Raw genomic sequence first — 268,729 nt, 5'->3', positions numbered from 1 at the left:
CAAGCAGAACTGTCAGAGTTGCACATGGCCTGTTAGGCTGATACATAGCATTTTTATTAGTCTGTTGCATACAATGAGGTGATATTTTTCAACCTTTTGAGATGAGCTGGCACTATTTAAAAATAGGAGGGAGTCCTACATCTTATACCCATAATTATGGAACTATAAGAACTGTGAAGATTGATCACCCCATGAGCGAGAAGGGGATCAGAGGACATGGGTGCTGGTGGGACCCCTCTTGTTTAAACACATGAGGCTCCCATTCAGATGGGAGTTTCTCCTGGAAAAAATGTCTGACTAATAAGGTGGAACTTGAGTGTGCAACAGAGGAATGGCTAAGGACATGGGAAGTGTGCTGTAACTTCACTCGTTTCAGCAAAAGCAGAGATGAGCAGAACCAATGTGCTGTCTTCTTAATAAAGGAGAAGCTTTGGTCTTTGTATTTTAGCACTTTGCTTAAAGCTAAAGTAACTTGCATATTTTAAAATGTTTTACATATGGGAATAACATGAAATAACATCCAGCTGGAACTTGTCTCCTGCAGGGGAATTCTCTAAAAAAGCCTTTGCAGTGTAAGCAGGTTGAAGGCCATTTCTTGGCAGCTGCTCTCCATAAGGCCAGGAAAGGATGTTGGCTAGCCAGTGGTTAACATAACAGAAAACAGACTTCAATAGGAAGTAAAATGTATTTTTTTGTTTTGTTTTGGGTTTCTTCTTTTGATTTTTTTTTTTCCTGGGCTTGAGAAGGTAGAGTCTTGGAGGAAGCAGTAGTATAAGACAGAAGTGTTACTATTATTCAGAGAGGTTCTTAATGTATCAGCACATTGTTTGGTGGGTAGTGGATGGAAGTACCTGAGGTGGAGCTGGAGCCTATGGAAGGCAAGTCCCAAACCTTGTGCTTGGCCAGGGGGCTGGTTTCAGTTAGCATTCTTGTGGGTTTTTAAAGATGGGATGCTGCAGTATAATGAGGGATTTATGTTGCATTGGACTTTAAAGTGTGGGACCTGAAATGCCCAGAATGCTAAATTGAGTTTTACTGTTGGGGTAGACAGCTATGAAGAATATGCCAGGCAAGTCCAGTCATTGACAATAAATTGATTTATTGATTGATTATGTAAGAGCGATAAGGCAGGTTCAAATCCTTTAATTATTCTTAAAAAGTTCCTGTACCCCTGTAATTGCAAAACAATTCAGAGTGTAAGACTAGTGATTATGTGCAATGCAAATAAACTTTTAATAATGATCTTGTGAAGTAAGTCACTTAACTTTCATCGACTTAGGGACTGAAATCTTTGCAGTTGTATTGGAGGGGTGGGTTGGTGCCAGTTTGAGATAAAATGCTAAACAACTTAAAAGATGAAAAGGTGAATATTTCATTTAGTATTAAATCTAGGTGAAATATTGTGCATGCATTCTCAGTGATGGAACTGTGGAAGCAGAATCACTGTGGCTTTTGAAGGGCTGGCAGCTGCTCTGAGGCCAAAAGGTATCCATCTGTGTAAACTCTGGCTGTTCTCACTTCCAGCTACAGCAGATATGTGGATGGGTGGTGAGTTTGAAAGCTGCTATTTGAATCCTAAAAGAAGCAGTCAGGACAAATCTGAGCTGACAGGCTCTGTCATGGGTCCCCTTGGGTTGGGATTATGATGAGGCCTTTTTAAAATGGAATAATGCTTTCCTACATGAGCAAAAAAAATCTTGTCATACAATAAACATCCCTTCTTCCATATTCTCCCTAACATGTTAATTTTTCTTAGAGGTACTATCTAGAGCTAGAACTCAGTACACCCCCATGAGATTTAAAAAAAAAAAGGCAAAACAACAAAACCACAACTTATAATTTAAGCCTTTAAACATCTGCCTTAACTGCAGCTATTATTAAGTGAATTAAACTAAGAGTTTGATTCATAATTGGTATTTCTGTTACTACAAAGTACAGCCATTCTCATTTCAAATACACTAAACCATAAGAAACTGCTTTATACCAGCTAAAGCTCCATAATACATTTGTGTTATTGGAAGCATAATTCACAAACAGAGTGTTATTAAAACCTTACCAGCTTCCAGTTCAAGTCTTTGTATGGTGATTTAACACCCTTCCTATTCTTTGTGACATTTTCATTATAATTAAACAAATATGTGTCCTCACAGCCTGTGCCCACAAGTCCTGTGAGCACAGGAAAGGCAGCAATAGTCCTGTTGATCTTGGATGCTGTAATAAGATTGTGTCCAGGAATTAGACCTTCATATTCAGAATTGCTCTGAATAGATAAAAAAATGCTGCTCTTAAGTGATGGAAATACAGTACATTATTGGTTGTGCTATGAATGCTAATAATGTAATTTTTCTTGTAGATATTACAAGTTTCTCATTTTATATTAGGCCACTCCGTGACATGTAATTGTCTTCTGCTGTTAAATCTAAGCAGTTCTATTATTAGCATGAGAAAAGACCTGAATTGCTAGAGATTGCATTTAGATGTGTAAAATTTCTATTTTGCTGTTTCCTATATAACTATTTTATGCTTGTTACTATTAAAAATCATAAGATGTATGGAATATTTTAGCTGAGCTACTGACTAGTATATAATTTATGAAATCTTGTTATAGAGGCAAAATAAGTTGATAGGAAGTCTAAGAGTAGTTTTTCACTTATAGTTCTTAAATACTGCACTATTTGATCTTTTTTCTTTTAAATTTGTTATCGTGTTTGTACAGGGGGCAGTCAGATGTGACAAAGAATGTATGAGAGCCCTCCTGGGGTGGCAGCTCTTTAGGCACCAACAGCTTCCTACCTGGTACCACACGTGGGCAACTGGGTTCCAAGGTAACACACGTTCTTTCTAAATTGCTTATTACAATATTTCTGCAATGACAACTATGATAAAGATGTCTCTGTCAGAAATTTAAGGTTTTTAATGAAGGTTTTAAAAAAATATTTTATGGACTTCGTTGGGTTTTTTCCCCTCTTATTTCTCAAAATATGTGGTTTTTGTCAACAGACAGGTGAATGTGTACAGGAACCACACCTTCCATCTACTGCTTCTTAAGCCACTGGGCTGTATCTGTATATCAGTTTTCTGTAGGACACTTAATTTTTGTTTTTTGAATTACTATAAACACCCTGAGAATTATAGGGGGACTTGTACAGACTTCCAGTTGGAAGTTAGGAGTTGGTCCAGGTCTTCAGATTTTGGATTCTGGATTGTTTACTGAAAGATCTGTGATTCTCTTTAATTAAATGTCAGGTTAGAAAGGGTACAACTTACTTGAAGACAATGCTAGACATTAAATTAAAAACATAAGTAAAACTTCTTAAGATTATTCCAGTAGATAATAATTCACAAAAACAAGGCATCACAAATCTTTTTGTATTTCCAAGTAAAGGCTGGACAAGCTTATGAATGTAACAAATCAAATATGAAAAATATTGATGTGAATTAATGAGAATAACTTGGATTAAAAAACAACTTCTAAAGGTTGTGATTTATCTGGGAAGAGAGTATGTAGTGACCAGCCAGTTTTTAGGTTGTTCCATAGAAAATTCCAGGTAAGTTACCTTTGTGTTTGTGTTGGATTAATAGGACACCTTGTAATAAAATATTTGACCCTAATAACACCAGGTCCTTTCAACTGACACTTAGAAATACAAAGTACATTTTAAAAACAGATCTTGAATCTTGAGCAATGAGCTAGTAATTCATTGCCAGAATGTCAATGCATAAGGCAGGGGGATGTTACCAGATCTGATTTAGTAATAAAGAAGGAAGCTTTAATAATAAAGGAGGAAGCTCTGAAATTGTTTGGGTTTTACCCAAACAATTTCCTCTCCAGATGAGAGAGACCTTGCAATAACCTTAACCCTTTTACATGTGATGGTAGCAAGCTATGGCTATTTTAACATAAAATCCCCACTGAAAATAGAACATATCAGATGATTCAGTCAGGTTAAAATGACAAACTTTCATAAAATCTTGTCCTTTTGTCTTCATTAGCCATAACTATTGCTGTCAGTTTTAAACTTTGGGAAAAATACAACATGTCTTCATTTTGCTTTAAAAATAAAAGATAAAAATGGCTCTGTAGAAACAATTTTAAGTTAATGTTCAAGATACAGTAATATTTTTGACAGATTGCTGTGAAGTTCTGTGCACTCTTGGATCTCAAAAAAAGTACAAGGTCAAAAGTATTGTTTGTAATGCCCTATATATTTTAACAGAAATATTGTCGAAACAAATTATAATCAGGTTTTGACACTTGTCCTGAAAGTGTCAAGGCCTCCATAAAATATAATACCTCAGAAGCTTCAGGCAAAAACTCCTAAGTGTGATATTCATTCAATAACTCTGTAAAGTGTAGATCATCTTGCAGTGTTCGGTTTTGGGGTCAGGACACTAATATGAGAAAGAGGTGCCAGCCCCTTAACAACTTCTGCTATAGATTTCATGAGATGTTCTTGAGTAAAAAAAAAAAAAAAGGGAAAACTCCCAACTAAACAGAAAAAGCCCAACCCCTGCAAAAAACCAGATTCAGCACTGTACCAACTCTAACAGCTGCAAGCAGGGTGCTGGGAGTGGGATATCAAGCTGAGGTGAAAGCTATGTAAAAACTGAAGATGAAGAGGGCACCATAGCCTCTGAAGAACTCTGTTTCGAGCCAGAGCAATGGAATCATTAGGAGTATGTCCAGATCAAGGAGTGCAGGGGAGGTAAATTTAGAATAGTTACCAAGTATTTTTCCAGATTCAATAATGCCTGTGGGTCTTTTGGGATAGTTAAGAGATCCAATATGGTCCATAAGTGTCTGAAAGAGCAGGGGGAGGCACGAGACTATCCTTTAGCATCTTTGGTGTCACTGTGGAATGGCCAGAAGTATAAAAATGGAGGTGATGATGTGAGGAAGGAGAGACAGGAGCAGCACCCCGGGCAAGGGCCATTCAGCAGCATTTGCAATGCTGTGCACAGAAAGGACATCAGCTCCAATTCCAAAGGAGCTGCTGGCTGTTCTCTGCTGCAGAAGAGTTTGTCAGCTCACCTTGGGGCAGCAGATGGACAGCCTGTCCAGAAGCCATTAGGAAGCATTATGGTGAAGTTGGTGCTGGGGGCAGACAAATGACTCCAACCCTTGTCAGAATCATCCCAGTCCAATGAGGAGATGGTGAGGTGCTCTGAAAAGAAGTTGTGGCTAGGGGCACATACACTGCACGTGTAGACAAGTGTTTGGAACAGTAGAAAACCTGCAACATGCTTCAGTAAATCCTTTTTGACTCGCATGAATTATGTTTTGCTATGATGGACTCCTTGAAGAGCAGGAGGTGGGTGGAGAAGGCATTTCTAGGACATTTTAGAGATGACAAAAAAGATTTGCTATGTGTAAGTACATAAAATACATAGGATGATGATATGTCCACAGGCTGGTTATATACAAATATATTTCATCCCAAACAAGTGGAAAAAGACACAAAACCCCCTGTAAATCTTACTAAAAGGGAAGGTATTTTATTTCCAGAGCTCAGTGAAGCATATTTTGTCTTTACCTCTCAGTTCATAAGGACCTCATCTTGCTCTCACTGAAAATATTTGCTAGAAGTCACAGGTGAATTCTCTGCTTAGCATGCTGGCAGGGGAGAAAACTGCTTTATATCTCCATTTTTTCCCCTTTATCTAGACTTTGGCTGCGGGTTCCTTATTTCAAAGGGAATTTACCTGTGCTAAACCCCTAAATGTGTATGCTTTCTATGGTGAAATGAAAACTACATTTTTTTCTAGGATTTGTTTTGCATACTTTCCGATAACTGAGGGGGAAAATGCTACCTAACACATATTTGAATGGAAATGCTGCCCAGGAAATAGACTACAAGCCAGCTCTTTGTTTGAAGGGAAGTTGGTCTGATGTTACTAAACAGTTTAAAGTAAACAGCTCCTGTTCAGTTCACTTTTTAGAAGTGTGGGATTGTTTTCTGCCTCTATAAATATGCAGTTTCATTAAAGAGAAGATAATTGACAATAAAAGCGGGGGAAGAGTGTGCATTCTGATCTTAAATGCTACGTAAGTGATATAACATCAGAAGAAAATTGCATTGCCTACTTAGCAGGCTGGAAGCTGCTCTTATTTTCTATCAAACAAGATTTTCAAAAATCACTTTACAGCTTTTAAGTGGTATGCAGGCTTAATTGTTTCCTTATGCTCCATTCTGCAAATATACTAAATGATAACAACCAATTAGCTATTGGTGTGCCAGACGGTTTCTTTATGTGGAATGCCTGCTGTGTCTTAATTTTTGCCTTGAATAGGTATTTTCACAGGGCTGATTCATAATATTTTACAGTCTCAGTATAATCCCAACGAAACATTTTGATACTTAGTCCCATGACTGCCTCTTGTAGCTCTTGTGCCAAGGGGTTCCTCCATAACCTGTCAGGGAATGTGACAGGCACCTGGGCAAGTGCAGATGCCAGTGTGAGACAAGTCCTGTGGAACGCCCTGAAGGATGCCATAAATATTGCATGCAATGCAAATTCTGTTGACAGAGATATCCATGGGAGGGTGAAATTCTTATCTGGCTGTCTGGAAGACTTTGTATGGAAATGAACCACTGGTAGTGCTCTAGGAATTGCCATATTCCATCAGAACATCAAGTTTGATTTCCTGCCCTCAGCAATGCCTACTGTTTTATAATCTGGTTATTCAGAGAATGAAGGACCACCCTTCTACAAATATGCCAATCTACATCACTCAGAAAGCAGCTATACTTGTTCAGGGATGAGGGATAGACTTCTTGTTGATTTTTTTCTTTTGCATGCCCTGAGCTTCTTCCCTGAAAGGTGAGAGTACAGTATTCTCAAAACATGTACACATTGACATGGCTACAACAGGTCTAATTACTACACTTTAAAACAAACAAACAAATTCTGCAAATATTTTGTGTCCAGTTTTTCTTAACTGCAATTGGTAGAACGTTTTACCTCATCCATTTTATCTGGTATTTTCCCTGTACACCAGCTGAGGAAAAGCATAAATATATGCTCATATTTCTTTTTCAAGTGCATCAGTTAAAACCCTCCCCTTAAGTTGCTTAAGGAAACTGGTGTTTAGAAAGACATACATTTTCTTGAGTTTGGCTGGTCTTCAGTTTCAGCTGCAGTCCAAGCTCCTGGGCAAGGTGGATCAGGCTTGTTGGGACTGCAGCTGGGAGCCTGGATGCACGGAGTAAACGGTGTTAGCTTCATTCTGGTCAGACATAGCCACTATTTAGACATTTACTTTGGATATTTCAAGCTAAACAAGTGTAGTCTCAGTGTATTTCATCAATTTGCTGATTAGGTTTTATGCAAAGTGTGACTGTTATGGGTAAATGACATCAAACATCCCCTGTGGGCCCCAGTGGGACACAAGGGTTTGCACCCAGCTTTATGATCCACCATAAACATGAACGACATGCAAACTTTAATGGCACTATTATGTTCTTTATCCTAGAGAAACCTGTTAATTCCAAGTATCTTCACTGCTGTTTATTTTCTAATTATTCCTCTTCCTTCAGTTTCTTACAAGGAACATTGAGGACATGTAGGACCTATAGTCCATTTTATCCAAATTTGTGTCAAAGCATATGAGAAGCTGTATACAGATTTGTGGGTATATATTTAAGAGGCTATCAGAATATAGTTTTTTTTCTTGGAGTTTTCACTAACAGCTGTTGGAAAACAGTTATAGCCAGAGAAAATATGGAAGATGTGAAACTTAGGGCACACTAAATGCAACGCTGATTAAATTCATAGCAAGATCATTTCCTGTTCAGCAAAGCTTGCTCAGCCAGCCAAGAAAAAACAAGAAGACAGATACCCAACCTGCCTTTATTTTCAGTGCTCAAATCTTGTGCATTTCATCCTCAAGGTTCAACAGTGTGTTTACACTAAAGCTTACTTGGATTTGTATTATTGAAAGCCTGTCCTGGAGAGAAGCTCACAACACATTACCACAGAAATCACCCCTGGCAGTGGAAACCTAAATGCTGCTTAATTGCATAAATATAGGCAAAACTCAAGGCATCTACAGGCTGCAGCAGGGGTGGCTTAAAATAACATATTCACAAATTGCTCAGCTCTGGTAACAGCTGATAGTAAGCATTAATGCATAACACAGCAAAGAAATTATAGACATTTATATCCATCTCCTCTCCACAAAGAGCCATAAATGTTGTTCTTTCAAAATGTGTTACTGCAATGTGTGAGACTTGACTTGACATTGGTGTGACGAGATAAACTGTTTAATTGGGGTTTTAGCATACAAGCAATGTACTTATCACAGTATCTGGCATTCAGTGACTAGGGAGCCATGACAGATTATCTTTCCTGAAGAACTAGAAAACAGCACCTCCTTTCCACATGCTGTCTTCCAAGCCTCTTCTGAATATCCTATTTACCTTTTGGAATCACCTTGTTTTTCTCTGTGTCCAGTTTCCAAGGGGAAGCTTATCTTGGAGTTGTTCTCCCAGGTTAAATGCATTGCCTCCATCTATTTCTCTAGACAGATGAAAGCCTCTATTATCTAAAGGTGTTTGAGGCTGTATTAACTTGTGCTTTTTCTCCCTCTGCAGTACATTGCAGTTGCCTTCTGAATGCAGGCAATCAGGGTGGCTTTGGGAGTTTATTGTTTGGAAGATTTATAGTGTGGATCACACTGAAAGAAAAGAAAAAGAAGAAAACAGAATAGAAAAGCTTCATGTGGATGTCCAGTGATTCTCACAGGTTCTGGGAGTATCCTAGCTTCCAGATGTGTATATTTCAACTTTTGTTATTAAGTCATAGGACAGGTGGAGACATCTTAGTCTTAAAAATATTGGATGAGCTACAAAGTAGTTCTCTCACAGTTTTATGTTTTACATCCAACAGAATGAGGCTTTTTTTACAGCTACATACTGCTGTGCTCCAGTTTACTCAGGCTCTCTCTGCATTTCCAGAGGCAGAAAAAATTGATCACACTTGAGAAACTGCAGCAGGGCACAGGTGAAGGCATTATCTGCTGTTACATGGTCTTGAGGATGAGGAAGGGCAAAGTTAAAAAGAAGGCCAGCATTGAATCTTTCCAGCTTGACAAAACAGTCTGAAATACTTTGCTTCATTTTCACATTTGTGGATGTCATTGATCCAATCCAGAGCCTGCAGTTTGACACAAGGGGGAATGGACTAATTTACAAACTCAAAGCACTTGTAACACATTTCTGGTGTACTCAATTCCTCCTCTGTCATTACCAAACCCACAAAGCTTTAGTCACGTTTCCTTTTTGGTTGGAAAGGGGAAAGAGTAGTGTGACGTAATTTTAATATTTAACTATATAATGAATATCACTAGGATAATCTTGATAGAGCTGTAGCTGTCAGTGGGTGAGGCAATTACTAAATGAGGGCATAGAAATACCCTTGAATCAAGATTCTGCAATAAACTGCCATATTTATGGGTACTGGAGAGAATATATTTTGTAGTAAAATATGATTTATTATACTTGTGCAGATTTGGAAACCACTGAACAGCTGGGTAGACAAGTCACAGGGCTGTGTATGTGGCTATCTGCTTGTGCTTTATCTTCTGCAGGAATACAAGAATTCCTACACCAACCATCTGCAGAGATGGGTTCTACCAGCTGGAGGACATAATAGCCTTCCTTTAGGTACACCCATCAAGCATCTGTCCAGCAGTCACCTTAAAAACTCAGCTACTGCAGCACCACTTTTTTCCTCTCCACAGATGTTTCTTATCCCCAGATTATTAGAGTGCTGAGTTTTATGCCTTTCTGAGGAGTGGGACACAGATCAGATTATTTTGTTGGCTTCAACTTGTTTTTCCAAAATGCTTGACTCTTACTGACAGTCACTGTCATCCATACTTTCATCCCACAGGTAGCCTTTCTGTGGCTCTTTAAATCAAGGAGCCTGGTCTTCTGATGTGCTGATCTCCTTCCATTCCACTTGGCTGCAGCTGGCACTGTGAGCACTCAGCACTACTGTAAATTAGTCTCCAAGTGTGTAACTGGTAGCACGTGTTCTTCCTAAGCACTGCCTCACTTCAGCTGAGCTGCTGCTTTAGTAGCTTTGGACTTAATCTTAAGTCACTGAAGAATAATTCATTTCCTTTTGGAGTTAATGATTGGGAAAATCTTTGTCTTCTGAGAGACAAAGGGAAGGATGTGCTGGGCTTGTGTTTTAAACTCTGTTTGCATGATGTCATGCACTGCTCACTAGTATCTGTTCAGGTGTATTGAATTTTAATTCACAGGATTAGCTGTAATTGTAATTTTCTTCATCCCATGTTTTCCTAACATAATTTTCCTAACACATCCTGTTAGGCCACCTCATATGACCTGCAACCTAAGGCTGACAAAGACAATTTCTACATCATATTGGCTTAATTGCATAACTGCTTATGTGAAAAAAAATCAATGACTTTCTGCAGTGCACAGACCTAACACATCAAGACTGCTTCTGCAGTTCTGTGGTCACACAGTTTTCAACCTATTTAACCTCACCATCTCTAGAGCTGAGCTTCCTGAGCCAGATATGCAAGATTCCCCAGAAAGTTCCCATCTTGCTTTGAGAAATCTCCTCTTTGCTATTTAAGACACTGAACCTTTGCCTCTGCTCAGGCTGGTAACTGGTGGCAGTCAGGAGTGCTGGCTGCAGGTATTTGTGCTTGTTCCCAGAACACAGCACTGTGTTATCAGCCTGCCTAGTTCTCATCAGCAAAGGCTGCTCAGAGCTATGCCAGCTGAGCCTGTTTGTCTCACCTCCATTCCACTGTACTCCAGCTCCTTTGTTTCTGCAGAGTCACTTGTTTTGGCATGCTACACGACTGCAGTATTTCAATCCCACGGCACAGAGGATGGTAACTAATGGGATTTCACATTCTTTCACTAAGGTGCTGCTGAAACTGGATGGCCACAGCAAAATGACTGTTTGTAGCTATATAAAAGAGATGCAGGGATGCACAATAGCTGCAATGATTGCCTGCTTAGCATACACCAACATAATTCATCCTGACAGCAACTCTGTCCCATGGCCGAGGCAGGTTAAATGATGTTGCAAACACTGCTCAGAGAGAGAGATGGCACTGTAGTCCTCCAGCTGGGACTGCCAGCAAGGACAAACCCTCTGTAGAAGCTGGAGGAAGAAAACAATGTTTAATTGTAAACTCATCCTTTGTATTTATCTATTTCACCTGGGAGCAATCTTTGTGCCTTCTAATGGAACAAAGATATTTTCAGAACAGAATAAAACCAGCATGGACATGAATAGCTAAAAGGTGGGTTGAGGTTCCAATACCATAGAAACATATTAGAGGGGGCAGAAATTGAGCTTTTTGTTTTTTTTAGTCCCCCCACACATCCTTTATTAGCACTAGAAGAGATTTCCACTATTGTATTATGTGGTCTTTGATTATCTGTTGAAAGAAAAAGCTACAGAACACTTAAGTCCCAACCTAAAATCACCACCAAGTACAGTGGTCATGCTATTTCTTGTTCTCCATGACTGTTTGTGGTAGTAAATAAGAAGACTTGGCACTTCCAAAGAATTTTAACATCATTTATATGTTATAAACACAATTAATTAAGCTTCCTTGGGAAAAACATCTGTGCCTTTTGCCTCCCACATCTTTCCCTTTTGCAGTCAAGTTTCCAGCTCTGCAGATCTGGGAAACAGTTTGTATGAAAGAATTTGGGAGAGATTCTCTGACATAGCAGATACAACTGGCAAGAAGGTCAAGAAAAGAGATTGTTGATTTTTCCATTTACATTTTGGCTATTCAGTTGATCAAGATAAGGGAAGGTAGGGACTACTTGGTTGTATAAGTGGCTCTACAGTGATTTACTCTGGGTGGCTTTGTGGTTAAGAGCAGCGTTCATCACTGCAAATGCAGCTCCAGACCCTTTCTGTCTGCAGAAGGAACTGAGGAGCTTTGCTTTATCAGTCCTAAACAAGTTCATAGAGCACATTTTCCTCCTGTGTGGTTGAAGTATTTTTCCTGAGAGACATGTGAGGGAGGGAAGTGGTGGCCTTGCCAGGTGCAACAAAATTGTTTTTAATAAACTTGGACAGTTTATGAACTGGAAGAGTTTCTCGTGGTCTCTGTAAGTGGTCAGCTGATGGCAGTATCAGCACAGTTTGATTAACTAAATTAGATCCCAATTGTCCACATTGGTTTTATAGCATCTACTTTAAAAAGAAATTAAATGTGAAATGAGATACCAAGTGGAGTCCCAGCAGCAAGCTATAAGTGGGGATCAATTTGAGCTATGTAATCTAACATGATGGAAAGAAGAAGCCAACACATACCAAGAGAGCCAGGGAAAGGAAGCAAAAAGAACCTGACTGGAGAAAGTGACACAAATGAGTTGTTTGTGCCAAATAATCAGATTAAGTCTAACTAAAGCTGGGAGACAATAGTTTGCACAGAATTAAGGCCTACAGCTGTAGAGAGTTAGGTGTCTGGTTTTGGTTGTAGCAAATGAGTTAAATACCTAAATACCTTTGAAAACCCGGTCTTCAAATGCTTAAATGCATACAGCTGTTACAGAATTTGTAAACCTAGCACAGTTACTAAAGAAGTCAGCAGGTAGGACAAGATTACACTGGCTTTGCCAAGCAGCTGCAGAGCAGAAGCTCTGATTGTGACAGTCCCAGCTGCCCAGGATTCCCAGGAAAGGGTGGGCTGGGGTTATTTGGGTTATTTGCTGCCCGAGCAGGTTGAGCTCCATGGCTGATGTGGCTGTGATCCAGGGGAGGGAGCTGCTTCCTACTCCAACAGCTTTGCACTCAGGAGACCAAGCTGGGCATTGTGCTGGGTAAGTGTGGAAGGAGTGGGATGTGTTGATAAAAGTTGGTTTGCAAATGAAGCTGGGTTGGTGAGGTGTTCTTAGGAGTGCTTTTTCCTTGAGACATTATGTGTGCAGTGCTGGCTTTCTACTACTAACACATTTCAGAACATCTTCACTTGTGTGGGCTATGCTGTCTCTCATGCAAGCCTGGAGTTTCAGATGCATATTCAGGATAATGAATGTATGTTGTATTTATTTCCCCTTTTTGGAATTATTTTTTCTTTGTATTAGAAATCTTTCACTTTATTTTAAATTATTTAACAAATGTAGATCTTGAAGTGTTGTGGGGGTTAGCTTAAATATTTTCACTGTGCTTGCTTTGAAGATGTAGAATATTGTTCAACTGCTAAGATTAAATATGGGCTGTGAAGAAAGTGCTGCTGATTGACTTTTTAGAGGCACTGTGTTAGATAATGCTAAGTTTGTTATTTCAAGATAAAATGAAAGCCATGGAGAACTGCAAAGTATGACTAGTAGAGAAAACTTCTTAATGACTTTGTAGAAAACAATATGTCTCTCTTTTCTGGTTGCTTAAAAACCTTTAGGGTTTGATGTGGATTAGAATGCCTAAGGGATGGTGATGGGAATGGCAGTCAAAGCCCATCTTTTGGCCTGAGACTCTCTTATGTCCTTATATGGATGACAGATATAATTTATGCTTTATAGTTTTTTGTTGTTTTAAAGTTTGATCTATATATGCAAAACCAGTAAAGACACCAGAGCTTTACTATGTGCACTACACCCCCAGAGGACAGGGAAATACAGCTGAACAGGCCTTAGATGGAAGGGTTATGATTCTTCCTCTAAGTTAAATACCATTCTGCAGAACAATATGGCACAGATATTAATGGGTTAAAGTATTCTGCTAAATATGCTGTTAAGGCTCTAGGAGAAAAAAAAAATCACAGTTTAATTTCAGTTTTCTTCAGGGGATACAAGTGTATGGATTGTGGTGTTGTATTCTATGCAGCAGATATAAAACCCATGTGGCAAATCTTCTTTTATTAATAAAAAGTTTAAATGGAAACTTAATAATAGCTGTGCATGTGGATTGATGTGTTTTTAGTTTTTCTCTTTAAACAGAACATCTCTCTAAAAAACAGTATTAATTACTCTTGTGCAGAATATGCAATAAACGTTTAAAGTGTTTCCTCTGTCAGTGTCTTCTGCAGCCGCATTTCAGAAGGTTAAAACCTTTAGGTATGAAATGCTGCCTTCTGTTTTGAGCAGGGTTTTTTTTTTTTTTTTTGTTTTCTCCCCCAAGAACTGAGAATACTTTTGACTAATCAGAAATGAGTTTTTGTGCTCCCCAAGCAACCTGCAATATCAGTTATTTGTATAGCCTTAGTCTTACTGTGTGTTGCCTGCTGCTGTGTGTTCTCAGGAAGACAGCACTTCTTGGATGTGCTGGAACATTTCCAAGGAGCCTAAGTGGTAGCTTGTATCAGTTTGATTCTGTGATTTAAAAAAATCAGCATAAAGATGGAAGCAAATCTGTTTTCTATTTGTTTAACATAACAGTGTTTTACCATGCTTCATCTGACATAGAATAATCCTTGTAACACATTCTGAGTAGGATAGTGGAAGGATGTTCTAAAAGAAAGGGCAAAATATGTTCTTAAAGGGGCAAGCAGATCTGAAGAGACTGAAAGGCCAATGAATAGTTGAAGCCTTTTACTTCACCTTTCTCCACAGATTTTGCAAATATATTTTGACAGAAAAAAGTTGTCAACACTATAAAACATAGAATGCTTGTACCATGCAAAAAATGTGATGTCATGTGCAGAAACTATCAATACAAAGATGTATTTTTTATTTTAGAGGGCTCCCTGAATCATGAAGTGGACTGAAAAATCTAAATTCTTGATTGCCTGCAGGCTTAGGCAGAATTTAAGCACTATTTTTGCTGATTAGTTAAAGAAACTGGTGCATTATGTGAGAGTGTGCTGGATTTGGAGGACTTGTAACTGAGGGCTGCAGCATGAAAAGATCCAGGGATGGCAGCAGTGGGTAGGGAGCCTTGTATTGGCCAGGAAAGCCAGGTACCAGAATCAGAACTTTATAGAGCATGTATTTACTGTGTACTGGGGAGCTAGCCTTGGATCTTTATGCTGTGTTGGGTATTTTTCCTACAGACAGGCAGCTCAGTTCCCCTTTGGTTCACTGCAAGGTTTCAGTTTGAAGTTGAGTCAATATTGATGTTCTGACTTGCTGTGCTTGGCATCTGGTGGGTAGGTGCACCCTTTATGAGACTTTGGCAAAGACAAGCTTTAGGAAGAGGTGGTCAGTGCTGGAAGTCCCTTTTATGGGCTGCCAAAAAGCTTTTTCAGGTGCTGCAGCAGTGACAAGAGGGTCATGGCAGATGGGCAGCACTGAAACTCTGCTGAGGTTTTTTTCCCAGGGTCTTGCCTGTCATTTATGACCTCAGTCAGTATTTGGGTGCTTCCCAGGCATTTAGTGACTTGTATGCAACATCCAGTGCTTTGCCAACAGCAGCCAACAATTAAAGCTCCTGGAGGAGGAGGTGGACACTGCTCAAGCTTCACTGGTGCAACTTCTACACCCATCCTAGTTCAGCTTTCCAGGGTAAAGCAGGAAAGCTTGAAACCTGCTCGATGATTCAAAAACCCTCACCTGGAGGTGGATCCCTTCCCTGGTGTCCCCTGGTAACCCTGCCATGGCCAAGCTGAGCGTGTGACATGGAGATGCCCCCATGGAAGAGCACCCTAGGGTTGTTGTTATGCTCTCTTTGAAGGTTGGTTTGCAGAGGTCTCTTTTTCCCTGGCAGATGTTCTGCAGCTGGCTATTACACAGGAAGGAGGCAGCAATAACTCTTTCCCTGTTTTTAATGAAACAGTTTTTTACCAAAAGAGTAATGAATATCTACCCTTGGCAGTGTGAGACCACAGAAAGTGCTTGTGTGAGATCTTCAAAGACATGGCTTATGGAGTTTTGTGAAAAGCTCAAGGCATCATTTTAGCTAAGGGTGGGGAATCATTGAGTTAGTACAGTGGAAGTGTGTTAATTTGTGCAATAATCACTGTCCTCATCCACCTTCGCTCTGGAGACTAGTATCAGTCAATTCAAGGCTACTTAACCCCCCTAAATAACAGGAAAACAAGTAATTGATATAAAATATGATCGTGAAGTTCAGCAGTAGGAGTGTTAGGGTTGTGTCTGAGGCTTTGTATTCAGGTAACAGTCACTTGATTACTGAGAAGAGTAAGAGCCATAATAGGTGAAGGCTGTAATCTTACTAAAGAAATAAATCTGTCAAAAGCTTCCCTATGAGGTTCCGAGTGTTAATCTTGGGGAAAGAAAATCTGGAATTAACTCAATTAGTTATATAAGCATATGTGATTATTCTTTTCCTACAGGGAGTATGCTATAAATTGAGTCAATCCAGAATGGCTCAAGGGCTTTTTGGTTTATTTTGCTTTAACAGCTTTTAAGGGTCACTTGTGAACTCACAGCTTCAGAGAACAACCACATGGAGGGTCTCTGGCAAATATTGGGAAGATACAAATCACAAATCTGAAAATGATCATCAATGACAGTCCATTTCTCATCCGTTCCTTAGAAGGACAGGAATTTTCAACTGATTTGAAATGTCACTCCATCAGGGTGTGTGAGGATCAGCTGGGGGCAAACAAAGAGACAGGATTTTTCTCAAAAAACCTTCCAGGGAGGATCACAAAAAGATAATTAATTCCAAAGGACAGCAATTCCAGTGAGATAATTCACTTTTCTCATAAGTATGTTATGAACTGCTGCCACAGCAGGACTGAGTGATATAAAGTCCAAATGACACAATAGATTAATGTAGGGGAATTTTGAAAAATGAAATGGAAAACATATGGAGGCAATATGAATGTCTTCTTAGTGTGAGGATCCAGACTAGATCATTACAAAGGGGTGGTACCTCCTTCCTGTGATCTTGCATCATGTTTGGCTGGTCACAGACAAGAGTATTGCCATGATTTGTATCCCCCAGCTCTGCAGAAAAGGCAGTAATTCCTCAGAAACTGAAGGATCCAATTTGAATCATGACTCTGACTATTGAAAGCTTATTTATTTTATTTGCATGCATTTTTCTGTGGTTTAGCTCCTAATAACTGTGAATACTTTAGTGGAAAACATCAGTTGTTTCCAACAGTTAATTGAAGGGAGAAATTCAGGTAAACAAGTCCATTCTATTATTTAAGTCAAGAAGAAATGGTAGATTGGCTCTTGGTCCATATTCAACATGCTACTGGTATTTGCCCTAGGATGCCCAATGTCGATTACTCCTTTATTTCTCTTGAGACTGATTTCAAAGTAAGACAACGCAGGCCCAGGTGATCCTGGTCACCTCAGTGTGTCCCTGACAGTTTTTGCTTTATAATCTAACTGATGATGTGGTCCATACCACTGAATGCCAATATTTAAAAAAAAAATAATTTCATGTTTGGGCTTTTTTTTTTTTAAATAAAAATAATCTGGTTGGGCCACAAGTAACGTAGGAATATGAATGCAATATTTTATTCTGATTTGTTATCTAGACTGATGGAGCTATTTGAAAATGTAAAAATACATAATATCTGGCTAAATCAGGCTGGGTTCAGATATTTTGTGCCATCAGAATGCTGCACTTGAGACTACTGGAAAGGAGAGGAGAGCAGCGAGGTTAGAGAGGGCAAGTTAGAAAACTCTGACTTGGAAAAGTAATTCAATCTTCTCACCTGGAGAGTCACTGTTGAGTACAAGCCATGAATTGCACTGTTGTAGTTGTGAATGGCATTAAGAACTGCAGTGAGCTGTTGTACCCAACCAAACACCATGAAGGGGAATGGAGGTCAGTGTATGTGCTTGGGTGCCTTTTGAATTTGTCACTTTAAAGGGTGCATTCTCTGAATGCTGCTGCATTTGTGCTCCCAAGCAAAACCATTCAGTGAGAATTGGAGAGCTCAATGCTAACATGTTTGTTCTCCTATGTTATTTTATGTTTCATTGCCCTCTGCTGAAATCTTGACCAAAATGTACTTACTTTTCTCCCATGGCAGTGGTTTGCCTTTGAACCCCCAGGAGGAAGGACACGGCTGTAGAAATTTGAGCACTCTAATAGCACAACAGAACCCCATCACAAATAATCTGTCTTGGAGGTTGCCAGTGCCTGCCTCTACCATTGCTCTTGTGTTCTGTTATTGCTAGAGTGCTGTTTGACTAAAAATTCTGTTTATTATCTTTCTGGGAAGGTTTCTTCTCCCTTACTTTCCAGAACAAATCTAAGTGTTCACAATTTAAATTCTTACTTCGTTAGGTAACTAAGCCATTAAAGGCTGTGAGACAAATACCCTGAAACAATTTTGAGGGCTAGTGTGAGGAAACTGAAGTGTGTTCACAGCCACAGAAAAGAAGCTAATTATATGAGGACTTCATATACATACACCCACAGACATACATGTGTAAAATCAGACGTATATATGTACCCACACTGTGGCTAATTATGTTGTAGATCATTTAATAAACTCACACTCTTTTGGATCCTTCTCTTCTTCTGGGTTGCAGTGTCCTCATAGGAATATCTGATGTGACATTGGGTAATCCAGGGTGAAGGGAGAAACCCTTCTAGTCTGTCATGACATGCATCTAGAAATATTTCTGTTATATGATTTTTATCAGTATTTCAAATACCAAGATATTTTAATTAAAAAGAAAAAAGGGTTTACAGCATCTTGTCTCCCATAGTTCTCTTACTGGTTGCAGTGGAAAATACCCTTGTTTTTCTTTAAAATTAACAGTTCTATTGATAACTGCTTATTGGTAGTACTGTGTGCAAGAAAAAGGAAGCAAGGATCCTGTTATCTGTGGGTATCATGGCTGATCCCAAAGAATAATACTGCATGAGAACTAGAGTATACTTGAGGCTAAAGAAAAATAATCTCCTAATGGGCTACTTGCTGCTCAAGACAAGTGGCTCTCCTGATGATAGTATAATTAAGAGCTTTTTTAATAACCAGCCCTGCCAGCTATACACTTAGTGAAGCTCCTGGCCCTTACACAGAAGGAATTTTGTCTGTTTAAGTGGTTGCCACCATTCCTGGAGCTGCTGTATGGTGCTGTGCAGGTATCCAGGCTGCAGCTCAGTCAGTGCTGCTTTGCAGCCATGCCTTGAGCTCTCAGGCACAAATAACAGCCAACAGCACAGATTTGGCATAGAAGATGTTGAAATAACTTCTTAGGAAAGAATTCTGTTCCAGCAGAGCAAGCTGTTAGATTTATTTGCATTTACCTCACTAAAAATGCATGTACTTACTGTGGAAGGGGTGGGTGACATGACCACCTAGTGGGGCTTGTTTTTCCAATGTGTAAATAATTTGCTTTTGGAATAAGATGTTCCAGTACTGACATTGTGGCCTGAAGTGAGAACTGAAAGAGCCAATATAAATCTGGGCTCAAAGAGATGTGGGTTCTTTTTTGTGATTTCATCCCATGCAGTATAATCAGCAACCATAATTAGTGTCTTAAGTTCCTAAACTGTTGAAGAGCAGATCCTGACTTCTGTGAATTACTTTCTAGCACATTTAGGAACTTCCTGAGCAGTTCTTGGAGTTTTCTTTCTCAGTGGGCTAAATCATAGTACTGTTTATTTGCATTTCAGCCACAATAAGGAAATTTTCTGACTAATCTTTGAATAGGTGAATTTTGACTTCCTGTAAATAGGTTCATGTTTTGTTAGAGAATATTCCCCAGTGATTTTCACACATCATTGAAAATTCTTTTATAGTTTTAGAAAGGAACTGCAAATGTGTGCTAAACGCTTGAGCAAATGCCTCCTTGAAATAGTAATTAAATTAACATAGAAAGTAAATTAAAATATTTAAAACTTTAAATTTCCATCTGTGTCATGGTGAAATCTGTGTGTTACCAGCCTTGTCTCGTGGTCTTCTCTCTCAGGTTCTTCCATGCAGACTTGCAGAGTCCTGGTCCAGTTTCATTTTGCCTCATGAAAGTTTAGTCGTTATTTTTGTCAACTGCAGCAAGCAAACAGTTAAACAGAAATGCTTGCTTTTTGTAGCTTGTTGCTTGCTCTCCAGCTGATATTATTTCCTCTAACAACCCATCTGCCCTTGCTGTATCAAATTATTTTTTTCCCAGCATTTACCTGGGTATATAAATATGCTGCCGTGTGGGTGATCTCTAATACTTTTCTAGTTTGGCTGTGGTCAGCATCCCTGTTTGGGGACAGGGAAGGAAGGATGGAGAGCAGGTGGAAGGTTGGAGAGAACCCCACATATTTCTGCAGCTATTCTCAAGGAGAGACAGGATACCATGATAAAACCTCAAAAGCTTTGTTCAAAGTACAGCAGAGCTCCTGTTTGAAATGTATTTGAAGCTGAATTCTCCTGCCCCTCCAGTGAACTCACTTTGTGTAGCAGTGTGTGTTTTGACTGTGCAAAAGAAAAGCTTCAAGCGATGCAAATAATGGCTTCTGAATTCTGGGTGGAAATAAACTGGGCACGCTCTAGAAATGTAAATGTCAGTAAAATCTCAAGTGGGTTTAAGGAACTGCTTTGAAAATTCACAGATTTGCTCTCACTTAGCCAGGCCTTCTGTTGGGGAAGCTATGTTAAAGGAAGAGATTTTCACTTTAGCAAAACAGTCTCCATTTCTGTTTGTGAAAACAGAATTAAGCACCAATCTGTCAGCTCTTTACCAAGCCCTGATGCTGCTCTGTTGAACTATGCCAGTCGGTGGCCTGGTGCCTTTACCCTTCTAGCACAGAGCTGCTGTCACCTTGGAGGAATTCCTGATGCTTGACTTAGTGGGATTTAAAAATAGTAACCAGGGGAAGGAAGGAAATGCTCTTGAAATTGCAACATGGTAATTTCTGATTGTCATTTTTATCACTCCACCATCTATTAATGATTCCAAGACCTTTAGTCCCAGCTGAAACCTTATTAATGTTACAGGCTTGGCACAGTGCAGCAAAACAGCAGCAAACTGCAGGGTTCACAGAAGGAGAGTGTGATGGCCTTGCTGTTTCCAAAAGGGGAGCTCTCTACTGGTTGCTATTATATTAAACCAAGATTTTTACCACAGCAATGTGCAGTTTTCTTTATTCTTATCAGGAAAAGATACAGAAATGTTAAATTGCAAAGCAAATTGTCCAAGAATTCAAAGGCTGTGTCTGAGCTATGAGCACTGTCCCTCCTTCTTCCCACTCAATTTCTGACTCCAGTTGGTCATGACTTCACCTAACAGTCAGGTTTATTTCTTCCTTCTCATGAAAACTCTCAAAAGACTTTGATTTATACGAGGAAGGATGTAAATATCATCCTGGACAAAGTTCAGTGGATCTGGCCATTTCTCCCATGGCATCTGCTTCTGCAATGATAGTTCATTAAGAGAATTAAAGGAGTGGATTAGTCCAATATAATAAAATCTCCCTCTATCCCAGCTCCAAAGATATGCAAATCCACTTCAGGAACCTTTAACTGCAAAAGATAACTTAATTTCAGATTAATAAAATGGAGGAACTCTGTGTTTGTAGGTAGGTGTTGCATTCAGGTTCACGCAAAAAATAAATCTAGGCAACCCATATGCTCTGACACTTTCCCGTGCTAGCAGCCATCCCATTTGCATCTGAACCCCTGCATTTCAATTAAACCAGTCCTAAAATCCTTCATGGACCTTATCCTGATAGCTTGCTTCCATGACTGTTATACAAAATGCCAAAACAGGTGTAAAGTAAATCTTAGCTACCAATGTGTGGTTTTTTTCAGTCGGTGAAATCGGGTACTGCAGTTTTTCCAAATGCTGTCATAAATTTTATTAAAATGGAAAGCCAGACACAGTAAGTTTATCTCCAGCTATAAAGTATTTTCTTTATCATGTGCTGCAGCATTATAAAGAGACAACTAAGCTATGCGAAGAATTATGTCACGTTTTGATAAGGAAAATCCTATAAGGTCTCAAAAACAATAAATATGTTATAAAACTGTACTATGCTGTGCATAATAAATTACAAGCTATTTTAAAATTTGATGCTGTCTGGTGGATTAACAGAAATACTGTAGTTTTATTGAGATTAATACTAATTCTAGTAATATTTATCTGGGGGAAAATGAAATGAGGAGACTTACCCACCTGAGAATGATTAAAATGATTTTATTTCCAAAGAGTATGTCTCTCTAGGCTTATTTTTTCCTGTCCTGGATGTTGACATGCAACATTACTTCCACTTTTGGTGAAAAATAAATAGGTTGTTATGTGACCTGCTAACACTTGTGGTATGCTCTCAATAATAAGAACAGACATAGAAAAATGAGATGCTGGTAATCATCTTGAAAATATAGGGGCAGGAAAGGTCTTACCTTGTATTGCACATTAATTTAAAAAATCTGCATTATGAGCACATTTTATTAAGATGTTCTCAAACTGGTTGAATCCAAATTCTGATTCCTTTGCTCCTGAGATGTAGGCTGTAATTACAGAGCAATATTAATCAACTTCTTCTGGAGATATGGAACTTGCTTCCAGTGAAAACTTTGCAAAACCTGGTCTTTAACATCAAAGGCCACTGTGTCCATAAAGTCTCTTACTTGGCTTAGAGTGATCTATGGCAGGATTGCATTGCTCATAAAAAGGGTTTTTAAAAACAGTCAGACTGCCAAATCTTAGTGTTTTGTTCACTTTAGTGGATGTGTGGATCTTCAACTTTCATTTTGGGGAAGCTGTTAACAGAGACTTTAATGACTTTTCAAAAATTCAGAAACAACTTTGAGCAAAATATCAGGGTCACCAGAAGTCATAAAATATCAAAATTACCAAACATCACTTTTGTAATTTTCTAAGGGCCACTGTATGTACTTTATTTGGACTGTTAAATGGATTTACTCAGAGTCTTTCTGTTTCTTGCATTATTGGGACTCTTAAAATAATGTGGAAGTTGTTGGGGTTTTTCCCTTCTCAAAGTTAGCATAGCAGTGGCAGGCTTTCTTTCTAGAGTTTCTAACTGAGAAAGAACAGTCCCAAGGGACAGGAACAGCTTAGGCTGTGTCCTGTTCAGTGCCTGAGCTGGTGGATTCAGCACTCAATATTAACAAGACTGGAGTGTGCCACAGGACAGGATCTTCCTTTCTCCTGTCAGGGGAAAGATGTGCCTTGTATATATATAGAAGTGGCTGCTTTTGTGTGACTTGGTTTCTCAGGAGGGGGAGTCCTGGGTGGTTCTGGAAGTTAGAAACTTTGCAGGGGTGTATCACAGGGTTGCCAGTAATGGTAGGAGATGGAATTTGTGCTTCTGACTTTTGGGATACAAAAATAGTAAGAAACCTAAGCATTCAAAATTTAAAATGCCAGTGGGATTACCTCTGCAGCCCTAATTATTTGAAATTATTTATTATTTAATATCTTAATTATTAGTCTAATTATCTTCTAAACATAGTTTTAAGTTATATTATAAATAACATGTTTTTGTTCTAGTGGTTCTGGCTTATTTATGTTCATGGGCTGGCCAGATGCAGGTGGAGAGCAGCTATTTAATATTCTGTTTGCTCCACCATGCCCCAGTGTGGCTCTGTGCCACGTGGTGCTTCATGACAGTGAAAGCACTTCCTGAAGGCAGGTTGCCTAATTTCCTAATGGACACTCTTATGCCATTCACTGTAATATGACACCTTGACATTAAAAATTATTACTGTTTTATAGGAAAGAAAGTGAGTCACAGGGAGAAGAATTAATGTGTCCTTTTATGCTGATGTCCAATATCGGGTGCCTGAGATTCGTTTTTCTCTTCAGAGCACTCAGCATTATGTATCAATTAATATGATCAGACTGTAACTCCTATTACCTTCAAGTGCAGCTGCAAGTACCCAGTGCACTGGTAAATAAGCCCTTGTGGTTTCAAATTCCAAGTCCAGAAAATGAGGAAAAAATAATATCAGTGCCTAGCTATTAAATCAGAGACCATTGCAGTGGATTTCTGTTAGAGACAGGTTCAAAATCCACCTCATCACAGCTGCTTTCAATTATTTAAATCATCAGACTTCTGCAGCTTTCTTTAAAACCATTTCTCATGCACTGTGTCATTTTTTCTAGTAAATGAAGCAGTGATCCTGTAGGAAACAGCCTATTCATGTAATGCTGATTCAAACTCATCTTTTGCAAGTTTCATCTTTTGAACTAGAAAAGGGTGGACAAATGGAAAAAAACCTCAAACCCCCAAATCTCACTCCTTACCCCAACCAAAAATACCCCAAACAAACCTAAAACCAAACAACAAGCCACAACCCCAAAACTTCCTTTGGGGAAAGAATGGTGTGATCATGTCTTTAAACAATTCTGAGATCTGTACACTCAGGCTGAATTCCTGTATTTCTTTAGTCTTGTGTTCATTGCTGCAACTTGGATTGCAAATTTTATTGCTGTTTTGTCCAACAAGGCAATATTCACAAATTCTTTAATTTATTAAACACCTTAAGATTCCCTTATAAATGCATCTTTTTATCTTCCTGTTCACTATTACACAGCAGTGTAGACAACTGTCAAAGGCAAGACTGTTGTCAGCTGTAAACTGGCAAAATTGTTAATTAAACAATTGCATGGGATAGATTTTGTTAAAAATTTGCATGAGACTTTTCAGATGTTTGAAAAGATGTAAAGGTGTTTTCCTTGAGTATATATATTAATAATTTGAGGTGGACTATTCAAAGTATGGCAGTGCTTTGCTACTGGCAACTTTTATAGGTGAAAATAACTTCAATAACAATCTATTTTCTCACTTTATATCCAGTGGAGCAAAGTCTGCTGGCACTAGGGCAGAGCATGGTGGCTGCTTAGAGCCTCTGAAGGCTGCAAGGAGAGTGTGGATTGAGCAGAGCAGTAGGATAGCATTTATTTGGATTCAGAGGAGTAAGCTCATGATTAAAGATCTAAAAGCAGCTTTTGCTGTTGCTCGTGCTGTGGCTAGGTAAGACATTAAATTTGCAAGAACAGAATTTCACTGAGAGAATCTTAATGGAAGGAGTAGAGTTGGATTTCAGTATAATCAATTGGTTTCATAACTCAGGAATCAAGTACAGAATGAGGTTTAAGAACAGGAATAGGTGGTTTTTGTGACTTTCTGACCATCTTCTGTAAAACTCCCCATATGACACCTCTGCTACTGAGAAAATATTGCTGACTTTTGTGGTTGCACAAATCCAATTCTCTCTGCATGTCTAAACATTGTGGCCATAACTGAACAAAATATATCCATGACAGGAAAAAAAAATCGGTGAAAACCTTTTTTATTCCTAAAATTATGGTAATCAAGTTCAAGATTGATTTATAGCATGCTAAAATAATGCTAATTTATATAATTTCCTGAAACAAGACCACCATTTGCACTTGGGGCTAGTTTACATCCTGTTTTGTGATGGTGTGAGTAGGATGTTGCTGAACCAGGTGACTCAGTTCTGACACTGCTGGGGGCGAGACCCTCTCCATGTTACTTCAGAGTGGTGTAAAATGCCACCCTTCCCTGCACCAAAATTAATTCACTCCTGAATTAAATATATTTGTCTGTTTCTGCTGCACTTTGAAGCTTTTCCTTTCAAGTACAATGAAACATTAGATAAAGCCTTGGGAAGGGAGGAGAGGTTTGGTGTTTTTATTTCTTTTTTTTTTTAAAGACAAACTGTTTGGATAAGGACAGGGCTTAGCCCACAAAAACAGGCTGGATCTTTGGAGGAAGGAGGCAGGATGTGTCTCTGCTTCCTTAGTTCAGGGGGAGGCATTCTCCTAAACTGAAATGCTGCTTTTACATTTTGTTCTAATTTAAGGCCTTCCATGGCACGATTGGAGTTTGGCTGGTTCCTTTTCCTAAGCTCCTTTTATGTGTCCAGCTGTATTCTCCAGATAAAATCTCATTAGAGGATAAAGTGACATAGCCATATCTCAGTGTGAAACAGTATCAGTACTTTTGTGATGTTAGTTATAGCTCATAAAAATAGTGGGAGTGTAAAGCATTGATAACAGAGCAAAGAATGTAAAAACTTGATAGTGAAAAACCAAATCCATCTTTTACTGAAGAACGTACAAGAAATACCTATTGACCAACCATATTCTCTATTCAGCAGTTACCTGCAAATTACAGAGATTTTCAAACACATCATTTAGCTTTTGAGCACCCTTCAGAATATTTACTGGTGGATTTTCCTCTCTGGAGGCTGCAGCAATTCATAGATTTGATTACTGTACTATTTTTAGACAGACAAAACATCTAGTGGCATAAGCAGACACAGCACTCTTTAGAGTTGCTTGGACTGTTTTAATTAGAGGAAAGCTGTCTGGGAGTGACACTGTTCTTTTCTAAGCATATGGGGTTTTTGTTTTGTTTTGGTTTTTTTTTTCCCCCCTGCATTAAAAAAACCCAACATTGTTTCTGTTAAAACACATTTAATTAAAAAATAAGTTACAAATAACAGATAATATACACTTTTTCATTTAGATAAAAAATCCCAATAATCTGTGGTTCGATGTAAAATCATCACTGGTTAATAACCATGTTTGAAAACAGAAACCTGAAGCTCTCAGATGAGCATGCATTGAAAATAAAATGTCAACAGTCTGAAAAGATTACTGATTTGTAGGGTTTGCTTTTTTCTACTTCCAAGAACTTCTACAGACCTTAGTGTTTTAATCTCTGAATATTCACATGTTGCTAGGTGTGGCCAATGCTTGGTTTTTGTTTTTTTTTTTTTTCTTTTTTTTTTCTTTTCTTTTTAAAGAATGTTTAGTTGAAATAAAGTTGGGAAGCCTTGATTTGAGAGTTTGTGTGTGTGCATTACAATGGGGCTGGGGGAACACCAGGACATGCAAGGTCTCCAAGTGCTGTGTGGCTGTGCTGAATTGTTGCCATGACACTGAATAACAGCGAGGTGAGGAGCTGAATTTCCAATGGCAGGAATGGTGCCAGGCACTCCTTGTCTCCTGCCACTGACACATGCAGAAGTATTCTCTGACTAAAACTTTTTTTTTTATGGCTGTGGGTTGTCCTGTAGCTCAGTAAGGATCAGATGAATTGTGCTGGGAAGGAAGCTGGGCAGGGCAATATACACTGGTTGTTTCAGTAAGGTGCACATGGCAAGCTTGCTTTAAGCTGTAAGGATGCTCTGAAAAGTAACAGTAGAATTTAGGCTGTAACAAGCCCCACCTGCTCTCCTCAGCTTCTGCACTCCAGAATGTAGCAGAGACTCACCTCTGAAATTAATTAGTCAAGCTTCATTAAGCCTTTTTCTTACCTGGAAAATTAACATCATTATGACTTTTAAATTAAAATTTCATGTAGCATTTGGATAACCTGATAAGATTTCCTGTTCAAATCTTAATCTGTTGGGTTTTTAATCATTTCATCCTCTCCCTCTGCCATGGCATTGGGCTGCTGGGTACCTTAAATTTCTTACTTATAGTGGTGTGTTACATGAGGTAAGGAGAAGGTTGGCACAGAAGGTTGGGAAGATGAGATCTCTGGATAACAGCAGAGTGGATCTGTTACTCTGCCACTGACTCAGGTTGCACCTGAAAGGTGAAAAATGCCACCTTGTGTCATCACTGTCTGATAAAACTTTGCAGTGGCAGCAAGTGTAAGAACAGGTTCTTCCTTTTTGGCACATTTTTACTACATGAACCAGAGTCTGACTTTAATGATCAGTGAGGTGACAGCTTTCAGACTTTTCTAAGCCTGCACTTTTAAAATACAGACGTGGGGCTAAAAAGTTACCTTACTGCTTAAATCTGAGGTTTTGGCTTTGAAGTTCTTACCATAGGTGAAAGTGCAGCTTCATCAGTGCCATGGTGTCCAGGCACCAAACAACCCCAACTGTTCCTGGCACAGCCTGCCCAGCAGAACTGCCCACACTGGCACCACAAACCCCTGCTTGGGTGCTGGGATTGTGCAGCTGTATTAACCTCTGCAAATTAAGGTTTAATTTTAAGGTTAAAAAATTAAGGTTAATTTTAAGCCTTCTCCATGAAGGATTGATTTCTTATGACAGAATTAGTTTTTAAGAGTTAGAATTGCAAAGGGCTGCTGCCCACACAACCATATTTTCCCCAAGGTTGTGTCACCACACGAATGTATCAGAAGGGTTTGGACTAGATGGAAAACATGCAGGGTCTTTGTCCCCAGAACTAAAGGTCTTTGTCCTCAGAACTAGAAGTAGTGACTTTGTGTGGCCTGTTGCAATGACTCAGACTCCAAAGGCAGATTCACACTGCCTTTGACAGGCAACAACAGCCGTGTTAATTTTGGATGGAAAGCTGCAAGCATGACTAAATTTATGTGAGCTATGTTTGGCCTAAAGCTGATTTCAAGAGTATCATAAGTTCAGGTAAAGCACTTCATGAGACTCATGGAATGATGTGCTTACAGTGGCTGTTTGCTTTTATCATTTGCTGGATGCCTTTCCTCGTGTAGTTTCCCTGAGGTGAAATTAGCTCAGCCCAAGACTGGACTTTCTGTTGCTCTTTGTGGTGATCTCAGCTCAAGTCACACCTTCAGTTTTGTCCCAAGGAGAAAATAAAATGAAATCTCATATCTCTCCTGAAAGAAAGAGAGAAGGGTGGCTGTTGCTGCTCATACTAATGATGAAGTATTTTAAACATAAATAGCTATTTACCAAAAGTCTAAAAGTGAAAGTTCACCACATTTTGTCTGATGTGATGTTTAGAATCAAAGCATGTCAGAGATGCTTAAACAAGACAACTACCCATGCCTCTGCCTTTCCCTGAGGAATATAACTCACTGGAAACCCCTCAATGCTTTGGACGTGTTGAAATGGTTGACCTTTTCAGGATGGTTTTTCTCCAGCCTCATTCCTTTTATTCTTTACAGAGCTGGTACTGGAGGGTGGTGGGAAGGGGGTGGAATATTTTTCATTTGCCTCAGATGAAAACTTCTTTCATGCAATCACACAGGTGAAAGGAATAGTTTCACTCTGAGGAAAAAAAGATTCTTGACTGCTGGAGAGAAAAATAGGCAGTTATTTTTTATTCAGGAAAGAATTAATTATTTGTTTATCTTATTCAGTAAGAAACAGAGCTTTGTTAAGAACTCCTTATGAATAACTAGTACTTAAAGACACATAAACTGCTATCCAGAATGATCTAACACTGGTTGGTGGTAGTCTCTAATAGAAAATGTTGTAAATCCCTCTTTTACCACCTTCTTCCACTGACTTGTCATTGAGATATTTCCTTATGTTAGTCAATACAGATAGAAACTTCATCAAGTTATTTTTCATCAGTCTTCCTAGCAATACTACGGTTTTCAGCTCTGGAGCTTCAGCCTGTGGCTGTAATTGAGAAGGAAGTGGATTTCTAGAGGTGAGAGGTGTTGAGGAGTCTGCAGGGCCCGTGTAAGAGTACAGCACTTTGCAAAGGCCAAACCCACGTTGGCATCTTCTCTGGAAATGCACAGCAAGGCAGCTAAGGAGTGTGAGCAGGAGAACTCCCCCAGGCCCTTTCTGCTCTGCTCTTGGGGAGGATTTCCCCCTGCATACAAATGAGGACATCTAGATCCTTTAGTTTCAACCTACTTACTGTCTGGAGGGATTGCACCTGGACAGGGGAGGCTTCCAGGCTGGGAACAGTATTGGTGTTAAATGTGCAGCCCATTTAACCCTTCTGGCTCCCACCCATTGAGGGACTCTGTGGTAAATGATTCTTTAACATGAACTGCATGTAAACACGAGCTGCTGCAGAGAGGATAAAGACACCCACTACAAGGAATTTATTAAGGGAGCCAGAGAGCTTTTGGTACCAAAGCAGCAGGAGAGGAGCACTGTGGCACAAAAGGAATACAGGGAAGGTGCCAAGTACAGAAAATGTAAAGGGCTCCAAGATGAAGTAATGAGAAGTACTGAGAAGGTGTAAAAAGGGAAGAAAGAGACTGCAGGAGAAGTGACAAATATGAAGTAAAACCTTTATGATATACAGAGTATGTTATGTAAGAGAATTTGAATTTGATGAGATTATGTAAAGTGAAAGATTTCTTCAACAGCTGAACTTATTCGTCTGCACTTTACCCCACTTTCTTATCTTAAGCAAGTCCAAAGAAAGTTGCACAAGCAAAAAACCTCACAAATGAGGTTCCCTGTGAGGGATGCCAGCACATCATTCAAAAAGCCGTGCCCAACACAATGCAAACACGTCTGCTGGGACATTTGGGCTGCTTGCTGATAATGATTATTTCTCATAGGGCAGCAATTTAGACAAAGGGAAGCCTGCTGTACAGTGAAAAGGGCTGCACGTAAAACAACACTGCACTCTAACAAGCAGTGTAAGGATTTTTACAGCCCCAGTAACTGGGAGAGTTTGGACCTTTGTGCCCGCCTGTCAGCAGCCATTCCCTGAGCGCGGCCCGGGATCAGTGATAAACACCCAGCCTGACTGGCAGGCATTGCAGAGCCCTGCAAGGTACGGATTGCTGCTCGTAGCGAGTCCCAGAGCTCAGGAAAACACTCCGGAGCCATGAATCAAACTCGGTCATGTGACGGAGGGGAGGTGCTGGGCTGGCTCGCAGCCAGTGGCAGGAGCTGATGGGTGGAACGAACGGGGCATAAAAAGACTAATATGACTAACGGAGCCTGCATGCGTGCTACCTTCTTTTGGATCTACGGGAATGTGGGCTCCAGCAGTTCTGCAGCTCCACCAGCCTCTTGCCTGACACTGCAACTGCTGCTCACAAAGTAGAACCCTGCTGCTCTTTGGTAGGAAGGATAGAGAAAGAACATGGCCTGCATTTTGAAGGTAAATCTCTATCTGTTGCTTGAATGCATTGTTAGAGAGCCCCTCGCCGCTCAGAGGCGTGGATTTGGTGTAGTCCTAATGCATCTTCGTTGTCCTTTTGAGTCCTGGCTTTGTTTGGCAAATGAATATGGAGAGATTCTGCAACGCACAGCTGTGCTCTGCTTCCCTCTGCCATTCTTTCTCTTTTCCCCTGCATTGTCAGAACTGTGAGCTAGCGGGAAGAGAAGTGCGTACCGAATCATGGGAGGGGGGAGAGGGGCTCTGGCTTGTCTCAGCTTTGTCTACGCTGGATTCCTTCAGGAGCAATAGCATTTGGGCAGCAGACTTCCAGCACAAAGGACAAAACGGGCAACTTATTTTCCTCTTCTAACCATGCAGCATTTACTTACTGCTCTTAAAGCAACGGCTGCAGATGTCCACAGCTGTCCCAGCTGCCCCTTAAGCCCACACTCCCCTGCTGAATCTGCTCCAGACCCACATGCTCCGCACAATTACACTTACTATTTAACCGGGTTTTCTAATTAAGCAGCCTATTTGATAGCGGGTTGTCCCCCTTCATGCCAGCAAATACAAGCATAAACTTACCGTGTGATCACATGCTTTCTCCAGCCTGCTTCCCTCACTGAGGTAAAACTATTTGGAGCCCGCATGGCATGGAGATGATGGAGGGAGCATCCCAGCGCTGGGATTGAATGGGAGGGGAGGAGGCGGAAGTGCCCTCAGCCGGGAGCAGGCAGCGTTTGTGCCCCGGGCGCTGTCACTGGCAGCGAGTCCCTGTCCTGTGCCTGCCTTCCGAGGGCTCGCATCCAGGTCCGTTTGTTAACCTGGTCTGTTTCCCATCCATTTGTTACTTCCTTGCTGCTTTCTGTGCGTACTTTGTGTGTGTTTACGCTCTGTTTCTTTCAGCAAGTAAAACTGATCTGTGAGTTCTTTGTTATTTGCAATCTGATCTTCTAGCGTGGAGCTGATTATCTCAAACTTTGGGATGGCCTGTCGTAGCAGTTGCTTTCAGCGTATCAGCAAAGTGGATAAATTGCAAAACTTTAAAACAGCTTCGGGATAATGAACATTTAGGTGTCTCCATGAATCTGATCCTTAGCACTACTTTTGGGCGTTCGACTTTGAAAAAAACTTGTTATTTTGCTGCACTCTTTTCCCCATTCATTCTCAACTAGTGGGTTTGTGGTACATGGATGTTTTTTGAGTTGTCTGTCTTGTAGGTTGTGGTAGCTTATGTTAATAAATCTGGCTAAGGCTGCTGCAAGTGCAGAAACGTCCCTGTACTAGCAGGTTCTGCTTGGAGCTAGATGGTAACAAACTCCTTTAGTCAGCAGTAATGCAGCTCAGAGTTGTGATTTGAGATGAGAAGATGTGAGCTCTGTGAATGGAGGCTGGTTTCACAAAGATAAGCATGTGCACTCCTGTTTAAACACTCCCTAAATGACTTTGGTTGGATCTGCCAGTGATCAGGAAAACAGAATTTCTTATTTTTTAAAAATTCTGTGGCAAGATCACATGCAAAATCTTCCTTTTGGCCATAAGAGTTAAGTAAGAAGCCTTTTACAAGAAAACTCTAGCATCTCTTTTGCCCTCCTAATTGTTTCTTCTGCAGTCTGGTGACATAGTCTGCCTCAAGCATGACTTGGAGTTTGAATTATAATGCAATAAAAACCTTCTATTTGCCTGGGCCAGGAACTCCATTTGGTTGTTATTCTGATGGTTAAATCAATAGATTAATTGGTATTCCTTGACTGACAGCACTCTTCCAGTTTAATTCTTAATCTTGTTAAAACAGGCAGGTGCAAGGATAAAAAGTGAAACAGATATGAGAAGATTAGCATTGCCATAAGGCAAGCTGGATTTTCTCTGACAAACATCCCACAGGAGTAATTTAAATGTCTAGCTCAAGATACTTACTTGTATATTACAAGTTTTTAATGTAATATCTAAAGCTTTTTCCCTAACAAGGAAATTCAAAATATTATACATATTTTGACATGACACTAGCTCATTCCTTCCTGAAAATATAAACCTGTTAGCTACACCCTTCCCTTTCCCTGGGGTTTGCCCTGAGCTTGTGTGGAAACAGGAAAAAAACCTCCAGAAATCTGTAGGTATGGATTTGAAATAAGTGGTTGCACAGTGGGTGGGAAGCCAGAACAGCTGTGTGTCCTTTCCACTGCAGCCCTGAGTGTCTCTCTGACTCTGCCTTGTGGCTTGCCCTCCTCTCTTCCTAGGTTTTTAACCCCCTGACAAAGATGTTGAGACTTGCTGAATGTTGAAGTTCCGTGTGAGTGACAGTTTAATATAAATGAGATTGGATAGAGGTGTCTGTAAAGTGCAAAGATCGGGGTGGTGGTAAATAATTAACTGTAGTTACTTGGAATGGGTATGAGTCTGTTAGGAGAGGTGTGTCACCTTTAAATGTGAGCATCTCCTGTACTCTGACTACTGCATGAAATAATCTCTGTGTGCAGCCTATGCAAACATGATTCTCCCTGAGGGTACCTGCTGTCTCTCTGGTGTTTGTTGTGCACTCTTCCTAGGTAAGAATGATGGGGATGTTACTGATGTTATGTGGCTCCAGAAACTTTACCTTCTAGTCAGTAGTGGGGCGTTCTCAGTAAAACCAGTGAAATTATTATTTTGAGGCATTCTCTCCTCTGTTAAAGAAAAGCAGGGAAAGATGCAAGTTCTGAAGTGCATGATGTGTTTTTATTTTCTCTGTCATGACTTTAAAAACATGCCAAGTAGCTGAGTGAAGTGTAGGCACCTTTTGGAAGCAAACAGTTGATCTTATGCGGGTTACTATGGTAGCTGCATGTCACCTTGCCAGCTACTAGATTAGCAGTGATTACTAGTTATGTAGTCACTCCTGTCCCTAATGATGTTCAGGTCCCTAAGTTCCACTGTATCTGCCAGTGACTCTTGAAGAGGACAGATTTCACACAATAAATTACTTCCTACTCCACTTCCTGCAAAAATGAAAAATAATGCTTCAAAGTATGTGTCATTTTATGATAAGCACAGCATGAATGATAGTACTCTCTGTGAAACCATGATATCCCCCCTTACATTTTAAAGCAAATAGGCCAGGTATCTTAGTTTGCACATGCTGCACTTTGCAAGAGATCCTGTCTGCGTGTGATGGGCCTGTACAGTGAGGACTGAGCATGAAATCTGGGAAGACACTTCCTTCTGGTTTGTGTGCTGTGGATTTGCTGTGCAGTGAATGACAGAGGTTTCATGTGCCTGGGGGCTGGATGTGACCTTCCATCAGCAGGGATCACAAGCCTTCAGCAGAACTCTGTGGTCTAAATATTGTTTGCATAATGTGAGGTGATGTTCTTATTACCACAGCTGATTGAGGGTCCTCTCAAAGTAAGCAGGTGGCCAACTGAAATTTATAGACTCTGATATTTTAAAAATCTCATTGAAAATTGAAAGAACTATTTTGCAAAGCATAACTTAGAGGTTTCAAACAAGCAAAACCCTTCAGCATAGGCTTGTGGCTCTTCTGCAGGATGTTGCCAAAGTTGACAGTAGCTGTGTGTTCATCTACAATTCTTTTACGTGCTTCCTCTCCATGGTTATCTCCACTGGTTTAATTAAATTTGCAGGTTGCATTTTTCCCTTAGTGCACATAGTGAACTGCTTTTGGCAGGAATTTTCTTTCAGAGTTTTTTCTGAGTGTTCAATGGCCTATGTCTGATTGGGGTCTTCAGACACTGCAGTAATACAGATAATATTACTATTATCTACAGGCATATGCTCCATCTGCACTTTTGAGACTAAAATAGCAAAGCTGATCTCATTACACTGAATTTTTCACCCTGGCAAATAGCTATTCAGAGGGGAGAGATAGAAGGTCTGAAAGAATCTGATCCCAGTGTTTGGATGCTTGTAATCTTGGATATTTAGTTATTAATTAGATTTTTTTTAACCTCTGTGTACATGACAATGAGTGTTGATATTTCCTCCCAAGTTTCTACATCATCAAAAGCATGTTCTCTGTTTCAGTCTGCTCTGTGGTGCAGAGTGGGCTGTGAGTCTCACCATAACTCCATTCTCTACTAGAGATTTGCAGGATGCAAATATTTCCATGGACTTGACCTCTATATCCTGCTTGAATCAGGTCCAAGATAATTCACATTCTGCCTTGACTGTTAAATTGACTGCAGCAATGTTTAGGCATGGTATCCATCCAGTCTCCTGTGCTGAGAGTTGTACTTGGGTCCTCTTTGATTCTCATGCTGTGCTCTTCCTCCTGACCCGACAAGAGACGGAGAGATCCCTGGAAAAGGAGCAAGGGTGACCTCCCCTGCACATGGGAGGATGCTGCACTGATGGGCCAATTCCCAGCATTTGCTGCAGGTTTGCTGCACTGTGAGCTCCTCCTTAGCCTGTCCTAGCCTGATCAACAGCTCTGTGGGCTGCAGCACTGCTCTTGGAACTGGAATAGTTCCTAGGATAATATGGTTGTATCTCTAAGGGAGGGAACTGTAAATATGCAAAGGTGGACCTAATGAGATGTGCATAAATGAGCTGGAGAGTAGTAGGTGGATGCAACCAAGAGTTACAGAGAAGAATCAGGATTTCTGAGGCAGTAACCAGTTTTCTTGTGGATCACTCCATCCTTATTTGTTATGGGTTAATTTTCCCATCCTTTTTCACCCCATCCAACAAAACTGACAAAACTTCATTTTTAATTCTTTCTAACTCCTTCTTCATTGGATATATCTATTTTAAATAAATTTCTTACAATTACTCTGTTTCTAAACAAAATACTTCTTTTTTAGTGGTTCTACATTGTTTACCTCTAAATTGCTCCAAAGTAAATGAAGCTGTATTAATGAATGCCAATGTGCAGGGCTAGGATTTGCTCTATCATGGTCCAGTGGTGCTTAATTACCATGTGAGATTTTATGGAGTGCAGTATATGGAATTTTGTATGTGCTTTTTGTTATGTTCACTTCTTGAAAATTTAAGGAAAATTAAATTCTCAGAAGTATAGAACCACTTTTTACTCTCACTTGCAATGACCTTAAACTAATCATACTTTAAGGACTAATATATTAGCTCCCTCCCAGAAAGGGACAGCATCTAGTCAGTCTAGTCATCCAGGGGGACTTGCTTTGATTGAGTGAATTTGCTTTTGATGCCCATGTAGCTGAACCAAGAAAACCTCCAGTTTTCAGCACACTTCAGTTGGTTTAAAACTGGAGATTTGTGTCTGACTTGGAGGTATGAAAACTAAAACCACAAAACCAGCATGAAGTTATGATGTGTCTTATACATTCAAGTAGTTATTTGATAAAGCAATAATGGAGAAAGGTTTTTGTCTTGCATTTCATCTTCAAACAATGAAACCTGTGTCACCCAGATGTTTTGTTTCCCCCCAACCAGGGGCACACTGTCTTTGTGCTGTTTGAGCAGCCTGGTTTAAGGAGAGGTGTCCCTGCCCAAATTGATTTGGCCAAATAGCCCAGTTAATTCTGTGATTATCAGGGGTATGGAATCACATATTAAAGGGAATTGTCTCAAAATTCAGCCATTTGTAAACTTGTGTGTGAGCTTTGGTGGTTTATATCTTGTTAATTTTTTTCAATTTCCATTTTGAAGTCCTGAATGCCAGATAACTTGGCAAGCCAGAGTATGACATAAACCATCATAGAAAGTAGACAAATTGCTATACTTTGACATAACATATTGAAATTCCTTGACATACAGGACAGATGTGCTATTGCCGATTTCTAGTGACACAGCACCCAAAAGAAAAGCGTGTCTTGTTTTCTTGCCAAGCATTCATGATTAATTTAAGGGAGTGTGAAATGCAGCTAAAAGACCCCATATTTTAGGTTTTAATCACAACTATCACAACATCTGTGTGGTTAATTAAAAAAGGCAGAGCTTTTAGCATTTTGTCTGTTCCTTTGCCATGTTTCATTCCAGCAGTATCTTATGTGCCTTCCAGAAGTCTAATACTGGACATGGTGATCTTTCCAGGATTTGTTTTCTCATCTTTTCCCAGGAATGCAGTATCTATGCAGCAGATTGACTTTTTTTTAAGAGGATTTTTTTCTGTGTCTGTGGCTTAAAGAGGAAAAAAGTTTTCTGTGTGTTTTCTAGGAAAACACATTACACATTACTATTTCATTACACATTAAATGGAAAGCGAATTTCTCTATCTTCCTGGTGGCTAATGGATAAATATAATTTTTGGGCCAATATGCTCCCCAAAGCAGCCTTTACCATAATATGAAGAGCTATTTTGTGCAAGAAAAATTAGTGATTCTAAATTTATTTTGAATTTTAAATTTTACTTTCAGATATTAAACAGATAAATTATTTTGTGGTTGTTATCCATGACAATTTCCCAATACTTTCTTCTGCCTATCAGCTGCTCTCCATCGATATTTGGATTCATAGCACAGAGAGTTGGAAGTGTGCACATGCATAACAGTGAGAGGTGGAGGTGTGTTTTATCTTGCCTAGTGATGGAGACTTCTCTGAGACCTCTGACCAGGAGCTAGGAGAAATTGATCTTTTGTGGAGATCTGTAAACAAAGTGGGGAAAGGCAGCTCCATTTATTGGATATATTCTCAATAAATAAGGCAAAACTCTGCCGTGGGCCTGTCATCTAAAAGCTGAGGGAGCAGTTGCTTTGCTGTTGTCAGCATCAAATATTCAGATGGAATGAATTTGCTGTTGCTTTGGAGGAAAAGCTGGATCTGCTGCATTTTTTTTGTGGTGGTTCTTGTAAATAACCTGTGGACTGCTGAGAAAGAATGGCCACTGCTTTTCCAGTAACTGCACTGGTTTCTGTGAATGAGACGTATGAAAGGACAACGTGTGACTGTAATGTGTGTTGTGTTCCTCAATCTGTGGACAGAATAAATTATGGCTGGATGAGGTGAGAATTGCTTTGAGTGATCTCAAGTAATGTTAAATATTGAGCTGACTGTTCTCTGTACCCCCCCTGCCCCTTCAAGAAGATCCTGTGTTTATGCAAATATTGCCTTTACATGGTTACCTACCTGCTTTTGATAGCAGTGTCCCAGGTTACACTGAGTAAAATATCCTTGTGCTGGTGCAATTATAAGCTTTCTGGGAGCTGTACAGGCGTATTCATTTTTGTTTAAGTCAGTCAACTCGCTAAAATTATGAGTACAAAATTTGTATAAATGGGATTTGTGTTTAAAATAATGACAGTTATTTTGGTTCTGCTTATTTTAGAAGAAGCACGTGAAGAACATGACAATTTTTTATTTATATATTTGAAAGTGGGTGAAATACCCTGCTGGATATTCTTTTTAATATTTACTAATGAGAAGAACAAAGGTGAGGCAGGAACTGAACTGGAATGGTTTAGGAGATGAGCTCTTGTAAGTGATGCTGTTCAGGAGCAATGGTTCATGTGATGTAAAGGCAGTCCTGTTAAGCAGTTCTTGTTTACCTGCATAGCATGTGTGACATTTAAAATTAACATGGGAGCACTACACTTGCTAACAATTAAATGAAGCTTCTTACCTGAAAAAAGATATGTTTTCAGCAATTTGCATTAACAACAGGCAGAGGAATGCTGGCCTAGGCAGGTAGGATGGCAGGAGTGGAGTGGTTGGAAGTAATCAGAAAAAACATGTTTATTTCATGGGAACAGCAATTTGGACAGAAGATATGTGAATGAATTATTTATAGTTCCTGTCTCTTCTAACGTTGTGTTCCTTGCAGTGTTTGTCTGGTGTAGGATTGGGTAGCTTATGTCTCTTTCTTAAATTCTTGTCCTTAAAATTGTATATAATCTCAATACTAGAAGAAGTTTGCCAAGGCTTTGGCAAAGAGAATGTCCCCCTGAGCCTGTAACAACATGAGACTTTGTTCCATGAGGTTTGGTGATTTAATTCTAAATAGGAAAACCCAGAAGCCAAATACCAATTAATTTTTTTCTTTTAAGTTTCGCAACCTTTTGTTAGCCATCAACTTTTCGTTTCCTCCAAATCTATTGTTCAGCCAGATTTGAACATAATTATTTTCTTGGAATGATGGGCTGCCATTACATTGAAGAAATAACAATGTGTATCTATTATTAACCCTTTAATATACACAGTGGTATTATTGCTAAGCTGTTGAGGCCCTTAGAGTGCTTCTCGGTGTACTTTCAATAATTATCAGTACATTATTTTACATTGGAGTTTAAAATTATGTGCTTGAGATTTTTGTATGTACTCAAAGTTACTGTGATCTGGCCCTTCTCCATTAGTGGAAATCACTTTATCTTGATTCTTGGTTATATGGCCCTTCTTGATCTTTAATTAATTAGATTAATTCAAAGAGAATTGAAGGCTTTTGTGTTTTGATATGTTGTGTTCTGCTGTGGGGTGCAATCACACCAGAATAAAGTTCCTATAAAATTCTGTTTGGTTTGATTTGTCAGAGGACTAAATATTTTAATTTCAGGTTATGTGTGTCTGCAATGGGACTTATGTGAATATTTAAATTCCTTATTGTTTTACTAAACTTTTCTACCTCGGTCCTTTGAGCCGTGTGGATAAGTTATTTACAAGTTACTTCATGTCAGCTGATCTGTTCTAGTTTTCCTGTGTTTATATTCAAGTCTGACAAGCTAGTCAGGTTAAAATCAGCTATTAACAGAAGAGAGCTTTCTGTTACTGCTTCTTATGTGGAAACAAAAAAACCCAACATTTAAAAAATGGAATGAGAATGAGACTGACTCATTCTGTGGGATCCTTGGGAGCTGTGGAATGTGTAATGTGGGGAAAAAACTAGTGGAAGACACATCTTTAGTAACTGGGAAATGCAAGTTTTGCCAAAAGAAAAGCTTTTGTAACTTTTTTCCATATGATTACAGAGACAATTTCAGACAGCTGTCTCTGTGTGTGTCTCTTTTCCTTTTCTGTCTTTTTTTCCATTTTCTTCCATGTGGTATAAAAATATTTTTACAGAAAAATTAGTTTTACCCGACTGAATGTTTTTGTTGAGGGCAGTGGTTGGAAGAGAAAAGAATACCCAAACCAGAGAGAAGAAATGGCACCTTTTGGGGACACCCCTTGAACAACATCCTCGCTTTATTGTGCACATTCTCTCAGCCAGGTTTAAATTTTCTGTACCTGTTACAGGACCTGGAAGTCTGTCTCTGCAGTTCCCAACTCTTGTTATGAAATGGAGTTTATACTGTGTTTTTACTTTGTGTTTGCTGCCACTTGCCCACTCATATTTCATTAAACCAATTAAAAGTATCTTAGTGGTTTTACCAGGTCACTTAAGGTGAAAACAGAGAACTGAGGACCTGGAAATGCCATTGAAGCTTTCCCCACTCTAACCATGCTGCTTCCTCTTGGGAATCCTAAATATGAGTGTTATTTTTAAGATGAATTAGTTTCCTGATTATTGCATTTGGCCCGGCTGAGAAGGTGGTGCAAGTATGAGAGTGTAGCCTAGAAGGGATCAGGAAATCTTTGAGGTTCCTACTACCAAAATACTCCTGCAAGAGTAGGAGCTCATACTGTTGGTAGAAACTGCTTGCCAGTGTGTAGTAAATAAGCCCAGACTGGATCTAGCAGCTGTTTAAATGGGAAATTCTGTAGCAGAAATTCAGCTTTATTTTGTGGAGACCCTGCTGCCCTGAGCTACACAGGAGGCAAGGTACAGTTTGATAAATTGGTAGCTGCTGAGTGCTGGAATATGGTTTTAGTGTGTCTAGAATGGAAAAAAGGGAGTGTTTCCTATTTCGTGTGATCCTGATGGAGATCATTGTTTGTCCTGGGCTTGTAGCACCTGTATAACCTTTCCCAGGTGAGCTGGTTCCATGCTGTCCAGCTTTGCTATCTTTGGACAATGCCCCTGGACCATCTCCCATGTCTGTAGGTGCCACCACCTCCTCACCTTCAGCCCTGCACAAACTGCAGGTGCCACAAAGTATTTCCATTCTTAACTTTCACACTTGACTGAATGTAAGCCTAATTTATTTAGGAAGCAGTAATGTGTTCCAATAGCACTAATGCTGCAGTTTTAGACAGTAATTGTACTCAAGCAGCTTTATAGACAGTGACTGTGTCTGTTGAATCTGTGCTTTTAGGCCCTTTATTTCTTCAGATATGGTCTCTTACTCAGCAAATGAGTGTGTATATATGTATATGTTCTTAAAAATGTTTGGTGTTCTTTTATGCTTCCTGTTTCTGCAGATCATAGATTTTATTTCCATCACGGTGTCTCCCAGCCAAATTTTTTAATGAAGAGAATGATTACCCATTATTGTGTCAGTCAGAGAGCTTGGAGGAGCTATTCAAAGTCCACTCTACTTCAGTATGTTTCGTACTGTGGCCAAACAAGACTAGACAAAATTTTCCCTTGTTGGATCTTACAAGAGCAAGAGACAACAGTGACTGCACTGTATGTGGTCTTTATTGACAGAGTGATGCTTGTCTGACAAAAAATACCAGAGTTGCTGGTGATCTCATGTTGTGCTGGATTCTGAAGACACTTTGTTTCCCTTGTTGTTTTACCAAATGCCATCGATACTCCAAGTTTGGCCACTTGCTGGAAAGGCCTTACGTTAGTTTCTTTGCTATCTCACAGGGTGCTTGTGCTTTTGAGACGCATGAGATGAAACTCAGCTGGCATTTTGTTAAAGCTTTACTTGCATAGCATTCTTTGCCTCTTGGTGAGGCTTGTAAAATGAGTGTTTCTGAAAATTCAGCTTTTGGTATTAGCTATAACTGATGTTCCACTTGGTGGCACTTACGAATTAACAAGAAGATTGACTGTGCTTTTTTCCCCACTGAAATCGTGCATGAGACCTTATTACCACTCCCCATTCATTGATTCCAGGGGGAGAAGCTGACTTTGGTGCACTTGTTCTGAATGCAAACTGTGAGAGATGTTACAACTCCTCTATTTTGCCTTTTACTTCAGAGCCTCAGTTTCAAATCTGCCTGAGGCCATTGCAGTGAGGAATTGTACAGCGAAAAGCACATCCCCCAATGGGCAGATATCATGCAGGTCACAGATACTGTGGAAATGGATGATAACTTGTTTTTACCTTTAAAATCTGCAGGAAAACATTATCAGTGACAGTGAAAAGAAAATAGGATTTGACAGGTTGCTCCTTTTTAGTTTTTTTTCTTTCTGCCCCATCTTTCTCACAACGAAGAGTCCCAAGCCCCTCATGAATGAGGCCAGAGAGCTGAATTTCCTTCTGGGCCTCAAGGCAAGGTACCATGGCTTGTCAGGATTTTGCTAATGGCGCCATTAAGCATCCCTTATGTTTGCAAAGTGTCTTGTGAAGCATTGCATGAAAGCGCTCTAAAACGAGCTAGGGAAAAATGTCATCCATTTATGGAAATAAACATTCTTGAAAGGAAAATGGAAAACTCATCAGTATGTTAGATAAAACTGTGGGAAGTCTACTTGAGGGTGTTATGAATAAGAAGCTTGACTAGGCCAATATTCAAGCAGCAATCAATTTATTATTTAATATGGTAAAGTATGAGCAATACAGCGCTGGGTACAGAGGGGGAAGTTTTCCCTCCAACTACACACTGATAATTGAGGGTTACAGGTATTTATAGGGGTACTCATCAGCTTTTTCAGCAGTTTCTATTTCTAATTTTTACTCATCAGCAATTTTTATTCTAAATTATTACATCACAATTCTATAGACTATTGTGATTTTAGTTTTTTTCTCAAGATGTTTCTCAAAAGGAGCATCTCAGATGGTGGCAGTCCAGATTCCGAAAGAAGAAAGACGAATCCCATCTGGTGGAGTCCAGCTCCCCAGATGTGGGTCCACCTTTTAATTGCAGAGACTATAAATATAATAACAGTGATGTCCAGCTTCCCTTTGGTCGAAACTATAAGTCTTTGAGGTGATGTTTATCTTCCTTTCTCAAGTGCTTTTTCTCTGCTTCAATGAGGCGTGAGATAAGCATATTTCCTTTATATATATTCTAAAGCTATAGTTTCAAGGATATAAGTAATATTCTAAAATTATACTTCAAAAGGTTATTATTGCAGAGCTCTTTATGGATTAACTGCAAGCAAAAAGCAACATCTTTAACGCTTTAATTCTAATGCTCTTAAATCAACCAGGGTTAATTGCAAACAAAAGATAGGTTCAAAGGCCTTTTTCCGTGCTTTATTTTCCTCAGTTATATTAGAATTCACAGCTCTCCCATTGTTGGTGTCCGCATATTTCACACTCACAGATACACACGCTGCCTGTTTGTACCTGACACGAAACACAGCTTTGTATTTCGCAAGGGTAGTCTGTGTGGAACTAAAATAAAACAAAACCCTGAACGTTCAATTGATTTTAAAAATATTTACTGGGAGGAAACATACATTTTCTTGTGCTAGATGAAATTGAGTTTTGAAATTTTTCACTCTCCAAGGTCTATGACTCTAGCAGCCTGAAATGTGTGATTACTAGTCATATGTTTCTTCAATCAGTAAAGTGTTCTGTAAAGAGCTGTGCAGTTTATGAATTGTTAGTTTTATTGTTTATCAGTATTTTATTACTAATTTGCTGTTTTCATAGGATCATAGAACAGTTTGGGTTGGAAGGTGCCTTTAAAGGTTATCTCACTGCTTGGACCAGATATGTTATGGTAACATTGATCTAATGTTTCCCTTTAGTTGACATAGGATTGTTTTGGTTCAAAATAGTGATTATTTATTTTATGTAAAGGAGTTATGCTTTGCTTTTCAAATCAACACTTGTGACCTTTCATCCAGACAAAATGGGGAACAAAGCTTTACTTACATAGCACTAGCATTGCTTTACTTCATCTTCCCTACCATCTGTAGTTGGGAAAAAAGTGAGATTATGGGATCTGTGTTGAATCATGGGTATGGTATTCCAGGCAACTGGAAAGACTGAAGCTGTTTTGCATACTTCTGTAACTACTAGACAGGCAGAGTACAGAGGAATGCCATTGGTAACCAACTCACTGTCTAGATAATATTCTTTAATATGCCCTGGAGTAAAAAGCATAAATTATTTTTAATTTATGTGCTTTAATAGGCATGTTTCCTTTCAGGAATTTAAAAGTACTTATAAATTCAGTAAGAAAGGTGTTAAAACTTCAGAGAATGAATCAGGTTTTGCTGATCTTCTGTGAAAAGTTCCTTCCTAATATTCCATTTATATGATTGCAGACTATGATAATAACTTGATTAGTGTGATATATGTACAGTATTGTTATGTATATGTAATATACTTGCTTAATAAATTTGTTGGTTTTGTACTTCTATTCGGCATCTATTTTCCATGCAGTCTATGAGGAAAGGTAATGAAATATAATAAGGGCTGTATCCAAAGCAGTGGAAGGAAGTAATTAAACCTAATTGAAGAAATTTCTTTGAACTATAATAGCAGATGCAAAGGATTAAATCAAAGCAGATTAAGGCCAATGCATGCTTTGAATTGCCAGCCTGCAAATAGATAAGTATTACTGTTATTTAAATGAAGTTATATCAAAGTATCTTCTGAAAACTGAGTCTGGGAATCGGGTCTAAAAATAGTTGGGTTAGGTTTTGATAAGAAATGTCACTACTTTTTTCTTAATTTATTACACTCTGCCAGTCAGAAAAGAAATATTGGAAATGCTGTGTGCATCTTATCAAACAACTGCAATAGGACTGGGAATTAGCCTGGGCTATCCCTGAAGGTATTCTCTGAATGGCAACTTAATCATCAGCTGTGACAAGCCCTTGCTTGGAAATTACAGGAAAAACTAATGATTTGGAAGTAAAATTACATGGTATTTACAAATGTTACCTGAGAAGTTATAAATTTTCTTCTATCTTTGTACTGTAATTTTCTAATGGATTTCACAGTTGGTTGTACATTAGAAGCTTAAATTGTGCTTATTTGTACAATACACAGGAAAACATATGGGCTAATAGTGCACAGGAGACTGAATATGAAAATTTATATGAAAAAGAGGTAAAATAAAGTTAGTTTTTACAGCATATTTTATTTCTTTGCAGAACTGATGCAAACAAGAGAACCTTAAAGATAAATCTGAAAGTTTGCTTTCTTACGCTTTGAAGCTTTAGAATTGGTAATTTCTTTCCCACCTGCACGATGATTCTAAATAAAATAGGATGTCAGATATCTCAACTGACTAACTGATCTGTTAAATTCTTAAGTAGTTAGGAGTGAGTAGATCCTTTTCTCCCCAGACCCACAATGTGTGAAAAATAGAGGAGTGAGAGCTGTGAAAGACAATCATCCTTAAATCCTTGAATTTGGCTGATGGGCTGAGTGTGGTGGTTGGAACTGAGGCAAAAGCAGCGGCTGCATATGGATGGGAAGATAGGGTTTTCCAGCATTGAAGTGGGAAAATGAGATAAGCCATAGACAGACTGGAAGATGTTAGCCATTAGGAAGAAATAACAGAATTGTAGTCTGGGCATATTTTTTTTCCTGTTTCAATGTTATTGTTGCTATTGAAGCACTAAACAAGTGTAGGCAACTGCAGTAATATTTACTGCAGAGCTGTGAGAGGGACTGCACTTTGAATGTTTTCTTGGTGTTGATTTGTAGTGTAGACTGTTGGTAATTCATGGCACAGGTGGGATTGCATGACACTGTACGCATAGTGCCAAAGACAGCATCACCAGGGTTCCAGAACTGTTTTTGTCGTGAGAGGAAAGAAAAGTTGGCTTCTCCTTTGTGTTACAGCACTGTTTGTTTTATGTGTGTGAGTTAACAAAATACAGATCGAAATGTTTTGTTTTGCCTCTTGCTCTGCGGAGCCAAGCCGTGTTCCATGAGCCAGGCAGTGGGTGAGCGCCCCGGGCTGTGCCCGTGCCAGCCTGGTGGGGCTGTGCAGGGCTCGCTGCCTCTCCGAAGGCCAGCAGTGGGTGCCACCTGGGAAGGCTCAATAAATGAGGCTGCCCGAAGGCATTTCTTGTAATGACAGCCTGTCTTCTGGCTTAATTAAGGCCTCTCTTCAAAAGAGAGGCTTTTAACTATGGATCTTTAGAGCTTGCTTCTTCCCTGGTAAATGCAGGCAGCCAGTGGGGATCAGGGCTTGCCCCTGTTGTTTTCCTGCCACAGGCCAAGAGTAATTCTGGAGTGTGGCAAAATAAATGGAGCACACTTGTTGGATCCAGTTTGGGTCCAGTTCTGGGCCCCTCAGTTTAGGAAGGATGTTGAGACGACGCATCCAGAGCAGGGCAACACAGCTGGTGAGGGGCTTGGAGCACAAACGCTGTGAGGAATGGCTGAGGGAGCTGGGGGCGTTCAGCCTGAAGAAAAGAAGGCTCAGGGGTGACCTTGTCACTCTCTACAAGTACCTGAAAGGTGGCTGTAATCAGGTGGGGGTCAGTCTCTTCTTCCAGGCAACAATTGACAGAACAAGAGGACACAGTCTTAAATTGTGCCAGGGGAAGTTTAGGTCAGATGTCAGGAAAAAATTCTTCACTGCAAGAGTGATTGGGCACTGGAATTATCTGCCCAGGGAGATGGTGGGGTCACTGGTCCCTGGATGTGGTTATAAAAAGACAGTATGTGGCACTCAGGGCCGTGGTTTAGTTGATGAGCAGCTGTTAGGTCATAGGTTGGACTTGATGATCTCAAAGGTCTTTTCCAGCCTGATTCATTCTGTGATTCTGTGATCAGCTGCTAGGGAAGTCTGTCTGCTGCCCTCATTCCCTAGAACAAATAGCAGGCATGTTTGTGTGTATGGGAAGTTGGGATGTGTGTGCCTTCTTTTAATAGGAACTAAAATTAAAAGTGAAAAATCCCCGAAGTCTGAGGTTTGTGCTTTGCAAAGGATGGTGGGAGGCAGATAGCCCCCCACTAATGTCCTAGTTGTTAGAAAAGAAAAATCTTGTGAGTCTGAGGCAACTGGGTTTGCCTAGCCTGGAAAAGCAAAGACCTGGGGAGTAGCTTTTGGCAGAGTGCTACCTCCAGAAGGGTTAGAAGAGATAAATCAGGTTTTTCTCATAGGAGCATAGTGGGAAGCGTCATGAGCTGCAACAAGGAAAGGTCCAACTGAATATAAGGAGAGAAATACACAGCAAGACTGGAATGTTACTGACGCAGGGGCCTGGCAAAAACAGCCTTAGAAATACTCTAAACTCAACATGACAAGGCCCTGAGCAATCTGATGTGACTTTGAAATTAGGTCTGCTTCAGGCAGGTTTGGCAAGATGATCTCCAGAGGTCTCCCAATCTTAATTATTCCTCAATTTTATGATTTCTTCAATGCTGCTGCTGCCATTCATAACGTTAATTGTAGTGTACCATATGTAGTGGGTTTACTGAAGCATATCTAATAACTGTGTTAACAGAATCACCCTCACCTGTGGGCAGGCCAAGACTTTTTGGTTCTTTCATTAATATTGCTGAGGATCCAGAAGGTAAAAACACTGGAAGTTTAATTTACACATAGAGGGGCAGATAAAGAAATGGAAGCAGTGGGCCCTCAGTTATTAGTAGAGAAAGCTTTTACCAGTTGGCTTAGGACATGAATAAATTGCTGTCTGGCTATCATGAGTGTGGCATCCTTGATCCTTTTTCAAGGTCTCCACAATTAAGTGCAAGCTTCTCCTGAAAGGAATTACAATTTGCATTACTCTTGAGAATGCTTGAAGGGTTGTATTTGGCAGAAAATTTTAATGTGACAGGGTTTTTTGTCCTAGAGCCTAAATTTAATTTGTTCATGCATAATGCACTCAGTTGAGAATTTTCTGAAGTGGTGGAGTGTAACTCTTCTTTTTCTGCCTATGTTCAACGAGACAGGAAAATCTAACTAAACTGATGAGTCTCTAGTAATTTGATGGTTTGTGGAGGAGTGAGTGCAAACTCAGTCCTTTTCAGCTTTTCTTTCTGCAATTCACTCTCTCATCCTGCCCCATTTTTCTAAAGGACCCTATTTAAAACCTATATTCAGGGTTATTAACTTTTTCACCAAGAAGGTTAAGCTTGATGTAGTAAAAGAGAAACTACCTGCAGTGAGGTTTATAGCTTTTTACTGGTATGAAAATTCTGTAGAGGTTTTTTTTAGTATTAGGGATAAGTGAGGGAATCCTTGATACATATGCCTTTCATAGATGTGAGTATGATAAAGAGGAGTGATTTATTCCAGCTGTCTGTTTCTGCTGAAATCCACACCTTTCCTTGTTTCTCAAGGGTTCTAGTGCAGGCACAGGAAACTTTGAGTTCTGCTTAAGCCAAACTGTATATGACAAAACTGTTATTTGAATTTCACAACATTATATTTCCTGGAATGGTAGAATGTACAATATTGTTCATGGATTATGACTGCTAGATGTGCCCAAACAAAGCCTTGAAGGTTTCAGAGAAGTTAGAGAAATGCTTTACTTTGTTCTCATCTTAAGTTTTTCTTGAGGATTATGATGCAAATATATTGTTAACTTTTTTTTCTTTTTTCTTCTCTTTTTTAATTTGCTATTTGTTCACCACAGTTTAAAATCAACTGTCTGTTAAAGTGCTTACTGGTAAAGTTGTAGAATGTTTGTTGGAATGAAAGGTCAGTTACCTGGTGTCTGAAAAATTAATTCATTCTAACATGATGGTCACAATTCTTTGTGCAAGTCTAACTTAACTGTCAAGGACAGTATCTCAAAAAGGTGTTCTGAATAATCTGCTCTTTTCTGAGCCTTCTACTTAAATTTAGAATCTAGGAAAATAGGAGACTGCAGATAATTTATTTACGTTTTTATTTTCTAATGGTACAAGGTATTTTTTCACTGCAAATGATTTAACAACAGAAATTTCTGATCAGCTACAAGAATTTGAAGTTTTAGTCTCTTAGTTTGAATTCTTCTTGTCTAGGCTTTTGCATATTTCTAGGAAACTTGTGCAAGGTTAGCTCTGACTGTACTCAGATGGGATTAATTAGCTTGCTTTCCGTGAGGCTTGACCTATACTGCCCACTTCTTTCTGCTCACTTCTTTCTTAAGCTCTGTTTTTTAAATGAGTATCATAACAGAACAGTATAGTAAGTTTAAAAAAAAAAGATTAAAAATTTGTGCTCTGATTTGTTCCCAATTCTTGCTTCATCAGGATTGTCTTTTCTAGTGCAGATACATGCAGAATTCTTCAGTTTCAGTAATGAGACTGCTGGTTGCCCTCACATAGGGAATTGGGTCTGCCTTAAGTGTTTTAAGCATTTTTTTTAGCCATTCAGGAATTTGAAGGCATTTAATGTTATTTTGTTGCTTTTGAAGCCAACTGTGTGCTCCAAAGGACAGGTTGGAAAAAAAAATTGAAATGGGAAAAGAATAGGGAGGGAATAGTGTTGGGACAGAAATAAATACAGCAAGTATTTTGAGCAGTACTGAGTCACCCCACAGAGGTGTTGACAACAGGCTTGCATGCTTCTCTAAGTCAGAACTCATTTCTGTGGTATAAAAGATGCAGCATGGAGCTCTTTAAAAATTAATATTATTGTTTTGCATGTTTTATTTGCTACCAATAACTGGATTTCTGGGTAAATAGACACAACTTCATTAGCAACAGGAAGGGTTCACTGGAGTAAGAATGAACAGAATTGAATTCTGCAGAGCTTCTGCTTTTATTGAAGCTTCAAGGTAACAGCTAATGCTCTGCACAGCATTTCCAAGAAAAAAAACCCACAGCTTAATTGAAATCAGGTGCAATGACAAAGCTGTGTCACAAGGTCAAGGTGGATAGTGGTCATTTGCCAGGAATTGTAGCAGTGATTGCACCTGCATCTTTTATTTGGAGGATGACTGATGTTTGAATAACGAAGAATCAAATTATTACATGTAAATCACCATTCAACAACAACAAAAAGAAAAGGTGTTTAATACCACCTGACTTGATGGAGATTTTTTTTTCTAGTTAACTTTTTAAGCTGCTTGAAAGTGCTGGGGTCTTGACCCTTTAACTGTGTCATACCATAGGTAATACACCAGCTTGCTTTCTCAAACTGAGTCGAAAGCACTGCCCACTTCTGAGGCATAAATACACTGAAGAAACAGAAGGTAAACTTTGAAAATCTGGCAAGTGAAACTAGCAAGTCTTGAGGTAGTTGCAGGAGTTCAAAGACAAAAAGAAACAGCCCCCTGTTTCAAAGGATCCTTCCAGGACCAGAGAAAGCATGGATTTCACTCTGGAAGTCTCCCAGGGCATGGTGTTCATGTGGTGTTTCTCTACCCTGCTGTTCAGTTATGTTGGGTACCCAAAGGAATGTCTTCTCTGCTGTCTTCTGTCTGAAGTCAGGATAACCTATAAATTGTTAATACATTCATCATGAGCTATGAAGTAGTTACTGCAGAGAAGATTGGTGCTATTTCAACTGCTGTGAAAATGTGTTTGTTTTGAGGGCTGCATAACTTGGAATAAATGTTTCATTAAATATGTTATGAATGATGTGTTTAACAACTCGAGCAGGTCAATAATATTCAGAATTAAATTTAGTGAGTTTTTATTAAAGGTTGCCTGTTTCAGTGGTGAATAGTTTAGTAAGCATATGATGCTATAAACAAATGCTTCATATGCTCTGAGTGCTTTATTAAGTACTTAGCCAATAGCTGCATTTACCAAATGAACCTAATTTATTGTATTTATTTTTTTCCCAAGGGTTTCGCACTTCATTATAAATGATTTATTGAACATACGTAAAGCAGTTTAGTAAGCTATGTTCTGCCTCTTAAAATGAATGCATTGCTGGTAGGGCTTGGTGTTGCTAACACTTTGTAATTGTTTGAAGAGTGTTTGTAAGATACTCAGACCATCAAAAAAAAAAAGTTGTTTTTTTCTCTTTTTTTTCCTCTCCAGTTCCTTAGAAGTCATTGAAGATGTAGTGTGGTGCTTTCTGTAGTTCACACTTACTGGTAAAAGCAGTTGTGGGGACTCACCTGTATGCATTAGTACTGTTTTCTCAGGCAGCAGCAATGAATTGTACACTGCATGTGGAAAAGATGACACTAAAACCTACTTGATAGGAACCATAGTCTAGGAAAACAATGCATGTGGCACTCTGACATTTTGTGCTAAAGCAAAATGTCCAGCCTGACAGAGAGTTTGCTACTGGGTCTGGTTGTACATGTGCAAGTCTGGCTTGTTCTGTCCTGACTCCCTTCCCCTCCTGTTGGAATGTAAAGGCTGTTCAGGTGATGTCGGTGAATTTGGTCTTTAGGACTCCTTATTATATTTTAGTGTGTCAATTACTGGCTGAATAGCTCAGTAATTTGGCTTTTTAAGGTCCAGAATTAATTTTGTCTTCTCTCCTCCCAGCTATTTTCTACTGCTGTTAGCAAAATTGCTTTCTTTCTGATTCAGCAAATGGATATCCAAAGCCTGAAATAATTTTCGCTTTGGATGGTGACAAAACAAATGCTGCACATGTGTTGGCCATGACACATAAGCCCAGAGCTCATAAAAGTCAATGGGAAGAAGCTCATTGACTAGATTGGACCTTAATCCTCTTGCTAGCAGAAAAGGAAGCTCAGTGGGATAAGAAGTCTTGCATGTCTGATTGCATGAGAAAATATTTGTGCCTGATACGTTAGGAGATTTGTCATCTTCTCCGCAGTGTCAACACAACTGTGTGCAGTTCTTCTCAAGCCATTGACATTATTTGGGTTAGATTTCACCTTGTGCCTTTTATTCATTTTTTCTATGAATATTCTATTAACCCATCTGAGAAGCCTCAAATCCTTGTTTTATGCTCCTGCCTTGCTTGCTCCCCTTTTTAAGATGGTGTGGTGTTGACAGATGCTGCAATGAGAAGAAGACTCTTATTTGATACAGATTTATCTGTCTGGCAGCTGTTCTCACTCTATTTGACTTTTCAGCCACCCTGCTCTTTTCCTTGCATCTGGCTACTTTATTGCTCTCCATGTTTCTACCACAAACAGAATCCTGCTTTTATGAAATATGGGAATTAAGATGATAAACTGGAGAAAAGGCTCTTGGGTTCCTGATGGCAGAGAGCACACAGAATGTGTGAAAGGTGCACACAGCACAGTGGTAAAATCTGTGTTGTCCCAGTCTTTCCAGTCTCTGGTGGATGTGTGCCTGTGCAACAGGAGCTTCCCATCTGCCACAGAATGTCCCAGAAGATGGCTGGGAGAGGTGTCAATAATTTTGTATTATGTAGGACATATTTCATAGCAACTGCAGTCTCTGGGTTTTCTTGTTTGGCTTTTTTTTCCTCTCCAGCTAATCTGTAGGGTGTTTTTACAGTCTTGTTACCAGAGTGTGGATGGGAGGAGTTGTGGGGAGGGCAGGGGGAACAGGTTTGGGTTTTTTCCCTTCTTTGTGAACCTACTGCTGCCAGTCATACATCTACTGCTGTTAGAAGAACTGAAATCCAGGCCCTGAATCTTAGAAAGTAGGAATATTAACTGAAAATACCAATCAGTTGCAGAGACTACTGTATGAATTTGAGGTTTTTTTTTTGTGGTTTGTTACTGTCCTTCCCCAGGGAGCCTGGTGAGAGGCATGAGGAGGTGTCAGAGATAGTGGGTATCCAAGTCCAGTGTGCACCATTCATCAGGCAGCTGAAGAGGAGCCACATTCAGATTGCTGCCAGATGTTTTTCTCTGCACAGATTTTCAAGCTGTGAGGCCAGGGCCCTGCCAGGACTGATAAGGCTGGGCATAAAGTAAGGAAGATGGCATCATGTTGGTCCAAAGGGTAACAATACAAAAGCCTGTCATGCTTGGGGTTTAAAAAAAAATTGCAGGATTGCTGAGGCTCAGTTTCATTTTTAAAAAGCAGTTTAGGCATTTAGGCAGACAATAAGAAATATCCTTGGTGCCTGATTGCTATTTCTCTGCTATCAGTGAGAATTTAGATCATAGGAGCCTGTGTGTTATTTGTAAGGCTCCCAAGGCCTCTGAGTTGCTTTTCAAGTATCTTACCTGAAGTGGTGTTTATTTTTGAAGGAGATAGTTTAAACAGGTACTAGTAGATATGACTGAGCTTTTTAGAGCTGTTGTGGGGGGTGCTCTGAGCAGTGAGATGTGGAGATCTGAGCCCTCCTGTTTCCATTTCTGTGCAGGGGCTTTAGGGCTACCAGCAAGGCATCGATGCCTTTCATGTCAGAAGCAGCTCTAGTCCTGTGCTTATGGAGTTTGATGCTCCAATCATCCTGAGGACTTTAGAATATCATTGTAATAATGATGAGGGAGATTATGCTAATGCACATATAAGCCTGGCTGTGAAAGGTGAGACCAAAGGCCTAATTGGCAGAAATAAAAGACCAAAGCAAGCATCAGACAGTTTTCCCCCTGCTCTCTTCCAGCTCTCAGCAATCCTGGAGGGCAGACCTCCTGAGTCTACAGTGGTTTCTGTTTATTCCATAACCCTTAATGAGCTTTGTGAACTTGCACAATCTGCTCATGAGCCCATGGAGTTTTATTGTGTCCTGTGCCAAGGACTGCCACATGCACAGCAAACACCTCTCAATTCACTTGGTGCATCCTATTTCTGTTCTTGAGATGGACACTGAAAAACTATCCCTCCTTAGCCTCTTCATACCACTGCAATTACTTTTTCCCCAGCTACTTGGGGAGGGAAGATACTCGGCATAGTTTCTCTGTGCAGTCCAGGGAAGTCTACCATTACCTGAAGAGAAGTTTCTCTTTCAGTAAAAGACAATTGTTTGCAAACTTAGAATGTGGAAAACAGTACTGTAGCATTCCATGTGATTAAATCTGACAGTCACCTGGATAACATTTCTAGATATTCTCTAGCTCCTGTTGTATTTAAAGAGGTTGATGTGCAATAAAGCCCCAAATGTGGCCCTTGGAGGCAGGAACTTTGTTGCCACGTAAGTAACCCATGTTACCATTACCTGACCATTAGGCTGGGATGTGGGAAGTCCTGCATTTTAATCTTATTCAGGTTGTTTTTGTAAATGTGGCATGATCTGCTTGCATTCATTTTTCTCAATGAACCCCCCCAGTACCAAATTGTTTAGAGAATAGTATGTTATTTTATCATGAGAATCAGCCAGCCAGCATTTTGTAAACAAAGAAGGGCATTCTTTAAGTAACTTTGATATTGCTGATTCTTAGGTTTTTTTAAAATGTTAATATTTTTGATAATACTGATGTTAAACTGTCTGTCTTCATTAAGAAGATCTTTCAGTAAATAGTGGAGCACTGCAAAGGCCATATATTACACTTAAGTATTAGAAATTTTTTTAAAGTTATTATTCTGTTGAAAACTTGCAACATGTATCTGTAACCTTCAAGCTGTTTTTTCAAGTCACATTTTAGTTAGGAGGATGAAATTGTGGCATCTAATGGATATAAATGCTTCAATGCTGGGCATATTAAATAAAGAGATAAACGTCAATATCTGTTGCTTGTGAGCAGTGGTTTATAGCCTCCCACTGTCTAGAAAATATATTAAGCCTTAAAATTGGACTTTCTGATCTTTTTCTAGATATTCCAAAAGCTTAGGCTTTCCAGACAGCAACTTAGACATTATTGGGCATATAAGGAAAACTAAAATTTGCTGTGAAGCCATTTTTTATTACTATACCCACTGGTACTAGATCACATCTCTGGTAGAAGAGTTTTGTTCATGAAAAATAGAGTTCAGAAACAAGAATGATAGGAGTGTCTTTGAAATAATGAAGAAGGGTTGTAGTTAACAGAGCCATCTATATGTATTTTGAAGCTACCTTGTCCACAAAAAGTATTCTCTGTTCCAGTTCAGTAACACTGTATAGTTGTGCATTTATTTTAATGCCATGGCAAGTCTACATTTATAAAAATGAAACTCTGGACCAAGGAGAGGCATCCTCTGTTCCACTCTCTGTGGATGGGTCAAGTGGCTTGACCTTTCTTGTTCTTAAAATTTTATCTTCTGTCCTTATTTGAGGACAATGCTGAGCTGAAAAAAGCCCCACACAAAACCCAAGAAAAACTCTCCCAAAACACTACCATGAATATAACCCCCCCAATCCCCAGACAAGAGTCCAAGAAGTTTTGAGAGAATAGTGGAAGATCAATATAAAGTAATTGCTTTTTTAAATCCTGCTTGTGAGCAAGTTGAGAATCTTTTTCACAGGAGTCCAGACAGAATGGCATGGTTTAAAATAGTATGGAACACATCAAAACCTTTCTATCTCTTAAATGTCTACGTTTTTCATTGCAAGGTGTGACCTAGATTCCTCACTTCTTGCCTACAGCAAAGCTTTTCTCTGTGCCACATAAAATGAGGGTTTAAGAAAAGCTGCCCTGTAACCTGTCCTTGCAATGCAGATCCCTATTGGAGGAATTCTGGAAGTGTCACAGGCTTTCTCACGAGGAATGGCCAGGAGGATTCTGTTTTGTACTGTAAAGAAACACAAGGAGCACAACAGGCTCTATTGTTTTGCTTTCACGTGGTAAGCAGAAAAACTCCATGCTGCTGAGAGGAAAGCTGATGTCTTTACAAACCATTGGATGGGTGAAGGTGTGGGTGTTTAGGTCTTTGGAATGGGTCTGAATATCTCTGCTGACTTTGGGCAGCAGGTGTGCTGCAGAGCCCAGGCAGGTTGGCTCCTGAAAAGAGTCTGCACAAGCCTGAACCTCTGAACTTTGGGATAAAAGGACAGGTTCAATAGGGAATATGGGGTAGGTGATTTGGGAAGGCTGTACCTTCCCAGCACCTCAGCAGTGGGGAAAGGAAGAGGGCACCATGGGCCAGGAGTTCAGGACAAGAACTCCCTCTGAAACCTCCAGAGAGGAACCCTGCGGGTGTGCCCCGGTGGGCTCTCCCTTATTCAAATAGAGGGGCAGGACTCCTGTGTCTCCTTTTTGGACATGAACCTCTGGCATTTGTGGATTTTCCTAATGCTGACAACTCAGGAGCCTTTGTACATGTTATTCTTGGAGCTCTGAGCTTTTCTTTGTTCCTTTTGCAGGGAGTGGGTTTCCAGGTAATGTTTTTCCAGCAGAAAAACTCAAATAGCTGTAGGTTCCTTGCACCCCCAGGCACACGTAAGCAATTAACTGTAACCTGTAGGTATAACTGGGGCTTGAGGAAATAGTGGGCATGGTAATTTTTCCATATTGTACTTAAGAATTGTTAAAGGGCTGTAGGGACCAGTTAGGACACTTCTCAATAATTGGGATTTTCAATTACCTCACCTGTCCCATTCACCTTCCAGGATAGGTGCTCAGAGCACTAACAAAATTCTAGTAGCTGGTGTTCTGTCAACAGTCCCACACAGCAACTCTGATTTCTGAAGGTGGGACATGTAAATCCATATGGATTTCTAGGTCAGCTGGAGCTCTATGTTCAGAGAAATTGAGCAGAGCCTGCTTGGGGCACTTTCACAGAGTAGTCTTGATGTGGAACAGGCTTGAGGCTTAGAAGGTTTTACATTCCTGCTGCAGCAGGAAGGAAAATGAAATAATGCATATTACCTTAATTTACTGTATTGTGTCTTGTAAGTCTCACATTGCTTTCAGCTATTTTTAAGGCCAAGGGAGACTTGTCTGTAACAGCAGACAGGTCTCCCTGTATATTCTGTCCTAGTAGAAAGTTCCTAACTAAGTAAAATACTACATCTAATTCTGTTAATCTTGAAATAAGATCATTTTTGTGAAGCCTGTGATCACTGCAATAAATACTTACTTACAGCTCCAAGATGGCAATGCATATTTATTTATTTACCCTGAAAAGTCTCCTTTTTGTTGTTTCTTGAGAAATTCTCAAAGGCATTTGTTGCATGTAGGATTTGGAAGGAGGTTATTTTCCAGATAACTCTTGTATTTCCACTTGGCAGCTTTAATATGACCTTTGTCCTAACCAGGACTTAAGCTTTTTCCATAATTCTTAACAAATGAATGTTTCATTCTTTGAAGCTCTCTGACTTCCATTCCATTTCTCTGACCTAGATTTTGGTGGTTGGGATTGATTGCTGGGATGATCTAAGCTGCTGTCTACTAAAGCCTTAAATACTCTCCTTTGTATAATGAGAAAATTATTCCTTAGCTTCTTGTTTAGATTGTAGTCAGGAGAAACAAATTCAGATGCTTTTTTAACTCTAATTTTCATTCCTGGGTAAGTGACCCAGCTTGGATTTTGCTTAGAAAAGAAACAAAAGTGTAAACTGGATTTGCTGAGGCAGCAGACCTAGGAGAGACAAGGCACCTCTGTGCCTTGTGCTGTGGGATCCCCAAGGCCAGGGGAATTGTTCTTCAGGCAGCTGGTGACAGTGACACTGCTGGGCTGTAAAAATCTTTGAGTGGTGGGTGCTGCTCATAAGGTGCTGTCTGTCAGTCTCTGAAGTCCTGGAGGAATGTTACTGTGGCTTTGGAGGCAGTCCAGGAGTGCTGTGTGTTGAGATTTGTTTTGCCTTTTTCATTTACTTTACCTTTTTTTTTATCTCACCTTATTTTTTTTTTTTGTGCTTCTTGGTGTGTTTTTTTTTTCTTTTCATAGTTCTTTTTATTTCCTTATCTTTTGTCCCAAGCTGTAAGCAAAACCAGGAAGGCATTATAGAGGTATGTTAAAATATAACTCTCAGGTGCTCTCAGGTGGCTAAATACTTCGGCAAATAAAATCTGAAAGTTTGGAGGACCTAATTTACAGTTTGGTAAATGGATTGGAAAAAAGCAATATGATAAATTTGCTAATAAAAAATGAAACTTCACTGTTTTTGACAGAAATAATTTACATATGCAATTATCTGCCTCTCAGTGTTCACACAGGGAACACTAAATGTAAATATTACCGAGGTCTGGAAGAGAACATGTAATAATAAAGGATGGATGTGTGTATGAGAGAAAGGGAGATAAATATTTGGGCTGATCCCAGCCCACTTGTGGCTTTCTTACAACACTGAAGATAGGGGCAGAGAGGAAAGACTGTTGATGGGTTAACAACTGTACACATGTTCCATTAGGATTCAATCCTTTGTGGGATGAGAGGAACATCTTAGTGTCTTGGCTTATGGCCAGCAGTTATCTGAAGATTGAATGAAATTCCATGTTATTAAAGTAGGAATCTGGAAAGGCAGTGAGTGGGTCTGGTGTACGGAGGCACTTGTAAACAAATAACACCTTTGGTTATAAATAACTCCTAGCACACCTTGGTGTTCATGTGTAGTATTTTCTCTCTGGGAATCCCTCTGGTGGCAGACACACCCATATCACACCATACTGTGGGGAAGTTGTGCATTATGATTCATTAGATCTAGCCTGTGTGCACTGGTGGCTGTAGCTGATCATTATTCCACATATTCATTCTGCTGCAGAAGAGCCCATATTGAGTTGCAGTTGTCTTTCTTCTGATTTTCATGGTTAGGCTCCTGCATGAAAGGGTGTCTGCAGTAATTTTATTTTGAGGTCTGGTTTCATTGCCTTTTTACAAAAGTGAATGTCGAGGAACATTGACAGAACTTTTATTTTCTGTTAGCCTTTGTTAACCCTTTGCCAGTGCTCTGCAACATGCCATCCCCTTTAATTCTGTTGAATATAATTAATGCAGAGTTAGAAATAATGATGCTTCATATTTGTTTTTATGAACAGCTTTGTCTTTTAAAAAGCTTTATCCTGTAGAAGCCCCTTGAAGTATAAAGCAGAAACAAATGTGGTTGTCATGCAGTAGGACAATGCAGCATCCTAGCTTGTGTCTTAAGACTTTTCTTTAAGATATGAGAAATGATTGTTTGTCACGTCTCTTTCACTTGTAATGGATGGTAACATTTCTAATAACTAGATTCTCAGTCACATCAAGGGTTTTTTTAGTAGTTTTTTCAGCATAAATGCAGGTCTAATTACATGAAGATTCACTTCTTGATACTTGTGAAGAGACAAACATGAAACAAAAAGCATTTATTTTTAGGGATAATAATTTAATAAGGGTGCTGGAAGCATACTAACCCGACTTCAGGTTCCCTTATTAAGTGTCTGCAAAGGAAAAGAGGTTGCCAACACTGTGAAGTCTCTTCAATTAAACCTGAAGTCTTGTGGTGCAATTTAGAGCCTGCTGTTAATGTTATTTAATGTAATGGTGTGGCTGGTTGTAAGTATACTTTTGAATGACATCTGTTGCTAAAGATTCTGTAATTTTAGACTTAAATGTTTGCTGGGTCCTAATTCAGCTGCATTTTCAATTGTTTCTCTATTCATATGGTAATCAGGCTGCTCAAGAGTTGCTAATTATTACCACTGTTGTTTAAAGAATGCAGTGAGCAAAAGCATGTCTGTGACCAGATGCTTTTAGAGATGCAAGCATTAAGATGATAAAGCTCACATAATTCACAGCCCATCACGTGCAGGGAGATGATTAGAAAGCAGCTAAGCCTGTCTTGTCAACCTTCTAGCTAAAAGGAGAAAAAAAGTCTGTATTTGTAAGCAACATGATAACATTTTAACCGTGAGATGAATGTCAGCATTTCCATAAATCTCCAATTTAGAAAATTAAAATACTTTGGGGGACCATAAAGGGCTGAAGCTGACGTCTAGTTTCAGTTCTGTGCTGCTACAGAAGACAGGCTGTCAAGGACGTTCAGTTTAATTGCTGAGAGGAGTCAAGCACAGAATTAAAAGAATGAGTAACTCTAGTGTGAGGATTTCATGTTCTATGTGGATTCAGCTTGTAAACTTTCCTCTCCCTGTCTTCTTTTATCTTTCTACCTTCACTTCAGGTCCTTCCATCTGCCTCCTTCCCAATTTGTTTTCACCACTGTTCCTCAGTAGCTCTGGGTCTGCTCTACTTTTGGTGCTGATAGCAGCTCTAACAGGCAATATGTGCATTTCCCTGCAAAATCTGGCTGGGCTCTGGCTGCTGCATTTGGGGCTTGTCATGAGCACCTGCCAGTTTGCAATCTGTGCCATTAGTCAGTATGTTACCTTCGGGCAAGTGTCTGAGGTGCCTTTCAGTCTTCATCTTCCTCTGTGACAAAAGATGCTTTGCTACCCACATTCCAGTGTAAATAGACCATTATTTTCTGGAAATTTCCAATTACTGACTGATTTGAAGATGGACAGTGAAAAGCAAGCTGAGTCCCCTGCTCACTCACCTCTCAATTCGAATTTCATTTTTTCAGTTTTCTCCTATTAGCTTCAAAGTGTCAGCTGATATTTTCTTATTATTTTTCTTAGAGTCTGGTATGTGCCAGTGCTGCAGCCTGGAGGAAGTATCACTCCTGCAGAGCTGAGTAGGGAAACACTGGAGGAAGCTATTTAGGAGACAAGATAAGGAATAGATTATTTTGCACTGATTTGGCTTTGACTTTGCCTGCTCATGTGTCCGTGAGAATAGAAATCCAGTGAAACAGGTTGGAAAAAAAAATTGCCTGTCAGAAACAGGCAAAGTTACTGGGTGATAAGAGGGAATGTAATTACGTTGTTGCACTTTTGGAACTCCACTGTCTGACAGTTCTCACACAAGAGGGCGCTCCGGGAATTTTAAAAGAAATATTGGGATCTGTTAGGACTCTTTTTACATGCAAGTGTATTTTAATGTGCGGTTTTCAAAGCTCTGGTGCTTTAACTAGGGTTCAGTCTCCGGGCCTTGGAAAGCAGTGTCTGCCTTCTATATTTACCCGCACAGTAATTAATAGAAATAACTGTTCTTATTATGACTTCTAACCACTAAATGCACTTGGTGAGAAGGAATGATTGGCAATGAATCTGAACAGCATAACCATGCAGATTTTCTTAAAGCTATATAAATAGTGGGTATTTACTCCCGTGTAAGAGGTAGTGCTTGAATAATGTCAGTCAGAAACATGACCTAGTTTTCATTTTCTGACAAAGCCAATCCTTGTATTGGGAAAGCACTGTTATATTTCTAGTACCTGGAAAAAAAACCCTAACAGAAAAAAACCCACAACATTGAGAAACCAGAATCTCCACAGAAAATCACAGTGGGAAGGTTGTGCTGTAAAAATTTTTGTTTGTTATTGTGGGGTGTGCGTTTGTTGAGTTTTTTGGTTTTATTGTTTGGTTTGCACATTAAAGAAGTATGTTCAGCCAATAGCACTGCCTTGGGTACAGTCAGAACACAGGATAGGACATCTGGTCTGTAGCTGAATTTGGAAGGCAGTGAAAAAGTGTGGTGATACAATTGTGAAAGGTGGAAATTCAATTTCTTACTGAGCTTGTCTCATCTGTTGTCGCTTAGGTCTGATGGCATTTGAATGCTCGCTATCCTGGTCAGAACTTGGACTGGATGATGTGAAGCTGAAAGACCGTGTAGGCCAATTAGCATCACCCATTTCTTGCCAGTTTCCATGCTAAGAAATGTTAAGTGTTAGTGAGAGAACACTGACTTTCTGGGAAGACAAATGTGTTAAATCTGGTTCTGATTTTCTTGAGGCTCACGGGAGCAGACTCTTCCACTTCTCCAGAAATGCTCACCCTTTCCCATGAATTTCCTACCTCCTACCTACGCTGTTTTTGAAGGGAGAACACGTGCTTAGCAGAGCACAAGCCATAGCTAAGCACAGGTGTTAATGCATTAGTTTTGCAATGCAGTGTTCTTTTAGGTCTTTTGTGAGTATTGAGACAGGCGATATTTTTCTCCTGACGTCTGGGCATGCAGATGAGTGCTCTGTCTTTCAGGACAGGGAACTGGAGGGAATCAGTCTTACCCTCACTTACCTTCCCAGTGAACTATCCTTTGTTTTGCAAAATTAAGAGGTAAACAACGATAAATAATCCCATTACTGGTGTTATAGCTGTACAGCTATATAGTTATTTTTTATATGTATATATAGCTATATAAATAGTTTTTATATAGCTTTATATATATATATATAAACAACTATATAGCTGTACAGCTGTATAGCTGCTAAGTTTGAGGATATTTTTCAGGTCTCTAAATGTGGGTGATTGCTTTTAGGAAGGTATTTAACATTCAACCTCTATTTTTCCCTGGTAATGAGTTCTGTGGCCTAGTAAGCTAATGTGTTAAAGAGAATTTGCTGTTAATTCACTTGTTTGCTTCTTATCTTCTGTCTTTCAGATTCAGTGACTGGCCTTGTTCTTCACCTGTTGATAGGCTTACAGTCCTGGACAGGACCTCTGTCATCACCCCTGTGATCTTGCCTGAAGGCAGGATCAGCTGTGTTTGCTCCTTTGGGCTGGTGATTGTCTAACTAGTTCCTAACACCTTCAATAAGCCAGACCTTGCAGGCTAAACTGTTACATTTCATTACAGTCTGAAAATGTTGTCCTTATCGGTCTTGCTGAAACTTAATCCCTTTACTGCTTGTATTTTTATGTGTTTGAAGCGTATCGCGTTGTCATCTCTCCTTCGAATTAATGGAAGCCTTTACCCTAGCCTTTCCCAATTTTTTTTTTAGAATCTCTGGTCTGATCTTCCTCATTTCTTATCATTCTCTGGATTTCCCATTTCATTTCCATTTTTTTCATGTGTGATGCTCAGAAGTGAGAATGATATTTTAACTGATATTTTACAGTCTTGCATTAGAACAAAAGTATTTTCAGATGCTTCTGTGTAGAGATCCTATGTGACACTTACTCAGTTTTGTTTTCAAGGCAGACAGAGGCATTTTAAGTTGCAAATTGCTCATTGGGTCTTTAAAGGAAGTGTATTTCAGTTTTGCTATTTTCATGCTTTTAATCAAACTTCCAGTGTGATGATTCCAGTCTTATGTTGCCTTTATAAGCAGGCTCACTCCAGATTTTTCAATTGGTTACATGTGCTGCTGCTGTAGAAATCCAATTCTTCTCTTTCTTCTAAAATGAGGGTATCAGAAATGACTTTGTATCATTTGCTGTCAATATAATAATATCTTAATACTTTCAGTAGTTGCCACTCCTTCACAATGTTAATCAATCGCTTTATTTATCTTCAGTCTTTAATCCGCCACGAAGAGAAACTGTAAAATCCAGGGTTTTGTTTGTTTTTTCTTGCAGTGCTTGTATTTAGCCTGGAAACTAGCAATAATAGTTTGAATTACTGCCTTCTACATATATTACATTTCTCAAAGTTTCCCTTTTATCTTGATGGGGAAGAATTGAGTTCATGATTGAAATTTCTCTAGTACCTACCATCATCTTCCCTTTACCTAAGTAATTAGATGTTATATTCACATGTTGCTGTTCTACTCCTAGACTAGTGTTTTTCCCATTTCAAAGGAGTTTTGAACATAATAGTAAGCACAAAACATAGATTTTTTTTTTGAGGAGGAATAGATTGAAGGTTTTCCTGCTTCTTGATCTGTCAGATTGAAGTGAGTCTGGTTAAAAAGCAGCTTGCCTTTTCCTATTTGTTTTACATTATGTGCTTTTCACCATGAATTGCAGCAGTTCTTTTTTGATTCACGTTTCCTAAATCTGTGTTTTATATTTTCTGATCTGAGGCCCAGGCAAGCACAAAACATGGGAAACAATCAAAATGTTAATGTAATTTTCAATTACTTTAAGCCCAGCCCTAGTGCACTCTTCCTAGAGAATGACCTTCATTTTTGTCCCTGCAGGGAAGAAATCTTCCTTAGGCAACTATAGGGCATAATATGCTACTGTTTTTTAAGCAAAATTCCCCATTGATTTCTTCAGGGAGTTCCACTTAAAATGCGACATCACGGCAGAGCTCAGTCTAGTTACATATATCAAATGGAAGGATGCAGTTCACATACATTTTTGAATCTTGTGTCTAAGCTGCAGTGGCCACTAGAGGGAATGAGAGATCTCAGACGTTTACATTTCAAAAGAAATTTTTTTTTCTGGTTGTTTTTAGATTAATCTCTAAGAAATAACTGCTAATCTATATTAGCTAATTTTTTTTAATTATAAGGAAATAAATCATATGCATAAATGTTAGTGATTCTTATCTCCACTGTGTGTTTTCTGGCTCTTCAACAAAAATCAGGTTGGTCCCAGAAAAGGATTTGCAAATCATCAGTACAAAAATTAAAAATAACAGGGATTGTGTTTAAAGAGATGTGTTTTTTCTGGCCCTCTGAGAGCTCTAGAGCTACTGGCAAAAATACTCAATTAGTGTTGCAAACTGTTGGGGCCTTCACTGTCAGACTGTTTACGCCAGCTACTAATGACTGTAGAAGAGTAGGCATTTTATGTTACTGAAGAATCTAAATTGTGTTCCAGACAGGTTGACACTGATGCTTCAAATTGTGGGTTTGCAAGATAATTCCTAATCTCAATAGAAAAGAGATGTCAGATTCAGTTTTACTAAGGGACTGATTGTACTTTGCCTTTTAACTCTAGAATGCTACAGAAACAATCCACTCTTTTTGGCTTTAAATGTATTTTCAATTAACTTTTTTCTGTCTGTAAGTAAACATAGTGTACAGAGCAACTGTGTTCTTTTAAATTTCTAATTACCCATTCTCTGCAAGCATGACTTAATCTTACACACCCTCAATATTTTCTCTGTTTTAGTTGTCATTTATCCTGAATATGCATCAGGAATTGAGCATGAGGATGTTTGAAAGAGATTGGTGCTCCAAGAAATGGGGACTTCCTTTTGGGCAGCATAAAAAAAGGCATTTTCTGGATTACCAAAGATTTACTCAAGTCTCTGTGGTTCTTTGTTTGAAGAAACTGGGGGAAAAACTAGGAATGTTAGGGTAATTTAGTGTTTTCCATGTATTTCCACATAAGCACATGTGTGAGTAGAAATGGCAAGATAGTGTGAACTTTGCCCTTCACGTATTCAGAGTGCTATTAGGCTAAGTGGTTCAGGATCCTAAAAATAAATAAATTTTAAAAATCTGATGTAATGTTCTACTACATTTGTTGAGGTTCCTATGAATTCTAGTCCCACGTGCTCCAAAGGATAGCCATCCTAAGTGTGTATTGCAGCAAACACAAATTGTTTAAATATCCCTTTTGAAGGGGGAGGAGGAGTGATATTGGCGAGAAAATCCTAATAATGAGAGCTTTTGGGGTGTTTTGATAGCAGCTACTGTAATCATGAAAAGTGGTGAGCATGCTGTTATAGCCTTTTCAAGATGAATAATGTTACACTTAAAAAGAGGCTTAGGATGAATTTACTGATAAAGCAAGCTTTTATAAGGTCTTCTGTATGTACAATGCTTACTGGCACTAAACCAAATAATCTAAAAGAAATATGTGCATGCCCTATAAGAAATAACTCTAGGCTGTCTTATGGCTTTCAAAATACATACTAATTTAAGAAGAATAGATTTTGGTATCTTTTGTCCTGAGATAACTGGCCTAACCTCAGTATTTGTACAGTGCATATTTGGATGGCTTGCGAATATTAACATGATCCAAACTGTTACCCTGTACAAACATTTACTAAGGCAATGTGAGGTAGAGTCTGTAGTTTGATGGAACTTAAAATGCCAATTAAAAATGATGACTTATTTAATGCCAACAGGCCATACCCTGCAGTGCTTACTCAAGCAAAATTCTAATTGACTCCAGTGGGAGGTTTGCTGAAGTGAGAACAGTGGATGGAGGAAGAGGCGTAAGCAAAGGCACAACCCCAAATATTACTCCAGGCATCATAAGGGGCAGCATCTTGTATTCCCTGGCACCAGCAAGGAGCCTGTCTTGCTTACAGAGAAAGATTGAAGGAACAGGGATTTCCCTGCCTATCTGGAGCTTCCTGCAATTGTAGCTCACTCAAGGGAATATTTTTGGTGAAAGCTGGCTGTTCATTGAAAATTGGAGGTTTAAAGTCAAAGAAATAACTCATGAGCTTCTATGTGTTTTCACAAATGGACGTGGGATGATGAAATGGAGAGTAAAAGGGGAGATGGCATTAAAAAGTACCTGCAAAAGTAAAACTTTACAAGAATCTGCTTGTTTTTTTGTTTGTTTGGGTTTTTTTATGATCCAGAAACAAGATACCTCAAGAAAACAAAGTTGCAAACAAACAAAAAATGTGATTTCCATTTCTCTTAGGCTTTATTTATGCTCTTCTGGTTCTCCATGTCCTGCTTCCAGAAGCCAAAACAGCCCCTGCATTTCATTGTGAGTTAGTAAGGTATAAGGAACGTCATCCTAGTGATGTTCTGTTGGCTGTCCTCTGTCCATTGTTTGACAAGTACTTTGATGGGCTTTTTGAACTGCAAATAAACTATCTGTTGAAGATTTTGGTTGCTACTACTTGATATGTGTTCACTAGACAGACAAGTTAGAACGTTTTTCTCTGGCTTTGTCACTGGAGTTATTCCTAAATGCTTTTGACAGTACCAAAAACCCTAGGGAGCAGACCTGATTGATTACTATTGACTGACAGATTAGTTGGTTTGTTTGGGTTTTTGCAGGTAGTAAGTTACTCTCCGTTCAGTGTGCACCTATAAATGACAATGGTTTAGTTACCTTTATTTTTAATAATGTTTTAATTTAGTATGCTTCTTGCACGACTTTACTACTGCTGCATTTAAGTCAGCAGAACAACTTTATTGCAGACCAGTACGCATTAAGAGGTGAGTGGTAAGATGTTAAAAATAGTAAGACATGCTTCTAGAAGTTCTGAAACCTAAGACAGGACAATTTAATAGACTTGAATTTTTTATATCTACATATTTTTAAATTCTAAAAGCTTAAATGTGGACATTTGTAATGGATTATATAGCTCTCTAGCAGTCTTTGTTTTTCCTTCTCCACTTTGTTCTCAGAAATGGCTTAAGTATAAGGGAGAAGTGAAAGTTGAGTTTATATGGTCCTCTCGAAGATCTTTGCCATTTATTGTCAGAAATACTGGGTTTTTCTACTAATTTACTGTATCATTGTGAGCAAATTACATCTTGCTCAGATTTACCATCTTTGTGACTTTAATTTTTTAAAATTCTTGAATTTTGCTAATTATCCTGTGAGATAAGCAGATGATCTATTTAGGGAATAAAAACCTGTTTTTTATGTGCAGCTGCTGTTCCTGCAGTGGAGATGTCAGCTGTTGCCTTGGTGGTAGAGGATTTAACCAGGGGACATGGGCATGTCAAAGGGACAGGAAAGGCCCATGTTCAATGCAGTTCATTTTTTTATCCTTTTCTGATCTCCATACAAGAGGAAAATTGGCAACTCTGCGTTGGAATGCTGAGCATTAAGTTTAGAGAAGGAGCAAATATAAATAACATCTCTGTTTTTAGAGATGACATCTCCACCTCTGTGGTATCTTTCTAGCACAGAGTGTTGAAGCTATCTGAAACTCATTTCCCTTTGATGAATGTTGGGGGTTTTCCTCCTCTTTGTGATCTTGTTTCTTAAATGACAGATATTTAAGAGGAGTGCTCAGTTGATTTAGAGCTCTTTACTCAATGCCATCTAAAACTATGCTTAAATCACTGGAAATTTTTGGAATAGGTTTTGACATCAGCAATACTGTATTTTGCAAGAATTGTACTTAAGTAAGACTTTGTGCTAGATCACTGCTAAAAACGAGAAATGTGCAGTTACCATAAATTATTTTTTTTGGTAGTGGTGTGACACTCCATTGTCATACTCCATTGTGACTGTGACAGTTGTCACACTGCCATAGATCATGGTAACAGCAGTAAATAAACTGGGCAATAACCCTGTATAGATGGTGCTTAAAATACAGCTTTCATACTGCTGTACCCCTGCTCCCAGACAGCAGCTTTAAATGGTGCCATGTGTTATGCAAGTCTGTAGCATTTACCTGGCTACATTTAGATTTTAGTATTTAATATGCTTAAAAGCTAATAATTTTTAAAAGTATGTCTAATTCTGTGATTAGAGTTAGCTAATCGTTAATTAGTAATTTATTATTCTGTCAAGAGGCTTTTAAATAAAGGTTGTAATTTGGTCTTGTTTTTCTTTTTTATTGTGATAGGAAATTTCCATGGACTATTGAGAATATTCTCCAAGTCATGAAAGACCCTGCTTATGTTCTTTCATAGAATTTCTTTCATAAGAAGAGGTTGGTTTTGAATTTCACAGTGTAATGAAATTCAGCACCATCAATATACTGCACAAAATACAGTGCCTTGCTGGTCACTGAAAACAAAAATCCCCCCCCATGTGGAAATTCAAGTTCCCTTCAGCATGTGAACAGACTCTCACCAACAGTTAGTAGTACTTATTCAGTGTTTCCTTATCAGATGCCTTCTACTAAATAACTGCATGTCTTCTAAAAAAAAGGAAATGCCAAGGCAGTAATTGCATATAGGCCTTGGATTTAATGTGATGGTGGGTGTTTGTGTTCTGTTGCTTTAACGTGAAGTTGTTAGGAGAGCTGACAGCTATTTAGGTGGCTCATAATAAGAGAATGTTTCATGTAACAGCTCTGGTTTTGAAGATCAATTTTTCTATTGAATTTTTGCATTCTGTATCTGAAAATTTAATTTATTGTATCAAAAACTGATTTAAATAGACTTGCAATTCAGGGCTGACTTTGATCTGTGACTAAAACACTGAACAGCTTTATCTTTCTATCATTTTATTTTGCAGTAGTGCAATAGCTTCAAGTGCTTAAAAACCACAGTTATTTAAATATTCTCTTTCTCCTTATCTTTTTTGTAGGTTTCTTTAATTTAACAGTTCAGGTGAAATGATGAAAACTGTGCAGACTTAAAAAAAATTTTAATGGTTGATTGTAAACTTGAGTGAAGTTTAAAAAACAGTGTGAGATTTTCTAGCCTTTGGCTGTAGCCTTTAGTTTAATTTGATTTCACTCGTGTTTTTTTTGTGGAGGTTGTGTTTTGAATGCATATTTAAATACTTAACCATGTGCATGGGTGTCTGCAAGGCAGGTGACTGCTGCATTCCTGCTGACATTAGAGGCCTCTAGTGATCCTAAAATCAAGGCCATTTAGAACTGGATTCAAGGGCAGCAGTAGATGGTTCTGGGGGCTAAACTGTACCCACTTGAAGTGTGATGATTGGCCAATATTTTATAAGCATTTTTTTTTATCCTTAACGTTTGCTTCTTGGTAAATATCTTATGTGTGGCCCTTAAAAAAGACATGCTTGTTAACAAAAATGGGTTTAAATGAGTTTGTTCTCCTGAAAGGCTGCCTGTTTCCAAGACCTAAGCCAACTGAAACATGTCCTACTAATTATGACTGTAGGGAGACCAAGCAAATAAAAGACTTAACTGTGCTTGTGGCAGTCATTCATTGCACAAGAGGACACACATGGAATTTATTCTCATTATTACTTTCACAGCTTGGACACTGGTGCCTTTTCTCTTTTGCTCTGGTTGTGCACTCTTGCTGTTTGAGCTGTCCTCTTGAGCATCCTTTTATGTTTCTTAGAGATTGTAAATGTTTGTTTTCTAGATTTGTTCTGTTTAAAGAATAATAATTATATTTGCTTTGTAGTAACTGTGCCATCTAATCCATATTAAACAGTGCAACTGTACATGTAGAGTAGTTTCCAAGGAAACCTCACCCCCTCTCCTGCCCCTGAACCCCTCCTGGAACTTTAGAAAGTGAAGTGTCTTAGTTTAATCACACCCTATTTTTGCCGTCCTAATCCTGAACTCGTATTTCCCACAAAATTGCAGTTTTTAAATGTTTTCAGTGCTGTTGTGAAGTTTATCATGCACCAAATGATTTAAGATACGTAAATGGTCTTGGAACAAATTACTGCCTTCATTATGACAGACAGCAGATGAGTACATTACACTACTGAGTCGCAGACTCTTTAACTAAAATACTGTGATTGTTTTCCATCTAGTAGTTCTGTAATTACTCTTTCTTTATGTTCACTGTAAGAAGTAAGACAGCATTTTTTAAGTCTCTTTAAATGGCACAATCAATATAAATCTTGTGCATTCTTGGGAAGATGATCAATTATTTCATTTATGTACTCATGTGAGTAGAATGGTGGTTTAGTTGGGTAAAATTTGGCGAAGATACTTTCTTATTGTTTTGATTCTATTGAGGTAAATTTCAAGAAGTTGAGCATATTTACTGGAGTGCTGATAGGATCTAAACTTGTAACTCGAGGAGTGTCAAATTACACCCATACTTGGATCACTAGGTACCTGCTTTGGCTTGCAGGTTAAGGAAGAGAACAACTAATGACTCAGTTAAAGATAGGATTGACCAAGGTTTGGATTTGTGTGTGTGGAATTCTCCCTCCATGGTTTACAAAGACCAGAACGTGCTGCTGCAGTTTCACACCTTCCAGAAGGGTGTCTGTCCATTATTGTTCAACTTGCTTCCTGTTTCCAGGCTTTCCAGCTGTGTTGTTTTGCTGCATGTGCTGGGTGGATTTTCTGGTGATCAGATGAAGTGAGGGAGGTGGTCTGCTCTGTGTTCATTGCTATGTGGAACCAAATTCAGATTCATTTCATATCAACTGCAAATCAGAAAGTTTTGTCTACTGTGCTGCCATCTAAGAGAACCAATAAAGACATGGTATCTAGGCAACTTCTATATTTCATTGGTTTAAAAAAGGCATAAGGTTAGTGCACTGATAAAAGATAATGCTTAAGAGAACTGTGTTCTGAATTGGGAACTGTGAAATAAAGAATTAGGAAAAGAAGTTTTATCAGATATTTTCATATTTCTAACAAGGTGTTTGGACTTACCAGCATGTGCTGTGGCAAAATGTCAGAATTTTATAAGTGAGGGCTCAGACACTTTGTGCAGACAATTATTTAATGACATAATTGCTGGTATTTTTTATTTTTTCCGTGCTTTGGTTTGGAAGGAGCTCTCAGTGAAGTTACACATCCACACACAGATGCAGGCACAGAGGCTGCCTGGAGCAGTTGAATCTGTGTCTGCTTGTGCCCTTTGGTGCATGGGCTGTGCTGGGCTGTGCTCCTGCTGGAGCCAGCTGCTGGGGATGGAAGTGTGGGAGGATCTGGGGAAGAAGGGGATGCTGCTCTCCTGGGATGCTGAAATAATCCAACGCCATCAAAAGAAAAGTGTTTTCATAGAGGTATTGTTGAGGAGAAACTGGTGCAGACCAGAGAGTGTATCTGAGAAATGCCACGTCTTTGCTCACAGAAGTTTTCAGAAGTCTGGTAAAGTCGAAACACACTTCTCCAAGGACTCTTTGCCATTGCTTTGAATTACTCCTAAGGAAATCACTAGAAGGGCTTGGAGAACTGAGATGGTAAGGAATGTAGTGCAGAAATAATTGATCCTTTTGGTTTATTAGGTTGTGTCCCTGCTGTGGAAGTTTTGTCAATAACAATAACACTGTAGAGATGTCTGTCTGCAGTTAGTCTGTAGCTAGATCAAACGCTTCATGGGGTTCTAGCTACGTGATTTCTCCCTGAAGAAGGTGATGTATTATTTAATTTGTAACTAAGTCCTGGGACATCTTGAAGAACAGTGTTATTTATCTTTGCTACAGCAGGCAAAAGTTCACTGGTTCTGTTCAGCACTAGCTTGAATTTGTGAAAATCGGGCTTGCATACAGTTGATAATGATTTTGGAATATTTTCAGAGCAGAATTAAACAATTAACTTTTAAATTTGATTTGAAAGCATAGTGTGTTTGAAGGAAACCTTTGAGTGTGGTGTTTACTTGAGTTTGTGCTTGTAGTTCTTACAGAGTGATTTGATTTGTATTTCATAATATTTTAAAAATGTACTTGCTTTTAGATACCAGCCTAACACAAGAAAAATATTTCCTTAGTCGGTACCAACATTCCCACTTTTTTCTCCAGGGGTAATAAAGATCAGTTTGCCTGCAGCCAATGCTGAGGTGTGTTTCCTCACAATTAGCACACAAACTTACTCAGGGTTGCTCTTTACAAATGTTTGGATGCTGGAGAATTAAACTGATTCTATGTTGACATTTAAAATGCTTCAGCACCCCGTACAAAGATCTGTTGCTGCAATTGGTATGCTGGCTTTTCTGCATTAGTCACATTGTGCAAAGTAGTTTCTGATGCTTTTCTTCAGTAACCTTCATATGGTAAATTAAACCCTGAGTTCTAAGTATCTGATTGTACTGACCTTCACTTCAAGGAGGTTTTTTATTTAAGCTTCCAGCCTTCCATCAGACAGAAACACGATCGCCAATAAAAATAAAATAAACACCTAGTCCTGCACCCTCTGCTTACTTGAACAGAAGTGTTCATGAATGTATAGCTCTTAGTTGGGCAAATACAGGCAGCCTGCTGACTACATTTACATTTTAAAATTTACTGCAGTGAGGGTCATTCCAATTCCAAAGAGAGTATTTGGTAAATGAGTTGGCAAGCAGAATGACTGTACGTGTTTAAAGGAGCTCTGCCAAGAATTGGCTGAAAAACGTTTGTTGTCTGGTTGCACCTATTGAAATGAGAGGGAGAGAAGACATTTGGATTTATTAGAATAAAAAATATAAGACTCCCTTAGTCAGTGAAGAAACAGCCATATTCTAGCATGTTCCTTGTGATCTCTGCATTGAAAATATTAATGAAATGAGAAGAAATTTGATGACCAATAGCGATCAAGGAGAAAGTGTCTAATGAGTGATGTAGCCATAAATGACAGTTACTTTGATAACTATTCTAGAGAAGTTCCAAAACCCTTGTCCTGAAATGCCAATTTAGTGTAGGCTGTATAGCACATTCAAAATATGTTGTGAATAGGTCAGAGCAATATGAAGGAAAATCACCCTGGAAGTTGGGAGATCCACATCTAGTGAGAGAGCTGGGAGTTTATTTCTCTCACTGTTAATCATGCAGTCATGGAATGCCACTATTTGTACCAAAGTGTTTGTCTCTTCATCTTCTGGCAAGTGGGCTCAGTTGGGCAACAGAGTCTCAGGATCTCTGCTTCTTCATCAGAGCAGTTGAGGAATGGAGCCTCTGCCCAATATTTGTATGACACTTGTAACAGGAACACAAAGAAACCCTTTGAACTGTGTGCAGTTCAGATTTACTTGTAGGAAGTAGAGACTGGAGGTAATTATTTACATTTGTTTCAGATCAGCTGTTTCCTGACCTTCCTAAAAGAGATAATCTTTCCCTGTTTGTTCTTTTGTACAACCATCTATTTTATTTATTCTTCCACTTTCTAAATGGAAAAGAACAGTAGGTAGGAAAGGAAAAGCTTTGCTTTTTGAATGGAAACCTGCATAACATGGCTAAGGAGTTTACTCTCTTCTTAGAACTCATGGTCTATATCCAGATTAATCAAAGGGACCCTGGGACTAAAATTCAAGGCCCTTCCAGACTACAGAAGATGGTGTGGTCCAGAGGTGAAAACCTCCCCAGAAATTTCCCTGCCACAGTCCTCTGCCACTTACAGTAAAGGAGATTTAGTTCTAATCTGGCACTGTGTGATTTGTTTTGTACTTAATGAGAATTTGCCCTCACATTTTGCTCTGGTTCAGGGATATTTCTATAGTCATACTAGCAAAACATGAAGCATAGAATTAAATTTTTAGTCAGGAGGATTGTTTTTTATTTATTAAAACAAGGTAGGGCATCTTTGTGAAAAGAGTAGATAAAACCATATTTTCTTAGCTGTATTGTCCAATCCTCAGGATTTTTATGCTTGAAACAGTTGCAAGTTAATACCTGGCAGTAAATACTAAATCCATGTGTGGTGACTGGCAGATTAAGCACTAGGGATTCCAGTGGAGATTAGACCACACGTTTTGAAAGTGCAGATGTCAGTACTGTTTTACATCACAGTGCTGAGTTTAGCTGCCTAATGTTTTGCATATAAACGGGGGCTATTATATCATCCTTTTCTTGTTTATTTTTCTTTTTTTCCTTTTTTTTTTGGTGTCCCATTTTCTCATTTTAGTTGCTTCACAGTGGTGCTTTTGGCACTGTTGATCCTCACAGAGATCAAGTGATAACTGTGCAGCACAAACATGAAAGGCAGTATAAGGCTGTGAGCCTACTACATGAGTTAGGCAGGTGGTCTTCTGGTTGAATCTGAAAGAGGAGGAGAAGGAGCTGCAGGATTTGAGAGGGAGTTGAAATCAGGTAATTTAGTGGCAGAATAAAAGTAGGGAAACAGAGATGGAAAGACTAAATGAGACATGGCTTTGGGAAGGTTGTGTCATACTGATGTGATACTTTTCAGAGCTCCCACCTTTCACCTGAGTTGCTCCCAGTTTTCTAGATAATGTGTTTATGTGCTAATATCAGATGCACTTTATGAGTATGCTTATGAATCCATGTAAAGTAAAAGTCATAAAAGAAGTACTTCTGGCCTTGAAGCCTTAAAATCAATGTGGGGAGAAGGGAGTTGTGTGCATAAACCCAGCAAAGTGAGAGAATGGATTCACTTTCAGCAACCAAGAGTGCAGCCAGTTGTAAACAGAACTATCCACATGTAACAGATCACAACCACTCACTGGTGTTTCAGGATCTGCTGAACAGGAACAAATGGTGCTAAAAAGTCCAGTAATGTTACCAACAGACCTATTGTGTCACACACATGCCATTAGTGGCTCTTGTTCGTTTTCACTGCACTCCAGGGATAGAACAGTGCTTCAGGGGGACAGTGGCCTTGCATCACTGTGTTTAAGGAGAAATTGTCTCCTTTCAAAATAACTGTTTTGCTCTGTTTTTGTCAGATGTTCTTTAATCCATACCTACTGGAGGTGTGCAATTAAAGGCTCCTTGGCCTGTTTCTTTCCTCCAGTGAACCCTGAAAGAAACTAGCTTTTATTATGTAGAACTCTGCATTAATGTGATGATTATATTCTATTTCATACGTCACGGTTTCTGATAATTGCCTGCCAGGAACGAATTCCTGTTCCGCACTCTGCCTGTACTTCTTATGTATTTTGACTTTGGTGAAATCAGAGTTCCTTGGGAGCATCAAAACCAAGTCGTAGCTGACATCTGGATATGAAATAGGTCAGGTCAGTGTAATCTCCAGGAAGCTGATGCAGAGAATTCCCTTGCCTCTCTCAGCAGTGATTTGCTTTCAGACCTGTGATCATTCAGGTTTTTCCTCTGGCTTAGCCTGGCTGGAGCTCTGGGAGTGTTTTATCTTTGTGTTGCAGAGGTGTGGTTTGGCTTTTGGAACTGTCTGGCCTTCCTTTTGCTCATTAGCTCCTGGCCATTGCAAAGGCTTTGTGTAACACTGGTGCTTTGGCTTCTTCTGTCCTGTAGTTACAGTAGGCTAAGTATTTCACTCCTGAATTGAAGTACATAACTTTCAGCTTTATGGAAGTTATTTGGTTGAGACAAAGTTGTATATGATACAGAGGTCAGAAAGGATGTGTGCCTTACTATGCAGGAGGAATTATCATTTTACAAGTCTCACTGTCAGCCTTCAGGTAGCTGAAATTAGGATTAGTCTCCCTCAAGTGGTCCCTTGTGCTCAATCCTTACCATGAGTTCAAGGACAAAGTTAATGTTTTGCCTGTGCTTTCTCCAGATGGAGATGTCTTCAAAGAATTATTCTTTTCTTCCTAACTGCAAAGGAGAAGAACTCTTCCAGCAACTTAACCAAAAATATCTGCCAGCCAAGGAAGTAATTAGCAACCAAAGAGTTTGAAAAAGCTATTTAACCTTTACAAATAGAAGACCATGTCTTACTTATTCCACATTGCTTCTGGAGTTGGACTTTTTTTTCTTCTAGTGCTGCAGAAACAATTTTCATTGGTTAAGAACCAAATTGCTTCAAAGGGAGGTGGATCCTCTTACACTGCAATAATGTTGAAGGGATAGGAAACACAATAATTGCAAGTCCTGTAATGTTAAAGCTTTCAGACCTAGTCATCTCTTGCAGTTGTGCTGCTTGCAGGAGCTGGAGGACTTACTGGAATTTACTCTGCTTAAGCTCATGCTTCTGCCTAAACTAGTTTGTTTGGGAAGTGTGGCAAAGGGATTCCCAGACTCAAGGTTTCTTGCATTGAAAATGATATTTTAATATTATAAAAGGGCTTTGAAAAAAGACTCTAAATTTCTCCACTTGTGGGATGCAGTATTTATTTAATATACGACTTAAAAAGTGATATTTTACACTAGATAGCTCTAGTGCTATGAGCACATTCTTGGGACGCAGCCAGATGTCCTGGTTTCCCTACAACATTTACAAATGCACAGAGGAGATCTCTGCATGATTAATTCTGATTTTATCCAAGGCAGTGAAGTCCATTTTCATGTAAATCTTCTGTATTAGTATTCTTTAATAATTAGTCAGAGATGTGAACATAACTGAGCTGACTGATGAGTAATAAACTGTAGCTGCTTAAGGAAAAGACACGTGAGTCGGCAGGGGCTGAAATGGGACCTCAGGCATGTAAAGCATCCTCTGTGCAGCTCAAGGGAGAGGGGGGGTAGCAGCAGTGAGCTGTGACCACCAGCTCCTGCCAGCAGCAGAGGATGGAACTGTGCCTGGGGCCCTGCTGCAGAGCCAGGTGTGGTGGCACAGCCGCAGTGGTGACACACTGGTTGACGAGGCCCTTCCTGCTGGATCCTGGCTGCAGATGGAGCCTGGCTGGAGCGTTCCATGAATGCAGCCGTACTTTCCTGCTGGGACACCCTCTCTTGGGAACCTGTCCTACCCTTCTGATTCATCTGAAGAGGCAAAGCTGAAAAAATGTGCCATTCATTTTGCCTTAATTACACTTTAAAAATTTGCCTGTATGTTTATATAATAAATGCAAGTCAAGGAAAGGTGAAAGAAATGGTGCTTTAATGGCAGAAAGCCTATCTGATTTTGAAGCTCTTAATCTTTACAGTTTAATTTGTGTTGGGGACTAGTAGTGACCTCAATTTTTTTTTTCTTGAGCAAGTCTGAATCTTTCTTAGAGTAAAAAAAAAATTCTTAATAGAATAGTATTTTAGAAAAATTTACCATTTTCTGTTGTGGTCATCTGAGCACGTCTCAAGAGCATATTACGTCCTCTTCAGCATTCTCAGTTATGACTAGATTTGTTATGAATAAATTTACATGGCTCTTTTGGTGAAATACATCACAACCCTCTTCAATTTGTTTATGAATAAGTTAGCATCTGCTAAACAGATTTGCTCTGCAATTTGCCTTGAATGGCTGACTGTCTTCAAATGTGGCTGAAGTTAGGCCTAATAATCAGCTGAAACTATGGCTGATGTTCAACATAACCCTGGATTCATAGAATCATTAAGGCTGGAAAAGACTTCCAAGGTCATTGAGTCCAGCCTTTAGCTGATCCCCACTGTGGCATTGGGATCATGGCACTCAGTGTCACATCCAGTTGTTTCTTGAACACCTCCATGCCCTTAAACAAAGGAATGTAATAAATATATATATATGTATTTTTCTCCTAATTTTTGACTTCTGGTTTTGCTCCTTGTCAGTGTTGGGGTAATTTTACAATGTCTGACCGTTTAGCCAGCAATCTGGAAAGCTTTTTCTACATTGTGTTAATGTCTTTCCTTGTGCTTAGACTGGACACCATTGTGTGAGTTACATTTGTTCACTGGGCTCAGGTATCTTTTGTTGACTGAGGTCTGTGAGGCATCCATTACTTGTATTACAAAAGACGTGTGAATTAATATTTAGAGAATTTCTTGTCTCAGTGATAATTTCTCATTGAGATTCAGCTACCACCATATCTAATTGTGCCTTGTGCCACTACCTCATAGCTCAGGTATGCAGGGAGGAGGGAAGGTCTTGGTGTTCTTGGGAACTTGTATTATTGGGAAAGAGCCTCATCCTGGGAAGGTGCTGGATGTAAGCCTGAGTAAACTCAGTTGTACTGGATGGCAAGTCAGTTACATATCCCTCAGTCTTTTTTTCTTGACTTTTTTTTTTTTTTTTAGCAGCTCTCTGGTGATTTATGGTCTTTTCACTAGAGTGGTTTCCTGTCCTTGAACCAAACTTTTCACATGCAAATACTACTACAAGACATTTCTTTTCAATCAGGTGTGTATTTTTCCTCTGGTGATAGTGACCTTCACACACAAGGTACTGACTGTCCCTTTTATAGGAATGATCTTTCAAGCACCATCTCACTGGCCTTATGTTATGTGATTTTATTTTCATTCATGTACTGCTTCAAGGTGGGATGATTGGTAATAAGCTTCATGCTACTTCTGATGGCTGCATCAAGTTAAAAGAGACATATTCAGGCTGCATCTTTATTTTGTATCAGCCTCATCTCTTATAAGAACACTTTGCTCACTTTAGCATTGCCAGGAGCAGCCATCCACTTGTTTAAACTGAAGGCACTGATTGTGTTGTCTCTACTTTCTGAAACTTCACTCTTCAAACCTCACACAAAGAGTTTATTCTTTGCTGCTTTTGTATATAACTATAATCTTGTACTTCCTTCAGTTTTGTAGCTATTTAATTCAGTTTGTCTCACAGTAGCTTTACATTATTTTCCTGTGTAATTCTGAGGAAATTTACATGATGTCATACATTTAATTGTGTGAACTTTGTGCACATGTGTCTCTTGCTCTATACCTAGTGTTGTCTTTGCTCTGCAAACAGGCCTTTGCATTAACGTTACTCATGCAAAATGCTGTCTCCCAAGCCACTGATCCCTGTTCCTGCCTGCCTCAATATGTTATTTGCTTGTCTGGAAGCTGAGATACAATTATTCTCTGTACCACAGTTAGTGCAAATGACCCCTTATGCTAACTACTGCATTACTGTCTTGGGTATTGCTCTTTCTGATTTCCACACATCTTTGTATTGTTTGTCTATGTTTTATACTTCAGCATTTGCTTTTTCCTTGTTTTCTTACCTTCTGAGTGGCCTCCAAGCCTGCACCACATGTTGTCTCTGGATGTGGTATTGCTCACTAGTTTTGCATGTATCTATACATCTTTATAATAGAGTTCCTGAGTAGTCTTGTTTCTTATATTTGTATTTCCCCTTATAATTCTATTGCATGTTAGTTTATAAGATTTCATAATAGCATGACTTGGCCACTTCACACAGCTTGGCAACTGACCCATCTGCTTTTTGTCTAAATGCATTATTATGCTTTCTTGGTATATGACAGAAATTGTGGATTGAAAATGCTTCTAGAATTTGATATAAGTGTTCCTGGTTTGTGCTGAAAAATCCAAATGCTGTTTGTTGCCTGTGGCAGCCATTGCCCATTACAGATGATAATTGTGACTGCTTTTATTCAAATTCTCTCTGTCAAACTTCACTGCAATTTTTCATTGTGATCAGAAGAGTTTCCAGTTTCTAACTAAATTCCTTTCATGTCAGTATGCTCAGGGACAGGTCTCTGGTCCATTGTCGTGATTACTGTTGGTTGTTTGTGTGTGTGCAGGAAGGAGACTCAGTATTTTTAGCTTCTGATATCAGGTATCTGAAGAAGCTAATTCCTTTCTGTCACCAAGTTCACTGCAGGAGAATAAATGGGAGTGGAACCAAGGAGTCTTGCATGAACTTTTTGCCTGTTTCTGTATTTCCCCATCTCTTCAAGCACTTTTAAAATGGAGAGGTGTCTAGCTGTTGCCTCATATATGAATACACCAAAAAATCATAGCAGTATACTCATAAAATAACAAGCTTGAGAAACTATTATTTTTCCTCTTGGGTTTGGCTTTTTTTTTTCTTTGTAGTTAATTCTCCTGAAAATGAATTGGACAGAGACTGGTTACCTCATTAATGAGTACTCGTATAATCCTTGGCAACTTCAGCACTTTCTTCTTTGCACATAACAGTCTCACCAACTTGGATTTTAAAAAAGAATATGAATACTTTGTTTGGTTAGACCAATCCTCCATGGAGCCCATAGCTCTGTTCTAATAGCAGCAGCATTCCCCAGCATCCACCTGACTCTGGGATCTTGGAGATACATTCCCTCCCCTTTATCATGTGTTAATGGACGGACTCTGCAAGATTTTATTTTTCTTTGCTTTACAATATAGTGGCTGAAGCTTATCACTATTGAACTGCTGTTAGCCTGGGCCCTTCTCTTACATGATCTGCTTTCTTTTGCATTTGATAAAATTTGCAGTGCTCTCATATTTATGACCACTGAGTATTTTAAAAGTCAAATCTTCTGCTCTTGCTGGTTATTTATAATGCTGATATCCCACTCAAAAATATTGATTCTAATTCAACAGAAGTGCTGGAACATGGTGTGTATGTGCTGGTCTCCAGAAAGGTCCAAGGTTTCCCAAGGAATTCACCTGAGTGCAAAGCTGTCTGGGTGTCTCCTTACTGTCAGCCTTACTTGCCTTACTCCATCGTGCCCCACTGGGAGGGCTGAGTCTGCATAGATCCTGCTTTGCTTGTGGCCATGGGCAAAAATGGGAACAAAAGAGATGTTGTTTTTACTAAAAGTTTACTTTGTAACCTTTGGCTTGTTTTGAAATTGAAAAGTTAATTCAAAAATAATTTCCTGTCTTAATTAATTGCTCACCTTAGAACTCACCTCAGATTCTTCTTCTTTCTGTTAAAAAAGAATTGGTTGAATTATGCTGTGATTTTCATCTTGGCAGTATCCTCAAAAAATCTTAATTGATCAGAGATGAGCTTTTTTCCCTCTTCTGGAAATGGATCAAATTTGTTTTAATCAAGTAAATTCAATTTTGTTGTTTCTCTTTTTGATCTTAAGAGAGCAGTCTCCATTAACTCAAGTTTGTGTAGACTCTCTGGTACACTAGGGCACATACATGACCTTCTGTATTAGAATTACACTTGTGACTAACCCTAGGAGTCTGCCTTGGCCTGAACCTGTTTGTGAAAAAGTCTCTTCTGAATTCTGTGAGTGATCTGGGTATCATGATTTTCTGCCCTTCTAGATACATATACCTCTCATTTTAAATAATATCTTCAATAGTGGGTTGGATATACACTGAAATTGTTTTCTCTCTCACTAAAAATTTTCTTTAACCTCAGCTTTTAAAGTAAATATCTGTGTTTTGTAAAGATGTCTTAGTTAAAAGCCTTATTGATGTAGCTGCAAAATTTGCATATAGGTAGAAGTGTGTAAATATAATTCATAATTCTGTATTTGTCCTGCTATACATGTACATGAAGAACTATATTTTAAATATATTACTATAATGCTCTAGATTTTAAAGTAGAGCTTTCTAGTAATCTCATTATGCTAAGGCTTTATCCATCTAAGCTGAGGTGGTGCTAAAAACCTTACAACCTTAAGAAGCTAATTAAGGACAAGTACCTCTTGGTCTTGAAATAAAGATCAAGAAGCACAGTGCTTGTTCCAGGGAGTTTAGCAGCAAACTTTATATACATAATTCCAATAAAAAATGGAAGTACACTGTAAAGTTGCAATATGAATTTCCTGGAAAAACTCTCTTCAGAGGTATACAAATATTTCAAAGAGGAGAAACTCTAATATATTTACTCTGGGGTTTTTTTGGTTAGTTTTTGGGGGTTTGTTTAGTGTTGTTTTGCTTGATAGAGAAAAAAGTATTTTATGTCTACTAAAGAATATTCATTGGACTTAGTCCTGTGCAAGCATTTAATATTGAAGACATTATTTTCAGGTTTGGTCTGTAGTCAGATGAGTTACACATTCTCACATCCCAAAGGATGCTGGCATAGGCAGGCTTTGGCTTGTACAAATGCCATTGTGTGCAACCTTGAAAACTGCAGGTTTGAGGTTTTTTCGTTAAAATTTTCACGAATAAAGATGATCTCTGGAATTCTGACAGAAGAGCCAAAGGGGAGGCCAAGCATGGCCAAAATGATCTTACTATAATTGAAAGCTGCCAAGATCTGGCTCATCTTAATTATTTAGGCTGAGGAGGGGGTTGAAGGGTGGTGTTTTTTTGCTGTTTGACCTCAAAACAATTAAAAGCATTGGGGAAACTTAGAAAATAAATTTTGGCAACTTTTTGGGAGCATTTGAAATAAACAAATTTTCAGCAGCTGTGTGAGGGAAACATCATCAAAACTGGAACAGTAGGGGCCCAAATTAGTTTGCAGTGATGTGCACACAAGACAGAAATGTGCTTTGGAAATGTTACATAGGAAGTGGATAGCTTTGGGACACCTAAGCTTTCATTCTTGAAAGGGGAGAGTCAGAGATGATCCCCCATCTGTTGGCCCAAGGATTACCACTGCAGTGATTATTTGCAGAAATATTCTGCAGTAGCAACCGAGATCTATTGATCATTTCTCACACATGTACTGTGGATTCAGAGAGCAAGATGAGCAAATCCTTGTTTTTCTTCTCAGCAGAAATGTGAGGGAACAAACATTGGCTACCTTTACCAGAATTTCTGCTAGCTAAAATAAAAAGCGTTAAGGGAATTGGAAAGCTCTATAAACTAACTAACAGGAAATGTTAGTGGGTTTGTTTGTTTTAAATAAGGCTTGTTTTATCATTGTTATGTATGCGTGTGCACCAATACAACTTTTTTTCCGAAAATTGCACGTAACAAAGTGGGAAATTGTGTTCAAATAACATTATTCTGGTTTTATGTTTTATTGCCCTTCCATTTTCCTCTACTGTTACTCACACTGCCATGAAAGAGATTCTATTAATTAGCTTATGGTATGTAACTGAGGTATTTGTGGTGTGGAAGTTAAAGGTGATCCTAAAATTGATTTTTAGATCATCATCTTTATTATTTTGAGCAGTTTGTCTACACTAATGGACAATAGCACATAAGAAAATTATTCATGACTTTTCTGCAAAGTTTAAGAAAAGTATTTAGTGCTTTTTCATCAATTAGCAGCAGGAGAGCAAATTATAGTTATATTAAACTGTGCATGCTATATAAATCACAAATCTTGTTAGCAAAGAATTAACATCATAACTGGTAATTTAAAAATTGCCTTTAGCTCTGAATAAGGATTGGCTGTTTTCATATTTTAATGGTCTTGAAGAAGTAAAAATAGATCTCTAGAACAGAGCCTTTCTGGTGGTAGTGAAATTAACTATCTACTCTTTTATGAAGTAGCAGTGTCTGTCTTAGTTGTGTAATGGCAGTGTGCTATAGAGAACACTGGCTATCTTTTCCTTGATTCATGGTACTGATTCTAGATTAAAAAAGAAAAAGATGTGGTTTTTTTAAATAATGGCAAGACTGGATTATATCACCAAAGGACATAGACATCTAGTTTTCTCACTTTTGTTGGCTGTTCAGGTACAGATGCATGAAAACTGCATGACTTCTCAGGTGTGGATTAATAATAAGGAAGTCAAGGAGGTTTTTTTCCCTCCAGCATATCAAATATGTTTGGTATGTTTCTGAGACAACAGACAAATTGCAGAGTTGCACGCTCCAAGACTTTCCTCCTGCTGGCTAATGAAGTAGAACAAGACATAGAAGAAAAATACACCTTTTTTATTGGTTTGCTGTATCTCATTAATTATCTTGTAGATACTTTCAGTGTACTGACAACCTCAAAATGGAGCCTATGCAAACACTAAAATGTGGTTTGCAGTGTATGTGGGGTTCTGAGGTTTTGTTATTTTTTTTAATTTGTTTTTTTTTTTTTTCCCTGGGAGGGTAGGAGAGTAGCATTATGCATATCATTAATATAAATTACAATTAGCCCACTTACAGTGATGACATTCCATTCCAATGTTCCCTTTATGAATATACTCAGTCTTATTTTCTTGCTGGCCTCATGTCCATCCTTGTCTGCACCTCACAACAGATGAAAATACTATATGAAGAACACCTTTACCTTCAATAATGGTTTACTTTAGTGTGAGTGTTAGCATGTTGTATCCTCTTTTATCCAGGTCAGTTCATGCTCTTTTACTTGGGTCAGTTCATATTCTCATATACTTTGAGGTCTCAAAAGCATTTTAAGACTGTCCTCCCTCACTGCTACTGGTAGCTTTGGTCCAAGAGAAATATGTTATTCAAGTATTTTGCTGCTCTTGTGTAATAATGCTGATAATTACTTAAAGACTCTTCCCAATTTGTTGCAGTTAGGCTTGATCAAAGACTGGTATAAACAGACATTATGGCTGGGCACTTGTGTTTATTAATCTCTTATAGCTTAGAGGACTCAATTAGAAGTGAAGAACACATAATGATTGTGTGCAATGCAGAAGAATAAACCAAATAATTTCCACAACCTCTTTAATTTTTAAGATACTTTCCATTTGGTTAACAGATGTGTTCTGTCTTCTTCAAGCTATTTCCCATTCTGTTCATAAATTTTTAATGTTTCTGTAAGCCACAATGTGTAGGAATTAGATGCAAAATTCAAATTCATGTTCTGGATGGCTTTAAAGGAAGAACCGCTATTTTTCATGTCTCTCTTTCTTTGTTGTTTTCACTCTACCCGTTTGTTTTGTCATTTGGAAGGTGTTCAATGCAGCCTTTGGAGGGATGAGAGATAGCTGTGAAGAAAGATTAACCTTACAGTGGCTTGGACCTGTTTTCTTTGTCAGTATTAAAGAAGTCCATAACAGACTATTCCTGCTAGAATTTGTGAGGTTTAGTGGGGGACAGAGAAAGGAAAAAAATCTCCCTGATATTGTACCAATCCTAGACAGACATAATGTGTTGCACAGGGTGTGTGGTATTACTGAGCAGAAACAATATTCTTAATAGATCATTTGAGGAAAAAAAATAGATATTTAAAATACATTTTTATGTTACGCCATGCATTTTCCTGTGTACGTGGCTGTGATGTATAAAGTCAGCTCTTGGTGTGAACCTGTGGGATGCAGTAGAGCTTTCCTGAAGCAGCATACGAGAAAAAAACTGGTAGTGTTTGAAAAGATACAGATTCTTAAACTTGTAAAGTAAGTGGATTTTGAATACTAAATTAGGTTGGAACAGGATTATCCTAATAGAATTTGACGTATTCTGTAAAAAACATTTAAAAATCTATTTTCAGTTGGGGGAGTTGTATTTTAAATGTACCTTTTTCTATTGTTACCTATTGTTGTGATAGCTCATGTTCTGTGATGCCCTTGTGCCCTGGCCTGCAGCAGGGTTTCAGTGTTCTGTCCCCAGGTTCCCTGGGAGTGCAGACTCTTGGGCACCCAGGTGGGATGTCTAGGAGACAGTTGCAACATCTTCTGCAAAACAGCATGGGGGGGTTTCTTGTTTGTTTTTTTGGGGAGGCAGAGGAGGGGGACAGTTAGTATAAAACTATTCTGGCCTGTGCTGTACCTCTTTAGTATGAATTTGTTCTCTTTGCTGTCTGTTGCATTAGACACAAAGGTATGTCTCTTAAAAAATTCGATATCCTCACCAACTGAGAATTCCACAAGCACCACTGATCCTAGAATATACTGTGATTATCACACTGTTTAATAGTAAACACTTTGGACCAAAAATACAAAGTTGCCTAACTCACAGAGACATAAATAGAACTTTAGTATTAATTTTTTTTTTTTGTTTGGTGTACTTTTCTTTGCTAGACAGCAAGTGTATAACTTCTATTTTTGTTATTTTTTTACTTTTAAATGTCAGAGCAAATGTTGATAAAGGATCCTCATTCAAATCACAGATAGTTTTTCCTCAATTTTTTTTCTTCCTGAAATTCTCAGCTCTAGATCACTTCTAAAATATCATCAGCATTGCATTCCCATGAGTGCCTCATCTTTTGGTCCACCTCTTGTACTTTGTTATCAGTTGATAACAAGACACAAAACTGAGCATAGGATGTAGCCCTACATCCCTCTTCTGGGGGAGCTGCCCAGGGCTTGCAGGAGGTGTCACCTCACACCCAGCCAGGGCAGTGCTGGAGCGCAGCCTGGGCTCCCTCCTGAGCAGCATCAGCTTGGCATTGTTGTACTCGGGCACTTCTCCATAGCATTGCTCTCAGAAGTGGTCAGATCACGTTGATTTTCTTTTCCAAGTTTCCCACCTTTCAGCGTGTGACTGCTCCTAGAACATCTAATGCTGTGGAGCATGATTGATGAGCCCTCACCAGAGCCATATTCCTGCGATGCAGATGATGAGAGGAGATTTCTTTATTGCTTTCTAACTTCATCTATGAACTCATCACACAGAGCTACAGTATTTGGGGTATGGTCTTTTTTAACTAATTTTTTCCCTTTTTAGTTTTTTTCTTGAGCAGAGGTGTCTGTGTGGTCATGGCATTTTTTTCAGTTTTTTTTTATTTGTTTGTTTATTTTAATCTAGTCATACTACCTTAAGGGGAAATTTATTGGAGATGGTTGAGTAAGTTGAATAAAGTGATTTGAGAACTGCTAGAAAACATGGAGGCAGTGTGTATCTTTTGCTTCTTTGTTGAGTCATCTGTTCTCCCAAGACACGTGCGCCTATGTTTGGTTCTTCAGACATATGCTTTCTTTTGAGCTACTTTATAACTAAATTTACTGACAGCATCAGCCACAAGAATAGGTTGACCTTGCAGATCATCACTGTTATGACACTGTTATTTTATAATCCCACAACAAAAAGCTGAGGCAAGGAAGTTTAAATGATACTGGTGAGGACAGACTGGCACTGGCAGTTTTTGGTTACTGGTCTGCAGCTGGGGCTCACTGTCCCTTCTGAAGAACACTTTCATGGAAGTTACCCAGGGATCCTCTGTTTTAAAAAACCTTGTTTAGTTCTACTGAAGGTTAATAAAGCCTTTTCTATTTGCTGAGTTAAAAAAAAAAGAAAAAAAAGAAGGCATAACAGATGACTTTATTGGTACACATATATTATAGTTGCTTTGACATTTATGTTTTCCATACTGATAGATGAATGATTTCTGTGCAAGTAAATCAATTGCAGCAAAAGGAGTAGCACCAGAAGTCTCTCTGGTCTAAAACAACAGAGGTTTTGAAGTATTTTGAAATACAATTTAACATGTTTTTCTTCTAGAAGAGTTCAGTGGGGTTTTTTACTCCTAAAAAAAATTACAGTTTTGCAACCTGGTGTTTAATGCAAACATTCATTCAAATTTCAAGGACCTGCTGACCTTACTTCTGAAGAGTAAAGTAATTCACTGATTTTCTTTCCACCTATTTAGTGTTCCCTTCTTTTTTAACCCCACTTTCTTCTGCCTAATTCTGAATATTGTAATCGAGACTTCAAGATTCAGTAAAATTATTGTAACTTGTAATGTTTTTCTGCCAGCAGATAGCAATCATTTGTTGTTCTTATCATAGTTGTTTTCTTAGGTAATGCATGTTTAAAAATATTTTCTTGCAATCATTTACAAAACGAGAAGGGAAATTGTGTAGAAAGAATGTTCTAAGAATCATAAAGATCTTAGTAATAATTAGGTAATGCAGTGATTAATTTCATGATTGGCAGTCAGGAAAAAACATTAGTATGTGTTATGACAGAGTTTGTAGGAAAGGTATTTAAAGAGATTTTGAAAAATCTGTACCAGTACTTTTGATGAAAAATTCTGCCTTCACGCCACAATTTGAATAGCAAAACATTTACTTGGTTTTGCTGGCCCCCTGTGGATTCCCAAATGATTATTCCATCTTCCCTAACTGTGAAGCTGTATGAAATGCTAATATTACAGCAACAATCTACTGTTACAAAATAGCAGTGACTAATGTGTAAACTCAAGTGTACAGTGAATTTATAGAATACATCAGTCTTAAATCTGTAAGCTCCATATGGTCTTTAGGGAATCTGTGAGACAACAGTGGAATTAAACTGTATGTAAAAATACCTAAAGCTCTGAGGTTCGTGTTCCTCTGTCCTGACCCAGGTGCTGAATTTGGAACAGCTCCTATCAGACTGATGTAATAATTCTGTTCCGGGAAGGTCTGTACTGAACAATGGAGCTCAGTTGCTTTGATACAGGTGTCTAATGCCATTTCACATGTTCTGGGACAGAAAAAACATGTGTAGGCATGGGAAAGTCAGCCAGACCCCAAGGCTTGTAAAATGGTGGTAGACATGTGTGTTCAGGTAGCTGATGTTCAGCTTTTTTGTCCAGCGTATTATTCAGAACAAAGATTGTTAATGGGAAGCAGCTGACCAAAACGTCCAAACTGATCAGTCAGCTTTGGTGCAGTTGTAACAACAGGCAGTGCTGAGCTGAGAAGATGAAAACCAGATTTTGATGCCTTCTCTAGAGGGGGAAAGGAAAGGGTGAAAGGACAAAGAAGGACCTTTAATAATTATTTTTAAAAAGAGGCATTTTCTTCATTGAAGTGTTTTTTTATTCACCTTTACTTAAGGTTTCCTGTATCAAAGCATAGCTATGGGAAGGAAAATGCATGGAAAGCAGTAGGAGTTCTGCTAATTTCAAGGAAGAAAGCTTTGATCACTAGTTATTAACTATCCATCTAGAAGAAGTCTGTCCTTTGCTCTAACTTGTGTGCCCTCATGAAGTGTCTTTCATTGCCTCTGTTCCCATAAAACTGGAGGCTTTCAGATGAGACATTTACATTTCTCTATATAGAACTGACATCTCTGTGACACCTTTCCTTCAGATAATGTTTGTTCTGTCCCCTTTTTGCTCTGCTTTCTCCCACAGTGAGCTGGTTTGGGGCTCTGGGAGGCTAGTTTCTCTGTTCCAGAGATGGCTGCATTTCAATATGCTGTGAGAATAAAGACACTAAAGCAGTCGGGGTAAAGATAAATAAATCATAAATTAATGTATATTATTCATGTTGGTCTCTTGGAAGACTGCTCAATGATGCAAAGTTCTACTGTTGAAAATCTGCAGTGTTGAAGATTATGAGAATATCTGAATATCGGGCTTGCACATTAAAGTATGGGTTTGTAAATAACTATTTTCCACACTAGCTAAATGTTACCAATCAGGGAAGCGACATTAAAAAATGATTCTTAAGCTAATGCTCTTTACAGTTTTCCCATGCATTCTGTATCACAGAAATGTCTTCAAAATAAGTACTGCAGCTTTCAAAAATTCTCCTTTACAGACACATTATATTCTGAATTGACCTTCTGCAAAATCTTTTGTCTCCTTAAAAGCAAAGGCAGTGCAACTTTTTGTGTGGCCTGTTGTTCCAAGTGTGGCCTCACTGGTGGCCATGAGGCAATTTCTGAAGGGAGCTGACACCCCCAGCCATGAGCTGCCTTGTGTTGTTCCTGTTATTTACAACCTTTAATTCAAGGCATTGCAGCAAGAAACTGATACCATCAGCTCAAACAGAATTTTGCTTATTCCCTCCTTAGAAGTGTCATTGACCTGTGGGGAAACGATGGGATGCCCAGGCAGTTGCAATACAGCACACTCAAAGGCCAGAGTAGTAAAACATATTATTAAATGTCAATGAATGCATTTAGGCATTGGGATGCAGAAAAGGCACCTTGTTTTCCAGACTCAGATTGAAGAGAACAGAAAGCACACAGATCTATGGCAGAGACATAAATCAATGAAGGATGCTTTTAAAAAACTGTATACATCTGGAAATCCTTTAAAATGTCTTTTGGAGGACTGGAAGAGATAGTAATTAATTTTGCATTGACTGCTTGTAAAATATACACAATTAAGCAAATGTCTTCAGCCTCCAGGTGATTAAGATTGAGGAACTGGAACAGGTATGAATACAGAGCCATTATCCTGTGAACAGTGGCATCAGCAGAACCTGTGCAGGGTGTCCACATAAACCCTCAGCTTGCGGGAGGAAATTGCCAGTTACAGAACTGGAGCACAGTTCCATTTTTACTGAAACCTCCCAGGGGATTATATTTTGCCTCCTCTAAGGGATGAGTCTGGGATTATGGATATGAGATAGTTTTATGAATTGAACAATACAAAAATAGTCTTCCATTCTTACTTTAGTCAAGGTTTCAGTAAAAGGGCTTACTTTGTATATTATTTGATGCCCAAAACATGCTAAGTGCAGTGGTAACAATAACTAGCAGTCAAAGATTCTATAACGATGATAGATCTTGACACAGTAGGTAAGAATAGCTGCAGCAGAAGAGAGAATAATAGAGAGTAAGGTTTTCAAACTACTCATCGGTGCATGATTTTTTTTTTTTTGGGATGGAAGGATGAATGGTTTATATGTTAGGCGGTGAACTAAGCCTTGGGATTTTAATGAGGTCCAGACTTTGTCAGACGGAGGAAGAGCAAAAGTTCTGCTTTTGGTGTTATTTCTGGATCACTATCAATAGTGCAACATCCTAGTTAAAGGCAAGACTAACTTCTAACAATGCTGCTGCTTTATTAGTAAAAAAGTTTGTAGTTTCACAGTAGTGAATGACAACCATATTTCCCTGGTCAAGGTCTTAAATGCTATTTTCTCCGTTCTAACTCAATTTCTTTGTTAGATTCATGAATGTCGTGCCAACTTCTTTCTTCAACTCTAATTTCTTCTTGATTTTTTTTTTTTCCAAGGAGAACACTTGAATAGAGACAGATGGCACCTGATACTGTCAAACGTGAGGGCTTTTCTATAAGTGATTTATAGCTGTGGCTCTTTCTGTATTTTGAGCATGTAGCTTTGCAATTTAGATATTATATAGATTAAGTGCTTTGCCTCAGGATCTGCTGCATGGCCACGCTGCTCTAACTACTGTGCAAATTTGTGCAAGGATACAGTTGCTCTTTTGAAGTTAAAAAGTTTTCTGCTATATCAAGCTTATTTCAGCAGAATGGAACATCCTATGTCATATAACACACAGGTGAATATTTGTTTTGGTTTATGCTGTTTTCACAGCTTTTGTAATCTTTTCACAGTTCAATATTATCTTCACTGTCTAAAGTCATGCAGTTCAGTAACAGTTGTGCCTGCACTAAATGGCTGAGTTAAAAGGCAGTATTAATGCTTGGGAAACTCACAGGGGTATATGCACATGTTCTTCTATTTGGATTGCATTAAATGAGTTTTCAGAACCATATGGCAACGTACCTTAACTGTTCTTTCTGAAAGAGTCTAACTGTTGCAGCCTTCTGTTCTAATTAGTTACATCTTCTGAGCTTTACCAATTCACTGGAAAAACTCCATGCTTAATATTGGTTAAATTTTACCCAAATGCCTTTTGTTCTTGTGGGTGTATTTTAATAGTGTGCGTGTGAAACGCAGATCGCTTCTTAGTTACTCGCTTTACTTTAAATATCTCCCCAGATAATACAGCACTATTTGGAAACAGTTACCATTGTTTATTACTGTGAGAAGTATTTCTCCTAAATAGCTGGGGTTTGAGTTGTAGAAGTCACACAAATATTCCCTCTTTGAAACGAGAAGGAGATTGCAGATCTGCAGTGAAATATGTTACCTATGATCATTCCATCCTTTTGGGGACAGGGAAAAGCGTAGCATGTGGGTGTCAAAGGGGAGTGTGCTAGCCCATCATTTACAGGTGTTGGAATATTCTTCTGGAATACATTCTTTATAAAGGACTTAGTGTTATATAAAGGATTTGTCGTTTATTTAACTGCTTTTTAAAAGTCAAGTAAGTCTCACTACATGAGTGAGTTTTAATGGGGGTTTGCAAACACACCAGCATGTTCCCGACCACTGAGCTGAACTGCTGTATGCACTTTCATTAGCAACTGCGATAATATTGGTGAGGTTTGTACTATTCAGCCTGTTAAAAGTGGAACTGTGTCGCACTGTGTGTAAATTTGAACTTGCATCTTAAATGGGAGTTCAGAAAATTCAGAATGGAAGAAGCGCTAAAAGCTGGTTAGCGTGAACATATGAAGACAGGTATTTCTTTATAGAAATTTGTAGGCTCTTTGTGTGTAGAAAAGGGAAAATACCTTTTCATCACTAAAAAGAAAACTCCATCCTCTTGTTCCCAAAGGCACTGTGCAAGTAAGACTAATATAAGATGTAATATCAAATCAATCACATTTACATTTCAAAAGCATCCTTTGTAAAAGTGCCCCAGAGGCTGAATTCTGCTAATAAAAACACAAATAAAATGAAATATTTAACAAGCTATATCAAGCATAGGTAGGTTGTGCATGTTTTGTAAGTCTGACCTTAAAAATGAACAGGAAATCAGAATTTTTTCAAAGAAAGTTTAAAAAATCCAATGTCCAAAGGTAAGAACCAAAGAATACAAACAGAGCATGGAATCCATAATATCTGCTCATGATCAGAGAGGAAAGCCAAAGGCTGTTCTGAGGCTGAACAGAGATATTGGCCTGAACAAGAGAGAAGAAGTGGTCATGGGTGTGAAACTCCACAACACTGCATTGAGGAGTTGATGTGTTGCCTGGACAAAAAAAAAAAAAACCAAACCCTTCTTAATTGCTTGCTTGATATAAGACTAAAGTTGTAGGATCAGACATTCAGAATTCAAACATTTTCTTAAATTTATTTCCACGTTGTCACAACTGGGTTGTACTTTCAGTCAGGCTTTGAAAGGGAATGAATAAAGAGTGGAGATTTGTATTTAAAAGGGCTTGCAAGGGCAGGTGGCCTTGGATGGCCTTTGATCCAAGGACATTGTGAGCTGGCCTTTCATCATAATAATTTTCATGCTTTTCTTTAGCATCAAAATTGTTCATTTTAAAGGGTTTAAAACAGGACAGACCCACACACTCGTGTGTAATGTTACTGTCTCTCCTTAAGTTCTTCAGAGCCTTTTGGGTTGCTCTTCAGGTGACTTTAAATAGAGATATATTTTTCTTTTTATGTTGGAAAAACCAGTATTTTTTGCCCTGTATTTTTGCTGATAGACATTGTTCTGAATTGGACTGAAACTGTTGCTGCCAGTGGGGAAGCAGAAGTTGCCCTTTGTCTGGGAATACCATTATGAAACAGAAATGCTCTTTTACAGAGCAGATGGTGGAGTGACAGCAGCTTCCACTTCAAACACGAGCAGGCACAGGGTGCATGTGGGCAGAAGGTTTCATTGCAAATGATTTTATGAAGCCTTGGATATACAGGTGAGAGAGAAAGTAGATGGGGTACTGGAACAGTAAGAGAGAGCTGTATTTAAAGCATTGGAAATTGTCACAAAATCCCTCACGTTCAAGTTCAGGATAAAAGCCAAAAAATCCTGGACTAAGTGTCAGCTAGAAAGAAGTTTGGTACTCTGAGTAAAGAAAACTCCTTTTACTTTAATTTCTGTTGCATTCAAGGCAAATTTGTGTGTTTGGGTTTTTTTTTTGGGGGGGGGGGATTGTTTTGTGTTGTTTTATTGATTGGGAGGATTCTTAGTTTATTTGCTTGGTTTTTATTTTTTCTCTTTTTATTATCAGACAGAATTGCATGAGATACTTGGTTCTATTAAAAATTTCTCCTCCTGATCAGAACAAACTGCAGCACTTCTGAGCTGGCTGATGAATTCTGTCAAAAAGGAGTATTAGAAGTATGAATTCTGTTAATTTGCTGTTGTCTCTCAATCGTTGCTGTAAACAAAACCCTAACACTTTCTCCTTGGAAGCATTTGGTTCCTGATAACAGGAAATGTATTTATGTATAAGTCTTTGTAGTGGCTTCTGACTTGTGCTGGTCCATGATAAGGCTTGGCTTGGTGGCTGGGTGGTGCCACTGCTGCTGGAGTGTGAGCACTTTAATTGTGACCTCTGCAGACATTGAAACACCCTACACTGACTCACTTTTCCTGTGGACATATCGCTACCTGACCCTCCTAATGGATCTCTCTGTTCTGGAAGCAATGAGAACAGACACCAGCAGACTATCTAAAGTTTCTTAATGAGTAAAAAGTCATTCCATCAGTAATGGAATTCACACAATGTGCTTGCCTCAGGATGGGACTCCAGTGTCACTGTATGTTTCCCTCCTTCCTTCCATGCTACAATGTCTCTTGCTTTTCTGGCTGTTTCCTCACAGCCTTTACAAAAGAGCATCTCCTTGCTGTACTTCTGACATTTCCCTTGGTGTATTCTGGTTCTTTTTCTTTGTAGCAGGGCTTTCTCCAACCAGTGCTGTGAGAGATCCTGAGCTCCAGGAGGCCTGGGTTACCTGGCTAGTCTGTGTGTATGAGTATGGACCAGAAGTTCAGTGGGTATAGGTAACTTCTGAGTATGCTCTGTCAAGAAGATTTTCATGAAATTTGCAAGGAAATCTTGACTATTGAAAGTGGTGAATAGACAGGCAGGTTAGAGGCATCTGTGACTTCTTTTCTTAGAACAGCAAGCTAAAAATAATAAATGAGAGGGATGATGCTGGAAAAATACTGGAATGCTGCTCACTACTTCTAATGGCCCTTCAGCTGCATCTTGTGTCAGTGCAGACTCAGTCAGTTCCTATTTGTTTCATGCAAGTATTTAAGTGCTTTCTATTCTAGTCAAGGCTTTAGTGGCAGACCTGTTTTTGCAACTGATGGTTTCATAGCAAGGACAGACCTAGGTAGGGCTCACAGGTTTTCTTTGTGTTTAGGCTGACAGATCAGGTGTGAATGTCATGGCACACAGCGTCACAACAACCCCATGCAGTGCTGCAGGCTCAGGGAGGAGTGGCTGGAAGGTCCCTGGTGTGAAACCTGGGGATGTTGACTGTCAGTCAGCTGAACATGAGCCACTGTGTGTCCAGGTGGCCAAAAAGGCCAGTGGCATCCTGGCCTGTGTCAGCAATAGTGTGACCAGCAGGACCAGGGCAGGGATTGTGCACCTGTACTCAGCACTGGTGAGGCCAGACCCTCCTGTGTCCAGTTTTTGGTCCCTCAATACAAGAAGGACACTGAGGGGCTGGAGTGTGTCCACAGAAGGGATGGAGCTGGTGAAGGGCCTGGAGAGTGAGTCCTGTGGAGAGTGGCTGGGGGGGCTGGACGTTTTAAAGTCATGGTTGTTGCACTTAGGGACATGATTTAATGGTGGACTTGATGGAGTCAGATAAGTGGTTGGACCTGATGATTTCTAAGGTCTTTTCCAGCTGAGACATTGATGTGATTCTATGAGTCAATGGGCAAATAATGGTTGTCCTTCTCTCCAGGCATCCCTTCCTTCTCCCTACTGCATGCATCTATTTCCTTCTCTTTTTCTTGATGATATCCTAAATTCACATGTCAGCTTCTTTATTACTCAAGCTAACTTTCAGCCTGGTTTGCTTTTTACCCTTTATTTGCATGTACATGGGCAAATTCACCTCCTTCTGAAGAGGAAGTTTCATTTGTATCATGACTCTGCCCTCAGGAGTTCTCACCCTGTGCGTGTGTGTCACTGCTGTCAGCTCAAACACAGACCATTAGCAGCAGGGGGCTTTTTACCCTGGGGTGCTCCCTTGGTGTCCTACAGTATTCTGAAACAACATCAACCTGTAGTTTGTCTGTCCGTGTTTGGGCCTGTGGAATATGAAATGTTAAGGCCCATTAAGTTTTTGCAGCAATTGGATTTTTTGCTGGAAGTCATCTTGGGTATTTTAAGCAGTATAAGGATGAGTATAAACTGAGTGGCATTTTAAAGTTTTCTTTCACTTGAACTCTCATCTCAATTGAATTGCAGTGAAATTGTAGCAAAACATCTCATCTAATTGTTAAATAGTTCAGAGGCAGAGCTTAGTTTTAAATGAAATTTGCAGGCTATGGCAGCTCATAAAGGAGGCTTAGTAGGGGTGAGGCATAGATTTCGCTGGCCATCTTCCTGTGGTTTGTAAAAATTTCAGTGATTGGTTTTGAAACAATTAGTACTAATTGATCAGAAGTTATTGTCCACAAAAGACAGGGTTTTGTCTGAAATTAATAAGAAAATAAAGTGTCCGAGGATAACATTTCCTTTAATTTATCTTGCTTTATAGGAATATTATAGTCTTTCCCACTTCCCCTGCAATTCCTGTCTTGTTGTATGTATTTTCAAACCAGTGAAGTTTTGGAACAGCTTTTAGAACTACAGTGATGAAAAGTGGTTTTGTGAGGTTGGAAGGGATGCCCAACTGAGTCAACTCATTTCAGGGTGACATCTTCAGAGTCAGCCTCCTGTGCTTGCTTCATGTTTGTAGATTAAATATTTATATACCAGAAAAATATTCACTATCAATTAGCAAAGCATTTCAGTCATGAGAGTTTCTACAGGGAAGGTGAATTGGTCTTTGACTTCTGAAATAAATGAGTTTGTTTGCTTGCTGGATGCTGTTTTTACTGGCAAACTCAAGCTTTTTTGAGGGAGAGCTGTCTTTTGAAGTATGGTCTGAAATATGTACACATTTTAATGGTGTGTTTTATCCATACGTTGCTTTCTTTTTGCTTGAACTATTTTGTTCATATTCATTAACTTGACATTTGCATCTAAATACTTTGTAACTCTAGAGAAAATAGGATCAGGTGGATAATGACAAATCAAGATAGGTAGATTTGGCCCAAACCTTGTCCTTGTTTTGCACTTCTTTTCTGTATACCATAGGCTTTTCTTAAGGGCAGGATACAGGAGAAAAACACTGGCACTATGTGCACCTTTAAAAACATGGAAGAAATCAAAATGGAGAATCTCTATGTTTTAAGGGTATGGAAATATATCCTTACTTTTTCAATAAGGGATGCATTTGAGGTAATTTACTCTTATCTCAACTAATGTGAAGTATGTGAATGAGAAATGAAAGGATATTAATTTCAGAACTTATCTTTTATCTGCTAACAATATCTAAGTCTTTCTCTGAGCAGTTGAAGTGTTAGGCAGTTCAGGAGTTTGCCTTGCTCTGTCTTTGCCAGGTATATATAATTTGAATATTTATGAAAGGAATATTATCCTCCATGATAACATTTTTACCCTCCTCTTTTCTGTTTATTTACCAGTCAATAGTGTTATTGTAAAGCCAGAAATTCTTGGCCTTGAAAAATATAAACTGTGTTTTAAATTTCTGTCATCTTGCTGATAAAAAACGAGGGGATATTTCCCAGCAAATTTATAACAGGATGCTGTTTGAATTAACTAATTTCAGACTCTGAGCAAAGTTAGGTTTCAGTAAAGTGGGTACTGTTTTGGCAGGAGTGTGCAGGTCCAGGATGGCACATGTAGTTATTCTGAATATGGTATAGATGGGCTCCAGGCAGAAACTTAGGAACAGTTCCTCCCAGCAGATCAGCCTTTGGGTTCTAAATAGTCACTGCTTTGGCCTGAATTCAAGCCACAGAAGTTGAGAAACTGAGGACCCTGGATCCCTTTTGGATGTTTCATTTGGGATTCTTTGAATTCTGCTAGTAGTTGTAGCGTAGAGGCAGCTTGTCAGTCTCAGTTTGGAGAAGGAGACTAACAGGTACAGCAGAGTTGTGGGCAGGTCTGCAGTGTTTGTCTTGCATTTGAGCACAGATCAGTCTCCAATTTCTATGGTGCGCAGGAGTACTTTAGGAAATTTATTACTTGCCCTTTGAGTGCTCCAATTTTTGAGATGCTGGGAAAAAAGAAATCTCAGTCATGCAGATTTAGTTTAAAAGCAGCATGTGTCTACAAATACCTGTCTACAAATACCTGGTTCTAGCTGCCCTGGGAAGGGTGCATGAGGTGCTTTTTGTGATTAAATCCAGCATAAACAGTGGAGAATGCTGAAACAGAGCTTATGGCTGCAGGAGAGTGTGAGGGAATTGGAATATGTTGCTAATGTGGTAGCTTTTGCCACGAGGGCAGGCAATTCCCAAAGGCAGATTACTATAGTGCATCTTAAGGCATCTAAATGGTTTTGAAATTTCTAATCCCAGCCTGTTTGCCACAGTTTAGTGCTGTGTCAGGTTCAGCAGCACTCAAAGACAGCTAATAAGGGCTTTTATGCATAGTGGTGAACAGTTATTGAAATGTTAGTTGGACTTGTGTGTCAAGGGTGTGCAGTCTAGTCCCATTTCTATTTAAATCACAAGATAGGAAGCTGAGTGATGTGAGAGGGGTTTGGTTTGCAGGAACAGAGATGGCCTTCCTTATCAGCAGAGCAGATGAATCATCTTTGCTGTGGGACTTACTGTGGTAATGTGATTAATACAATTTAGTCTGGAGAAATTCGTGCAGATGCATCTGTTTAAAGAAAAAAAAAGCCTGCCCCACCCTCAGTACATTTCTGAGAAATTTCTTTATTTTCTTTTTCATTCATCATCAGTTTGATGAATCTGATGCTGATCTAAGAACACACAATTTGTGCATAGCAAGTTGGTATCTGGTTCACACAGCTGCAGTTTTTAGTATGTCCACAGGATTTAAATACAGCAATTAATTCTGCATAGCTGCATGCCTTTAAGTTTTATGTTGCACTGCCCCACATCATTGTGTGCATTATATCCCTTTGGTTTCTTAGCTTTCAGTAGTAAATTGATCAGGGTGCCAGTATGCCTAGCCCACAGTGCATGGCACACCATTTGCTTTCTCTTTGGTTTTCAGAAGCTTAAGCAGAAATCACTGCCTTGATAATCTGTACTGCTGTTTGTATGGAGTATGCTTTTGATTTTTAAGACTATAGAACCAGAAGCTATAAGGGAGTTCTGTGACAAAAAACAAACATGAAAATTTCTGCAGTGGCAATAGAGAGGCTGTGTCCTGCAAGTAACTCACAGAAAGTTGCTTCTTGTAATTTGGCAATAATGATCCTTAAAAGAATGCTGAATCACTTTACAGAGATCCTCATTACAGGCTATGAGAAGGACATAACACTTCATCCTCCTTGTGATTCACCAAACTTTAATTACCAAAGGCAATTTACAATTTTGTTCCCCTCCAGTGGAAACATACACAGAAAACACTGTGCAGGAACTAATTCCCCGCTGAGGAACAGACAGCCCCAGCAAGCAACATTCATCCTGACATCCCACCTTCCTTCCAAATGTAAGATGCTTCAACTGTGCTTTCTCTAACCTAAGTGCTGTGGCATTAAAGAAAACTCTAATGCTTATAGCTTGTCTTTCAGACAGCTGATGACAGCAAAAAAGGCCAAGTTTATTTAATGTGTCTCTTGACAAATAATAAATCAGTTTGAGCTCTCACCCAGAAATCTTGTAAAGCTCCTTTTGCTGGTGCCTTTGGAAGCAGAATTCTCCATCCATAAGCATGGTGGAGAAAATTTATGGCTGCAAGACCTCCCTTTTAATTTGAAAAACACCTGAACAACAGTCTGAAGGGGCAGTGAGACAATATTCTCCTCCTTCTTGTAGTCAGTGGCAGCGAGATCACCCAGTTGTGTTTTCTATTGCTGTAAAAATAAAGATCCTATTGAACTATCTGTATAGGCCAGACATCTCCTTTCAGATCAGCCCCCTGTCCCAGCAGTGCTTTCTTGGTCTTGCCTCAGGTTCTGGCACCTGAAATAAATGAGTGATGCAAGTGGCAAATAACTGAGGTCCCCTGGCTTTCAGTCAGGGCTGTTTCAGTGGGTGCTTGCTAGTCCCTGGGATACATGGAATCCTGGTAGTACAGGGAGCTCTTTAAAGGATTAGGAGACCAGCTGGATGAAGCTCATCAATAACACTTTTTCCACTTTAGCCCCAGTGAAGCACACAAAAGCTCTCATTTTCCCTCTGAAATGTCTCACAGCAAGCCTGCATGGTGTACACACAGAGCTGATTCCCTGGGGAGGAGCTGAGGCACGGGAGCTGCAGGTAACACTGATTGTGCCTGTTAAGGTGCAGCAGGAGAGGATTTACTGTCCTGAGCATGCTGTGACAGCCTGCAAGGAGCAGAGGGAAGGCAGGGCTTGAGTGTCACCTTCTCTCTGAACTAACTGGGGGGAACCTAAGGGCTTATGGAGAATGCTGGGGGAAAGTAATGAACTTTAAAAGCAGTGTCCTTGCTCTTTAAACTGGAAGGTTTGGTTCCAGGACATGTTGTAGTAGCTGAGAAGCAGAGCTTATGGCTATATAAATATGTAGATTAGTGGCTGCTCATAGACCAAAGGAACTGATTTAAACCTGGTTCCTTCTGCATGGCAATATCTAACAATAAACTAGCTCCACAGCATGCTGAAATCTGGTAACCTTAAACAAAAGCTAAGCATATACCTTTTGAGAGAATAGGCAGAAAGAAAAGAAGGCCTTGACAGGAGAAAAATAAGTAAAAAAGCAAAAATAAGACACAAGAGAATAAAAGCAGAAAGCATGAAACAAAGGCAAAACCAAATCCACTAATAAGAGAATTGTCAGACAGGAAAAAGAAATAGAGAACAAACAGAGAGCAAGACAGAAGTAATGAGACAGGGGGGAAATCGGATACAAAATGAAATCTGGTAATAAAAGAACTGTCAGACATAAAACAAGCCAATATATGACAAAGGAAGAAAGAGCCAAGGAAACGGAGCAAGGCAATCTTTGAAGAATTAAGCTAACCAGATGTGGCCTCCAAAGGTAATTTGTAGAAAAGTTGATGTTACTCCTGATTTCTAATGAAAGCAGACTCTAAGAAACACATTTCTTTTATGCTCTAAGGAAAAAGGTGCTTGGCTTTTTTTAAAAATAAAAAACCATGCAAGAGAAATCAGAAGGCTTTGCCCTACTTTTATAAAACTGTTTTGTAGTTAAGGCTGTGCTGAAAAACAATATGAAACAAATAAACTGCAATGGATCTTGTGATTTGTGTGTTGAATCTGGTGTGCTTAGTCATCCACCCTAATGCAGGTTCCTTGACCTTGCTGCATTGCCTTAGTTTCCCTCATTTCAAAATAGAGACTGTAATATAAACATACACATCACTAAAACTGGAATGGAACAGAATTTGAAATGTTCATAAAGGTTTTGGTTGTGGGAAGCATTTTCTACCTTGCCTAGAATCTACCTTTCTAGATTCTATCTAAGCTTTTCTTTGAAGACACAGATGAAAAGAAATCAGTGGAGGACGTGAACCTTTTACTCAGGCAGAATAAACTCATTGAGTTCAAGGGACTTGGGATTGAAAGAAAGGCCAGTGATTTAATAGGCTAGCTCAAGAAACCCCAAAGTCCACTTAAAATGCTTGCAATGTTGGAATTCTTAAAACTTCTTGTGTCCAGAGGAGTATATACAACTAAAATTAGACACATACATTGGCAGTGCATATCCCAGGTACGTGCTGCAGGCTCCACAGCCACTCCCTGCATTACCAGTGCTGTGGGAACAGCAGCTCCCTGCCCTCTGGAAGCTCATAGTGTCCTTTCCTTACTGAATTTTGACTCAGATCCTAAAATGGGCTCAGCTGAGATGTTATCAGCATTTTCATTCTTTAATCTTGCAATGCTTGCTTTCTTTAAGACATCTGAGGATGGTTTCAGAAAGATACTTATATCTTGTGGTTGCTTTCTTTAACTTGTACAAAATACAAAGCTTTTTCTTCCTGTTTTGGGCACATGGTGAATTCTGGTCTGTGCTGATTTATCAGGTGATACTTACCAGGAGTTTAACCAAACAGTCCCTTGCTTAATGTGTCTTATTCTATATCATTTCTGAACTGCTTATTTTATCTCATTTATTTTTCTCAGTTAGATGGCTAAAACTTCTTAAGTGAAATAAGAACTAGTAATTAATAAAGAATGTACATATTCCCTCATGTACCAGAATATAGATCTTTGCACAAAGTGCTGCTATTTGTCAGATATTTGGATGGAAATACCAGAAATAGCAACTGAAACACTAATACAGGCAAACTAAGCAGAAATTCATGGACTGAATGTGAGGTCAGAACTGCTGCAGAAATAAGTCAACCCCTGCTTTCCTGTGAACTTCACTGACCCTTGGAGGAAGCTCTTTAGAGTCCTAGTGTTGTTAAAAATAATAATTCATCCGCTCTACTTTTAGTTTTGAGGATAACATAGAAATAGGTACCAGCTCTGTGGACACAACTTTTGGGTTTTTGCTTGGTTTGGTTTTTGTTGCTTTTTTTTCCTTCTTTTCCATATAATTTTTTTTTAGAAGAAACTAATGCATTTTCTGTGTCTCTGGAAATAGAACACTTACATTGGGATATACTTGAAGCAGTATTTCTAGCCACATGTATGTAGCTATGTGAGAGTTAGTGGGAAGGTGACATTTGGAGAACTCTTCTGAGAGCGCTCAGGGTGACAGTAAGGAATGAATAATAGAAGTGGTGCTTGCAGAGTTTTCTCTTGTGAGATTTGCCATGTCCTAGGTTATCATGTTGATGCACTCCAAGTAGTAAGTTACCTCAAGGTACCTTACAATTGGCCAAATTTTAGGTTAATCTTCTTGGGGTTCAGGGGAAAGCAGTGGGAGTAGTGGTGGTGGGGTGTTTATATTTAGTTAGAGAGAAAAATTAAAAAATGTAGGTTGGAATAGGATTCCTATAGGTAAATGTTTGGGTTTGGAGATATTTCCTTGGTCCTGCTTGCAGTTTACAAGATGATCCTTGTCTGCAGTATAGCCTTCAAGTGAAAGATTGTTTCACAGAACTCTTGTAAAAGCTTGAATATAGGAAATTTGGTCTCCACACAGAAGTTCTGAATCTCAGACAATTTCTCAGATGAAATTCATATCGTATTTGGAGATGAAGTTAATAATTTATATAACTGTATTGGCATTAAGCTACTTAGGGTTTCGTGTCCTAATAAAGAAACTGCATGCAGAATGATGCCTTAAGGATTAAACTCTTTATGGTGGCAATAAATAATGCAGAAAATTCAAATATTGAATGCAGAAGAGACTTCAATCAGGCAGAGCCTTGCTGACATTTCTTTTCACACTACTCTCTTCATATTTTTTCTACTGTTGTTCCTGAAACCAGTGGCCTCCTCTTGAGAATTTTATCGTGAGCCATATGTGCAGTTTGGTGTGGTTTAAAAATGAATAGTCAACTTGAAGGCAAATTGAAAATGCAGGAGGGTGGAACCCAACAGGGTCAGGTCCCAAGTGAATCTCTGTGCATATCACTGAACAATTTCTACCCTGAGTTATCATGTAAATGATAATAAAATAGTGAAAGTCGTGTGGGATTTGAAATCAATAGCCAAGAGTAGAGCTACACATCTGTTGCATTTATTTTTAATTGTTTTAAAGAGGGAACTCTTTTATTAGATTTTTTAATCCCATGAATGACACAGCTGCTTTAATAAACAATCCAGCAAGAAAGTTGTATAAAAGCATTAAGAGGAACGTGCAAAGACAAGAGTTCAAAAGCTGAAACATCAAGCAGTGACAGAATTGGTGAGCTGTGAACCTTTAACTCTGTATTCTTTTGGGTTTCCTTTATAATGGAACTGCTCTAACCTCCATCTACCTGTCAGCCATTATTGTTAGCAACAAGAACTGGGCTCAGAGTCTGGAGTGTCTGCGTAGAAACATGAAATAGGATTATTTTGTGTTCCTAACAGAGAGCCTGGGAAAAGCTTGGGATTGCATGATTGATGGGTGATATTCCCCCACTCACACACAGAGACTTTGGTTGCCCAGTTTCTGACTTTTTAATAAGTTTATGTCTTCAGAACCTCTTTACTCTGTACCTGTAGGGGTAAAACTGTTGGCTAGGATTTAGAAGACACTATAAAAAAAGTGGATGATTGTGTCAGGAGGTGGCAGCCATGGGAATGCAGAGGCCAGACATCCCTTCCCTGGTGTCCCAGCCTTGTCAGTGCCCTCCTCAGGGAATGTAAGGTGTTTTTTCTTCCACCATGTGGGCAGGCCTCAGAGGAAGCCTTGTGCTCCTGTGCGGGACTTGAAGAGGTAAGCTGCAAGAGTACCAGAGCATTTGGTTTGTGATGGGAAATGCTTGAGCAGGTAGTCAGTTAACAGGCTGGAGCTGTCTGCAGCTGCCGTGGAAGATTCTGTCTGGCAAGTGCTGTGGCTACACAAGGACTAATGGCTTTAATTTGGTGAGGGAAAGATTTCTGTTCTCTCTGAAGAATGACAATAGCAGAAAAGCCAAGGGACAAATTCTAGGCACTTCACAGCAAAATACTGTTTGACTCTATTTATTTCATAGAATTAAAAAACAGAGGATTCTTTTTCAGTGGTAGAAGCTGAGGAGACTGGATACTGTTAGAGTTTAAAAATGTGTATTTTGTACAAGAATGCTAAAGTAACAAGTGAAAATGAGACAGTTCAGAAGCAGTGTTACGAGAAAAGTGTCTGAAATAAAACTGCAGAAAAGCAGAAAGGAAATTAAATGCCAGGTTTCTGTGAAAGATGGACTATTCCCACTCCTGGGAATAGAATTTTTAAGGATTCTAAAATTATAGACTGACAATTCCTTATACAAAGAAGACAATTTAAAAATTTTATTCATAAAATTGAAAGTGAGATTTGCATGGGAAATAGCTAGAAAGCTCTTCATCTTAATTTGGATCTCAGGATTCTTTGCAGGAGTTAGTCATAGCAGAAACTCTTTTGAACAAGTCAACATAGAAGCAAATTCCCAGGCTGTATTACTGGGAAAGATACGTAGCTGGCATTTTATCAGCTACAGCCAAAAGTAGCAAGGGGTAAAAAGATGCCTTGGCAGTTTAGTTGATGCTCTATATTTGAATTGAAGCATTTTTTGTTTTTCAAGAACCAAAAGATGATGTCGGCTTGGAACAAGGATGCTGTTCCATCCAGTGCAGGTGGGCTTCCTGAATGACAGCAATCAAAGAGCAGAACAGCCTTTTAAACAAATAATTGTGATGATGATGACTTTGAGAGCCTTAGAGCTGTTGTAAACCAATGGAAATTGTGCCATGGAGTTCAAGCAATAAAGTCTGCTGTGAAATTGCTGTACACAGAGCAGGGCCGATCAATGGAGCTGTGGCATTTCTTCCCAAGGGAAAGAGCTCTCCAAAGGCAAGCCAGTGAGAATGGAGTGAAATGCCAGTGACATGAAAGGTGTGAGAGCTGGAATCAAAGCAGGCTTTTCAGAGAACAGACACAATGGCAGAGGAAGAAGGTTTGCAGCTGGTTTTGTGCGTGATCCAAGAATGCAGACAGTGGGAATGCTCTTAGGGTTCTGTGTGCAGAAGGGTGCATGTGGGAAACCTGAGGAGGCAATGGAGGGTAAACCTTCAAGACAAACATTGTCAGGCCAGACTTCAGTGCCTTCCAGTTCTGTGCTGTTCAGAAAAACTGTAAGATTAATGGGAGCAAGGTTACTACAGCATTTGAGTTATAAGGACCAAGTTATTTTTTATTTGCCTCCCAAGTAACAAACCTGGACTAGCTATCTAAGTTAGTCTAGTCACTGCAGGAAGTGCCCAAGTCCAGGGAGATGCGAGAATCCAGGTGTGCTGATTCTTGTGTCATTGGCTAGTGGTTTCACCTGTTGACAGAAGAGTCACTGGAAATGGAAATTTGTCTTGATATAACTTTGTCTTACATTGGATATTATGGATGAAAAAGGAAGAGCTGCTCATTAGGAAAATAGGAATAAACACTTTTTAAAGCAGAAGGCTTATTTATTCAGTTTGCAGAAGGCCATCTGAGATCCAGTGTGGTGTGTGTTTTGAAGGCCCATTATTGTTTCCAGTTAGATATTATAGAACACTCCTGTACACCCTTACAGTCCACACTGCACCTGCAGATTGAGGGTCTACTCTGTGCTTGTCCATCCTGTGGTCAGTGGATTTGATAAAAACTCTAATGAGGGATAACTGCAGTTGAGTAGCTTGGATCATAGAAATGTTTTATTTGATATTTCCCCCTTTCATCTATCTAATCTGTAAGCATGTCAAATGTGGTTGGCTTATGTGTAGATTTAGATGCCTCACCCCATGAACCAACTCTAAATTTAATTAAGTCCAGCTATTCTAGTTAGGCTCCAAGTAGCAGGACACAAGGACACTGCATGACCCAGCCAGTATAGTATAATGGGACTACCTATATAAGCTAGTACAAGGTGATTACTTGACCACACCCTCAGTGCTACAAAATTCCAAGCATCTCAGTTCATTCAGTTATAGTTCAGTATTATTTATGCCTTCTCCCCCCCTTTTGCTTTCCCATATTTTCACTATTTTCCTTATCACTGTCAAGGTCTGACATTAACCTACATGTGCACTCAGAATCACTGGGGCAGAAATATTCAACATGCTGATTGGAGAACACATTCCAGCATCACAGCAGACATGTGGATGCCAGGATAATCGAAATTTGAGAGATGCAAGTACAGAATTCCTTCTGTACTTAAATAAAAAAAAATCTCCTTTAGCAATTTTTGTTGGAAGTTATTGACTGCTATGTAGGCTGAAAGCTTGATTCAGTGTTCTTTGCTGAGAAAATTACAGCAAGTTATCTCACCATCTGTGATACTCATGTGGATTCTTCAGGGGAATGGCACAGTTGTTATCAATCAAACTGCTTTATCAAACAGACCTCTGCACTATCAGAAGTGTGTTCACAGAACAAAACAGAGAAAAATTATATAATGTATTACTCTCCTCTGTTTCTTTTTAAGATGCTTGGCTGGTTGATTTACTGCTGTCCAGGAAGGCAGGTTTGCTGAATTCATGTGTGTAAAACACTTGAGATGCACATTCTGCACAATACCCTCAGAAAATGCTTTCACTCCACAATGCCCTCCAGCAGTTGTACAAATCAGAAATGTGAGTCTGTAGATTGTAATCCTTTAAGACAGCTTTCTCAATCTTCTGGGCAGAGGTATAATCAGACAGCATTTCTGGAACATGCCAAACCAATCAGGAGAAGACATTTTCCCTACATATTAAATGGGATTTTTCAAGATGTAATCATTAAAATCTTACACCAAAATGTTAATTGAACAATATTAGATTCTTCCACACCTGCATCTCTTTTCCTTTATTAAAATTGAGTTTAGTAATAAAAATGTTTTCAAGCCACCTAGCCATGTCTGAGAATACAGAACAGTTGTCTCTAGTGAATTTTCTCTGTTTTTCTTTCATTAATTAAACATTCGACATTGTAGCATCCTCATTTCTCATTTGTTTGAACTGGATCAGCTTCCATTCTCAGAACATTTTGTTGCACCAATTCATTCTAATCACACTGCTGCCTTGAGCATGTATTTAATCCCATCCTTGGGAATAGAAGCTGTGTAGTTTTATCCATGTGCGTTGTACATCCCCAAATTCCTGAACTTTGTTGTTGTGGTTGTTTTGTTTTTTTCACCTCCCCCCCCATCCCTGGCTCTTTGTATAAGTCTCCCATGCACCTGAACCTCATGGAGTGTATTTTGCTCTTCATCTCTAGTGAGATGCCAACATAGTGATATTGTCTGACAAGATACATTTTTGTCTACTTACCAGTTTTTAACTTTTACCATTGATCTAAAAATAACACAGTCCAATTAAGATCTGTGACTTTAAACCTCTCATTTAGTTAATGGAATTTCAAAACCTCAGTTTTTTCTCAATCTTGAACTGAATTCTTTTAAGTGATGGAAAGCAGAAATAGTTCAATTTGCGTAAATAAAAAATTGCATTAGCTGGAGTGTGTGAGAGAAAATCAGATTCTGTCAGTGCAGTGTGGTTGTAGAACCATTGTCATAGGTGATTTAACAAATATTTGCATTTTCCAGCTTGGTTGCTTTAAAGCATCTTCTGAAGTGAATTTGAGGTAAATGTGTAAAATGGCACTTGGGGTTCTTCTGACGTGAGCTGGTCATGTCTGATGAGCTGCTGAAAGAATTTTAGAATTTCTTTACAACACTACCGATATTTGAGTAAGCAAGTTTTTCTCCATGTGTGGTGATCTCATGTGCCCTTTATCCTCTTTATACTCTCCTGCTCCCCTGCTCTCTCTTTCTGTACTCTCTTTCTGGACATGCAAGATGGCAAGCGATCTGTCAAGTCTGGAGCTATGGGCACGCACTGGCCAGCCAGCAAAATGTCAAGTAGAATGTTGAATAGCTGAGTTGTGCCTATCTGACCTCAAGTGTGGGTTCTGCTGGCTTTTTTCTCTTGAGAATTTAATTAAGTCTGAGATAAAAGACCAGCCTAGCATTCTTTATCATTTTGTCAAAATTTGCAAGTGCATATTAACTATGGGCAGAAAGGAGGGATAGCAGACAGATAAGTTGCACTCAAATTATAACAAGAAAACCATTCTGTCTCCAACCAATAACAAGCCCCCTACTACCCCAAACCCCCAATATTGGTATGTTTTCAGTAGTGAGTTCTTAAACATGTTTACTGCCTGTAGTTCTTAATTTTCATCTAACAGTGAACTACTTAGTGCTTATATACTTCCAACAAATGGAATTAAAATTGTGTAACATGCACTCATTTTTGGCAACAGTTCAAGAAAAATTCTTTTTGCCTTGGAAGGATTAAATTCTCTCTTAGTTGCTTTAAAATGTTCTGCTGGCCATGCTGCTTAATATAGTTACAACTGTGAATCCCCACATGGTCCTGGATTTGTCATAGAATTTACTAAAGCAAGCAGGATCCAGAATTAGAGTATTTCAGCCTACTTTATTAAATAAGTCCCTAAGGATCTTTGCAGTTACATTGTACTTAAGTGCTACCAAAGAAATTATTTGACACTCCGAGTTGGATCCTGTCTCCTGTTCCTATGAAATGGAGACTGTCAAGAAATGCCTGGGAAGAACAGGTGGAGCTATGATATGGAGTGAGAATGTTCTTTGTTATCCACAAGTTTGAAAGTAAATAAGTCAAATCCATACTTTAAAAACTTTTCAGTCTGTCCTTACTTAACATGTATTTCAAAACTGTGCTGTGCAAGCCCACAAGGAAATAACTGGAAGAACAGTCACAGCTGAAGTTTATACAGCCATGCTACTGTGCCTGTTTGTCTGTCCAGACTTCTGCTCCAAGTAACTTCTGCATTTCCTGGTCATCTCGGAGCTACTCACTTTCCTCTAAGTTTTGTAGGAAAGAGCTGTTTTCTCACAAAACTTCCAATGGAAGTTGAGGATCCAAAGCAAGCTCCCAGGCTGAGGAAAGGCAGGCAAAGCTGAGCTGTAATAGGCACTCTACATACTCTGCCCTGCAGCAGCTGCCAGTTCATCAGTGCTTATATAATTGGTTAATAACTGCAGTGTATGTGGTCTCTGGCTTGGGGAGAGTGTCTTAGAGGGCGTATTTTCATTATTTCCATTATTCATGGAACATCTTGTAGTGCTAAATGATATACAAGCAGCAGGAAGATGGAAAACTCATCTTTGTTTGATCATAAACTGCAGAAACCTCCAGAGACTAATGAGGGTATTGCTGCTTAGTGCTCTCACCAAGGCCCCAATGACAAACAGAACGTCCACAGCCAGATGCAGATGAGAAATCATCCATCTGTACACTGACTATCTTTGATCTGACATTACAATTAGGTAATTGCAAAGGGTGAGCAGTGTATTTTGGGCACGTATGTGCATACAAGGGTATCTCAGCTCTGGTACTTGTTTCTTTAATTTACAATCCACAGGAAACTGCAAGTATGTCTTACTTCCATTAGTAACGTTATCATTGCCGTTATATTCTGGACAAATTCACTGTTTATAGTGATATTAAATCTTTCCCCTGAGACTCTCCTGTTTAAATATCCTCCTTTTGTTTGAAATAAGAGGCACTTTAAGTTTCATTTTTCCTTTACTTCTGCCTCCTTCAGATGTTAAAGAATAAGCTATCATATTAATTCTGCTTGTAGGAATTCATTCCACTCTCATAGGACCATAAATGCATTGTAAACTGCATGTGTTGGGGGGTGGGGGCGTCCTCCTTTGTTCTCTTTGTCACTGTGTACCAAACGGTTCTGCTCCCAGAGAATGGAACGTTATGCCTACAATATTTTTATCACACTATCTATAAAAGACAAGCCATGAAAACAGTGCACCAGGAAGATACAAGATCAGAATAAGGGCCAGTTGTTTTACAGCAGCAGTGTGCTGCTATCCTATGCCTTGTACGTCTGTTTTCCAGCTCTCCTACCACTTAGGCTTCTGTTGAAAAATGACCTAGGGAACAAACCCCTATGGTCAGCTCTGGATGATCAAAGCAGGACAAAAATCAAAGAAAAAGCAATGAGGACACGAGTTTAAAAGAAAAGGATGGAAAGAGGGAGGTATGGATAATGAGTTTCTTAACCTCATCTGCAAGCCCCAGTTTCAGATTTCTTTATACTGACCAGTACAAGTGGGCTATCAGCAATATGTGACTTTTACTGGAACAGTCTCTAGCAAGCTCAGATGAATCTCAGAAGTTAGGAAAAATTTTCTGGTTCTTTCCACAAATTTAGGATCATATTTCTGTAGTGGCTGCTTGCTGCACCTGCAGATTCCTACATGCAGGCAGGCTCCTGGAGTCACTGTGTGCTGCCAGTGGAGCCTGGACAGAGACTGATCTTGCTCCCCTGCAGGTAGTGCTCTTCAGCAGCTTCACAAATGAATGACTTGGACACAGCACTGGAAGGGATGCTGAGCAAGTTTGCAGACCATACAGAACTGGCAGGAGGTGTTGACTCCCTTGAAGGCAGGGAAGCCCTGCAGGGAGACCATAACAAATTACAGCCCTGGGCAATCACTGACCATACGAAGTTCAACAGGTTGGTTGTTGGAAAAAGATTCCTTGCCCAGAGGGTGATTGGGCACTGGAACAGGCTCCCCAGGGCAGTGGTCACAGCACCAACCTGACAGAGCTCAAGAAGCATTTGGACAATGCTCTCTGGGATATGGTGTGCCTCTTGGAGATGGTCTTGTGCAGGGCCAGGAGCTGGACTTAATGATCTCTCTGGGTCCCTTCTACCTCGACATACTCTCTGATTCTGTGATTTCTTCTCAAAAAGAAACCATGCAACAAATAAAAGGCATTTTCAGACACTTTTGTCTCTTTATGTTGCTTGCTCTCCATTCATCTCTAGGTGCCTCATGCTTAATAGCCTTGCTAATAAAAAAAGAAAATCAATTTCACTTCACTAGATTTCCCAGAGAGATAGCAGAAAGTGTTAGTGGTAGAATTTATTTTTGAGACTTTGTTATAAAAGAACTCCAGGCTTTACTGAGTGCCGCATGGAATACTTCTTACAGGGGATCAAGGGCCATGCTGTGAGGTCCTCCTTCCTGTGACTCTCTGGTGCAAACATTTCATTTGAATTCAGCACATTTACCACCTGCTAAATAGTTCATCAGAAATATGCAGTATTTCCCTGAGAAAAAGTGTTCTTGCTTGGTGCTGTAAAATGTCTTAAAATTATAGCTAAGCCAGTGGTATTTATCATGTTGTGTTGCTCAATGTGTGCTATGTAGGAGTTGAACCAGGGATTCAAGGGAAGGCTCTTTTCCTTTGTTCCAGCCTTTCCTTGTTTAGTCACAATATTATAAGTGTACATCTAGTCAGTTTGATCTTTCCTGAAGCCTTGGGAGCATGGTTTTAGGTTTCTCGGTTCAGTGATCTGCTTTTATTCTGCACGGTGTCAGTGTTAAAAGCTGAGATGTTATAAAACAACACGTACAGCAGAACAGCACTTCCCATCCAGCTCTGCTTACAGGGTGTTCTGGGAGTCTCTGGGCATGGGAAACTGTCCTGTCCTCTCTTCAGTTTTTGAAACAGAACATTTTGGTAGTCTCTCAGTATATTCTGAAGAGGTTTTACAGGTAAGAGGTCCATCTGTCAACATGGAAAACATTTTACAATTTATTAGTTCAGCGTGATGTGGTTTATCAGAAAACATGGGGATTAATTTCTGTTGAGAATTTACACATGAATTCAACATTCTAATCTAGATTACTTCCCATTCCTTGTTTGGTGGACATTGCTATTCTGCCATAAAGACTTTATAATTAAATTTTTAAACCTAGGACCCAGGAATCAGATATGTGTTTGGAAGACATCTAATCCAAAATCTGTAGAAATTGATTTGTCATGATGGATGGGTGAGGAAAAATAGCAAAATCATGCTTAAGCTTTATATTTGTCTTCCTTGTTGTATGTATTACTGCTAGCTACTGCTTAGGGTTAAATATTTGCCCAAGGCCGTACAGTTTTTCAGCAGAATAGGCGACAAATTAAATGGCTTGTAAGATATGTTCTTTAAACAAGGCTCCATTATTTGAGTGGCACAGTCCTTCTCACCTTGAACTTTTAAAATTCAGAAATTTTTACTTATATCCACTTCTAGCTTGTGGTCATGTTAAGCAATAATACAGACTATATATAACAACAGCAATCTACTTGGATCTTTTTTCCTTCTCTCCCTTCTCTAAGCCCTCCAGGGAGTTGGGGTTTCCATAAGATGATGTATTCCTAGTTAGAATTTAAGTCTAGTGACTGCAAGTTCAAGGTTCGCATCTGCTCAGAATAATATTCCTGGACTGTTGCCTATTAATTATTCTCTTACAAAAGCTTTGCAAGCAAGTATCATGGGTCAGGATGATTTAAACTTCCTTGAAATTAATCTAATTAATAGATAATTTTACCATTGTACTTTCAAAAAGATTATAAAGTTCAACAATAATGGACTCTACTATGGATTTTTTTTATCTATTAATATCATTATAGATCAAATTTGGTGATCAAATTAAATCATAGATGGGTATTAAAAACCTTTGATGAAATAGTAATTTTTTAAAATCTCATTCCAGTAGGGTTGTAATGTGCTGCTTAGGAGGAATGAATTAAATGAATCAAACTGAACTTACTCATTATTAGACAACAGCATAATTAAAAAAAAATTAAAAAGTCAAATGTTGATTTCTTAGTGGTGTCACTATCTTACCTGGTTGGGTTTTTAGATAGAGTAATTGACAAATTTTGAACTGCTTTGCATTTTGAAGTTGTGCCTTGGCTGACTGTTATTCTATCGTTTCTTTCCCTCTGATGTCATTTTTAATGGGCTTTTAGTTCAGCTTATTGAGCAAATCATTTACCCCTATATAATAGAGTAACAACATTTTCCCCTAGTCAGCACTGTGGCCTGCTGTAGTCTGCTTTTGCTGCAGGTGGCAAAGGGGGTCTTTTGAGGTCTTAGCTTTTTTCATGGTGCAGACTTGATTCTCTACTTAGCTTGTGTACCATGACTGGGTTTGATGAGGTTTTTGCCTCACAGTTGATTTGTCAAAACCTCTCTGATTCTCCTTCCTCGGTCTCTGTGCAGTAAAATAGTCCATCAATTTATCCATTATTTTTCTGTGTATTAATATTATGTGTCTATATCTATTCTGTCTTCAGGGAAGATGAGAAAACTCGAGAACTTTAACCAGTGCAGGGCTTTACTATAAGTTTTTATATTCTTTGTATCACCAAAGGGAATCACTTTGAGTATACAAGAGAAGCTGCACTGCTTCTCCATTGCTGTGAGTGTCCAGTAACAACAAGAAAAAACAGATGTGAAAGATGAGCAGCAAATATCTTGCTGCACTTACTGTTATTTTATCACCCCCAGGTTTTACGATATCACAAAATCTCTTTTTCCTTTCACTTTAAAGGGTTGTGTCAGCTGCTGTCTCTTTGAGGTGACAGTATGAGGCTTTTAGGAGATGACAGCTTTAGTGTAGAAAGGCTGAAGGGTGAAATTAAATGTTTGTAACCCTAGTAGCTGACTTCATCCTCTAACACTTCCACTCTTCACTGGACCACATATGACATGGTTGGTACAATCTTGGTCAAAATTTGAGAGGCTAGATCATTTAGTATCAGACTTTCTCTTACCTCTGTTTAAAACCATAGTGAATATTCCTATGTAAAGTGACCTGGCTGTGGCAGGTTTTCTGTGATGGTACAGCCTGGCCACAATGTGGCCACTTCCAAAATGTTTGAGTTAAGGCTGACCATTGCAAACTGTTTTTGCAGTAGTATCTAAAGGCTTAAAAATAGATTGAGATGCATTTCTGTAACTTCCCTGTCAGAAAGTGGAGAGTGCTTTCCAAAAATCTGACCCTAAGCCCACCAGCTCCTATTATTCTAGCTGCTGCAGCCTTTTCTGTCCTGCCTGGCATGACAGAGACCATTTCTGAGAGTGGTTTTGTAAAAGCTTTCTGGAGGTCACTTGTCAACTTCAGCTGATACAAAAGTTAAAGTAACAGAGGACTCTATGGATGCTCTGCAATGTTAAAAAAAAAAAAAGTCAATTAGACAAGCCCTGGAAAAAGAGCATTGAGCAACCATGGTGCTTGACATACTGACAGCTCATTAGCTAGAAGTAAATGACTTAGGACTCATTATGGGCATGCTGATCACTCACAAAATTATCAGGAATCCAAATAAAATTGAACCATGAAATACCTTCAGTCAGGGACGTTTTGTAGCTGAACACACAGAGTGAGGTCCCTTTTGGAAGAGTGAGTTTGCTGCCTGTGGTCAAGGAGGATGACTTGAAGGCAGAAGAGCAGAGCTTGAGGAGCTGATATATCTGGAGAATGGGGGACCTACTTTGTGGAAGATTGAAGAGTTTGGCTTAATTACCTTGCTAAATCCAGTTGAGAGAAGATATATCAAAGGTCTGTTTCTGAGAATGGGCAGGACCAATTAAATGCAGTCCGTTTAGAAAAGTGCTTCTAATCTAGAGACAGCAGCTCATTTAAATTAGTACTTTCCAGGTAAATACTTGTGAAAAGGTGGTGCCCCCAGTAACCCCCAAAGCACCTTCTATCACAGTAGTGTGGTGAACTTCCAACTGTGCTTCTTGTCACAGAGTGCACTTTGCACGGCCTAATTGGAACAGAACTTTATTCTTCTTTAACACAACTCCAATCAGAACATCAGGATCTCAGTACCAAAGTCATAAAGCTATTAACGGGGCTGAAATGCAGCAGCACATGACCATCACAGCAGCCACAGGAGCAAGTGTCATAGCAGAGAAACAAAAGCCAAACCACTGCAGGAAAATGGACACATACACTCGCTGGCTCTGCAGAGCACTCTGGTCCCACAAAGAGAACGGCTATTTAGTAGGATAAATAAAAGACTTATTATGAGATCAAAGATCATGTTCTCAGAGGGAATTTAGTGTGGAATTAGTCAGCTAGACAGAATACTATGTATAAATGAAGAACAGTTAAGTATAAGTTTCTTAAAAACAGTTATGAAAGGAGAAACTGACAGGGAAGTTTAACTTAGATGGAAAGTTGGGGCATAAGTGCAAAAAGAAGGGGTTAAAGAATTAAATATTGCAGTTCCTTGAGGTAAGTAAAAGAGGAAAATTTGACAACAGTATTGTGGGGTAGTAAGAAGCTGCTGAAGTAGAGTAACTGTCTGGCAAAATAAGAAGTACTGTGTGACTTTCTGGAGGATTAGAGTATCTTAAGCATAGTAAGGGGGTATAAAATTAGATGTTGTGGTTCTCAGTGAGGTAGCAGCTTTCAGACAAAGGAAATGGAGTAAGACGGGCTGAAATTCGACCAGTGACATTTGTGGTGAATGCTGAATAACTAAGAATGAGAAATTGAAAATATCAGTATTTAATGTCTTGGAACATTAACATCTGAAGTTGGAATTAAGTTGTGGGAGTCCCAACAGACCTAAGGTTTCAACCAATTAAATCTATTTTCCAGCACTCTGGGATTAGTTACATGTGCAGAAGCAAGGAAACTGCAGATAAATATTCTGATTACTCACGTATTTTTGATTTAATGAAAAAAAGTACAAAAAAATCTAATGAAAAAGAAAGGACATCTTTAATTTTGGCATTTAAAATCAAATGATAAATGATCAACTGATTAGTGATGTGCCTTTTGTTCTTTTAGCTTTTTCAGTAATGTGTGAATGTCACATTACATAACACTTAAATGAATGAATCTGGAAATTAAATACATTAGGATGCATCTTTGTGTTCCTCCCCTGACTGGTGGACGACTTGTCTCATTAATCTGTATAGTGGTGTTAATTTAAACAAGCAGCATTATTTGTTGGGAGTTACGGCTAGAAGACTTAGAGAATCACTGAGAAAATCTTATGCTATTTTATTTTCAGAGCAGTGGGATAGATTTTATGGCTCTTAGTGACTGGAACATATCATAAACTCTCATAACTTGTAATGAGTGTAAAAACTACTGCAGACCCAAGTATTCTGGCAGAGGATGTGGGCACAATGAATGATGGCCAGTAACCCCTCAGGGCAGTGGGGTGTTATGTCCTGTGCAAGTTCCTTCTTTTGTTGGTAACTGCTGCCTAACCAGCGCTGGGGTAAAGGTGGAGATAAAAACTGATAAAAGTGAAGACCTTTGAGAGGAATAATGGAAAACACTGCAAACAGATGAAACAGTAAATGTAAGACTAACATTCCTGCATTCATTATGCATGTTTTTTGAATATTGTATTTGTTGAAGTGTCTAGGATCTATTCTTAGAAGTAACTGAGTATGATTCTGGTTCTAAATGAACTTGAGGAAAACTCACCTTTGCCTGGTACTCCCTAAGGGTCATGGGGGGCATTATTTAATCTCAGCAGTGTCTCTGGCAGCTTCCCTGCTGGAAAGGAAAAAACCCTTCTGTAACCTCTGGGACACTGTGATGAGTTCATTAAGGCTTTGGTGGCTGTATTCTACTGCTTTAGACCAGGTTGGTGTCTAAGATAATTGAAAATACATTGTCTCAGGGCTGTTAGTGTGTGGGAGAGATTCATACCCAACAGAAGGGTTGTGGGCAGAACCTGCTTCCTTGCACCAGCTGCAAAAATAAAGATGAGAACTTGTTGTTCATATCCAGGTCAAGGCTGGCACCTTAGGACGTTCCCCTGTGGCTGTGAGGTGCAGTTCTGGGTCCCACAGATGTCAGCAAGAACATTCACAAGCTGGGTTTGGTGACACCAGACTTGGCTCAAGTGGGAGTTGAGGGATCCCGAGTTTGCAGATTGAATAACTCATACACAAAGGCCCTGGGGAAGAATTTAAAAATTGTATTTCTCTAACTGTTCCTGTTCAAATTTAATTGTGCTTCTGGCTTTCTGTTGCTCTCCTTTGAATCAGTTAGAGATATCTTTATATGAAGGAGGGACAGAATTCCACAGTTGGCTTTCTTTGGTGCAAGTAGCTGGATACGCTGTCATAGAACCAAGTACAGGGACAGTAGATTTTGTCTTTATTATGTCTTACACAAAAATTGAACTAAATTTGAATGTTTTGGGGATTTGTACTACTTTTGTTTGTTTCTTGCATGCACATGAGTAGAATGTATATGGGGAACAGGGGTTTGAAATAATTTCTGACACATGACAGACTCTCTATGTTAGATGGACAAAGGATGGAAAACTGTTCTAGGTGCCCAATTGTGTTGCATTTCTTCCATCAAAATGTTCTAGATCAGCTCTGATGGAGTGGCTAGGAGTGGTTTCTTTTAAGCTTAAGAAAGCCACAAATAGAATATTTTTGCATTTCCATGTGTAGCCCTTTCAATTTTTAATATAGAATTATGTCCAAATGTGTTTTTATCTAAGCCTTATTAGACAGAGATTGATAATCTTCTGTATGAATTTTTCATGGGGTTTTTCTTGTGCATATGCTGGTTCAATGATGCATTTTCATATGAAATACATAAAGCTTTTTTAAGCAAAAATAAAAGCACTGAAAATCCACATCAGTTCAATTACACTTGCAGATTACAATAAAGCTGTAATATATATCTATTGTATTGAAATGCTAACTCTATGAATTTTTGATCTACTTTAAAAATGTAAAACTTGGATTTGATTACATTAGCTGTGGAGTAATCTACACTGAATAAATCTGTCTTCCTTTCATGTGATTTGTCAGTGTTTGTAGTGGGTTTGTACACACAGCTTTTGCCATTATTTTCCAGGCAATAAAAGCAGCCATGCAGAAAAGCCACCCATAAATGTCAGAAAACAGAGATATTTTGTTGCATTCCAAGGGCTTTGAAGGTCAAGTTCAATTCAGTTAGCTCACCCAGCATGAGAGGAGCGTGATATGATGATGGAATGTGTGTTTGGGTAGGATATATATGTTACTGTCCCTGTACTATTCTATCAGGATAACAGATCAGTGAGAGATTAAACTTTACTGCTTGGGAGAATGTCTTTTGGAAAACTATCAATTTTTATGATTTTCTCTAGCTCCTATTGAGATCCTGTGCAGAAATAATGAACCCAAAGAATTTACAGCTTTTATCACAATGGAGATTGACTCCTGATTGTGGCTTTTGGTGCTATTCCACTGCAGGTATCCCGTTCACCTCAGTGCATTCACAAAATAAGTCTCAGATCATGGATTTTATTGTAAACATGAAATTGTGTTTTGCCGCCTTCTGAGGAAAAGAGGTTTGTGTAAAAACAGTTTCTTAATTCCTAGAAGGGAGAGGTCAGCACAAAAGGCAGAGTTTTCCCACTCCAAGGAATCTGTTCTGCCAAGTGCCACTGCAGTGTTTTGTGGTTACTTCCCCTGCCATGCCCCACTTTTTTTTTATTTTTATAAAGAGAAGACGTGATCAATAAAGCTCATAATTAAGTTGAAGGCACTACCTTGATCAGTGCTTTTATTGAGTTTCAGGATTTGAGGAGCTCCCTAGTCAATGCGGGGAAATGTCATCAACTGCTTGAGCAGTATGTGAGCAGTCGTCGTGTTTTGTAACTGCAGTGCTGCATAATCTTTGCTATCTGGAGAGTCTCCTTTGTGGTGGCTTCTGATGGCCTCTTGCTCATGTTATCTAAGGATGAATAATGAACAGACTCCTACCAGTAGAAGGAATACGATTGTATTAAGTGGGCAAGAAATTTTGCTTACGTTCCAGCTGCTTTGCAACATCTTCCCGTGACTGTGTGAGAAGAAGTGAGTGAAGCAGGGTCAGTAAAAGAAATCTCTCTGCCAGAAATGTACAGGTCATTCGCCCCTCGGTGTTGGTACTGACACTGCATTGCTCAGTGCAGCCCCTCCTAAAAAAGATTTAAAACACAGGCCTGCCTCCTATTTTTCATTGGGATCATAAAATAGCTGGATGTACTGCTAGGAGCACGCAGTGTTTAATGCAGTTGATGTGCATTCTAGATTAAAAGCTCTGTTCTATAGTGCTGTGATAATAATATGATCATTAATGTTTCCAGTACAAGTGCCTGGCTGGGTTCTGCATGCCTTCATCCAAACACACCCCCTAAATCCCTTCCCTGTTCCGTGTGTTTCCTATGGCATATTGCTCTGTGCTGGAACATGCAACACTCCTTAGAATGGACTCTAATGTGACCATCCCAGTAAATCCCACATCTTCCATGTGCCTCCATTTGCTCAAAAATTTGGTACCCTGAAGGTCTGTAAGCCACAGGAATAGATTAAGCTCTCTCTTCAGAGAGGATTCTGCCACACCAGTGTCCTGATTTTGCTTGTGTTTTTTTTTTTTGTTTCCCCAACCCCTTTTTCTATGCTTCCAATTAAGAAAACAGCATGCAGAAAAGAACAAGAATTAAGCAGGGAAGGTGTTTTTTCCCCTCACTAGAAGTAGCATGCTCCCAGCTATATGGCAGAAAATTTCAAATTCCAGTTACAGAATAGCTGATCTCAGCCCAGACTTCTCTGTAATTAGGTCGTGCTTTTCTTGGCTGAAAATGGTTAGGCCTGTTGGAATGTTCCTCAACGTGCCAGGAGCAGACAATGCTTGGAGGCACTCAATAATACATTTTGCTTTTCTGATGACGTGTGTGGCAGCTATGTATGGGTGAAATAGGCTGGAACAGGTTTATCTGAAGTAAACAGTGAGATTTCCATATCTGATGGAAAACTGATAAATTGCCAAAAGAATTTAGAGCCCAAGGTTTCCTTGCTTTGTGTGAAAGGCCATCCATAGAGACTGCTCTTGCCTCCTGCCAATCCAGAACAAAATTCCTACAGCTGTGCTGAAGAGTCTCTTGGTCAAATGTAAAAAAAAAAAAAAATGAAGAAGGAAAAAAAGAGAAGAGACTACAAAAGATCTCCTGCAGCCTGGCTGAAGTGCATCATTTCTCATGTCTGCTTAAGAACAGCTTCTTTATAATTCACAGTTACCCTCCTTCCCTCCTTTTTTTTTTTTTTTTTTTTTTTATGAAGACCAGTGTGTAAAAACTTCTTTTTCTCCTTTCTGAACTTGGACCTTTGCCTGGTGAAGGAGCTGTCTATCACTTCAATATTTTTATATTTCAGAGCAAAGCCAGCCTTTTATTCAGCCAGACCTTAAAGAGCCCACATGGCTCTTCACACTGAACAGGCTTTGCATCCCTGCCTCTGGAGCAGCAAGGCTTTCACCTGCACTGTGTTAGGGTGCCCTGGCTGGCTGAGGGTGCAAGACTAAAATCAGTAATGATGCCCTGATTCTGTTTTCTTTTCATGCTTGGGAACAGCAGGTGCATTGCAGAGACTGGCAGAGAGAACATCCAGAGGAACTTTCCGAAAGTGCTGTCCTCCCAAAGAATAGTGTGGGACGAGGCTGGTGTGATGGCCAGAGCAAGAGTCCTGCCAAGTAACAGGCTGGGCAAGATCTCCTCTGTCTTCCACTGTTAAATGGCTTTTAGAAGGAAACAGAGGCATGGTGTCAATTTTTTGTTAATTTTAAGTCCAGTGTGGCAGTCAGGTTCTTTACAGAAGAAAATTCAATGGAGAAAGTCTGGGCTTGTCCAGATGGTGGTTGGCAATTACAATTCATTTGTGTGAATTTCTGCTTATGCAGTTTTTGCTGTGTAGCATAAACTTTCCCCCACAGGCAGAAGCGAGCTGCAGGCAAGTGAAGGTTTCCAGCAAAAGGCATTTTCTTCACAGATGTGCAGCCTGAGAATGTGGGGTTGTTGCAACGTTTTATTTACTTTCATTTCTTCTGCCTCTGGGCTGCTGTCAAGTGTTTAATTTTATTTGTCTGATTATTTTCTTTTTTATCTAGAAGTTAGTACTTCCAGAGGTTACATCCCAGTGCAGTATTTACTAAACATATATGTATGTGATTAACATCCATTCCTGCTGCTGCATACCAATCACACTAATGATTTTACTGCTGCGAGCAAAAATTGAATTTTTCTCACTTTCACTTTAGAAGCCATCAAATTACCTTTCCTGTGAATTCTGAAACAAGAAATTTAGTATTTCTGGTATTTCCTGTAGAATAGCAGAGAAATACAAAAGACTTCTAATAGCTACATCTTTTTTCAAATATAAAAATCTGCTGACCAGAAGTCTGCTGGTATTTTATTGTCTTCTAAGAATTTTTCTTGATGTATTTGTGGGGCTTTTTGTTGTTGCTTTTCAACTGGTTTATGCATTTTTTAGTCTATCTCTGATTGCAAGAATGAACTTTTTGGAGGGGATGTTCATGAAAATGTTGGCAGCTATAGAGTGCTTTTCAGAATGTTTGTGAAAATCCCTTAGTTACAGATTCAGTCTTAAGATGTTGCTGATCATGAATCTTTGTATGTTTCTACAGAGGAGAAAGAGAGGTCATCGAAGTGAGGTATATCTGGCAGGATAAGAGTTAATACTCACATATGGGTGGTTTTTTTCTTTGAACTTTTCTCAGCAGGTGAAAAATAGCTACAATCAGGTACTACTTCAGTAAATAGTAACAACCAACTGCCAGGTTGAAAGATCACAAATTCTTGTAGCAGCAGTTCTATTATAGGGAAGCGTGTGTCAGCCTGTGTGTGTCAGAAAGCTTGCCAAGGTATTGATAAGAAGAGCTGGGCAATAATCCAGCACCAGAAAAAAAAATCACCATTTGAGAGCTGTACTGCAGAGGCTTTTCTTTTTTTCTCCTTTTTAATACCACTTTATCATGCAGAGAATACATTAGTGTTTATATAATATGCATCTACAGCTGCTGATGAAGTTCACCCTAGTTGTGAAGGACATCAGTGACTCAGTAACTGGAGTTTTAGATTAAATATTCTTAACAGATCTTATAGAATGAAAAATCAACAACCTTATTTAAAGTGTGCTTTGCTGCCATGGGGATTTTATGGGGGATAGATCTTTTAAATTACTGGACAGCTTTCAGCTGCAGTAGAAAATCAAGTAGCAGGCTAGCCAAAGGCATGCCTTGCTCAGAAGTTCAGGTTGCTTTGGTGGTGGTGGGACCTTGTGGTGTGTGAGCTGGTGTTGTGCTAATGATGGATTTGTTCCTGCTGGAGTGGGGCTGTTGGCATGGGGAACCCTGGGCCAGGAGCAGACTGCTGAAGGGAGTACAGGTTCAGCTTTGAGTAAGGATGAAACCAAGAGCAGGAACTGTAGGATGTGGGGAGCTCAAAGCGCTGGAAAGCCTGAAGGGATAAGAATATCTCCAGACAAATAAATGCTCCTTCTTATCAGGCTTCAAGTTTAGGGCAAGAGGGAATAGTGACACAAAGTAATTCCTGAAATCTGGCAATGCTTTGCAATTTGAAGGGCTCAGAATCACTGGGGCTTTTCAAATATAGTATCTTCTTATGCATGATAGCATATGGAAGGCCTTCAAAATCCATCAACAATTACTCCTTGAAACTTGGAAGTTCTTCACCTTACATAATTTCATATTATTACCTAAATAAGTAAGTAAATAATAAGTGTCTTTTTGATGAAAATTCTGTATGTAAGAAACTTGTGCAGTTACCTGAGACTAATAAAAGGAGATTACATATAGAAGGATTATCTCTTATATAAGGTTTTTAATACAGACTGCTGCTGTTACATCAATTATTTGGACTGTGCTGGTTACTGTTTGGTCATTGCTCAGGTCATACCCCAGTAAGCCTGAACCCACTCTGCACAGTTTTGGCCTTAATGAAAGATCTGGTTGACTATGTTGAGCTGCTATGTGAATTGTGAATCGTGGTGAAAGCTGAATTAAGTAACAAAGTTTTAACAAATGACAACGACATGAGGTACAATGAGCTGTGTTTTGAGAGCCCTTGAGCTGCCTTAGCCATAGAAAAGGCCAGAGCTCCTGCAGAGCAGGTGTGCAAGAAGTTATGTGTCTTCTATTCATGCCTGCTTAAACACCATAGTCCTCAAACACAGTCCTGGTTCAGGGTACCTTCTTATGAGGAACACATTCAGGATAAAACTCACATGTTTCTTTCATTGTAACTACCTATTTTTAGGTGCACTGCATTTCTTGCATTGCTTCTTCATCACTGAACTTCATTTTTGCTTTTATTTCTCAGCTTCCTGGCTGCTTCCATTGCAGTTTAGCAAAGATGTCCTTTAAAAAAAAATTGCTTTAATCCTAATTTTACTGGTTTTTTTACCCAAATGAGATCTTACTGGTGATATAAACCCTACCAGCTTTGTTCTTCTCTCCTCCTGAGAGAGAAACACTGACAGCAGTCTCCTGTGGAGCCTTTGAACATATTCAGGTTAACTTTCACTTCTGGAAGAGAAGAAAGCAAATCTTCAGCTACTGATTTTATGCAAATGATGTTTGACACATGACTGTTTCTAGAAGGATCTTTGCTATATATCTTACTCTCTTTGAAGACTTCTAGGACCCCTGCTTGACTGTCTCTTCAGCAGCCCTGTTAGAGGGAGTTTCAGGACAAAAGAAGTAGCTGGAAGGCATGTTTTTTTCCAATACTTGTGAAATCAGTAAGGTACACTGAACTAGAGTGCTGAAAGAATTTCATTTAATGCTCTGTTGTAATAGAAAGTAGCTTTTAAATGGGATGCTCAAGACTATAAAAGAGAAAATTAAATAAAACTATTTTTTACATATAGTGGTCTACAAATTGAAACAAATTCAGTAAGTGTAGCCATTATTGTTTTCATTTGGTATTATACTTGAGTAAAAACTGAAACCCTGCATCAGTCCTATAATGAAAGTGGTATGATGTGCAGCGATATTAAAAAAGTGATTGAGTTACTCACTGTGCCCGTAAAGGCAGGAATTGTGGAAATAATACAATATTCCTGCATATTGTGTCATCCAAGGGACCCAAAGCCCTCACATAAGTCTTTACCTTTCATTTGTCCTTCCAAGCCCGGTGCTGCCATGTATCTAAAAAATAAAAGAAAGAATGAGAACTGAAGAAAATCAATTTATGAAAAAAGGCTTATTTGCAATTACTGTTTGGGGCATGGCTCCCAGGCTCTTTACTGGAATCTTCCATAATATCATGTTCAACTTTGTCTTTTAACAAATTCGGGCAGTTACTTGTGATAGAAACAATAAGCCTGAAAAACAAAACAGTTTTAGAATGAAATGTTAAGATTTGAGTAAAAAACTTCTGTTGAGTTCTTTGTGATCCTAGGGAAGTTGATTTCAACCTCAGTTTATGCACCTGTGAAATGGGTTTTTACTGTGAAACTCACTCGGATGGGGATTTATTCCTGCTTGTGAAGTGGTTTGATAGTCTCTGCCGTATAATACATGCCAAGTGGCAGGGTGCTGTGCTCTGGCTAGAAAGTAGAATAAAGATACTTAGTACAGGTCTCAGCAAAATTTACAACTTAAGAAATTATCTTCCTATGCTGAAAATATTTCCTTCTTCCCCCCCTCCCAGACAACTGTATACAACACAAAAAATGTTTGTGTCTTACTATTCTGTCAGGCATTATTGAACTATAAAAAAATTATTCTTGTCATCTTACTCCTTAACAGATTATGAAAGAAAAATGAATAAAACTTGTTCAGACTGTCAAGTTCCTGCCAAACTGAAACTAATGAATCACCCTGGCACTGGTAATTAGCCAAAACTCGATGATATGAAGCATATAAATAGTGCTAGGGACCATGTTGCCAAATATTTATCCCCCTGAAAGTAGTTACTGTTTTATTCCCATGAAGTTTTTAATTAAATTCTCTCCAGCAGAGTAGTATGGCACCCTGGTTTTATTTCAATTCTTATTTTTAACAACCTAGATATAAATTGAATGTGATTCATGCCTGTTAGTTATTGATTTTGATATACATACTAGACAGAATGAGCTTGGTGTCTGAGAGATAACTGACACCAAAAGTGGGATGGTGCTGTTGTGGGGATTGAATAAAAAGAGTTAGAAGAAAATCTTTAGTCCTAGTGAGAGCTTTTGGCTCAGTGGGGTCTCAGGTATTGCAGTTCAGGATCTCTGATCTCAACTTTTTCCTCTTCTATCACTTTTTTTTTTCTTTTTTAAACTGGGAATGAGCCTGTAGGTAGACTTAGTCTCATTAACTAAAGGTAAACTCCTTCACTCTTCTGCTAGAGGATCCTGTATTCATGAGAAGGATAATTTTATTCTTGCCACTGCCATCTAGGCTAGTCAGGTACTATAGTGACTGAAATAAAATGTAACAAAAGCTAATATACCATGCAAGTCATCCAGGTAGAAACTCTTTAACATATGTCTTACTGTGTACCCCTCACTGAGTATCTGAAAAAATGGGAAACATTTAAAAGATGTTTATAACTGAATATACATTTCTTATGTAAATGTTGTCAGTATCAAAATATCTACATTAGATTAGTTAAAAAAAAAAAAAAGGATTGATTGAGATTTATGCACAGGATATGTCCAAGTTAAAGAAACATTTCTTCTGTTAAGAGACAATTTGCATTCATGAGAACTGAAAATTAAGAAGTAATAAGATTTGTTTCTCTGCTGACTTACTGATTAGTGTTGGTAAAGCTCTCCCAAATGGTAGGATGTGTGAGTATTTAAAATGTTGATGCAGACAAATTTTGAGACAAATTACAATTTGGTATTCATCCCTGGATGTAGCTTCAGACTTCTCTGTCATATCCCAATGACATGTAGAATTTCTGGATTCTCAAATGCTAAATTTTAAGTTTTATCAGAGGACCAATAACAAAATCCATTTATCTGCAGGAAAGGAGATTTTACAACAGGCAGTTAATGACAAATAGCACCTGGGTTTGGTTGTTTTGTTTTTTCTTTTAATGAGCAGGTAAAGAACATAGGGACTTAAGGGGATCAAATTACTTTTAGAAGTGCCCTGTAGAATACTTATGGCCACCGATCAGACTTCTTTACTTGGTGCTTTAAGAAGGCTGTAACTTTAAAAAGTGTGTGCTTTGGTGTTTTTCAGTATTTTTACAGTGAAATTAATGGAGCCACTGAAATGCCAGTTTGCAGTAGTCTTTCCCACAGAGAATGCCTTTTGTTGGATCTCATGCCTTCAACAAAAATTGCAGGGGAACTGAATACTTAATACCAGCGTCCTTTGTACAAGTTGATAAGTAAACATTGGGTTTGCATATGGCTAGATTTTTTTTTCCTAAACAATTTCAACAGATGCCTTAATTCTGTTTATTGTAAAAATTCCTTTCTCTCATTTGAATGTTCTTGTTAGTGCAAATTCTTTCTGGCTAAGTAACACAGAGAAAAATCTTTGCTGTTTTCATTTTCAAACAATATTTTCTTACATAAAAAACCAAAAGGCCATATTTTTTCTTTCATCTGGTAGTACAGTGCATTTAAAGAAAAGAAATATAAAAATCAGGTGGGTTTGTAGTGAAGGCAAAGAAATTTAGCTACACAATTGAATGTTTCTCAGGGAAAGGGCTGTTTAGAACAACTCTCCATGAGAAGCACATAAAGCTGATTGCACTATTTTCAAGTTCAGAACAGATTTGCACAAAATAAAGGTAGTAAAAAGTGATATTCAATAAGCCAGGAAGATAGGGTATGTGGAAATAGGGTAGTAGCATCATACAAGCAATCTTGCTTCCTGCTGTGGATGTTTTGATTGAAACATGCTCATGTAGTGGAATGAGACTCTAGATTCCTCTTTAAATATTTGCAGTATTTTAATTCTGATTTGCAATAAATAATATGACTAATCCATGCTCCCTCTCATTGCTTTATGATTATCACTTGCACTGCACATCTTGGCTGCTTTTAGCACTTACAAGGCTCTGATATATAGCTAAATGTTTCTGACTCCATCTGCTACAAAGAGAAGTGACACAGAAGTGCTCCCCAGCCATTTTATTGCAATTTAATGTAAATCTGTAATAATGCAGATGATGAAAAGTGCAGTGGCTTCCATGAATTCTGAGAGCTGTGATTGGGTTGTGGCTGCTGCGCTGCCCTCTGAAGATTTGCTGGGTTTAATTTTACATTGCACAACCATTAGCTGGCTGAGGTTCCTCACTGAATCACACTGCCACAATACTTCTTCATCCTCCTCTTCCTTTTCTCCTCACAGTGACCTCCTTCACCCAAGTTTTCCAGCCCAGTCTCTCATTGCTTTTATCTTATAAATTGTGACCTCCCAGTACATCGGAACACAGAGCCAGGCAATTGACCCCTGCAATGGATTATTTTGTTAACTCTTTTTTGTGGGACTATCATAACATCCCTTCCAGTTTGCTGTGGGCTCATTGTGATTCTCACTGTTGTGCAAGGATAGATTAATCTTACCTGGTTGCGAGGAGAGCTTGCCTTTACCATGGCATCATGTGTGATCTTATTGCCATCATGTAAAATAAATGCTGTTAAATGTGTTCTGTGCTGGTTAGTTGGGAATTAGCTGGTAGATGGGAATTGGGGTGATCAGATTCTGTCATCCAGCATTAAGTGTTATTATAGACTTATGTATAGGCCCTTAGGCAAATTATTTTTTTTTTCCCCCTGTATTTTCTGTAAATGTTACTGTTTACAATGATAGAATTACCTTCAGCAGAGTAATTAAACCGTGGCAAATTAGGTAAACCTAGAATGCAATTAAAGTACAGTAAAAACACGTGTAAATGATAATTGTTTCATTCCCACAGGGGAAATGTGAAAATAATCTTTTCGATAGAGTATCATATCTAGAATCTTTACACATGCCAACTGACATGATTGTCCTTAAGTAATTTGTCTAGAAGTAATTGACTGCAGTATTAAAAAAATAGCTAAAAATAAGGAGAGGATCCTACTTTCTCACAGGTTTTTCACCTGCAGACTGGGGAGTTACCAGGAGAAAGTTGTGATCTTTCTGGGATTACATTCTCCAGTCCAGGTGACCGCATGGGCTAGAGGTGGAAGGGGAGGACTAATTACAGGCTTCAGATTGGTTGAATTATTAACAATGGAGATCGTCTTGTCCAAAATAATAATGCCTTACTTGGGAAATTCATGAACTTGGAATAAGGTAGAATGTGGTGCTGACTTCACCAACAATTTATTCTAAATTATTTAAAGTTATAGCATGAATTCTGTTGCATGGAATGATCTGTAGGGATGGTAATCTTTCCAGTAAACTTTGTGTGGTGTTACTGCAGATGGCATTTTCCTTTTGTGTGTTGTCATCCCTAGAAAATGGATGACTTTGAGTGAAGAATTTGGTGTGGATGTTTACATAAAATCTTTATTCCAAATACAAATAAAATTTAAAGCTGCTAGATGTTTTTTGAACCTTAAAAAAAAGGCTTTTTTTTTGTGAGCAAAACTGACTCATTTGTGACCAGCTCTAAAAGAAACTCTGCAAACCTCTGAAATGCAAATTTATTGAAATAAAACAATCCAGTCACCTGTCTCCTTGTGCTCCTGCAGCAAGGTGACTACCAGAGGAATAATTTCACATAAAGCTTTCTCAAGTGTTTTTCCTTCATCCCCTAATTGAAGATATGTATTTTTTTATTAAAACTGACTCTCAATTTTAATAATTTATTTCCTTTCTTCTTTTCATTACAGAGAAAGTCCATTGTTGCCGTGAGTTTCATTGCAGCATTCCTCTGTCTGATCATCGTTCGTCTCACAAATGAAGTAACTTTCCCTTTGATCCTAAACTGCTTTGGACAAACCAGAGTCAAGTGGATCCCATTTTCTAATGGCCAAAGGCAGCCTCTGAAAACTCATTATGGATATATAAATGTAAAAACACAAGAGGTAAGACCTGCTTCTAACTGGCCAAATGGACCAGTAGATTTCTTTTTCTCCAATCCCATCTAATGCTTTTTTACAACCTGCCCCGTGTAAAAACTGAACAAGGGTGTTTCTGAACAAAGTGGCTATTTTAGAAGTCTCCTACCACTTAAATGACCTTTGAAATTTTTAAAATTTCTGTCATGTCTGCAGTGGAGAGAGCAGTGAACTGACCTCAATATCACCCTTTATTGAGTGAAACCTTGTTTATACAAACAAGAAAATCTTTCAGATTAATTTCAATCCTTCAATCCCTCTAATACAAAAGGGAATTTTCTTGTGTTTGTTGTAATAAGGTCCTAAAAATGTTTCATTTTGCCTGGGCTTCTCAAAGAAGAAATAGCTCATTTTTGTTTGTATGAGCATGAAAGAAGAAAAGGGAGTAATATGTGAAATGAGAATATGTGAGTCTAGTGAATGTATTAAGCTAGAGGTTTACTGGATTTTTCTGGAAGTAGTGCATTAATACTTGATAGCTATTTCAAAACTAGGTATGTATTTGCATTCTGTACTTTAAAAACTCACTGATGTGTATCTGCTTTGCAAAATACTTGCTGTGTGATAAAAATACTTGTCTGATGAAATTAGGTTTTACAGGGACTCCTGCTTTAAAGTGTCTTAGTTGTCAACATTTCTAGTGCCACTGTTGGGTTTTGGTGGTGGTGGTGCATTTTCTTCAGACTTTTCCTCTCTCTTTGTAATATGTGTAAAATGAAATCTTTCAAAATAAGGCAACATAAAAATTGAGCTCTTTCTATAGTTCGTGATCAGTTCTGGTACTGTCAGTCATGAGAAATGCTATCAGACTTCCATTAACTGCTAGGGGTTTTTTTTCCTATAAAATTACAGTTATTAATGAGTGAAATTCATTCACATAGCAGCTTTACAGAGAATGAAAATACTTCACCACTTCATTAAATTTAGTCCTGTAAGTGTATTGGACTAGTTAGTTATTATCCTACCTTTAGTGGGTTAAATGTGAAACTCACAATGAGAGAGAGGCAGTTTTTAGGAGGCAGCTCCCTTTAAACACATGTAGCTTTTAATCATTGCTCCTGTAAGATGCAGCACTATTTTGGAGGCCAAAGTATATTATCTATAAAACAGAAAAAGGACAAGCACCTGAAAGGAGAACTGTTCAGATGTGAATGGTAGTCCCAGTGAAAGGAATGGGAGGTGCTGTTGAGCTCAGAGGGGTGAAGGCTTCACCCAGCATCTTCATCCCTCAGCAATGGGAGGGCAGCGTGTTCTCCATGTCCCTGGGTTGTTGCCAAAGTGGCAGGCGTGGAATCTGAATAAGGCAGAGCTGCCATGGTCACTGGATCACTATCAGTCTGAACTGATAACTGGGGAGGAGAGGAGCATGCTAATCCATTTTTATTCACCATTGACTTCATCAGAGGTTAGAAGTAGTTTGTGAAGGTCTTAATTCATTCTTAAATATGATAACACGCTTGGAAGTTCTAACAGTAAATGGAAGTGGATGTCCTGAAAGCTGGTGACCAGTATCTATTTGTAACACATTTGTCTCAATTTGGCTTGGGTCACGAAGGACTCCTTAAACTTAGTAATTTTAGTTGTTTTCCCTGTTGTATTTGCAGATTGCATTAATATTTGCTAATTAAAATGATAATGAAGAACCTGAACATGGTTTGCTTATTGTAAATGCACTTTTGACTTAATTATCCCCCGTGCGAGGGAACTTTTGTTGTGATGTTTATGAGAAAAGCTTTCACATAGCTCATGTTCCTAACTCACACTCCTAGCTTGCTCAGACTATGATTTTTAGAACGCATATTACTTTGTCAAATAAGCATTTGTATACTATTTGTGTTAATATAACCAGAAAATATCAATTATTCGTTTCTTTATTTTGTCAAATACATTGAATTTCTGCTCATTTAATAAAATTTAGATATTTTCCAGTTTTTCTGTGGTGCTGTGGTATGTAAAATAAGCAGAAAAGTTTACTCTATGAGACAGGCTAATGCCCCAAACAGATGTGGCCAAGTTTTTTGCAAAATGGGACACATGGTGTCTCGTCAAGGGCCAAATGGTGTGAGGAAACAGTACCACAATGAATTATCAGAAAATAAAGTGATGGAAGGGAAGATAGGAGGGAAGGCTTTCAGAGATGTGAATTTTGGCTTTTTCTCTTCTATTGAGGGAATCTTTTTGCAGAATTCTTTGAATGAATTCTTAATTCTTTGTTGAATGTGCTCATATTCTCCTAGAGAATCCAGTCACCCACTGGTGTCTCCTGCTGTCTGATAGCACTCCCTCCTGTTCCTCAGCCACTTCTAACATCCTTCTTCTTTTCTTCACATTTGTTCTCTGTTCTCCTTTACCTGTTCCTCTCAGGCTGCACTCCAAGGTCTGGCTGCATGCCAACTCCTTAGTGTACTTTAAAGTGCAAGGTCAACAAACCAGAGGAATTAGGATAATTTGCCACCAACTCAATCAGTCATCTGAAGTGACAGGAAGCTGGAAAATCTAGAATGAGCTACTTCTCTGCCTTTCCTGTCTCTCTATTGAATACTTTCTGAAGAAAAAGGAAAATCAAACCAAACTAAAAACGGCCCAACTCCCCAGTCTTTTCCATAGCAATAAAAGTTTAAGTTAGGAGGAGCTGTTTTATGGGGGGGTAGGACTGAGTGGGATGGGACTTGAAAAATCTTATGAGATGATGGAAAAGCAATTACTTGGTTAAAAGGGTGGTGATTAATAATTTGTATTAAAAAAGATCAGGAAATATGATGATGTGAATCTTAGTGTTTATCTCAAGTAAAAAACAATGATGTGGCTGTTACTAGGTATGATCAGAATAATGCTGTAAAGACATTTTTCAAGGGTGTTGTGTATTTGACTTGACACGATAGAATTGTGGAGTTTTTATTATTAAAAAGTCTGAAAAAAAGATTAAAACTAGATGTACTGGAGTATTTAATATAAAATGTAAAGAGAGACATAACTTAATCCACAATTAAGGCTGTACATAATACAGGGTTGTTGCTATGGTTTTCTTGATTTGTAGCCATAGCAACAGCTTTGGGAAAACTGTCTTTATGTACAGTAAATATAATAGACTTGAAATACAAATAGATGTGAAGTGTTGTATATACTGGGCCACTATGTCTAGACACATTTTAGTTTCACTTTGGAGATATTCCTGAAATAGGGGATTCTTCACCTAGAAAATTTGCATCCAGAGCCCACCCTCAGTCCCCTCAGTAGGAGAAGATCTTGTAGTAGCCTTCCATGATGAGATCTCTTTTCCCTTTTCAATATCCACATCCGAGGTGACTCCTTGTGATTTGTGGGAAACTCTGCTGCTGTTTTGCAATATTGCTGTCTCACTCAATACATGAATTTTGACCTTTAAGTGAGAAGGAGGTGTATGAACAAGATGACCTTTCTTTCCCTTATTTCCTCCACTTTGTGCCTATGGATTTTTGGTGAGGGGTCCCATGAAATCTGTCTTTAGGAAATGTCATGCCTATCATATGTTAGTTATTTTTATCCTAGTCCTGGTAATTTTTTTTTTTCTTAGGAAATATCAGTTTGGTACAACTCCATGGTGGTTACCCAGTTGAAACCTACTGGAATAAACTTCCCCCCACCCACATCAAGCTGATGTAATGACTCTTTTTGTATATCAAAAATGGGGAAGCAGATAAAAAGAAGCAGGTAGAAAAAATATAACCTTCCTCCTTCTTTCATACCACTCCTACTCTACAAAGAGTTCTGGCAAAATTAATGAACATCATGTATTTAAATTGCAGCATTATGACATCAATTTAAAATCCATTAGCAGTTTGAAACTTTATGCTAGGCAAGTCTAATAGTGTTCTTGGATATTTGATTGTGCTTCCTGAAAGGTGAATATTGAATAGATTTTTACTCTACCGTCAGTATTAAAATAATATAGCATTTTCCTACGTACGTAAAATCTGAAATATAGCTGCAATAACACTTGAAGCATAATTATAAAAGTATATTCAGGTACTGAACAATGATTAAAACTGTTCTTGGAAAAGGGTAAGTTCTGAGATGACCTAAAATCCCTACATTAAACTGCAACTGTGAGATCTAATGGCTTCCTCTGAAATGAATTCTGAGGGAGCAAAGAGCCTTTGTGTCGTGAGCACTGAAGGATCCTGCATTACAGTGATGAGCACTAAATAAAAGGAATGTGCATTGTAGCACTTAAGACTTCTTAAAAATCCTGTCATAACTGAAAAACTCATCAGTACTGTATTGATATTGAAGGAATACATTTGGATCTTATTATCCCATCCCATTTTGTCCCTAACCTGAACAGGCCTGGGCGCAAGCATTAATTGCTCACCACTTGTGGCACACACAGCTACGAACATGTGGGGCTGGACTGCCTAAATCTGCTTCCTTTTTTTTTTTTCCCTTTTTGCCAGAAGTTCTGTAGTAGAACTTGGCTTAAATGAATGCAGGTTTCCACAAATGAAATACCCCAGATATGAATATTAACAGGAGGCTACAGACCTTTGTGTTGTCCTTTTTGTTATTCTTTTCAAAGCACAATAAATTAAGTGCACTTAAAAATTACCTGAAATGTAGAGGAAAATTAACATAACATGCAGAAATATGGGATGTGGTGTGGTCTCTGGTTGTAAGATAAGGCACATACAATTTCAACAATAGCAAAACCATAGTTGTCAATGTGTTATAAGTAGTCATTAGATGGACCCACACCAACCATGAGACACCACCTTTCTTACAAAACTTGAAAAACTAAATTAAGTAGTCATAAGGAAAGCAAAGAATGGGAGTGATGCTTTAGTATTAGTTCCTCTCCTGATATGGGAAGTAAGAAACATTTTTCAAAAAGACTAAAATTTTGTAAGAAATAATATAAAAATGTAAAGCTAGCAACCAACCTGGGAAGGTTTGTTTTGCCTCTGTTAGTAATGGATGAAAATGACACTATGAAATGTCAGTGGAGAATATTGGAGTGCTACTGGAGAACAGCTTTGGGTTTCATCTCAGAAGAGAAGGTACCAGACTATAAACTTGAATGGTGTGTTCAGCTGACTCCAGAGATGCTTGTTTCATACTTTTCTTGGGAAAAACTGTGTCCTAGAGAGGCTAAAAAGCTGTATCAGCCAAAACTCCCTGTGCCAGAAAGTTACTGTAGTATTTAATTTCTGACACATGGATGACTTCTATCCCATCTTTTCCTTTGGGATCTTGTTCTATGTTACAACTTAAGAATTCACAGGATATTTTGGTAGTAAAAGGTCATTTGTTTCATAGTAATTTATCATTTATATCCCTTCTAAGACACGTTTTTTTATCACAGTTGCACAATTTCTCATTATTTCAGCCTCAGAAATAATGTAATAATAACAGTAATGAAAATACAACTAAACATGCAGTATCTTCTGGATATTTTTCTGCTTCCATTGTATAAATTTGCAGGAGAAATTTTATTTGGAAGTATTGCAGAAGGATTAGTTACATAACACTTTACATGACAATCACATTGCATGTTAAACTTCTGAGAGACCTTCATATGGTGGGTTGATGGTTCCTGTCCCCCCACCCCTGTTGTGCTTCCCATCTGTACCAGAGCTCCCATTCCTGGCTCTGGGAGCCACAGGCACACACTCAGAAATAAAATTCCTGCCAAGGACTTTAACCACCAAATGAGCAACTCCAGGACCACATCTATTATAGAAATAGATCTCACCAGAATCCTCACTGCCCTCTTCCTCTTTCCAACCCTCTTTTTGCCTGGAAGAGGAGAGAACGATCCAAGTAAGCTGCAAGGTCCGCTTGAAACCACTCAGGCTGTTGTGAACCTGCGGGAGAGAAGCGAGCACAGATAATGTGTGTCCTCAGTGGAGCAAATCCTGCCAGCTCAGCCACTTTCCTTCTGTATATATGGAATAAGCTTAGGTTTTTAAAGCTGCCACGACTCTGATGGTGTCTCATGAGGAAAAAGTCAAGTGCCAGGATAAATATATCAAGTATTCTATATAGAGGAATTAAATCTGCTCCACACAGAGCCTCAGTGTGATGAGTCAAGCAGTGCTGCCTGTGTGGCAGCTCTGCTTAAAAAAAAAAACCAGCTAAGGGACTTGAGAAGAGATTACTATCAGCCAGTGAGCTGTGCCTTCAAAAGTCAATCCCTAAAGAACCTGGGCTGGTAATAATAAATGTCTACGATGCAGTCGTGGGCTGGACTGATCTGCTGAATGGAGCTTGTAGGTTATATTGCAGAAGGTCACAGGTACCAAAGATTTGCCATCCACCTTGGTTATGTGTTATTTTCAGAGATTTCTTCCACGTTCTTGAGGATTTTTTTCTACTGCTACTGAAGAGTAGGGGTATGGTAGCTAATGTTAGTCTGCCTGTTGAGAAGATGCCAGTTGTGTTCTCCATGTGGAAAGTGTGAACAATGTCTCCCCAAAAGAGAGACACGACACCTAGAAAATTGACTGGAGATCATCTGGAAAAAAATCTGAAAAATCTTTTCAGTAGAAAAGCTGACTTTTGCAGTTAGCTAGCTTGATAGGTAAACTTCTGTCAGCAATGTTTTGGTTTTTTTGTTTAAATGGCAGGTGGACCAGAAAACTGAATGGAGTATTCTTTGGACTGATAAAGAAAAGAGCAGAGAGGTTTGGTGTAATGTATTCTTGAGTGAGACCAAACCTCTGGGGAAAATAGGAGAGATGCAATGAGCAGGTGAGAGTGAGGCTTGTCAAGGGAATGAAGGAAGAACTTACTGATTTTACTCTGGATGAGAACTTCTGTTACTGTGACATGATTTCAGCTTTTGTCAGTAATAGTTGCCAAATGAAGGATGGGCTGTTTTCCATTAGTGGCAGGTGAGGTGTCTCCTTGGTGTTCCAGTTCATCAGCTGGGAGAGCAGTGCCCCCTCATTTCCTCCCTGAATATCCTCCCACTACTGCTGTTTAAAAATGAGGATGCCTTCATCAAAAGAAGCCCAGTGTCATCCTCCTGAGTTTATACTTGGAGTCCATTTCTCACAGAGATTCAAGGTGTCTGTTGCAGCAGAGTGTCACAGTTCTGGATTTGGTGATGGCAGCTGAGGTACACTTTGTACTGGTGTATAAAACACACCACAGAGTAAAGAGAGCCGCTAAAAATGGAATTCTGCTCTTATAATCGTTCTTACACAAGGGCTTCCTGCTGGCTAGGGCAATCAGTGAGTTTAGCTCTTTGAGCTCCTCCCAGCACAGCTATTCTGGCAGAGATGCTCAGCACAGGGCTGACCCAGAGCTATTAATACCTCCCTGCCGGGAGCCGCGTGCCAGCCGCACACGGACGCCTGTGGGTGCACATGTAAACACAGCAGCCAGAACTCGCTCAGGAGGCAGACTCCCAACACTGACAGCCATGCCAATTACTAGTTAGCTTTAAAGCCACAGCCATCTTCCTTGAAAGCCTTTGCTTTCCAAGTTTGCTCCCATGGCCATCTGTCATAGCCTGCCTTTGGCAGCTTCGGGTTCTGCTGGGAGGCTCTGTGGATTGAGCACAGAGTTCTGTCTTTTGTGTTGTTCTCTGAGTGGGTGGAAAGTTTCATTCACATGAGCCTTTTCTCTTAGGCTTTTTGTTAGATTAAAATGTGAACCCTAAATGCATATTTGAGCTGTTAATCTGTGCTGTCTGCTCTCAAACCAGGACAGAACAGGTGGAGTGGTGTAAGTGCTGCATAGAGAGAAATGAGCTCAGAGACGCTCTTGGAGCAGATGCAAATTGTACCAGCAATAATTGCTTTTCTTGGGCTAGTTGCTCTTGTCTGGCTGAACACATTAGTCTGTGCTATCAAATATGTATTATTTGGTCTGTAAGAGACCTGTATTAATGTTATATCAAAAACCTCATGCCCATTAATGGCATTACTATGCTGGCAGTGTGTGCATCTTAGAGCTCTACTTAATAGACTTACAGTATCTGTTACAAGGAGCTACACTTTCTGTGGGTTTAGCTGTAAATTTTGTGTACTCATCGCAAATAATTTTGTAACTACCTCCAAACCAATAAATTATATTCCCACCAATGATGGAAAGTTCATTGCAAATGGTGTCCCTGCAGCTGCACCCTAAAATGAAGACCAATTCAATCTGGGGAGAGGTGGGAGGGAGAAAAATGAAGTTCTTTGTTACTTGCAATATTTCTTTCTTCCATCTTTATTTTTCATTCTCTCTAATTGATATATTTTCTATATTGATCTAGTCAGAGATTACTGTAATCTCTCAGTTAGAAAAGCAGTTGGCCCATTAGATGAATAAATACTATGTTAAATGAAAATCCCCAAACGAGCAGAGAAATTACTAGAGTGATTTTGGGATTGTCCTCTTAATAACAACAATTCATCCTCCTTTTTAATCCCTAGCCCCAGGGATGCATATTACCGCCTTTACCTTTTCATACCAGGCAAGTTCTCTTTTCTGCAACTTATACATCATTTTTTGAAGTAGCACTTCTTGAATTTGTCTTTAACCGTTTCTTGTAGTTAGGACCCAGAGTTTTGGATTTGAAATTGATGAAAATGCTACCAGTCTTAGATCAATATTTCTCCAGGGGATGGAACCTGCTCTGTTCTAGTTAGACTGAAAAGAGCACTCAAGGGTCTCAAATTAGTATTACACCAGCCAAAGTGCAAGTTGGTTTGGGTTGATTTCCCTGGTTCTAGTTCAGCGATGCTACCACCCTCCCTCCTTTCTGCCTCTTTCAGTGCTGGTACCTAGGATTCACATTTGAAAAGAGAAAAATATAATTTCTGGAGTGCATCAAGTTGAAAAAGTGTATTTCTAAGCTTTTACAGAGATGCCTTCAGACTCCTATGAAATGGCTGACTGCATGCACAGGACTGACTCCAGAGTAGTTCCAGGGCAGAACACTGAAAGCTTAGATCAGCACTGGCAAATATCCTCCAGCAGAAATTAAATACCAAGGTGAAGGATAAAGTCTGGCCTTTAGGTAAAAACAATAACCCTATATTTGATGACATACAGAGTCTTATGGAATTGATCAATGATTGTCAGTTTTGTTCTCAGGTGTTTTGTGTCTAATTAATTTTATTGATTTATCAACATTTTCCAGCTTACAATACAGTTTCTTGTGTCATCTTATTCCTAACATATAAAAGATTTGTAATGTCAATCCTATTTCCTATTAGCTCTTCCTTTTTAGAGCCAGTTCATGTTGTCCAAAACTGCTGATTTTTCTTCAGCTTCCCCTCCAGTTTGGCTTGCCCTTTACTGCCAAGAATTTATTTCACTAGATCATCAGATTTCCTCTTCCTCCAAAACATATTACTATTTATGCTTTGAAGGCATAGATTGGAAATTTAGGAGATAAGAGGTTGTTCTTAAGCCACCTACTGCTGCATTCTGCTCAAGGTTTGATTCCTGATGGAATCAAGATGTGGCCTCATGATGAATATATCAATCCAGTCTTCTGGTAGCAGGCTTTGGAAGAGCATCTGGAAATAGGTTTCAAAGCAGAAGAACCTGTGGCAAAGTTGTGTCTCAAGTCAGAGTTCTTTTTAAGTTTCCTTCTGATGTCCTTACTAGAATGCCTTCTTTTTCAAATGGAGTGAGCCCAAAAAAAGTTTATTTGAAGCCACATCAGTGTTTCTCAAAGGCTGAGTGCTGCTCTTTTAGTGTTTCCAAGGCTGAACCAGCTCTCCGGTAAGAAGCCAGAAAAATGCAATTTTCTCAGACACATAGCAGATGGTGCTTCTTTATTAATTGTCTCCATGGCAGACCTTCAAAAAGTCCCACAGGAGTGCCTTGGAGGTAGTGGGATCATCCTTTGGGATCCTCCATGCTGGTGAGGTTGCTCTGGAGCTGTCCTGTTTGTTTCTGCTCCAGCTGGCCCTTGGTGTAGAATGTGCCTTGTCACCATCAGTATATCAGTGACAGAGGGTGGAGCTGATGACATTATTGTAATGCAAATAATGATGTTTAGTGTTGATCTTTTACTCAGAAGGGAATGGGCAGAGGAACAGGCTGGAACTCTTATGAGCTTGCCTCAATTTCTGTCCTGCTGCTGATGTAGACCAAAGTATTCTTGACTGCTTCAGGATCATCATGTTTGTAAAGAATCAATGTTTATGAAGAGCAAGTAGCATTTTTTGATCAAGTTACTTGTGGTTGTGTTCAAAAATTGAAATGTTATAGTCATATTGACTGTCATAAAATGATTGTGAATCTACTTTCCCAGAGAGATTATCCCTTATTACCATTGTATTACAACCAGAACTTCATTGTGAGAACAACAACAAAAACAATCTTTGCACCTCACTAATGCTTCATTCTGATTGACAGAGGATGAGGCAATCCACGTACTGTGACAGCAGTGCTGGCATGTATTATATAATGATATATAGCAACTTCCATAGGATGCCATTAATTTCTGCATGAATCCTGTCTGTCTTTGATAAGCACGTGTAACTCCTAATAAATTATTTTGGAGCTGAGCATAAGCATCAAGGAGAAAGGACTTTTGTAGGTATGGGGGCTGGTGATAGCTGAAAATGAGAAGGCAAAACTGACAGATAATTGTAGATGAGAAGTCATTTTCAAGCAATAGACAGGGGTGATATTGTTTCCTGTTTAAAATTAGTTGCCACCTCTGCTGGCTGCAGTGCAAGGTAAGTTCTGCTGTAAAATCTAAATCGTTTGATCATTTGTTATGTATAGGCTGTTGATAATAACATAGGAACCAGCTCCCTCCACTTGCTCTTAAATGGCTTGCTCCCATTCTTGTGAGTGTTATCCAGTCTTCATTTCCTGGGGAAGAAATGGCTCTCTGTGAGGCTGTTTATCTGAATAGCGCAGAAATAATTTTCTGCAAACATAACTATTACCATAACAGAACCCTTAAAAAAAATTACAGTGACACTCTGAGTTTTCTGAGATTAGTATCTTCCTCTAAGGTCTCTATTTCCTCTGGTATTACTTCCAGTCCTGTTCACTGAAACTACAATGCTTGGCTGCCACAAATAGCATGAATAATGCATACATTTTCCTGCTAGTTTCAGTGTGTGCTAAATAGTTTCATATACAAAAAAAAAATAAAACCTAGAGCTGAAAGAAGCCAATTGGCCACTCATCATCCTGCTAGTACGTGACTGACCCACATTCCACGTTATCTCAGGTTTTAACCTGCCTGTTGCTATAATTGCAATTCTTGGGCCTTTACCCACATCCCTTAGAAGATCACGTGGTACCACTTGAGTATTTTCTGAGATTGAAATATGGCAAATATTACAACTGTCTGTATCTCTTTATTTCCTGTTTCTTTAAAGATCTTAGATGTTTCTAGTTCTTATTCTCTTTTTTCTTCCAGTGTGTATGGACACTTGCAGTTTCACTTTTATCACCATGTTATCAAGCGAAATGCTCCTTTATTTTTCCTAAATCATCCATAGAAAGAGCCCACTTTTTCCTTGCTTTTTGGTGTTCAGTTTCCTACAATCCACTATGGGATTGAGCTGTAATGGAAGACAGGAGATGACATAACATGGTCTCTCTGTTTCTAGATATCAAATTACCTTGGATTTTTTTTTTTCCTAACATGTCTTGGATCTTTTTCCATGAGATGAATCTCTTTGTTTTCCAAGGTGATACCCACCATGTGACTTCCTCATGCTTGTGCACTCTATCTGCAAATACAATTTATTTTCTCCTGAAGATTGTTTGTAAAAATAAAGCAGATTTAGCAAGGAAAAGATCACAAATATGGTGTTGTATGAGGCCAATTAAAAAAGGTATAGCACTAAAAGGCAAAGTGATTTTTTTGTTGGTTGGTTGGTTTATGGTTTGTTGGGGTTTCCTTCCTTAGTTTGTTTCAGTCTATATCAGAAATCTTATAGTGGTTTAAGTTATTCTTGAAAATGGGATTTTTGGTCATAATTTTTCCCATTCAGTCCGCAGTAGTGTTCTTGCAGTTTAAATGCTCTTTTTCATTAGAGGAACAGTTTTCATAATGGAATAACAGAATGGATATGTTAAGAAATTAGAGTTTCAGTTTATGTTCAGAACCCTTGATTTGTATATGCATTTGTATTTCTTGTACATTCAGATTAATTGTTCTATTATCTAGGAAGCTGTATTCTGAATTCCTGAAAATCTGTCTTTTTATCAGTCTTTAGTAAATGGAAGAATGCCTCTAGTAATTTCCCTTCACTCACTAAGCATGTAATTTTTCTTTGAAAAATCTAGTTTGTCTGGCAAGATCTTCATAAACATAAATATAATTTTAGCAACTACATATCACTAAGAGGCATTTCTGTGTTAGATGTGTGAGTAGATATTATTGCATAATACATCTTAAAATCTGCTTGAATTTTTAAATTGCTAGAGGATTCATGAATGTAGGTTTTTTTTTGTTTCTTTCCAATATGAGTATCTATCTCTCTATACAACCATTAGTTGTTTCTAGATGCAGTGAAGTATTTATCTACCCAAGGATGTCCAAGAGTTCTTCTACTTTTGTATTTGAAATAGCATCATTTTTAAAAGTGCTCAGCACAGTGGCAGTGTCTATTGTTTAATGACTGCGGTGATTTGGGAGGGGAAGGGTTTCTTGATTCCATGGTTAGGTTTGCTCCCAGTACCACTTGAAGTGAAACCTCAGGTTTTCATGCTTTGTGGAACCTGTGAGTGTGTCTGCAAGATTCCTTTCCTGTTAAATAGGTGCCTGTTTTGGCAGGTTCACAGCTCAAAGCACAGCTCACAGCTCCATGCAATGAGAGCAAAGGAGACTGAACCAGGTGAGGAAACATCTGCATAAATTCAGCACATCAGCTTGCCCAGCCCTGTGCTCGGAGGCATTTAAAGCCCCATGTTTTGCCCCTCCATAACAGAACAGTACATGGTAATCTGTAATATTTTCAGCTGTACTATTGGTTGTATTGTGAAAGGATGCCCAGTTTAGTTTTGCAGCAGAAAATGGACTTGACATGAGCTTTGGTCCATAGGTAATAGGTTCTTGAAGGCTCTGATTGTTTCTTTCAGCAAAATGCTAATCTGGTAAATTGGTACATTTAACAGTCATCTGGAAATGCACCCTTTTGTGTAATATGTAGTTGATTGTAACAATTATGGATGCTATTTAATGGTGCCATCCTTAAACTTTCCAGTGTGATACTACCTAGAGAATTTGTTACTGATGAAATCATTATAGTGTTATGGAAATGAAATAGGTTGCTACTGAAATTACCCTCAAAATCTAATTGTAACTTCACTGGAATTTTTCCCATGATGGATATTAAGTATATGTGTATTTTTTACTTTTATAGAAGCAGCAATTTTATTTGTGTGCCTAATTTTATTCCACTATCTACTATGTATATATTACATTTTCCTTCTCATTTCCAGTTGTGGTCAAAGACAACTTTAGTCCAATTTGGTTTTTATCTGATATTCTTTTATTTTTATTTCTCCTGTCACATGAATGAAAAAAGCAACATATTTCCTTTCTTGAGACTTGCCTAGGATTTCTCAAGTTAACACAATAAAGAGCTCTATTTTATTAATACCTGAAATGATGCAAGTCCTCTCAGTTTCTTTGTGAGGGCTTTCTTGGAAAGAAAAACATATTTTATAATTTCTGGCCTTCAAATCAATTCAGATTCCTTTTTTTTTTTTTTTTTTAAATCAAATATCTTGTTGTACCCAAAGTTTGCTTTCTAGGCTTATCTTTATTTCAGGCAGTGCCCAATTTAAAAACAAAACAAACTAAGAAGAGAACTCTCTTAGTTGTTTGTAGTCCATGAGCAATAGATGAAATCCTTGATCACAGAGGGAGATTTCAGTGACTGCCCAGGTTCCCAGGCACAGTAACCCTGCTCCCTTGACACTCTTAGGTTATCTCTGTATTGTTCTGGCTCTTACTCGAAGATGTGATATTTCACCGCCTTCAGAGCAACAGCCTTACATTCATCAGGAGTTGTCCCATTGTTTCTTTCCACTCTTGATCTTACAATATAGATTGATCCTGTAAGAAATGGAAAAATACCCATACCTGTTCATCAGATTCTGTCCCTGTAGTCATACAAAGCCAGGGCACAGAGTGGGTAGATGGCCACCAGCCACCCCTTTTGTCACCAGCCATAGAATCCACTTGACTGCTCAGAGAAAAGGGGTGCAGAAACAGCTTTTACTTCCCATGCTCATGCTTCTTGCATTCCTCCCCTCTTCCTAAAGCAGCAGACTGACTGAAATATACCTAGTTTGGTAATTATTGTTGCAAATTTTCCATCAGAGAACCTGAAATTCATGAACCCAAGGTTCTGAAGATGTACAAGATATGCCCCATCTGTACAAAATGTAATCATGTGTATTTGACCTCTATGCTCTCATTGTTCTCAGAAGTAGGCTGCCCTTTCTCCTAAACAAAGAAAGCTTCGCAGAGTAAGGAGGGAAATACCATTGGCCTGGTTTGGATAACCCCATGGATTTCTATTGTTTAACAATTCCTCCCAAAGATTCTCAGATACCCAAAGCTGTTGGTTAGAAGCAACTATTTCTTAAAGCCATCGTGCTTATGTCCTGCTGTTGAGAAAAATGCCGTGGAGCTGTTACCTTTCACCCAGGTGGTCCCCAGTGATGGGCAGCAGTGACCTTGCTCTGGTGTCTCTCTGCATTCAGGCAGCCCGAGCTGTGCAGAGACATCCCCCAAACCTCTGCTGCAGTGTCAGCGTTGGACACAAGCCCATATCTCAGTCAGAGATGTGAATCCCTGACCTTCCAGTGGAGAGGCAATAGTGCTGCCAGCTGTGTTATGCTGACAGGCAAAGGACTTGGTTTTGAGATTCAGAAGTGAAGATATTTGGCTTAACACAGCACAGAGTTCTAACTGTTGAAAAAATGTAGCAATAAACCCCAGACAGTCTTCAGTTTCCAAATTATTTTGTTTTCCAGGTTGCTGGGAGTAATTTGCTTCATTAATGCAGTTCTGCAGCATGAGCTATTTAAATTTTATCCCAGAATGAGTTCTTTTAGCTGAATAAAAACCTTTTGAAAAAGCTGATTTATGTCACAGTCACAGCTTTAAATAGAGCAATTCTGGTTCAGTGGTGAAGCGTTGGGGTCAAGGTCCGTGGTGTGCCTGTTCTGAGTGCTGTGCATGGATTTGCATGCACACAGCTTACATTAGCACTAACACAATTTGTGCACGTGGCCCCTGAGCAGCAGTTTAGGAAAGTAGCCCTCAATAGAGGAGATGTTTACAGCACTGAAGCTCATGTTGGGAAATATGAACAGCTGTGCTCCAAACAGAAAACACACATCTGAAGTAAGACAAGCATACTGAAAATGATGTCCTGGCAGTTAACGTTTTTATTTATACACACTGCTAGGCAAAACTGAAAGGAAATAGCGTTCTTTCAGGATTCATATGTTTTGCAGAGCTAACAGGAGAAAACACCTGTCATCAGAAAAGATTTTTGCTGATTATAATTTTTTTCTTGCTACATTTCCTGTAAGCGTTGGTACAAAAGAAATACAATTAATAAGTAAATGCTATGTCGCTTGCTAATTATGTTTTACTAGCACTGCAATGGCCTCTCTATATTTTGAATACTCAGTTGAAATCATTCCTCTAGAACATGTATTTGCATAGAGTTTTAGATTTAAATATCTTGAATTTTCAATTCTAATATCTCAGCACCTCCTGTGCACAGAAAGTGAGCACCTGAGAAAGGCATTATCCATCATGCTGTTATGGGAACTTTACTTGCATTTACTTGCATAATGTCTAGAGCTGTCTGGTAGCTAAATCCACAGCAAGTTAAGAGGACTTTGCAAAGAGAAGTTTTAATTAATTTAAATTTGACTGGTGGTGCACATGCCAATACCTCAGATTTCCCCTGCTGGGCTTCCCTGGAATTGATGTGCCTGCCTGTTCCCCAGTCCCTGCAGGGCTGGAGGCCTCGTTCCACTGATCCCAATGTTCAGGGAGCAAACAGGGCTCTTGCCTTGCAGGAGGCATGGTAATTCTCTGCATGGACCATGCTGAATACTTCCCCTTCACAAACACGATTGCCTGTGGAGAGGCTTTCCTTCAATAACACCAGCATAGCAAAGCAGTTCTGTTTTTGTGGATGTGGGACCTTGAGGTTGTTGTTTACCTGAGACATGGAGCAGGTCAGGAGCAGGACAGACCACAGCTCAGGGCTCCTGAGTCCAAAACTCCCGACTTTTATTTTGCCTTGCTTCTGGGGTGATGGGCTTGTATGTCCAGGGAATAATTTGTATTGCCAAATGGAAAGCTGGTGGGTGAAAGACACAAAAAGCAGTTTAGAACACAGTCTTGATAAATACCACTTAATTAGTTTACATAATGAATTTTGGAACATGACTATCTGTTAGACAAAAAATTTTGGATGCTTCTTTAATATGAATATTTTATTTCTTAATAACATATTAGTTGGTCAGTGGGAAATATTTTCACTAGAGCTAGTTGGAAAAATATTTTCCCAATAACAATTATGGCATTATAATTACAAAGGAAAAATAGTGTGGCTACTAAAGTAGAGAGTGGTGTTCTGCTGCTGCCATTACTGCTGTGTTAATTCAAGTGACTGAAATCTGTGTGGAGAATAGGCAGGTTCTGGCCCTGCTGGACAACACAGGTGTCACTCTCATGCTGAGGACAGATTTCTTGGCTTTTTTAATATCCTTTTGTACATTTGAGGTTGACATAATACTAGTAGGGTTGCAATGTCAAGGTTCAGGAACTAGGGAATGCTATAAATAAAATCACTTGTCCACTTTTGATTCAGAATTCTTTGATGTATTCATGGCTCTGCAGAGTGGGATAACTTCAGCCTCATTCATTGTCCAGATTTTATCTTTTTTGGTGCTGGGTGGAAACGTTTAAAGAAGTTGCTAGGACTACTGCCTCATTTGCTGAAGAAATGAAAATGTGTGAAGGAGTTGGGACACTACAGGAATGGAAGGCAAGGATGATCACAATCAAGTGTTAATTCTGACTGCTGTATTTTATTCTTGCCTCTGTTACAGAATTTCCTTGTGATTCCAATCTAATCAAGCCATGTTTTTACTAATTGTGTGTGTTTACTTTCTGAATGCTTAGTTTGAGACCCTTGGGTCTGATTTATGAAGCACAGAGATAGCTCAAGTCAATGAAAACTATTTCAACATATAAATTACCAAAGAATTCTAATTGCTTCAGGTTCTGTATGCCAGTGAGTGTATTCTTCTTAATTTAAATTATAACTTTCACTTAAATTTCTCAGACCTCTTTAGTTGAAGAGGACTAATACAGTCTTTTCCTGTCTCTCTTTGGTATTTGAAAAGGGAGGAGCTACTGTGAGTACCAAATGACAGCCCAGGCAGAAATTAATAAGTCTCAGGGCAGGGTGTGAATAATGCTCAATAAATGAGGCATGGGGACACATTGACTAATAACAAGAAAACAAAGGCATTGAGTAGCTGCTCATTATGTCAGTCAGTGCAGGCGGGGGTCCAGTGGAAAAAATCGTAGGTGGTCGGGTAATTAAAGACAGTATCATAGTGCATGCACACAAGGTTGCCCAATTAGGGCTGCACAGCAACTCTAATTCTGACACTTCCCTAAATTTTCAGTGCTTGAGTGCTTGATTTTACACATTTAATGTTCCCTAGCATATTTTGGTGTATTTACATATATACGCTCCCCCATTGCCTCCTTCATTGCTAAACTGTTAATTAGGTAGAACTACTGAGAAATGCAGTTGGATAAACAGGGCTTTGCAATGAACCTTGGATATCATGCTGCAGAGCAGGAAACCTCAGGCTGCCAGAGCTTTGAAGGGTTCACATCAGTGATAATGAATTTGTTTTCTTTGCTTAATTATTTTTAGGAAGTGATGTTTTCAGTGCAGTCTGGTTTTATACTCACCATGTTATGTTATTTCTAGGCCTTCATGGCTGATGATGGTCTGGATGAAGCTTCTAATGAGATGTGTGTTCATAAGACTCCTGTGGGTGTGAGTAGTCTTTAGCTATGGCCCTCATTTAAAACATTAATTTTATTTCACCCACGTCTTTTGGAAAATTGTGAACTGCAGTTAGATACTTTGGTTTTCAAGTGCAGCTTTCTATTTGGCATTACCTGCCTGTATGATGTGGACCTTTTCAGAATATCACAGAAGAACAATATCACAGAAGTAGAAAAATCGAGAGACTGAGAAGGGAGAATTGAGGGACAGGAAAGTAAATAAGCTTTATTGAGACTTTTTGTCTTGTGCATGCAAATAAATTATTTCCATGCTGCAGGGATGCTGTTCTGCTGAGCTGTTCCTCCACAATTGCGCTGTAAGTGCTTTACCTGATGTGGGACTCCAATATTCTGAAATTTGGCCTCACTTGAGTATGAACATGGCCAAGGCTTGAGAAGGGCCATGTTCCCTGTGCTTCCTGGCTGAGGGGAGATGCCTGGGTATCTCAGTTGCTGTTGTCACACACCAGGTCCCCTTCACCCCCCTGCCTGAGCACAGAGGCAAAAGGAGGGATATGGGGTGAGTGAGAGCCACCTTGGCCAGCCTCCATTCCTGAAGGCAGCTCCTTTGCCCCAGTGCCTGCCCACCTGCATGGGCTGTCCCTGACAGCTCGCAGAGTTTGAGAAGCAGTCTTGTTTCCTGGTAAAATTAAATTCTTACGTTTCTGGACCTACCAAAGGGACTGCTGGTGTTGTTGGGTAATCTTCAGCATTAGTAATAGCATCAAAATACAAACCCAGGTGATTGATTCAGGATTAGAAAGCCTGAAAAGCTGGGCCTTTTTCACCTTGCCCTGTCGAGATACTCATAACTCAATTAATTTCTTTCCCTTTTCTAAGATTTTACCTGAAGTCAAAAGGTGTCCTTATGGTGAAAAGAAATCACAAATAAAGGTGTCTATGTGTCAAGCCATGCTGACATCGTCTTTAAAGCACTGTGTGTATTTTTTTGCAGAAACAGTTCTTGGACTTAGAGTCAAATGTGCTATAATTAAACATTGATTCACAGGAATGAAGGATTTTTTTTTCTGCTTTAAGGAAATGGATTTTAGGCAAGTAATGGAACAAAGGAAGCATAGTGTAACTTTGGTTTTACGTTAGAAAATAAGCTGCAAGTGACCTTTTACTTACACTTAGAACTTAATATTTATTTTAGTTTTCCATTAGTGTTGTCTTTAGTTGTATCTTTTTCTTTTGATTGTTTAGCGTACAGGAATTCTGGCCTTTCACAAAATATCTGAAGCTGCAGTGAAAATAGATGGCTGGCTCTGAAATGATATTTACTCTTTTATTGCAGTTTTCATATCAATTTTACCAGACTTTTACCAAGCTTTCTAATCTTATAAGTCTTTTTCTTTTAGAAATGGCGTGGAAATAATTTGACTATGAATTACATTATAGCGTAGCCTGAAATTGTGAACCCTTCTGGAATATTTTGTTGAGGCTTAGGTTGGTATGGCTCTGAGAGTCATGGCATTTATGTAAACTACAAAAATTTTTCAGAAACATTGTTAATTTGAGCTCCATGGCTGAATGTTATGACCCATATTTTCTAGTTAAGGATTTTTAAGAGTCACATTTTCCTGTTGCTCCTGTTCATGTGAACTAAAATCAGAAGCACAGAGAACACAGGTAGTCAGATGATAACAAACAAGGATGATGGGTCCAGCCCTGTATTTACCCAGAATTTACAACATAATCTGCTGCTAACTTTAGGATTATTCAAGAAGCTGGTCTTGCAGTGTCCAAATGCTCCTGCCTTACATTGTTTAAAACTCACTGTCTTGGATGGACTAGTAGCATTTAAGTGTTTAGACAGACAGAAATGACCTCTGTGAAATCTTTATTTCTCTCTGATACTTGTTTAGCAAAACACCTCAGCTCATTCTTAGCCCCAGAAATATTTAACAGGGGCCTCATCCCAAACCAGATAAAGGCATTGATTTTTTTCATGTGTTTTGGAATGGATCCCAAAGCATTTAAGCACATGCTAAATTCTGTATTGGCTGAATTAACAAAAATTTGTAATACATAAAAATTTTAAAGGGAGGTAGTCAGTGCATGTACATTGAAGGCAGTGAAGCTAGGAGACATTTAAACTGCGTGAGTATTCCCTGAATTCTCTTTCCTTTTTTCTTTTTTTTTTTTTAACAATTTGCTTCTATCACAGAAACCTGTGATTTTGGTTGCTTTCCTGCTGTATTTTTCATCCAGAGCAAGCATCCTTTTTGCAAATAGCAGCTCAAGATGCTCACTAAAGTATTTGCAACATGGTCCTGCTCTGTGATGGTTTCAGAAAGTGACACCAATTGAAAATAAACTGTACAGTTGGCTTTAGTGTATAATTTATTGTAACCTTCAAATCCACTCTTTGTTCTGGATATTGTACTGTCCATTCCTTCCTTTTATGATTCAGTCTATGTGATTTTACTACCATTCCATCTCAGAAGCTTGCACTTCACCATTCTTTCTGTCTTTTTTCTTTCCAACCCCTTTGGAAAACATGGGTTTAATCTTTCAAAATGAGCCTGGGATATGTGTGGTATTTACAAATTTTATTTCTTGGTGAGCTTCCCAGAACATGGGCTGATACCTGTACATAATTAAAAAAACAAAAACCAACAAAACCAAACCAGAGCAACCAAAAAAATAACAGAAGTCAGTTGGAATGAACTGCTATCCCTCATTCTTCCTTGTTTTGGTGTAATTTGGTGTAATTATCTACACTGTGGATACAGAGATGTTTGAGTTTTTGCAGTATAATACTTTGCCACTCTTGTATGGTGATTGCACAGAGCTTGCTGATGTTTTGTCCCAAAGCTATGATTTCAGCTCTCCATAGTCTTGCATTTAAAAGCAGCCAATTGAGATCAGCTCCTGTGGACCTGAATCTTTCTCTTCAACTGTCTGTGCAGATACAGCTTATTACTAGTTTTATGCTAACAATAAAAAGCAATAAAATACATTTTAGCAGAGATGAAAATATGTAGTGAAGCCTTTTAAAAAAAAATCTACACGCTATTTGCATATTTAAGATATATATGTTTTCTGTCATTGACAGAAAATACATGTTATGCTGGAAATACTCCATTATGTGTAAGAAAGGCCCACTGGCTAGCATGGAAGGTTGCAAGTTCATTTCTTTCTCCTTAGCAGAAAGTTTTTACTATCCATATCTATTTTTATGTTTTATTTATGTTAGATGCCCTGATTTATTTTCTTTGTAATGGCAAAAAAAATTGTATTAAAAAAGCTCAAGTGGTTCTAGTAGGTACACATATGGCACTACACATTCTCTACAGTAAAACCTTGGAAAGTTCTGTTTATAGATATCCTTGTTTCCTTGTCTTTGGAAAGATTTATAACCAGCTCTGTTTTCTGTCTTTTTCAATGCCATGCTTTCCTACTTTAGAAATCAGTCTGCTAGATGAAGCAGTATCAAATCAGTTTTTGAGATCCAGAAAAAATACGTCTAGCCATACACCTTTTTCTTTGCTGAACAGCAAGAGGGCTTTTTTACACACAGTCTTCCTCTTTTAAAAAAGCCCACACAAACTCTCATGAGTGATCTTTCCTGTGAGTACAGCTCAGCTGGGGTTGGTTGTTGGATTTGCCTCTGGGTTTGGAGGCTCTGGAGATCATCTAGTCCAGCCTTCATCCCCAAAGCAGACTCAGCTAGGGCAGATTGCTCCAGGCTCTCTCTCCAGCTGTGCTTGAATGCCTCCATGATGGTGACTTCCCAGCATCTTTGGGCAGCCTGTTCCAGTGGCCAGCCACCCTCACAACAGGGAAGTTTTTAGTATGTTTGACTGGAATTTCCTGTATTTTTGTTCATGCACGTTGTATCTTGGTCTATTGCTGGGTATCACCGAGAAGAGTTTGCTTTCACCTTAACGCTCACCCACCCCAGTCAGGTATTTATACCAAATCTTTGAACAGGAAAAAGTCTTTCTCTTGGCATTTAAAGCTGTCAATTCAGACTTTCCCCGCTGAGCCAGGATCCACAAGGTAAATATTGTATATGTTGCTAACTGTCTTTGGGACTTTGGCCCCTTATGTTCCCTGCCGTCCCTGCCTACCTTCTGCCTTGTTAAACTTCTATTCCCATTCCTTCCTCCCTGCATCTGTCTGTGGATTCTCCCCATAGGAGAGAGCAAATGTTACACAGCACAAATAAAATTGCATAAAAATGAATGTTGCCTCAAACTGCAGTATTTTGGGATCAAGTGAACATAAGCAATAGCTGACTCCAGGGATAATGCTCCTGATTTTGAGAGGCCTATTCAGAAGGAAGTGCTATTTAAGGTGACACTATTAGTCTTAAAGTCCAAGGGAGTGTGAGTTACATGGCATTTCTTATCCATTTTCTCCGAGACAAGAAAAATTTATGTTTCTTTGAGAAATAACTTGGTATCAAAACTAACCCCGATAGCCACTCCACCAGTTCAGAAATGGATATGGTTGCCAAAGGTCAGACTCCTAAATTTGAAAATGTACCCACATCTTTTCTGCTGTGTGCTGTTTACTGCTTCTTCACAAGGGTTGTTTCATTACCCTGCAAATTACCCCTCATCTGTACTTTTACACAGCCCTTTAACAATATCTCCTGTTTATGATAAAGGTATTTTTTAAAAAAATACATCTTGGTTTGAAGGATATCTATATGTATTATTATTTCTCATGTATCATGCTTTTGGGGAATAGAATTGATATTTCTGTGCTCAGCAAAAAGGACAAAAGTAAAAAGTACAGTTACATACCAGAAGCAGTATCTCTCTTCAGCACAGCAGTTTTTCAGCAGAAACTTGTGCAGTCTCTTACCTTTCTTTGTTCAGATCTCTCTGTAGTGGTTTACAATTTGCAGTGAAGGTTTCTTATTTCTGCCACTGGCATAAATGATTTACCCAGAATTTCAAGTTTATATTAGTGTTAAAGGAGAACTAAGTCTTCTGTGCCTTTTCCTTTGTCTCCATTATCAGATTGATACAAACTTGAGTTGTGGGTATTGGACATTTTTTTCTTTTTTTAATTGTCAGTGTTATGGATTCTGGTCATATGAATAGATCTCTGAAGATATAAGTAAATAAATAAAATAGTGGTGTGAAGGTTGTGGCTTAGAGAAAATCTCAGCATCATTGTGCAGAACAGTGACCTTGTTGAGCTATTACATTAAATGTTTACACGTGTAAAGTCAAAGATAGCACACACACAAAAAAAAGAAAGTCTGATTCTCACATCCCAGTGCCAATAATTGAATAATCACATCCCAAAAATTGAAGCACATCGGCATTTTCAGTCTGTCTTTCTGAAGCCTGCAGTTGTTATTTTGCCTTATTACCTCTTCCTGCGGTTGTAGCTGAGCCCTGGCTGCGCAGCCGCGTGCGCGTGGTTCTGTTTGCAGTGAGCCCTGTGTGAGTGCAGGATTTGCTTCCCATACAGGAGCTGTTGTGAACAGACTGATCTCTGTCACAGGGAGTCATTCACTACTGTAACTGATCTGTAAATGTTGAGGCAAGCCTGGAGTTCTCTGGAAAAGTTCAGCTGCAGTGATGGATGAGGAAATCTGGTGTAGCACAGTCTCTACACGTGCATTTCCCCAATTGGTGGGGTTTTGTTTGATGATGCACTGAAAGTCATGAATGACAAGACCTCTGTGATGCAAGGGAGCATCAGAGATCCCACACAATTCTCGTGTTTTATCGAGGGTTATTGCCTGTGGAACCCTGTATCTGTTTTTCCAAGTGATACAGGTACTTGATTAGCAGGTAAACTTGCAAGAGCTTGGAACCAAGCAACCCATGAAATGCAAATTTAACCTGTGGGTTTTTCCTAGGCCAGTAGGGTCATTCACCTTGCAATGGCTTTAAAACATTCATGAGACATTTCTATTGTCTACATTATCAAAGGTAGTAGCCACAGAATGGCATTTCCTTACCATAGGATGTGTAGGGTATCTCTGCAGTAAACAAATATATGTTTGCCTTCACAGGAGAATTCCACCAAGGAACTTTAGAGCACAGCAGGCTTATGCTCTGTAGTCAGAAACTTTCTGCAGAAGGTTCCTTTAGGGTTTCATTGCCCTTGATTAATTTGTGGCATCTGATTCATTTTCCCCTGGCAGCTATATATGAAGATGATGCTAACAATATGGCAAAGACTTTGGAAAAGTGTCAGGGAAGAACTGATCAAAAACATGTGAAAATGCACACCCTCAAACTGACTTTAAAAGCAACATTTTTTTGCACATATAGAAATTCTTTAAATACACATTCAACACTACAGTTAGTGTAGACATATCATTATTCCAGACTGTGATATGTACATCAGGCAGCTTTTTGAAAAGTAACTCATACAAAATATTATTTATTTAAGCAACCTTGAAAGCAAGGTCTAATTGCTTATCATTTGACAGAGCTTACAATAGAAAAGAATTTGACATCCTTTCTCATGATGAGTGGTACTTTATTGCACAATTTCTCCTATTCTTTGTACTGAAAAAAAGAAAGGGGTGGCAAGTCTAGAGCAATTATAAACTATGAAGAAATACAGCTTTTACACAAAGACAGCTTCATATCTACTGTTGTCAAGAAGCAGAGGTTTGCTAGGAATGCTTCAGGTAATATTTGAATAGATATACAGAAAAGAAGGGTTGATTTCAATCCTTCTATTGCAGTTAAGCAGGATTTCAGCATAAACCATAAAAGGTGATGGGCTGGTGAATATTTGTGTTTCAGTTTCCTTTTGCTGTAGCTTGAACTTGAAAATCAGAAGTGCATGACACTGTACTAAAACAACTGTTAGTAATTAGGAAAATACTCTTGCCTTTCTGAAATGTTTGGAGCTGTTACCTTTGCTGCTGCTGCATTATGGATAACCTGATCTGTTCTCATTTTACTGATTTCTCTGTCTGGGGATCAAGGTTTGTCAAATTGCAGGTTGCTTTACTAGAACATGAGTTCGATCCATACACACACATCTGCCCTGGTACCTTTTTGCTAAAGGATACCTGGATAGCTGCTTTTCCATGCAGTGCAGGGCACAGTGCTGAGCTAGAGACTGCAGCACAGAACATCATCTTCTTTCTTTAGTGTCACCCAAGAAGGCTGAGCTGTGAAGTACTGTGTGCACATCAACTTACTAAAATTCACAGAATTGCAGAAAATAGGATAAGAAAGGACTTCTGGAGATAGCAAGTCTGTAATTGTGCCCCTGGCAAGACTTTTTATAACTATGTTTTCATAAAGAAAGCTGCTTAAAGTCTAACTAGAATCTAACTAGCACCCTGCTAATGTAGAACAGACGTGAAGAATCCTTTGCAGCATATTTTACATGTGGAAACATTTGGAAACATTTATCACAGCTCCTCCTTCTCTCTTCTCTCTTCTCTCTCTCTTCTCTCTCTTCTCTCTCTTCTCTCTCTTCTCTCTCTTCTCTCTCTTCTCTCTCTTCTCTCTCTTCTCTCTCTTCTCTCTCTTCTCTCTCTTCTCTCTCTTCTCTCTCTTCTCTCTCCTCTCTCTTCTCTCTTCTCTCATTAATTTTTCTATGGCATGGATTATTCTTCTTGCTTGTTCTGGCTTTTCAGCAACAGATCCAAATCTGTGCTGAAGTTGAAAGCCCAGACTGAATTTACTATCAGTGCTGCTGAACAGAGTGAAAAGATAATTTCAAAACCCTTTATGTATGTCTCAGGATTATGTTTGCTTTTTTTAGTTGCTAAAACCTGTATTGATGGTTTTGCTGCCCCTGAGGACACATTTGTGACTTGTAGCTCTGGAGATGACTGCCATTGTCACTGAAGGCTGCCCCACTTTAGGAAGGTAAAGCATCAATTAAATTAGCTAAACATTTATATTGCTGACATCTGGCCAGCAGAACGGATGTATCTTTGTTGAATAGAAATCCATAGAAATCAAAGGTTATGCTCAGAATGAGATTATAGCATTGTAATCTCATTACTTGGGAGGGGGATGTTGAGATTAAAAAGAGAGAGAAATGGAATGCAGTATACACCAAAACTGATATTTGTTACAGAGAAAACACAAATGGAAGAAATTAGAGGAGACGTGCCTGATTTGAACTTCAAAAGAGTGAAAATAGCATTTCATTTCTATTTTTATTTCAAACCACATCCAAGAAAAGGAATAATGTAGATGGAGGCAAAAAGAGACTTTTAAGTACTTTTCTTTTCAAAATTTTTCCTAGTGAGGGATGGATGGCACATGATTTTATACCCCAAACAGCATTTAAAAGTGCTCTTGCTTTTTTAACACCATCCTTCAACTGAGAAAGGGAGAGAAAGAAGCAGACAAGGTGCCTTGACACATCACTTCTAAGTGATTTCTCTCGCAAAAGTATTCAAAAGACTGATAAAAGATTTTCTTTTAAAAAACACCAAACCAAGGTGTTGGGCTTTGTTTGTTTGTTTGGTTTGTTTGGGTTTATTTGTGTTTTTTGTGTTGTTTTTTTTTTTTTTTTTTTTTTTGGTGGGATATTTATTTTGTTCTGTGACTTGGCAGAAATGAAGTGGCAAGATGAAGGGAGAGAGCTCTTGCTTGTATACCTGACTGTAGCTTTAGTTGTGAGGGTGATTGGAAGGATAACATTCTCTATTTGGCATGGCATGCTACAGAATTTTATGCTATATCTTATGTATTTCTCATTGTGGGTGTCTTGTTCCAATGTAGCTAAGCCTAGTCAGGAAGCAAATCCCAAGTCAAATTGTCTCATGCATAAAGAAAGACAGTTTGGAAGGCAGGAGTCATTAGAGGGAAAGGATTTTTCATAACTAAAATGAAACCTAATTTGTTTTCACTGTCTTCCCTCCTTTGCATCTGTAAAATATTGATAGAGGTTATAATTTCTGACAGTGATGTTGATTGTGGCATGTAGGTAGGATCCCACAGCTGAAATGATAGTGTGATATCCTGATGGGGCCTATCACATAGAGACAAGATTGGAAGGTGCAGCTGAAAGAGTATAATGGGTATAAACGAGAATCCTGAATCTGAACAGGCCTGAAATTAGAGCAAGTTCCTATCTGCATGCAAGTTTCGCAGCTCTTGTCCAAGTTCTGAATTTTAGCAATGGTGTTTTGAGGGAGGGCTGAGCAGCACTCTGTGATCATAGGGATAGGGATGAGAAGGAAACCCTTCCTCAGCAGTATAGCAGAGAACCGAGCAAGCACATGGATTTTAATCCTGCCACAAAATGATTCTGTCTCCTGTTGCTTCATGGCAGATCCTGCCTTTCCCATTTTGGAGTGCTTTCCATCTCTGGCATTAGTGATGACTCCCATCAGACACCTGTGGTCTCTCTGCTGATGGCTGATTGATCATACATGCAAGGCAGGGAAACAGCCTTACAAACCTTTGATCAGTGTCCTTAAGTAGAGTATGTTTTATGCATTAAATTTGACTCATGGATTTTAGAACCATGGACTGCTTTCTCTTTAACGAAAGTTTCAGAGTATTTGAAAACTGAGGAAATTTTTTTGTGCATGTCTGTACTTTGTCAGTTTGAGGTTTTTTTTCATAAACCTTTTTTCAAAAACAGTTGTTCTTGCTTTTTCTTGAAGTTTTTCCAGCTGCTGATGGTGTTCAAAATAGCTCTGTGCTATGTGGGATCAAAACAGTTTTGGCATTAAAAAAAGCACAGCATTAGCTGTTTTGCTTCAACAATAAAATGGGAAATAAATGAATCATTTTGGAAAAATAATTATCGGATAGGCAGTACTCCAGAATTTGTGAGGTGTATTGGTTATCTCCACAATTAATTACAATTTGACTTGAAATGTGTGGATGTGGAAGTAAACAGCAATGTGTTTAATAGTCACTGTATCTGGGTCACCCCAAACTGCATTTAATCCCCCCCATCAAATGGTTTGTGGGTAGAGGGGTGTCCTGGGAATATCAAGGCAAGATAACAGCCATGCTCTTCACATTTAACTTGTTAATCAACAGGTAAGGAGAAGAAATGTCTTGTGTCCGCTCAGGTATCCATGAGCAGCAGCCAGATGCTTTGCCCTTTCCAAATGTACTCAGAAGAAGAATGGAGTTGTGCTCCTTGTTTTGCCCATTAGATAGCATTATCTCTGTGGAATGCCAATTCCTATCTCCTTGTGCCGTGTGTGGTTCTCACATATGGGATTTTAATAACCTTCATGCTGTGCTATGAATTCATAAACAGGGCTTATAGAGGAAAAGCACCACAGGACTTTATTTTTTAATTATTGCTCTTTTGAAAAACAGGGTCTGCAGGATTTTTGCATGGGTCTTGTGACAGAGTCAGCATTTATTTTGCTGCTGCAAACAAGAGGAGGGGATAAATACAGTATTTACCTATGATACACTTTTTCAGAATTGATTTTCAGTATCCTATTTTGTAGCCGCTATAATTCTGCTGTTTTATAGATGGAATTTTGAAGGTCTGATGGTATGGGAGTTTTCCCCATTTTTCTGGAATGTAATGTGCATTTGATTTCTTAGAACATAGCTCTCCTCCTCATCCCTCCCCCCTGTCTCAGCCTGTGAAGCCACAGGCTTACTGCTCAGTGGACACTAGCACATGGCAGCAGTTCAGATTACTGTTCTGAAAAAGAGCTATTCATTCTGGATCACTGGGGCTTTTTCTTTCTTTTTACCCCTCTTCTCCCTGGAGTCCAGTTGAGCCACCACTTCTGCATCTCAGCCATGTCCCAGTACTGGTAAAAAAGGCACCACTGTTGGTTAGTGGAGCTAAAAGGAGCAACAAAAACTCCTTTGGCCAGGTATAGCATTGTATTTATCACTTTCTATTCACTGCTAACAGCCTTCGAAAGTAGACCTATGAGGAAGACTCAATAAACGTAGCTTTCTCCACAAACACCTTCAAAGTAATGGTCTATTGGATACAGCCATTTTAGCAGTCCAGGTGCTGGTTCACTCATGCCAGGAGGGAAATTGCACCATGTTCCCTGCCCATACCCTGTGCTACACCAGCTGGAATGAACCTGTGGTCAGTCTGGATTCCAGTCTTGTAATTGTGCCTAATAATATTTTATCTGGAATAAGATTTATTAGGTGTAGGTTCTGTGCAGGATTCTCATGGGACATGCAGATCAAATCTTTAGCCCATTTTCATTTTAGGAATGTTTCTCTCTCCCGTATTTTGCATGATTTTGTGTGTGACAGGCAGTAGAAAGAACCAAGAACAGACAAGAAAAAAAAAGAATAATTTTTCACTAATTATTCAATTTTCACTATTTTGTTGTCATTTTGAGTTCTTTTATTTCTAAAAAGTTCCCTAGGACATTGAATAGTCCTCATTATTAAAAATATGTGCTGTCTTTTTCATTAAAATTCATTGAGCTTCCCCTTGGTTCTTCATAGTGATAGAACTGTAGAATTACTGAAGAAAAGTACATTGGAAATAACCTCTGGAGACCATCTTGTCCAATATCAACTATAAATAGGAGTAACATCAAGGTTAGGTCAGGTCTCTGCCTCTTCAAGCTTTGAAAATCTCTAGGAACAAAGACTCCTTTGGGCACCTCTTTCAAAGCTTAATTGCCCTCTGTCATAAAAGTGCTTTCCTTGAAAAAAGGATTCTTTTTTAATGGGTTATATATAGTCCATCACTTTGTTTTTTTTTTTCCCCAAGCTCATCTGCCTTGGTCTTTTGTAGCCATGAGAACACTGTGAATGTCTGACACATGTATGATGGGGTAGCTGAACACAGACACACGCAAACCTCTTCATGCCGCATCTATAATTCTACAGTTGTATGACTCAGAGAGAGGGGATGCCAAAACTTGCACATTTGCTTTGTAAATATTTTCTTAGAGTTAAATTAATATGTGATCTAGACCCTCCATTTCTCTGGCTTGCTCCTTTTGATGTTGTTAATACATATGTACATGTATGCGCTTTTTTTAAAGTCACTAAACAAACGAGAACATAGAGCTAACATTGAGTGTGAAAAGTTTTCTCTTGTATACTGTTCATAGAAATGAAGAAATACTATTTCTATGCTTTTCCTCAGCATAGTCTGTAACCTGGACACCTCTTCATTTCCTTTGGATGATTATTTTATAATTATTTGAATTCAGCTGATTGTTTTTTTCTTAGCTGTATCCCCGAGTTCCTCACACCAGCTTTGTGGCAGTGGGGTTGAACTTCCCCTCTCGGTTCCCAGTGTGCAGCTGGGAGCTGTTGGTAGCTTGAGGTGCAGCAGAGCCTATAGCATGGAGCAGCATTGCTCCAGAAGGACGAAAGGAGAGGCACAACTTGTTTGTAAGAAGGCAGTTCTCAGTATTCCATGACCTCTTCTCTTTCTAGGCCCTCAGCTGAAATGTATTTTGCCATATTGATAGTGCCAGCAAGCCACAGCAGGCAGATGCTCTCAGAGGGCTCTGGTTTTCTTTCTCAAGTTGCTCTCCCCAAGAACCTGTTTTGTCAGAGCCATGGTAGTCATTGCTGCATCAGTGTGAGTTACAGAGCCACGGATGAGCTTAGGTGTTGACCTTTAAGATTGCTTTTCAAGTTTCAAAGATCCTGCTGTCATTACAGTCCTTGGAAGCACTAGGAATCACAAGCTACATTAAAGCCAACAGTCTAAAAGAGCAAAACACAAACAACTACACAAGCTCTGTGCGCTCACAAGTAGAGTGGAAATGTAGAATGTGAGGCCAGCATGGAAGCCAGCACGGTCTCCAAGGCTTCCATCCCAGAGACAGACTTGGGGCAGGGAATAGTTTCAGTAGGGACCAGGGAAGTCCATGCAGCCCAGAACATCAGCATGTGTGCTCACACACAGAGAAGGAGCACTGTGTTCTGGCTTTGTGAGCGGGTAACTTATATCAAGAAAGCACTCTGCATCCTTTTCATGGGTTGAAGGTGGATCACAGCTGAAAGGCCTCTGCTGCTGCCCAGGTGAAGGAGTAGCACCATGATTTTGTAATCTTGTCCATCCATGAACTGCAAATCCAGATTTCTCTTCCCAAAATTCCTATGTTAGGTGAAGTCTCCATGAAGTCTCAGTCATGTCAGTGGGAGCTTTACTTTTGGCTGTAATGGAGGCAATGAATGTGCCATAGATTTATCCACAAAGTCAGTGTATAGGTACATTGAAGTGGTATTTTTCTTTTGAAGATGTATGAAGGACTAAAAATTAATTTCTCTCTTAAAAATTTAAATTATAGGGAGAAGAGCTATATGATTATAAATACTCATTTTGGAAGTCGTGTTTTTTATGTCTTGGAACTATGTCACTGTCAGGCCAGACTATGCAGTGGAGAAAAGATTGATAGGGTTTATTATTTTCATCTTTTAGTAAGATTTTGTTTTGCAATTGCTTCTAGCACGTTTCACCTCATAACTTAGCAGCTCATTTGTGTGTATATGTTACTCAGCACCTCGGGCCTTGGTTAGCTCTGTGCAAAGGATGCAGAGGCCACTGAGCTCAGGGGCTTTTATCCAGTAAAGACTTTTACCTGAGGGGTAAATGGGGCTGTTTGGGATGTGGCAGGAGCAGGAGCTGCCCTGTTGAGCTCCATGAGCAAGGAGAACTGACACAGAGGATCTTTCTGTTATTTACAAGTCACTTAACCCCAGTGGTTTCCACTTGAGTTTCTGCTTACTGAGTTACTGCAGGTGTTGTTAGTCCATGATTCAAACTGTTGTCTGCATGAAATCTGCACTGGTTAAAGGGTGTTTAGTGGACATATGCACCAAGGCAGTGATGCAAAAGCAATCAGAAGTGAGTATTCGTACAGTGATGTTTTTTTTCCTTTTGAAACAAACCTTAAACTTCAAAGTTTTAAAATATGCAGCTATACTTCAATAGCTTTCTTTAATGACTTAAGAAAATGTACAACACATCTGCCTAATAATTTAAACAGAACTTTCTAATCCATTTAAAATTTTTGTCCTAGTGCCCATTGCCATAGTGTTTGAAATTTCAGGTGTCTGACAAAATGATGATTTAATCCTGTATCTTTCTGAAACAGAAATGATTTTATGATTTTAAAATAGAAGATATTTCAAACAAATAAATTTTTGGACTAAGACTTTCTAAGTGAAATTTTAACCTGAAATTACATTTTTAGAGAAAATTTTAAACATTTTTATAGATGACAGTCATAGGGTGGTACTGCAAATATTGCCAATGGACCAGTGAAAGCAAATGAATGTGGCCAAAAGTAACTGTGTAGTCTCTTTTAGATAAGGCATCCTGCAATTAAAAACACTGGACTTAGAAGGCTTCCTAAAGATTATTTTGTCAAATGAAAAAATGCCACTGGTTTTAAAGCTATTGTAATAAACCTTATTCTTATTCCTGGCATGGATATGATAATTCTTTTAATTTCAGAAAAAATGGATAATTGGCATTTTAGCTTATCACTTTCCGTCCATGCATACAAATAATTTGTCAGATAGACCACCAAGAGAGACAAAATTAAATAATAGGTCTAGACAGCATGGAACCAAAATAAATTAGAGGTTAGGCTTCCAGCCTTTTAGGTGGGTTTTCAAGGGAAAGAAGGAGGGGGGGGGTTAATACAAAGAAGTTTTTCTGAGAGTTTTTGCTGCTTACCTTGATATTGTTTCCCCGTATCAAATCCCAAATAAATTGACCTGAAATAAGATGTAAACTTCATATTAGAAGTCCCCTAGTTTATTTGTGAGTCTAATTTTTTCAAATGTATTTAGATTAGAGGCCTTACAGGCATTACTGCATCTGTGATTCAGCCAACTAAGTTCCTAGATAATGGTCCATGATTAATGGTGAGTGCTGATAATGGGAGGTTATTAGAGAAAGCAAACTTGGAACAAATCTGCTGTATACATTATATACTTTACCGCCATCTGCGGGTATTTATAATAAATACAAATTAAAGTCAGTGGTTAGAGCAACTCATGTTTTCCATATGTGACAGAGAATTCCTTAGACATAGTCTTCCAGTAGGCTTCTTCACTGTAGGAATTCCCATTAATTTTTTTGCAGAGATACTTACTATTATTTGCAAAAGAAAACCAGTTTTTGTGGATAGAGTTCTTTTGGCCTTGGTTGCTGTCAAGGATGTCTTTCTAGAATCCACTCTGTAAGGAAGGATTATGTGTTACATGTTACCTCTGCTCTGCTGCCACACATGTTATTGGGTGTGAAAAATTGTTTTTGTCCTTTTGTACTGAGATTCATTGGCTATTCAGCCCATGTGCTAACAGGACATTCCTCCCTTTTATGTCTCCTTGAGTTGTGACATTTTACCTCCTGGTGGTTTGTATTGTTTGCTGAGCAAATATTTCTGTATAGAGAAGAAACAGTTGTTATCTTCCTTATTACTAAATGTAAAAGGCAGAAAAGAAATGTGATACAGAGAATTGCAGAAGATAAATTAGAGTTAAATATTATGATACCAGTTACCTGCTGAATCAAGTGACATGTTTTGCTGGTAGCAAATGTAATGTTGCAAATACAGCTCTGCAGCAGAGTAACAAAAGGAGTGCCATTGTTAGGATCACCTTGTGTTGTACTCTGAGTTCTTTATGCTGTTTTATGGACAGTGTCTGGTTTACATGGTGTTTTTCCAGTAACTTTTGTGCACAAAATTCAAGAGTCATCATGTAGTACTGAGGGCAGGTGAACAATGTGGTGGATGTTAAGATAAATGACTTACTGGGTTCAGCATTCAGCCAGCAGTATTTGGTTGGAAGAATTCCCGGCTTTTGAACTATTACAAAGTCATGATATTTTAAAGCCTGCGTGCTTGTAAATGGGTGATAGATGAAGTGTCACAAACATTCTGGTTATTTATGGTCATCAGCTAAACCTCTGGGATGAAGTCAGGAATACTCCAGAACTGATGTTTGTTTGGTTTTCCATTTTGTTCAGCTGTGAAGCTAATTTTTTCATAGGCTGTTTTTCAGAGTGAATGCTATTTTAGTGCCTGCTTCGTGAACTTGTCTGCGTAGGGTGCGCATGATGGAGTTTCCTCCTTTCCATAACAATTCAATCCTCAGCAGTGTTTGACAGGAGCATTTCCACATATGTTCTTGGGTGTACTTGTCTCTTTATGCTAATTTTTTCAATATATATGCCAGAGAGTATTCTGCTTTTCTTCCAGTTCAGAGGTGTTCATTGTGTGGATCTGAAGATGCAGACATCTGCATGCCGAGGGATGTCAGGGTTTCGGGTTACCTACAAACTATAGTGCTATATGCTGGACTGAACATATCCATTTTCATGTTTTCTACTTGGGCAGTTGCAGTGTAAAGGACAAAAGCTTTTCTCTCTGCCTCTTCATTCCTAAATTATTTGATTGACATGTCTGACTAAATTTTCTTCATGACAGTTAGTTTGTAACTTCAGGAGTTTTGGTTCTTCTTTGCTGGATTGCATTTCCAAGCATCATGGTTTATCTTCTCGGCTATATATATATATATATATATATATATATATATATATATATATATCTAAGTTTCGTTCTCAAATCCTTCTTCCCCTTACATGTTTCCCTTTTAACACTAAACTACATTCTACCCTTTCACAGGTGTCTGAAATTTTTTCTGTTCTCTCTTCTGTGTGTTCTGGTGAGCATTTGCTGTGCTGTATCTTGAAAGAGGTAGGAGCTGGCATGGAGTTGTCTGGAGCCGTCTCAAAAGTGAGAAAGATGACACTGCATCACTTTGCACTGTGATTTGTGTTTGGAAGGTTTGAGTTTCTGCTTTGGTTTTTTTTCCTTTCCATGAGAAAGAAAAATAAAATGTTTCAAAAATACTCTTGCTGGTTGAAAGTTTAGATGGGGGGGGTGATTTTGGCCGTCAAGTTTCAACCTCTACTCAAAATCCGAGGTTTTTTTCCTTTGTTTTTCTGTCTTGTTACCACTGACATGAGGAATCCACAAGATACTTGTTCAGGCAAAGGGCTGGTACAGCCCCTTCAAGGAGCTGTAACCAGAGCTGCAAATCAAACAGTTCTCTAACAACTGGGTCAGTGTATATAGAAAGACTTTCAAATATGGTTATTTATTCTTACTCCTGCTGTAAGATTAGTCCCTGCTGTGCACTCCCTTCCAATTCATTCAATTTAAATAAAAACTTTCTGCTAGAACTCATGTTCATATCAGTGACATTAATCTAAATAAAATATCCCAGGCACTTGAGTCTCAGGAACAGTCTTATGAAGAAACAGATCATATTCTATTTATTTGGAAATGGATGCATGTTGACATTGAAGTTATTTCAAAATAACGTCAAAATGTTAAAATCTTTATGGAATCTTAACATTAAATTTTATGAAGACAGATGTTTGCTGGGATGTGATGCTGAGGGCTAGGACCAAAATCAACTGCTGAAGGTAAAAAACCCCACAATACTGCCACAGGGCAGAAGAGGGAACAAACACAAACTCAGGGTAATCAGACCTGTAATTTTAATAATTTTTATCATTTTTTGCTTGATGTTAGTAATATAATGTAAGTTAAATACAGTGCTGTACTAATTTGGTAGTTCTTGCTGGGTGAACACACAAATACTATCTTTCTTTTCTTTTAATGTGCTGAATTTTTTCCTAGAGAAGCTTGGCAAGTCTTTTCTCCCAATCAGAGGTCTGAAGAAATTGAGTAAGTGTAGATAAAACCAGCTTGTTTAATCACTGAAACACAGGAAAAATTAAAATACATTTTTTGCTTGCAAAGTAGAGGAAAGCAATAAAAACAATGCCAGACGGTTAATGCCTCTCTTGTACCTTTAATTTCAAAGACCTCAAAAGAACATCAAGAAGAATAAAGGCAAAATCTATTCCCTATTGGCGTCATTATAAATGTTGTATCCTCTGAAACTCTAAAGACATCCAAGAAGAGTAGAAGAATAAATGGCATTGAAATAAAGAAAGTCTCTCTGGAGCTTTGTTCAATCGGCTTTGTTAGAATTCACTCAAATAGGATGATTATAAGAAAAGATCTCATTTGTTTCAACATTAAAGGAGCAAATTAATATGTGGCAAGCTGCTAATAATTGCCTCATTATGTAGTGAATGGGCATTGCGTCCAATTTACAAAATTACAATCATATTGTTAAAGTAACAATTGAGAAAGTTTAGTGTGAGTTTCCTAACTATCTGTGTGATTAGTTGTGGGATTCAGAGTGGAACAGTTGGTGGTTGGAGAGAGCGCACCGCCGGTCCATAGTGCTAAGGAGCCACAAGAGAAATTCAGCTTTTCATTAGTGGAGATTCCATCTGCAGAGGTCCTGAGCTGGGTTTGGTCCAGCGGGGAGTGAATCTGGCAATCTCTGCTGAGACCAGAGCTTGGCGTGCGTCTGTTTGTCCAGACGTTATTGTGTGGTTCAGAGACCTGGCCTGAGATCCTCCCCACATGGACCTCAGCAGATGTACAGGGCTGTGGCTGGGAAACTTGGTGATCCAAGATCCGTGCCACTGGGAAATCCACCCATACAAAAGGTTCTGTAGCTGGAATTTCAGTCTCCTGGTGGAGAGACTGGAAATGGCGGGGGAGTTGTCAAATTTGGAAAGTAAGCGATTTTCCAAATAATGAAATCCTATGTGGAAGAGAATCATGTTTTGTGACCTACTTTAGCTGGATTTGCTTGTGACCTTTTCTAATTCTGGCTGATTTTGTTATTTAATGATTTGACCTTTGATTCTGTGAAGCCACTTCAGTGCTAAATGCAAAGATTTAATAACTAGAACTGTTTGATAAGTGACCTTTATTGCACAGCTATTTCTCTTTGCTAGAGAAATGGCACTGTTTTGCGAGTTCTAATTCACAATTTTAATTATCTTTTCTATTGTCTGTAAGCTTGCACAGGAAATGGAAAGGTCAGACATTTCATTTTCTTTACTGATTAAAATATAAGTGTTCCTCAACAGTTACAATGTATCATTCAGGAAAAAGATGGGACTATTTGTCAGAACCATACCCAGCTGCTCTGCTGAGGTCTTCTACATCCTTCTGGTCAGCAAAAAAACGAGCAATTTTCTAGCAGCAATAATAGCCCAGCCCCCTTGGTGTTTAGAGGTGACATAAATGTGTAAGTACATGAAAAGAGAAGAAAACCTGAATGGTTCTTAATATTTTTGTCTTTAACTCATGTATCCATAATGCAAGTGAATGAAGAAGTTGTGAGAGGTGAACCTTGGCCTGATTTTCTGGGTCCACAGAGGATAAGTAGTAACAGCACAAGTTTCAGTGCGGTCCTGCCAGTCTCTTTCAGTCCCACTGCTGCTGAACCATCTCTGCAGATGAGAGGGCAGCCAGGACTACCTGGCAGACCCATTTGTATTGTATGTGGATTCATGTGTGTCACTGAAACCACCCTTCTCGTCTGTGACACTTACAAACCAACACCACAAACAGGTCGCCTGTCTCCATATGGGGTTCAGTGAGTCAATATTGATGTGTGTTTTCTCATATGTTGAGGGAGATAAGATGCAAAAAGGTGAAGAAGGCAGTGGATAATTCAGGAGTCAGTGGAATATCTGTCATGGGTGTCAGTCTTCTAACTCTGTCTGGGATCTCTGTTGGGAAATGTGCATATTGGGACATGTAAAATCTCTGCATTCAAAAAAATACTAATTGTGAGATAGAGCTGGGAGGGAGTTAGCTTCTGACTCTGTTCAAGAAGAGCAGATTATATGTTGACCTAGTGTAGGCATTGCAGTATTATGAAAGCACTTTATAAATTGGAAGAAGATAAATGAATCACAAGAAAAGAGCTAGAAAACCAGGGGACACAGTTGCAGGAGTGTGTGTACTCAGCTTATTCAAGCAGAACAGTTGCACTCAGTGAATAGAAAATGTGCAATGCATTTCTAAGGTGAGGAAATTCAAACAATTCTAAATTTAAGAGAGCAGCTCCATTTAAATGGAGAAGGAAGAATTTAGTGAAAAAAGCAGCTCTAAGGATGAGACAAATTTAAATGGAACCAGATTGTTGACCAAATTGGCTTTTCCTATCTAGCAGTTTCATATTCAGCATTTGTTAGTTTGAAAGTTCAGCCTGAAAGCTATAAATTAATCTACTGGGTCTGTAACTATTCACTTCATGCTAGAATATGAGTTATGCTCATGGATTTGTTTAGGTCACCCAGCCATGTCCTCATAATGTATCTTAGAGAGAATTTCTGTAAGTAAGCAGTAAACAGAAAGGCTGCTGCATTCAGCTGCATCTCCTGGGATTTCATCCCTGCTGTCAGAGAGCCATGCAGGACAGCTCTCTAAAACTATACCAGCTATAAAAAATGCATGGTGTTCTGTAAAGGAAACATTGACAATGCTTTTGCATTCAATCAGGAATCTTTAGCTACTAATTTAGGAAAGAATGTTTTCCTGAACTAGCCACATAACAAAATCAAATCAATCAAAACAGAGAAATCAAAGCTTTGAAATTGTAAGGTTTACTGCACAAGTCGTGCAGTATGCACCTTGGTTCAGTACAATATTTGTCACCCAAAGATGATACATTTTAGCTCTTACAGTTTGGCTTTCTTAAAATGTTTGGCTCTTGTCCTTGCATTATTCCCCCTTATCAAAGAATTTGGTTTTTTGTCAGCAATTGCATCCTAGGGTTATAGTGGTCAAATGTAGGCAGGCTATTCATCCACATCAGCTAAATAAGGTTTGATTTTGAAGAGAAATAACCACAAGGCTGATCAGAAAAGCACCTAGCATCCTGTCAGAGTAAATGTTCAATGAACGTGAAGAGAATTTTTCCTAAAAAATACTAAACTGAGGTCACTGCCTCCCAATTGTGAGCATGACAGAGGATCAAATCTGTGACCATACAAAATATTGTAGGTTATCTCTGACCTAGATGATCTTCTGTAAGGTTTTTTTTTGATGGGTCTAGTTTTCACTTGATTTCAATTTCTAACTGAACTCTTTATACAATCCAATTTAAATAGAGGGCATTTCCTTTTAGTCTGTAGGTACAAAACAACAAAAAAGCATTTACTCTTTATACTCTGACAAATGGGGCATCAGATAGGTCCTTATATCTCTGTTAGATTATTTTTTCTATTTTTGATTCATACTGGAGTAATAGCACCATAGAATGTGATCACAAAATACTGTCCTTGACTATAGTTTTCTCAGGATTAAGTTCTAATTCAGGTATCACCAGTCCCTCTACCTCTCAATTTTCATGGATCATAACTGCTCTCTGGAGAGGACAACATACTCCTCTGTCCACATCTCCTTTCCAACTGCAGGATTTTCATACTCATAGATTGCTTTTTAGAGATACATTTTGCATTCGACTTCTGTCACAAATTTGGGAGCTGTTCATTCAGACACAAACACAGTTAATGAACAGTTAAACTTCCAGCATTACTTTTTCAGTAGGTTTTTTCCTATTGCTGGCAACACCTTGTTAAAAGAGAAGCCATTGATCTAAATATTGTGTTCTACTGTTTCTTTATTTCCTTGTTTTTTTAGTGAAAAGAGTAACATTTAGAGGGCAAAAAGGAATTATTATCTATATAGTTGACTTTGCAAAGTGGGAACAAAGGCAAAGATTGGAACTGCCTATTTCCTTGAAAAGGTTTGTATTTCTGGTGGTAGAGTTTTCAAATCCCACGTGGGGATTGTGGTTTCGGTTTTTTAAAGAGAAGCATTACTATCCATTTGTTGTACTCTACCTGTTTTTCTTTTAACTGAATTTTCAATCTTTATGTTTTACAGAGAAAAACTTGCAATATAAATTACTGTTTCCTGTCTTCCAGCCTCTACAACTTGACTGTGACCTCTGTGCCATTGTTTCAAACTCGGGACAGATGGCTGGCCAGAGGGTGGGCACTGAGATAGACAAGTCCTCCTGCATATGGAGGATGAACAATGCTCCCACAAAGGGCTATGAGGAGGATGTTGGGAAGAGGACAACCGTAAGAGTGGTCTCTCACACAAGCGTGCCTCTCCTGCTCAAGAATCCCGAGTACTTTTTCAAAGAAACCAACAGCACCGTTTACGTGATCTGGGGTCCTTTTCGGAACATGAGGAGGGATGGAAATGGCATTGTGTACAACATGCTGAAGAAAACTGTTGACAGCTACCCAACGGCCAAAATCTACGTGACCACGGAGAAGCGCATGAGTTACTGCGATGCGGTGTTTAAGAGGGAGACGGGAAAGGACCGGTGAGTCTGAAACGTGAGGAACAATTAAAATGTTTGACAAAAGATACGTGAGGAGATCCATGTGGGATGTCAGCTACTAAATGAGTCCCCAGATACGTTTTTAATAGAGTGTTATATGAGTTTGACTGTTATAAGCACTTGATGAGGCAGCAGCTAGGCCCCATTTACCCCACCTACGCTACCTTCTGTTCATTCCATTGCTGTTGGCTTGAATCCCAAAAATATTGGATGTCTTCCTGAAATGTTTTCAAAGCTGTGTGTTGTTTTCAGCTCAATTTACTATTGATTAAATTGACATTTTATTTGAAGAGGATAATCCTACACAAACAACATTTCCAAATGCACAACCTCAGGATAATTCTGGATATTGCATTTTCTTCTCTGTTGAGATGCACTGTAGCTTTTCTTCAAACACAGACCTCAGGGTTATGCATTATTTCTGTTTCTTGGTGAAAACGGGTTATCAGACATACTGGAATAGATTTAGGTTTTTACCAGTATATTATGCTGAAATTCTATTTTCTATGCTTAATAATGTGTATTTATGCTACTCAAGTGAGGCTGTAAGAGGTGAAGGTGTGAGGACTGTTTGGGCTAGCATGTTCAAAGGAGAAACTAGATTTGTGGAATTAAGACCATAAATTTCAGGAATTTGTAACCAAGCTGCAAAAATTCAGGTCATCTGTGTTTTGGCATGGAAGAGCACCTGTCACACATACTCATTTGAGCTAACTAGGAAGGCGTTTCCAGATCACTGCTGTGCCTTAATATTAATTTTTAAATTTGTGCATCATGAATTTGAGGTTGGAAAGGACTGTTGCTATTCTGACCAAATTAATGATGCAGGTTTTCACAAACAGCTTAATGTAGTCTGAAATTTTGACTTAGCTTTTGAAGTAGAAAAGCTTGTTATCTCAAAAGTACTTGTTTCACCATGTTATTAAACTGTCAGAACTTGGTGACAGTTGAATTTTCCTATTTTTCAAACTGTTGGAGCATAAGGAGGAGCCTGCCCCTGTTCACAAAGTGCACATATTGCTGCTGTGGTTCTGGAGTTGGAGGGAGCTTATATATCTCATAAAGGTGTCAAGGTTATCATGGCTTCTTTAGTTTAACTGAGCAAACTGATAACCAGAGGCTAATAAATACACATGATTCATTCTTGAAAAATGACCTTTAATAATCCAAGTCATCCTGTTTACATATTAATCAAGCTAAATATGATCATGGGCACATTATTGTATTGCTGTACATAAATTTGTTTATATTTATGAGTCAGTCAGGTCACAGCGACTTTACATTATGTCATCAAAATCCTTATTGTGAGATAAGACCTTGAGAAAATCTCCTCTTTTTCCTATGAAAGAAAGACATCTCATCATTCAATGTCAAAGTATACCTCTCTCCAGCCTAATCCATTCCTCTTCAACAAATTAACACATCTCAGGTTTTTATAGTTACTCAATTAACACAATACAAATGCTTCTTTTCATGTAAAAAACAGATTGAACTTCTCTCAGAGCTTATAACAAAGTTCTTAAGCAACCTAATGTCAAAATGACCCATGTTCTTTTTCCTTAAGTTTCACATTGCAGCAGCAATACATTTTTATGAGCCTGGCTCACGACCCTTCACGTTGTTTGTGCACGTGTCCCTTTGACACCAAGGGTAAACCCACCACTTCTCACAGTGGCAGCCAGGTAACATACTTGTATCAGCTGAAACTTTCATTTTTAGTCCTGCTTATCCACATCAAATACTTAGTGATGTTTTTAACATCATTTAGTGATTTTGTCATGCAGAAACAAGGGAAATGATTGATGCATCACCAGCCACCGCCTTCTGTATCTCAAGAAAACATCTTGCAGTTCCCTAGTAATTGGGGACTTCAGTTTGGAAGCTGTTTCATTTTCTGTAACATCTTCAATTTGCAGGGCCTGTCTTCTGTTTCTAGGGAGGGTCATGAGACTGTTAGAGGTATGTGGCATTTGTGGAAGCAGTAAATGGAGAGCACAGGAGATTTGTGGGTGATGAAAATACTTTCACACATTGTGCCAGGCTATTATGATGCTGAGACAGGTTCAGGTTACTCAGCCAAATATTCCTTCAGTTCCTCAGAGAAACATCAACCCTTGCTTGGAATATTAGATTGAACAGAGGTCTGGTTCGACATGTTTCCAGCAAAAATTCTGGAAGGAAACCAATTTCAACTCATATTTTAAAATGCACAGAGTGAATTGCAACTACATCTATTTTAGTTTAATCCTAAAATACTGTCTTTCTGTACAGTGTATGCTACTAATGCATAGTAAGATTGCAGCAGATTTCTAGTCTGTCGAGCCTTTAATGAGTTTTCTGTTTCTACTCTTTGATGTACAATCTTTTTAGGTAATTAGTGGGACTTTTCAGCAGTTTCATCCTTGTGGATCTCAAGTTTTAAAAAGATTTTGTGAGAAGCAGCTAACAGGTAGGTGCTGCAGTCACTTCTCTACTGCAGAAAAGCTCTGGTCCTGCAGTGCTGACATGGGAGCTTTATCCCTGACTTCACTGGGTGCAGTTCCAAAATCCACAGCTTTGATATTGACAAATGATTTATTACTGATACATGGAAGATACAAGAATTGCCTCTGAGTAACTTTGAACAAACAGTGGTTTTTATTTTGTAATGCATTTTTTAATTCTACAGTAGTACAAAATGCCCTCTGATATGGGCTGTCCACACTGGGTAATTAACCTTGCATGAGTGTTAAGAATCTGGGGAACATATGTTCTTTCTGAGAGTATTTGTTAGTGAAGCAGTCGAGTTCAAGGTGGTGAATGCTCATCCACTTTGAATAATTGTTGTTCATAAATAATATTCATTACCAGACATTCACAATTTTTCATTAATGCATTTTGCTTGGTACTTCCCTAGAGGGAGCATAAAGCTGGCAGCTTCTTCCCGTACTTCACTAATGTGCTGGTATATTATATATATATTTACTCAAGTGAAAGGATTTAAAGAGATATTAGATAATTACTAAATGTGCCATCTTTGTATGTACCTCAATCCAGATAAGTGGTTCTAAAGCCATCTATATCTCTGCCATGCAATACAAATATAATGCAATATGATATAATAACATTTAATTGGTAATAACAGAGAAAGCTGTAGTCTTCATTAAAGCAGCAAAGCTAATTCTGGTCTGATAAAGTGTACTGAGCATCCCTAAATAGGTTTTAATTAGCTGGCACCAAAGCTTCACCACCCTTAGGGAGGGTAAAATTAATGAAAACTAGCAGCAAATAGATCAGTGCTACTGGATGTTCTTGCCTTAGGTGAAGGTGATGAGAAAGAAAGGAGCGTCTTTTAAGGATCATTTAGAAAACAGTCTGCGTTAAAAGTCACTTTCAACAAGCAATGCTAAAATAAATCTATGCTGATAGCAGAGCACTGATGTTTCCTGGACTGCAGGGAGCTCCATTTGTGTTTCCACTGCAAGCATCTCAGGCCAATCCCTGAGCAGTGCCCAGCTCCACGTCCCCCTCGGGGCTGGTAGTGGGCTCAGAGCCTCTGTCCCACTGCACAGCGGAGGTGTCCAGCCCCAGCAGACAGCCAGTGCTGATGTGCTGGTACTGCTCAAAAAACACCTCAACTGGCTGTCACTCTTCTTGTGAGTAACTACTGAAAAGAGCCTGCTGGGCTCTGCTGAAGAAATGTATCCTGAGCTCCTAAAATTCCCAGTAAGAGATATGAGATGATGTTTGGAAATTTCAGCCAGTTTGGTAGACAGAGGACTTTCTATGTGCACTGTGTTAACTCAGACAGTGCTCATCCCATACCCAATCAGTTCAATTCGGCAGCATTTTATTAGTTACGCACATGTGTCTTCAGGAGGCAGGTTCACTGAGCCACATTTGCAGTCAAATTGCTGTTTCTGAAAGACTTCTGTCGATATCTTGGACAATTCTGAAGAAACAAAATTGCTTTTGTGCTTCTCTTCCAGAAGTTCTTAGTTTCCTCAGTTCATGCCAGATGGTGCTATGTGTTAGGTTGTGAGAAAGCTGTTTTATCATTCAAGGCAGAAAGATGTATCATTCTGGTTGCTGACTTCTGCATCAAAATTCAAAATTTGGGGTTGTGTTCAAGCTTCCATTTTACTCAGTTCTGCTCACTAATTATTTATGACTTCAGTGATATATGAGATCTATATTATATCTCTGTCATTTAGAGCTAGCAAATTACATTCATCTAAAGTTTGGATTGACACTGTTAAGACAACTGCAGTCATCACAGCTTCACCTCAGCTAATGTGTGGTGTTTCATGTGTCTGACTAATCTACATGAAGCTATAGTCTAGTAAAAATGTCATTGAAATGAATAAATGAAATTACATTCTCTGAGGTTCAAGTAGCTGCAAGTTCTATTGTTTGGTGATATTCTCTGTGAATTGAGGCAGTAAAGCTGTCAGTGTCCAGAATATCAGAGTTTTATGCTGTGTTTCTGGTTGTTGGCTTGAATGAAATATGATAGTAATGATATTTTCATTTTTGGGCTTGCTTTTATGTATGTATTGGTTTCTCTATCAGAGTTATTTGGAGGAAATATAAAAGATTAGTTAGTGTTGCTTAAAATTTGCAGAAAGCACTTTTTCCTTGGGAAGCTGTGAACATTGACACTGAGTTTGGCTCAGAGAGTTAAATTTTGGCACTTGGGAAGTACATCCCATCAGTACTTTGTATTAATGTGATTTAAAAAAAGCAAATCTGGAAGATGAGTAAAAGTTCATTTCATTTTGAATAGAAATTGAGCAGAGTTAGGGAATACCGATGTCTTAAATTACAGAACTTTAGGAAGAAAAGGATGAAAAAATTGAGTCAGACTGACAGAGGAAATGTTATACATGTCTGTTGGAACGTTTTTAAGGACAAAGATTAATTGTAGTTTACAATTTGCTGTAGTCTTTATCATGATAATGTAATATCTGCTGCTGTACCAGTAAAGTCAGCAAAAGTTCTCAACTGCCCATGAGCATCTCAGCAACCCCAAAAATACGTCTTTGATATAGTGACCATTTTTCAAGTACTTGACTGTGGATCTTTCTGGAACTATTGCTTGGCACTTCCATTCTTTCTTTTTATAAAGTAATTCCTTCAAAAAATGCTAATGGATTTGTCCATCTTAATTCATAAAGGGTTTAAATAGTTTCATTGTCAGTCAAGACTGCTTTATTACCTGAAAAAACAAGAGGCTAAAGCATGAAACCTTAATGAAATAAATAGATTTTTCATTATAAAACACTTAAAACCTCAGCATCTATTGCTATTTGTGGTCAATCACCAGATGGTTAACAACTGTATGGGGGTTTATATCCACTCTTCCATTTCCTGGTAAAACACCAGTTGTTCCTGAGTGTTCTGCATTTATTCCCTGCAGCCCATTAGTAACTGCATTTATATTCTTTATGAAGATTTTCCTAATTAAGATGAACACTTTTCTCTATTAGGCAGATGGAACTCAATAGAAGAAGTCCGTTCTTTATTAACATGCCAGTAAATGCTGCTCAAAGCACCAGCACTTCTGTTAAGGAACACAGCTCTTACTACATTACACTAATTACACAGTAAAGTGAAACTTTATTAAAAAATATCAATATTAGCTATTATTTTGTGATAAAGCTCTGGCTGCATATAGATTGGTGTGAGCTTAGAGACCTATTGATTCTGCAGTGGTTGCTGACTATAGCCATGGAGTTGTTTCTTTTTAATTAATGATTAAAGACAAGGAATATATAATCAGGATCTACTCTATCATTGTGCATTTTCACATGTTCTTTGAATTTATCCATCTATGTCTTCTAATTTATCAAGTCTTCATTAAGTGCCACTGGATCTGTTTTCTGCTTCTGATGAACTGTGTCTTAAATCTTTGTACAGTATTTGGTATAACCCTGTGCACACCTTTTTCATCCTGTGCTTTAAATACTCTGCAGCTTTTATTATTATGAGAGAATTGCTGGTACCTCTCAGACGGAACTGTGCATATGGATGGGATTCTGGATTCAGTCCTTGAGGGTCCCTTCCAACTCAGCATACCCTGTGATTCTGTGATTCTCACATCCCATGAACATCCACCTTTGGAAAGGATGATGTAAGGCAGTGACTCATGCTGGCAATCCTGGTGCCATCCTGGGTTGCAGGGCTTCCAGTTTTGCTGCTGGTGGTGAGGATATTTTATGGTTGCAAAGGAAAAAAGTATTGGAGAGAAAAATTAGCAGAATCATAGATTTTGAATGAAGTCTTTGTTGTTCATCTTCCAGAGTTCAATGTTTTTCACTTCTCAGATCACAGTGTATAAAATAGGTCTTGATGTTCCTAAAGGAGCTTTTAATTTTGAAGGAATAGAAATATTTTTTTTTAAATCTAAACTTTAAAAAAAAAAAAAAAATCAATCTATTTTTTAAAATTCAGCCTTGCTGCCAGGTGAAGTAATTGTCTTGAAAAACACAGAGTGATTACCATTGAAGTCTTTACTTATTATCTGTTGTCACACAGCAATTCTTTTCTAAGAGATATTAAACAGATTAGAAGATAAATGTAATGTTGCTATTGCTGAAGTGTGATATGTTGTGGTTACTGGTAACTGTGGGGTTTCTAATGGAAGCTCCCTAAAGAGCTCTGAGCTGAATTTATAGTGCTAAGTAAAAAAAAATACTGGAATCAAACTGCATGAGATGCACTGGGAGGTTTGTGCTATAGAACCTGTGCTCAAGTGAGGATAGCAACTTTATGAGACAGGGAATAACTCTACAATAATTTCTTGCTTTGGATAGAGAAGAGTTTCTGTACATCTATCCACCCACTAGTTAGTCAAATTTATTAGAAACTGCTTTTATAAGAAAAGGTGTATGAGAACTCTGCATATCTTACAGAATGATATTTAAAAGAAATTGTCATCTCAAAGCTTTGTACAAGTAAACAACACAGCAAAAGAAAATCTGTTTGAAAGTAGAAAAAATTTAGCCTGAACTTATGTTCAAGTATTTTATCTTAAAATGTAGGAAGATTAGTAAATGAATTCTGCATGGAAAATTTAATTAGTAAGAAGTCAAGCCTATGTGAGACCTCATAGGTAGGAGAAAAACTAAGGGGAAATAGGAATTTTTGTGACTCATTATGTTCATTTAGAACTCGTTGTTAACTAGGTGCTTGCTTTGCACATCTTCAATATGTATTTTTACCCAGATGAAAACAAAGCAGATGTTCTACATTTTTTTTATTTCTGTGTCTGTTATCCCACATAAAGAATTTAGGCTGCAATTTCAGGACAGTGAAACTGTTCAAATCTATGGATCCATAGCACATACCTTTGAAGGTGACTCAGGATTCATAACAGTGCTTCCTGGGGAGCCTGATTTGCTATTGGGATATGCTACAACCTATGTTTAGAAAACAATCACTCCTACACAGTTCCCATGATACTCAACTTCTCTGAGCTTTTAACCATGAGGCAACTCTGCATTTGGAGAGTAACATGCACAAGAGCAGCATGTAAAATTTTTCTCAGAGATTCACATCTCCAGCAGGTTTTGGAACTTTCAAGTCTGGAAAAACGGAACTGTAAGAGTGGGGATTTATTATGAATCTTCAATCTTATGTCTTCAAACAGTTTGTGTGAAGTCTCAGATATTGAGCAGCATGTGGCTTAGTTTGTGTTTGAAGAGAAATAATTTTTTATATAGATGTTCAAAGATTCAGCTGTTCTGTTTTCAAGATTTTGTAAGCAATTCCTGGTTGTGGGAGCATTCAGTACAGTTGGGACCAGTTACCAGAGACACCACTCATCTCAGAGCCTGAGCAGCCCTGTCTGGTGCATTAGAATTCAGTAAACATGCAATTGCAGTAGAAGAAAAGATCTTTAACTGCTCATATTTGTTCTTCACAAGTTTCTTGTTGGTATCCCATCCTTAAATTTAGAGAGTTCTTTTTCTTTGGTTTTTTGATTTTTTTATTTAAATCAAGTCATCCCAGCATGCATGTCCTCTCTGCTCTATTCCTGCAGGTTACAGAAAGGAGGCATAAACTCCCTGTCTAATAAAATTCTCTACATGATTCATTAAAACTTTCAGAGCACAGGATTTTCTGCAAAGCTTTAAAAATTGCTGCAGATGATGTCACTAGTGTAGAAAAAGTCAGAGAAAGGAAAGAGTTAGCAGATGAAATTCTAAAAAACAAACAGCATGCTTTTATCTTAACAATAAAAACAAAGATAAATGTCAGAAATATGTGCTCTGTGTTCAGTTTGCTCTCCATATGTTTCAGAATTTTTCTTGAATAAATTCATTAGATTTTCTACTACTTCTGTTTCCAAAAAATGTCCTAAATATTTTCCATGAGAACATTTCTGAAAAGTGTTGCAAGTATCACATAAGTCTCAAAATGCCTTTGTGAGGCAAAGGGTGTTTGTCCCTTTTTTACAACCTGACTGCTCTGAGAGAAAAGGACATCAGGGGAAAGCAGAAGCTATTGCTGTGCAGAAATTCATGCCCACAGGGCTTTTTGAATATAGTATGCTTACCATGAAGGCATTTCAATCTCATACAGTCCTAATTTGGAGTTGGAATGGTCTGGAAGTGCAGTATGGAACAAATTTCTGCTGCTCTATAACCTGTTTTCAGCCAAACATGGTAATGTTACTGTATTTCCTTCTATATGAAATCAGCAGTAGTCTCTTGTCATTTTAAAATCAATCAAAATATTAGGAAAAGAAAATAATCTAAAGAGTATGTGCAAAGCAGTATTCCTCTAAAAGAAGATTTTTAGATTCATTTTTTTCAAGTATTTTTTCATATATTATGAATATTCTCTGCCCATGCATTTCAGCACTCTTTACACACCTTTCTAGCCCTTTAGGAAATGTGACTAGTGCTGGTCATGTGGAGCTTTTTCTTTTATCAAGGGAGAATTGTGTCTTTGCCAGAGCTCAGTGATTGTGGATTTTCGCTTGCTCTGTTTGTGCTGCTCTGATTTTATATAAGTGATGACACTGTTGAAATATGTTTTGTGTTTGGGAGCAGAAGCAAGCAATGGTCCTTAACTCCTTGGGGCTAATTTCATGGTCTGAAATTGCCTTTACCTCCCCTTCCAAGAATGCTCAGTGTTCAGGAGAGTTGGATTTCAGCCTCACTGTACAGAATGTGCCAGGGACTCTCAGCTGCAGTGACATCCTGGAGCCTGCACACTGCTAGAGGTATTTTGAGTCTTGCTCATGGAGTGCCTTTTGGATATGAAAAGTCATTTAACTTCACAGAGGACATCCCCAGGGTATCCTCAAGCTTTATGTGCTGCTTAGATCTGTCCAATCATTTCCTGCCAAGCTACACTGCTTTGCTTGGTTAGAAGGAAGGCAATGAATGGAGGAGTAGCTAAAGCCAGTTCAGTATTTATCAGTGGGAAACACGATTTCAGGCACTATTTCTGGGTATGGTTTAGCATTTTACTTGGAAATGATACACTGAGGGAAGGCTTATTCCAGTTTCCCTTCCAAGCTCCTAATTTTGGATCATTTGATAGTTTTCCTTTGTTTTTGAAATAATCACCACTGGTATCATATGAATTGACCAGATTCAGGGTAGCACAAGCAAGAGAAGCTCCACATATTTTCCTTAAACTTCTTTGGTCTGCATTCCAGGCCTGAGACTGGCATGTAATATAAACATTTTCTTCATTATTACTTTACATTTTTCCTTGAGGCTATCATACTGATTTCAAAACCATGGTCATCATTATGCTGAAACGGTGGCATTAATAGATTGGTCTTTGTGGGTAGATTATAATATGAAGTTTCAAAATAATTGCCCACTAATATGAGAGGTGGATGTATAGCATTCTATTGCTCATAATGCAACCATTAAAATAACAATTATGTGATAATGAAAGGACTCATTATGCTTCAGTTTATCTTTGCATAAAGTTAATAGCTAATGAAAACAGGAAAGATTATATCTAATTACATTTTACATTACTTTTGCTCTTCCCATAAAGAGAACATTTTGCACAGAATTGTAGATTGGCATGCCTCAGTACTAAGTCTGTGTCCACTCTCTATGTGCTCCAAATTACTGTTTTAAGACCAATAGTTGCATGGTCTTTTTTATCAAATGCTGCACATAGTCTACACAAAGAACATTTTTGAAACTAAATTATCAGAGGGAGTCAAATTTGCAACATGACCGCACTGAGCATAAATTTAAAAATTAATTTCATTTCTTCAGGTTTGAAGTGTTAGAAAAATGAAGGAAGCTTGACACCAAGTCAGTCAGTAGAATACTGTCTCCCTTTGGGTGAATGAGAAATGTCAAACAGGTACATTACCTACCATCTGTTGCAATTTTTGTTCAGTATTGTCTACAACACTGAATCAACGTTTTGTCAGGCAGGTGAGCAAGTTTCTTTTCTATTGTATCCAGGGGTGGAACATGCAAGAACAAATAGCAAAACTGGCTTTGGCATGGATAGAGAAATCTCCCATTTTGTATGTTAGGATACTAAGCTCTGAGTGAAGAATGTTTAGTTCAGGAGTGCATAGATAGAGCTCTCAAATTATCTTAATGGCAAGAGAACTAATTAGAATTAAGACATTTTAGTGTTTTTATATACAGATCATACTACACTGACTTATAAAGATGCAGCAAGATTGTCCTCCACTTTTCAATATTTTGCATATTTTTTAAACTTTTTTTTTTGAATGCTACCTTTAAATGCCAAAGTCATGGAGGTGTGAGTTATATAATGTAATCCATTTCACTCCAGAACAGAATTAAGAGATATTAATTAAGCAGTTACAAAATATAATTGTATTGCTTTCACTAGGTATTATACAAAATTACATCAATAGAAAATCTCTTCGGTATAATTGCATGATATTTGATTAATTTATGTTCCAGTGAGCTCAATGGTGGGTTGAGTTTATGAGCCACAGTGTGCATGGTTTTAGAGTATTCAGAGTGTTTTGGGGTTACTGTCTGAGGCTCTGTTTGAATGCTAGAACAGCTCAGTACATATTAAGGCATGCCTTGTCTGTGAGTCTTGAGGCATGGTCCCAAATAATTCCTGAAGCATTTCAACTTTGAAGCCTTCTCTTACACCTGTCTCAGACCTTTCCATTTGGATTAGCTAAGTCAAATCATAAACTGTAATGTTGTCACTGTGTTTTGCTCACAAACTCTTTCTTCTCCATACTTCTGTTTCTCTTTCTGGTCAGAAATCACAGGATTGTTAGCGTTGGAGGCTGATCTGGAGATCATCCTGTCCGACCCCCTTGCCAAGGCAGGGGCACCAGAGCAGGTTATACAGAAACGCGCCCAGATGTGTTTGCAATGTCTGCAGTGATGGAGGCTCCACGGCTTCCCTGGGCAGCTGTTCCAGTGCTCTGCCACCCACAGTGTAAAGAACTCGTTCATGTGTTAACATGAAACTTCTTTTGCCTTGGTTTATGGCCATTGCTGCTTCCGCTGTCCTGTTGCTGGGCTCCACTGAAAAGAGTGGCCCACCTTTGAGATATTTATATTATCAATGAGATCCCCTCTCAGTCTTCTCTTGTCCAGACTAAACAGGCCCAGCTCCCACAGTCTCTCCTCACAAGAGAGATGCTCCAGACCCCTCATCATCTTTGTGACCTCTGCTGGACCTTCTCCAGCAGCTCCTTGTCTTTCTTACACTGAAGAGCCCAGAACTGGAGACCATACTCCTGATGTGCCTCACCAAGGCTAAGAAGAGGGGGAGGATCACTTCCCTCAACCTGCTGGTTGCACTCTTCCCATTGGGATACTTGTTTCTCTATGTTCCTTTCTTTTCTTGGAATATTTTTTTCCTTTTCTGAAATTTTTACAGATATTTTGGACATTTTTTCCTCTTTTATTTCTGCCTCATTGTTTGTAACTATGTCATCCATATAGCTTTCTTCTTTCAGCCTTTTGTCCTTTTATTGTAAAACATATTGCCTTGAACACACCTCCCATTTTCTACACAATCTCTTTTAAAACAGCTCACAGACCTGCAAGGTATCTGATGAAGAGCGGCTTTTCCCTCTGTGCCCTTGCCCTTGCCCTTGTGCTTCCTCATTCACTTGAATTCCTGGTACAGAGCACCTGAAAGTCTGCAGGTCTGGAACTGCAGATCTCAACTCAGTACATCCAGTTCTTAAACCAAAACCAAAATATCACAGTGGGGCGTTGAAGCTGTGCATGATTATTTATTGATGATTGTTGGTTACAGGAATTAAAACAGCAGGGAGCTCAGATTTTGATCAGAAACAAGTGATTTTTCTGTACACTTTTTATTGTAAAATATGAACATAATATAAACCCATTGTGCTCCTGCTGTTAAATGCTGAGCCCTGGCCTGACCTACTGTATGAACAGTGCATGTTCCCTGTCACACAGGTATGTAGCTCCATATATGTGAGCATTGATTAAGGCTTGAAGCTGTTATAAGGCAATTTTTATATATGTGAATATAGGAGCTTTCACAACTGCTCTCAAGTGTGCCGACCACCCAGCACAGGGTGATCTCCAAGTGAAAAGCAAAGGGATCTGGGGCTGGGCAGCCTTTCTGTGGGCTCCCAATACAGGAGTGTTCACACACAGTCTCTATTCATGTGCTGGCAATGAGCAGAGTGCATGTGCTTTGCTTTTTGTAAGCACTTTTCTATTATAAATGTACAAGATAGCCAGCCTGGCACTGACTTTTAGGTCGATAGTTATAATTTATTTGCTTTTAGTTTTTGTAACATCACCAACTGCTAAGGGAATTGATGCTTAATACATTTCTAAATAAGTAAAACTAAAGTATAAATAAATTATGCCTGGTTTATTAGTCCAGGTGTTTTCAGCATTGCTGAAAGTGGTTTGATGACAGCCACCAGCACTAGCTGTGGAAAAAAAACTTGATTTCACAGTGATTATTATCATTATAATAAACCATAATTGAAAGATTACAAAATTGATTCTTTTAAAAATTAATGTTGCATGAGTGAGCAGGCTCAGTGGCATTTAGATTTTTTTCAGTGTTACTTGGAAAGAAAGTGGCTTATTTTATTTCCTGGCAGAAAACTGATTTTGAAACAATCACATTAGAGAAAACAGTCCCAGAGGGTTACAGGAGGCAACAGACCTATGTCATTAGGCTTTACCCTTTCCTGATGGGTTCGGAGAAGAGCCAGAAACAAAAGAAAGTTACATTCATTATTGAGAGAGCCTTGGGAAAATCTGTTTGGCCAAGCAATTTTGCATGAAACGAGTGAGGAAATATTTGACTGCAAAGAACATAAACTCCTTCCATCAATATGCAATTTTCTGCATCCATTTGTCCAAGTGGTTATTAAGAACAGTTTCTAAATTTGCAGTGCTTTACAACTTCAAAGGGCCGTGAAAGCATCACCTAGTTAAATGGATGGAAGTGTTTTTTAATAAATAAATTAAAAAAAAAAGACCAAAGTCAGTTGTAAGACAGTTTAAAGTGCAAAGTATTGAAAACAGCAGGAAACCTGGGGACCTGCAATAGCAATCATCTGTTCCAATCAGGAACATGGAAACCACAAATTTATCTTTGATGATTTCCTGTAAATATGCCCTTTGAGGACAGATTGCCCTGCCCAGTCTTGTGGAAAATGCTCAGAGTTACAGCTCTTCTCACTGCAACATATGGATCTCAGCAAGCTCTGCTTCTCCATTTCCGAAGTCATTCTTCAAAAGGAAAAGTCTGAGCAAAAATGTAGTGCTGCAAAAATGCTGGTTAGCATCCTTCAAGCCAGGTCAGCCTGACTGGAAAACATCTTTCTGAGTTGTTTTTGGTTTTTTGGCCATTTTCTTCAGCAAGGTCTGTCCAGTTTTTCAGACCTGTTGTCCTAGTGGAAATGGTTTTATTGATGTTTTCATTCACTTCAGAATGTCTCATATTTCCCTAGGACACTGCAGTATAAGTACTTTTCCCCCCAGATATGTAGCAGTGTGTGCTGAGGGCTGGGGAGGGTACATTTGGGTGTCTCTGGGTGCCGCAGGGACACTCTCTCCAAAGGAGCACACCTGCAGTGTGACAGCACAGCCAGGCTGGCTGTTCAGCATGCTGGGGTCACTAAGATGAGGGGTCTGGTCTTTCTTTCTTGCCACCTCCTTGTGGCACTTCACTCCTGATGTTGGGTTTCAGGGTCTGAACCTGGAATCTGGGCTGCAGCCAGCAATGTTGCATCCCACTATCTTGGGATTTCCAGTCAGTGCCACATCTCATATTTATGACACAGACATCAATGAAGCCCAAGAATTTGAGGTTAGATGTGGCTTATTGTTTCCTCATATATAACCTGAAGAGAGAACATGCTATTCCATTTTAAAGCTGATGTTTATGCACCATTTCATATGGTCCAGATAGTTTGCAGTTTCTGAAGAAGTTTTCTCTGCTTGAATTTACAGTAGCCATATAATCTACCACATTTGTTATGTATGCTCTTACTTGATGACAACCTCCTACTTGGCCCTATGTAATGTTTTATTAAATAGAGGGACAGTTCCCAAGCCCCTCATTCTTCCCAAGATTGAAGTCAATGTTAGGTTTCATTAATATTATTTAGCATTTCATAGCGCATATCATCCACAGACCTTAAAGCACTGCAGGATGTTAAATCAGCTTTAATTTTCCCATTTTCCTGATTGTAAAACTCATGCAGGGAGTCATTTGTCAAGTTGCACAGAGGTATCATCCTGCAAGTCTATGGCAGAGCTATGAAAGTAGCCTTCAGTCAGGGTTCCTAGTTGTCTCTGCTGCACTGCCCTGACATTCAGAAGGCACAAGTGTTCATTCCTACCTGTGCAAGGTCATGCTTAACTGGGAGGGAGTCCTGTGACCAAGTGATGACCAAGTGCATTTTTATAGGCAGAAAGAAAGAAGTGTGATTTCTTAAAAGAATTCACTAGAAATTCTAAAATTTCTAGTTTCCTAAAATTTTGTATGACTAGACCTAGCTGTTGTGTCTTGGCCTCCGTGCAAAGATAGGGTTGTATTGCTCAGCCAAGCCCTTGGTTAAAGATAACGCTTTGCAGGAGGGAGGGGTGGTCATTAGATTTGGGAAGGAATATTACAAGACGTGTTGGAGCACTCCATATTCAAGCAAGTGCTTTCTTGCCACTTCCCAGCAGTTAACATTGCCCATCAAAGAAAATTGCTAAAAGCTCTGCTACATCATTCTTCATTTGCATTAGAAATGGCTCTAAGCAATAACAGGATTACAGCCAAAAAGTGCCAGCACTTTATCATTCATTTATTTGATTTAATATATATGAGGTACCTATTTGAAACAGCATTTACTTTTCTTGAGCTCATCATAAAACCCACTCTGAATGGAAGTGTTTAAGGTAATGACGACTCCGATTAATTCTCTTAGAACAGCATGACTGGAATCAGATACACTACTACTCTTTTCATTAGACATTTCTGAGCTGCTATGAGTGATCTTAGAGCATGAGAGGAAAGAAATTAGCTGTATAAATCCCCCTGTAAATAACCTTCAACAGGCTGCAGTTCTTCCTACTCAACCTGGTGAACTGTAAGCTCGGAAGCCTTTGTGGTGGTGGTGTCCAGGTGGCATTAATAGAACCTGACGCAAACTTTTTGTTTTAAAAAAGGCAGAAAAGCCATACTTGCTGTGTGCTGCAGATTTCTCTTCACCTGCATTGAGAATTGAGCGGTGTTACAGCTTTCTCAGCCAGCCATTACCACCTTATTCCCCTCTTCTCACTGCCACCAAATCCCTGTAAATCCAAGCCTGGCCTGAGCAGCAGATCTCTAATCTGTTTTTCAACATGCACATCCCCCACCAAAGTCAGGAGGTCAGACTTTGTGTTGCACTTTTGTTCACAGACAGGATAGATATATGAGATGCTGCATCAGGAACTCTTCTAAGCCAGAAAGATGTTTCAATTCATTCTAGGAAATTTGAGAGCTGGCAGCTAAGTTTTGCCAATGTTTTATTCCTGTTGACATTTCTTGATCATCAGTAACTACTATTTATTATCAAGGGACATGGCACAAATACAAGGAAAAATATTTTCCAAAGCACCTTCCTGACCAAATATACTGCATTACATCTGAAAATGAAACAATTCTCTGCAAATTTAGGCATCTTGATTTTTTTTTTTCCAGTCGATTTCCCAATTTTCTTCTGAAGGGAGAACTGGAAACACTACTGTAGGATGTTTACATTAGTTGAAGAAGCAGCAATTTTCTGGTAACATTTGTCTAAATTTCTTTTGCTGTTTTTCCTGAACAGGATTTTCAAGTTCCGCATGATTGCTGGTGTTGCAGGTGTCTTAGCATTATAACATGGTGGTAGTAGTAGTAACTAAAAGAAAGGAGTGGGCAGGGAGGCAACGTGATAGAGAATCTCAGTGAAAAATTTTCTGAGAAAAAACTGTTTAAAGTCAGAGTTACAAAGTGCATGCTTTTCTACTGAGGCCCGAACCTATTGGTTTCAAATTAAACATTCACACAAAAGTTGTATCTACTGTGCCTAATCTGCAGTAATTGATTCTTCTAATTCCTAGAGGAGCTCTTTCCACTTAAAGTACAATTGAACTCCACATTACCCTAAAATGTTAGTTTAAGAAGTTTTATCAGCCTAGCACTGCGCAGTACCAAGTGAGCTGCAGGTGCATGCAGAAACTTTAGACCCTTTTCACTTCTTTGTTTCATGCCCTTTGAATGCTAAACAGTTGGATCAGCAGCCTTTCCCACCCTGTGTTTCACACATGCTTTCATTTCTTACATGTCTGTGCCTGGCAGCAGAAGAGGAGAATTCAAAATGGTACGGTGTGTTTTCATTCAGACTGGCTTATGGGCTGGGTTTTCTTTTCTTCTTTCTCATGTGATTCTAAAAAAAATCACCACTAATCACATGTATTATCAAGGCTAATAGAACAGCCTGATCTTCATTATTGTTTGAATAAATTTTCAGGAGAAAGTTAGAATTCTGCTGAACCATTACCTTATCTATCAAAGGAAAATGTATTTTTAAGCCACTGTGTGGAAGATTATATGGAGATAAGTTGTATCTTATCATATCATCTGAACCATTATGGATTATAGAAGTACTGGCTTTCCAGAATGAGTTTTTAACATTTTTAGTGGTGATAAATTTAGTCATCAATTCTACAAAGGTCTGGCTGTAACTAACAAACTGTGTGTATCTGTATTTGTAATGACTGTTTTGATAGTTTCACATATCAGTTCAATAAAACATCTTCCACTCAGGGGAGGCATTTGGACAGGAATATCTCATGACATTCTTGCCATTCCCATTACCGTCACTACACACTTAGAGTAATATATGTTTTAAAAATTGATTGAGTGTGTATTTACAACATAGATCATAGGACATGTTTTTTTAATGGTAAGAAACTCCCAATGAAGCATTCTGTGATCTGTAGCATTGATTTGGGTTCTTTGATTTTAATGCTACAGAATACACTCATAAAACTTTTAGACCCTTGATGTCATAGGGTGCAGCTGCCTGACACAGAATGCTAATGTAAAAGGCAGTAGCTACTGCAGGTGAGAGCTGATGAAAACCAAAGGCTTGCATTAAACTTAGCTAACTAAATGAATTTGAATTCTTAACACATTAAATATAAAATCGAGAGAAGTTTATTGAAGTGACATAAGTCTGAGAAGAAAAGTCTCTAATGCAGGTAGATTTTCAAAGGTCACTTTGGAAGTGTGGAGGATACACATTTTGTTTAGAAAGCTTACTCACTTCCCTTCAGGCAGTTTTCAGTAAGCATCTCTAAAAAGTATTTTTCCAAAAGAGTCATCTAAAGATGGGTAAGCAAATTTCCCACCCCTTCTCGGTTGACTAAAGATGGTCTAGATGAGTCACCTAGACATTTAGCTCTTGGTTAGCAAAGGAAGGTGAGGTAAATAGAGGTTAAATATCTTGTTACCTGTTATATCATCTAACAGGTATTTGCTGGTGTACTTAGTTGAAGGTTTTGGTAAAGGTGATTTGTTCTTATCACAGCAGAAATTTCAAATGCTTTGTCATCCTCTTTTCATTCGGGTTGCCATCCTTGTTCTTAAGAATTTCTTGTATCTAGCAACATAATATTAGGTCTGAAATTTAATTCCACCCTGGGTCAGAGGTAAAAGGTGACAGGGAAAAATGAGTGAGAGGTACTAAAAAAAGTAGTTTTGCCAGATAGCGAGTGTTGGAATAGCTGTGAAGCATTTTTCCATAGATCCAGTTAGAGTGACCAATATTGGGAAGCTTTTAATTGTTATACAGAAGTCCTACAACCATCCAAGGTGTATTACAGGTCACTTGGATATAAAAAAGTCTTGACATTTCTCACTGTGGTGAGATTACTGTCCAAAGTTACCTGGAATCCTTCCAGTGCGAAAATTGAGTTTAGAAAAGGCTGAAATTGCTTTGTTCTTGTTCTGTATGACTAAACCGAGATGGAACAGTCAAGACAACAGAATTGTGGACTTAAGTGTGTGAGTGTGGTTGGCAGTTCTAGTTGGCTGCCTTTTCTTATGGATTTCATTCTTCCCATTGGCACGTTAACACTTAGAAGAACACTTCTAAGTTCTTAGAACATTGTTTGGACACAGACTGTTTTTCACTGAATTTTCATTTTCTTTTTTAAGAGAAGGGGGGAAAGCTAATTATTTGTGGGAATGCCTTTTCTTTGTTACAGATGTCTGCCCTGAGAGGTGTTTGTTTAGGAACACACACTGTAAGCCTGTAGCACACCAATAGGTTGGTAATTTGGCAGTATTGGTGAGGACAGAATTTACTCTGTGGCACTCTCTGCTGGCATTGTAATCTTACCCTCTGGGACACTCAGAGCTGCAGCTGGGTCAGACGTGCCCATGGGCTGGTGTGTCACTGCTGAACACTTACCCTGTTTCCCCAGGAGATGAGGGATAAAGGGCAGAGCAGTGAACCCACTGGAGGAAATGATAGAAGAGAAACTCTTTTTGCAAAGGAATAGGATACCTTAAGCTGGTGCTGGGCTGTATTTACAGTGCCTGTGCAGACCCATGTCTCTGTGACTAACCCTTTTTGGCATCTGCTGTCCAGAAGTAAATTACCTTTCCTGTTGGTCGTGAGCAGTTTTTAGTTCTGGATGTTACTGTTCCAAATGTTTCCTGCTGCTGTTAACAAGAGGGCTCCCACTGGCAGGCTGGGGCCTCAGCAAAGGCAGGAAATCCTTGTGAGGTTGTTGCCTTGGGCCCCACATGCCCTCACCAGGGCTGGGGTGCAGCAGCCAAGGGGGGCAGCTGCCCCACACTGGGGGGCACCTGGATCTCCATCACCTTCCCAGGCCTTGCAGGGCATCAGCTGCTGCCACAGTGGGAGGATACCTGGATGGAGAGGATCCAGCTCTGGCAGGCTGTTCTTCATTGCTCCAGCTGCTCACAGCTGCTCTGTGGCTGATTGAAAAGGCATTTACTCCCCTCATGTGAATAACCTTGAGGGATCAGGAAGTCAATTGTGCAGAGCACCTACCGTCAGTGCCAGATGTGTGTCTGGGAGCCACTGCAAAGGCAGATGACATTTAGAAGAGCTTCTTGGTGGTGGTTTAGGGCCTGGCAGGTGGCTACAGCAACTCAGGAGAATTTATTGCTGGTGAGGGGGGTGCAGAGGTTACTTAGCACACAACTATTGGAATTTAAAAGCTCTCTTTGCACCTCCTTTTCAGAGCAACACTGAGCATACAGCCCCTGTAGTTTTCAGTCTGTTACTTCATCTGTGAATGAAGCAAATGTTACATTAATTGTAGTTCATTAGTTCCATCTGGTGCCAGGGTGGGGAATGAAGACCCTTTCTTACCTTACAAAACATTATATACCTTTCCTGCCAATCTGCTCTACTGAATAATAGTTAGAGCCTGAGGCTAACTAAATGTAAAGATTTGGAATTGTTTCTCCACTGGTCTTCCCATAGATAAACACATGGCTCCCTAGATCTGGATGCTGTCTAAAGAAATTAAGACCAACAAGTGTTTTAGTTAAAGCAGTAGTATGCCATATGCAAGGCCAGAGATGCTCTGTGTGATATCCACAAAATTTGGTACCTGTCTACTTTTTTTTGTTCCCTTTAATCGATAAAAATACGATTTCACTCTAGTTCAAAGGAAATTGAATTTTCACATAGCAGGAGAAAACAAATACCCTACAGCATTGCTATCAGTGAATTGGGGCACCAGCTGTCTTTTAAACAGGTCCAGCATATTGTCTCTGCATTTCCAAGTCACTCTTTTATGCTTCTATTTATTGTAGGCAATTATGCTTTGACCCAAAGACATAATCCTAGTGGAATTAAAAATCATGTGACCTCTTTTTATAAAAAAGCTGAGTCTGATTTTATGAAAAAGAATTGTAGAGAATGAATCTAGTGGGAAATTAGACAGTAGTATTTGATGACTGTAAATGTATTTATTTATAACAGCTAATCTTGGTGGAAATGAAGAAATAAGAAATAATTAACTTTACTATTTATAAAAGAGTCTCTTTTATCCACTGTGTAATGCAGTCACCTCCAGGATGAAATGCAATGTTTGCTAAAGAGCATATAGACATTTAAGAAAGAAAGAAAAGAGCAAATGTGTGTTTGACACAGTGGGGAAAATGTAGCATGGAAGGAAAACATTTGCATGAAAATGTTGCCCCTTTTAGTTGAAGACATATTTTTAGCTGGTTCCTGTAATTATTCAAACTGGAACTTGGTCATAAAAGTAAAATGTTTCTGGCCTTGCAAAATGCACTCTGACATTTTTAATAGCTTCAATACAGAAAAGCACTTACTTTACAGTAAAAAAGAACACTTACTCTCAGAAAGATAAAGGGCTTCATTTTCCTTTCACAAAGACCAGTTTTACTGATGATGTCACTGGAGTTATTGCAGACTTAGAACAGTGCAAGTGTGGGAGAAATCAGGACGCTCGCTCCAGCAGCACTGGGACAGAGGTGAGAGTGATGCTCTCTGAATTAACAGCTCTTTTCATAAGCCCAGAGAATGAAGGAGTGACAAAGAGGCTCCCTGGCTGTTGATGAATTCCTGACTGTAAGCAGTGTATCCTGGAGCTCCAGTTAAACCTTTATATACCTCAAGAGAGAACGAGAGTGAATGGTACAGTAAAGAGCACTTTGCCAAACAAAATAGAAAGATCCATGGGATTGCTGCACTATTACAAGTGTCAGCACACGATTAGGGGTCAGTTTATGTATGCAGTTATGTTTTACTGAGCTTGAATGAAATTTACAGTTTTTAACAGGAGACCTATTGAAATATACCACGCCATCTGTGATACATGTACTCAAAAATTCTACTGCTCATCTTAGATCACTAAACATAAATGCAATATATGCTATTTTACATATAACTACTGCTCTCATATCAATCCACATTCAGCCAGTAATATCTGACTTACATGCTGACTGAAAGTCAGAGAGAGACTCAGTCTTGATAAATTGAAAAAAGGCAGCAAAGTGATTTTAGTATTTTAGTATTGTTGATTAAATGTGTGAAGCTAACTAAAAAAACGATCAGCACACAGAGATGTTGTGATAGTGGTCACGTTGTGTCATTGATTTGTATTAAATGCTAGGGAGGAGAGAGAGACAACTTTGAAGATTTGCTTTTCATTATGGCATGAATTGATGTTCAGCTACTAAAATGAAATAGGTTTGCATAAGAGTTATGACTGTCAAAAACCATTTGGAGTTTCATTCTGCACAGAGAAATTAAAATTTTGAGTGATTATGTGAAAGACTCTTCTGAGACAAGATTATAAAACCACGTTTCCCTTGTTACCGGACTTTTTAGATTAGGTGAAATTCTTAATGTTTGTTTTATCTCATCTCAAATGCTTTTTTTTAGTGACTTGCAGTATTAATATTGTATTAAATTTAAGAAACTATGATGATGGAACAGTATGCTTCAGTATCTAACTGCATACAAAGATAATCAAAGTTATAGGTCATACAGCTAATGCAAGTTAACCATCTGGGTATATACATACAAGAAATATTTATTCTAGTTTCTAAAAACAGTGTAATTGAGTAGATTGGGCAGATACACCATTAATTACATGCTTCAATACAGTCTGATCTGATACCAGGAACAGAACACTCGAAATTCATAATCTCTTGACATTTTTCATTCATTTCCATAACAATCAACCACTCAAACCACTCAGTTTCGAAGGAAATAATGATACTGGAAATGCACTGAATTTTACAGTATGCTTTCAACATCCTGGGTTCAATTAAAATGGTGGAATATTTTCTGAAATTACAAGACTTGCCCTTTGAACAAGAAGCTGCAGATGAATGTGTATAATTCCCATTGGCATAAATTTCCCAGATCAGATTACCTAAACCTTGAAAAGCAGAACAATTTTGAGGGGTCTCAAAGATATTACTGTTAGATTTCATGGTGTTTTACAGCACTTGAGTATTGCAAAGTGCTTGCTGGAGTTCTGGGTCTGTTATTATAACTGCACTCTAGAAACAGAGAATGTGGCCCTGACACTTTATCCTCTTAGAAATGTTAGAACAATCAGATAATAGAATTCACTGCAAGATCCTAATGGACTTTGTAACCATGGATCTGAATGACTCACCAGTGGAGAGCTGTCAGACAGTGATGCACCACAGAAAAATGTAAGTAAACTTCTGTGCATTTAGGGCTTTTAGGCTGGTTTTGCTCTGTTTGCAGCTATCATCTGTTTTAAAGGAAACAATTAACCAACAAAATAGCTCACTTGATGACAGAATCAAGTTTTTTTTTCATGTTTATAATCAGATGCTGAGTTAAAAGCACAAAATGAGTGCAGTCCTTTGAATGGATGCCCTCTGAAATAAAGGCAGATGTGTTTTCTTTTCAGAAGGGGTTTCTAGACATGTGGTAACAAGCCTGGCATTTTTTCACTGGCATGCAAGGTCCCAGCTTCAGTCAGCTGCCTTGCCTTCAAGTCCCAAAGTGTGTTGGTTTGTTTGCCTTTTGAACTTTGTCTCTCTGGTGCAGTCAGTACTGTTGGGAAAAACACCAGGTGCTGTAAGGGAGTCTCTGTTTGCAGATGGTGCCTGTGCTCCTCATCACATCTGCATTGACACATGCTGGGAGCTTCTCCTCTGACTCCTTGTGTGGATTCTGGGCCAGGAACATGAGGTGTCACCAAGGGTCTCGATGCCATCATTCACAGGTGTTCAAGGGTGGAGCTGAGGTGATGAGATTTAAGAAGGATAAAACCAGAATTCTGTTAATTTTTTTTCTTTTTCCTGGGCTTCTTGAGTTTGTTTTCCAACTGCTCTTTGAAATCATGATGGGCTAGGAAATTTTTTTTGGTTGCAGCAAAAGTGGCACATGCCATTGAGTCAGTGGATTCCAAAAGGTGGGGTCATAGAATGGCAGATAAGGTAAAATGTACAGTAAAATTGTGAAATCTCACAGCCCCAGGGTCTTGTCAGTAAAACAAAAAATTTGTTGGGATGAAGTTTTCCTATATTTATGTAAAGTACTGTAGAGGATAAGACATTCTGGAAAATGGTTTTTCTACATTTTTAACACAACAGCCCAGCTTTGATTAACTTTCCTTTTTTTCCCTGTAGAGTCATTTGAGTTAAGGTTACTCTGGCTTTTCCCCTGGACTTTCAGCAGAGGCAATGAGTGAGGCAGGTACAGTCTTGTTGAGAGATCCTTGAACTGTGCCAAAGGTTCAGCTCCCCAAGCTCTTCAGGCATGACTATGCAAATAAATGTGCATTTCTTCCCCCAAGCTGACGTCCCTCTCGTTTGAACTGCAGCCTCTTGTAGGATTTGCTTTATTGGCTTGCAGCCACTGTCGTGCCCTGTAAGGGCGAGCAAGGTGTTACAAAGACAATTCAGCAAAGGGGAGCACTTCAATCTGAACAGTGCAAACTTCCCAGAGAAAAATGGCCTTTAAGTAGCTCCTCCACATGGTGCCCTCTCCACTCTGCCACACCAGTAACTAGTGATAATGCATTATAGAAGAGGCTGATAAATTTGTTCCAGCACTCAGCCATCCGTACATTTCACCATCTCCTTTTATCAGCTCGCCTCTGTTTAATAGCTGTGTACTCAGATGACACTTTAAGTGATACTGGACCATTACTTTTGGATTATGGTCCAGGGACCTGATGAAAGAGAAGCTAAAGTGTTAAACCTAAGGAAGGCTAAATGCATACATGTATGCACTGAAAAATACATTACTGCATTGCATCCTGAAGACAAAGATAACAATAAACAAACATGAAATAGACCATATTATTTTTCACAGACTTTTCCAAGCAAAACATAGAAGCCTGTAAGGGAGGCTTTAAAAAATCCTACTATTTTCTGGAAATTTTCAAATGCTCTCTCTGTACTGCTGAGATACTGCATTGGGGGTGTTACTCTGGCATTTCTAGGAAACCTTGGGGTAATTTTCCTTTCATACCTGCCTTCCAGGATGATTTGGTCCTTTCCGATAGCACTGGAGACCAGCTGAAACTGAAAATCAACCTCACATACTTTGAAAGACTACATTTCAACATCTCCCATTGTCATTATGTCACTAAACTTGAATTTCAGCTAAGGCAACCTACTGCAATTTTTATGTGTCTGTTTACAGCAAGATACCTCAAAAAGGTTGCCTCAAGTCAGCATCTTAAGTCTTCATATAGAAATGTAAAATATACCCCAGTTTTTCAAAGTATACATGCAGCACCTCCTGTATTTTAAAAACATGGTATTTTTTCCTTTTTGTGTCACTTAAAAATAAGATGAAAATTAGAATAATAATTATACAGCAGAGTGCATTGATTGCCAGTGCCTGATGCTGGGTACTAGCAGAAATACACTTTTAAATATCCAAGCAATTAATTTGGAGATAGCATTTATTGATTGTGTAAAAAGTTCCTACAAGTCAATCTGAAATGTGTCATCCCAAGATGTATTGTTATAAATACAATAGTGAGCTTTGCACTGGATGTGCAATGAATGTAATGGGTTTTGAGTGATCCCAATTGCATTATTTATGTATCAAGTCACCTTAGATTTTGCAAAGGTATTTTCCCTGGAGGATGGAAACCATGGCAAATAAAAGCCTGGTAAACCTGGCCTCTGCTAAGGTGGCACAATGAGTAGGTCACTGGAGACTTTTTTGTCTTGTGCAGTTCTTTCATCTCCAGCTAGAGCTTATCTGGGGCCCTCTCCCCACACAGGTTGGCACAGCCCTGCCCCAGCTGCCTCCTCTCTGGGGTAATCTTCACTTTCAAGCCTGTCAGACCCGGTTAGAAAAGGGTGGCTGCAACTGTGGCACAAAGAGATGGTGTGCAAATCCCAGTGAAAGGCTCGAGGCTTTGATTGGTGCTGCTGGAGAGCTGCCACTCTGTGCATTCAGTGCACCAAAAACTCGAGATTTCCTGTTACCCCTTCCAAGGTGAGGACTGTTCTGCAGCTGCTGTTGCCACAGTAGAATTGTGATGCTTGATTCATCAGGAAAGTCAGGTTTAGATTCCAGCCCTTTCCTCCTTTCCCCCTAAAAGTATTCCAGTCTCTGAATGGATTTGACTGTGAATGTTTATTTCCCTTATTGCTGTTATAGCTCACTGCATTCCTATACTGAAGAGTCTCCAGTTTGGGGAATGTCTCTGTTTAGTGCAGCCCTACTTGTTAGACCCTTGATGCACAGCTGACAGCGAAGTATCAGCATTAAATCTCCCCAATGAAAATGTATTTTGGCACATTAGCACACATATGGTGAGGATTTTTTTAACCTACGTTACTGTATGTAACTTTGCAGCTTAATTAATCAATTAGGATTAGTGCATTTGTAATCAAGTCCAAGAGTGATTGATGCATGCCATATTAATTGCAACATTCACATGAAGCATGTCATATACACAGTCATTTTACAGCTGGATTTCACATTGGGTTGCTCATAAGCACTTAATGGCAGGAATATTTTAGACTTGCAATCAGGGAAATTGTATTGCACAATATGCTTTATATGTTGAACACCCTGCTTAGATAATAACTCCTCCATCACTGATGTATCCTCTTGCTCCTCCCTCCTGGTTCGATCATTGGCAGAGACCATTTTCAAAGGCTTTTCTTTGCTGTGGAACAAGAGGTATAATTAAATTGTATCCCAGTAGTGAAGGTTTCTAATGATGATGAGCCAAAACTAATTGTATTGATTTGTTTATTACTGGCTTAGGAAGCTCATCAAACAAATGGACTGAAACTATTTCCATATTCTTATCTGTTTGGTAAATGAGAAACAAATAACACTTCCATATGTCTGTTGTGTGGTGTCATGGCATTAATACTAATTCTGAAGATAGACTCAAGCACAGGAAGGGAGGTTATCCCTGCTGCAATTTTCTACAGCTAAGAAATGCCACGTTTTTTTCCACATTTGTGTTCTGGGATGAGCAAAATGAGGACATTTTCTTTCTTTTTCAGTATGCATGTTCTAACTGCCAGAACTGGGGAGTAACATGCCCAGAAAGTAGAAAGACTGGGGCAAAAGAAAGGAAACTGGTTTTGTGTTCGTGTCTCCCTTTCTTCTGCACATTTGTTCCTTGGCTTCTGTGTTAAACAAAGCTGGATGAATAACGTGAACTAAAAATGTCGATGAATATTTATTTTAATTTTAAAATTAATTCACTTCACACTCTCATATTAACTCTGCAAACAGTCAAGCAATCACATCTGGTATAAACATTTGCAGAAAGTAAATTTTGCTATTTCATATAAGAGTTTTTGTGGAAGAAGAGTTTTGATTTTGAATGTGCAAAAATGTGTTACTGCTCACCCAGACAAAAGTGTGGGCTAGACAGAAGTTTCTCTGTCCTCTGTGAAAAATCACTTTTGTTGCATAATGACTTAAAAATTTTGGTCTTTTTATTAGCAAATATTTGTCATCAATTCTTAGAGCAACATTCTGTCCAAGTTAATTTAAACTGTTGCTGATCTATAGTCCTTTGTTAGCTTGGTGTGTTTTGGATCAGTCTCCTCATGGATGCAGTTAAGAGCAACCAGAGCTAGGAAAAAAAGACTAAGTTAATTGTATAAATTGTTATTTTAATTGAGTTTGGGGAACTGATTGTATTGAGGCTGTGAGAATGTGGATTCCTCCACAGCGAGATGTTGACTTGGGCTGTGTTTTGCTCTTAGAGTAGTAAAAGTAAAGTGGCCACCCTAATCAATTGAGAGCCTGAATCTGCTTTCCTGTGCAAGCAAAAGCATGTGTTTTATTCTTAGAAGCTGCATAACACTAGATAAAATTGCTATTTATACATGTGGAGCCATCCCATTCCTTTTCTGAAATCCAGCTTCCTCCTGCACTCAGCTGTGTGTTTTCAATTACAAATGTTTGCCACATCTCACATCTCTTGTATGCTGTAGCAGATGACACATTGTGGCAACTTTTGTTCAGCTAGCAGGTTTTGGTCCAAAGAGGATTCAGTGAAGTTGGAGGGTGAATTACCCTTACATCCCTTGAGAGGCTGATCCTGTCAGCTTGGCAGAGCATTGCTCGAACTGCTGCACTGCATATTATGTGCAGACTGCGGATAAGTTAATAACACTGGAAGCAGAGCTAAAGGTAGAGGGAATTATACACCACAGTTATTAAACTTTGACCTTTGTGATGCTTTAAAATCATAAAACACTTTAAAATAGGTACAGGATAGCACTTGTGTTGGGCAAACTGCCTCTCAATACAAGGCACAGAATTTATTTCAGCACCTCTCTTCATATTCCAGTTTCCATACGTAGCAGTTACAGACTGGTAGTGCTGCCTTTCTTCTGGTTGTGTGTAGCAGTTACAGACTGGTAGTGCTGCCTTTGTTCTGGTTGTGTTTTCTGTGAAGATCTGCTGTTAGAGGCAGAGTCTGGTGTGTTGTGATGTGGAGCATCACATGCTGTCTGTTCTGCCTCTCGTGCTCTCGTGGCACAGCTGTGGTGCTTTACAGGCTCCAGCATGAACCTCCGGCCCTGGAGCTACTGAAAGGGGACCCAGCTGGGGCACCTGCTTTTTCTGTCAGCCACAGCCTGGTGGAATAAGCATAAACAGAACTGAGGACGTTCAAAATACTACTTAGGAACTTTCATTAGGACACCTTGGCTTTCTTGCTTTCTCTGTATTTGTTGAAGAGAAAGCCTGTTTTGCTGTTGGAGTTCTTTTCAGAGTCATATCTGAGAGAGGGGATCGGACACTGAGGGTTACTTAGGGGCTCTGAGTTGCCTTGTGAAGCTGACTCTCTTCAGTGGCTGTAGAAAACCTGGGGAAAATGTCTCAATTAAGTTCTGTGAATATCCTCTCTCCCCATGCTGTGCCTTGTGCTATAATTATAAGGCAGCTTTTATTCCCTGTTTGTTGTGCTGATGGGCAAGGGAAGAAACACAGGGATCAGGAAGCACAAAAAAATTCAAACTAGATCCATGACTTAAGCTTACCTCCTAAGAAATAGCTCAAGCGTAAATATTTTTCAGTTAGGATTTAGATTCGGCTCATTTTAAAGATCCAAAACCCTTTGTAAAATGTGAATGTTTCCTGGTTCAGCTCTCATAATTTGCTGTCTTTCCTCATCTGTGCAGGGCTTACTCGCCCTGGGAGCCAGAGTTCACCACCACCCTTGAAAGTTTACATTTACAGAGGTAAAAATGGTGATTTTTTAATGGCAAAAAACACAGTACTTTTTCCCCCTAAGCTGTCTGAAAACCTGCCCATACATTTGTGTGCAAACCATTATTTCGTTTAATATTTACAAAACTTGTGGAAGTTTTTGCATTTAAAATGGAAGGTGAATCAGAGGTCTTAAGAGCACTAATGAGCCAGTCCTGAAGGAGCTATTTCCATATGTCATGTCATTTGAGTGAAGTTTGAGTTCAAGAAAAACAATCTCTCAGCCCCTTAGTATTCAGACATTTGCATGTGCCCTCCAGTTTCCAAGTTTTGCTCCAAAAGTCAGCTCAGTGGCTAACTCCAAACTTTAACAATACAAACTCTGACAATTCCATTTTTTCTTTCCCCTTCCAATAGTAAAAATATAAATGATGAGATTGGTCCCACAGGTATAAAGAACATGCCTTGAGCACCAGAGTTCTGAAGCAATAGAGGGGAGGTGCTCAGCACCAGGACAGGAGCAGGCAGCACTTGCAAGGTCAGATTTTCTGCACTCATTTAAAAAGATCCAGTGGCATTTCATTGCAGAGCTATTAGAAGAGCAAAAAGCAAAAACTTCAAACCCTTGAATAACACATTTTTATGTTTTGCTTTTGCTGTTTTTATGCCTTTTCATTGCTTTCATGTTGCACAGATGTGAGCATTGGAGTGCAAAGCATTCTCAGAAGTACGTGTGGCTATTCACTGTGCCCACTGTACCTCAGAACAGAACAAAGGGACTGGCAGTGTCTCCTTATAATACAGAAGAGCAAAAGAAAGAGAAGTTTGTCACCTGTCAAGGCTGTGTAGTGGTAATGACCCTCTCTGTGGTTCACTGGAGAGCAGCAGATATTCCAGGGAGAAGAAACTGCTCCTGTAGAGCAGACATCCCCGTGGGTAACATATCAGCTTCTTTTGGTGCTTATTCCACACACATTCTGGGAAGAACAGCCTTCGAGAGGGGCTTTACTATCAGCAAAGGCTGACAGGGCTCCCATTAGGTAAGGGACGCTTTTACCTCCCGTTGCACTAAGAGCAAAGTAAACAACCTCCTGAATGCTTTTGAAAATCCTTTCTTTTGATGCTGGGATGTTTGTAAATATGCAAACAAAGAGAGATGAAAGAGGACCAGAAGTGTCAAGGGATTTTATTTATGAAGCTATTGACAAATACTTTTTGCTCTGCTTACTCACCTCTTCCCTTAAGGAGAAAGCAGATAATGCCAAGGATTTTTATGAAAACAGCTGAAATTCTATTATAGCACCAAAGCCCAGAATTTTTTTTTTAAATTTCACTAAGATTGATATGCTGGGAATGGGATTGTGAAGGAGACATGAAAAAACAAGAGAGAGAGCAAAACCTTGAAGGGGTCCTGAAGGCCAATTAGAGATGGCAGACAGTGTTTTCAGATTTAGATAGGTCTGAAAATTAAAGCACTTCAAGTTCATGGAAACCTGTGAAATGAAGGAATCTAAAGCCATTATTTTTTCCATTCTTTCTATCATAAAAATGAATCTTCGACTGGGCATATTATAGCTACTGTCAGTGGGAACAATTCAAATTCCTGTACCCTGCAGATAAAGAACCCCAAATTGCCTCTTCCTAAATATATCCTCATGGACAGCTCAAAAGCTGGATGGCCTTTGTGAGGCTCTCAGGTGCAGTTTGCACAGTCACAGCTGCTGTACCAAGACCAGCAATGTTTCAGCATGCTTGAGTGCACATTCCCAGGGGGAGCACAGTGAGTCTTGGTGCAGACAGTAGTGAGGTGCTTGAGGACAAGTCTGGTCTGGAGGTGACCTGTCCTTTTGCAAACCCAGCAGGATTTACTTGCTTTCAGAGCTCTCTGTGCAAAACTGAAACCTCACTTGCCTAGTGAATCAGCTAGTGATAATCCTTTCCTCACATAGTTTTCACTGACTTTTTCTGAGAAAGAGAGAACACTCATGCTTTACCTTCCTGTCTCAGAGGAGAAATCTTGGCCTCAAATCTCAGCCACCTGGCTTTTTTCCTCTTTATTTTTCTTCTTGCCCAGCCTTCTCCTGATGACTATCCAGCTTTGCTGTTGTAGGTTGAATAATTCAGGTGGAATGAACTGTGAGTTGAAACGAGTGGACAGTGTTCCACCACTTGTCCACCTAAGTTATTCACAAACTGTACTGAAATAGGACCTTTGCTCTGTATCTTAAATTGTTGCAGTGTTCCAGGTCGAGTTGTGACTGTGTAGTATAGTAAGCAGCTGTGTTCAGTTTTAAATAATTAGGCATGAAATACATTAACAAATTTTCCTTACTGTATAACTGAACAGAGCATGTATTCTTTCATTTTAAGTTCTATTTTGGCCTGACACTAATGAGTCATGTCACTGCACTAGATTGCACAAGATTTTTCTTAACCTTTTTTTAATGCTTCTTCATTGCACTTCACGTGATTGGCTGCTCCTATTAATTCCACCTGCAGTTCCAGTTACCAAGTTCATGTTAAGCCAAGGTACATATCTGAGTGTCACAGACTCAATGTCTCATTTTCTAAAAATCTTAACTTCCCCCAAACTTCCATCAATAGCAACTTTGAAATCCATTTGCAATGTAAATGACTCCAAGTATCCTGCTGTGTTCCAGAACGCTTCCTTCTTATTAATTGCCATAGACACTTTAGTTACTAATTAAGCTTTATTGTTTATGATGTTGCATTTCATTAATAGTTGTGATAAAAATTGCATGTTCCAGCAGATATTTTGCATGTTAATGCCACTAGTGGGGTAGAATTCAGAATTGATGGGAAAGAGTTAATCTCAGAGGTTTCAGGGTTGTTGTCTTATAATCACATGGTGAAACTGCCCCAATCTTGAAAAAAGAGGGTTCGTGTTTGAGTCTCATGTCCACAGTCTTTCAGTTCTCATATGATGGAATGGCTTAAAGGTTCTTTAATTGTAATGAAGAATACTGGAAATGTCATCACAGTAATTTACAGAAGTGCTTCAAATTACATACACATATCTATGTTTATGGGTATTTTAATGACAAAGTGAGTGGTTAGAAAGACTTGGAACATAGTTCGAACTAGGAATTTTTTAGGTTCAGGAGCTACAAAACCCAAACCCTGTAATTTAAGATATTAAGGAAAACCTAAGGCTGAAACTTTAGCTCTAGTTACAGGAAGGGAATGGGAAGTGTCTTAGATGGAAGGCAGCCAAGAAGTCAGTGAAGAGATGATATAGCTCAGTTCTGTGATGAGAAAGGTGCTGTAATTTCTGAATAGATGAGTTTTGCACCTCCCAGTCTCATGGGCTCAGGGAAAGGCTCATTAACATCCAGAAGCTCTGAAGTCACTCATGGGACCTCCCTGTCCCCACCATTTCACTTCCCTCCACCAAAGCAGTGTGGCCCATCAGCTTTAGTTCTACCACTGGTACTCCTGAAATAGCATCTGGCATGTGCTGGATCACCCAGAGAAAATGGTGCATTGCAGTATCTGGTATCTGACAGCACAGAAAGCCACATTGATCCAAGTTACTTCTCAAAGCACAGCATGATTACACCAGGATCTTGTCCCAGTGAAGCTGTGTTTGCTTTCCTGTGCTGAACAGAGGCCTTCTCCCTTCTCAGAGTCCTGCACAAAAACCCTCAGGAATGAGAGCTATGAGAATCTCACTGATGCTTCCCTGGAAGAAGGAGCACAGGCGGAGGCTTCCCTGGACAACCCACCCTCAGTGTTGAATGCAGTAAGAACAGTTCTCTCATTTCCAAATTTCAGCTGCATCTTGGGTAAACAAGCTTCCCAATATCAGACATTATTTCTTAATGGCAGCTGAGGCTTTCTTGCAAACAGGTAGAGTCCTCTGATTACCTGCCTGGCTCAAGTAAAGATAAACAATACATTTCAGTGAGACAACTAATTCTGTAACCTCATCCCCATGCTGTTGCCCAACACCTCAAGTACTTGCTCGCTAGTGGCACATTCAGCACCAAGATGCTGAACAATTGCCACAGTCTTAACAAGAAGTTCCTTTTTCTGGATCCAGAGTAATTCTTCCAGGCTGAAGCTGTACTGAGCCGACCTGGTGAGCAGAGCAGCCCCATGCTGGATGCTGCCAGTCTGCAGGTGTAAAGTATAGGGTTTGTCCTGCAGCTGAGCAATAGCTGTCTTTCACCTCCCCATCTCTCCTGATGCAGCCCTTTCAGCTCCTAGGGAAACTTTGGTCTCCTAATGACTTGCCAGACTGTGTGATTAAGAATGATTTCTTTTGTGCCGTAGCAGAAAAAGATTTCAAATAGATGTGATGATGGTATTGCATTCAGCATGTAAAGATCATTGAATATAAATGTGAAACAGAATGTACTTCTGTCTCACAGAAAATTGCACTTAGAACTTGTTGCCTACTTCGCTGCTTTTGTAATAATGCTTCAACCTCAGCCCCTGGATCTCAATATAAATATGTTGGCGTTTCACACAAAGGAATCAGAGAACAGCTATTATCTCCCAAAAGCTGAGAAATTCTGGAAGGTGCATTAAGCTGTGATGGGATCCTTCCACTTGTGCCTCCCAGAAAGTCACAAAAGGTACTGTTTTGAAAGCACTAGTTTTTAAAGAACACTTTTCATAATATGATTATGTCATGCTGGTTTTTGCACATGCTGGCAAGGCCACAGATCTGCTGCAAGAGGGAAAGATGGAGAACTGGGAAGAGTTCAAATGCTGGATTAGAAGTTCTGGCTTTAGCATAGCCCAGAAGAGTTAGTAAGTGTCACCACAAATTCATAATTACTTTTTATTTGTCGACCACTGTGTATAAAACACAGTGAAAATAAAACTAAGATTTACACATTTTGGTACCAAAAGTTAGATGTTCATTGCAGAGTTTGACAGTGATGAGATTTCCCAAGGTGCATCAGCCATTTCTGTTCCCATGACTGCATGTTTTCCTTGTAAAAATCTTCCACTTAAATAGCCTTAGTTTAAATTAATTCTGAGGTACAGCAACTTCACTGGTAGCTGCTGGGTAGTTATTACTTTAGAAGGTCAGGCCATTTGGATAGACATTTCTTGAATTGTTTTATTACTGCATAGACAGGAGACGTGGAACTTGTTTGCACTTCACTCCTCTAGCTAAAGTTAAATGTCTTTTGTATTGCAATGCTTTGTTCTACACAGGTGTATCCTTAATTCAGAAAAGCAGAAGAACACTGAGTATTAATCAGCCATGCCAGTTTTCTGAATATAGCATGATTCTTATAGGTCATATTTGCATTGAACTCAAAATAATGCCTAACAGAGATTAATGCTGTTTTACTGAAAAAATAATCAATCAAAATTCAAACCTCATTTTTAAACTGAAACGTGAGGATAAAAAATGGCCAACACAGAGCTTGTAGAGTTCTGCTTTGGAAATTATATTTATTAGTTTGCAGTGAGATTGAATTTTGGACCATCAATAATTGCCATAAAATGGAATTCTGGCCCTCTTTTTTTGTTCCAACACATCCTCATCACTACCAGAAAGACACTTAGTGGAATCTGAGCTGGCCTGACTATAGCTCTTCTCTTTCTGCTGGGAACCAAGTGTTCTACATCACTCTATATTCCACAGAGTTAGGGTGCTGGGCTGTTTGCCTTGTCAAGACTGCAATGTCACTCTGAAGTAATTTGCTGTGCTTGGCTTTGTAGATTTCATCAGCTTCCTAATGAAAATTTAAGGGGGGAAAAAAACTCCAAACCTTTTTTCTGTCTTAATCCAGATACTCTTGTGGCTAGCATAAGATGTGTTTCAAAGACACTGCTACCATATATCATACACAGATTTTATGAAGTTATTTTTTACTGTAAAAAGATACAACAACATAGAGAGCTGAAACAGAGAAAGTTTAAGCTGGGATAGCTGCATGGGGATGTCCTTAACCATGAATGTACCTAAAACTTGAAGATGTACTCTGCACCACCTTGAGCTAAGGCAGCTTCCCAGTCTGAAATCCTGTTCTCATCAACTCAAACCCCTTTGCAATGCACAAGCTAGCTCTAGCTTCGGACACCAGCCATCCTCTGCCACATCCCCTTGCTTGTAGTCACACTTCCAGCCTATTCCAAAGATTTCCAGAAGATCCTGTGGGATGTGGGTTGTCCTGAGTGTAGTTTCTCTCTTTAGGAAACAAAGCGCTTCATCTCTTTCATGCCACAAGCTGCCAGTGCCCAGGGTGCCCTGGTGCCCTCAAGGCAGTTCCATGGGTTCACAGCTGAGCCACTGGACTGACAGCAACACCAGCCTTGGGTTTAGACAGCGTGAGAAGTGTGCAGTGATACCCAGCAGCCTCCTGAATGCAAATCTGTGTGACATTTCCATTTGTGCCGTTTTCGGGGGAAGCAGCAAGCTGGGTCATTGTAATGAATTGGTAAACATCACACTGTATTACATCTGAAATTCATTTCCCAGAGCTCAGGAGAGGGGTGTTAATGCAATGCTCCCCACTATGGTGTTTGCTTTGTGATACTGGTTCAATGCTGTGTTCTAAAATATTCGTATCCCAGCCATACCATACCACAGAGTTATTAGCCTAAATCTATGAAGACAAAAAAGATGAGGAAGAAAGCTAATTTCAGTTTTGGTTTTCAATTCTTATGCACTGTAACAGAATGTGAATAACCTCATTACTATACAAATTTTGTGTGTCACATAATGACCTCTATACCGAGGACCAAAGTTTGCATAATTGAGGAGAGACTCACCTACAGCAGTGCTTGAATTCATTAGCATAAGCCTGAAATAATGCTAAGAAAATAGCATTTGATGTCACCTATTTAAACTGAAGCACTAGGTGTTTTCTTTCCTCTGGACTTCTTAAAGGTACATGCTTATGATGGGGAATAAAACTTGTCCTACTGAATCTGACAAATAGTGAAGGTGGTTCTGTACCTCACTGGGTCTTTACATAACAGAAAAGAGCTGTTCTTACACAGCTGGGCAGTTTCTTGCAAAGCTCAGTGAAGTACATGTTACCTAACAGGTTTATTTTGATAGGCAATGTATTAATATATTTATCTTGACTTCAAGTGTTCATCCTTCATACTAGGTTCTCTGTGGTAATTAAAATATACCATAAATGATAGCCACTGTAATTAACAAAATACACTGTAATTATCTGTTGATCTGTTGCGCCTATTAAATAACTACTGGGATATTTCAAAGCTGAGTTATTTTTGTATTCCTTGAGATAAATCTGCTGGAAAATGTTGGTAATTCACTTAATATTACAGCATAGATCACCTTTGGGGTGTTTCATGACTCCTCTCTCTTCTCACTGTAATGTTATGGCAATTCTATTGACTATCATTCTGTTAAAAATCACATTTATGAATGGCACCTGAATCCTCCCAGCTGATGACAGCATCCTGGGGTATGCAGTTACTGAGGATCACTCTGCAGGCAGCTATTCCTTTCATCCTGCTCTTTGTCTTTACCATGACTGCAGACAGAAATTTTACATGAATTGAGGGAATTCAAAACCTGAGTTGGAAAAAAGGAACAACTCTTATCTGAAACCTGCAGGTGGTTAAACCTACTTCAGTGCAGCTGCTCAGAATAAGAGTTGTGAGCCCAATAGTAATAAGCACAAACATACAAAAACAATCCAAAAAATGGCAAAATAGTTCTGCTTACCTTCATTGAAGGTATAGGTATCCATATATGAATGTTTGTAATGTAGCCTTGGAACAAATGCACCAGGCCTTGCTTACTGCAACGTTTCCCAAACGTTTCCCTTTTCACAAGTATTAATTCTAGCTAAAACACAGGCATCTTGCCAGATTTTTTAATATTACCAACTCTGTGGTTGTATAAGAAGTATGAGGATGCAATTTGTTGTAGTGTTTTATTGGAAATCGAGGTGAGCCCAAGTGGAATTACATAGGTGTCAGGGTTAATTTTCTTGCTCTTCATAGAAAAAACATTACATCAGTTTCCTGCAAACTTGAATTTCCAGTGATAGTAATATCTTGCAGCCATGGTTGTGTGTAATGTAGCAGTGTTAAATTCTTGTCTTAGAGATTTATGCAAGTCGTTATTTAAAAATAGAGATCTGGGAGTCACAGCTAGCTAATTAATCTCTAGCAAGGAAAGCTAAGTGCTTGGCCTTTCAGGCATCCTGTGATGGCTGAGTAAGCTTGTAATCCCATAAAATTCTCACTTCTATGTTGTTTGGCTTTTCCTTTTTTTCACTGTTGGTTTTTTTTGGGGGGGATTGTTGGTTTTTTTTTGGTTTGTTTGTTATATAAAAATTAAATGCTGAACCAATCAGCTTATTGCAGACACAGTTTTCAAATATTTGCATGGATCTAGTACAGAACTTGGCATGCATTGGAAATAATCAGTGTACTGCTCTCCACCATGGACTGAAGATTTGTCAAGCATAAGCCTGTCAGGAAGGTAACCTGTATTGCTTTCAGATTGTATATGATCTTAATTTACCACTGCAATAATTCAGCCTTCTTACCTGATATTGTTTTTTCTTTTGGTCTTGTCAGGATGTGTCTTGACATCCATTGTCATATTGCACTTAATTTTAGCAGCCCTATGGCCAAACCTGAAAGCTGACCAATTGTTAAAATAATATTAAAAAAAAAAAGTCAATATTGTAGTAATTCATACTATCAGTAAATAGAAGAGGTAAAACCATGTAACCATAATAGCTTGATTGGAAAAAGTAATTTTCTCATAACCACTGTTAGAGTGAATAGCAGCAGTCCCCAATGCCCTGTAAACAGTAGCAGGTAATCAAATGGCTCCAGTCCAACCAGCAGAATCTTATTGGTTCAAGATAATCCTTTTAAGGTTAATGAGCAACTAATTATTTTACAGTCATAACAGCATGCACGGGAATACTCCAGTCTTCATTTGGCTGTAGCCTGAATGACATGGAGTTTCTGGCACACCTGATTGGAGAATTGCAGTTCACAGGAATGACTCTTTATTCTCACAGCCTCTTTATTCTGACAAACACATTAGTATCCATGATTTGTTTAGTTATTAGTAACTCTAGTGAAGAATGAAATTAATTATATTCTTCAAGGTGTATGTATCTATAAATTGATGTTATCCATCTCTGTGGAGGCAAGAATTACAGACTTTAACAAAAGATTGTGTATAAAATTTCGAGTATCTATGCTAAGGTTTTTCTGCAACAGCTGTAGGAAGGTTTAGATCTAATTGTAATCACATAAAGAAAGTAGGTATGGAAAGGAGGTTCATATCAGGCCAGAATTCCCTTCAGTGAAAGTGGGTGCCTGTCCCACACAGGGCAGTGGAGCTTGTGCTAAGGACCTGAAATGAAACTTGGGTAGCAAAGCACATGAGGCTTGTGTACAGTGGTGAATCTGTGTCCCAATGTCCCTGATATTATGTTACTTTTTGAGCCTCTTTTCTTCTATATATTTACACAAAGAAATTCTCCTCTTTAACCTCTTTCTTTGCCCAGCAGAATTGGTGTAACCACTAATATCCTGACTTATTTTACATATTGGAGTACATTTACATTCCAGGTGAAGGTAATTACATTTGCTGGCCTCCATTCCCACAACTGTTTGGAAATACAGTATTCCTGGATCAGTGGGCAAGAAACAACAAACATCTCACACCAGTCAGCCTCCATGATGCAGAAAAGATAAATGGTGATGCCCTTAATCAGTTTTATGTCTAGAAACTGAAGTGGCAGCCCCTCAATAATTGCTAATTTTTATTCCTTTATCTGAGCAGCATGTCTTGTTTATCTCACTCATTGCAAATCTTCCAGTGTAAGACTGAGATGCTGTTATCTTAGCCAATTCAAATTATTCACATTATACAAATGGCTTGTTCTGACACAGACCTGTGTGAAGACTTTTCTCTTCTACCCATGCTGTATCACTAAGAAGTGTTAAGTGCAAATTGCATCCAGCTTCCCCAATGAAAAATGATTTTGGTCAAGTAATTAGATGCATATGTTTTTTCCTTCATTAATGCTCACTCTTAATAATTTTTGTGAAGTGTGGTCCATAGGGCTTCTTTCCTATATTTGAAATAAAAACTATTGAGGTCTTTTTTGTTTGTGTCAGCAAGATCTGCCATTTGATCCAGAGCAGGGTTTTTAACTTCTATTTCTTAGTGTCAAATGAAAGGAAGAAAATTGGTAAGGGTATTGATGGTCCTGTAAGCTAGAAGTGAGAATGACTCTTGTTCTTGCAGAGTCCATTTGTGAGTATTTGTAGACATTGTGCTAATTACAGTATGGGCATAACTGACTGTAGGGAGGAATGGACTGATGCAGGTGTGAATAATGTCCTGTGTCTGCTTATGGTGGTTTTAGACCTGTGTGTCAAAGTTGATGGAAGAAGACTCCCTAACTCATATTGGATTTGCCCGTCCCTGCAACCCAAGGAAAGCAACTCAAACTGTGCTTCTAGAGTGTTCTACATTAGTATTTAGGAAGATTTCAATCCCTCACCTGTCCACATACCTTAATGACATCTTTAAAATCTTCTTTTCAACTTGTCTCCTATGGGAAATTCCATGTGAACATGGGCTAATGCTGATATCTAGGCTTATTTAATGAATGAAACTGTAATAACACATTTCCTTAAAAAACAACCTGTGGAGGCAGCTGGGGTGCTTGTCTTTTCTAAAGTACTAGAGGAGTACTGAAATGCTGCTGGCTGCCCAACACAGGCATGCATATTGCCTTCTTTAAAAGCAAATAATATTTCTGCCTTTCTATGAAATTTAGCTTTTATCTATTATAGCTAGTCCTTCTGGTGAAAACTCAGTCCAGAGTGGCCTCATAGGAAGAAATACGTAGCTCAGTACTTATAAATAAGAGACTGATCTACACTATATACATTCCTTCCATTCTTCTGTTTTATTTCACTCTTTGCTCCTGACCATTTATGACAAATCTTATATAGTCTAATGTAAGCAACTCTGTGCCCAAAGGAGCCAGAAATTACTAAATATAGTAAACAGAAAATCCTTTATCAAGAGTAAATATGTGCCTAAATATTGTTTAAATTCGTAAAATAAATCATGATGTCCTGATCTGCTAGTTTTAAATTATCTTGTGAAATTAAAACTTCTTAACTTAATCTTGAGTGAGAGAGATGCTGAAATTCTCAGAACTTTTTCCTGCCAGTGAATACAGACAGTTTAGCCTGACCTCTGGTTACATTTGTTTGCTTTTTATTTGTGAAAAATGCAGGGAGGAGTGGTACAAAACTCTCAGGAGTTCACTCCATGATTAACTGTGACGTAATTGACAGAGGAAAACAGCAACATTTCATGCAACCAGTAATTAATCTCTAGCTTTATGGCCTCATTTGCCAACTGTCTCCCTATTTGACAGTGAAAGTGACTTGCAGAATGTTTAATTTCCACAGTGACAGCTAAGGTATGAAATCAGGTAAACATCTTCTGTGCCTTCTGCTTGCAGAAAGAGTAGCCAATTAAGTGTGCTTGCTTAGTCCTTGCAAATATTTGCCATGGGATTGACATAGGAAATGGAACATTTTCCCTGTCTGGGCAGGAGCCCCACCTCATTGCTCCCCTCTGCTGTGTGTGTTCAGGAGCCTCCTCAGTTTCCTGGAAATGAACCATGCAGGTATTTTAGTCTTCTCCTTTCTCTTCTTTTGCCTCTGTGTGTAAAAGGGCCAAATCATGTGAGATGCTGACCATCTCCCAGTAGGAGCTGCATGCCCAGCAGGACATGGGCAGTCTGACATATCCCAGGAGACACTTTGCACCTCCTGGGACTGGTAAAACAAGTAACTCAGCTGCAGTGAATTCTTTCCAGAAACATTTTCTCCATATTGCAATGGGAAATATTTTTATTTTCCTGGTTTTTGTGAACACTCAAACTTGCCTATCTGACCCACACCAGATACTGCTAACCTATAGGAGAAGATTTCTCCCCTCTGCTCTGCCCTGACAGTTTGAGATTCTGTCCACATTCTGCATTCTCTGGACAAGTCAATCTCCAAACAGACAGCTGCAGCCCAGAAAGAAGAGAGAAATTTTACCATAAAAGGAGAAATTAAATTAGTGTCCTGCTCACCTGCATTTGATTTTTAAAGTAAATACATTTGATATGTTTCCTGTTTAGTACTATTGAAAGGGCAGTTTCCTGACACCACTCATATAAAACAATCAGGAACGTAGACTCTGGCATCTCTGTATGTAACAGGACTGTGATTGTCAGAATCTTCTTTTTTATTAAGTTGGGGTTGGTAAGGGAAAAAGATTTTTTCTTTCTGTAAGCTTTAAGTGCTTTTGTTTTGAACTTGTCATTTTTATTTGCCTGTGAGCTTTGTTTTGATATTTCTAGTGAAAATAATTGTTTGCAACAGGAAGATTCATGTGAACTGACTTCCATTTTAAACATCAGTTCCTGTGAAATAAAAGGGGATTGCAGTATGGATGTGGGCAAAGAGGACTGATGCGTCCATACAATGCACTTCTGCTCCAATGGTAAATATATTTTCATGATTAATAAAGAGAGAGTTGAAGCCATTGTACTCTGCTAGGGTTTTGTTGATGGCTGCTCCCCAGAATACTGAGAAGATGCTATCAATACTCTTGACACTCTGCTTAATCAAGATGTGACCCTCCAATGCAACCAGACAGCATGCTTCTTTCAGAGCTGGAACAGTGCTACAGTTAAGGGAGATGTGCTTGTTGTTATTTTTGATTGTGGGATTTTTTTATAATTTCATTAAAATTTAATCAATGCCATTAAATAATATTTAATGCCACTAAAGTGCTGTTGGATACAAATAGGAAATCAATCAATTTGTACTCCCAGTGGCCATCAGCTGTGGAACTGCATAGGTACCTCAGGGTGAAGGGCTGCACCTTGCGTAGCAGACAAAATCAGGTCAATAACAGTATGTTTAGTTCAGTTTTTGAAATTGTTCTTGCTTGGAATGTGCCAATGGGCACCTTCAATATCAGATATGTGGTCTTGGAACAAGAAGTTTTCAAGTGCACCCTTAATGTTTGCAACTTGCTAAGTATTTTTGCTCCTTTGGTGCTGCACATCAAAAGCCAAAATTATAAGAATGGAGGTTCCCCTGTGCAAGCTGGAAAGATAAGTCAAATATGCAGCATGATCTTAGCCTGGTGATGGAATGAGTCCGGCCAGCTCCTTGATGTGCTCTCCAGCTTGAGCTGTAGGTCATCATTGCTGGCTCAGTGCAGTCAGCCCTGTCAGTGTGCACAGGTAGGCTGGTATGGGCATCCTGGGAAACTGTGTGGCAATTGGGGCAGGTTTGGAACTAAACAACACTCTGGCCTCTGTTACAGCCAGTCCCCAGTGGGTTAATGGAGTAGGATAGCTTCCTCTGAAGGATTTAGGATGATCCCATTAACTGCAGTGGATATTTGTTCACATTCCCTACCTGTGGGGGTAGGGGGAAAAGGGATTACAATCAGTAGCCAGTAGCAAAGGAGAGCTCTGCTGACTGTCAGTAATGTCTTTATAAGACTGAGGAAAACTGAGCAATTCTGTAAAATTTCAGAGAGTCCTGACCAGAGACTTATGTCTTCCTTCAGAAATTCCATGTGAGGTGAGTTTTCACATAAACTCAAACTATTGCAAACACTCCCGCTGGGTCTGGCCAGAATGCATTTGACGATTCCTTGCAGCTGTTTAATTCCAACATAATTGCCTTTGAGATTTCCTTCCTGATTTTTCTGTGTAAGCTGCACTAAGCTATGTAGATAAGAAGCAATCTATACATTCTGTGTATAGGAGTAAATCCAAGACTATAACACAGATGGACAGAAGCGAGCAAAAGACTCAGTTCTTGTAATTTAAAATACATTGCAATGTGAATCCCACTGAGTTGAAATATCTAATTTCCAAGAATTTCCTGGGGCAGGAAGCATGAGGCTGCTTTATTCCACACTAGGCACATCAGTCTACAAATTAAAAACTAATGAAACATGTTTAAAACAATTACACACACCTTTTCTGAGTTCTTCACACAATAAATTTGTGTAAGCCATCCAATGACTAGCAAGCAATTCTTGCTGACAAATATGATAATAGTTAAAATTCGTGCTACATAATTTTGCTGAAAATGTGCTTTTCCTCTCTGATCACACAGAGATGGCTTGATCAACCTTCTGTCATCTATAGGTGGCAGATGGAAGGAATTATTAAGTCTGTCCCTTTTGGATGTTGTTCCCCTTGATATTGAAGCCTGCCTTACTCTATCTGCACTCTAACACCTTGCCATACCAACATTACCAATCCCAATTATTGTGGTTTTTTTATAATAGATCCTAAATTCTAAATGATACATCAAAATGTTTTTGCCAGGGCCTTTGAGCACTCACCTTTCTGGAGCAGAGCCATGGACTATACAAACCATTGCATTAAACATTTGGTCCCTGACAGGGCAGGTGTGGGAGCTGTTGAATATAATTTGAAAAAACTAAGAGGGAAGGAAAGAAGGAAGGAAGGGTAGAAGGAGGAGGAGAGGGATTCTCCAGTCAGAAGGAGAAGGATTGTGTTAGTGAGGGGGAAGAACTGAATACCCCACATCCCCAGCTCAGCCATATCTAATCTGTGAACTCCTCTAAGGAAAGGCAAGATGTTCTCTGTGTGCAGCTGAAAGAGCTATTCAGACCATGCAGTATGAGCATGTTGCTCTGTTTTGTGCGTTTAGCTCCTCACACCATCTCCATCCCAGCATGAGAGAAGTCTGTAAGCTCAGTGCAATCGTATCATCATTTGGATCTCTACAGGAGACTGAACTCGCATCACCAGAATGCATCAAGGCAATGCATGTGTCAATGCACAGTTACATATACACACCACAGTCTCAGCCCATCGTGACAGTTTTCAAAGGAATATATTGACAGAGTGCCAGGATATTTTTTAAGCATATCTAGAAGGAAAAAGAGTATTACAATGAGAAAGGAAACGCAGCAGAATGCTGACACCCAAGTACATTACTTAGTGTGCAGTTGCATTAATGAACCATTACTTCAAATCCCAGGTTTGCCAATAGTGTCACTGTTCGTTTATCAAGGCAGAATCATCGTGGATGTGAGCAGAATGCCTGTATAATAGATAACTTCTCAATCCTCCCATTCCATACATTTCCTTGAGCCCATTACAAAAGATTTATTTTCAAATTGGAGATTTTTTTTCAGCTGGGCAGAATGAGACAGTTTGTTGAACAAATGGTGTTAAAATCCCCAAGGCTCTGACTTACTTCAATAACGACCAAGACTACTGCTTGAGCCAACTGATGCTCTTTTAATGAGCACTGCTTGTCAGAGGATCATATCTGCAAGTTGCTGTATAAAATAGCTGTTTTCCATGAGTTCATAAAGCAGCCTCTCGTTTGAAATGGATGAAGTGTTGTACCAATCTCTGCAGCACAAAACAGGCACTTATTTGAACTGAAAGGGGAAAAAAACCCCTAACCCAAAGTATTTGACAGGGTTTTTTTCTTCTTTTTAAAAAAATTGTTTTCTCTGTGTATGACAGCTTTGTGTTCATGCACAACAAGTTCAATTGGTTCAAGACAAAGAATGCTGAAATACGAACTTCAAAATGAGTTTCAGCTTTGACCTGATTGAATTAATACAAGCATGACAGGTTGCTTATTTAGCAAAGTGGGTGGACAGTAAGATTAAGCCTTTTCCTGTGACAAGACATCCCAAAAAACCTGCTTGCTGCCCCTGTAAGGTTTTTCAAGGCAAATCAAGAAGAGACTCCTAGATAAATCAAAATGACAAGTTCAAAACATGTGAGTCCTCTTTTAAAGAAATATCATCTCCATAACAAGCCCAAGCTTATTAATGTTGCATTTGACAAGCACAGCCACTTTGTGGTTTTGTTCAGTCCAGGGACCTGATCATACCGTGTAACTACTGCACTGCTACTGCTACCACTGTGTTCAAAGCTAGGATCACAAAGTTAAAGAACAGCATTTAGTAGCCCTGCCATCAACCTGTTCTTTTTAATATATGTGTTATTTATGGCTGCAGGTTAGGTTATACCCTTGAATATCACATTTTTCACCAGAAACAGCAGTGAGTAATTGGGTACTGCAGGGTTTAATGTGCAATACTGAGTCATTTTGATTAGACCCATATTTTATCACTCATGCTATTAACATCAAAGATTTTTAAACTACAGTATTCCACACACTTGGTATTAATGTGAATTAACATGCTCAAGTACCTTGAGTTTTCTTTGTCTTGTGCATATCAATCCACCTAGGTTACTGGTAAAATTCAGCTTGAACTTGTATACAAACTAGCTCTGTCCTACAAAAATGAACCTCTAAAGTTAATTCAGATTTGTTCAGGGCCTTGAACAATGTAAGTAATGAATCTTTCAGACAGTTAATTCAAGCTGAACAAAAATAGAATCCACTTAAATGCTATAACTGCTTGGATTGAATCTTACCAGCCTTGATAGGTCTGACGATCCAAGCCTCAGTGGATGAGATCTGCAAATCCCAGCTTTGATCTCAGCAGAGAGAGAGAGAGAGGTGATGACTTGGTCTCTGTTTATTCAATGAAATTACTGCCCTAGCATACTTTCTGATCAGAAACATAAATATGTAATTCTATTTTGCTCTAAAAAGGAATGTTTTACATTTATAAACCTTTCTCCGTTTTGCAGATCTTACATCCAGGCTGATAAAATCATGAAGCAGGAATAATAATGATTTCCTGCACAGAAAAATGTGTATGTTAGAGATGTTGGTTGAATGTTTCACCTCTATTAACCTCTCTTCCAAACCAGCAGAGAAGTGGGAATATTTACTTAACATACAAATTCAAACTAAGATGCTTTTCCTGTGAGCAAAAATGCTCACCAACTTTGTTTGCAAGGGTAAAGTCTTCTGTGGTCTGCTGCATATGTTGCCCTCACTCTAGTTTCTCAAATTTTGTAATTCTGTGAAATTATTTGGCATTCTTAATATTGGGAATAGTAAGAAGTAGTCTCACTGGTATTTAATTTTTAGCTTCAAACCTGATTAAACTTCTATTCCTGTCCATCTGTCTCAAGTTGTCACAGATTTTCCAATAGTAACTAAGCTGCTGTGTTATGATTCAGGCTCTATATGTGATATTTAGCATGCTGGGTCTCTGCTGTTCCAGGCTACACAGAAAGCAGCCTCCAGCATATTAAATGCCTGTTTCACCTGAAGTAAAAATGGGAGAGCATTTTAAAAGATAAGTTTTCCTTTGTCACATTTCTTGCTTGTACTGTAGATTATCAGAGCCTTTCCCCCCTCTCATGTAAGCAAAGACAGATATAGAGAAAAATGAGTTCTTTGAACCACAGGAAGATTTTTCTTTGCTGTTCTATTAATATCTGACTGAAATAAAAAGGAAAAATTCTGAATAAATGACTACAGGCATCTTAAAACCTGTAAAATTATTTTTTAAACAGGGATTTTGCTTAAAAATGGGATCTGAAAATGTGTATAATGGAGCCGGACTCACAGAGGAAAATTACAATTTCTATGTCTAGCACCTGTCAGGTTTCTTCAAAAGTCTAAAATGCATGTATTATCACAGATAATACTCCCAAATAGACCAATCAAAGCCTAATTTTCAGAGGTAAATCTTAGAATCCTTTTGAAGACCAAATTTTAAAAATGATCATGTGTTATCCATCAGAGGTCACTACCAACTAGGTGTGTTTGTAACAAATGTAGCTTTGGAGCATTGTAGTGATAAGAAATATGAGAGAACATTGAACAAAGAATGAGATAACAGCATCAGGAATTGCACTAGTCCTAAAAGTTGCCTCTGTGCTCCAGTGGTTTCACACCAAGCACTTGGAGATGATGTTCACAGCCTCGCAGGAGGGATTCTGCTGAAACCTTTGCTGAGGTACTGGGGGCAGTGCTCAGAGCAGGTAACAACCATATTGCCCTATACATCATGATTAATCCAAGACAAAGAACAGATGGCAGGAGAAGGAGATGGATTCTGTGAATATGGAGTGGGTGGCAACTGTAGCTGGCCCAAGCTTTGAGACCTCAGAGAGTAGTATTGGTAAATAGTGATAAATGTGAAGGGATTGTTTCCTGCGTGTTACAGGTTACAGGAAGACAGAATGGAGTTGTCAGCTATCTGACAACTAATTTTTATGTACGAGGGTTTTTTTTTTTATGGCTGCTTTTATTCTGTGATGTATTGTTTCATTTGTTTGTTTGCTGCCAGGCATTCGCTGTGAGATTTCAGGATTCCCAGTTTACGAAGAGATGGCTTTGTGTAGGGAAAGCCTGGGAGACCAGGAGAAGATGAATTCTCAACTAGTAGTGAATGTCTAAGCAATGAATTTCAGGAAAACGAGCATAAGCAAATACATTTAACTTTCCTTTGAGTTTTGTCTCACAAAGTTAATTGTTTGATGTTGATTTGTATTGATGATTCCTTTTCCATGCTGCAGTTCCTGTATCAGGAGGAGGAATGCTTTGAAAGGTAGACAGAAGAGGAAAATACTCCAAAGGAAGTTGGACTGTTGGTCTCCTGAGACACCCAGTGTATAGATTGTGTTGGCTTGTGAAATGCACATCAGTCACACCTCCGTTTAGATCAAGTCTGGCTTGTTTCTGAGGCTTAGTGTCATAGGCAGCAAGTATTACCTCTGCAGTGGAGAGGTGACATGTTTCAGGGGAGATGCCAAGGTGTAAGCATGGATTAGTTCAAGTGACCTTTTCTTGGCAGATGACTTAGAAGGTGCAAAATGGCTCAGCAAATACCATGGGAATACATCTAGGTTTTTATTCCTTTGCCCTTACAAATTAATTAATTAATTGCTGGGTTTCATCCTTTTAATTGCTGTAATAGGAATTTTTACTCCAGAAGAAACCAGAACAGTAATGATGTAGAGTTTCATGAATAGATTTTTTTCTTACTGTTTTCTTAGGAGAGTTTATCTCTGTACCTAATACATATTTTAGAGCATAATAGTTATATACTTCCAGAATATTTTTACTTCTCTTTGCAGGAAAAGAAAATGAGTTTCAGACTTTCTCACAGGAAAGCTATAAAATAATTTCTGCTACATACTAAAGAAATATTTGCAATATTTACAACACTTGCACTGCTTTTCTTCTAAATAATTTCTGTCTCTTGCTCAAATGTAGAAAAGGTACTTTTCTACATCAGTATTTTTTTTGTTTCAGCAAGATATTGTTACTTCACGTGAGGCTCATGCTCATTAGTAGGTGCCATGTAAGTTAAATTTAGGATATAAATTCTGTAATAAAAACTGGTTATTTTCTTTTGCCTTCACAGCTGATCACTTGTCCTTTCTAGACCAGTTTATTTAAATTTTTGAAGATCTACTCAAACTTTTTTGAAAAGAATATTTTATATGATATGGAGAGCAAGAGTTGCAAAATCCTTGGGAACATTAGGCCAATTTATTGACAGGAATTTTGCACTGTTTTGGGAGATGGGGTTGGACAATATCTGTCTCTTTTCTATTTCATGTTTGTAGGAGCCTGGATCCTGTGAAAAGGCAATCATTTTTTGGCTGTTTTGTAGTGCAGTTGCACTCATTACAGGGAGGAATATGCAGGGCTAGCTGAGAAAATAAACCTTTGTGAGAATTTGAGCCAGTGAAGGATGGCACTCTGGGAAATCAGCTTCCCCATATTTCAAACCTGTGTTCAGTGAAAGGAGAGTCTGCACAGCAAAAGAGGATTTACTGGGGTTTAATCCTGTTTGAAATTCTGTACTCTGAAAAGTTCTCTATGCATTCAGGCTAGGATGAAGGTTTTTCTTTGCATACAAAAACCAAGCATACATCCTACTTAGTCATGAGATTTGGGGGCAGAAGTAGACAGGGATTTTCACTTTTTAGATGGGCCTCCATTTGCTTTGCCACCACAATTGCACATGGCTGGCACATTGGCCACCCATGAGGGAGTCATTCAAGAACTGCTAGGACAAATTCCATGCCAGTAGCCATGTTGCCTATGTATGCCCTGTGGGATAATCCCATAACTTGTCTCTGTCACCTGTATTTGCCAGGCACGTTCTCTTCCTGTTGTCCTGTAGTCTATGGTGCACTGTCAGTGCAATTGATGGAGAATTAGATTTATCTTTTGTTGATTTGCAGCTTCCTCTGGGCTTGATAGTATGAGTCTGGAGACAGTGGGAGTATAACTGTGTTATCCATGAGTAGGCCATTTGGATATCTGACACAGCTTCCATGTGCTTCAGTTACTAAGTCAGAATCTCAGAATGACAGAATATTCTGAGTTGGAAGGGACACTTAGCATGAGTGTCCCATATAGGGATTAAACCCACAACCCTGGCATTACCAGCACCATGCTCTAACCAAGCAGTGCCTGCTGCTTTCACAGGTGTGTGAATGGTTTAATAATTCTGTTTGCAGAAAGTACTTGGAACAAAGCCCAAAATGCTGTTGTTTATTTTGGAGCACTCCAAAATGTGAAGGAATTTAATAATTCAATACAACTTTGTGCAAATTCTAATTCTTATTTCTTGGGCAGTTGAAGCCCTCTATCCACAAAGTCATTCAGATAAAAGCAGAGGGCATTTTAATGTCAGACCAAAAACCGAAAGAGATCACAAAGAATATAAATAATTTTACTTCATTTTTATGGAAATTTGATAAAAATTAATTTGGATTGAAACTTTGTCTTCTCTTAGAAAGAGGAGGAAAGAAAAAGATATTATTTTCTAGAACGTGCCTCTTCAACCTGCTGCTACTGAATGAAAATCCATCTTCATGTAAGCCTCCACCTCACCACTTTGTCAAATATCTTTTCTGCCTCTTTTCATTATTATTTTTGAACAAAGCTGAGCACCTAAGGCAAAGTACTGAGAAGCTCACAGCATTATTTGCTTCGGGAGGAGTGCTTTACTAGTGGTCTTGACTCAGGTTGGCACTAATCTGTTGCATTGTATAATATTTGAATTGTGAGGGTTTATAGCTACAGTTCAGGTAAATAACAATGTCATGCCAAGTAAAAGATACAAAGAGGTGAATTGAATGATTTAATCATACCTGAATCTGCTACTCAGGCTCCTGGAGTGGCAAAGAAATTACCATTACAACAATGATCTCTGTATGTGAATACCAGGCATTCTTCATCCAGGCCGGAAAAGATGTGGTTCCAATAATTGTCATTATAGGCACAGGCCATTTTGAAGCTATTTACTTGTCCCAAATCACAAGATCAGATATTTTGCTCTCTCCTGGTGGGTTTTTTTTTCCAATCTCCTATTAATAGAAATTCTAGGAAGCTGTTTTACCAGGGCTTACAAATGCTGTCTCCTGGAGGGCCAAGATTCACGTTCCTGGCTGCACTGCTTTGAGACACAGCCACTTCCTTACTGTGCTGTCCCTGCTCTTGTGCTTCCAAGGCCCAGGAGTTGGTCTAGTCTGGTTATTTTGCTCAGAGCAGGTTAGAGACCTTCTGTGTGCTCCAGAGCTGTGTGGGATCAACCACCTCCAGCTGTTGGGTGTTGACCAACACCTGGAGCAGCAACATCTGTACCCACAGCTCGGGGCAGGGTCTGACAGGCTGCTGAGCTGGCTGGGGATGGTACCTGAGCTCAGCATAGATGGAGCTGAGCTGCACAGAGCTGGCTTTGTCCACCCCAGGTTTAGCTTTTCTGCTTGTTGGTGATAATAGTTGTCCTCACATACCTTTCATAAAACTGTGAGGGCTTGTTTATGTGCAGCATCAAGCTGCTTTAAAAGGAACATGTTGCCAATGTAGATTTCACCTCTGGATTGCAGTGTGTTTTCCCATGGTTAATTTTCATGCATTCATGCAATTCAGAATCACATTTCATATGATTTATGCACTAGGAAACTAAGTTATCAAGAGGAGATAATCTTATATTTGTAATGCCTTCATCCCAGAGTTTCTTCTTAAAGGGAAACTCCAGAAATCAGTAGATAAGACAGCTTTAAAAAATGTTCCAGGGAGAAATGAAGTTTGAGTTATGTGCTCATTTACTGTGGTATTTGAGGACTGAGGGAGATGATGTCTAGCATCTTTTCAAACACTGCTCTGTACAAAATACTTCCACTCCAGTTGCTTGTTTTCTGTTGGTTGCCTCTGTATTAAATTTAAATGTTCATTTAAATGTTATGGAGTCTGCCTGGTCTACATTGTATTTTACAAGTTAGAGGTGGGCAACTCATTTCACAGTGGGGGGAAAAAACATTATTTCAAACTAATCCTTTGCCTGCAGTCAGAGAAATCAAATAAAAATACGAAGGTAAAGAACAAAGCTTCTGTCAAGTTCAGAGAAGTGATGGCTCCCTGGTTGAAGAGCAGCTCTCTGGTAATACTTGTACAAGTAAATGGCAAACTTGAATTATCTCAATTGAAGATGTTCTCTCTTCTCCCTCCATACCTGTATTGTTATTTTCAAGCTTTTGAACAATTGCTGAAATCTATAAAATAGTTTAATTTATATTCCTTTCCCCACAAGTACATTTTTATTTCTTACATCCTCTTAGGAACAAACTGATGGAAAACAAAGCCATAATGTCACCACTAAAATCATTCAGTGTTTACAGAGTGTGATCTTCTAATGTATAAACTGGTGCAACTCTGCTGCTTTGCCCTGTGAGAGTGAGGAATACTCTGATGGATGTGAGTGCAGTGTGTGTCTGTGGTTCCTGTAAATCAGTGGGTGCTGTCTGTGTGTGTTACACACACGTGCAGAGTCAGTGCATGACAAAGTGTGAAATAATGAATACTGCACAATGGAGGGCAATTCTGCACAGCATAAAGATAAAGGATAATGGCATTGCTCTCAAATAACAAACCCCTGAGCAATGCTGGCAAACCTAGGAGGGGACATGAGACATCTTCATTGTTTCATGTGGTAATAATCTGTGCATGCATGTGATTTCCATAATGATCCATGGATATGGAATATTATAGGAGCAGTTCAAGAAGCAGCCACCTGTTTATATTGAATAATTTCCATACGAAAGGTTTAGGGTTGTGTGTTTTCTTGCTTTGCTTTTCTGAGTTCTGCAATTTATAATTCTGGCTTCTTATCACAAACTTGCAGCCATACAACCTGATCTCATCAGATCAAACAAGTTAAATGTAGTCAGATCTGGTCAATACTTAGGTGAGCAATTTCCAAGGTAATTCAAGATTGCATTGGGAAACTGCTCCATAGCAGTGTTGCTCTCTTGCCAGCATTGAACAAGACCCTCCCATATTTTTGGGGAATTCACTTGATACATGGTTCTTCATCCTCATCCAGAATTGTCCTCTACCATTGCCATGTGCAAGTGGCTGCATTTGTCAGTGTGCATGAAATCTACTAAAAACCTTTTGTGATGAAAGGTACTACATCAGCAATGGTGCCAGCTCAGATTTTATATTTTATTTTTTATATATTTTGTATTTTTATATTTTATATTTTTATATTATAAATTATATTTTTATTTTATGTTTCTTTTATATTTTATATTTTCTCTTTTATGCTTTATATTTTATTTTTTACATGTTATATTAGCTTTGTGCAGCCCTGGTTTAGTAAAACCCAACAAAATGTTATTTTTAATGCACCATGTAGGTCAGCCTTTGACTGAAGAGTACAGAGCACTATTTCCTTGTCAAAAATACTTGTGCAGAATCAGAAGAGCTGCCATTACACCTGTCAAAAGGACAAGATAAAGCATCATTTCTGTTATAATCTGTGAGATAAAGAAGAATTATCATGTTTGGGGTCTTTTTATTTCTTCATAAGATGTGATTTAATTGACTTACTGGACTTGAGGGAGTGCTGGACCTGGACATTGTATCTTGATGGTTTTGTTTGCTGTCCCTCTAGGCCAGCTGATGTGACATGTCTTTGTATTTGTGTGACACCTACAGTTCTACCTCTCCTGGAGAAAATGTAAGGGATGTCTATGAATGAGAGCTGTGCATTATAATAGCTAAGAGCTGTGATAAAGAATACCAACTCACTTGTTCTCATCAAGCTATAAGATAGCATCAGCACAAAATGTAACTAGAGGCTATCAAACCTATATATCTGCCAGGAGAAAATGCAGATTAAATACAAATAAACACAAAGTACAAATGAAAGATCTGGCTTTATATATTATATAAGGCTTGTATGATGAAAAAGAGGGAGCTCCACAAGCTCCTTTACTGTTTAATGTCATACTCCAAAGACAAATGTTACAGCTAAGTTTTCAAGGTACAAAAAGGCATGCTTTTATTCTATATTTTTTCCTGAATAATTAGCAAAGCCATGTAACAATTTCCTTAACTGAATGCACAGAACAGGACTTACAGCAAAAATAACCAAACCACTATTTGTGTGATCATAATTGTGACCAGGTAATCACAATTGATTTTCTTGCTATAAGACTATCATGATCCACCATTGTAAAGGAAAACCACACCAGAAGTGAATTATGCTTTCTGCTATTATTTTGGGGATTCAGTCCATATAGTGTGCCAAAATACTGATGCCTATGCTCTGAGAACTCCCAGTGAACAGATCTCTTTAGAGCAAACAGTAAAATGAAGTTAGGAGTCAATCATTCCTAAATTTCATTTATTTGTATATTAAGCTGGGTGTGTATACTTCTAGAAAGAACAAAGAAATGAAAACTCTCTTTGTTGGCAGGGTTACTTTCAGTTTGGAAAAAGAAATATTCTCCTCAATATTCTGAATGCTTTGTAATATGCACTTTTGCACTATTTCCTTCTTCTGGTCCTGTATGAGGATGCTGATTTCCAAAACCTTTAAAGCATAGACAAGTTTGATTATGACTTTTAAAATTGGATTTAGGTAAGGAAGTCCAATTTATACAAGCTTGGAGAGGTTTTGTTAATACCAAGCATATCTGGCTATGCCTGTCTTTGTACCTTTGCAGGATTTCACATTGCCTAATATAATGTTGGTCATGGTTTTAATTTTTCCTCAGAATGGATCTCTTTTATGTCTGCTATTTACCTCCTTGCCAGAGCCACTGAGCACTAGAAATACAGTATCTACAAGATGCAGGAACTGCTTTCTTCCTTGCACTCATGTAATATGTAATGGATGGTTTTAAGAAAGGATCTTTACACTGTGCTTTACCTATTCATGTGTAGGATTTTGATTTCATTTGAAATGAAAGGCGTAAACCTCGGGTCTGAAAACTAATAGAATTTCTGCATTTACCTGCTGATCCATAGCCTTTAGGTTAGATTGTGTGTCAGCCAGCAGTCAGCTTGTTGAATGAAGCAATACTTTAAAACTAAAATGAAAAGATTTCTGTTATATGTAGCCTGACACCAGATATGAAGGCAGATTTCTGCTGGCTTATTATTGGAAATATTTTCCAGTGTGTCTGATAAGCGAGACTGAACAAGCCCTAGGAAGTAGACCTAATCAGATAATGCTGACTTTCAGACCAGAAAAAAAGAGAAATGTATTTTCCTAAGTGCTGTGCCTTCACTTGACAAGACTGAGGACAAAATGGCTGGTGTAATGGCAAAAGGCACTCAGAGAGCAGGGAGTAAACCTGCTGCTTCCTGGGGGCGCCTGTTGTGCCTAAGCCTTTTCTCTTGTGTACCTTCATTGTCTGTGTCACAGATGGTTTTGTCTAAGTGCTTGAGGGCATTGGCACTCTGGAGTTGGGGCATGTAGAGAGGACTGGGAGAACATCAGACTGGATCAGCTCTTCATTTTTCAGTGAGTCTAGGTATTTTTTGGAATTTCAGAGAAGTTCAAAATAGACTTATGAGAGGGTCCCCCTGAAGGATTGAGTGCTGTGCTCTGCTGAGACTCTCAGGGCTGCAATTCCTTCCTGGAAATACACTTGAACACTGAGGATATTCACAGGAGAAGCAAATTCTCAATATGGTTACAGGACATTCTTGATGTTGCAGGATGGAAGACAAAGGAGGATTTTGAAGTAGTTCTTAGAAGGAGTTCCCAAAGAACTGAAGCAGAAGATTCCTTTGTTATTTCCATGCCAAGATATGAAGTGGTCATTACCACAGTTTGATAGTTAATACAGAAAATTATTTAATAGAACTTCAGAGTCTTTTATGTCTTCAGATTGCATGTAAATAATAATTATATCAAAGGCAAACATGGTGCCACATTAATATTGCATTACAAATGTGCATACTTGTATTTGTTCACCTGAAGGCATTAAGAAAAAAATTGGTGGAAGATCCTCTTTATTCTAAGGGGTTTTTTAAAACAGCTCAGCTCTTGGTTCTGTACCTTAAATGTCTCTGCTCAGGGAAAAAATTAATTTAATTGCATAAAACCTACTCTGCAATGATTTTTCCAAGGAAAAGATTAAAGTTTTAAATGGATTGAGTGTCCCTGTAAGTATATTCACATTCATACGTGTCTGGACTGAACATGCCATCTGTGGCTTCTGCTTTATTTTTTTACTGTATATTTGGAATTCAAAATAACATTTATTTTGTGAGGAAAAAAAATCAATAAATCATTTAAGTTATCCTACACTTTGTATAACTAATTGTAATTAGTATAATGTCTTTGTTGGCAAGGGCTTATCAGGCGCATAGCATGAAGAGGCAGAGAAAGACCTTTATAAAGAATGATGTTGTTTTGTAAAGCTAATTGTGACATTATCTCTGCTATTGTATGTGATTGAACTCTTAATTTTTAATGTGGTATTCCTTCCAGTAGTAGCTCCTACTGTTACCTGAGGTTCTCTGTAATGTAGCCACAGGACAGATTTTAGTCAGTTCTAGATTTTAGAGTTTGGTGCCAAAAGGATGTAGTCTAGACTTGAGTCAGCTAAATTGTGGCAAGCGAGTTGCAGATTCTAACAGTAATGAATTAACTTGTTTTAATGTTTGTAACACAAATCTTGTAGATAAGAATTTAATTAACTGTGATGTCCTGAACTTTGGTGCCAGGGGAGCAGCCACAGGCTCCTCTGATGGGTCCTGTCACATGTGTGGCCTTCAAGGAGCTCCTTGCCTGCTCAATTCCATGGTAACATCGCCAACTCTTAACTAGCTGATACTGGGAATTGCTGAAAAGATGATGTTACTAAGAGCAGTATAATGTGGAAGAGAAATCAGAGCATTTATTTACAAAGCAAAGGACCACTGTCCCACTTCATGAATCCCACTTCACTCGGGTTCACTGTAAATATCATATTCCTGGTGCTAGCTGAAGTCCTCACCATTCTTGATACCTAGGCATTAGTTTGGACTGACAGTGAGCTGCCTAGATGATTAGTATGATGATTTTTGTGCTTATTATTCTCAAAAAGCTGGATTGCAAAAGACTTGGAAAATTAACTAATTTGCTACTTCAGTTGATAGCAGAGAAGCCAGAAAAATTCTGGTTTCGAGCATTTAACTGCTATTCTAATAAGTATGGAGATTTTTCTCAAAGCTTCCACTTGTATTATTAACCTCCTGCAGACTACTCAATGAATATTGGAATAATATATTCTGAAATTGTCCACTGTTGAAGAAACTGTTTAGTGGGATAGTAGGAAATCAACTGTGACCCCTAGTTCCTCTTCCTACGAACTTCTCTGTGGCAGTCTCCTGCTTTTCTGAACTGTTTGCTGTACCATGCTTTTTCTAAAGGCTGCCATCTGGGAGAAGAACGTGTGCCATTCTTGGTTCTGCCAAATATGTTTGCCTGCAATCAGGGTGCTGCCTCCAGTGTAGGTATTTGAACCAGTGGTGGCTGCAGGCATCTGGCCTTCAGAAGACCCTGCTGCATAAATGTAGTGACTTTGGGGGAGCAGAAGGGGAATGAAAAAGCTAATCCTGGGTGTCCTCAGGATTTGGGCCACCCTGTATTTGGAGTGAGGCTTCAATTAGACTTTGACCTCCCCTGCCCACAATGTGCATGTGTGAAAGATGCCTTTCAGAAAGCCACCTCCTATGTAAGCCAAGCAGTGGAGGTGTTAGAGGAAGTTTCAGTAGCTCGGATGTGATGATTATTTGTTTCTTCCTTGATATTTGGACAGAGATTAGTTAATTAAGAAAGCAGTGAAAGACTTGATCCATTTTGATGGAAAATAGATAATAAGCAAGACCCTACTATTGATACTAAACCATAATATGACACCTATATATGTGTGTGGGCTTCATTAAAGGGTATATCAAAAAGGAAAAGAAAGAAAAGGAAAGAGAAATATTTTGTTCCTTTTATACTTTAAGGAAAAGTTAATCTGGAGGAAGTTACAGTAGTAAAAGGGAAGGCAACATCTGTGTTAATTAGCAGTTAATCTTCAAAGCTTGACTGATGGGTAACTTTATGGCCTCTTGCAATTGAATTAAAATTCAGACCTACGCAAGTTCTATTTTTACCTCCATTTTTCCATATCAGAATAATTTGTCTGGATTTAAGGCTTCATTTTTGCTAAAAATATTGATGTTCCATAATCTAAGATGAACTTTTGGTTAGTGCAAATAGGCAGTGTAGAGAAGAGCTCTGTGGCTCTGGATGCACTTCCAGAGAACGTGTCTCTGTGATGTGGTGCTGTGCTAGGGGTAAGGACAGGTACATTCTCCAAAGGATCTGCTTCTCTTGGCTGTTTGACTGTTAAGCTCTTTGGTTCAAAAACTGCCATGTGAGTACAGTGCCTTGCACAGTGAGGATTCACAGTGCTACTGTAATGTAAATAATCAGTTAGTAATTTAGCAACAAATTAGGAGTGAATTTTAGAATACTTGGAAACGCTCTTCTGAATACCAGAGCCGGGGAGAGAAGAGCTGTTGATAGAGGAATGTGCACAGATGAAGGTCTACTGTGGAGTTTGAGTTCTCTTTCTCCAGTGAATATTATCTGTTCAGAAGAAAAACTTACAGTTAGCCAGTTAACATTCTGGCCTTCCATAAGCTTTTTTTATTTTAGTATGGGCATCCGTCCTGGTAAAAAGCAAAGTTCTCACATAAATGTAAAATGTGTGGAGAACACTGTAACACCGCCTTCCCTTCCATATCAATATCAAAGAGGTAGTGCTTGAACTATTACAATGACTGCAGACTGTGGAAAATTTGAAAGGGTATCAGCTGATGTACATCAGTGTGGGTTTTGTCAGCTGAGTTTCTGGTCCAGTGTTCTTCCCTCTTAAATGAACAGAGTTAGAGTACAATCTCATGCTAGCTATTCTTTCATTTTCACCATAGCAATAAAACAAAAAATCTTTGTAAAAGCCTCTGCTCACATCCCAGTGTCACAGAAATACAATGTACATCTTTAAAAAGTTGTATCATATTTTCGATTTCAACATAAAAAAGACCCAACCTAAAAGAAAATGTTTTTATGAAAAATTTAAGCTGCTTTCAGACAAGGTTAGATGAACTCCTTTCAGTATCTTGTATTGAGACGGTAAGAGCTAATCAAGAAATTTCTTCTGTATTCACCTACAATACATTCCACTAAAATATGCAGCTAGGAGTAGTGAGTGCCCTTTAATACCAAAAGAAAAGGGTGGGAAAGCCTCCTTAATTAAATCTCTTCAGGGATCCTGGATTAACTGCAGCTCTGTTTAGTTTATATCCTCCTTGCAGAAAAATGTGCAGACCCAAGACAGCAAATATTGATTTAAATGGAGATGCAGGGAAAAGGCCCTGTTGTCTTCTTTCTTCCACTTGGCACAGTTTTTAGTTTTGATTCATTTTTGGTTACAAAGGATGCAAATCTAAATCCTTCTCTACTCCCTTTCACGCTGTGTGAAAATATTGAATCAGGACTCAGCAAACTGGATGCAGCTCCTGGTGAAGAGGAGAGCACATAAAGCTGCCCTACAGACGACTGTGGCACCAGCCCTGAACCTGTGCCAGGCTTTCAGCTGTCACTCCCTTTGTCACAGCCACCAGGGATTGCAGGAAGTCTTCAGCCCAGCATAGTCCAGTAAGAGGGGGGGAACAGTGGGACAGGGTTGCACCATGGTGCCACAACCAGGGACGTTTTGGCATCACCCCCCATTTGATTCAACCACTGTGAGCATAAGTAATTGTCCTGTGGAGCAAGTGCTCTGCTGCCATTGACCAGAGGGGCTGCATTTCCTGATAAACAGTCTTCCTAAGCATGGAATGAATTTTACTCAGGTGATTTTTGAAGAGAAAAATGCCAACAGTTTAGCCCCCAAACCTGCTTATGTGAATTTAGCTTTCTTTTATTCTAAACATAATTGCATGTTTGTAATGGGTGACATTTCTGTGCATCCTGTCCTGATTTAAACATACATTTTTGTTCATCAACAAAATCCAAGTGCAAGTGGAGATGTGTGGAGCCATGCACGGTGCAGCTGCAGCAGGTCGAGGTTGTTTGTGATTGTGCATAAATTGCAGACCCCAGGGGACAAGTGCAACCCAGGCACTCACAAAAGGCATCTTCTGCTGATAACTACTGAGTGCAGGCAGTAGCATGGGCTGTGGCTCCAACCAGAGCCTGTACTTGAGAAAGGGAAATAAAGAATCTTGACTCAAGTGAAATCAAAGAAATATGTATTTCTGGAAACAGAAGGATTAGGGAAGAGAGTGGGAAAGGAAAAAAGTTTGAAATTGGGATTTACTGTTCTGTAAACAGTTTGCACCAAGACCACAGTTCTTACCTGAAGACTCAGTGCAACCTGTGGAAGCCCAGTAGCTGTAAGAAATTCATCTACCAATTTATGTTCTCTACAGGGGATGCCGTTCATCTTGAAGAGATTAGTACAGGTTTGAGAATGCATGAGAATCACCTTGAAATAATATATATGTGCAATATATAGGCCGGAGACCAGAGTTTACAATAATAATTCTTTAGTCTTGTTTCTCTTCTGTGTGCTTTGCACCAAGCTGGACCTCTGTGATCACCCTTGATAAACAGGAATTCTGCTTTTCTTCTTTGAGCTCAGCAGCAGAGGTGTCTGAAGGAGCCCTCTCTGCCTGGGTGAAGTAACTTCCTTGTCTCGTTGCCTGAGTTCAGAACTGAACTGAAATGCAGCAAAGTCAGGTCAAGGAATCAGAAATAAGGAAACTACAGAAGCTTGGACAGCAGAAGTCAATTTTCTCAGGCTGCTGCCTTGGTTTTTTCCCTCTTTTTCCTCTTTGTTTCAGGTTTCCATGAGTGTATTAAATAAAGAAAGAAAGGAAATAAATAAGAAAAATTTATTAGAACACAACATTTTTATTAGAAATAAACAACAACACAATTATTAGAATTATTATTATAATTACACAATTATTAGAAATAAATCCATAAATTAAATACCCAAGCAGATGCCTCAGCTATTTCTGTACTTGTAGTAACAGACTAGTCCTTATTTCTAATGTTGATTTTGCCTGTCTTGCCCAAAATAATAAGTAAATAGTAAGTCAGATAGTTTTGGTGTTTTTTAAATTAGATGCAGTTAAATACAAAGCCATCATTTCTCTGCTCCTTTTTGTGATCATTCATAAGTGTCCTTCCTGTCTTTTTTTCAATGCCATTTTGACATGGGGCCTATTAATCGTTACATCTCTTTTTAAATCAGATTGTGGGGAGAGATTCTTGTGGGCCAGTTTGTGACCTGGGAGTAGCCTTGCCTGCCGGTTTATATTAAACTCAACTGAAATGGACTCTTGTCCCTGTGTTCCATTGGTGCAGTGTTAATATAAACAGAAAGCAAATATTTCTGGAGATTAACTGAATAGTGTGCCACCCAACTGCAGCTTATTTTCAGCATTGACAGTAGGGATGATCTACCAAGAGTTTGGGCTGGCTGGAGTGCATCCCTTGTCCATACCCAGGTACATCTTGCTGGGCACAGTCACTGCCTGAATCTGGAATGTGGTCTGTGCTGTTCATAATGCATTCCACTTGTTTAAGCTTTGCATAAAACTATACATGATGGCTAATAAAACATCTGCCCATGTATAAATGTTTCACTTTCCAGAATGACCTGAAGCAGGAGGTGTGAGACAGTCTGCTCACTGCTAGAGGGGCACTGCTGTTCATTATGAGATGTCCTGCACATTTATGGAATACAGAGCAAACACGTGTGTACGCTCACACACACACACAAGTACAAAAGAATGAATAATTATGATAAATGGTTGCCTAACAGGGCCCTTTATAATGCAGAAATAGCAACCATTTTTACCAGGTAAAATCAATTCTCTGTGCTTGTGTCTTCTTTGCTCTTCTTGTGCTCTTTTTGCTTCAGAAAGTATGTAATGAAATAATTAGCAACAAAGTGCCATGTCTTCAAGAAAACAGAAATAAATCCAGGCTAAGGCAGATGTTCTTCAGGATTTAGAGTTTTGCCCTTCTCCCGTACCAAGAGTGCTTCCTTTACTCCTCTCAGAAAAACAGCTCTCTGGCAAGAGAAGTGTATGTGCTCCTCAGGGGAGAGGTGAGAGCCTTGCTGTTCTCTCAGAGGTGGGTGCATTTTTCTGCCAACTCATTCCAATCTGTCATTTACAAAGCTACATCTGATGTGAAGAGAAAGGCTTAGACCAAAACTGTGACCTGGGGAATGTGGGTGTTTAATTTGGCAAAGCAGAAGAGTTTTACAGCAGCTGTACTCGGAGACGCTTCCTCAGGGGGAAAAAAAAAACCAAAAAAAGAGAGAAGTCTCAGTCAACATAAGTGCAATGGAAACATTAACTTGGTTAGTATAGAATTGGGTAGTGGCTCACCAGTATCTGCTGGCAGATAAGTTTCCTGTGTTTTTAGTTGTAAGGAAATAGACCGTGATTCAGCAATGCAAAAACCCAGAGAAACCTAGGGAGAAAAAGAGGTGATTGTTACAAGGGTGTGCAGAGGGAATTTGTACCTTCTATCCTCCTTCCCAAGGCCCTGTCAGAGATGAGGCTGACACAGGGCAGGTGGCAGAGTGCCAGGCAAAACCAGAGTACCCTGACCCCTCCCAGAGGATTAATGGTCTCTTGATGCACCACAGATACAAAGAAGTACCAGAGACAATTCTACCTGAGCATAGCCTAAGTTAATTCTGACATATTTTTGAAAATATTTCTGTTTATTTTGAATCATTTTAACTAGCCCTTTTGTTGGAAGGGCATCTCACATTATAAAGCGTCTACTCTCTGTATTATAGGTCTCTTATTTAGACCAATACTCTTATTTATACTTATTTATTAATCAAGAGGCCTGACAAGCTGCTGCAAATAAAGCTGCTGCTGATTCAATAGTTTGCTGGGAGAGTCATCTGAGGATTAGATTCTATAAACAGCCTTTATGAAAGGATATATTTTTTGTCAATTAATTGGCCTGGAGAATTTTGTCATTTCAATCTGTCACTGTTGAATTTTGCTTTACTGCAAAATTTTGAAATTAAGGCAAAAAGGAAAAGTGTCTATCTAATGCTTTTGGCAAGCTCTGTTAATTAATAGCTTTTTGAAGTACTAAATTTCCTCGGTTTTATCTTAATTAACACTCTTAATTGACCTTCTGTGATCTCTAGATTCTCCCAAAAGAATTAAAAAATAGACTTCTAAGTTCTTTTCTGCAATCATATTGACATGCAATTGCTTGTGTAGACATCTTCTCTGCCTTCACAAACGTTTTTTTCATTTTTATTTTTTACCACTGAAGTCCCCACTGGAAATTACAGTCCATTGAACCATAGAACTAAAATTGATTGTGCACATAAAGAATCCTGGAACAATTGAATGAAGAAAAGAACTTCCTGGATTTCTGTGCTAAAATCAGAACTCAAGTGACAACAAAACTTTTACTAAATTTGAACTCACCTGCCCTGGATCACCAAGAAAATATTTTATGTTCTTCCATTTACCCCCAGTGACAGGAAGAATGAGTTTTTCCTTCATTTAGCCTACATCAAAGCATGGTTATAGGTGTCAAAGAAGATGAATTTCAGTTGCCAACATTTTTAGGGTGCATTCTCTAGTCGATCTTCTTTATGTCAATTTCTTACTCTTTTTTTTGAAATGGTGGAAAGTTAAAGCAGAAGAGCCCTGTCTAATTGCTTTTCTTTTAAATGAAATTTTAATTAAAGCTTTGTATGTCATCTATTACAACCCTAGCAATCCTAAAAGTGCATTTTACTATTTTCTTCTGAAAAATAGAATGCAAGTCTCTTTGTAACATGTTGTGAGAAACTTTAGTCAGTTCATTCTGCTGGTATATGGAAGGCATTACTAAAAATGCAAATTATATGTTTTGAGACTTGAAACTTTCAAGTAACTATTAATCTTGGAGCTTACTTTTATATTCTGAGATTAAATAATGACATTTTAAGCACTTAAACCTTCACTAAGAGCAAGATAAGCAAGCATATACTTCGTTTCAAGCATTTTAACGAAGTTGAGTCCACTGGTCTTTTCATGTCTTTAATGTTAAGCATATGCCTATGTACTTTTCTGAAATGGTGGATGGTATTTAGCAGAATGAATTACAACCTATAACTGTCATTTCTTTAAGACCACTAATAAAGTAGGAAGTATGCAAAATAAGGTTTCATTTTTAAAGTAAACAAAGTAACTTTTTGTAAGCATTGCCTTTTTATTGCTGTGTGCAGCTGTAAATCATGTCTTGAAAGCAAAGCCATCTTTATAAAAGTGTATTTTGAAAAACAGTGCATTATTTTGTCCTGAGCTGTTGATACAATTTCCTGTCCAGATCTGGTACCCCATTAATTTTATACTATGAAAAAAAGTCTCTCTGAGCCATAGGAAACAATTTTGGGATTGTTGCACATACGTATATCACCATAGCTCTGCCTGCTGTAGTTCTGCAGATGATGTTTAACAAACTCCTGGTTACTCTATTTTGGGATTAATGTCCTCCTTCCTCCAGACTTGTGTGGTTCCATAGCCTTATGCTACACATAAATGGAGGATTTTTTTATTTCCTATGTGTAAAAGTTGAAATTTGAGTGCAATTACAGTAACAAGAGGAACTCTTTTTCTAATGAGTCTCAAAACCCCCTGACCAAGCAAGAAACATGTAAAACTCTCCTGTAGAGAGGGAAATTGAGTGCACAGTGTTAGCATAATAGCAAGGGCTGAGACATTGCTTTGCACTACAGTTTTATGGGATGATATTTTAAAAGGTATTCGGAGATTTATGGCCTTTTAGGGACAGCTAAAATTGTTTTCGCATTTCTAATATTGCTTTCATTAGAATTTTGAAAGCATGTTTATGGTATCAGATTGCATTCTAAGGTGTTACCAAATCATCCAGAATCTCCACTGCTTAAGTATATTCCCTCGTACCCCTGTGTATCTTCAGAGGAAAAAATGGATGAATATAAGTGCTTTGGTTTAAAGTATATAATCTGTATTCTGTCACGTACTTCATCTCCCAGGGAAGGTACCTGGGAACTCACTCTGCTGTTTTTATTTATCCTGCCAGTGCAGTATATAGATGAGAGGACTAAGGTCCAATGGTGTTAAAACAAGACATGAAATATTGATTAATTCTTTTTTAAAATTCCTTTTTCCTCCTGAGTATAGCAAATTTCAGATGCTGCTGTCAATATAGTGCTCTCCAATAAACCTCCATTATCGGAAGAGTCCTGATCTTCATCGTGTTCTTATAAATGGTTATTATGATTCTAAAATGCTTTGAAAGCTCAAGGCCAGTGTTTTCCTGGCGCAAGAGTAGAAAGCAAGTTAGAAGCAATGCAGCCTTTTATCATGGCAGAATGTTATTTTGAAATAACATGAATTGGATTGGGAATTCTTCCTGCTAGACAGTAGCAGAACATTCTGGTTGAAGAGATGAAGATCCTGATGGGGCAGATAAACAGCTATACACTTCTGTGGCTACAAAGGCGTCCAAAAAAGCAGCACAATTACAGTTGGTTTCCTAATGAAACCTGGGTGTTTGACACCCTGCCTTTAGTTTCCATTTGTTGTTCTTCGCTTTAAGTTAACCCTTTATTTATTATTTCCAGTAGGAGCTTTACAAAAGCAGCTAAACAGATACTTAGCTGTTTCCCCAAAGGAAAGGATATATCAGGAAAGTCAGGGATAGAAGTTCACACCAGCTCAACCATGAAGGAGGACAGACATGGGCAAGAAAGAGAATATTTAACTACTTTCAGTGTTCTTGGACTCAACTCTGGGAATTAAGTCAATAGTTTTTCACTAAAAAAACCAAAGGTTTATTTAAACTGGAGTGTACTGGAGTTTCTTTAGGAACTTAAAGCTCTTGGAGGTTTTCTAGTGTCCATAATAAAAGGTATTACACAGAGAAGGAATTTGAATCTCAGACCTGTATGTGCCAGGTAATTGTCATGATAAAGGCTGTACAACTACTCTTTCACCCATTGTCTTAAGTAGTATTTAGTTCAGCTTGAGCAAGGATGTAACACAGAATCTGTGCTAAAAACCAATGATTGGTATATTGATGCAAGAGGAGGGAGGCAGGAGAGTGAAGTACATTCTTGCTCTGAACCAGGAAAAAACACCTGAGGTTGGTTCTTCTGTCTCACAAGGAAGTTGGGGCTTATAGGCTGGGTAAATTGCTATAGGGCTTTTTTTTTTCCACATGAAAATTTTATTCCTGCCCTACTAAGAAGATGTTTTCAGAAGATTTTGTTGGTGGCAATAACTGATTTACACATAGGCTTACTTGGGAGTTCTTTTACAGCAAAACTTAATTGTGTGCAAACATTAGGCTGCTTTAACTTAGGATAGAGAACAGACTGCTCCCTGCCACACACAAAAACTAAGAGCTTACAGGTGTGGCGGAAAGCTCATATATCCCCTTCTCTCACTCACACCCAGCTCTATTGAGGTGCTCTTTTAAGATGGTCTTGTGAGTTTTGGAAATGGGGCATTTTAAAATAATTTAAAGATAATTATTTTCACCGATTTCAGTAAAACTGAAAGCAATACATGCACAAAGCTGGACTTCAGCCAGTTCATAAGCAGTAAGGGCTGAGTGTGCTCTCACTGCTTGTGAGGTGTGAAAGCAGTCAGTCTTGCATGCCCAGGTTATCTGGGTAACTCCATTGACTCCCAGTCCCCCATTGGTAACATCTGTGTGAGCAGAGCCAACAGGATTTGGTTTCTGGTTAACAATGCATGTGTTTGCTCAAACGACCAATCTGTGAGCTAAATCCTTACACATGTAATTTTTCTCACTGGTGCAGGTTATACTTCTGGGCTGATTGAATATATCTAGTCATTTGGGCAAAGACTGTCAATCTGGGCACTATGCTCTTGTGGTTTTCTCTCTGCTATGGTAGCTCAAAGAACGATAACATAAAATTAGGTAAAGGGATATGCACGGAATTTTGGTTTTCAGAACCTTCTGTTAGATGGTTTTGTACCAAAATATCCTTGGAAGTTTCATTGCTGTGTGAATTTTCAGGTTGAGGGAAGCCCACTGCAGATTAAGATTTTGCTTGCAGAAGAGGACGGTGCCTACTCATGTGAGCACAACACAAATTCCAACAGTACTTTGTGTTTTGGTAAACTTTATCTCATTTTACAAACTCCACTAATTGCTTTTCAGATGTGAAAAGAAATAATTTTCTCTTTTACTGGAGATGCATTATTTGACTTCAGATATTTAACATGTTTTCTTTCCCTGTGGACAATAGCTGGAGGCCCCAAGCTGGGAAGAATGAGAGCATATCTATAAATAATTCAAAGTAATTGTGTGGTTTTGACAGATTGTCAAGCTGCTTAATGCCTTTTGTCCCAGGCAATAGATTTTATTTCTTTGATAAAGTGTTGATAATTTCTCATTGCAATTTGTTTTGTGTATGTTGTATTTTTACAGAGTCCAGTCAGGTTCATATCTCAGCACGGGTTGGTTCACCTTAATTTTGGCTATGGATGCCTGCTATGGAATTCACGTCTATGGGATGATAAATGACACCTACTGCAAGTAAGATCATAGAAAATTATTTTCATGCATCTACAATTCTGATGTCTTGTCAAAATTTCACAATTGATTTTAATATCATAAATCCAAAAAATGGATCAGGCAGTCATTTCCCAGCGTTTTGCATTGATGTGACACTATTGTCAGCATATTCACTCCTGATATGGCATGTGCTGTTGATAAAATAAAAACATTTACAAAATCTAACATCAGATGTCATAAGGAGCTATTTTTAGTCAAAGATCTTTTGCAGATTCTGAATTAGCTGGAAACAAAGTATGCTCATATTCTTTTGATAAAATGTACTTGCTTCCATTGCTAAAACAAATCTATAGAGGAAAAAAACTAACACATTGTTTTCTGAATACCAAATACACTTGGAAGTGAAATAAAATGATTAGCCCAGGATAGTTACCTGAAATTACATTTCACTACCATTGAGCAACCTACTTGAACTTTCTCAGTTATATATGGCTTGTTTTGAGTAGTAGAGGGTTCTAATTAGATAATAAAACAAATCCTGTGAGCTTTATCACCATAAACTGACATAAATTCCAACCAACTACTGTTGGTGACCTTACTGTGGTAGTGGATTAATCTTATGGTCAGAAGTATAACTCTAAACACAATTTTTAAAAGTCCAAGTTAAATACTTTAATCTACTGTGTATGGTAAAAAAAATATAAAAGGAAACTATTCCTCATTCATTCAGAAAAGCAGGAAATGTCATGAACAATGTATGTATGGTACTAGTACATACACATCTATTCTTCTGTACCTAAGCTGGCCCAAGTCCTGCATGTAACCAGTCCAGCACATCACGAGCTCCTAAAGTCAAGCCTTTGTGCAGATTCTCACTCCACATTCTGTGTCACTCCAGTGTGAGACTCATTGCTGGCAGAACCTAAAAAATGTCACAAACAACAGAATTTGAGTCACAGCTGTTTAATTAGGATATCTTAACATTAGAGGCTGACTTTTTAGAACTTGCAGATCTCACTGATTGAGTCATCCAGATGGAATGAACAGAATGAACATATGCTGTTCTTTGTTTATGAAAACACACAGTAGGCACCCTGGGAGGAGGGGTGACAGGACTAAGGTTGTCCTCAGAGAGCTCAGCCAAGCTGGCGTTGCATAGCCCTGATGTAAAACCAGTCAACAGCATGATAGCACTGTTGGCAGCAGAGAAGGATGTCCCCTTTAAGCTGTGATTCTGACTAGATTACCCACTTAAATTGGATGTTACTCTTATAACTGCCCTGTTCAGCCAGCTCAAGAACCAGTTTCAACAGCTGGGACTATCCAGTGAGAAGACTTTGGTTGGGGAGAGAACCTTGTGGGCTGAGTTATCACAGGTTAAGCAAAATGTGCAGTGCCCATAGGAGCCAGCCCTTCAGCTTCTCACTGACTGGTAAGATCAGTGTGTGCTGAGAGATAGACTGAGCTTCTTCTGCCTTAGGAAAACTCCTAGAAATCGTGATGTAATGAAAGCCCTTACCATTTAGCAAAGGAGCTCAAGTGCTGACACATGGACAGGATTTCAGATCATTCATGGAATTATTTAGAATTGGGGAAGACCTTTAAGATCGTGGAGTTTAATCGTTAACGCAGCACTGCCAAGTCTGCACTAAACTGTGGCCCAAGTGCCACATTTGCACATCTTTTAAATACATCCAGAGCTGGTGAGTCAATCACTTCCATGGGCAGCCTGTTTCAGTGCTTGACAACCTTTTTGGTGAAGAAATTTTTCCAAATATCCAATTTGAACCTCCAGTGGTGGAGTTTAAAGCAATTTCCTCATGTCCTGTCACTTGTTCCTTGGGAGAAGAGACCAACCCTCTCCTCATTACAACCTCCCTTCAAGCAGCTATGAAGAGTAAGGTCCCTCCAGAGCTTCCTTTTCTCCAGGATGAAGACTCCCAGCTCCCTCAGTCATTCCTTGTGGGAGTTGTGCTCCAGACCCTTCACTGGCTCCATTGTCCTTCTCTGCACTCACTCCAGCACCTCAGTGTCTGTTTTGTAGTGAGAGAAACAAAACTGAACCTGGGATTTGAGGTGTGGCCTCAGCAATGCTGAGAACAGGGCACAATCACTGCCCTGCTCCTGCTGGCCACACTATTGCTGATCCAAGCCAGGATGCTTGTATCTTGTATTCAGGTGTATTATAGATTTATGTTTTTCTGGAAGACAGTGATGAAATGTATCTTTCTTCTCCCTAGGTCAGAAGGCTTTCGCAAAGTTCCCTACCACTATTACGAGCCAGGAAGAGACGAGTGTGAGGAATACTTTCTCCATGAAAATGCTCCCTATGGAGGCCACAGGTTTATCACAGAAAAGAAAGTATTTTCTAAGTGGGCCAAGAAGCACACAATAATATTTACACATCCCAACTGGACAGTGTCTTGATACTGGTTTACTTAACTCTCCCTTAACAGCATATTACAGAAATGTCTCAGTTTACAGTAGTTTTGCTTACATCTGGCTGGCCTTTCTCAGCCTAGGTAACACTAAACTAAAAATCAGAAGACAAAGAGGGTGGTGGTTCAGCTGTTAAGCAAAATTAATCATCTGTGGAAGGCAGACACATTGTTTGTTATTTCTTAGGGTTTTAATCCACACTATGCACTTTATACCTTAACTGGATTTTACTTCAAGGCAGGAGCAGTTAAAGACAGATGAGATTTCCTGTATATACAGGTGCACACAGAGAGCATGGTGGTCCTTTGAAAATTGTCCATCATCTCAGATATTTAAAATTATTATTTGTAGCTCATTTGCTGTACTAAAGCACTAGTTCCATTTGTGGTATCAGTAGAAATTTTCAACAAGAGAAATGTGAAGTAAAATACAGACCTCCAAGCTCCAGGAGTGAGTAAATTTCAAAAAACAACACCTGAATATATTGATACACAGTATATTGTGAGCACTTGCATATATGGTAAAATTAGAGATGAGCTAAGCATGGTTCTTGAACTGTACCCAACTGTTGAATGAAAAGATATTACCTACTCAAGACTCCTGATTAATTCATAACTTCTGAAATGCAGCTTCCTTCCACCTTGGTCTGTCTGCACCATCTGGGACTAGGTAGTTTGTGGTTTTGAAGCTGTTGTCCCACACTTCAGCTCCAGCAGAATGGCACTTGGCAAAGATTGTGTTTTGCAGCCCATGATGAACCTTTGGCTGTTGTACCAAGCCCTGCTGTCAGTACCTAAGCTGGTGAGTGTAAAGTGTTCTCATTAATATCTCCATTTACTCCAGTTGTGCATTTTACTTGCTCCAACATCCAAATAACAGTATTTTGACAGTATTTCCCATGCAGCCATCATAATTTATTTTAGATCTCCAGTTTCTCCATCTTTAAAAACAAGGATAGTGTCTATCTACCTCACAAGAGAGTTGTGAGAACTAATTTAATTTAATTTAAAGCACTTTCCTGATGCAGAATGCTCCAGATCATTTATTCTTAACACAAAAACAATGGTACCTGTCATTTATTTTTGTCTGATGGGGATTTGAAGAAAGTGACAATGTGTCTGGCTCTGATGGCAAATTGTTCTGTGCATCCACTTTCCTACTGAGAATAATTTGTAATACTGAGTTCTATCAGCTTGCATTGCTTCAGATGAAGTTGAAAGAACTCCCCATCTCACAGTATTATCTGCACATTAAAAGGCAGTTCAAGAATCTTAAAATATACTCATCTCTAGTTTAAGTATGTATTTCCAAGCTTACTGTCATGGAAAGTTTTCAACTGCAGCAGACTCATTTGTACTATGACCATAATTCAAATACACATGTGAGTTTTATTTAAACTGTATTTAAACTAATGCTTTAATTTTAGAATGTGTCCTATGAATATTTTAACATCGAGAATGTCAGATTCAACACTGTAATAGCCAATACTGTGAACACTTGAAGGAATTATGTGTGGAACATGTCACACAGGGTTTACTCACACTACTTAAACATTAACCAACAGGAAACTTTGTATGCTTTTGTAAATCAAGAAAAGGGGAAAGTAAAAAACTATTTTTACATGTAAGTATTTGTATACTGACTATTTCCTATTGTATATTTGTATATATAAATCTATATTTTATATGTTCATTGCATATATATTCTCTCATCAACTGCTCCAACTCATAGGGTGGGGAGGAAATCAGTATTCCTCCTCCTGATCATTGGTTTCTTGTTCCTGTTGGTAGGTGATTCCAGGGTATCATCTGTGTTTCTTCTTCTATTTTCTACCATAAATGCAGCTCTCTGATTTTATATTTTTATATAGCTCAGCTTTCACTGCTTTCTTTAGTACTGTAAGTATTCATTCTGGTTGTCAGACAAAGGCTGGGGCCATGCTTATGATCTTGGATAAACATCTATATTCAAACACAGGCTTTGTCCCAGGTTTCTGGCATGACTTCATGTCTCACCTTCCTGTTTAGAAAAGAAGAACAATAGTATTTTCCTACTCCCTTTCTTGACTTTCTTGAGATGTTGAGATGAGTATTCCCATTTTCAACTTACTTGTATAACACTTTGAAGAAAAGGTGCCCCAAGTGTCTGAAGCTTACAGGCAATGCTGTGACATACAAGTAATTAAAAGTGGCTGTTTCTTGTCCCTGGAGTTTAAATTAGTTGTCTGCTAATACAACATGGGATGAAATCAAAAGGGGAAAAAGGGTCATGGTTGGAAGAAGAGCTGTAGTAGAAAAACCAGATTTATCACCATGCATCTGTTCAGTTCACATAGGTGGCTGGATATATGGAAAGGTAATAAAAATTGTAAGGCAGGATTTGAAAAATTCAGGACATACATAATTAGGGAGAATGTTCCACACATATTTTACAGGGCAGCCTGGGAAATGCTATCATTCCCTTGAGGGAAGAACACCAGCCAATTGAACTTGTATTTAGAAGGTTTCTGGGTTAATAGAAAACTGCAATGAAAGTGCTGCACATGGAATTTTTTTGGACTGGACAGAGTTCCATGGAAGTGTCCACATGAAGCAGAGTGTTTGTCTCCCTGAGTGTTTCTCCCCAGTGAGCATAAGGATTCTGCCTGAGTTTGTTCACCTGGTTTCTAAGCTTGAGAAAGTTTTTAAGATGATTAATACTTGCTAATTCACCATAAACATGTTGTAAAATATGTGCTTCATTCTGAAGCTCTTTCAAGAGTGCTTGTATGCTGCATGAAACATTATCACAAAGGATAGCTAAGAAAAATACAGCTCTAAGAACATCTAAATGTACACAAAATTGAGAACACAATTAGTTTAGGTGACAGAGCAAAGTAAAGGTGTTACTCTCTGCTTGGATTTGCACTTAGAGCAGATCCACTTTAGAAACATTGCAGCAGGCTTCATTCATACTAGAAAAAGTGAGAGAGTGAACATCAGTTCCCTTATCTAAATGAGCCTGTCTTTAGCATAAGTTAAATGCATATTTACATGATTTTTATTATATGAGTAAGTAACTGTGACCACTGTGTTAAAGATGATTCTACAAAGAAATTACTTGGTTGAAATCTGCTAAAAACCAGCTGTGGTACTAAAGAGAGAATGTCAGTACTTGGATGTGTATAAGGAATCTTGGTGGTTCACCTTATGAGAGCAGTTAAGAAATCAGCTGAGAATCACTTATTAATTCTTTAAGATAAAACTACTACAGTTTACCTGAATGTAATCATATCCTAATTGCTTATTCATTCAAGCAGTCCTCTTTTAATCAACTACTCATGAGTATAAAACAAGCAGGGAGTTTACCTGAGGATTTCAAAATGCATTTTCATGTTGCTTCTGAGAGAGGAATGCTCAAAAATAGTTTGGCCTTTTCTTTTTTTTTTTTTTTTTGCCATCAGTGAACTGAGTAGTCATCAAAAGTTTCTTCTAAAATGTAGGAGGGATTTAAATACACTTTTTTTAAAAGGAGGGGAAGGCATAAAAAAGGCATAAATGGCTTGCTTTTAATAAACATTTAAATGTAAATATACTTTATGTTTTATATTGCATTACCTTCTGAGTTTTGTTTTCAGAGTAGAAATTTCTAAATAGGAGCAGAAAATTTCATTTAAATTATCTTTTTGACTGGCTAATTACTATTCATAGATAATTGACTGAATAAAATAGTGTAGCTTTTTCTTTCCAAACTGACATAACAGGCATCATCCCAACCTTTTCATCCCTATTAGATGTCCAGATCACATCCTTCTGCTTATACCAAGGCCTCTTCTCAGAAAGAAAAAAAATTAGTTTATATATCCAGCCAAATTCCCTTTCCATCTGGGCTGGGAGGCTCCATCTGCAGACTGCTCCTATCAGTTACATCAGTAAATGGGGAGGACTTATGGAGAGCTCTACTTAGGAGCAGATGGTGTTCCAGCTTCTAAAAAATGCCCCTAAAGTGCTTTAGGCAAGGAGTACCCATTGATCTCTCTTGGAAATACTTTACTAAAGTGTTCTGTTTCTTCAAATGCCTTTAGCTCCTGTGTAGAATAATTGTCCTGTTCTCTTGAGCAGGAATTATCAGCAAAGGGAAAGCCATGCCCTTTACAGGAAAAAATGGAGACAAATTTAGTGTTGTTAAGTATTTGCACATAAACACCACCAGGGATGAAGAAGTCAACCTGACACAAGTTATCTGAACACTCACTGATTTAGGAATATCTGAAGACTCTCTTCAAAACTAATGGAAGTGGCTTTGGCAAGTTCATGAATACAGCACCTACCCCAGTAAAATGCCTTGCACTCCTGGGTACCAGGGTAAGCAGTGTTTTGTCTGGGAAGTACCAAAGCACAAAAAGCTTTGCAGAATTAATAAAGAGAAGCTCATCCAACTCTTGGAGGGCTGATGCTGATGGTCCTCCATTATTCACCTGCTAATGGGCTGGACTGAAGTAGGACCCCACACAAAGATAGCTGGCAGCAGAGCACAGATGCTCAACCAGAAGACATGTCCAGGTAAGTAAGAATTAAGTAACCTCAGTGAATTATACCTGGATGATGTTCTTAGTAAGCAGAAAATCAGAAGCATGTTACATATTGATGCTTAGAATTTGCTGTCTTTTTTTCTGCATGTATGTCAGAAATAGTGTGTCTTTAGTTGTGCTGAAGCAAGCCTAGGGTGTGTTCATGATGAACCTTAGGGTACCCACAAGAGTGAACCTTGTGCTCACACAGGGAGCTGTCTGTGGGCATTGTGATGTACTGTGAGCAGCAGTCATATATTTACTTTAAAAAGTCCTGTTTTTCCTGACTATATTTAGTTCCTTTGGGGAGGAAACATTTCATTTTCAACAGATGTGTTTCATTCTGTTCCTTCTTTCCTGAGAGGATGCACAGGAATGAAACTTAACCATAGAGGAGTGAAGCCAGCTACCAGATTGATTTATATTTTTCTGGCTATTGCTGTGATCTGTATAGCTAAAGTCATAGGGGAAGGGGGAAGCTTTTTGTAAACCTTGTCTAGTATAATCTACAGAAGATTGTGTGTCTGTTCTGGATTAGAGTCTCCTAGGCAAACCCTCTAAAAGGGGCTGAAGGAGAAAGAAAAGGTCTCTCTCCATTGAAAGAAAGGACTTCTGTGGAAGCCATACTAACGTGTGGCACATCTGGGCCTGCTCCCCCAGCTTTTGTAGATCCCCACCCAGCTGTAACTTTGGACTCCTTCCAGCCCCAGTGGAGAAGAATTCTCCATCTGACCTAGGCAGCCTGTGATCCACTCAAAGCCTGCCCTCCTCCCCTCCTGTGGAGCAGCCAAGTGCTGGATGTGCCCTGGGGCTGCAGGGACGCGCTCCCCAGGCAGCAGCGGGGTTTGCTTGGGGCACAGTCTCACCTCAGGTGCTGAACTCACCTTCTTGGAATAGGATAGGAAAGGTATCACTGGTTCTGTTATTGTTTGTGTTATTAACTCACAAAGAGTTACTGTTTAATGGGTGTCTTAAACAGCTGATTTCATGTCTTTTTTTGCATTGCTTGCTGCTGTTTCTGGGAATTCCTCAAAATATGTAGCTGTCAACATCTGCCACTGCTGTTCTAATTTACTGGAAAGAGACTGTAAACTTGAACTGATGCATGTTCTTACCATGTATTATGCATGATAGCATGTTGCACATTTTATTCTCCACTATAATAAATAATGTAAGTTTTGTGTAAACTTAGTTCAAGCAGCAGAAGTAGTAGTTTTTCTCATATCATGTGTTGCCCAGAGCACTTTGCTGGAGCTCTGTAAATGCCATTAGCAGCTGGCAGCAAATAAACCATTGAAACCAGTCAGGAAATAAGTACTAAATTTGACATTTTTCACTGAAATATCAGAAATAGTTCAGCTTGCTTTAGTGAACCTACTCTGGCACTCACAATCACAATTCTATGTTCTATTGTAAGGAAATCTCACATCCCAAGTGTAACTTGGGAATGACTTTTTTGACACAGATGTTGTTAAGAGGTTAGGAGGGCAGTGATCCCAAAGCTTTTTTTATTTACGGGAGTATCTTTTAAATGGGAATTGAACATGTAGAACATTGGCTAAGATGCCTGCAGAGTTTTTAATAATTTTGCTACTGAAAATAATATTTCTGAAGATGGTTGAAGGAAAATCAAATTGTGTGCTCACTGCTCTTTTGGCTGATCACCTGCATACAGAGACACTGCAAACACATTGAGTGTCTGCAAACACAGTGGGTGTCTGTAGGGAAGGTCCCTTTTTTGTCAGGTAGGGGCAAGTAAGAACAACTAAGACTAATCTACATGGTAAATACTGCTTATGGTACTTGTTCATTAATGTTTGTTCTGCATATTTCCAAAGCCTGTGTCTGTTTTAGCAAAGAATTAGCTTAGCTGGAGGGGTCTGTAGCCTGAAACTGTTGGTGCTAAGGACCTGATCTCCACACTTATCTCTAGTTTGATCCCAGGGGCTGAATGCCACTAGTGATTGGAGCACATCCTTTGCTTCCATCCAGAAGGAATCTGGGGCACATGCTCAGGAACTCTCCACCATGCAAACTAAAGCTCATTAAGTGAGGCCACTGTACTGCACTGTCCCACAGGAAAGTGGAATTCCTGCTAGACCATCTTATAACTCAGGCTTTGTAAGGGTATTTTTTTTCCATGGGTATTTTTCTTTCAAATTTGAGATCTGATTCGTCCTGTCAGACCATGGGAATCAAGGGCTCCTGATTCTTCCTAAATTTACCATCTAAATGTGCTCCATAAATCAGGAGTGTGATATAGGACAAAGTTATCCAATATGGGTACAGCATGGTAAGTGCTTTGTTTGATGAAGAGTTAATGTGATTCAGCTCGTGGATGTAATTTTATCCTGAACATGCTGGGTACTTGCTAATGCATGCATTGTTTTTATATACTGCAAGAGACATAAAAATTCCCTTAATCATTTTCCCAGGGTAATTTTGTTCTTGTGGCCTTCCAGTTGTATCTGTATATGTGTGCATATATGCATTTATATACAGTGTGCAAGCACTCTTCTGTTCTTAGAAAGTTGCTACTATATGCTGCTAACATAAACTTTTTTAGGTGGTTCATGTTACACAGTTTGTTACTTGTATTCTTTGGTTGCCTTTTGTAATGCTGACAAGTGTATTGATAGCAGATACCACTGTAGACTAAGAAAAACTTTCGTACCATTTATACTTAACTTTGTATGTTTTGCCATGTGTTTTTTGCTATATGTTACTTAGGTTTTGCTCCCATTTGGAGAATGTGCTTCTGTGTATTTGCAAAATTGTGCCTGGATTATTTTAAAACGTAAATAAATGTATACAATTTTCCAATTGTCTGACATAATTTATGCATGATTTTCTGCAAAACACTTTTATTCTTGTTTATGTACAGGCCACTATAATAATATCTGTCAGTTCACTGAACCCAAGGAATCAAAGATCTTTTTTCTCATAGGTGTTGGAATAAATCCTATATATATAATATATATATTTATAAAATCATTGTAAATATAAATCAGCTGTACACACTTTAAAGACATTTTAAGGTATCTGCCCTACAAATATTTAGTAATGCTGGGTAAACTCAGCCACAAAACCTACACTTGCAATAACTCATGATTGTATTTCTGTATGTAAAAACCCATTGCAGACACAAATACACGTTGTGGAAAAGGTCCATTGGGTCCTGTTCTTAAAGGGCATGTCCTTGCCAGAGCGTACATGTCTCAGGGGTGAAACCACTGAAATCCCAGGAATGGACACTGAGCACATGCTTGAGAGCTGTGTAAGTTAGAACGTGGGGGAGAGATCACATTTCAGGAAAAGGTGCAAACTTCTGCTTGCTGACAGGAGTGTGAGGGGGACCTGCATAACTTTTGTTCCCCAGTGGACCCCATGGTGCTAAGGGAGGAAAGGAACTAGAACTCATTCAGCCTCTGGTCTCTAACTTTGCTATTTTCCTGTTCCCAGCTAAGAACATGATTAACAAGCAACAGCTTTGATCTGTAAATCTTAACTTGGTCTGTATGTGCTGAAGTAAACATATGTAGAGTAGCTGGGTTTGTGAAAGGACTGGAGATTCGGGTTTATCTGTCAGCACTGGCATATGTAATGCAGCAGCTGTTAGCACCTAATTTTGGGCCAGATTCTGGTATATACCACTTAGAACTGGGCTATATTTTGTCAGCTACCAGAGTAAGGGAAATGAAAAAAAGTATTTCTGTGATAAGGATAAGACTAAATAAAGGGAAGAAATGCTTTTCACATGCTCAGTTTTGAGGGTCCTTCAAGTCTGATATGCTGCCAAGGGGCTTGTTAAGAATTTGTGTGTTACTTTTTCAAGCATACTCTCTGCATTAACTGTAATGTTCACTTCAGAACCATTACAGTGTGAGCTCTGAATGCATATTAGTAGCATGATGTAATATGGATTCATTTCATCCTTTTTCCATGTAGGATGGTTGGACATATTACTCTTGAAGTACATCCAGACATGATAGTAGTGACATGGAATGTGAATGTGAGTTTATTTTACTATTTGTCATAGGACCAGATAATCAAGTAAAAAAACAGTTTAATTGTTGAATTAGCCCTCTTAGAGCTTTCAAACCCCCATAGAATAGCCAGCTGAACTCCTGAAGCTTTTGGTCCTGTGGCTTTACATTTGGATCTTATTTTATTAGTTTACACCAGATCACCCAGTAATACTTTGTCAACAGTCTCAGTGATATTTTCTTTTTATTACCAATTTCTTCTGTAATGACTGAGTTTTCTGTGAACCTTTGTTTCCTCTAAATTACTGATTAAATTTTGAACTAGCGTATGCCCAGAAAGCTATCCCAGCAGAATACCTATTCTATGATCATTCCCCATTTAAATTGCCATTTTGAAATGTCAGTTAACCAGTTTTCCATTCCTTTAATGTGAGACATGTCAATTTTGTATTATCATGTTTTCTTAACTCAAATGTCATGAATACCACATCAAATGTCATATAGAATCCAAGTGTATCAACAGTGTTGTCTTTCACTTCTCCTCACAATTGGAAAAAAAGCCAGCAAATGTGTTTGACAGTATCTGTTTTCCATATTGCACTTAGATTGGCATTTAGCATATTTCTCCTCTTTAATTAGTTAGTAATTGAGTCCCTTGTCAGCCATTCCATTACTTTACTCCAGATCAATTTTAGACTGACAGGACTGTAATTATCTAGGTCATTAAGTTTATCCTTCTTAAATATTAACACAACATACGTTTTCTTCTAGCTTTCTGGAACCTTCCCAATTGTTCCAAGACTTAGCAAAAAGCAGAAATAATAATTGTGGAGATTCTGCAGTCAGCTCTTGAAAACCTCGTGGATACAAGTTACTTGAAGTTTCCTACACAAGTGTTTCTTATTTTTCTTACTTTAGTAGCTTCCATTTAATTTTTTCCTTTTTTTTTTCTTGTTGCCTGGTAGTTTATCATCTTCATAGAGTATCATCAATTGTCTGTCTTTTCCTTAAATACTGAACACAAATATTGAACACTTCTTTCTTGTCTTCATTACTCTTAACAAATCTTCCACTTCAATCTGATAAAGAATGGTACCATTGTCAGGATTCCTAATGATTTTGAAAAATATTGTCCTTAATTCTCTGGACATAAATTTCTCCTTACAACTTGGCTACACTTACCGGGGGAATTATATCTGTAATGCCTTAGTTCTACTCTATATTCAGTGTTATTAACCTTCTTTTTTCATTTCATTGATTTACAATTAAGTGGAGGTTTTCATTAACCCTTTGCTCTAGATAATTTTTGAACACATACAACTTTCTTTCCTGATTTTTTAGCTAATAAACATTCGCATTTTCCAATTATTGAACTGTTTTCTCTCTGAGCTGATTCTCCTTTTCCATAATTTTCAGGTTGGTAAAAAGACTGCACCATCCATATAACTGTGAGCTTCATTCTCTTTCTGCCCAGAAAGATAAATCAAGTTATCATCATAGCCACTAATATTATTTTACTTCTCTGACCAAATGCCTCTGATAATTTTTCATTATTTCTGAGATGCTGTCTAACAAAAAAATCTCATTTTTGGAGAGTTCTCCATTTTGGCTTAAGAAACATTCATATAGAATGTTCAATAATTCAGCAGAGGTACTGGCATCATGAAATTTCAGGCAGATGTTGGGCAGGCTGCAGTCTCAGATGATTATGCAGCCTTTTTGCTCCTACACATTACAGAAGGTGCAAAGGCATCCAGTCTTCCTGCTGTCTTCTATGATTTGGTGATTTGCAGACAGCAGCTACTATCCCATCTAGTGTTTTATCTGCTAGAGTATTGATCCATTGCATTCACATAATTTGCTTCTGAGCTGCCAGTGTCCTGAAAACAGACTGTGGCTCTTTTACTGTGAAGTGCCACTCTTCTTCTCCCTCTCTCTACTTGATCTTTCCAAAAATAGGTTATAACCATTGATTTTAATGTTTCAGTTAAGCAGTTCTTTGCATGTAATTTCAGTAATACCTGCTACACTGAATTTATAAATATGTAATTTTAATTACTTTCTTATTTTTACCCAGACTATCTGGTATTGTTTTATAGAAAAACTACTATTTTTGCATTCTTCATTAATTTTGGTTTTGCCATCTTAATTTCATCCTGAAAGACTAGGGTTTTTTGGTTGGATTTGGGTTTTTTTTTTAATCAGTTCCTCTTTTAGTACTTATTTTTAGCCTCTTTCCTAGCAGGCTGTTTGCCTTTCTACAGAACAGGAGACCACCTAAATGGTGCCATCCTTTCCCCTGCATCAAAAGACAGATGCTGCTTTTTTTTCCTATCTTCCTTCATTCACCAGCCAAGGATAATATCCTGGACGATCACACAGACATTCTTCCTCCTAAGCAATGTCCAGGGTTCCCTGACCTTGTCTGAGATCTGTGAGACAATCCCTATGCAGCAGAGCCACTGATGCATACAGTCTTTTCATCTTTAATCTCTAGCCTTTTCCTCAAATTGGTTGTGCTACACATGATCCCTAAATGTCCTTTTTTGAAAAACACTTCTGCCTCTGGAGAATTCTGGAATTTGGGTGGGAGTGAACTGGAGATGGAGGGAAGCTGTCTGTTCAAAGGAAGTGTAGGCTGTGCTAACACATCTGCTTGGGCCCTTCTGTTTATTGTTCACAGAGTAACCAGACCTCTGGGGGCTGCTCAGTCCCTGGGCTAGCAGCTCCCATCTCTCCTCAGGACTGGCAGAATTTGGGAACTAGGGAGTCTGGGTTCTGAGATTATGTGTAAAGTGAGCAAAGGAACCGTCAAAAAACGAAACATTAAGATTTGGCTTGTTTTGTCATAAAATTGATCTAAAATTTGCATCTTTGTATGGGGGATTTAAATTGCAATCAGCTGGCACTCTTCACTGGCAAAAGGAAAACATTCTGCCAGAGAATTTGTGATTAACTCTTCTCCTGTCCAGAGGAGAGCTATCTAAATTAATTGTCTTTGACAGGTGAGGTCTGTCCTCATTTTGGTACAGGAGATAAGGTACTGGTTACGACACAACTGGGTAGATTTGCACAGCTTTTTAATTACAACAAAAGCACTTATCACAAATGTCTTGTAAACTGAATGTCAACAGTGCTTGGATTGCAGCTGCCTGGCCTTGGGGTTTGACAGCTTCCCTCTTTAGTACGTGATGAAACATTATCCTGCATTCTGTGACCAACTTTGCCTTCAACCTGTTTTTATAGTGCCTTATATTTCATCAAGCCCTACTGCATAGGCCTTAAAATAATGCAAATCAGATCAGTTTGGTCTCACATTGCCTTTTTTGTCAGCACTCTAGAAAAGATGCTCACTTCATTGATCTGACACACTCCAACTTGCATTCTTCATCATCTTAGTGCCCTGATTGATGAAAGACACTTGATGTATGGTGATGTCACCGACTAAAAAGTCTGCTGCCTTGCCCTGTGTATGAGTTCTGTAGACCTAGGAAAGGAGCTAAGCAAATGCTTCCCCTGAACATACTGTATAGAAACCAAAAATCTTCCAACACCTATTTTGCAGGATAAATCTACATGGTACAGTACAAGCCCCATACCATGCAGAGATAATCCTCTTGGTTCTGAATGAACAAAATGTGCCTGCATACAAATGGCAAACCATTTGTTATGTTTTTGCAAGGAAAAACATGAAAAAAATCTGTCAGAGCAGAGCCTTGTAGCTCCTGGTTTCTCTGGCCTGTGCTGGGAACAGCAGGTTGAGTTACTTGGAATTGTGAATGACTTGGTATTGTGTTGATTAATTCACACCCTCACATACACACACAAAATGGCATGGTAAAAATGTCATACACTAAAAGATCAAGTCACTGTCATATACTTTTTTTTTCTACAAGTGTTGTGGAAGGAAGGGGAGATGGCAGAGTTTATACTCGCACAACTGGCTGAAAGCTGTATACAGTAAGCACCCTGTGAACATCAAGAGATTGTGAAGGGAATTATTATGAACACTATAATGATTTTATTTTTTGTTATTTCTTCATGCTATCTTGAAAAAGATCAGTTATTTTCATCAGCACCTCAAAGATTCTTCCCCAAAAAAGTACAAAGCAGACTGACAAAGAATTTCTGAAAGTGGTTTCTATTGCATGAAAAGAAGCAGTGGGAATTTAAGAAGGGCAGAGAAAAGAGTGAATATTTAAACTAAGGACATTGAGACCTAAAATTCCAGCACTTTATGTACTGTACTTCTCACTGGTATCAATGGGAGCACATACTTAAAGCTTAGTACAGGATTCAGGGATTCTTTCATATCTGCAAATGACACAGAAAAAAAAAGAGGCCAGTCTTTTTCTAGTGTGAAGCCTTTGTTTTATCTTTCATGATACTTGAAATGGCAACCAGCTTTAGTAATGGTTCAAGTGTCAGAATTCACTTCCCCCCCAAAAGAGGATGAGGGAGTCAAACTGCACCATTTTTTTAAGGGCAGCCTTGCAGTCCTTAGGAGTTTTAAAATGTGGAAAGTGCTGTATTAATTTGAGTGTATCAGTGGTGAATGGGATAATTTAACAGCACCTTCCCCTCTCAAGTATTTCTTTTCTTGAACAGATTATTATACAGGACGGGTTGGGGATACAAACCTTGAATCATGAAAGCATGTATATATGCTGAAGAGGTATTACAATGAATTATAAGCACTGGTAATAGTTTAGAATCCAAAGGGCTGGTGACCTTTGCTTTTAAAAACATGCTTTAAATGTTATCATTCTACAGCACCGTCTTCTCTACTCTATCTTCTAAATGCTTTTGGACACACAGACCATGGGATTAATTATATACTGCAAGCAACAATTCATGAATATTTAACACACTCATTTATACTTAATGAATAAATTTGCATTTTGACAGTGTTATTTAATGTGGTTTAAGGAAAAACTGCTCATTACCTTTCAATTTTGTAGATTAGGAGAATGTAATTGGAATGATAAGGTAGGAGAGGGGCTGCGTGATTGTTTCACACGGTTTGTTCCCACAGGTTTTTTGATCACAACGGCTCCGTTTGGTTTGTTCGGGGGAAGTTTGTCTGTCTCGATTACTTCATCCCGCTCTCTTCGGGAGGCTGGAGCAGCGAGGGCTGAGTTGGGAGGTTCCGGGCCGGTCAGAGGCCTCTGGGCAGGGCATTCCCCGACCGAGAGCCGAGGGACGCCGCGCTGGGCTGAACTGGGAGGCTGCCCGGGCCGGTCAGAGGGCTCTGGGCAGGGCATTCCCCGGACCGGGAGCCGAGGGACGCCGCGCTGGCCGGGGCGCTGCTGTGGGGACAGAGAGGCCCTGGCACAGGGCAGACAGAGCCGTATGGCGATGCCCAGGGGCTGCCAGAGGCTGCTCCGGAGAGCCCTTCCAGCACCTGCACCCAGCTCGGTGTGAGCAGCTGCCGGCCCGGGGCCGCCCCGTTGCCCCGGGAGAGCTGTCCTGGGCGGGGCAGGGCCGGGCAGGTGGTGCCGGGCCCCGGGCCTGCCCTGCCCGCAGCCGCCCGGCCCCACAGCCCCGGCAGGAGCCGGGCGCTGCAGGGCTCGGAGCTCAGCCCGTGCCGCATTGCACGAGGTTTTGTTGAGTTGGGTTTTTCCCCAGAAGGCTTGGTCCTTTTGAGAACGCTCTGTAAAAAGAAAGAAAGAAAGAAACAAACAACCCCAGCCCCCCCCAAACCCGCTGTTCATCGTGCAACGAGACCTCGGAACAGACCTGTGTACATTTCAGCAGTTCAAAAGGAGGAGGAGGAGGTAAAAATATAAATTCTTTTTTTCCCTTTCGTATTCTTAATTTTTAAGCCTATCTCATGATTTGCAGGAAGGGGAAGCAGTGAGGAGGAAAGACAACTTGCTTTGGTTTTGTTTTCTGTCAGTAGTCCTGATATGAAGACTCTGTCCCATTTAAATGTCGTGGATTTTTCCCCGTTATTTTAATAGGGCTGACTACAACACCTTTGTACGTAGTATCTTTGCTTTGCCTTTTAAGCATGTATTTAATCAACTCAAATGTTTCCTTAGGCATAGAGATGCTATAAAGACTTCTTAGCTAGTACTAACTAAAAGAACCTAAAAGAATCAGAAGTCAAAAAAGAATTTCCCAGGACTTTGTCTCGTATATTTCTGTATCTGGACAGCAATAGAAGAGAATGTCCCCAGGTTCAGTCCTTAATCCCAAGGGTTGATTTTGTAAAACAGTTTTTTAAATGGGTTAGAATTTGCTTCTTTAACAAAGTATATGCATTGTTTCTGTTTGTCATTTTGAAGTGCCATATGGTGGCAGATACTAATCCACAATATGTTGCCACAGTTCTCTCTGATCTCTCTTGAAAAAAATGTAATTACACAAATTGAGACTTGACCTTTTATTCAGATTTAATGGGCTGTTTTCTGGGCATATTTCTAACAAAGAGAATTGCATGAAATGTTATTTTTTAAGTTGGCTATATATATCTTGTCTGGGAAGGGAAAAATCTTCAGGCCAGAATCGGGTTGTTCACGAACTCCCCATTCAGCACACAGAATAATGACATCTTGATTCTCACAAGGAGGCTCTAGAAATAACTTTGATGTTAAGCAAAACAAAGATTGGAAATGTAAAAACTGTGTTGATATCCCTCTCCTCTGGGCAATGATGCATAAGCAAAGATAGCCCATCTTTGACATGCTCCTCATCCTGTGGGAATATCCCCACACAATATTAATAGAGTGGAATGTACCAGATAAAGCTTGGATCTGCATTTTGGTGTTCTTTTCCCTTAAATTTTGTAAGACTTGAAATCTTAGATACTGCTTTGACTGCATCCAGCAAGCTAAGAGCTCATGATTCCCAAACTGCCTGGGCCTCCAACATGGTGCATCTCCTGATCAAGAATTATATTTCGGTCTCTCAGTGACTTAATGCAATTCTGGTTTTAATATATCAAAAGAATCTAAGCTCCTGGTGGGATATATGGGGCAAGTCTAGGTGGACTTCCTGTACACGTCTAATTTTTATTTAATAAAAAAATGGAAAGGGTGTGTGCAGGCACAAGGTCATTTGTTTCCCAGAGGAGGTGTGTGACCATTGCTGTTCCTGCAGCTGGTGCTGATGGGCTGTCACAGGCTGGGGTATGCAGGTACCACAAAGGACCACTGCCCATTCCTCCTGACTGGGAACAGGTTCTTTTCCTGCTTGGGAGGAGGGTTTGTGGCCCTGCTTAAAGGTCTTTTTGTTCCTGTTTTGGTCACCAGCATGGTTGATAATGTTGACAATGTATGAACAATAAAACCTAAGGTTCATTATTTTGCATAATTTCTTTTTGATACATGCATTACCCTTTTGGTCTGGAATTTGATAGCCCCCAAAACAGTTTTCTATCTGGAACACAGGATTGCTATCTTAGGATATTACTGAGATATTTGTTGTTGAAGTGTGTGTTGCTTGCCACCATTTTGATAAGGCAGGAAAGCAATAGAAGTCCTATCTTTAAAACTTGTCCCACTGGGAAATCTTGAGTTTGTGAATATGGTGGCTGATTATATGCATCACAAAGCAAAAATGCATAATTGAACAGCAGCAACTGTCTAAAAATAATCTACTATTTCAAACAGTTGAAGGCTCCAGTGTGACAAGTCACCAAGTATTTAAACTCTCTTCCCATCATTAGTCTACATGCTAGCTTGATAAAGGCTTTTAGCTATGAATGCATGAAAGAATCCTCTTTATTCTTCCCATGTCCTGCATTTTAGTATGCCTAGAGTCATGTTTGATGGGACACAACAGGCATTAGATCAGATGTCATCAGGCCCCCATATACTAGCTGTTTGGTTTGCTTTTTTTGCCTCGGTATTAAAGGTTTAAAACTTCTGGGAACAAAAAGAAGGTTCAGGATACATTAGGCTTGTCTTTTGACTTTGGTGACTCAAATTTACTTGCATAATTTAACTCAATAATGTTTTGCTTGATAATGTATGTGAACTGGGAAATGAACAAGTAAGAAATCTCTATTTTTTTCTGAATTTTATTTCAAATTTACTTATTTCTGTTGAACAAATTTTTCAGTTATATTCAGATGTTGGGAAACCCATATATGATCTTTGCTTTGGATTTTACAAAGCAGAACTACTCACATCCAAGTTATGAAAAATTAGTACATTTATAATTTGTAATGTATAAGGAATAGTGAACATCCAACTTGCTGGCTATAGGAATCAAGCCTGGGGGCATATTTAATTGACTCAGAGTCAGACATATTTCTCCTGTGGGCAGAGAGGTAACTTTTCTGAGACACAGAATTCTCTCTCATTTGTATCTTGTGCCAAGGATCTTTAAGCCTCATGAAAACCTTCCTCTCTGGAGCATTCTTCCTTCCACTACTGTATTTCCTCTTAACAAGGTATTGCTCTTCTGCTGTTAATGTTAATGAGAGTACTAAAATCTCTTAATAATAAAATGTTTTAATTAATAAAGACAGTGCCTTTGCCATTCAGGATCAGCCTGATTCCTTGTGCAGAGATTTCTATGGACAGTTTTACAAATGCCTGTATTTGGCCTGGCCAGGGGCTCTCTGGAAACTCTACAATTTCAGGAAGCAGCATAAATACCCTAGTCAGGCTATCTGGGAAGATAACACAGTAAAAGTTTTGACCAGTATATTATCTCAATCTAAAAATGTTGACACCTGAACAGAGCAAGTGCTGCTACATTCATTTCTAATGAATTAACTAGGCTTGCCTGAGCTTTTGAAGGTTATGTGACTGCATTTATTGATCTCATTTCACTGGTATCAATAAGAGCTGAAGTTTCTTGTTACCCCATAAGGCCATTCATGCCATTGTCTCCCAGATTCATTTGAAGCTTTTTCTTTGATCTAGAAAGGTAAAAAATCTGCATGAATCCTTAGAAGAAGCTCTGTCTGATATGGTTGCTCTGTTTATTGTCAGTGAAGGGACATAAGCCATAGCCCTATTACTAGCTCTGGGAGCAATGAAATCTGGGTAGCAGTGGATTTGTCCTTAATTGTCTGCATTTCTCCATTGATTTTGCTCCACATTCCCCATGTCCCTTAAAAACCCTCATGCACTGTGATATCCCTATGTCCTCTGTCTTTTTCCACATGCCCCTATGCCTCTCTTGCCTATCCCTGATGTATTTCCAGAGAGATTTTCCATTGTGGTAACTGAAGTTAAGGTGGCTTCAGAGCTCCCTCACATATTCTTTATCACCTTTTTTCCTGTCTGGTGGTCCAAAGAAAACATACTTTGGCTGGTTTAAAGTTATGTGTAGACTTCTAGTCCAGCTAATAAATGTGTACCCACTCACTGTTTGCTGCTTCCTCCCTCTGAGCAAACTGAACAAAAAGAGACAATTTAAACTGCTCCTGCCTGTTCCTTCATTTAAAGTTCTAGCAGGGGATCTCTCCTATTATCTGACTGTTGAGCTCCATGAAACTCATGCCTATATTTGAGACCTTTGTTTTTCTGTGAAATTAGTTTCAAATTACCCAGTGAAATCCAAAGTTACTTAATGGAAGTAGACAGGCATGCAAACAAGCAGTGTGTCTGTGATAACATGAGCTTTGTTTGCATTGGGACATTAGGCTTACACAAAAATAAGTGGGAAGATGAAGGCAGTGATTTATTATTCCAGTGGACACCTTTGCTAACTTTCAGGACCAGTTATGAGGCAGATTGCTGGTTTCCCCTTTGGTCACAGACATGGATGGGCTGAGGGGAGGCAGCAGTGAAATCATTGGAGGGTTTATCACATTTTATGTCTTTTTTCATCCTGTTTGATCGTATGACAGGTGTCACTCATTTGTTTCTTAAGAGGTTGTCTTGGTACCTGGAGAACTGGAGTTGCCTGTGTTTTATGTGTTAGTACTAGAAAAATAAATCAGAGGTAAGAACAGAAGCAAAGTATGCAGGGAGACATTGTGTGGCAGAAAACTATGGGAAGAGATTTGGAGAGATTTGGATTGCCAGCTAATGGGGAGGAAAGAAAAGAGCAGCCTGACCTTTCTGTGGTGCCCTTCTAAGAGGTCAGAGGAATGAAACAATAATGGCAGCCTTCCATCTTGAAAAGGGCAGCAGGAAGAGAAGGGCAGCAGCAGAACTCAGCTACTGCTGTATAGTCGATTAATATTTTCTGCTCACAATCCCATAATTTTTCACTGAGTAGAAGCCAGGATAAAAGCCATCCTACTCAGGGTCCATTTCCCAAAGTGAAATCTAATTAGTTAAAGGCTTAAAAGTTAACGAAGAATACTCAATGTCAGAAAATATGTTCTAGTGTAAGCGCAGCCCTCTCATGCAAGCACTGGTGCTGTTGTGAGCCCAGATGACGTACATAACACCTCAGTGCCAGTGCTGTGACAGGCCATGGAGATGGCCCTTGGCAAAAGGCCACGAGGATGCTGTGCAAAAACATCCAGTGATCTCTTTAGGGGCTCAGCTCCAGTGTTAACGAAGGCTCCCCATAGACACATACATGAAAGGATCTTCTGGAGTTTGTGTGTCACCCACCTCTGTACTGCAGAATGCCAGACAATGAACCAGAGAAAAGGTGTTTTATCTGGGCATGTGGGATGCATGCACTGCTTTGCTTTAGGACTGCTGCTCATACATAGGTGCAATCTAGCTTGAAATACTTACCCAAGAAAGCAAGGGGAAAAAAACTCTGAAAATTGTCTGATGAGTTTCAGGTATCACTGGAGTTCCTGAGTTGTCCAGCTGAAAGTGCATTTATTTGACAGGTAAATACTTGATGCTTGAATACAGAAGTTGGAATATTACATTTTGAGGGCTCTAATATCTCCAGATGAAAATTTCTGCTACAGGACTAAAATTCAATATTATGTAATATAATATTTTGCCTCTACACGGTGAAATTTCAGCACATTCATCTCTGGAAGAGTTTCCAGGAATTATTATGCTTCTCCAGGAGATGCATCAGAAATGAAAAAAAAAAAAAAAGTCTTTGAATCAGACAAAGGAAAACCTGTTAAAAAGAAGTATTGGATGCAATAGTACCACAGAGAACAAGGCCAGATTGTGTGTGGGAGTACATCAGCATTACTCCATTGAAGACAAATAGATGATCTGGACTGAATGTTGAGTCCTACAGGGATCTCAGTTAATTTCTTTCTGAGTCTCTGTTCTTCTGTCTGAAAGCTGGTCGACTGCACCTTAACAGAATCTAAGTATTGTAATTTCAAACGTGTCCTCTTCTTACAATAAATACTCATGAAAATTAATTTCAAACTCTGGTTTGTCAAGATCTAAATACAAGTAATATCCAGCTAGGATACAGGCAAAGCACAAAGCACTTTTCTCATTATATAGTTATCAGAAACACTCTAAAAAACTACAGTAGGAAAGACATTTTTTGCTATTTTGATCTATGAGTAATTATATAAAATAGAAGGGTTTATTTTAGAGGGAGATACAGAATGATAATTCCATGATTTGAAGAGAAAGGAACAAAAGGTTGTAGTTGGAAGAATTACATTTTTTATTGAAGGAAAAATGTGAAAGAAAAATCAGCTTCCAGCAAAGGAGCTAGATGTGATTAGGAAAAAGATATAAAAGTGGTCCCTAAAGAGTGAAAAGTAGAAACTGTTCAAAGAGGTGGCTGAAATGTAGTGAAAGAATCAACTACCAGGCCTCTCTGGAGGAGTTACTCATAGCAAAGTGCTAAGGAAACATGAGACTTGATGTGTAGTATGTATTCAGGCTCAGATAAATACTCACATTTCACAGCCTTTGCAAGAGTAGCTCCTGTGAATATTTTAACATTAACCTGGTGATCACCTGTAAAAGCTGTCACTGTATTTCCTTCTCTCTGTACTGGGTTGTTTTGTTTTGGTTTTTTATTGGCAGCTGTGGTTAGTGTGAAAATTCTGGTGAATTAATTAGGAATATTTCCTACTTCAAATATCGTTGAGTGGATTTGCCGCTATGAGAGAATTGTAGGACTGATTTTGATTCAAATTTCATACCTTTTTACCTAAGTAGTGCATGGTAATCAGATCATCTGCTGTGAGGAGGAGTCCAAGAAGGGTTCAGTGAGATAACAAAATTCAGATGTTTGCATTCCCACCAGTACTTCACCCCAGTGCCAGCTCCTGTATCTTTGAAAGGCGTCCACAGCCATGTTTTGCCAAAAGAAGTGGTCCTGGTGCTGGGCCAGCAGTAAGCAGGGATTGGGGCACGTTGTGGAAGCTTAAAGCAGCACAGAAAGACCCACTGCTGCTCTCAGGTGAACTAAATAGGAGCAGGATTAAGCCACCTGTGTAGGATGGCTGCAGATGCTCCTTCATGTCTGAACACCTAGCAATTTTTATAAGGTAACTGAGGAGCACTAATGCTAGGTCTGTGATTTTGGATGGAAAACCAGTTTGAAAGCTTTCAGAAATCATTGAACAGTTAAAAGATAGGAGATTCTCTTTCTCCTTTTTGGGGGTTCTGGAGAAGTATGTAAGAATTGCACCTGCCTTATGTTAGACTGGTTTTGCTAAGAAAACAAAATTCCTGAACCCATTTTTAGTTTTAAAGATTTTGTCAGGTTTGGGGAGGGTTCTTGTGTATGTCTTAATGGCACAGTTTACAAAGACTGATAAAACACTAGTTGCAATCATCTGAAGTTGACAGCATTTCTTCTGCTCTACAAAGAAACTCTGTGGACTTCACTCAGGACTTTTGTCTTGGCTGGTCAAATATTTTGAACAGTCTTTATCATTTGGATGAGATATGAAATTGGGAAAGGAGCAACTCATTGGCTCAATTTGGCCACTTTTAATGCTGGAAACCAGGTCCCTCCCATAAATCAGGTAAATATATTTTATTAGTACCTTTGTTGTTAAGATATTGATATTTCTGTGGCTTCCCCATGGACTTTTTAGTGAGTATTTAATGTTTGAATGATGTGAATGGATGTCTAATCACATGGTATTATTCCTGTTCCTTGAGTGGATGCCCACAATGCTTTTAATCAGAAAACGAGTTTTGGTAGAGCCTGTTAGGCAATTACTGCCTAAAAAAAGAGAAGAGATGGCTCAGTGAAGGGGAAGGGCACAATATTCTGTTTGTGTTCCTGAATACTGCACATGAAATAGCAAGGATTGCCGGCCTAACTCACTGTTAGCTTTTAGTAGCTGTATTTAAATGATCTTTAGCTTTTCTGTCTTCAATGCCCTTCCATGCTCCTCTTAGCCTTACTCTTTACAGAGAATTTCAGAGATGAAGGCATAAATTTTCTGGCAGAAGGTCTATTTGTGTGTGAATACACTTAGAGAGGGTCCATGAACATTGAAATGCTCTTCAGAAGATGAAAGCAAAAAGCCATTTTTCCTTATCCTCACTCTCTCAGGCAGGATGGGCACACTCAGAACAGCCATGACAAGGGTATTTCTAAAATTTTTTAAGAACAGGTGATTAATTCATGAGAGCAGATTCTCAACTGGTAAACCACATATTTCATTCATTAATCTTGCTGTGCTGATTTTCACTGAGAACCATCTCCATAATTTTCAGAACATCATCCTACATGCTTCTTGCCCAGAGTGCTGTCTCACAGGACGGTCAGATATGATGACAATGGATGTGGTATAAATAGGCAGAGACAGATCTCTGAAGGGATTGTTTTGAAAGAGCCAGATGGCAACAACCACATTTATTTTTTTTCCCACTGTCACAAATATGCTGTGCAGTAGGGTTGTGCTTTTTCGTTCCAAATGAACCCAACCAAAACCCCATGTATCTTTTACCATGTATATTTCAGTTCCTCAGGGGGACATCTATGGGCACAATTATACAAAGTCCAAGCCTTATTTTACTGATTTACCATCCAGGAAATGCAGTGACATAACCAGATTGCTTAGAATTGTGGTTTTTTAATTGGCTTCCTGAAACACTAAAAAAGAAACAGTGAAAAGCACAGTTGCTGATACAGGGTCCCATGCATACCACTGCTTTGCATGAATAAGCCTCTGATTAATTCTGAGATCCCTTAAACACATCTTAGTCATCCTAAAATCTAAAACCTTTTCTGTGTTCAAACTTCCACATCACTAACTCAGTACTTTGCTCTTGATATTTCTTCCACTTCTCTGCCATTTTTTTCCTGTTCTATCTTCTATCAGGTGGTAAAAGTTCATACCTTCTCCTTGATAATTCTGTGCATAGGAGACAGTAGCTTTCAGATAAATAAAATGAGTTTCTCTTCCCTTACCGTGTCTATAGCCAACTGAAAACTTTTCTGTCTGTAGGGGAGGTAGCACTATGCTATCCAGAGCAGGTGTTCTTTTGGTACCAAGCAGCACACTTGAGTCAAAAGACTCATTAACTGAGGTGTGAGCACACTGTATAAAATTCTGGATTCTGGATTTTTAATCTTCATACCAGACGTGGGACCATACGTGTGCCTTTTCTGCTTTTGCCAAGTTTTTACTAATGATCATTAAGAAGTACATTTAGTTCCAGCATTTTTCAGCCTCAGTCTTCATTGACTTGTTGAGCATTTTTTTACATAACAAGAATTACTATTTATAATGTTACAATGCAGAAGGGGAGAATTTCCAGAGGGCGGCTTCCCGCTGAAGCATAGCTCCTGTTCAGAGGAGGGAGGAGATAAGCCCAGATTCCTTTCACCTGCCCCCCCTTGGTGGTTATTTACATTGACCCTAAGGTGAGGCTACCCAGCTAACTTGCAGGAAGGGCTTTGCTCTCACCCAGTCTCTGCTGTGGAAAATGCGTCTCCCCTATCTGTAAAGTGTTTTGGAGGCTGGGATCCTGTTTGGGGTGTTTGCTTCTCCCTCCTCCTCGCTGTGAGGTCACATTCCCCTTTCACCAGGAGCTGCATGCGTGACAGATGCTCAAAGCAGCAAGGAAGGTGGCAGAGGAGCCAGGAGGACTCGGGGCTGGCAGGGGCAGGCTCAGCCCCTCCTGTTCTCAGGCTCAGCCTGAGCTGTGCCCAAGGCACACGACCTGAGCTGGGTAGGGAATGCAGGCTCTAGAGCTGTCTTTGTGCCAGCTCTGTCAGGTGATCACACTATCAGCTACCTGATCTTTCAATGTGTGATACTGGCCTGAATGTGGCAGGCAGTGCGCTGGGAAAACACAGGGAAATACATTTTTTATTTTCAAACTGTTGTCTGAATGGGGAGACAAGTGATTTGGGAATTTTTTGTGTATTTTTATTTCTGCTCAGGGGAAGTTTAGGGCCATTTTTGATCTGTCTTATGTTTGGGGACAGTAAAATAAAGGAAGCAATAAGCCTCTGTAAATACAATTTTCTGGAGTACAGTGGCAATGATACTGATTAGTGATAAGTGCACTATTGTTCCTTGATATCTCTATGAAGTGGAGGCACAAGTATTTTGCTCCCTGGTGATCACTCACTTGAGGATAACTTTTCGTAGGAATTTATGCTCAGCTGCATTCTGCCCTATTTCCTGGTATTTTTGGCAAATCAAACTGGTGCCTTAAGCATACTTGCCTTTGTACTTTGAATGGATTGTCATTTCAGAGATGACAAATCCTTTATACAAATTTGAAGGATAAAAACTCTGTATGGCTTTTATATTCAAATTTGTTTACAGAATGATATTTGCAGGTAACTCTTTAAGTCACTCTCTTTTTTCTTTTTATTCTAAGTGATGGTGTAGTCAGTAGCTTGTTCTGTGCTGGGAGGTGTATTTCTTTTATTATGTCCATTATTCATGATGGTTCTGTACTCATGCTGTGGGAACCTGCTGCATTCATTAAATACCATTTCATAAAATTGATGGACTGTAGCTGGCACGAGTTTATCTATAGTATTTTCAAAGAGAATATATCATTTAACCAGCTTGTAAGATAAGTTTATAAGTTTTAAAACATACACAGATTTATTATGCATTTTCTGTTTGCATTACTCTGTCACCTCCATGATCAAGACCAAATGCCTCTTGGAGCTAGATTTTCATTCTATTTTGCTGCTGACATGCAGCAAGCCCTCTTTAGGATTTCCTCTGCTGTGTGACATTAACCATTCTTCTGGAAAAATACAAAGCTTCCAATTCTTGTAACTATTGCATTCTAACTTAACTCCTTCTGCTAGTTCTAACAAGAGAAACTTCATTTTCTCTATCAAATACTTGTGATGCAATTTCAGTGCTGCACACTCATATCTGTATGCAGGCATTGTTTATGGTATAAAGGTGAATAAACACTACAACACAGAGAAAAGTTACAAAGGATTTTGAGAAGCCTCAGGGTTTCAGTTTTGTATGCACATAAAGGGGAAAATTACTGTTGTTGTTATGATGGTCTAAGAATACAGATAAGGCAAGGTTTTCAGGGAAAAGTAATATATATTATTATAACAGCTATTACAATTTTTGAGGGGCAAAAACACCCCTCACTTGGCCTTGTGCACCCAAAGCTGGGCTGTTTGTCCTTACTGTGTTCACTTGTATAATAAAGGATATACCTCTCCCTAATGTGTCAAATTCACATTTTTCATAAAAGCTGACCTTGCTTTTGTATTCAGCAAGTACAATTTTCTCATAGCCACCAGCATTTTTTCTTTTTCTTTTGGAAAATGTGCATTATAATAATGAAGTAAAAGCTACATAGCAAGGAGATTGTTATTATAGTGGACAACACAAACATGATGGCTTCTGCACTCAGCGCTGTAAAAGTAAATTGCAGATGGTGGGAAGTGCTGTGGTCTGATTACTTTAATGTGGTAATACATTAGCTTAATGTATTGAAGGTCAGGAAGTGTACATCTCAGTGGCACTAAACTGGAAATCTGCAGAATATAACAGAAACCAGCAACAAGTATCATAATTGATAATCATTAAGAAATTATTTTAGCCAAAGAGAACTATTTCTAAACAGAAGTGAAGAGCAGAGGGCTATAGACCTGTATGCAATTTTGCAACCACCTTGTCTCACGGAATGTTTTATTTGCAAGTGCCATTCCTCCTACAGACACAGTTCCCATTTTTTCTCTTTATGCACATTGGTCGCAGAAGTCCATCCATTAAGAATCAGAAATACAGCAAATGCAGGATTAGAGTAGATTCTTGAAGACTGATGGTTAGGAATTAAGTAGTTTGTAAGAATTCTCATTTCATCCAGATTATTTTGTTGGTCAGACTTTTAGATCTAGAAATATGCTCTCGATTCTGTGAGTATACGAATCTACTTGACATTTCACAAATGCTAGAATCTGTTAGGCTGTTCTTTGTTGGATATGAATTGGTTTTGTTAAGCTGTTCATTAAGAGATGTAAGAATATAGAAATCAAAGTACAAGGCAATTATAATAATTTGCTTTGCCCTGATCTGCTGATGCACTGGAAGACATGACAGAACCAGAAAGCCTAGCAACTTCAGCATGTTCCTGGGTTGGTACTGAGATAATAATCACAAACCATGTTTGGCAAGGCATTTCTTAATCCTTGGGACATTTTTTGCTCAAAGGCTTTAGAGCACTGAAAATCTGAAGACAAGAAAATTCTTTTTGATCGATCTTGCTTCACCTTTGATTCTCATTCTGCTTAGCAGCTTTGGTCCAAATAGATCCCTCCTGCCTTTTCTTCTTCCAGCTAGTTCTGCTTCCTAGTTGCAATAAAATGGATCTTACTTTTCAGACAGTGAAAACTCAGTGTTTAGGTAGACAAACTGCAGTTTTCAGAGCAAACCACTGGAGAATTTCACTTCTTTCCTGTGCAGGTTGCTTTCTGAAGTCCGTTCAAAGACTTTACTGCTTGGAAACTCTCTTTCATTGAGGATGAGACATACACAGCTAAGATCCCACAATGACTCTCAAGTTTGTAGTGCTTTACATGGTTTCTCTCTCCTGTCACTGTACGGATGGTTTAGTCCTAAATCGAGCTTGTAATGCAACAAGCCAATGACAAAACATTTGCCTTTAGCTTTCAGTACTCAGCTATCATCTTTCAAAATGGACAAGTCAGAAATACTGATCTCAATGGCAGAGCACTCCTGAATGCTTCCCACAGTGAGCAATGCTTCTACTGAATTTCATTATTTTACTTTAGTGACCCAGCAATAAAGAGATCTTTAATTACTTCCATTGTAATCTCGATATGGTTTGCCCGTCAACCAGCCTACAGGATTGATTAGTTTATGACAGGTGAAGAGTTTTGCACTGTAAATACTGTGCAGTGCTTTCCCATGATTTACAACTATGTCATATGTGTATCCATGTCTAGTTCTTATGGCGCTGTTAATTTCTGAACTGATCCTGAGCTGAACTGGAGAAGCTGAACTTCCATCTCATTAGCCTCTTTTTTTTCCTTTTTTTTTTTCTTTTTGTAGTCAGAAGATCAACACATACAAAACACTGGTTAGAAACATTTCAGAAATGCAATGTAGTTATATAGTCAGTTTCCAAAACAGTGTTTTTGAAGACTATATACCTATTTTTCTTTCCATTTCTTGTCTTCAGTCAAAAGGATAGTGTATTACTGGATATTTAGTGCATTACTTTTTGTGGTATAATGCTGCTTAGAAAGATGTGCAAGCAGCCTAAATTTGATGGGAATATGCAAATATCGTGCAATACAACAGGCTGTGCTAGGAAGAACACAGAGAGTGGATCTCAGTTTTATAAGAAGGTAGTTTGTTGTTTTTAATGAGGCCATTGGGCAGAATAAAAAGGGTGTGACTTTTTTTTTCACTCGTTGCGAATATATCTCTCTGATCTCCCACATTCTCTTATCTTTGGATGAGCTAGATTATAATAGCACCCTCAGAATCCTTTGTATTTTTTAAACCTTTCATATCTCTTATCTGAGAAATCATCTTTTTTCTTTTATAACAGACTTTCTAAAATAGCTTTTTAGCTGGCCTGTTAAACTGCTTTTTCAGATCTATTCTGTTTGTCCAGCAGCTGACAGAACCTGGTCTGTCACATTTCCCAGTAACTCTCCTACAGACTGAGAAGCATCCTGCCTCAGAACTGCACTCATAACTCAGTGTGCAGACATTACCACCTGCTTCCCTATTTCATCACTCACTGGCAATTACATGACTCATGCATGCAAATCAGGGAGAAACAATTCTCATGAAATTTGAGTTTACCCAAACTTTCCAAACATTTTCTGATGTTTGCAGATGTACTTTAAGTTTGTGAAACTTTGGGAGGCATGATTTGTTTTTTCTTTTAAACAACAACATCTTGGTGCCAGTCCAGTTCTGAAGCATAGATGAATGCAAGTAATGCCCTTGTCTTATAAACAATATAGTCTAGTTGCACTCTCAAAAAATGCAGCCATGCATAGAATTCCCTTTTACTGTCTGAAAAGAAACACAGACTATCATTAAAAAATATGTGAGCTAATTATTCATATTTATTTCCCCAAAGTAATGAGAATTCAGAGGTTTATAATTTCTTTCAATTTGGAATTTGATGCTGTATTCTGGTGAAAGGAAATGCTTTACTTCTAATGGACCAAACCTGAGACAGTCTGTCACATCAGCCATTTGAGCTGATGTTTCCCACTCATCTTACTGAGTAGCTAATGGCAGGAATATTGTGGATATTCTGCTCAGCCCATTTAAAGCCTTTCTTCACTACCCACTGTGCTCTTCACAGACACACCTTTGGATGTATTTTTAGCTATTTTGACAGAAGTACCTTGCCTTGTAGAGTTTCTGTCTTCCAACTTAGTAACACCTACATAGGTGGGCACAAAGCAGCTTGGATCCAAAACACCCCCTTAGTGTCACAGCCGGGGTTCTTGGGGTGTTCACGGCCATTTGAGGATCCAAAACACCCCCTTAGTGTCACAGCCGGGGTTCTTGGGTGTTCACGGCCATTTGAGGATCCAAAACACCCCCTTAGTGTCACAGCCGGGGTTCTTGGGGTGTTCACGGCCATTTGAGGATCCAAAACACCCCCTTAGTGTCACAGCAGGCATTCACATTCGACCAACACTGTCCTGCTTCCAGATCTGAGCTGGGGTGTCTGTGTGGTGCTGGGCCAGCCTTGCATTGCACTGATTCACACAACTGTCCTGTATTTCAGTGCACAGTTGCCCCAAGATAGTAAGTGGAATTTCTTCTGGGTTTGTTTTTTTTTTTTGGGAAGAGAATGCTTCTTTGAGAAGAACCTCTTGGGAAAACAGGGCAAATCCTTGGTTAGCAAGCTCTCATACTCTGGTAACATTTAATTTAAAGGTTTTCTGTAGAAAGAAGATACTTGTAGACAGTCCAGAAGATACTTGTAGACCATGTAATGAGACCGTATTTGGAGCAGACAGATGGAGCTAAATGCACCAGGAAAACCTACAGTTCATTTAAAAAGGTTTGCTGTAGCCAGAGAATAAAACAAAACAAAACAAAAAAAAAAAAAGAAAAAAGGAAGAAAAGAAATGGGAAGATTTATAGGATAATCCTGAGTGTCTGTCCCTAATGTATTGACTACCTGAATAACAATTTTTAGAATTCAGGAATCAATTATATTAGCACATTCAGGAAGATTAAAAATGACCCAGTCTTGCTTTATCCATTGCTGTAGTCCTTATATTTTTTAGCAGTGACTTTCTCTACTTTTTTTTTAGAAAAAGCACACATGGTAAGAAGTTTCAGAAGGTATAAGAGCAAGGGCTTTCTCTCTGAAGAATAATGAGCAGAGGGGCACCCGGATGAATATGTACAGCTTGTAAAGAAAAAAGCACAAACTCCTCTCAGCAAATTCTGAGGAAAAAGGAAGTTAGCAAGAAAGAGAAAATTGATATAAACATACTGTCTGACTCATACAAATGCTGAATACCAGCAATTAAAACATTTAAAAGATGGCACTGCATGTTAATGCTTCTTCAAAGACAGTGTCTATTCTTCTCTAGTCTTGTGTAATATGCATCATCTCTGGGAAGCTGAAAAGTTTGTAGGGAGGTCTTCAAAATACTGTTCCTCCTTCTGAATGAATCATCCCTCCCAGAGACAGTTAACTATTGCCAACTCTTTGCCATAAACCAAATGATAGCCTAAACTCAATTGTAATAGCAATGTGGTTTTCTCTAGCATCATTTCAAAGCAGGGAACCTGAGGATATGTTTATTTATTGCTTGGTGAACAAATATATTCTCAGAAGATGACAACTGAGGATAACATCCTGCTTTAATGGCACTTTTTCATGGTATGTTTTTTTTCCACTTTCCTTCATATTCACCTTCTTGTATTTTCTATTTACTAGTTTCTGATGTGCAGATCAACACTAATCATACAGGCTATGCTTTTAAAGCTCCATTCTTAGTCATGCTTGGGTTGAATGTGTGAAAACACCACCTTCCCAGCCAGAGACACCACGGATACACTGCACTCTAAGGAGAAGTCTCATGTTTGAGGCACTGACACACTGCAGGATGTAACTATAATTTGCATGCTGATGCAATGCACTGCCAGTGTAAGTATGGTCTGAAACCTGTAGAGCAGTATCTTAAGGAAGATGAAGGAAACAAGGAGGAAGGGTATGTGGGGAAAGAGACATAATTTATAGCATCACAACATTTTGTCTGGCAGGCGTGCTTTAGAAGTGATGCTATGAGTGCCACTAACTTCAGGGTACACTTACAGGTAAATATAATTTCTCTTTCAGGGGGATTATCATACGTGTATTTTCTCACTTTATCATTCACAAGTCATCTATAAATATAGATATTTATATATTTTAGGAATAAATAAACAGCCTGCATTTCAGAAGTAAATGAGTTCTGACTCTGGACAAGAAATACAGGGTTATGTTTACCTTAGAGCTCCTTAGTGGTCTTCTCTGCTATCTCTAGAACATGTTTCTCCATAGCCTATGTGGTCCTCACTCCTGTTCAGCAGCTGACACTTCCTGAGGAAAGTATGCAGGGAATATGTGTAAATGGAACCAGTTCCATGGAGTAACCAAAGCTTGTAACAAAAGTACCACAGCACAAGGGGGACATTTGGTACACATTAAGAATAGCTTGATTTTCATTTCATGTTGCTTTTAGACAGACACCTTTTTAAGTCAGTAGGTCAATCTTCAACTCACCTTTTCATTCTCAAAATTAATTCCCATGCTAGGAAACTAAGCCAAAGTTCAAAGCAACTTTTCCATACTCATATTCACACTGGTCTTGGGCCTAAATCACCTACTGAATAATTTAGAGCAAACAGGAACATTTTTATGGTCCCTCATAGCAGTTTTTCCACTGCTTTGAGCAGCTATAGCTGCATAAAACAGGCAAAGTTAGTCCCAGAACCCGAACCAAATGCACACAGATTGCTAATTGTCATGCTGTTTAAGCCAAGATTTAACCCATTTTGTACATATTCATTTCCATGATCTTAGCAAGCTCAGGGCAAAGCCCTTGACAAGAATTTTGTTAGTGCTTAAGGTTTTGATTATTTTGTTCCTGGCCTATAAAAAGGCATTCATAAGGCATTATGATTTGTGGTTTTTTAACTCTATTCCTCAATCAGTTGATCCTATTTGCTTTGTCTTTTAAAGTCAAGTCTTGGTTTCTTTCTAACCATCTGCACCAAATGATAAAATGTGTGCCCTGAGGCCCTTTCTTTGGTTGCACTCTGCCATTCCAAGTTAAATCCATATTTAAGTTTTGAGCCCTTCTGTGGGAACGGCTGAGAGCTGGTGTGTTTAATAAATCTGTCATGGCACACTAAATGAAGTAGAGAGCTGATCAAAACATACTGATCATTAGTTGAGCTCAGGATGTGTGTTTTAAAAACAATTCTATGACCTGATATGGAACATTTTACTTTCACAATACTTAACACAGTCACCAGTTAAATCATTGGCCTGGCCAAGGTTGAAATGGCTGTCCTCTGAATTTCTGTCAGATCACTAAATATGTGGACAAACAACACATCCGCTATCTTGTACCAAAACTTTCACCAACTTCCCACCCTTAATTGTTGCCTCTGGCTGTCTAAAGGAAGCTACTTTTGAAAATGATACATTGCTTTAAGCAAACATTTCCCTTCCATATGAGACAATTGAGGCTTTCCTCTAGAGCCTTCCTTGTTTCACCTGGACCACTCCTTACTCCTTTCCATTCCCTTGCACCCTCGCTTGGATGTATACAGCTGAAAATTAAGTTAGCCAAATAAATTTCATCTGAATCCCAATGTGGGAATTTTGTAAGGTCTCTAACAGGTCTGGCACCTAATCTGTCTTGATAAGAGACAACAAATACTTAGTATTTCATTCATGAACAGTACCTACTTAGACTGCTTAGAGGGTACCTTAAATTTTTGCATGCTATTTATTTTTTATTTTTGCATGTTCTTAAACATCTTCCTCTGTCTGTTTGTTGACTGATAAATCTAGCTGTTATAGTCTTGTGTAGACATCATTTATACCAGGAAAAGCATA

The 268,729-nt window shown here is 38.9% G+C and overlaps 1 protein-coding gene across 1 annotated transcript; it reads left to right on the top strand.

Annotated features, from left to right (window-relative positions):
- The first annotated feature begins 30,350 nt into the window (after positions 1–30,350).
- Positions 30,351–244,176, top strand: ST6GALNAC3 (ST6 N-acetylgalactosaminide alpha-2,6-sialyltransferase 3). The gene is made up of 5 exons (XM_036387984.2): positions 30,351–30,641; positions 127,465–127,659; positions 167,438–167,847; positions 234,279–234,386; positions 236,606–244,176. The coding sequence occupies exons 1-5, from the start codon at positions 30,624–30,626 to the stop codon at positions 236,790–236,792; spliced, it is 918 nt and encodes a 305-aa protein (XP_036243877.2). The 5' UTR covers positions 30,351–30,623; the 3' UTR covers positions 236,793–244,176.
- The last annotated feature ends 24,553 nt before the right edge of the window (positions 244,177–268,729 follow it).

This window comes from Molothrus ater, chromosome 9 (genome assembly GCF_012460135.2).
Source record: "Molothrus ater isolate BHLD 08-10-18 breed brown headed cowbird chromosome 9, BPBGC_Mater_1.1, whole genome shotgun sequence".
Lineage (NCBI taxonomy): Eukaryota > Metazoa > Chordata > Aves > Passeriformes > Icteridae > Molothrus > Molothrus ater.
Note: the sequence above shows the minus strand (reverse complement) of the source record. Positions and strands in the feature narration are given on the sequence as shown.

What these genes read in the sequence shown, in the direction of transcription:
- ST6GALNAC3 (XM_036387984.2), top strand. An exon ending in AGGGAGACGGGAAAGGACCG is followed by an intron (nt 167,848 to 234,278) that starts GTGAGTCTGAAA and finishes GTATTTTTACAG; the next exon opens with AGTCCAGTCAGGTTCATATC. An exon ending in ATAAATGACACCTACTGCAA is followed by an intron (nt 234,387 to 236,605) that starts GTAAGATCATAG and finishes TCTTCTCCCTAG; the next exon opens with GTCAGAAGGCTTTCGCAAAG.